At 41.8% G+C, this 273,765-nt stretch overlaps 8 protein-coding genes and 1 pseudogene across 46 annotated transcripts in view; 3 read left to right on the forward strand and 6 right to left on the reverse strand.

Moving 5' to 3' along the window:
• The first annotated feature begins 35,268 nt into the window (after positions 1–35,268).
• RABEP1 (rabaptin, RAB GTPase binding effector protein 1) lies at positions 35,269–144,394 on the forward strand. 10 transcript variants are annotated; one of them, XM_036341167.1, is made up of 20 exons: positions 63,671–63,799; positions 68,811–68,927; positions 72,136–72,201; positions 77,050–77,130; positions 78,437–78,640; positions 90,148–90,308; positions 94,078–94,197; positions 99,238–99,373; positions 102,575–102,753; positions 109,517–109,648; positions 117,229–117,696; positions 118,943–119,047; positions 121,594–121,710; positions 127,806–127,904; positions 132,415–132,555; positions 135,864–136,053; positions 136,690–136,745; positions 139,063–139,161; positions 140,904–141,020; positions 141,742–144,394. In XM_036341167.1, the coding sequence occupies exons 5-20, from the start codon at positions 78,526–78,528 to the stop codon at positions 141,841–141,843; spliced, it is 2,337 nt and encodes a 778-aa protein (XP_036197060.1). In that variant the 5' UTR covers positions 63,671–63,799; positions 68,811–68,927; positions 72,136–72,201; positions 77,050–77,130; positions 78,437–78,525; the 3' UTR covers positions 141,844–144,394. The 10 variants fall into 10 exon arrangements, with proteins under 10 accessions (XP_036197058.1, XP_036197054.1, XP_036197057.1 ...); XM_036341161.1 differs by lacking the exons at positions 68,811–68,927; positions 72,136–72,201 and adding an exon at positions 35,270–35,503; XM_036341162.1 differs by lacking the exons at positions 68,811–68,927; positions 72,136–72,201 and adding an exon at positions 39,332–39,362.
• LOC118672605 lies at positions 76,015–76,100 on the reverse strand (annotated as a pseudogene).
• A 189-nt stretch (positions 144,395–144,583) lies between the features above and the next one.
• Positions 144,584–177,161, reverse strand: NUP88 (nucleoporin 88). Of its 8 annotated transcripts, none has more exons than XM_036341172.1 (17): positions 176,822–177,161; positions 172,478–172,647; positions 170,919–171,044; positions 167,912–167,998; positions 163,162–163,338; positions 160,513–160,699; positions 159,893–160,040; positions 153,731–153,829; positions 150,891–150,981; positions 148,616–148,717; positions 146,878–147,036; positions 146,487–146,612; positions 146,306–146,371; positions 146,082–146,162; positions 145,687–145,813; positions 145,233–145,351; positions 144,584–144,819 (listed from the first exon to the last, which is right to left on the reverse strand). In XM_036341172.1, exons 1-17 carry the CDS (start codon positions 177,152–177,154, stop codon positions 144,756–144,758), a joined length of 2,262 nt encoding a protein of 753 aa, XP_036197065.1. In that variant the 5' UTR covers positions 177,155–177,161; the 3' UTR covers positions 144,584–144,755. The 8 variants fall into 8 exon arrangements, with proteins under 8 accessions (XP_036197065.1, XP_036197071.1, XP_036197072.1 ...); XM_036341178.1 differs by lacking the exon at positions 176,822–177,161 and adding an exon at positions 176,563–176,700; XM_036341179.1 differs by lacking the exon at positions 176,822–177,161 and adding an exon at positions 173,657–174,272.
• RPAIN (RPA interacting protein) lies at positions 177,146–185,836 on the forward strand. Of its 12 annotated transcripts, none has more exons than XM_036341197.1 (8): positions 177,285–177,502; positions 177,648–177,784; positions 179,025–179,195; positions 180,216–180,276; positions 182,140–182,251; positions 182,365–182,428; positions 183,473–183,613; positions 185,698–185,836. In XM_036341197.1, the coding sequence occupies exons 2-8, from the start codon at positions 177,704–177,706 to the stop codon at positions 185,725–185,727; spliced, it is 660 nt and encodes a 219-aa protein (XP_036197090.1). In that variant the 5' UTR covers positions 177,285–177,502; positions 177,648–177,703; the 3' UTR covers positions 185,728–185,836. The 12 variants fall into 12 exon arrangements, 5 of the variants coding, with proteins under 5 accessions (XP_036197093.1, XP_036197092.1, XP_036197090.1 ...); XM_036341198.1 differs by having other exon boundaries at positions 177,666–177,784; XM_036341195.1 differs by having other exon boundaries at positions 177,286–177,784.
• A 62-nt stretch (positions 185,837–185,898) lies between these two features.
• Positions 185,899–190,949, reverse strand: LOC118671971 (complement C1q binding protein). The gene is made up of 6 exons (XM_036341182.1): positions 190,620–190,949; positions 189,515–189,665; positions 188,355–188,445; positions 186,623–186,718; positions 186,415–186,537; positions 185,899–186,281 (listed from the first exon to the last, which is right to left on the reverse strand). The coding sequence occupies exons 1-6, from the start codon at positions 190,849–190,851 to the stop codon at positions 186,132–186,134; spliced, it is 843 nt and encodes a 280-aa protein (XP_036197075.1). The 5' UTR covers positions 190,852–190,949; the 3' UTR covers positions 185,899–186,131.
• A 1,000-nt stretch (positions 190,950–191,949) lies between these two features.
• Positions 191,950–213,702, reverse strand: DHX33 (DEAH-box helicase 33). 3 transcript variants are annotated; one of them, XR_004972939.1, is made up of 13 exons: positions 212,888–213,699; positions 209,789–209,949; positions 208,511–208,738; positions 208,167–208,337; positions 206,644–206,829; positions 205,799–205,910; positions 204,352–204,511; positions 204,122–204,210; positions 201,369–201,496; positions 200,775–200,978; positions 198,275–198,361; positions 194,230–195,693; positions 191,950–194,096 (listed from the first exon to the last, which is right to left on the reverse strand). XR_004972939.1 is itself a non-coding variant. In XM_036341181.1 (13 exons), the coding sequence occupies exons 1-13, from the start codon at positions 213,177–213,179 to the stop codon at positions 195,618–195,620; spliced, it is 1,920 nt and encodes a 639-aa protein (XP_036197074.1). In that variant the 5' UTR covers positions 213,180–213,702; the 3' UTR covers positions 195,476–195,617. The 3 variants fall into 3 exon arrangements, 2 of the variants coding, with proteins under 2 accessions (XP_036197073.1, XP_036197074.1); XM_036341181.1 differs by lacking the exon at positions 191,950–194,096 and adding an exon at positions 197,258–197,283 and having other exon boundaries at positions 195,476–195,693; positions 212,888–213,702; XM_036341180.1 differs by having other exon boundaries at positions 191,950–195,693.
• Positions 213,703–213,755: 53 nt separating this feature from the next.
• DERL2 (derlin 2) lies at positions 213,756–232,091 on the reverse strand. 5 transcript variants are annotated; one of them, XM_036341185.1, is made up of 8 exons: positions 231,934–232,091; positions 230,814–230,879; positions 227,251–227,324; positions 225,593–225,686; positions 224,501–224,696; positions 224,160–224,250; positions 217,683–217,782; positions 213,756–213,871 (listed from the first exon to the last, which is right to left on the reverse strand). In XM_036341185.1, exons 1-7 carry the CDS (start codon positions 232,024–232,026, stop codon positions 217,704–217,706), a joined length of 693 nt encoding a protein of 230 aa, XP_036197078.1. In that variant the 5' UTR covers positions 232,027–232,091; the 3' UTR covers positions 213,756–213,871; positions 217,683–217,703. The 5 variants fall into 5 exon arrangements, with proteins under 5 accessions (XP_036197078.1, XP_036197080.1, XP_036197076.1 ...); XM_036341187.1 differs by lacking the exon at positions 213,756–213,871 and having other exon boundaries at positions 215,548–217,782; XM_036341183.1 differs by lacking the exons at positions 213,756–213,871; positions 217,683–217,782 and adding an exon at positions 218,353–218,866.
• Positions 232,092–232,267: 176 nt separating this feature from the next.
• MIS12 (MIS12 kinetochore complex component) lies at positions 232,268–237,172 on the forward strand. Of its 6 annotated transcripts, none has more exons than XM_036341189.1 (3): positions 232,284–232,513; positions 236,009–236,065; positions 236,266–237,172. In XM_036341189.1, the coding sequence occupies exons 2-3, from the start codon at positions 236,059–236,061 to the stop codon at positions 236,922–236,924; spliced, it is 666 nt and encodes a 221-aa protein (XP_036197082.1). In that variant the 5' UTR covers positions 232,284–232,513; positions 236,009–236,058; the 3' UTR covers positions 236,925–237,172. The 6 variants fall into 6 exon arrangements, with proteins under 6 accessions (XP_036197086.1, XP_036197082.1, XP_036197087.1 ...); XM_036341190.1 differs by lacking the exon at positions 232,284–232,513 and adding an exon at positions 232,539–232,733; XM_036341191.1 differs by lacking the exon at positions 232,284–232,513 and adding an exon at positions 232,754–232,861.
• Positions 237,173–246,865: 9,693 nt separating this feature from the next.
• LOC118671499 (NACHT, LRR and PYD domains-containing protein 1-like) overlaps positions 246,866–273,765 on the reverse strand; it is a 77,999-nt gene continuing 51,099 nt past the window's right edge. The window contains exons 7-13 of the mRNA XM_036339738.1: positions 273,647–273,760; positions 271,923–272,146; positions 256,956–257,215; positions 256,346–256,471; positions 251,313–251,454; positions 247,783–247,812; positions 246,866–247,340 (exon numbers count right to left, since the gene is read on the reverse strand). Coding sequence (XP_036195631.1) covers positions 247,072–247,340; positions 247,783–247,812; positions 251,313–251,454; positions 256,346–256,471; positions 256,956–257,215; positions 271,923–272,146; positions 273,647–273,760 — 1,165 coding nt within the window. The 3' untranslated portion in view covers positions 246,866–247,071. The remainder of the gene's footprint in view (positions 247,341–247,782; positions 247,813–251,312; positions 251,455–256,345; positions 256,472–256,955; positions 257,216–271,922; positions 272,147–273,646; positions 273,761–273,765) is intronic.

Consider the following 273,765-nt stretch of genomic DNA (forward strand, 5'->3'; position numbering starts at 1 on the left):
ACTAAGGACCCTGGCAGAACCAAACCTACTCTGCTCCCTTTAGGAGATACACAAACACAATGGGAATTTCAAGTCTCTGGGCTGAGGGAGGAGCAGAAGAAAGCAGACAGTGCTTGGAGAGCTGAGAACCCAGACAAGGAAAGGAGGTCCTGATCAGAAATCTCTTTCTCCAACCCTCCTCACCACACAATATTCTTACTCTTTTCATTGTTTCACTTTACTTTGTGCAAAGATTGAAATTCTAACCATTAAAAATTCAGCGGTTCAACAACAGGAAAGACACCAAACAACCTGATTTAAAAAATAGAGAAAAAACATTGAATAGACATGTTCTCAAAGAAGATATACAAATGGCCAACAAGCACTTGGAAAGATGCACATCATTAATGATTTAGGAAAATGCAAATCAAAATCACTATGAGATACCACCTTACACCAATTAGGATGGTTGCTGTTTTTAACACACACACAATATTAAATAACAAATGTTGGTGAGGATGTAGAGCAGTGGTTCTCAACCTTCCTAATGCCGCGAGCCTTTAATACAGTTCCTCATGTTGTGGTGACCCCCAATTTCATTGTTACAAATTGAACATAATTAAAACATAGTGATTAATCACAAAAACAATATGTAATTATATATGTGTTTTCCGATGGTCTTAAGTGACCCCTGTGAAAGGGTTGTTCGACCCCCAAAGGGGTCGCGACCCACAGGTTGAGAACCGCTGACGTAGAGACATTAGAATCCATGTTCACTGATGGTGGGCATGTGAAAAGGTACAGCTGCAATGGAAAATAGAATGGCAGTTCCTCAAAACTTAAGAACAGAGCTATCATATTGTCTACCAGTTACACTTCTAAATATATACTCCAAAGAATTAAAAGCAGGATCTCAAGGAGATATTCGTACACCCATATTCATGGTAGTATTATTCACAAGAGCCCAAAAGTGAAAATAACCCTACTGCCCATTGATGGATGAGTGCATAGACAAAATATACGTACAATGGAATATTATTCAGCCTTAAAAAAAAAAGAAAATTTGACACATGATAGAACATGGATGAACCCTGAAGACACTATGCTAAATAAAATCAACAAGCCACAAAAGGAAATATATTGTATGATTCCACTTATATGAAGAACCTAGAGCAGTCAAATTCATAGAGACAGAAAGTAGTAGAATGTCGATTGCCAGGAGCTAGGGGGAGGAGAGAAAATTCATTGGTAAAACCATAATCATACTTCACACATCATTAATTCTAAACAGATTTTAACATTTAAATAAAAATTCTTTTTTTTTTAATTTAAAACAATTCTTTGCCCTGGCCAGTGTGGCTCAATTGGTTGGGCATCATCCCATGCACCGAAAAGTTGCCATTTCAATTTCCCATCAGGGCACATGCTCAGGTTGAGAGCTCAATGCCCAGTAGGGGGCATGCTGGAGACAGCTGATTGATGTTTCACTCTCACATCAATGTTTCTCTCTCCCGCTCTCTCTCTAACATGAATAAAAATATTTTTAAAAAATTTTAAATTATAGTTAAAATAAATATTCTTGAAGTGAGAAAGTCTTTCTAAGCATAACACACAGATTACATATATTTTTTCCTTTAGAGAAAAAATGGAGCAGGGTAAGGGAGACTGGAGTAATAGAGAATAAGAGTGACTTGCATTCCAGGCATAGGGAACACCAAGTTCATATTTGAAAGACAAATTGTGAAAAATAACTGCACTATGTGCCAAGAAAAGAGTTGTTCTTCCTTAATGTGTAAACAACTTTTATAAATCAATATGCACCAACCAATAGGGGAAAAGTGGGCAAAGGACATATGAATTTCTTCTGTTTAAATTTCAATTGGCCAATAAACCTGGAAAAGTACTTAAAACATACTGAGTGAAATTTACAGCAGATTAGATACTATAGAAGACAGGATTAATGAACTTAATACAGTATGAGAAGCTATCCACAATAAAACATGGAGGAAAAAACAAGGCTGAAGATAAATGAACACTGCGTGTGGGATAACTTCAAGAAGCCTAATATTCATGGAGTCCTAAAGGAGGAGGTGCAGAAAAAATATTCAAAGAAAGACATTTTTTCCCCAATTGAAAAACTACAGATCCAGAAATCCAAGAAGCTCTATGAAGAAGCAAAAACCAAGAAACACTGAGAAAACTACACCAGGGTACATCACAAACTATGTAAAAGTAGCAACAAAGAGATAATCTAAAAGCAACCAGATAAAAAAAGGTTCATTATGTATAGAGAAACAAATACTTCAGCAAGCTTCCTGTTGGAACTGTTAATCTAAAAATGAGAGGCCAAAGTGAAAGGCAACAAGTGTTTAATATTAGAAATCCAAAAAAATAGCTATTCAGGAAGCACCGATTCAGGCGGAAACCCAAACAGTGCTCAGATTAGGAGGTGAAGGCGGGGGCATTTCTGAGAAAGGGAAGGGGGACATTGTATGACTAGAAGGAAGGAATTTCTATAGGTGTAAAAAAGCTAACATATGATGACAATTCTAAAGAATGTCTTCAATTTCCAGTCCCCAGTCATAACAAAGTTGTTTGGGATACAATGCAGCATTAGGCCCAGCCCCAAGGTAATTTTGCCCAGTTTTAACATTCCGAAGGTTTGAGGAGTGAGGTATGCCAAGCAGTGTCTCTGGGATGGCTGCTCTGACTCCATTTTAAAGTGGCTCCATTTATATTACTTTTCACAGCATCAATGTGATCCAGAAGATAGTGGGGGAATATTTTAAAAGTATTAAAAGAAAAAAAATAAATCTAAAATGTTATATCCAATAAAAAAATATTTAAAAAAGGAAAACTGGCCCCAGCCGGTTTGGCTCAGTGGATAGAGCATCAGTCTGCAGACCAAAGGGTCCTGGGCTTGATTCCGGTCAAGGGCACGTGCCTTGGTTGTAGATTCCTCCCTGGCCTGGGCCCTTGTTGGAGAAGGTGCAGGAGGCAACCAATCGATGCGTTTCTCTCACATTGCTGTTTCTGTCTTTCCCTCTTTCTTCCATTCTCTCTAAAAAAATCAATGGAAAAATATCCTCAGGTGAGGATTAACAAAAAATAAAATAAAATAAATATATATATATATAAAAGGAAAAAAGAAGACATTTTCAGTTTGACAATATCTGACTAGGTGACCTGAACTGTTAAAGTCCTAAAGTCAGAAGGAAAATACCAGGTAAAATCTTGACCTATACAAAAAAATGAGGAACTTGGAAATGGTGAATATATAAATGTAAATATAAAAGGATTTTTATTATTTAAAAATTTCTTTCTCAACTTGAAAAAGGACTTCTATTGAAAAACCTACAGCCAACATCAACTTAATACTGAAATACTGAATGCTTTAGCCCTATGATCAGAATTATAGCAACGATGTCTGCTTTCACCACACATATTCGACATCGTGCTGGAAGTTCCAGTCAGTTCAGCAAAGTAGAGAAAAACAAAAGGAATCCAGGTCAGAAAGGACAAACTAAAACTATATCTGTTCATGGAAGATATGATTGTCTATGTGGAAAATCGTATAGAATGACCAAGATACCGGAATTAAGAAGTGAGTTTAATAATGTTGTAGAATATAATACAAAACTAAATTGTATTCCTATATACTAGCAGTGATCAATCAGCTACTGAAATTTTTTTTTTGCCATTTACAACACCACAAAAATATTAATTTTTGCCACTTAATTTACTATTAAAAAATAAAAATGTATTTTTTACCATTTACACTACCATAAAAATATTAAATACTTAGAGAGAGACCTGACAAAGCTGTGCAAAACCTGCACATTGAAAGCTATAAAACATTGCTTAAAAAATTAAATAAAAACTAAAGCCATGGCTGGGCCATTGGTTAGAGCATTGTCATGATACACCAACATTTCAGGTTCAATTCCTAATCAGGGCACATACAAGAAACAACCAATGAATGCATAAATAAGTGGAACAACAAATCTATGTGTTTTTTCTCTCTCTCTCTAAAATCAATAAATAAACATCTAAAAAAGAAAAACTAAATAATGTAACTATCTATATAAATAAAAGGCTAATATGCTAAGTGCCCCTCCGGACCATCTGACCGGCTGCTATGATGTGCACTGACCACCAGGTGGCAGACGCTCGATGCAGGAGCTGCTGTGACATGCACTGGCCATTTACAAAAAAAACGGCACAGTGGACCTGGCACCGACAAAGCAACACTCGGCTTCACCCAAGCGGGACACAGGCCCTGACACCATCCTGGAGCGACACCCCACCAAATTGCAGCCCACGCTGACAAGACCCATGGCACAAAATGTGGCCCACAGCGCTGCCCAGCCCAGAAACGGTCACTGTGGGCACTGGGTAATGATGTCACATAGCAACACCCGGCTTCCTCTCCCTAGCGACTAGCCTCCTTGCAGTTTCTTCAGCCCAGGAACATGACTTGCTTTATAGCCAGGTGCAAACATTTTAACTTTAACCAAATGTCTGTGAAGTGTTTTCCCATGCCTCATCTCATTTGATCCTCACAGAAGTCCTGGAGTAGGTAGATAGGAGACTCAGTGGAATCCTATTTTCTTTTCATTAGCCAGAAAATGGAGACTTAGAAAGTTTAGAAACTTGACCTGACTGAAAAGAATAAGAAATGGTGGACCTTGAAAATGACTTCAGGTTTTCTCACTGCACAGAATATAGTCAAACACTGCTGTAGTTAAATATTTTACCCTTTGTTCTCCCTGTGTGATCTACAATAATAATCTGCTTTGTGTTGATATTTACTGCTGTGTTGCTGACAATTACCTGAAAGAGAAGTTGGGGTGCTTCACTGGGCTGAGAAAAGTTTAGCTAAATCACAAAGCAGGTCTAATTAAGCAAGTTTATCCTATATCTATAAAAGGCTAAGTTGACTCGCATATGCGCGATACATATAAAGCTCTTGCTGGTGCCAATTGCATGTGTGTGTTTTGATCTGTCATTGTTGATTGTGAATTTGGTTGACACTTCTATTATAAAGAAAGGGCGAATAGCGATATTAAAATATTTCTTCTAATTTCCTTTTTTTAAATTTTTTAATATATTTTATTGATTTTTTACAGAGAGGAAGGGAGAGAGATAGAGAGTTAGAAACATCGATGAGAGAGAAACATCGATCAGCCACCTCCTGCACATCTCCTACTGGGGATGTGCCCGCAACCCAGGTACATGCCCTTGACCGGAATCGAACCTAGGACCTTTCAGTCCGCAGGCCGACGCTCTATCCACTGAGCCAAACCGGTTTCGGCTAATTGCCTTTTAATGTGCACAAATCCGTGCACCAGGCCACTAGCATAGTATACTCATGGATCAGCTGTTGATCCTCCCTAAATTGATCTATAAGTTTAACACCATTCCAGTCAAAATCTCAGTGGGCTATTTTTTGGGGTGGAACAAACTGATTCTAAAATTTATATGAAAATACAAAGGATCTACAATGGCCAAAGTAACACTTGGTCCTGCTACTATCTATCTGTGCATCCTCCAGGAAATTACTTAATGCAACAGTGCCTCAGTGTCCAAATCTGTAAACTGGGGATAATAATATACCTTCCTTGTAGAGTTGTGAGGATTGCATGAGTTAAGATATGTAAAGTACTTAGAATAATGTCTGCCACAAGCTAAACATTATATAAGGGTTTATATTATTATCGCAGAACTGTATGAGATTAAAAATTATCTTTATAAAATGTACAGGATATACATATTATATTATAGTGACTGAGAAACTGGGGTCTGAAATCCAAAACTGTAGTTGGGTCACATAAACTTTTTGTATCACTATGAAGCTCTACCTTAGGACAGTTATTTAACCTCCTAAAGTTCAACTTTTTCCACCTGCAAAATGGGGATAATAATTGTAGCTAGTATTTACCAGATGCTTACTCAGTATTCTAGGAATTTAATAGAATTATCTCCTTTAATTACCCTTGTGACTGTTGGAGCTAAGTATTGTTAATAAACTCATTTTACACATGAGAGAACTGAAGCATAGAAGGTTAAATGACCATCTAGGGCAGATTAGGCTAATAAGTGACAATGATGGGGTTCTAATCCAGGTCATTTTAAAGTCCATGACCCATGATGTTGATCACCAGATTATACTGTCACCAAAGAGAATGGTAATATAGTATCCACCTCACAGTATTGTAAAATAAATAAAATAAAATTTATGTGGAAATGCTAAGAACCTAAAATGGCTAAAGTAACATTAAAAAAGAACAAAATTGGAGGACTTAATACCACCTGATTCAAGACTTATTATAAAGCTAGAGTAAGGAAAGCAATGTGTTACCAGTGCAAATATATAAAATATACAAATAGATCAGTGGAACAGAATAGAGACTCAAGAAATAAGTTTGCATACACATGCTCAGTTGACCCTTTACAAAGTTGTAAAGGCATTCACTGGAGAAAGGATAGTTTTTCAATTCTTTAAATAGGCCAGTGGAGCCGAATAGAACATTCAGGAATAGATGTACATATATATGATCGATTGATTTTCAACAAAAGTGCAAAGGCAATTCAGTGGAGAAAGAAAGAATAGTCTTCAACAAATAGTGCTGAAAGCATATGACATCCTTCTGTAAACAAAACAACCTAAAGTGAAAACAAACAAAACCAAACCAAAATACTCAAAATGGATCATAAAACTAAATGTATAGCTTAAAACTATAAAACGTCTAGAAGAAAACATAGGAGAAAATCTTCATGACGTTAGGTTTAGCAAAGATTTCTTAGATGCTACTTCAAAAGCACTACCCATTAAAAAAATCAATAAATTGGACTTCATCAAAATTAGAAACGTCTCTTCCAAGGACTGCTAAGAGAATGAAAAGACAAGCCACAGACTGGGAGACACTATTGGAAAATCATAGATCTTATAAAGAGTAGCATACAGAATTTAAAGGACACGAAAAACTTAATGATAAAGGAAACACACAATCCAATAAAAAAAAAAAGGAAAATATGTGAACACTTCACCAAAGAAGATACACAAATGGCAGATGAGCACATGAAAACATCTGTAACATCATTAGTGATTATAGAAATGCAAATTCAAACCTCAGTGAGTTATGCACACTCCTGTTAAAACGGCTAACATTAAAATGACTGACCATTGAAGAGCTGGTGAGGATGTGGAGGAACTGAGACTCTTCTGGTGTTAGTGTAGGTAGCTAGATTTAATAAAGGAAGAGAACAAAGGGAACAGACATTATTGTTTCACCAGAAAGGTACAGCTTCACATACTCCCTAGGGAAACACCCGTCTGTTCCCCAAAGATCACTGGGGGAAGGGATAGAACAATAAAAGGCTCATGTTGGTAGGCACATGTGCAATAGGAGCCAAAATGGCAAACATAGTGCCTGTCAGTCTAGCCTGGGAAAGGGATTAATTGGTCAGGGGACGGACCTGTTGTGCCCAGATTTCAAGATTCCCAAGAGCCCACCAGGGAGCCAGCCAGTCCGATGCAAAAGCAAAGAGTTCTTCATTTTGAACTAGTTCGGCTCCCTGACCACAGTCACCGATGCAACGGTAAGCCCAGTGGCCGAGAGAGCGAAGCCCGATGGGACAAGGAGTTTTATAGGGGGGTGGAGCAAGGGGAGGGGAGCTGACCGTGGGCCCTGCCGATTGGCCAGGTGCAAGTCAGGTCTTGTTACACAGGATGTGGTCATATTGAAGGTGTGCACTTCCCTTGATTATCATTGGTTAGTCCAGAGAAATCCTGGGCGTGGCCAGCAGAGGCCTGGGCCTCCGGGAAGAAGTCCCGCCGAGCACATGGCTCTGCCCAAAAATGGAGGACCCAGGGCAAGATGGAGGGCGCAGTCCTCGCCCCTCGATAGGCGTCCTTCCCCGAAGGCCGCAGGCCGCTCCCCAGCACCCAGGATCCCGGGGCGCCGTTCCCCTGCTGGAGTGGGCTCTGGCCGCCCCTGCTCTCCCAGAGCCCTGGGCCTGCCCCCTCTCCGCGGCCCTCGGCCTTCCCGGGCAGGAAGCTAGACCAGGGCCGCCAACCCAGCGCCGGTGCCGGGAGACGGGTGGGGACGGGCTGGTGGGAGCCCACCACGGGGAACGCCGGGACTGACCGCGGGGAGCGCTGGGCATCAGGGCCTCTAGGTTGAGGTCTCGCCCTTTCAGGACCCATCAAAAGCCCGGGAAAGCTTGGGAAGTTGATTGGTTATTTTGAAAAAGCTCCTGGTTCTTCCCAAGCCTGAGAGGTAACATAATCCCAGGGGTCAGAGCTCTCTTTTGCCCAGTGACCTGTGCTCATTCCATTCATTTGCTGAGTCTCTCTCCATAATAACCATGTGGCCCTAGGAGCCACTTGGCCAACATCTGTGCAGACTCCAAATGCCGGCTCCAAGTTGGAGCCTGGATACAGCAGCACAGCAGCACAGCAACAGATGTAGCCAGGAACACAAACTAAGCCAGCTGGATGGTTGGAAAGACTAGACTGGAATAGCCTTGGCATGGTGCAGAATCTGTGGACATTGGCCTTATTTCTGGCCCTGACATTCCTGGGACAGACAGAGATGGGACATTGGGAACCCAGGAGAGGCACTCCTTTGACTTTGCATCTCGCACTACAAATCTTATTGGCCGCCTTCTATTTTCACCCAAATAAATCATACCACCTTGTGGGACCCCGAAAATGTTTTTTCTTGAAACACTGCAAGCACCCTGCTTCCAACAGTATCACTGGTGGGAATGGAAAATGGAGCAATTGTGGTAGGCAGTTAGACAGAGCAAAGATGATGGGCCAAGTACAGAAGGTCATCAGGGTGAAAAGCCCCAGGTGCTAGCAATGGACAATTGTAGGGTGGGACTTCACCCCCAGGGTGACCTTTCCTCCCTTTAGCATATCTGCTAGTCATGAGGTTTGGACCCCCTGACCTTTCCTCCCTAGAGATAACATCTAGGCCTCAGTTGTATTTCAGCTCCAGGCCCAGAAAAGCAACAAAGCCAACCACCGCTGACCTCAGGACCAGCTGTGGTGAATGATGACCCTCCCCGCCCCTGCCCTGGTGACGGCCAATCAATCCATGGAGACCACAACCCTGAAAGGACCCAACTAGAAAGCTAATGGATATTCTATTGAGATCTTCCCTGGGACCTCCCCTAAAATCAAATCTCCACCCTTAAAACTCTTTAGAAAGAGGACCCAGAGTGCTCCTCCCACCTTCCCCTTCCCCTTTCCCTTCCCCTCCCCGACTCCAACTCCCCAGGCACATTACCATTACCATTATTCCTCACTTCCAAGCTCCAAGGGCACTTCCTTTACCTCTATAACTTGTTTTCTAAGCCCATTTCCTCTAGGAATTACTTCTTCTACCACTGTGATTTACCAAGTAAATGTTGTCTTACAATTGGGGTCTTGGCTTTGAATTCTTTCCTAGCCAGAACCCAAGTACTGAGGTTGCTGAACCCAGGTCCAGTCTGATCTCATGGGTCTAACACCCAGTGCTGTTCCTGCCGCCTACAACACAACCACTTTGGAAAAGAGCTGGTAGTTTCTAAAAAATATTAAACATGCACTTTATGGCCACCCATTAACCCCTAGTATTCATCCAAGAGGAATTAATGCAACAAAGACTTGTATACAAATGCTCAGAGCTGTTTTATTTGAAATTCAAAAACTGGGAACAATATAAATGTTCATCAACAGGTAAATCTATAAACAAAGTGTATACACTCGTACAATGGAAAGTATTAAACTCAGCAATAAAAACAAATGTACTACTCATACACGCAACAGCAGGGATGGATCTCAGGATAATGGTGCTGAGTGACAGAAGTCAAACAAAAAGGAGTCCATATGAAGTATGGTAGCAACCATTTCAGGTGGAAACTGTAGTTTAACTCTAACCCTGCTGTTTGGCTTAACAATATAAAAGTTACTTTGATTTTCTGAATTGTATAAATCATCCCATTCAATTAAATGCCTTATTGATTGTAATGTGAATATCCCATGGGTTGTGGTCATACTGGTCTTAGAAAGCACATTTTTCCTTCACCTGGGAAGGACAGCACAGTTATCCCAAGGTCAGAGGGCTCTAGACCCAAAACTGTAATTTAGATAACATGCCTAAGTTTAACCCAGGTTACCCAAGGGCTCTAGATAATGTGTTTCTGTAAACTGCTTTTTTGCAAACTAGGTTCCTCATTCCAGACCAGAGGGCTCTAGATAATGTGTTTGACCCCGAGACCCAAAACTATAATTAACATGCTTAATTCTGCTTCTGTAATCTGCTTTTTGCGAGCCAGGTTCCTCATTCCAAACCTTGGGATGTAATCAATACCTTTGTGATTTTTTGCCTATATAACCTTGGAGCTGCGACCATCTTGTTGCTATGAGATTTGGGAATGGCCCCTCATAGTCCCGGATTGCAATAAATGTGACTCTTTAATTCGACTTCTTGAGGTGTCCTTCTGTGATTCGCGAGGTACATTACAACACATATTGTACAATTCCACTTATACCTTAAACCTCTCAAAAGTGAAAACTAATCTAAAGTGACATAATGCATATCGGCGTTCACTGGGGTTAGGGGAGAGGTTCAGGGAGAAGTGGAAAAAAAGGGTCACAAAGGGCACACATGAAGAGACTTTGGGGGTGATGGATATGTACATTATTTTGATTGTGCAAATAGACTGAACAGCAGAACCGACCAATCAAAGCGTAATATGCTAATGATATGCTAAGGCTGCTCAACTGCTCGCTATGACGTGCACTGACCACCAGGGGGCTGATGCTCCGACTGGTAGGTTAGCTTGCTGCTGCGGTCCGGCAGATCAGGACAGAGTGAGATGGGCCGGACTCTCCCTGGAGCCCTTCCTTGGTCCCTCCCCGGCCTGATCGTACACCAGTGGGGTCCTTCAGCCTGGCCTGAGCCCTCTCACAATCTGGGACCCCTCAGGGGATGTCAGAGAACTGTTTTCAGCCTGATCCTGCAGGCCACTCCCCTTGGGAGGGTGCCAGACCCAGGGCTCATGGCTAGCGAGCGCTGCTGTGGCAGCTTGAGCCTCTCCTGATCAGGATTGATTGGGCACGAGCCCACGGCAGGCACAGTGGGACCAGGATGAGTGGGAGTAGCAGGTAGGAGCTGTAGGTGGTGTTGGACTGCGGGTTTTGGCCGATCCCTGCAGGCCACCCAGAGGGACCCCACCTGTGCAGGAATTTGTGCACCAGGCCTCTAGTATACATATATTAGTATATATACATGACGAAAGGAGCCACATGCTAACCTGGCAAGCAGTTTAAGGAAGGCCTGCATGGCTGTCTTGCAAACTCAGAGACCTAAAGCAACCACAAAGGATCATCTGAAATTAAACTTTAACTAAAAGCAGTTATGGTGGGCAGTCACCTCCTAGGCCGGTACCTTCCCTGACTAGGTCAACCTTTACCTTAACTGAACCTATCTATGATAACATATCCTTGAAATGTCTGGGTAACTTGTAACTTCCCTTTTTCAGGACCGCTTGGGGCACAACCTAATGTGCCTGGGCACCAGGACAGATACCACAAATTCCTTCATTGTTATCGTTATCATGTTAATTGTTGGCTGTTAACTATTTTGCACCCACCTAAGTATGTGTCTATCATTTTACTTTTTATCCAATCCCAGGGTTTCTCCCCCCCTCACCACCCCTTTGCTTTCTCCCGCCTCTCTAGTCTATCACCAATGGATTTCATGTAACCCACCTACGTTCCCTCCTTTGATTGCAATGTATAAAAATAGATGAAAAGCCCCCATTCTCTGGAGCATTATCCCAATCCTTTGAGATACTGCTTCCCAGCAATTGTTGACAGTTTGTCTCAAATAAACTCACAAAAATTCTTTACAGGTTTGAATGCTTTTACATTAACAATATATATATCACTTAAACATGTGTAATTTAAATGTGTGTTTGTTTTTTTTTTAAATATATTTTATTGATTTTTTACAGAGAGGAAGGGAGAGAGATAGAGAGTTAGAAACATCAATGAGAGAGAAACATCGATCAGCTGCCTCCTGCACATCTCCCACTGGGGATGTGCCCGCAACCCTGGTACATGCCCTTGACCGGAATCGAACCCGGGACCTTTCAGTCCGCAGGCCGACGCTCTATCCACTGAGCCAAACCGGTTTCGGCTTAAATGTGTTTTAAAATATCTTTTTTTATTGATTTCAGAAAGGAAGGGAGAAGGAGAGAGATAAAAACATCAATGATGAGAGAGAAACCACTGATCGGCTGCCTCCTGCATACCCCCTAGTAGGGATCAAGCCTCAAACCCCAGGCATGTGCCCTGACCATGACCTCCTGGTTCATAGGTCAACACGCAACCACTGAGCCATGCCTAGCCAGACTAAACAAGTGCAATTTATTTTATGTCAACAATAATACCTCAAAGCGGTTGAAAAAAAAGTCTGGGGAGAGAGGCTGGATGTCAACACGGAAGAGGACTTTGAAAGTCCAGGCTGAGGTGTGTGGATGATCCTGAGGCCATGGGCAGCTTTGGGTGTTTCGGATGGGGTTTGGTTGTGAAATCTATCCTGTGGGCAGGGTCTGGAATAGCCAGGAGGGGCCAAAGCCAAAGCCAGGCCAGGAGGTCCTGACCATGGCTCCAGAGGGGTGCGGATGGATTCTAGAGATAAGAAGCAGGCAAAGCAACTGAATCACTGATGATTTAGTGCCCCTACCCTGCCTCCAGGACAGTAATTTGGTCAATCAGATCTGGGGCAAGGAAGGCCTTTGGGGCTTGAAAAAAGAATCCTGCATGTCCACTGTCCGGTTTCTCCCTTGTGAAAGGTGCTGACCGCAGCTGGGTGTTAACTGCCCGTCAAAGAGTCACTCACTCAGCTGAAGCTCACGGGGCAGGAAGGGGCTGGAGATCCTGCCCCCACCCCCACCCTGGCTTCTGGGGCAGGAAGGGGCCTGACCAGCGGAGCCACTCTTCCTGCTGATAGCCCATGCTGTCCTTCCCCTGCCCAAGCCAGGCACGGATTTCTCTCTAAAGGCAAGGCTCTCCTTGGTCTGACCTCCATCTCTCCAGGTTGAATGTCAGCCACACATTTGTATTTCTGCTTTGTGACTTGCTTAAACGAGCCCGACGTCAATGCCTGCCTTTCTTGCCCACTTCTTCACTGCCTCTGGTCCCACCGCAGTTTACTCCCGAAACGCCCAAACACCACAGCTGCCACTGTGCCCTGATTAGTGGCTGACCCCATCAGGTGACGGAATCTAAATATAACTTGGCTGTCTGCCTGGCTGGCTGACTTTCTGTGTGTGCTCAGGGCAAAAGATCAGGACTTGTTTCTTCCGCAAGCTTGCAGGTCCGGAGCCTAGCTTCAGGGTGGCACTCGGGGCACACGCTTACAATATGATGACAGAGAGAAAGGAAGGAGACAGTCCAAAGAAAGATGGGCCATCTTCAAAGAGCCTTGGCTTGGGCGGGATATTCAGGTACCAGTTCACTATTAGGATGTCAATCAAAGGCTCTTTGCCGATTCCCCATGGGGGAAGATGAACCTTACAGAAACCCATCCCTTAGAGATGTTTAGTGACTCTGCAAGGCTCTTAACCATGCCTCGGACTTTGGGTTTGGCCTTCATCTTTCTCTGGACCTTCAATAATGGCTGGCTGGATGGATACATGACATAAAAACATTCTTGGGGCTCAGTCACTTGGCCAAGGTAATTGGCCTAGTGAGGGCAGATCTGAGGCTCCCACTGTTGCTGGTGAAAATGGGGTTCTTCCATGGAGTCACAAGAAAAGCATTTCCGGGATGAGGTGTACTTTATTGAAGTAGCTGGGCCGGTGTTGCTCAGTGGTTGACCATCGACTCATGAACCAGGAGGTCACTGTTTGATCCACGGTCAGGGCATATGCCCGGGTTGTGGGCATAATCCCCATGGGGGGTGTTGGGTGTGTGTGTGTGTGTGCAGGAGGCAGCTGATCAATGATTCTTTCTCATCATTGATGTTTCTTTCTCTCTCTCCCTCTCCCCTCCTCTCTCTGAAATCAATAAAAACATATTTAAAGAAAATGTATTGAAGTAAAAACCAAGGACTATCTTCAGGTGGCTGGTGTCTCATCCGCAACAGGTGGCTTAGCTCCGTCTTGCTGTGGAATAAGCCTTGTCTTCACCAAGCCCAGAAGAGCCAGGGTTCAGAGATACTGTGCCATTACCCGGCATCGGCAGGGCATCTGAAGCGGCCCTAGTTCCGTTTAGTCCAGGCCAAAGCTTAGTCCAACTCAATCTGTCCCCATCCGGCTGGCTTAGTCTCTGTTCTGGCCCGCGCTGTGCTGCCGCCCGCAGGCCTGGCTCTGGGAGCTGCACTTGGAGCCTGTGCCTGGGCCCGCGGCTGCCAGGCGGGCAGGGCTGCTGCAGAGGGAACAGAACAGGAGAGGAATGGGCAAAGGATGCTACCCAACCGAGCCTTTGTTAAGCTTTGATTATATATATATATGTGTATGTATATATATATTTAAATATATTTTATTGATTTTTTACAGAGAGGAAGGGAGAGGGATATTTAGAAACATCCATGAGAAAGAAACATCGATCAGCTGCCTTCTGCACACCCCCTACTGGGAATGTGCCTGCAACCAAGGTACATGCCCTTGACCGGAATTGAACCTGGGACTCTTCAATCCACAGGCCGACGCTCTAGCCACTGAGCCAAACTGGTCAGGGCTTATTATATATATTTTTAAAATATATTTTTATTGATTTCAAAGAGGAAGGGAGAGGGACAGAGAGATAGAAAAATCAATGATGAAATAGAATCATTGATTGGCTACCTCCTGCATGCACCCAGCTGGGGATTGAGCCTGCAACCCAGGCATGTGCCCCCAACTGGAATTGAACCCTGGACTCTTCAGTCCACAGGCCCACATTCTATCCACTGAGCCAAACCAGCCAGGGCAAGCTTTGATTATATTACCTCAGGCTTTCAAACGAACCAATCTCTTTCCTCTCTCTGCATGGGCTCTTGTTGGGTCCTCGCCCTATCCAATCGCTTTCCTAGATTTTCCTGGGCTTCTGGGTTCCTGATCCAATCCGATCCTTTTCCCAGGATAGGCACCGCCCCTTCATGGTCTCATCTTGGCTCCTACTGAGCATGCTCCCAGAAGAGCAAGTTCCCCTTGATTGTTCTAGCTCTCCTTCAGTAATTCTGGCTAATGACTGAGTTGTCCCCTGGGGAGCCCGCTTGGGATGGGGGAGAGAGGATAAGTACCTCCAGGGGAAGGATGAAGTGGTCCCCTGGGGAGCTGTGAATGTTATAGCTTCCTGGTAAACCAGGCTTAATGTCTTGACTCAGCTCCCTCTAGTGTATTAGGCTTAATGTCTGATTTCACTTGCTCCCTTCCTTTATTAATGCTGCACTAACTAGTTACCTACACTAACAATGCTCAGAGAGTTTCCTTCTGACTCTGCCATACCATTATAGCGCAGGGCACAGCATGGGCAGTCACATGGCCCTGGCGCAGAAAGAAGCCACGGGGAAGGAAGCCAGCCTAGAGAAAAGACTGCACCTGCTCACATCCGCGGACTTGCCCTTCTGGTCTCTCATTTGGAATGTTCCTCCCTGCCTTCACCTGGCTAACTTCTACTCATCACATAAAACTGAACTCAAGTTTAGTTAAGTGGTGGGATACAACACACATTTATAACGGCTAGAAGCCATACAGAAAATAGTACCAACTTAACTTTATATATGAAACCCCCAAACTTCTATATTAAGGTAGACATTGCAAAGTTAAAAGATAAGCAGGAGGCTGTGAGAAAATACTTGTAACAAAGCACTGGTATCTGTAATGTATAGAGGGCTCCTATAAATGAATAAAAAGACAGATAAACAATTATAGAAACTCATGCAGAATAGATAATCAAACTACGGTACATCCATACAATGGAAGATTACTCAGTGATAACAATCAGGTAAAAGGATATGAACAGGCAATTCAAGACTAAAAATACAAAAATACAGTATTAAAGACTAAAAACAAAATGGGCAATTAACTTATGAAGTAATCAGTAATCAAAGAAATGCCAATAAACCATCATAACATCTTTCATCTATCATATTGCCAAAAATGTAAAGAACTGGTAACATATAGTGTTGATGGAGGTGTGGGGAAATGGGTACTTTTATACATGATTGGTGGGAATGTAAATTGGCAAAGTCTTTTTGGAGGGAAAAACTGACAATTTATTTTAAAAGCACCATCACTTTTTAAGTACACCCCACTTATCCGGATCAAGTTTACTGAAACTCACTGGCCAACGCTCTATTTATGAAGCTACTGTGCATTACTGCAGCATAGGTTTTAATGAGAAACAAGCCAAATATTAATCAAAAGGGTAATAGATAATAAAAATTGTGGCACATTTATAAACTACTACTAGAAAAATAAGTTAGACTCATAAGTACTGAAATGACAAAATGTCCATCATATATGTTAAATTTATTTAAAAGTGCTTTCCTAAATTGTGTGTAAAGCATGTTCCCATTTCTCTGGAAAATATGATTTTAGAATATTCTTACATCCTTATTCTTTTCTTTAATATTTGGATCTTTTCCCAAAGTAAACATCCTGTATGAAAAAGTTTTTTTTTGTTGTTGTTTTTTTTTTTTTTTACAAAACCAGTGTCTTTTTAAAACTCAATTAAAAACTTTAACTACTTTTATTATAGAATTTAATAGAAGATCTGTCCTCTTTGGCCAAGTAATTTACTTTATATAAACATAGAAAAATATCATTGCTACCTTCTAGAAACTTAAATTAGAACAAAAACCAAACTGACAGAATTCAGCAGCTGTGGAAAACCCAGGAAGGTTTCCCTGCCACAAAAATCTGCATAGACTTGGCGGCCACTAATTAGCAGCTGTGTGATTCCAGGCTCAAACTGTTCGAGGCTCTCATTCCTCATTTGCAAAATGATAATTAACAACCGCACAATGAAACGAATATAGGAGGTCTGAGAAGCAAAGGAGGGCAGAGTGACGAATAATGAGCCACAGTGAGTAAAAGGAGAAGTTAGATTTATATACATACACGTCAGATGCTACCCACTTTACCTTCTTCTGAAGCCCAGAGTTGCAGCTACGCTGGAGAACTGATTTAACACTGGTCACTGAAGAAACTCAGTCTCACCATTGAAAGGATAAGACAATCATCTCACCTCTAATAGTTAATAACCTGAGGGTTCTAGCCAATGCAGTCAGACAAAAAAAGAAACAAAACTTACAACTGCTAGAAATGCAGATTCGAAATTATAAGACTCAAAACTTGACTCCAGCCTTAGTTAAAATCAAAAGAAACTCTTGGTGCCTGACCAGTGTTGGTCAGTGGTTGACCACTGGCCCATGAACCAGGCAGTCACGGCTCAATTCCCGGTCAGGGCACATGCCCAGGTTGCAGGGCTCCATCCATAGTAGGGAACGTGAAGGAGGCAGCAGATGTGGTATTTCCCTCTCATTCATGTTTCTATCTCTCTATCCCTCTCCCTTCCTCTCTCTAAAATCAATAAAAAATATTAAAAAAAAGAAAGAAACTATTGGTCACAAGGATTGTTTTTTTATGAGAAGCCTGGAAGGAAATACATTTTTTGCTAAAATTATTTGAGAATGCAAGTGTTGTGCTGGTTATTGCCATGTGAGCAAGAGAAGGATGAAAATGTTTGCACTGTTGGAGACCAGCCAGGTGTCACCAAAGATCTAATCTATGATTAAGCTATCCATACTCGCTTCCTTGTCCTCAAATACCACTAAACACGTCGGGTTCCTCTCAATGTGTTTACTGGCATTTGAGGAGAAGGAACTAAAGAGGTTCCACGAGATAGCCATCTGTTAGAGTACAAGAGGTTTTTTGTTCCTGTGTAATCTCACAGGAATGTAATCTTTAACCACAAGGCCTGGAATAACCATCAATAAAATATATTTATTATGACAAGTTGCATTTGTTCACTTAGACCACAAAATATGCTTGCTAGAGGAGATTGAATTTGCTCACTTAATATGTAAATGAACTCAAGGGTTTTATGATAATGTACCATTTAATAAACGACAGTATTTGCATCTCATAGACATTGATTGCCTCAAAGAATTGCTGGGAGAGCTGGAGAGCCGGGCTTGAGGTTATGCAGTGATAACCACAGCCAAAATTATGACACAAAACCAGTGTGATGAGGACACCTATGCTGCCATCCTAGAGGATGGATGCTGGCTGAGGTGACATTGCCAATGACTGGGAACTGGAGCCTACCACTGGCATTGTTGCCACTGCTGATACCAGAAACCGGATGTTGCTGTCACCATCTCCCTTACTGTTAGTGCTGATGCTCTACTGTGTATTTCTTAGCTCCTGACAGTGCATTTGACTGTCTGCATCTAAGTCATGTGCTCAGTTCCAGCTGCAAAGGATACTGGGAAAGTAAGTATCTGACAGTTTCAGCTTCTATGGAGGAGGAGGGTTATGCCATTCACCAAGACTGTAAAGATGGGGGAAGGGGTTCCACAGATAGAAAAGATGGAATTCCAATACATAGAAAAGGGGTTCACATTCTGAACAGCCAATAAAAATTATAAACGTCCATTATAACTGGCTAACCCCCACTATCCTCTTACTCAGCGCCTGTGCCCAAACGGATGGATGTTGTAAGAGAAAATTGCTCACCATACTGCGTGAGCTCACTTTCACTTTATGGCCACAATTTCAAACCAGCTGGCAACACAGCCAGACTATCCTCCTTCACTTTCCTAGCAAATTCATTTTTCTCCTTTCTGAGATACTATTTCTCTCTCCTCAGATCTCCAACGTCTCCCCCTCCGCCTCAGGTGTCTTTATTTCGTGATCCCTGGAGAAAACCAATGCAACCCTTCCACGTGGATCCCATTCCCTCCCACGTACTGCAATCTCCCTTCTTTCACTTTCTACTGGCTCATTCCCACTGGCGTGCGAACACATCTTCAGATAACCCATCTTCAAACAAGTCCATTCTTTGTTCTCTTTCCTAAAGAGACCTTTTCATTAGATTTGTCTTTTCTTGCAGTCACTCTTCCTCATCTCCAACTTTTTCATCCACCGCTTCCATCAGGCTCCTGTCCTCACTATTTTATCAAGATGGCCAATGCGCTACGTCTTGCCAAAGCCAATGTTTGTTTGTTTGATTTTCTGTTGGTCTGTTATTGAACTTCTCAGTGGCGTTTGATACTGTTGAACACTTTGTCCTTTGTGAAACAGTTTTGTTTTTTTTTTCTTGAGCTTTCAAGACTTTCAAGGTTTTTCCTCCTCCTTATCAACCTCCTGTGCTTCCTCAGGACTCTGTCCTTAATAGTCTTCTGTTCTTTATTCACTTTCTTTCCCTCAGTGATTTCCAGGCTGTACCTAATTTATTTTCTCCATGAATTTTATCATATTTCCCCTCAACTTCTTATTCTGAAAAAATTTAAGCTTATCAAAAATTCTTCCATGAAATGTATCAGTTGCTAAATTTAGCCAACATTTGTGTGCCCTCACTCTCTCTCCCTCATCTCTCCCAGATCCCTACAAACTTAATTTTTTGTTGAACCATTTGACAGCAAGTTTCTGACACTTCTCCTTTAAATATCTTAGCATGTATCTCCCAAAATTGGAATAAAGATTTCGTTAAGTAACTATACCATTATTACATCTAAGAAAATGAACAATACATTAATATACTCCAATATGCAGTACATATTCAAATTTCCCTAAATCTCTGAAATATGATTTTTATAAAAGTTTTTCTTTTAAATCCTAGATCCAATCAAGATTTACCTGTTACATGTGATCATTAAATCTCTAGTCTCTTATTGGAAAACAGACAACTCCTCCCTGCCTTTGTTTCCTTCACAAAATTGAATTTTTTTGAAGAGCCCTCTTACAGAATGCATTCTAGACTAGTGTTTTTCAACTGAGCTTATTTTGCAATTTAGGGAAAATTTAGCAATGTTGGGAGACATTTTAGGTTAGTTTGTCACAACTGGGTTGACGTGTCTTAGTCCTTTCCAGCTGCTATAACAAAACACCATAGACTGGGCTTGCAGGTTCAGTTTCTGGTGAGAACCTGCCTCTGGTTCATAGACTGCTGTCATTTTGCTATAATGGCAAATGGCAAAAGGTGGGAGGGAGCCTCTCTTGTGCCTCTTTTTTAAGGACATTAATCCCATTCACATGAGCTTCGCCTTTATGACCTAAATTACCTCCCAAAGGCCCCACCTCCATATACTATTACCTTGAGGATTAGTATTTCAACATATGAATCTTGGAGGGACACAAACATTCAATCTTTAGCAAGGTGCTACTGGCCCATAGTAGGTAGAGACCAGGAATGCTTCTAAACATCCCACAGTGCACAGAACACTAAAAAAATTATCCAGCCCAAAGTTTCAGTAGTGCTGAGGTTGAGAAACCCTTATCTAGATTTATCTGATTGTTTACTCATGATTAGATCCCGGTTCAATAGTTTTTGGTGAGAAAATGAAGGCACTATTGTGGCTTTTTAGTGAATCTCATCAGGAGGCCCTTGCAAGACTGTCCTTGGTGGTCCCTAAGTCTGATGGCTTAACGTGGAGACTGCTGGGTCTCTCCATTGTAAAGCTGCATTTCCAACTTTGTAATTAGTAAGTAATCTGTGGGGTGATTTTTGGAGATCTTGTGAATATTTTATTGCCACAAATTATTTTAACCAATAGTTTAAGATTGATGATCCTTTGAGCATCCTCATCAATCAAGGATCCATTGATGATCCTTGCCTGAACCAATTATTACACTGGAAATTGCAGAATGTTTATTTTCTTTTATTCTATCATTCCTTCCGTGATTATTAGCTGGAATTTTCTTAGAAAGAAGAGTTTTTCATTTCTACTTCTCTTTTTCATTTTAGTATTGCTATGGACTAATGGAAAATTTTAATTTAATATATTATATACCGTTATCATCATTATTCATTTTGATACTCACATTGTCACTAATTTGGCCAGTGGGAGCCGCTTCACACTGTCTCCTGAGCTTTCTTTAGTCTTTTAGTCTTTTAGTCTTTCTGGCACAAAATATGTCCCAGGCTTACCTTTCATTTTCTCTATCCCTGCCCTGGTATCATCCATTTCTCCAAATAGTCCATGTTTCTTTTAATGGCGCATGGTATAAAAACCAAGAATTGGGTGCTAGATGTATTCATTGCTACTAGGGTATCTGCTTCTAAGCCCTTTCAGTGGTCAGAGTAAGAACGCTTGCCCTGGCCAAGTAGTTCAGTCGGTTAGAGCATCGTCCCGTTGTGCCAGAGTTTCAGGTTCAGTCCCTGATCAGGACACACAACATTCAACCAGTGAATACACAAATACATGGAACAACAAGTCTCTCTCTCTCTTTATCTCTCTCTCTTTCTCTATTTCTGTCTCTATCTCTCTAATCCCCCGCCCCCTCTAAAATCAATACATTACAAATAAAAACAAACAAAACAACCTAGCAGCCTAGCAGCCACTGGAGGAAACAAAATAGGTTTGAACCTCTAAGTCCCCAGCCCAGAGAACTGTGATCTGTCTGGCAGCTCTCTAAAAGTCTCTTATTATTTGAACTGACTCAGCGCTCACACCCTATCAGCAGGGCATTTGTTGAAGAAAAAAAAAAAAGAAAAATCAGCTGCAATTGTTTAACATCATAGCAGCCAGAGGTGGTAATACCAGTTGAGGCTAACAAGAGGCTGACCAAAGACCTCAAAAGGAAATGCTAGGGAATGAGAAGTCCATAGCGGGCTTTGATAATGCCTGACTTATGCTTGGTACTCTAGAAGGACATGCATGTGCAATGCACATGTCCAAGAAAGACATGAAAGGCCTCCATCTCTCACTTCTGGTCAACCTTGAGGTTTTGCATAAGCAGGAAATGAAAGGTAAGGCAGTGTTGTAAACTGCCTGCTGAAGTCATGACCAAATTTAGGGTGTCCCAAATAAATGTATACACACACTTTGAATAATTACAAAGGCAGTGTTTATTAAAATAAATTTCATTTTAAAAATTGAGCTACCAGTTGTTAAAGTGTGTGTACATTTTTTTTTTTTGGCTACTCTGTACATATAGAGCATGACGGTAAAGGCTGTGAGACTTACTCGTTCAAGTCATTAAAGGCAATCTCTGTCCAATTGTTAGCTGACTGTTAAACTAATTAAGTAGAGACTTTAGTAGCTGCATAGGCAAGAAATACAGAGTTTAAAGAATTAATTCAGGAGAGTCATTACACAAACAAACAGCAATAGCATCAACAACAAACAGAAACAACAACATATCCTGGGGAAGGGGTGTTCTGATTTCCAGAATTGCCACATTATATTATTTTAAATGTCCAGTTTTCAAAAAATTATGATTTGCAATGAAGCATCATTCATGTCTGTACATGAAAGTATGGCCCATACACAGCAAAGAAAGCAGTCAATAGAAGCGGTCCTTGAGGAAGTCCAGGCATTGGATTTACTAGATAAAGACTTTATATATATTCAAAGAACTAAAGGAAATAATAGCTATTAAACTAAAGTGTGAACATGATGTCTCACCAAATAGAGAATATCAATAAAGAGATGGAAATTATAAAAAGAGACCGAATAGAAATGCGGGAGCTGAAAAGTACAGTAACTGAAATGAAAAATTCACTGGTGGGCAAAAGAAAGAATCAGCAAACTTGAAAATAAGTCATTTGAGATGATGCAGTTTGAGAAATAAAAACTAAAAAGAATGAAGAAAAATGAACAGAGCCTAAGAGATGTATGTGCCTGTGGTATACACACCATCAAGCATGCTAACATATGAATAACAGGAGTTCCAGAGGAGAGAGGAGAGAAAAAAATATCGAAAGAAATAAAGGCAGAAAACTTCCCCAAAATTTTAATTTGCACATTCAAGAAGCTCAACTAACTCCAAATATGAGAAACTCAAATGGTGCATAGCTAGCTGCATCACAGTCAAATCGTTGAAAACCAAAGCCGAAGAGAGAATCTTGAAAGTAACAAGAGAAAAGTGACTCATCAGATAGAAGAAATGCTTGATGACTTTAACAGCTGACCTATAAAAAAAAAAACCAGGGATGCCAGAGGCAATGGGATGACATATGATCCTGAAGGAAACGTTGATCAACTAGGAATTACATATCCACCAAAATCATCCTTCAAAAATGAAGGAGAGCCATAACCAGTTTGGCTTAGTAGATAGAGCACTGGCTCGGGGGCTGAAAAGTCCTGGGTTCAATTCAGGTCAAGGGAACATTCCTCCGTTGCAGGCTCTATCCCCAGCCCCCATCAGGGTGGGTGTAGGAGGCACCAATTGATGTGTGTCTCTCTCTCACATCGATATTCATTTCTCTGTGTCTTTCCCTCTCCCTTCCACGCTCTCTAAAAACCAATGGAAAAAATATCCTCAGGTGAGGGTTGAGAGAGAGAGAGAGAGAGAGAGAGAGAGAGAGAGATTAAGACATTCCCAAATAAACAAAAACTAAGAGAATTAATTGTTAGCAGAACTGCTCCACAACCAATATTAAAGTGAGTCCTTTAGGCTGAAATGAAAGGACACTAGACAGTAACTCAAATCCACACAAAGAAATAAAGAATAACAACAAAGCAAACTACATGGGTGTAAAGCAGAATAAGTTTATTTTTTGTTTGTAACTATTGTTCCCCTCCTATATGATTTAAAAGACAAGTGTATAAGGCAATAATTATAAAGCTATGTTTATGGGCATATTAATTTCCTCTTCTACTTTAACATAATCAGTAATTACATTAAAGGGAAATGTATTAAATACTCCAACCAACAGGCAAAGATTGGCAATGGATATAAAAATATCATAAAGTATTTAAACTAAAAAACACTGAAAGGATGGAAAAGACAATCCAAAGAAACAGTATTCAAATGAGAAGTAGAATGACTATTTAATACCATATAAAATATACTTTAAAACAAAAAAATGTTAATAGAGACAAAGAAGGGAATTTTATAATAATAAAAAGTTTAATCCATTATAATTATAAATACAGATGCACCTGCTAACAGAACCCAAAATGTATGACGCAAAAATGGACGGAATTGAAGGAAGACATAGAAACAATTCAACAATAATAGCTGGAGGTTTCAACGGTCTATTTTCAATAATAGAATAGCTAGAAAGAATATCAACAAGGAAAAAGATGAGTTGAACAACACTATAAACCAACTAGACCTAACACACACACAATAGACGAAGAAAACACATTATTTTCAAGTGCACATAGAACATTTTCTAAGACAGATCATATTTTAGACCACAAAATAATCCTCAATAAGTTTAAATGAACTGAGATCATACAAAGGGTATTTTCCAATCACTATGGAATGAATTTAATAGCATAAGTATATTTGGGAAATTCACAAATATGTGAAAATTAAACAACATGCTTCTAATTATCCAACGGGTGAAAAAAGAAGACATCACAAAAGAAATTTCAAAATATTTTGAGACAGGTGAAAATAAAACACAATATATCAAAATTACGGACTGCGGGTAAATTAGTGATTACAAGGAAATTTATATTTGCAAATGCCTATATTAAAAAGAAGAAAGTTCTTTTTTTTTTTTTTTAATTAAATCTTTATTGTTCAGATTATTACATTTGTTCCTCTTTTTTTCCCCCCCATAACTCCCCTCCTCCCAGTTCCCGCCCCACCCTCTGCCCTCACTCCCCACCCACTGTCCTCATCCATAGGTGCACGATTTTTGTCCAGTCTCTTCCCGCATCTCCCACACCCTTTTCCCCCCCAGGAATAGTCAGTCCATTCCCTTTCTATGTCCCTGATTCTATTATAATCAACAGTTCATTCTGTTCATCAGATTATTTATTCACTTGATTCTTAGATTCACTTGTTGATAGATGCATATTTGTTGTTCATAATTTGTATCTTTACCTTTTTCTTCCTCTTCCTCTTCTTAAAGGATACCTTTCAGCATTTCATATAATCCTGGTTTGGTGGTGATGAACTCCTTTAGCTTTTCCTTATCTGTGAAGCTCTTTATCTGACCTTCAATTCTGAATGATAGCTTTGCTGGATAAAGTAATCTTGGTTGTAGGTTCTTGGTATTCATCACTTTGAATATTTCTTGCCACTCCCTTCTGGCCTGCAAAGTTTCTGTTGAGAAATCAGCAGACAGTCGTATGGGTATTCCCTTGTAGGTAACTGAGTTTCTTTCTCTTGCTGTTTTTAAGATTCTCTCTTTATCTTTTGCTCTTGGCATTTTAATTATGATGTGTCTTGGTGTGGTCCTCTTTGGATTCCTTTTGTTTGGGGTTCTCCGCGCTTCTTGGACCTGTAAGTCCATTTCTTTCACCAGGTGGGGGAAGTTTTCTGTCATTATTTAGAAGAAAGTTCTTACCTGGCCGGCATGGCTCAGTGGTTGAGCATTGACCTATGAACCAGGAAGTCACAGTTTGATTCCTGGTCAGGGCACATGCCTGGGTTGTGGGCTTGTTCCCCAGTGTGGGGCATACAAGAGGCAGCTGATGAATGATTCTCTCTCATCACTGATGTTTCTATCTCTCCCTCCCTCTCCCTTCCTCTCTGAAATCAATAAAAATATTCTTTAAAAAAAGGAAGAAAGATCTTAAATCAATAACCTAACCTTGTACTTTAGGAAACTAGAAAAAGAAGAGCAAATGAAACTGAAAGCAATCTAAAGAAAAAAAATAATAACAATTTGAATGAAAATAAATGAAGTAAAGAATAGAGTAACAATGGAAACAATCAACAGAACCAAAAGTTGATTTTTCTGAAAAGATCAACAAAATTGACGAACCTTTAGTAAGACTGATCAAGAAATAAAAGCAGGGGACATTAATACCAATTTTATAGAAATAAAAGTATAATAAGAAAATATTATGAGTAATTATATGACATTAAATTAAACAATTTAGATAAAATAAACAAATTCCTAAAGATACAAACAGCTGAAACTGACTAATGAAGAAAAAGATAAGATTATGAATAGATATATAACAAATAACAGGACTGAATTAGTGATAAAAAAGCTACCCATGCCTTGGCCGGTGTGGCTCATTTGGTTGAGCGTCATCTCATGCACCAAAGGGTTGCCAGTTTGATTCCCAGTCAAGGCACATGCCCAGGTTGCAGGCTCCATCTCTGTGGGGGTGTGCAGGAAACAGCCAATCAATGATTCTCTCTCATCATTGCTGTTTCTATCGCTCTCTCCCTCTCCCTTCCTCTTTGAAATCAATAAAAAAATATTTTTTTAAAAAGCTGCTCACAATGAAAAGCTCAGGACCAGCAGGCTTCACTGGTGAATTCTACTAAATGTTTAAAGAAGAATTAGCACCAATTCTTCACAACATCTTCCAAAAACAGACAGGAGGGGACACTTCCCCACTCAGTCTATGAGTCTAGTGTTATTCTAATACCAAAACCAAAACAAAGACATCAAAAGAAAGGAAACTATAGACCAATATCCTTATGAATATAGATAGAAAAAAAGGACTAGCAAACCAAATTCAGCAACACATAAAAAGAATAACACACACCTGCCAGAATGGCTACCATCAATACATCAACCAGCAATAAATGCTGGTGAGGATGTGGAGAAAAGGGAACCCTAGAACACTATTGGTGGGAATGCAGACTGGTACAGCCACTATGGAAAACAGTGTGGAGTTTCCTCAAAAAATTAAAAATGGCCCTAACCCAGCTGTGGGCAAACTACGGCCCGCGGGCCGGATCCGGCTCATTTGAAATGAATAAAACTAAAAAAAAAAAAAGACCGTACCCTTTTATGCAATGATGTTTACTTTGAATTTATATTAGTTCACACAAACACTTCATCCATGCTTTTGTTCCGGCCCTCCGGTTCAGTTTAAGAACACATTGTGGCCCTCGAGTCAAAAAGTTTGCCCACCCCTGGGCAAACCGGTTTGGCTCAGTGGATAGAGCATCAGCCTGCGGAATAAAGGGTCCCAGGTTCGATTCCGGTCAAGGGCATGTATCTTGGTTGAGGGCACATCCCCAGTGGGGAGTGTGCAGGAGGCAGCTGATCGATGTTTCTCTCTCATTGATGTTTCTAACTCTCTATCCCTCTCCCTTCCCCTCTGAAATCAATAAAAATATATTAATAAATAAATAAATAAATAAAATTGAAGGACTCATATTTCTTAATTCAAAATAATATCACATAAGGATCTGAATCTAGAATATAAAATAACCCTTACAATTCAATAATATAAAGAAAAATGAACCATGTAAAAATGGAGAAAAATATACCTTCAACTTACACAATGTTATATGTATTAGTTATATATCAACAAGCTGGAAAAAAAAATGGGCAATGGATCTTTTTTTCTTTTCTTCCTTTTTTTGTTTTGTTTTGTCTTTGAATAGACATTTTTTCCAAAGAAGATATACGAAAGGCCAATGAAACACATGAAAAGATGCTCCACATCATTAGCCATCAGGGAACTGTAATTCCAAATCTCAGTGAGATACCACTTTACACTCATTGGGATGGCTGAAATAGAAAGTATAGACAAACAAATAGCAAGTGTTGGCAAAATGTGGCGTATTTGGAACCCTCATACATTGCTGATTGAATTGTAAAATGGTGCAGCCACTTTAAAGGACAGCAAGAAGTTCCTCAAATGCTAAACACAGAGTTCCCATATGACCCAGCAATTCCACTGATAGTTATATAACCAAGTGAAATGAAAACACGTGTCTACACAACAACGTGTACATGAATATTCACAGCAGTGTTATATGGAAATAACCCTAACATTCCTTAATTGATGAATGGATAGACAAAATGTGGAATATCTATGTAATGGAATGTTATTTGGCCACAAAAGAAAACTAAATGTTGATACATGCTACAACATGAACGAACCTTGAAAACATTATGTGTAGTGAAAGAAGCCAGACATAAATGACAAAGTACTGTATGATTCTATTTATATGACATGTCCAGAATAGGAAAATCTATATACATGGAAAATAGAGAAGAGATTTCCAGGGGATTGAGGGAGAGTGGAATAGGGAGTGACTATAACAGGTACAGGGTTTCTTTTTGTGCTGATGAAAATGTTCTAAAATTGATTATGGTTGCCCTGGCTGGGTAGCTCACTTGGTTAGAATGTCTTTCCAATACACCAAGGTTGTAAGTTCGATCCCCCATCACGGCACACACAAGAATCAACCGATGAAGACATAAATAAGTGGAACAGCAACCTGATGTTTCTTTCTCTCTAAAATCAATAAAATATTTTAAAAAATCAACTGTGGTGATGGCTGCATATCTTAATGAATATACAAAAACCTACTGACATGTATACCTTATAAGGGTGAATTTTATATCACATGAATTATCTATATATATAAAAAGCCAGCAACCAGAATGCCAGAACAACCAGAATGACTTGTTGCTATGACACCCACTGAGGCCAGGGAACTGCCTGATTCGGGGGTGGGGCTGGCCAGCCAACCTCCCGTGGCCCCTCCCCTGGCTGGCCCCGCCCCTGATTGCCCCCCCCCCCCCAAAATAGGGGACGGGGCTGGCCAGCCAACCTCCTGCAGCTCCTTCCCCATCTGGCCTCACCCCCAATGCCCCCCCACCCCAATCAGGGGCAAGGCCTGCCAGCCAATCACCCTCAGCCCTTTCTCCCAGCTGGCCAGCCCTGATCGGCCCTGATTGGGGCTGGGCCAATTGGATCCCACCCATGCACGAATTTGTGCACTGGGCCTCTAGTATTTTAATAAAGCTGTAACAAAAAGATTAGGAAATACAAAATAGGCTTAATTCCCCCATTTTTTCTTAACAAATGTAGCATATTATATATACTTTTTGAACTCTGCTTTTTTTCACTTAATACTATAATATCTTGGTATTCACTTCATACCAGAACATAACACTCCTCTTCATTCTCTTTTATAGCTACATCGTATTCAATTATTTAGCTGTACCATCTTTAATTAAACAAGTTTCCTATGTAGATTAGATGGCATTTGGGCTGTTTCGAATGCTTTGCTATTAAAAATAATGCCTCAGTTGGGAGACAACTGTAATACTGTCAACAATCAAATTAAATTTTAAAAAATGCCACAGTTAATAACCTTGTGCATTTGTTGTTTAATTTTTTGCAGATATATCCTCAAGGTAAATTCCTATAAAAGAGGTTACTGGGTCAAAGGTAAATGTACATGAATATAAAACTTTATTAAATATTACAAATTTTCTCTCCACAGTATTTGCTCTATTTTGTACTTCCAACAGTCATGTAAGAGAGTACTTATTTTCCTCACAACCTCACTAATACAGTTTTGGATTTTTGTCAATAGGTGAGAAACAGTATCTCAGTATAGTTTCAATGTGAATTCTACTTTGAGTGAGGTTAAGAATCTTTCGATATGTTTAAAGAACTTTTGATGACTTTTAAAATGAGCTTCCCTGTCCTTTGCCCATTTTTCAATCAGGTTTTTGTTCTTGTTTCTCTAGATTTTTACAGTTCTTCATATATTCTAGCTGTCGACTATCATCTAAATTGGTGACTCCCAAACCACATGCTCATACCTGAGCTCCAATTTGTATATCCAACTATCTACTTGACATTTTCACTTATATACCTAATAGGCTCTTAAATCCACTGTGGCAAAAACAGAACTTTTATTTTTCCCCTCAGCAAATTCTCATCTCAAAAAATTATAACCCAAACACCAGACCATTTTTCTGTATCTCTGCTGGTACAACCCTGGACCAAGTCACCATCATTTATCTCCCTGACTAAGGCAGGATCTCCCAACTAGCCTCCCCACTTCCATCTTTACCTCTCCCCTCCCCATAACCCATTTCCAAATATTAACCAGATGCTCTCTTTAAAAATGTAAATCAAATCCTATAGCTCTTCTGTTTAATACTCTCCGATGGTCTTATTGGACAAGATGAAAAATTCAGAAGCTACAAAAAGAAAAATGAGCAATTAAAATGTAAAACTTCTGTAAATAAATAACACTACTGTTATTAAAATGAAAAAAAACCCCGCACAAATAAACTGGAAGAAAATACACCATATATTACATACAAAAGATTAATATTCAAACATGTTAAAAGTTCCTACAAATTAATAATAAAAGACAAAAAACCAGCGACAAATGGATGAAAGATATATAAATTTCACTGTAGAGGAAATAAAAACAGTTAATAAAAATATGAAAAGATTTCTACCTTCACTGACATTCAGGCAGATGCTTATTAAAATGACATCTATAATAATAAAAGCATAATATGCTAATTAGACCAGACAGCCGAACGACCTTCCGGATGAAGCCAGGGCTGCAAGGGCTGAGGCAATTGCCATGGCTGTGAGGGCCAAGCCCCTTGCACGAATTCTGTGCACCTGGCCTCTAGTTAATATATAAAGATTGACCGACATAAGGAAGATTGATAAAAGCCAGCACTGGCAAGGATGTGCAAAAATGAATATGTTTATACACTGTTGGAAGGGATATGCATTGATATGATACTTTTTGAGAGTAATCTGTCAGAAAAAGTGTTCATAACCTTTGTTTCTCACATTTATTGTGGTGACATATATTAATACAATTATATAGGTTTCAGGTGTACAATTCTATAATACATCATCTGTATACTGCATTGTGTGTTCACCACCCAAAGTCAAGTCTCCTACTGTTTCCATTTCTGTATTTTTTTTAAAATATTTTTTTTATTTATTTCAGAGAGGAAGGGAGAGGAAGAGAGATAGAAACATCAATGATGAAAATCATTGATTAGCCCCCACTGGGGATTGAGCCCGCAACCCGGGCATGTGCCCTGAGTGGGAATCAAACTGTGACCTCCTGGTTCATAGGTCGATGCTCAATCACTGAGCCACACCAGCTGGCCTTCTTCCATTACTATTTATTCCCCATTTACCCTCTTCTTCCCTCCCATTCCTCTCTTTCCCTCTGGTTATCACCATAAGGTTGTCTGTGTCTATGAGGTTTTTTCCCTTAATTCCTTCACCTTTTCACTCAGCCCACCATCCCCATCCCCTCTGACAGCTATCAGTCTGTTCTCTGCCTCTATGAGTCTATTTCTATCCTGTTTGTTACTTTACTTTGTTCATTAGATTCCACATATAAGTGAAATCATATGGTAGTCGTCTTTCTCTGACTGGCTCAATTCACTTAGCATAATGCTCTCCAGGTCCATACATGCTGTCACAAAGGTAAGTTTGCCTTTTTTGTGGCCTAGTAGTATTCTATTGTGTAAACAGTGTACCACAGCTTTTTTATCTTCTCATCTAATAATGGACACTTGGGCTGCTTCCAAATTTTGGTTATTGTAAATAAGTCTCCTGGGAAACTACTCATATACATGCCTAAAGGAGCATGCACATGCCTTGACACGTTGTTTGTAAATCATGAAAATTTGTAATTAACCTAACCATTTACCCAAATGGAAAACCAAGTGGGAGTTAAGAAGAATAAGTAGAATCTTGGCCGGGAGGTTCAGTTGGTTGGAGATTCATCAGTTGGTGGGAGCATCATCTGGTACACCAAAGGCTGTGGGTTTAGTTTCCAGCTAAGGCGCACACCAAGGCTGCAGGTTCCATTCCAGGTCGGGGCACATACATGAGGCTGCCGATTGATGTTTCTCTTCCCTGCATCTCTCTTCCTGCCTCTCTCTAAAATCAGTAAAGCCCTGGCTGGTTTGGCTCAGTAGATACAGCGTTGGCCTGAGGACTGAAGGGTCCCAGGTTCAATTCCAGTCCAGGGCACATGTCAGGGTTGTGAGCTTGATCCCCAGTAGTGGGTGTGCAGCAGGCAGACGATCAATGATTCCCTCTCATCACTGATGTTTCCATCTCTCTCTTCCTCTCTGAAATCAATAAAAATATATTAAAAAAGAAAAAAAATCAATAAGCATATCCTCCTGTGAGAATGATTTTTTTTTTAAATCTTTTTTTTTTGGCTTATAAACAACAGACATTTATTTCTCACAGTTCCAGAGGCTGGGAAGTTGGGATGAAGGCACCAGCAGACTTGATGCATGTTGAGGGTTCGCTTCCTAGTTCACAGATGGCTGTCTTTTCACTACATCCTCATATAGAAGGAGGGGTGAGGGAGCTCTCTGGAGCGTTCAGTCATGGTCTCTGCCAGGCATTGCTGTTAGCTGCTGCTCTAAGAAAGGCTTCTTTCCCCATTGCTGTGGGCTTAGAGCTTTCCTCTCTCTCTGAGCAATCTCTCTGAATGTGTGTGTTCTACGTTTTGTCTGGAAGAACTTCTAGAGTGAGATCTGAGTTGAAATGGATGCCCTGTGATGTCATTCCAGTGCCGGGGTCCAACCCCAGCAGGCCCAGGGGTTCCCAAAGGCGTAGACAGAGTTGGTGAAGAAGGAAGGACACGGAGACAGTGTTCAGTTGATCAGCAGCCTAGCCAGGATCTCCAGCCAGGATCTCCAGCCAAGTTCTGGTCTGGATCTCCAGAGAGGTTCTGCTCTTTTTTTTAAATCTTAAAAGAAGAATGAAGTAGAGATATATGTACTAACTGCATTTTAAGAAGAAACCAATTTCAGAATAATATATATGATATGATCTTATCTATGTGAAGAACATAAAACAAATGTACATGTTTCTACACATTCATTGATGCACAGAAAAGTGTCTGAAGAGATTCATGCAGAGGTGATAAGAGTAGTTTGCCCTGGAGAGAGATCTGGGGTTGTGTGTGTCGGGGGGAGGAGAGGTTGAGAGGGTACTTTTGCATTACCTGTACTTTAAAAAAAAATTAGAACTAAAATTTTACTGGAGTAATTTGAAAAAAATAAACAAGAAATATAAGGGAGGGTAACTTTTGAAGATATTGAAAATTCTGAAAGTGAATTCAATTGAAAATGGCATAGGGATGTTTGCTGATATCTAATAGATATAGTTAGCTAGTACTGACAACAAAAAAGCATAAACTTTAGAGTCAGACGAAGTTGGATTTGAATTCTGGTTCTTCCAGCACTGTGTGACCTGGGCAAGTCATTTAACCTCTTTGAGCTCTGAGATAATAAATGGAACCTATTTCAAAGGATTGTTATGAGGATGGAGGAGATAGTACAGGTAAAATCTCTATCAGTATAGTAGGTGCTTGGTTAAATGGTGGGTATTAATAGTAGCAATGGTTAAAATTACGGTCTCTAATCCAATGAGAAGTGAAAGGCAGTTGGATGATGACCACGTAGAATTGAATCACACAGATTTAATCTGCAGACTGTAGATCTTATCACCACCAAAGATTCCTTATTATTTGTTCTATATACTCCTAGTGATATTCATTTGTTCATCCAGCCATTCATTCATTCAATAACTATTTATTGAGCACTTCTTATGTAGGCACTAGACATATGTTAGAAACAAAGGACTGTCTGTCTCTATTTTCTGGGAATTGATGTCTTCCCCCAATGGGAGAAATAGACAACGCAGCTAATTGCCAACAGATGTGCCTATGAATTACACATACGGACACTGGACCCAGACAGTCTGGGTGTGATTCCATCGCTATCACTCACTAGCTCTGTGTCCTTGGATGAGTATTTAACCTCTCTGGTCACATCATCTATAAAATGGGTTGACAACAGCCCCCCCCCTCCCCGCCCCACCTCTTACTATATCCCCATCATAAGGTTCTTAAGGGGATTAAACAAATCAATACAAGAGTAAAACACTTTGTCCAGTGCCTGGCACATGGCATACACTAGTAAAATACACAGTGATTTTTATTTCCAGGAAGTTATGCCAATGTGTGGTTGATATTATACAAAAGGGGAATTTTGAGAAAAGGGAGCACTCACCACATGTAAAGATGCTTGTCTATCTAGCAAACTATATATCTTAAGTAATAATAGATCCTCTTTGTTTTACTAATCAACAGCTAATACAGAAATGGAATAAGAACTTCTAATCGGCGTGAGATAAGCAATTCGATAAAAATTCTTCCAAAGCAAAGAAACTTGACATTTTAGTCTTGGGGCCTTATCTGGTGTAAACGGGACAGTTCTGTTAGGCTTTGTGAACATTGGGAGTTTCTGCCCTGGATCTCTAGGAATACCTTCACAGACTGACTTCTGCTGTGCAGGAATCCTTCTTCCTCAGGATGGAAACTCCTGATCTAGGAAAGAAAAAAGGAAAGAAGAGAAGGCGAGGAGGAAGCAGGCATTTATAAAGCAACTACTGTGTGTTGAGGGCTAGGTTCTTTATTCCCTTAGGCCATCCTGATGTGCCATGAGGCTGCTCTATTATCCCCATTTTAGAGGTAAGTAAACAGGGGCTCAAAGAGGTTAAATAATGTGTTCCGAGTCAACAGCTAACCTGTGTCAGAATTTCTAGGTCTTCCGACTCTGAGCCTGGAGCACTGGTACCGGCACCTGCTGAGAGTAGGTCTGCACCAGCGCTCCTCGGCCCTCCTGAGCGCGGGGAGGCTGTGTCTGGCTGCATCCCCGGCACTCACCACAGTGCCCGGCGCCGAAGTCACATCGCACACAGGTGCGTAAAGGAAAGTCAGTCGGCAACGTCCCCACATTCGAGCTCCTTTAAACTCTTCTTCGCCACATGAAGACTGTGAGGCTCAAAGAGTTAGCTAAGTGACTCCCCCAAGGTCACACAGCGAGAACAGCTAGCAGTGGCTCTCAACCTTCTGGCCCTTTAAATACAGTTGCTCATGTTGTGACCCAACCATAAAATTATTTTCGTTGCTACTTCATAACTGTAATGTTGCTACTGTTATGAATCGTCATGTAAATATCCGATATGCAGGATGGTCTTAGGCGACCCCTGTGAAAGGGTCGTTCGACCTACAAAGGGGTCGCGACCCACAGGTTGAGGACCGCTGATAGAGGCTGGATTTGCATTCACTTCAGCATCCGGCCTCCTCTGCCGTCCTTTTCATTATTACTATTTTTTTTTTTCCTTTGCCTCTGCTCTGGGTCGGAGGCCTGGAAGCGGCCCCTCTAAACTACAGGGCCTTCCCGGCGCTGTCTCTCCCGCACACCCTCTCGCCTCCCTCTCCTCCCCTACCCCGCCTCCTCCAGCGCTCCGGCTGCCAGCCGCGCGGAGCCCCGAGCCGCCCCACCCACGGGCTCCCGTCCGCGAAGCCCCGCCCCCAAGGCGACGTCACGTGCCGCCCCATCCCCCCGCGCCTGCGCACCGCTTATTTCCCGCTGTCAGGATGAGGAGGCGGAGGTCGGCGCTCCGGTCCGTCTCTGCCCGCGGCTGTGGCGGCGCCGGCGGCTTCAGCCTTAGCGGTTCCTCCCTGGGCGGCGGCGGCGGCGGCTCGGTCGACGCCTCCTCCGCCAGCTGAGCCCTCGGGAGCCCGGGACGCCGCTTCCCCGCCCATCCCCTCCCTGAGGCCCGCCGCCTGGCCATGGCGCAGCCGGGCCCGGCTTCACAACCTGACGGTGAGGCGCCCACCATGGCAGGCGCGGCGGGCGCGGCCTGCCGGGAGCCGGTGTCGCGGTGGAACCTCCGGGCGGCGGGAAGGGTGCGCGCAGGCCCCGGGGGTGACCCCGCCGGGCAGGGGCGGCAGCGCGCGGGTTCCGGCGGCGCGGGCTGCGCGCGAAGGCGGTGCGGGGGGCCTGGGCGGCAGTCGCTGGGGAGGGGGCGGGAGGCGCCGGCGGCAGCGCTGGCGGAAGGCGGAGGCAAGGGCCTGGGGAGGCTGCGGGGTACCGGGCCGAAGCTGGGGAGCGTGGAGCGGGAGCTGCCCTGGGACAGCCGTGGGACCCGCACGTGGGTTCTGCCCCTGGGGAGGATGGGAATCGGGAACTTGCTATATTCGTTAAGGGGGTAAAAAAAAATCTTAGTGGTGGTGGTGTGGCCTCCTCCCTCCCCCAATCTCTGCTGACCGAGCGCTTTGCAACCAGTTTTGTGATAAAACTAGTTGGGATCAGTAACTGGATTTAGTATTTTTCCTTGAGAGCCAGGGTGGTTTCATGGTTAAGTCCAAAGGACCTGGATCCTTCGCTCACAAGTTCTGGGCAAAATTCTTAGCTTCTTTGAACGTCAGTATTGTCGCTGAATGAAAAGATGTGAATTCATGCCTTGATCTCTTATCTCTAAGGACGGCAACATGTACGTATGTAGAGCGAGGGCATTATTGTCGGGGTGTTGAGGAGTACGGTGGTGGAGAATGCGTAAGTGTCTTCTGCAGCTCATAGTCCTCGGGGGGAAAAAGGCTCCCATCCTTAAATACTCTGAGTTGGTTGTCAGAGACCTTCGCGACCTTCTGGCAAGTGGACTGAGCTCCGCTTCAGAGATTGACCACATCCTTGCAGGATTTTATTACCTGGAGTTACCTTTGGGAAGAATGTGCTTTGTCTTTGACAAAGTCCTTCTGTAAGTAGTTGAGAAAGTTCTTCCAGCTAGGTAGGTGTGCTTCTATAATCGGCGTGTACCAAGCTGCTGTTGCTGCTGCTGTGTTTTTGTTTTTGTTTTTTGTACGAAGCTTCTTTAAATGTGAGTGAAATGTTGGGATACGGTGCTGGGCACATAGTAGCCACTTAAAACTTGGCCTTTGCCTCGTTCTTAAAATAACTTTTTGTGAAAACCTTACTCTGCTGCTTGCTTTTGGGGAACCTGAAACAATGTTATAATGTTATCAGATTTAAAGGCTGACTGCTTTCTTGGAAGTATGCTTTAACGCCCCTGTTAGCCTCTAGTTTTAGGTTTTGTTAGTTGCCGGAGGAGAGATGTCAGTACCCTCACCTGTGGTTGTATAAGGGTCTGCCTGCTGTTTTCCTTCCAGCAGAGAAGGGAGGCGTTTCTGTTTATCTGGCAGAAAGCAGAAACACGTGTTTTCAAGCTGCATTTTAATTCTCACCTTTTGCATTTGGTGTCAGGGAAGAAAACTGCATTTTCCACAAACCCCTCTTTGTTACTGCAGACAGGGGCAGAATACAGAGAGCTCCAGTGACTTCTGGTTCTGATCTGGAGTGGTAGGTATACTTAGCTGGTTGCTGCCATCTCTTGAGTTGCATGGAAACAAACTCTAGGGCAGCTCAGGTGACATGACAGTCTGGAATCAAAATCCCCTGCCTCTGTCGAGATGTGAAATGGTCTTCCTTGTTAATAGGCAGACGTGACTAAGCACTTGAAATCGGCTAGGAAAATTCACTTTAGGAAATCTTGTATTCTTAGTGCAGGTTCCCTATTTTTTCAAATCCTGTGACTCAAGGATGAGATTTAGTTTGCATAGATTGCAGTATTTATTTTCAATTAGTGTAGTAAATGAGCAGCCACAGCTACTGTGTACAAAAGGAGATAGAATTTGGTATATTTGAGTGCTTTGTGTCAGTATCTTCTTAGAAATGTTCTTGGGGATTAGACTTAATATAGATTACTTCTTGACACTTTAGCTTTAAGCACACTAGAATTACCTAGCTCACTGATTAAAAAAAAATACAGAATTCTTTTAGTCAAACTGATGGTAAAAGATAACTGTTAATTTTGCTTTGATCCCATTTTAGAAGCAGTTGTCTTTTATGTTAATATTGTTTTCTTTTTAAAATTATTCAATTACAGTTAACATACAATATTATATTAGTTTCAGGTGTACCACATAGTGATTAGACATTTATATAACTTACAAAGTAATCATCCTGGTAAGTCTAGTAGCCATGTGACACCATACATAGTTTTGTTTATACTGGCAGTTTGTACATTTTATTCTCTTCCCCTTTGTCACCCATCTCTCTAGCCTTGAATATTTTTTGGGGGGAGGTAGAGGGGATATCTTTGTTTTCTTGGAGATGTGGTAGACAAGAAAGGAATCCAGCCCTGGTTGGTGTGGCTCAGCCCTCATACTGAAGGGTGGTGTGTTCGATTCCTGTTGTAGGGCACATATCTGGGTTGCAGGCTTGATCCCCAGCTCTGGTTACCACATTACATTGATGTTTCTCTTTCCCTCCCTCCCTCCCTCCCTCCCTCCCTCCCTCCCTCCCTCCTCCCTCTCTCCCTCTCTCCCTCTCTCCCCTCTCCCCCTTTCCCTCTCCTTTCCTCTCTCATCCCCTCCCTCCCACTCTCTTTAAAAAACTAAAGGAAAAAATATCCTCTGGTGAGGATTAACAACAACAAAAAATAATCAATTAGTGTGTAATTGATAGGATGAAATGTAATAATTTTCTTTTTCTTAACTTTGATTTCTTATTTTTAAACTTTGTAAAAAGTATGTTTTTATTGATTTTTAGAGAGAGAGGAAGGGAAAGGGAAAAAGAGATAGAAACATCATTGATCGGCTGCCTCCTGCACACCCCCTACTGGGGATCAAGCCAGCAACTTGGGCATGTGCCCTTGATCAGAATCAAACCCAGGACCCTTCAGTCTGCAGGATGATCGATGCTCTATCCACTGATCCAAACTAGCTAGGGCAAGTTTTGTACTTTTTTGATGTAGCATATTGCTTTACTCATTTAGAATAAAGGTAATTTTAATAGCTAAACAAATTGTAGCTGATTATTCCATTTTACTTTGAGTATTTAAAGATTATATATAATGTTATTGTCTTCAAATTTTTATGTTTTAAAATCTAAGTTAAATTATATTTTAGAAGCCTTTGGTCTGATTTTACTTTATTTCTTTTTTATTTAAAAACACTTTCTTCTAAAAATCATGTATAAGAAGTATGTCTTCCATCTCTCAGAGGTAACCACTATTAAGTTTTTGTTCCTTCTGGACTTTTTTTTCTGTAGTTACACAGACATTCTACCTTTTCCTTCTGTCCTGAAATGGACATGGTTTACACCAGCAATTTTTAACCTTATTCATCTCCTGGCACATATAAACTAATCACTAAAATTCTGTGGCACACCACAAAATATATTTTTTGCTAATCTGACCATAAAAATTGGTATAATTTTGATTCATTCACACCAGAGGGCTATTGTTGTTTTGGCTGTTGTCATTTTTTAATTTATTTGACAATCAAAGAGAAAAGAGGTCAGTACCTCTGGCAAAGTAGTAAAGTACTGCATGTTTTAAAAATTATATGCCTCACCAATTGAAAATTGCTGGTTTACATACATAGATTTGCATCTTGTCTATTTTACTTCATAAATGTTAGAATTATTATATACTTATAAATGATTATGTGGCCAGGTAATGTATTATTTATTATTGTTGTTCCTATTTTATTGATGAAGAAACTGAAGCCCGGAGAAGTTAAGAATTATATAGCTAGGAGTGTGGGGAGCCAGAATTCAAATCCAGATCATCTGGATGTCAGGGTCCTCTGGTCTATTTACTAGATGATGGACTCCTTTTCAGGTCAGTGTTATAGGTCTGCCTCATTCTTGTTACAGAGTATGTCATCACATGCATGCACCATGCATAGTTTATTTGCCTGTTTCTCTATTGATGGACAGGTAGATTGCTGTAGATTTTTTCATTGTTTTATAAGCAGTGCTGGAATAGATATACTGTTACATATTTTGCAGGTACTCTTGCTTTTACCTCTATAAGAATACTGAATTAAAAGACAAGAGCTCTGAGTGGTTTAAACTTTAATAGCTATTGCTAGTTTACTTGCAAAAGAAGTATCAACTTACATACCTTCAACAGTATATGAGAGGGTGGATTTCCCCTACACACTTACAAGCAGTGGATAATGTCAGTTGTTTTAAATTTGTATTTTCTTTTCTTTTTTTTAAAAAAAATATATTTTATTGATTTTTACAGAGAGGAAGGGAGAAGGATAGAGAGTCAGAAACATCGATGAGAGAGAAACATCGATCAGCTGCCTCCTGTACACCCCCCACTGGGGATGTGCCCACAACCAAAGTACATGCCCTTGATTGGAATCGAACCTGGGACCCTTCAGTCCGCAGGCCGACACTCCATCCACTGAGCCAAACCGATCAGGGCTAAATTTTTATTTTCTGATGGATTAAGAAATGATATTCTTCAATTAACAAATAAATGTTTCTGTGTCTAGTCTGTGGCAAGCCCTATGCTAGGCTCTTAAAGTATAGTGACAAACAAAACTAAATCCAGTCCTGGTTCCTAGGTAGTGAATCAGTTGGCTATTAATTAGATAATGCCACAGAAATATATAAACTGTTCCACAAATACGCATATACTACTTGCCAGGCTCACTTCTAGGTATTTGGAATGCATTAGTGACAACGCAGATAATATATGACCCTGCCCTAGTGTGGGAGAAGCAGATATTAAGTAACAAACATAAGCAAATGATATGCATTGTTAAGTGATAAGTGCTATGGAAAAAAGAAATATGGAGCAAGGTAAAAGGAAGGATAGGCTGGTTTTAAATAGTGTGGTCAGAGTAGCTTAATGACAAAACGATATTTAAGCAAAGATTTGAAGGAGATAGAGGAGTTAGCTACAAGGATATCTGGAGGAAGAGTGTTCCAGACAGATCAATTTTTGCAAATGCGTTAAGGAAGATGTATATATTTGGGAATGACATGGAGTTCAGTGTGGCTGGAGTGAAGTTATAGGAATAGGGAGTTGGGTGGGGGAGTGGAATGGAGAGGAAGAGTAGCAGGATGTGAGGTGAGATAGTGGGGATGGGGTGGATCTTGTTGGGATCCCGTTGTAGCAAAAAAAAAAAAGTAAACATTGGCTTTTCTCTATGGGGAACCATTGAAAAGGTTTTGAGCAGAAGAGTGATGTGATCTGACTTATGTTTTTTAAAATGCACTGGTTGCTAGATTGGCAATAAAGGAAGCATTAATCCAGGAAAAAAACGAGGATTGGACCAAGGGTATATTACAGGAGATTATGTTCTGAAGATATGGCCAGTAAAATTTGGATTAGATTATGGGATACAAGAGAGAGGAGTCAAGGAACACTCAAAGGTTTCTGACCCGAGCAACTGGGAGAGGTACACATAGTATGAATGCCTGTAATTGAGGAGTTTGATCCATTTAGGGAGGCCGGGAAATGGTGAGGCAGTGGTCCTGGAGCTGAGAGCCAATGGTGAGCAGTAGCCCCACCCCCCTTTATTTTTTCTGGAAGAAGCAATTTGAGTAAAAGAACTCAAGAAATGTCTTTGTGACTGGGTAGAAAGAATGAGAGGGTGTGAAATATAGGTATGGGCTGGTCTGAGTGGGCTTTAGCCTTAGAGCTGTAGCGGAAGCCATTGAAGGGTTTTAAAACAAGTAGGTGGCCCTAGCTGCTTTGGCTCAGTGGTTAGAGTGTACACCCCCCCCCTCCCCCCCCCAGACTGAAGGGTTGAGGGTTCAATTCCGGTCAAGAGCACGTACCTCAGTTGGTGGCAGGCTCAATCCATGGCCCTGCTTGGGTCACGTGCGGAAGGTAACCAATAATGTGCCTTTCTCACATTAATGTTTATCTCTCTATATCTTTCCCGCTCCCACTCTCTCTAAAAAAATCAATGGAGAAAAATATCCTTAGCTGAGAATTTAGGGGGAAAAAAGCAAGTAGGTGACATGAAGGCTTTTTATTTTTATTTTTATTTTTTTTATTTTTATTTTTTTTTAATATATTTTATTGATTTTTTACAGAGAGAAAGGGAGAGAGATAGAGAGTTAGAAACATCGATGAGAGAGAAACATCGATTAGCTGCCTCCTGCACATCTCCTACTGGGGAGGTGCCCGCAACCCAGGTACATGCCCTTGACCGGAATCGAACCTGGGACCCTTCAGTCCGCAGGCCGACGCTCTATCCACTGAGCCAAACCGGTTTCGGCGGCTTTTTAATTTGTACTTCCCTGATAGTGATTTTATGCATTTTTCTTTTGTTGTGCAGAAAGCTTTAATTTTAATGTAGATCTGATCATTTTAAAAATTTATGGTTTTTGGGTTTCTGATCTTGCTTAGGAAGACCTCAAGTTCCATGTTTATATACTTAGAAAACCCTCATTTTTAAAAAAGGGGATATCTGTAATACTTTCAGCAATAGACATACATTTAAAAATATATATTTTTATTGATTTCAGAGAAGAAGGGAGAGGGAGAGATAGAAATATCAATATGAGAATTGATTGGCTGCCTCCTGCACGCCCCTACTGGGGATGAAGCCTTCAAACCAGGCATGTGCCCTTGACTGAAATTGAACCTGGGACCTTTCAGTTCCCAGGCCAACTCTCTATCCACTGAGCCAAACCAACTAGGGCAACATAAATTTTTTTTCAAGCCCTCACTTTCAACAATTTTATAGTTTTGTCATTTATATTATCTGGAATTTATTTATTTTAAATTTAAATAGGGGGAGTTTAATATAAAGAATTATTAACTAAACAAATTACCTAAGAGAAAAAGAAAACCCTAAAGAATACAGAAAAAGCAGGTATAAGGAGCAGTCACTACCAGTAGGGCTGAGGTAGACGAAGGTAGCAGTAGCTACATCTTCAAGAGGCCATTCTCAGAACTGAGGTCCAGACTTTTTTGGAGAGAGTGCACCTGTGGCCCTTTGAAGGGCAGAGTTCAGTTTGGCAGAACTTGCTGGAAAGCTGTTTTCTGGTTTGCTGAGGGAAGCTGCCTACATCTGGGAGTGACATGGGGGAATCTAGTTTTTCTTCCAAATAATCAATTTAAACACCATTTAGAAAATAATCCATGTATTTGCTTTGTTTATTATAACTTGATCAATCTCCCAACCATTAAACTTGCAGGTGCTTGATCCAAAACATAAAAGTACTGTGCTTCAAAAAAAATTTTTTTACTGAATTTATTGGGGTAACATTGGTTAATACAATTATATAGGTTTCAGGTGTACAGTTCTATAATTCATCATCTGTATATTGTGTGTTTACCACCCTAAGTCAAGTCTCCTCTCTGGTATTCACCATACTGTTATCTGTATCTATGAGGGTTTTGTATTTGTGGGTTTTTTGTTTTGTGTGTTTTTTTTTCTTCTTAATCCTTTCACCTTTTTCACCCAGCCTTCCAACACCCTTCCCCTCTAATGGCTGTCAGACTGTTTTCTGTATGAGTCTGCTTCTGTTTTGTTTCTTAGTTTATTTTGTTCACTAGATTCCACATACAAGTGAAATCATACAGTACTTGGCTTTCTCTGACTGGCTTATTTCACTTAGCAAATACTCTCCAGGTCCATCCATTAGGTACCCTAATGTGAACTGAGGTGCCTAGCTGTAGAAGATAGTTTTCCTCTATTTGAAGAGCTATGAAGGAAGGTACCGTTGTTCTGTTTTTCTCTTTAGATACCTGAATCTCTTCCAAGTGGTAGTCTGATTTCAGTTTGGATGTTTCTGGAGAGAAGGAACTCACTGTCTCCTAGTTTTGAATAGTTTAATATTTTATTTACCTTTTAATCAAGCGGAAACTTGCCTCACCAAAATTTCTACCCACTGGTTTTAGTTCTCTTCTCTAGGACCACACAGAGGAAATCTAAGGCATTCTTCTCCCTGTTGGTCTGAAGAAATTTGATGATAGCATTATGTCCTTCCTAAATATTCTTATTTTTCCTGTCATATGTTTGAATCTACTTAACATTCTTTTGATTCTCTTTGAGATAGATTCCAATTGTTAATGACTTTTGGTGGTACCTGATTCTTGCTAGGTGAATGTAACCTTTAGATAGTAGTACATGCAGAGCTATATCACTGAAAGGAATTCTAAAGACAGTTGTCTTCTTTCATTGTACAGATCAGGAAACTAGGGATTAAAGAGTGGAGACTTGGTCAGGTGGCTTGGTTGGTTGGAGCATCATTCCATGCACAGAAAGTTGTGGTTTCAATTTCTGGTCAGGGCACATACCTAGCTTGTGGGTTTGATCCCTGATTGGAGCACGTACAGGAGGCAGCTGATTGATGATCAATGTTTCTCTGTCACATCAATGTTTCTCTCCCCCTTCCTCTCTCTAAAATCAATAAAATGTATCTCCCCCCCCCCCACCCGAAACAAAACAAAACATATCCTCAGGTGAGGATTAAAAAAAAAGAAAAGGAAGTGATGTGTTGTAGCAGAGTCAGTGTTCCTTATGGAGCATAAAGTCTAGTGGTGAATACAGACAGATTCCATGAGGAAAGGGCATTTGTCTGGCTGATGATGGCATCCCCAGCACAGTGCTTACCATAGAATAAATAGGAGCTATAGGTATTTGTTGAAAGAAAGTCAGAGCACAACATGCAGTTACAATAATGTGGTAAGCTCTTCCCCGTTCACGATATTTGACAAAATGTAGTAGGAACATTTTCAATCATTCAGGAAGTATAGTTAACATAGGGACCCTCCATTCTACCCTCACTGCACCCTAGTTATATCAGAGAAAGTGGCATTTGAATAGAGCCTAGAGAGTTGTGTAGAATTTTTGACAGGTGGAATTGGAGCCTTGGAGAAAGGCATTAGAGGAGATCGAGAATCTTTGCATGGTGTGGATTGAGTATATGCAGTGTGAGGTGAGGTTTGTGTTCAGAGTCAAGTTAGGAAAGGGGGATTAAGATTGAATGGTGGAAAGCTTTGCTGCCAGCAAAGGAGTTTGGGTTTTTCTAGATGATGTGGCTAGGTCTGTGGTTTGGTTTTAAGGCAGAAGGCTAGTTAAGGAGATTGGTTAGGCTATTACTGTGGCTCAGGAAAGAGATGATGGGATTATAATGTATGTCAACAGGAATGGAGGAAAGGAAATACAGTTAATAGATGTTAGGAATACTGTGTTAAAATAGCAACTTGCTGAGCATTTGGTTTGGGGAGCAGGCAGGAGAGAAACAGGATTCTGGGAATGTAGATGCAGTTTACCAATGTAGGCAACTAGTAAGAGGGAGGATTTAGTAGTAGAAAGTGGTAAATTTGGTTTTGGTATGTTGATATGGAGAAGTGGCACGGGGATACCCAGTAGATAGCTGGAGATACAGGCCTGGAGCTCAAGGAGGAAATCAGTGGTGTAGATACACTTTTGGTAGTCAGATGCTTAGAAATCATCCAGGTTGAACACTGCTCGTTGCTTATGCTTATTGCATGATAGGCCTTGTGTTTGTAATTTTACAACAAAAGTGCAGGCTATGAGGAAGGCCATAGATAAAACTAACGGATTGGGTGAGGAAGAGGAAACCAATGATTAATCATAAAAATGGAGAGCTAGGAGGAAAATTAGTGTTAGAAGTCAGTATTAGGGCAAGTTTGAAGGAGGAGGGAGATGATCACCAGTACTAAATGCTACAGAGAAGTCAGATGAAAGCAAGTGGTCATTGGAGTCAGCAACTAAGTGATCATCAGGACCTCTAAGAAGAGTTTCAGTAAGGAAGAAGTAAAATAGGTAGAGGCAGATGTATAGACGGAATTTTAAAGTCATGGTGATACACATACGAGTGGGGCACTCACTTGAGAGGGATGATAAGAGTTGTGACAGAGTGTGTGCTTGTGTGTGTATATGTTTTAAGAATAGAGATTTAAATAATTGTAGATGCTGGAAGAATTGCTGATGGAAAGGGAGAGCTTAAAGATACCAAGATCTCTGAGGAATTGAGAGCAGGTAAGATGGATCAGGAGCTTGAGTGTTAAGAGAAGAGATAGAGATCTCATCCTTCAAAACAGAGGGAAAAAGAAAAGTATAAGTGAGAGAAAGGTAGAGAACATTCTGAGGTAGAAGAGAAACTGACTAAATATATATGTAGCTTTCATTCTCTTATTCATTTATTCAACATTTATGATTTGAGTATGAATTGTGAACAAGTCAGACAAGGAACCTGTCCTCATGGGAGGTAGTAGTTTTAAGATCTTTATTGCAGTCAGGTAGATTAGGTTGTTTATACTTACCTGGGTTCTTCATCTTAACAACAGAACACAGAAAATAATTGGGCTATTTTCCCAGTTATCCAAAAGATGATATAGCTAATACCATTCTAGATGCAGGGGAGAGGGTAATTCATTATATACATTGATGTAGGAGTTGAGTTAGGAATCCAGCTTTGACTGTTTTTAAATGGCTAGTCAGATGTTCTTGTACCATGTATTGAGTAATCCATTTTTCTCCATTGATTTTGAAATGCCACCATTTATTATATGCCAACTATCCAGTTCTGGATTGTATTTTGTTCAATTGATTTATCTATTCTAGTGTCATACTACATGGTTAAAATTACTGTTTCTTTCTACTTTCTAAGGTTTTAGTATTTTAAAGAATCAGGAACCCTTCATTTTCCAGAATTTTCTTAGTTATTCTTAGGTATGTATGTATTCAGATAAAATTTGGAATGATGACATTAAGTCTGCCCACCATCCTTAACTCCTCTTCCCCCCACCTGCCCCGTGCAAAAAAAAAAAAAAAAAAAAGGCCTTGCCCAGCTAGTATGGCTCAGTGGTTGAGCATTGACCTATGAACCAGGAGGTCATGCACGGTTTGATTCCCTGTCAAGGCACATGCCCAGGTTGTGGGCTCAATCCCCAGTAGGGTGCCTGCAGGAGGCAACCAATCATTGATTCTCCCTCATCATTGATGTTTCTCTCTCTCTCCCCCTCTTCCTTCCTCTCTGAAATAAATAAATAAATATTTTTTTAAAAAGATCTTAAAAACACACACACACACAAACCCTCATTGATTGAGTTTATAAATTAGGAGAACGTATAACAAACATCTTTACCAGAAAAGTGCCTTACAGCACTTGAAATGCATTAATTATCTTATCCTCCAAAGTCTTTGAGGGTGGTATTATTTCTGTTTCATAATTAAAATAAAAGTTGAATAATTTGCCCAGGATCCAGGTCCCTGTGACTATTTTCATTTCATTGAACTGCCTCTCGGGTTACTTTTAGTGAAGTAAACTTTTAAGTCATTAAAAATGGGCAAAATTAAAGCAAAACTCCAAGTTTCTTATTTGATCATGAAGTCCAAAGAAGTGTAACGAAAGCTGAATTAATCCATACTTACACCCATCATTTTAGGGTATTTCTGGTCTACAAATAAAAAAATTTGAGTATTTTAGTTCCTACAAGTAAAGACCTAATGCTCTAATAACTAGAGCAGCCGTGGGTAAACTACGGCCCCGCGGGCCGGATCCGGCCCGTTTGAAATGAATAAAACTAAAAAAAAAAAAAGACCGTACCCTTTTATGTAATGATGTTTACTTTGAATTTATATTAGTTCACATAAACACTCCATCCATGCTTTTGTTCCGGCCCTTCGGTCCAGTTTAAGAACCCATTGTGGCCCTTGAGTCAAAAAGTTTGCCCACCCCTGTTCTAGTACATAGTTAGATTTGATTTGCTAATGTTTAAAACATTTTTGGGGGTCATTATATTCATAAGTGAGATTGGCCTATAGTTTTCCATTTTGATACTACCTTGGTTTTTTTGTATCTTTTTAAAAATGTACATTTTTATTGGTTTCAGAGAGGAAGGGAGAGATAGAGATAGAAACATCAATGATGAGAGAGAATCATTGATAGGTTGCCTCCTGCATTGCCCCATACTGGGGATTGAGCCCACAACCTGGGCATGTGCCCTTGACTAGAATTGAACCCGGGACCCTTCAGTACACAGGCCGATGCTCTATCCACTGAGCCAAACCAGCTAGGGCGGTTTTTTGTATCTTGATTATACTAGCCTGATAAAAATAAATTGGGAAATATTCCATTCCATCTTTTATTATGCTGAGAGAGTTTAAATAGTATAGGAAATATTTATTCCTGGTAGATTTGATAAAATTTATGTTCTCTTTCAAGTTTCATCTTGAAACTTCTATAGATATTTCATAATTGTTTTTGTCATTTTAAATTGTTAGATACTGGCTTGTTTTCTGGAATTTTAGCTAATATTACAGTTAACATTCTTGCAATTAAATTTTTGTACATATCCATGATTCTTTAGGATAAATTCTTGGTTGTGAAATCGGCTTGGTTAAAGAGTAGTCAAAATTTTAAGGCTTTTGCTTTTGATTATCACCTGGTCATATGTCTTGAAATATACACTGGATTTGTTTTAGTCAAATATGGTAAGGTGATAGACACAAAGACAATTCCCTTTGAAAGAAGAGTTTGTTATTTGCAGTTCCCAAGAGAAGTGAGCATGTTGCACTATGAAGAGTCACATGGGGAAGCACCAGGGCTGATTAGGAGGCAGAAGCTCAGGGATAGCATGGCTCAGCTTTTATTTTGGTTTCCATGGGAAGGAATAGATAGGGCAGCAGTTTGAGCAAGGAATAGCTTGAGCAAATTTGGGATTGTATAGTTTGAGTAATGTTGGTGGGCTCTGGTCTATAGGGGTCATGGCTAGTTGTCTGATACCTTGCCCTGGGGTGACTTAGGGCAGGGAAAATGTTGGCTTGGTGTGTGAGAGTTAGATAAAAGAGGTGGTTGGAGTTTGGACTTTGGATTGGTTAGTTTGTATATGACAGCCATGTTCCTGGGTGAATTTATTATCTTTTGGAATTAGTTAGCCCTTAGAGGAGCACTCTCTTGCTATCCAGCAGGGCCCCATGATGTCAAAGCATCATAAAATATAGAAAAAAAACCCCATTAATAAACAGTCCTTTAAAATTGTAGTACTTTGCCCTCCTACTAGCATGTATGAGCATGCCAACCCTACATAGTGGTATCTTTAAGTTTTAAAAAATCCATTAAAAAGTTGGCTAATTTGGTGAGCAAAAAGTCATGTTTAGATTTTCATTTTTAAAAATTTCTGTTGGAATTTGGAGTTCTTCTGCAAATGATTTGTCTTATAAAGTTTGTCTTTTTTTTTTCATATTTAGCAGCTTTTTGTACAAGGGCATTACTCCAACAAGATTGGTGGGTTTTTTGTTTTGTTTTACTTTGTGGGTTTTTTGGTTTTTTTTTTAAATGAAATTTTGTTGCCATAAAGTTGAATTAGTTTGCCAAGTGGTCATAGGAAAATAAGTAATGGGATTGTGAGGTGGTGGTGGTGGTGGGGTGTTAATGTGGGCATGGCCCCTATCACCTGATTTGACTGTACAATTGATAGAAACATTACAGATCTGTGGACCATGTTTACTCCTGCAAGAGCCTTAAGATTGTGCAGAAGACACTTGTGGATAAATTCCTTCCTCTTTATTCCCACAACCAGTGTATTTCTTGTTTGGTGAAATGAAATTGAAAGCCTTTTTGTTTGACAGTTGAGTGATCTGGTTGGATTTGGAACAAGAAACCAAATTATTTTCTTTCGCTCAGTCTTTCCTCATTAAAAAAAAGTTTTTTAAACTTGGACTGGAAAACACCCATGACTATTTTAGTTTCAGTTTTTAAATAGTTTTGATAGGGCTGCTGTGTCTTTGCTGTATTTTTCCAATATGTAAATTAAACTTCCTCTTTGTGTGATTGAGAGTATTGAAAAGAACCTAAGCAGTGGTACCTAAACACATGCTAAGTGATCATCTCAAGCTGTTGCAGAGCTTTAGGAATTCAATAGCGATTTGAACTAGGTGAATCTCAGAATTTTAGCACTGTAAGGGACTTTTTTTTCTCTCCCACCTTCTAGTCTATTATTCTATATCAGAAGTTCTCAACGCTATCAGTTTATAACGGGTTTCTCATTTTTGTCACTATTGACATCTTGGGCCGGGTAATTCTTGGTTGTGGAAGGCTGTCCTGTAGGATGTTTAGCAGCATCTCTGTCTCACTAAGATGCCAGTATCCCTTCTTGTGGTTGTGACAACCAAAAATATCTCCAAACAGTGCCAAATGTTGCCTGGGTAGCAGAATCACCCCCTCGTTGAGAACCACTGGTTTAAAACAAAATACTTGAGAAGCTCCTTTACCATTTTGATAAAATTATACACATGACTAAAAAAGCAAATCTAACAGTATAATGCCCTTCTATAAAGGAAAAAAATTTATAATTAAGTAATACGTGTTGCAACATATAAATGAACAGTGCAACTAAATAAAAGAACACCCCTAGGGGGTTGTGCTGCGCCTGCTTATGTGATGCCTAAAATCTCCTATACTTATCTTCTCTACTAAATACTTATAATCACAGGGATATCTGCCGAGGCCTTGGAGCCAGGCAGGTTAGTATTTGAATCCAATTATTAGCTGTGTAACAATAGGCAGATTACTTAATCTCTCAGAGAATATTTTGCCATCTATAACTGGGGATGATAATGCCTACTTTATGATCTGTTTTGAAATTTTAATGAGTCAGTGCATACAATAACTTACCTAATACTTCATGAAGAGCTATATGTGGGTTATTTAATCCTTGCTATACTCCTAGAAGGTAGTATATTATTCTAGTCCCCATTTTTACAGATGTAGAGAAGGAACCAGTTTATAAGTAGGAGAGCTGGGATTCAAACCCTAATTTAATTCTAGAGCCTTTTCTTTAAACAATTATGCTATACTATTTCCGATATAATGCCTGATAAATAGGTAAATACTTAATTGTTAGCTCCTTTTATTCCTTATTTCATTTTTTTCTAGCTTTGAGACTCCCCTATCTCCAATATATATATTTTTAATACATATTTTTATTCATTTCAGAGAGGAAGTGAGTAGGAGAGAGAGATAGAAACTTCTGCCTCTTGCAGGCCCCACATTGGGGAACGAGCCTGTAACCTGGGCGTGTGCCCTGACTGGTTATTGAACTGGGGACCTCCTGGTTCATAGGTCGACTCTCAACCACTGAGCTATGTTGGCCATGCCCTTCCTCCAGTATTAACATCAGTGCTCTGTCCTTGAAATTTTTTACTTGTTGGTTTCTGATGTCCCCTTGGCACTGGGCGCTGGCAGCAGGTGTGAGTACCGGGCGGGACTGTGGCATGTGGGAGCAAATAATTTTCAGTAACCACCAGAGGCTCGCCCCGATGACAGTGACTGGCACCCCGCCTTGGTCTGGCACCCCCGCTCACCTGCTCCACCATCCTGCTGTGGCCGACACCCACCATGTTCCGTGCTCTGCCGCCTGCTGTCAGTGCCTGCCATGTTCCGCGTGTGCCCCCTGGTAGTCAGCACATGTCATATCGACCGGTTGTTCAATTGTTCTGCCGTTTAGTCTATTTGCATATTAGGGTTTTATATATCTAGACTAGAAGAAGATAGATGGTACATCTGTCAAAATTAATGAACTAATGATACAGTATTCCTAACTAAAGTCCATAGTTTATTCAGGTTTCCTTAGATTTTTCTTAATGTCCTTTTTTCTTTTTCTAGATTTAGTCATCATGTCAACCTAGGCTCCTCTAGACTGTGACAATTTTTTTCACTCTGTTTTTGATGAATTTTCTTGTTTTAAGGATTACTGGTCAGGTATTTTGGAGACTGTCCCTCTCAATTGAAATCTGTCTATGTTTTTCTTATGATCAGGCTAGGATTGTGGGTTTTGAGAAGACCACACAGGTAAAGTGCCATTTTCTTTGCATCATATCAAGTATTGTCAGTATTTTCACCCTTACTGAGGGTAATGTTTGTTACAGTTTCAAGAACTGTAAAGTGTCTCCCCCCTCCCCTTTTGTATGTGTGTGACATACTATATTCTTTGGAAGGAAATCAATCAAGTTGATTGTAAGCAGATTTTTTTCCAGAGTGTTTCCTATTTTCTACCCCGTGATAATCCCTTGGGGTTTTTTTTTGTTTGTTTGTTGTTGTTTTTTTACAGTAATGTCTACTGCCCTATGAGCAGTCTTTAAGAAAATGCTGATGGGAGTGACAGTATAGTTATGTTTCACTTTGGGTTCTTTGTTGCAAACAATTTGTTCTGGTTTAAGCATAAAAGGAATTTTTTGGGTATTAAATGTCTTACAGAGTTATTGGGAGGTCAGGGAGAAATAGATTCTAGGCCATTGGTTTTCAAATTTTAGCATGCATGTAAGGGGCTTGTTAAAACACATTTCTGGGTCCTACACCCAGAAATTCAAGGAAGTCTGATATAGGACCCGAGATTGAACTTCTAACAAGTTTCCAGGTGAGGTTAGTGATTCTGTGGTCTCAGACCCACACTTTGAGAAACACTGCTCTCCTTGGCTAAATTTTGAAGAATACTCAAAAGTTGCCACAGAATTGGCCTGATAGGAAACTGTTTGCTCTGATGCTAATGAGCAGATGGAGCTCCACTTTAATACAGTTGCCATTGCTGCTTACACTGATGCCATTTCTGCTTCAGGAACTGGACTTGAAACCACTGGGAAGTCACTTTTTGCCTTAAAGCAGGGAAAATTCAACTTTGTTTCTTTATACTGCTCAATTCTGCATTGAAGTTGCATTTGTTGGAGAAGCTTAGGTGACATGATGGCATTTTGATTTTAAGAGATATTGGGAAGCCCTGCCAGAGTGGCTCAGTTGGTTGACTATCATCCTTTGCTGGTTGGATTCTGGGTCAGGGCACATCCGGAAGGCAGCAGATTGAGGTTTATCCCTCTCTTCCTCCCTCTAAGTATGTGAGGATTAAAAAAAATTTTTTAATGCTTTTTAAAAAAAGATACTGGGAATCTGTTTGACTTCTATATTTAGAAAGCTGCAACTCATAAAATAGAAGTATCTTAAAATGTTGAAAGACTATTCAAAAGATGGTGGGCAGACAAGGATTTGATAGTTGTCTGTAGAGGACATAAAGTGTTTCCACCAGGATGTAAATTTTTGTACTACTTCCTTCATCACAAAATATCAGCTGAACGGAGCAGTGTGCTTAGTGTCTTAGTTGATTGTACATTCTGACACAAGCTCTTTATCTCATTAGACCAGTAACAAACAGTCTGCATATTACATTAGAGTAGCACTCTTCTACTGTAAAAGCACAGGGAGAAGGGGGAGAAGGGAATCTAGGTTTTAAGATGCCTGATTTTAAGGTCTCAGCTGTGAAGTATGGTGATACTTGAAGCAGTCTGGCAACTTGGGAAAAAGAGAGAGTGTAAGAGAAGTAGAGGGGAAAATGAGGGCTCAAAATATGTAGGGTACCAAATAAGCCCTTCAAAACAGTGCTATCCAATAGAACTGTAACATGATCCAAAGAATACAATTAAAAATTTTCTAGAAGCCTTTTTGAAAAAATAAAATAAATACAAACCAAAACAAAAACCTCCAAATAGAAAAACAAGTAAAATAAATTTTTAAAAATAACAGCTTTATTGATATTTCATTTACACACTATCAAGTTCACCCTTTTAAATTATGTAGTTCAATGGTTTTTAGAATATCCACAGATCTGTGCATCCATCACCACTAAATCCGGAACATTTTTATCACCCCCAAAAGAATCCCTCCCCATTCCGTTCCTCCCTCCCCGAGCCCCTGGCAATCACTAATCTTACTCATAGTCTCTCTGGATTTTCCTTTTCTGGACATTACATGTAAATGGAATCATGCAATATGTAGCCTTTGGTGTCTGGTTTCAGGTAGCATAATGTTTTCAAGGTCCATCCATTTTGTAACATGTATCAGTACTTCATTCCTATTTATGGATAAATATTTTTCTATTGTATGAATATACACCACACTTTGTCCAGTCATCATTTGTGAATATTTGGGTTTCCTTTTTTAGGTTATTATGAATCATGTTGCTATGATCATTTGTATATAACTTTCTGTGGAGATTAAATTTAATAATGCATTTTATTTACCCTAGTATATTCCAGATATTATAATTTCTACTAGATAGGGGCCCAGTGCACAAATTCATGCACCTTGAAAGGAATTGTGGGCCATGAGGCTGCAGTGGGCACAGGGGCAGGTCTCTGCCCATCCTCCATGCCCCTGTCCGGCCCCTCCTGCTGTGGCCCCCAGTTCCCTTGTCTGCTGGCAGCCCCATTCCTGCTGCCGACGCTCCCATATTCTGACAGTGCCGGCCCCGCTTGCACCCACTGAAGGCAGGGCTGGCATCAGCAGCAGGTGCAAGCGTGGCCAACGCCGTCAGCAGGTGCAAGCAGCAGCTGCTGCCCAGATCGCCCCTCAGGAGCAGGGGGAGGTAGAGAAGCCCTCAGGGGCGATCAGGGCCAGCAGCGGGTGTGAGCAGTGGCTCTGGCACCAGCTGTGGGTGCGAGCGGGGCTGTCTCCGGCAGTGGGTGTGAGAGGCAGTTGCCGGCCCCGGTTGCCCCTCAGGGGCAGGGGTAGGTGGAGAAGCTCTGAGGGGCGATTGGGGCCGGCAGCCGCAGCTCGCACCCGCTGACAGTGCCAAGCGAGTGGGGCCGGCGCCAGCAGCAGGTGCAAGTGTTGGGCAGGACCGTGGTGCGTAGGAGCAAAGAATTTTCAGTAACCACTAGAGGCTTGCCCTGATGACAGTGACCGGCACCCAGCCTTGGTCTGTCGCCCCCGCTCACCTGTTCTACCATGCTGCCGTGGCCAAAGCCCGCCATGTTTTGCACATGCCTCCTGGTGGTCAGCGCATGTCATAGTGACTGGTTGTTTGGTTGTTCCGCCGTTCTATTTGCATATTAGCCTTTTATTATATAGGATATGTGATCACTGCAAAAATTATTGAGATATTCTACATTTTTTTGAAGAAAAGTCTTCAAACCCATATATATTTCATATTTAACAGCATATCTCAGTTAAGACAGCCACATTTCAGGTGTTCAATAGCCTCATGAGGCAAGTGGCTACCATATTGGAAAGCAAAACCCAAAAAAACAACTCAAGGGGACAACTATGCTATATGGAGAAAATTCCAGCTTTCCCCAGGTCAGAGATGTTTGCTTGCTGGCTCCTAGATATCCTTGCTCCCTTTGCCTTTCATGTTTCCAATAGAATACTCTTCTCTCCTTTACTTCTTCAAATCCTTGCTATCTTTTAAAATCCTGATTTATATTCCTCTTCATTGGTGGGTTTTAATTATTCTAGTTCAGTTTTTTGTTTATTTATTTAGTAAGTGTTCATTGAACACATACCCATGTGCCAACCACAGTTCTAGATGTTGGAAATGTAGCATTGAGCAGGATACATAAAGTCTCTGTTTTCATTGAGTGTATACTTTAGTAAAAAGCAATATTTAAATATTAAAATATTCAGAGAAATAATTTCAGGTAGTGACAGGTGCTATGAGGAAATGACTTCTGCTATTGGTAGGCACAGAGTTATACTTGTAATTTTAAACTCGTACCTCAATAAAGCTGATTCAAAAGTAATTTACACTAAAATTTACTAATTTTAAGCACATATATATATACATATATATACACACACACATATATATGTATACATATATATATGTATCTCCATGATTTTTTGTGAGCATACATAGTTTTGTAAGCATCAGTAGTATTGTGTTATAGAATGTTTTACTTCCAAAAGTTCTTTTTATGCCCCTTTGTGGTTCTCTCCACTTCTGGGCAAGTGCTGATCTGCTTTCTGTCATTATAGTTTTGCCTTTTCTAGAAATTTATGTAAGTGGAATCATACTTTTTGTATATGGTTTCTTTCACTTAACATATGCTCTTGAGATTTATCCATGTTATTGCATATATTAATTGCTCATTCCTTTTTGTTGACAAATAGTATTCCATTGTGTGGATATACCATAATATGTTAATTTATAATGAGCATTTGGATTATTTCTAATATTTGGCTAAGTAAAGGTGCTGTGAGCTTCTGTGTACAAGTCTTTGTGTAAAAATATTTTTCCACTTACAGGATTGCTGGATCTCATGATGTGTTTATAGGAAACAGCCAAACTGTTTTCCAAAGTGGTTGTACTATTTTGCATTCCCATCAGCAGCCTTACCAACACTTGGTAAATTTAAGCACAAAGCAAGAATTAAATTTAATTTCATGTTTAGTGAATTCTTAGAGTTCCAAGCCAGTAATATGTAAGTTATACTTATGAATGCCAGTAAAGTTATAGGCAGAAAACTGAATTGGTTTGGCTATTTCCTTAAGTAAGCCTGATATTTTAAGTTTTGAATAGCCTTCTTTATAGTTGTAAGGGGGGAACTAAAATATTAATAGCTAGAAAAATATATCTGCTAATCAGTCCAGTGGTAGTCATACTTTTTCATCTGTATTATATGGTGTTTGAAATACTTGGGAAGTAGAATAACACCAGTTTGTATAAATTGAATAGATAACAGTCCATTTTTACAATCATGTATACTTATATCAGCTGTTGAACACAAACTTTTGATAGTTATGATAATTGGACTAAATGTAATCAGAAACTATATACTAGTATAGTTGGCTTATTTCTGAAGTTATCCTTGTTTGGCAACTATTTGAGACTTTTTTCAGGGTTCATATTTTCAACATACATTCCACATGGAAATTATATATAGCTTTATAGTCTTAAAAGAATATAGGAATAGAGTGTGGAATATAGCTTATGCATTGCTTACTGAACATTCACTGAAATCTCCGTTCTTTTGTTACTTCTGTATTTTTTACCTTTTCTCAAAGTTTTGTTTACCTGTTTGTCTTAATTGATAACTTTGCTTGAATACAATTTTTGGAACATTTAAAAATATATATTATTAAGCAAGTGGTATATGAGCATTTTAGGAAATAAAGTGATTTTGTAGTTAGCATTAGAAAGAATCTGTGGAACAAATTGAGCCAAATGAAGATCTCCATTTTTAGCAGAATTATGAACCTAAAACTTTAAATTCTGAAGTAGTTGATAATAACTATCATTTGAGAGCTTATTATATGAGTTGCTTTTATATAATGCTAATTCTGATTTTCATAGTATGTGATAGTCTGCAAAATGGTATTATTTTTATTTTAATATAGAAATACTGGTAAGGTTTAAACTGTTTGCCCCAGTTTATATAACAAAAGCTGTGTTTGAGTTGAAGCACAAGTTTCTGACTCCAGAATTATGGATAGCTTATTTTTGAATTTTAACACATTGTATGCGGGAAACATATTTATACGTTTTACGTTGACTGGTAGTAGAGCAGCACGGGACAACGTATTAATATGTTTTTTATAGACTAGCGGTAGAATGCGGGTAACGTATAAATACATAAACTAAAGTTATCGTAATTTTACTGAACATTGCCATTTGTGCAAAAAATTAGCAAAAATGGCCCGCGCCACCTGTTAGCGCGTGATAAAAACTACCCGCAAACAATGTGTTAATGAGGCATTTTACTATACTGTTAATGAAATCATGGATAAAATGAAGAAATGTGACTTGATACTAAAGATAGTTGGAATGAATTTGTAACGAATAGAGTAATCTATATATATAAAAGGCTAATATGCAGTGTCCCCTCGGAAATTTGACCAGGAGACCAGTTCAATTGCTTGCTATGATGTGTGCTGACCACCAGGGGTCAGTGTGGAATGAAGGAAGGCCCCAGCCGGCAGCCAGAAGGCCTCTATCAGCCCTGATAGTCATCCAGGCCTAGGGACCCTACCTGTGCACGAATTTCTTTCACTGGGTCTCTAGTCTAATTATCAATGTCAGTCTCCACTGAGATCTCAGGTGATATATATACCAAAGGGCTCTATGATTAGTTCTAATTTAAAACTTTGTTTAAATAAAACTCTGCAACCTGGCTAAAATTGCATCAAGTATAGGTTGAAGGGAACATTGGCTTAATTGTAGTTCAAGAATTAAAAATAGTGTTAGATTATGTGAATGTTATGGGCTAAGAATGACAATATGGGGGTGTGGCCAAAAAGAGCTTGGGCATGTTTACAGTATATTAAGAGTATAGCCCTCAGATAATGTTTCTATTAGACTCTATGCTAGTATTGTATTAGGATTAGAATGTCCTGTTTTATGTAGAATTTGGCTACTTGTAGTATGCTGGGAGAGCAACTGAGCTAATGAAGAATTTGGAAAATATTAGAGGGTTAGAAGGGATTTCTTTTGGAGAAGAAAGGAGAGGACAGTGTGGGATGTCAGATATTAGAACCCCTCCCCCCCCCAAATTCTATAGGGCAGAACTAAGACATCTAGGGAAGCCGATTTAGGGTTGTGCTACTAAAAGTAGACTTTTCTAACAGATGACTAGTTATCCAAGGGATTGGGTGAATAATCTAAAATCTCTAACAGTGGAATTGGCTGCCCCATGAGGCTGTGAACTAAGTTATTTGATTTATGTTCATGTCGAAGCCAATATGTCTGTGATATTGTAGGAATGGATTCCTGCATGAGTTAGTAATTGGTGGTTTTAAAACTATTTTGACCTCTCTTCACAGTAAGAAACACTTTTTTCATTGCAACCCAGCATAAATGTGTGAGTACAGATTTCCCCTGCTATCTGAAAGTAGAGATTTCCTGTGAAACCTTTCGTAAGCTGAAATGGCATAAAGTGAAGAAGTAGTTATCAGTATTAGTTTATATAAAATTTTGTTGAATGTTCTCACACCCAAAAGATAACCTACTAAATCATATCAAGTAACATATAAAACATAAAATAACATAGCATATAGTAAAAGCAGTGTCACTCACACTGTGCCTCTATAACAGCTACCTGCAAAACAAACAATGAACACTTTTTTTTTTTTTGCCTTTTTTCCTAAAAGTGAAAATTCTCTTGGTTAGTGAAAATAGGTAGTACTAATGTAGGCCTTTCATAAAAGCAGAGCAGCATAAGATGAACTTTCGAAAAGTGGGGGTGTGTGTGGAGGGGGCACCTGTGTCTGAAATACAAATTTCATGAAATAACATACCCATATTAAAGGTGTTGCAGATATTTTCTGTTATATTTCACTATTGTTAAAAGGCAGATTGTTAATCACTAAATTGGTTTAACAACTCAGTTTGAAATACACTGGACTAGAATAGAATAATCTAAAATCCTTGCAACACTATGATCCTGTGATTGTCCCTACTCAAGTAATGGTGAAATGATGCAGTTTCTTAAAATTGCTAAAGTCAGATGTTTTGGGGAGTACATAGAGTGAAATGGGATTAAATAAAGTAAAATGATAGTTTTCTGTTGTACTAAAGAATTTGATTATCTTTGTGTTATAGAAAAAGTGATTCCTAAATGCCATATCTATATGTTCTAATATTATAAAGTGATTGGTAATGTTAATGCAAGTACCTGCATACGGATTGCAGTTTTTCTGTGATGGATATTCCTGCCAGCCCCACCCACTATATTTTCTCCTATCCCCTTCTGTGAGTCATGTTAAGTAATTATGGATTTATTTAAATATTAGATTAAATAACTCACAATGAAGTGTGTAGATTTACTGCAAATGATAATCATTTAGCCCAGCTGGCATGGCTCAGTGGTTGAGCGTTGACCTATGAACTGGGAGTTCATGGTTCGATTCCGGGTTGTGCAGGCTCAATCTCCAGTGTGGGACGTGCAGGAGGCAGCCGATCAATGAATCTCACTCATCATTGATGTTTCTATTTCTCTCCCTCTCCCTTCCTCTCTGAAATCAATAAAAACATATTAAAAATCATTATCATCATCATCATTTTTAGTAATTCCTTAAAGAAGCTGGCCACTGGTTTTTAGAGCACTATAAGAAGGCTAGCCGGAAGGCCACTTCTGAAACAGAAGAGATTATGTTTTTAAGAAGATCAATCTTTTAGCAAATTGCTTGCCCTAGGAAAATATAAGTGTAATTTTTAAAATGATTATTTATTATTTTAAAATATTTTAAGACCACTGAAGTAAATTATGTGTACTTTTTATGAGCAGAATGATTCATGTGGAGCAATAAGATAAAATTGTAATCATTATTACTAAAAAAATGAAGCACTTTATTACATTTAATCTAAATCCAATCAATGTAATTTATTTTTTTAATTACCCCTGGATTCAAAGAGGCCACCACTCAGTATAATTTGTCATAGTCTTTCCCGTCTTTTTTCTGTGTTATTTTTTAATGGTTCATGTTTTTTTAATGGTGCATATACTTTTGTATCTTGTTCTTTGGAGTTAATGTGATTTTTATGGCTTGATAGTTTTCCAATGGGTAGGTGTAACTACCATATTTAAAAGTATCATTTTAAAACCCAGTGATATACAAGTTAAGACTTCTGAGTTTTAGGAACTATTCAGATTCTTTTGTTCCACTAGAGTTATATTTTCTATTTGTTATTGTTGCTTGAAATGGGTGTTTTATTGGATATTGAACATCTTTAAACAAAGAGATTCTTGTAGTAATATTTGTCCTAAACTGCTTTCCCCCCCTTCTCCGATTGCTTGTTTCATTAAATTTAGTACAGTGTTAGAAGAATGTAGTAGTAGGACCCAACTTGGGCTTAAAAATATTTTTAAGTTATTATATATTTTCCCATTTTTATCAAAATTAAGGAAGGAGATAATCTAAAAGTTACTGAATCTTCATTTATTTACCATATTATTGCTTCTCTTCTTTCTGTGTAGTTGCTTAATTAAGACTTCTTTTTTTTAATCCTCACCTGAGGATATTTTCCCATTGATTTTCAGAGAGAGTGGAAGAGAGAGGAAAAGACAGACAGAAATATTCATGTGAGAGAAACATATTAATTGGTTGGGTTGCCTCCTGCACACACCCCAACCAGGGCCCCAGCTGGGGAGGAGCCTGCAACCAAGGTATGTGCCCTTGACCAGAATTGAACCTGGAACCCTTCCATCCGCAGGCTAATGCTCTATCCATTAAGCCAAACCGGCTAGGGCCAGACTTAAATTTAAATAATTTTTATTTTTCAATTACAGTTGACATACTATATTATATTAGTTTCAGGTGTACAACCCAGTGATTAGACATTTATATAATTTACTAAGTGATCAATCTGATAAATCTAGTACTCATCTGACACCGTACATAGTTATTATAATATTATTGACTATATTCCCTATGCTTTACTTTACACCCTCATGACTATTCTGTAACTACCAATTTGTACTTACTAATCTCTTCATCTTTTTCTCCTAACCCTGTTCCCTCTTCCATCTGGCAACTGTCAAAATGCTCTCTGTGAGTCTTTTTCTATTCTGTTTGTTTTTATAAATTCAGTTGTTGATAAATACATATATATTACCATTTTATCATTCATTTTTCCCATTGGAAAAAGTGCATAAGATAGTTTCCCTCTCAAAGGTAACAATATACCACTCAAAGGTAACAATAAAAAGGAATGTGTGGAATGTTTAACTAAGACTGGTATACAAACAGCTCTTAGCTGCTAAGTTATAGAAAGCTTAATATTAACGCTAACTAGTTAACATTAACACTGATTAATTTGTCCATGATATTTTGAAAATACATGGTAATAGGAAGTGGAAGCATGGAACTGAGTCAGAATCATGAGGTTGGAAATTGACTTCTGGTCTTTTGTGGCTATGTACAAACTCACTTGATCACTCTGCTTTTTTTCTTTATTCATTAAATATTACTAGTTTAATAGTTAAAGCTAACAAATTTTTTGTATATGCCAGGGTAAGTACTTTTTACATAAGTTATTAGCTAATTATTATGAACTGCTTACTAGTTACCATGTTAGAAAAATAAGGCAGCATTTTGTGTGATCAAAGCTGTTTTCAGTTTGATTTGTAGTTGGTTGCTAATGCATTAGAATATGCCTGTTTGTAAACTTTACTGCTGTCTTATGCAAGGTGAATTGATTTTTCTAGATATAGCAATAGAGGCATTCTTGTAAAAAGCAGTTGTTCTGGCCCTTTTTTGTATCGTAGAGTTGTTAGAAGTACTTGAAGTAAATGAAAATGCTTTTAGTTTTTAAAAAATGAGAATAAGGGAGTTACTTGCTCTATCCTCAAAGGGATCCATGATTCTTGGAATTGAAAAAAACTGTCCTGAAGTCTGGAGAGAGGCAGCCAGAGCTGTGGATGTGGATTTCATATGAACTGTGGGTCAGAGCCAGGACAGGGTTGGGAGTAGTGAAAACACCCCTTAATCTTGCCTGCAATTTTAAAGGCTGAATTTTAGTTTTTAATTGATTCATTAGCCTTAGTTCCTAAATATTATGTTGAAAGGTATGGGTATTTTGTGTGTGTGTATTTTGGTAGAAATAGGATTAGAGCCCTTCTCGACCTCATGCAATAATCAATAGCTACCACTAATATTAAAGTGTTAAGTGGAAAACTTTATTTAACAATTGGAATTTGACAATAAAAATAAAAGAGAAATAAATATCAGAGAGACCAGGTTTCCTTTATGATTTCCATTGGTAAATATGAGATAACTGCACATTTTCCCATTCCAGTGGATTCTCCATTCCTCCATTTCTCCAAAGGTTATCAAACTTTCAATTGACCAGATGCCATTCTTTGCTTGGACCTAAAGACCCTAATATTTGCTCCACAAAATGACTCCTTACCTTTAATAACATGGAACTCAAGGTCATAGTTATTTCCTCTTTCTGCCATGAATATCATCAATACTATTAGATCTGTAGTGAGCCTAGTCTGAAGATGTCATGCGAGTGAAAAATATCAGTTTTAGTTCATTATTTATGATCAAAGGAGTTGTAGAGAACTTTGAAAAACACATGGAAGAAATTAATTAGACATCCTAATACTAATAGATAAATCATTAATGCATTTTCAGTTTTTTTCTATGTACTATAACATTAGCTCTCAATTAAATTAATAATGAATTGAGGGAGGGAGGACCTTCAGAATCTCAGATCATGGTTAAAATTATAGGCAAATCATTATCTAAAGTGGCTTGTAGTAGGGAACTGGGATCTCTGCTGGCCTAGGTAATTAGGCAGTGGTGTTAGGTATCCCCTGGAGAGATTAGGGTCATAGCTTTGTGGCTGGGTTGCTGTTTGGGCAGAGGAGGTGGTCAAGAATTGGACTCTTGAATTTCCCATCCCTTCCTTGAATCAGAAGAGCCTCTGGGTTTGGTCAGGATAGGCATTTGATCAGTTGTGGCCAAATTGTAAAGCCCTAAAGTAAAAATGTGTCTCAATCCCTGCCATATCACAGTCAACATTAATCTAAACACCAGATATTCTCCCAGCAATTGAGAGTTCATACACAATGTATAGTTCTGTATCCTTTCTATATGGAAGAATTTTTTATTATGATTTCAATATAATGGTAATGAATCATCTTGAAATTGGAAGAATGGTTCAGGCTGGTATGGCTATCCTAATCAGGGAACCTGATAGATTTTGCTTGAAACACTTCAAAGAAGCAGGAGCTGCCCTGACCGGTTTGGCTCAGTGGATACAGCGTCGGCCTGCGGACTGAAGGGTCCCAGGTTCGATTCCGGTCAAGGGCATGTACTTTGGTTGCGGGCACATCCCCAGTAGGGAGTGTGCAGGAAGCAGCTGAATCGATGTTTCTAACTCTCTATCCCTCTCCTTCTCCCTTCCTCTCTGTAAAAAATAAATAAAATATATTAAAAAAAAAAAAAAAAAGAAGAAGCAGGAGCTAGCAAGATTGGTAGTGGGTTCATTTGTGGGATAAATAACCCCAATTTATTTATTTTTGATTTTTATGAGAGGTTATTGGAGCCAAACTGATAACACATGCTGGGGAGCAAGATCTCAAATGCTCCTAGCCCAAATTATTTAATATTTAATATTTAACAATTCCAGAAGTGGACTGACATTCTGTCAGTTACACAAAGGGACTGTGTTGGGAAATTTGCCATACGTGATTTTCCATACATAGGCTGTTCTACTTTACATGATTTAGTCACAGTGTGTATATTAAGTCTAATAGAAGTTTCTTATTATTTTTAAAATTAGGACGTCTGACATTGGATCTTTGGAAGAAGCTCGACTACTTGTTTCATTATAGAAATGTCCAGTTATAATACTAATTTATTCTTGTAACAATTTTTAAAAATGAAAGTTTTTACATGTTAACTAGTATATTTTTTTTCCAGTTTCTCTTCAGCAACGGGTAGCAGAATTGGAAAAAATTAATGCAGAATTTTTACGTGCACAGCAGCAGCTTGAACAAGAATTTAATCAAAAAAGAGCAAAATTTAAAGAGTTATATTTGGCTAAAGAGGGTAAGTTTATAAGTCTAACCCTAACCTTATACTAAGACTGCTTTAAAATGTCAGGTTTCTTGGTAATACAGTGTTGTCACTGAATAAACCTTGATTTTATTTGTACTTATATTGTATAATAAAAGTCTATTTAGAGGTAAGGATTAAGAATGGAATTGAAAAACAAGGTGAAAAATGCATTATTGAGATTTTTCCTTGTCTTTTAACCTTAATGATGATATTTGATATAGTGGACTATATAGTTCTGGGACACAGGACTTTCGGTGCTCTGAACACTTGAGAAATATCCCCAGACCAACCAGGACTGTTGGCATTCTAATAATAGCTTTAGCCATGTTATATTAAAACAGAGTTCATAGAATTTATCCAACAATTGTTCAGTTATTTATTAATAAGTATTTAATACCTACTATGAGGCAGGCATTGTCAGGTGCTTGGTATACAGAAGGAGCAAGAGTCACATGGTTCTTTAACTCATAGAACTTGAACTCTAGTGAGGAAATAGATATTAAGTAATTGTGTGAGTTGTTTTAAAAAAGGCAGATACATGAGAGCATATCATGAGGGACCTAATCTGAAGGATAAGGGGAAGGGTTTACATTTTGGGTACTGACCTAGGAAAATATGGATAGGTTTTTCACAGCCTTCTAGACCAGTGGCTCTCAAACATCAATGTGGATAAAAATCACCTAGAGAGTTTGTTAAGTACATGGTATGTTGGGGTGGGGCCTGAGGATTTGCATTTCTTTTTTTTTTTTTAATATATTTTATTGATTTTTTACAGAGAGGAAGGGAGAGAGATAGAGAGCCAGAAACATCGATGAGAGAGAAACATCGATCAGCCGCCTCCTGCACATCTCCCACTGGGGATATGCCCGCAACCCAGGCACATGCCCTTGACCGGAATCGAACCTGGGACCCTTCAGTCCGCAGGCCGACGCTCCATCCACTGAGCCAAACCGGTTTCGGCAGGATTTGCATTTCTAATAAGCTCATAGGTGACTGCAGTATTGCTAGTCCAAGGACACAGTTTGAGAACCACTGCTCTAGACTAGTAATCATCCAACTTTTAAATTTACTTAGAATTTACATCCTTCACATATTTTTAAATTTTATGTCAATACTGACAACTTAAATTAAAACTTCATGCATTTAAACATATCAAGTGGAATCAATCATAGTGATTTAATACCCATCACCATCCTATATGCAAATCGACCAAACAGCCGAACAGCAGAACGACCATCCGGGACCATGCTATGACACCCACTGGTGCCAGACTAGCCAAGGCGAGTGCAGTGCGATTGGTCAGGGGCCCAGCCATCGACCCATGATCACCCTGCAGAGGGAGGCCCAGGCCACCAACCAGCTGGCTTTGGCGGGTGGGCGTGGCCTCCCTCTGCAAGGGAAGCCCGGGTCCCTCATGCCAGAGGGAAGCCAGTGCTGGCAACCAGGGAAAGGAAGGCCTCCTCTTGCACGAATTTCGTGCATCAGGCCTCTAGTGAATACATAAATAAGTGGAGAAACAAATCGATGTTTCTCTCCCTCCCTCTCCAAAATCAAATTAAATTAAAATGAAAAATTCGATCAGACTTCTCTATAACAAAAATAGTATGTAAATTTCTTCTGTATTGAGTTATTAATAGTTATTAAAAGTACACATGCCATAAATATTTTACACATTTAAAATAAGAATTATTGACTGGCCAGTGTGGCTCAGTGGTTGAGCATTGACTATGAACCATAAAGTCACGGCACATGCCCAGGTTTAGGGCTCAATCAGTTAGGAGGTGTGCAGGAGACAGCCAATCAGTGATTCTCTCTCATCATTTGATGTTTCTATCTCTCTCCCTCTCCCTTTCTGAAATCAATAAAAATATATTTTAAAAAAGAATTATTAAAATGTAAAAATTAGCCATGACTGGTGTGGCTTAGTTTGTTGGAGCATCATCCAGTGCACCTGAAGATTGTGGGTTAATTCCTGGTTAGGGCGGGTGCCAGGCAACTGGTTGATGTTCTCTCTCACATCAATGTTTTGTTTTCTTTTTCTCTCTTTTTTCCTTCTCCCGTCACTAAAAAACAAAAACAGAAAACAATTTTAAAAAGTTTAAGTTGTAAAAATTATTGGAAATGCAGGTCTTATGAAATATATTGGATCCCCCTCCGAATTAGGTCATTAACTTCTGGGTGAATATTAATTCTAGAAAAAAATAAGATGCGGGTTTTTGTTTATTTTAGATATAAATGCTTAGAACCTCTGGTCTCATAAATAAGTAGATAGAAATAGAAGTATTTTTTAAAATAGCAATTATCAATCTATTCATTTAACTTTCTGAATTATATGTTAAATCACAAAGTGTTCTGGCTTCAAAAATTATTTTATTGGTTGGCAACTCAGTTAAGTCTTCCTTCAGTTTTGTTGTCACCTGACCTGCCAAAAGATGTGTTACTCAGTTATTAGTCATTCACTTTTTTAGTACTGACGTTAGTATTTTAAATTGTTTCTCTGGTTTGGTATCAGAGTTTTTATGCAACAGGGCAGTGAACCATAGTAAAATTTAGGATGGATAAAAAGCCTTTCTTTTGTTAAGTGGGAGAAAGGTGTTAAGAAAATGGTAGTGGGCAAGGAGGATCTACATTTAAACACCCCTCTGTTTTAGGAAAGAATATTTATGAAATTTGAGGATCTAGAAGTGGATTCCTTTAAAACATCATGTGCCTATGAATCCCCTGGAAAATCTTTGTATATCCCCAGAGGTACATGGGCACTTTGAATACTACTGCCCTAAAGTGATGGAATTCAGACTACAGATTGTAAGCCATTGATGAGTCACAAAATTGAGAGGGTGTGACCAGCAGTTTTTAAAAATAAGAATAAAATGGGAAATAAAAGAGCATATTATATTTGATGAGGTTAATTAAGTATGGTTGCACAAAATTTTTTGTTTTAATTATGTATATATGTGTATGGATAGAGTTGTGATACATATTTCTTGCTATGAGTTGTGATCAAAGAAGTGTGAAAGCCACTGTTCTTAGGCTTCACAGAATTCAGCCCTGGCTTGGAAATGCTTACTGACTCTATCTAGCATGGGGTGGGGATTTTTTTTTCTCCTGGCTCACAGGAGGGCTGCTGCTGTTTTATTTTGTTCCTTCATAGGCTAACAAGGAGGTGGGAAAGCTGGTATTCCTGTTTAGGCATGCTGGCAATCTGTAAGATACTGTGGAGGTTGGGATGAATGAGATAGGGTTTTTATCTTTCAGAAAGTACAGCCTACTGGGGTAGATAATACATTTTGCACAGTACAGTGGGGCCTTGACTTAGGAGTGTCCTGACTAACGAGTTTTTTGAGATACCAGCTGTCTGCCGATTTTTTGCTTTGAGTTGACAGAGTAATTTGAGTTAACAAGCTCCTTAACGAGCTTGGTCTCGGAACGAATTAAACTCATAAGTCAAGGCCCCACTGTATCATCATTGTTTGAGTATATATTAAATTGAATATATATTAAATGTCATGAGAAATAAATTCTGTCCAATTCTTCATGTTCATTTGAATTTGTTAATCTTTCCCTTTTAAAATTTGTTTTAACCTTGAATTGATGAGACACCACTTTAAACTCTGTGCAATAGTATGTTCTTGTTAGGATAATCTGTAATACCTTTAATGTGTACGTATGTATAAGGTCATGGCAGTATTTCCTCTGATGACCAATTCAGATTCACTATGATACTGACTATTGACATCTTATTTTTCCTTCACCTCTCACACCCGTAATTCTGTAGCTTGATCCGGATTCAAGTTAACCTTGTCCAAAGTTTGTTTATTTGCTTTCTCTTTTTTTCTATCCCTAAGTAAAAGTGTTAGGATTTCCCTTTTGTTATTTTTTTCTTTGTAATTATAAAATTGACTTTTCTATAAAATTCTGGAGAAATGAAAATGATCAAGAACCTCTCATTTCTGAAATGCATTATCATTTACTGATCTAAACCACTTGTAATGTGTGTTCATTCAAAAAACATGCTTGGTGTGTTAAAGTTGCTTTGAATACACCTAGACCCAATAAATCTGTATGTGTACTATTGTATCTTTACTATTTGAAGTTTCCAATGAGCTTAAGCTGGCCAATAAAGAACAGTTAAGGTAACTTTTTATAAAATTTCAAAAGGAATAATGTGAAACTTTTTGAGAGCTTTGGTCTAGTTTCTAAAGAAAATGCATAGTATGTAAAAGGTAAATGTTGATTTAGTTTTTGTCTCGGCTATTTGCCTTTATTAGAATAAAAATCAAATTTAAAAATGTCTTCTAAAGCAGCAACTTGTATTATTACTTAACACATTGTATGCGGGAAATGTATTTATACGTTTTACGTTGACTGGTAGTAGAGTAGCGCAGGACACGGATTAATACGTTTTTTATAGACTAGCGGTAGAATGCGGGTAACGTATAAATACGTAAACTGAAGTTATCGTAATTTTACTGAACGTTGCCATTTGTGCAAAAAATTAGCAAAAATGGCCTGCGCCACCTGTTAGCGCGTGATAAAAACTACCCGCAAACAATGTGATAGTAGAGGCCCGGTGCACGGGGGTGGGGTGGGGGGGGGGTGGAAGCCCCTCAGCCCGGCCTGCACCCTCTCCAATCTGGGATCCCTTGGACATCCCTCTTGCAATCCAGGACCGCTGACTCCTAACCGCTCACCTGCCTGATCACCCCTAACCACTCTGCCTGCCTGATCTCCCCTGCTGGCCTGATGGCCCCTAACTCCTCTGCCTGCCTGCTTGATAGCCCCTAACTGCCTCTTCCTAGGCCCCTGCCACTGTGGCTTTGTCTGGAAGGAGGACCGGATGACAGGAAGATGTCTGGTCGACCTGGTCTAATTAGCATATTATCCTTTTATTAGTATAGATACTGTGAAGTGTAAACCTAGTCTTTTATAATTGTCACAGGAGATAACAGTATAAGCTATTGTTTTGATGTGTTCAGCAGTCTTTGTCTGTTTTATCTTTCAGCAAACCAGGTCAAGGTAACCCCAGAAGTCCAAACACTGGTATTTTTTTCCAATAGGAACAGCTATTGCTTTGGTGCTTTCACTTATTTAGAGAAGAGCTGAAATATAAGTGCAAATGGTAATGAGGAAGGCTAAGAAGAGAATACCTTTTGAATCCTGTTACTTACTGTTCCTACCTTAGTACCCATTTTCCCAGCAACTTCAATGGGAAGTGTTATAAATATTTTAGAAAGTTATGTTACTTTTTCATTAAACTGGGATAAAAGTGTTTAGCTTTTGAAAAAAGTATTTGATTTAGCTTTTCCCTTTAACCAACTTCAATGCAAAGCTTTGGCACTGCAGCAGTGTTTATGTTTTGGAAATCTCAGATTTGGGCAATGAGTAAGAGCCTATTGCATGAGATAGCAAACAAGTTGTGACCATAGAGTTCCCAGTATGAAGGAAGATAGTAGATACAGAGCCCATGTTAATCACCAGAATACAGTGAAATTTTTAGTGTGTTTCAAAAGGATTTTTGTACATGCTCATCTACACTAATAAAAGAGAAAAATGGTAATTGGCGTATGGTGCTACCCTTTTCATTGGCTAATCAGGGCTATATGCAAATTAACTGCCAACTAAGATGGCAGTTAACTGCCAACAAAGATGGCGTCTAATTTGCATATGTAGGCACAATGCAGGGAGGCGAAAGGGAAAGTAGGAAGAAGCCCCCTGCCACTGACAGTGATCGGAAACCCAGGGGGGAGCTAAGAGCTGAGGGGCAGGGCAAAGGCGGCCCTGGGGCCGCCTTTGCCCTGCCCCCCAGCCATGATCAGAGAATCAGGCGCCTTTGCCGCCCTGGCCAGTGATAGCAGGAAGTAGGGGTGGAGCCAGCGATGGGAGTTGGGCACCGTCAAAGCTGGCAGTCCCGGGAGCTAGGGGTCCCTTGCCTGGGCCTAAAGCGGAGCCCACGATTGCGGGGCTGCTGCAGCTGCGGGTCTCCGCTGCCCGGGCCGGACGTCTCGGCCAGAGGCGTTAGGCCTGGGCAGGGGCGGAGCCTGCAACCGCGGGGAGCTGGGGATCCCCTGCCCAGGCCTGACACCTCTGCCGGAGGCCTCAGGCCTGGTCAAGGGGCTGATCCAGTGATTGGTGATCGGAGGGTGATGAGGGTCAACTCCTCTGGCTGAGGCATCAGGCCTGGGCCAGAGGCATCAGGCCTGGGTGGGGAGCGAAGCCGGGGATTGGAGGGATATGATGGTCCCCTTGCCCAGGCCTGAAGCCTGGGTCAGAGGCGTCAGGGTTGGGCGGGGGGTAGAGCAAGCGATCAGAGGGAGATGGTGGTCCCCTGCCCAGGCATGATTCCTGGGCCAGAGGCCTCAGGCCTGGGCGGGGGTCAGAGCCAGTGATTGGGGGGAGAGGGGGGTCCCCTGTCAAGCCTGACACCTCTGGCGGAGGCGTCAGGCTTGGGCAAGGGGCTGATCAGGCGATCGGAGGGTGATGGGGGTCTATGCCTCTGGCCGAGGCATCAGGCCTGGGCAAGGGGCAGAGCCAGCAATTGGAGGGGTCTGGGGATCCCCTGCCCAGGCCTGACTCCTGGGCCAGAGGCATCAGGCCTGGGCTGGGGGCAGAACCAGTGATGGGGGGAAATGAGGGTCCCCTGCCCAGGCCTGACACCTCTGTCAGAGGCGTCAGGCCTGGGCAAGGGGCCGATCCTGCAATTGGAGGGTGATGGGGGTCAACGCCTGAGGGCTCCCAGTATGTGAGAGGGGGCAGGCTGGACTGAGGGACACTCCCCCACCCACACACACCCAGTGCATAAATTTCGTGCAGCGGGCCCCTAGTAATTTATATAAAGCTCTGATGCTAACTAATTAGAGTTTCAAGAGTTTCAAGCTAGGTTTACGTAAATATTTGTGATTCAGATGCTATAAGCTTGCATATTCTTTAGAGTATTTTAATATTAAAAATAGATATTAAATATTAAAAACCATTAGAAATCTTGTTAACACAAATAAATTGAAATAAGGTAAATAGATGGTTTAAACTGTAGACAAGATTTTAGTAAATTAGAAAACAGTATCGAGGATTACTCTATGTGAGTGAGACAGAAATATCGAAGAGCAATTGAAATAGAGGATGAATTGAATTTTGAGCACACATCTTAAAGAAGTTCCCAGAGCAGAGAATTAAGGGAATCGTAGAGAATAGGAGATAATCACTGAGATTTTTTTCAAGCATTAAGAAAAAAAGTGAGTCCTCAACATAAATATTGAGCAGGGAAAGTAACAGTAAATTCAAACTTTGACACATTTTATTTTATTTTTTTAATTTTTATTTTTTTAAAATATATTTTATTGATTTTTTACAGAGAGGAAGGGAGAGAGATAGAGAGTCAGAAACATCAATCAGCCGCCTCCTGCACATCCCCCACTGGGGATGTGCCCGCAACCCAGGTACATGCCCTTGACTGGAATCGAACTTGGGACCTTTCAGTCCGCAGGCCGACGCTCTATCCACTGAGCCAAACTGGTTTCGGCCACATTTTAAACTGTAGATCATCAAGAATGAAAATAAAATGTTGAAAGTTACCAGAGAGAGGAAGCAATTTGCTAGCAGGAGAGACCACACAAACGGACACCGGGAGACAATGAAATAAGATTTTCAAAGTGTAGAGAAAAAATAATTGTTAATCTGAAATTTTATATGCAGCAAAATTGTTCAAGAATTAGAGCAAAATAGGTGTTTCAGGCATAGAAAAACTAGGAGCATTTATTATCTACATGAATCACCAAAAGAACTATTAAAGATAACATTTACATGAAAAAATGTAAACATAGATGCCCTAACCAGTTTGGCTCAGTGGATAGAGCGTCAGCCTGCAGACTCAAGGGTCCCAGGTTCAATTCCAATCAAGGTCATGTGCCTTGGTTGCGGGCACATCCCCAGTGGGGAGTGTGCAGGAGGCAGCTGGTCAATGTTTCTAACTCTCTATCACTCTCCCTTCCTCTCTGTAAAAAATCAATAAAATATTTTTTTTAATATATCTTATTGATTTTTTACAGAGAGGAAGGGAGAGAGAGAGAGAGTTAGAAACATCGATGAGAGAGAAACATCAACCCAGGTACATGCCCTTGACCGGAATCGAACCTGGGACCTTTCAGTCTGCAGGCCGACGCTCTATCCACTGAGCCAAACCGGTTTTGGCAAAATATTTTTTTTTTAAAAAGTAAACATAGAGTGAATATGTAGGATATAAGAAACAATACTAATCATAGAAACTGATAAATCTGACCATAAAAAACTACACCAAAAGATTCCCTGCTTCACTTTTTTTTTTTTTTTTTTAGAGAAGAAAGTAAAGCAAATGAGGCAATAATAACAAGATTGGGGCTTAACGACAGAAAACATTGAAGGTATATAGAAGGTTCTTACAATGAAAGAAATTGTCTACCAAGAAGATGTAATAATTATGAACTTTTATGCACCTTTTAAACAAAATAGTCATGATACATCATGTAAAACAAAAGGTGATAGAACTAAGGAGAAATTGATAAATGTACACATAGACATTTAACATTATAGCAATTGCTAGATCAAGCAATATAATAGGTAAATATATAGTAGCTTTGAGCAATAGAATTTTAAAAAGCTTGATCTCTGATGAGAAACTATACCCAAGAAACCAAAAATGTGCCTTTTTTAAAAAACAGTTCTATATCCACAGTTTCACTTTCCACAGTTTTAGTTACCTGAAGTCAACTGCGGTCCAGAAATATTAGAAAATTCCAGAAATAAAAAATGGATGTTTTAAATTGTATACTTTTCTGTGTGGTGTGATGAAATTTTGCACTATACTGCTCCATCCCTCCTAGGATGTGATTCATCCCTTTGCCCAATATATCCATGCTATGTGCTACTTGCCCATTAGTTACTTAGTAGCCATCTTGGTTATCAACTGTCAAGGTATCACAATGCTTGTGTTCAAGTAACCCATATTTGACTTAATAATGGCCCTAATGTGCAAGAATAGCGATGCTGGCAATTCAGATATGCCAAAGAGAAGCCATAAAGTGCTTCCTTTAAATGGAAAGGTATGCACTAGTATGTATAGGACAAAACAGTATATATAGGGTTTGGTACTGTCTAGGGTTTCAGGCATCCACTGTGGATCTTAGAATGTATCTCCTGCAGTTAAGGCTGACTACTATATATTCATCTCAAAGGAAGACTTAGCATATTTTATTTAGTTTTGTTTTATTTTTAATTTTTATTTTTTTAAGTTTTTTGTTTTTGTTTTAATATATTTTTTTTTTTATTGATTTTTTAACAGAAAGGAAGTGAGAGGGGTAGAGAATTAGAAACATCAATGAGAGAGAAACATGGATCAGCTGCCTCCCGCACACCCCTCCCTGGGGATGTGCCCGCAACCAAGGTACATGCCCTTGACCAGAATCGAACCCGGGACCCTCCAGTCCGCAGGCCGATGCTCTATCTACTGAGCCAAACCAGTTACGGCTAGTTTTATTTTATTGATTTTAGAGAGAGAGGAATGGAGAGGGAGAGATAAAACATTGATGAGAAATATCATTGATCAGCTGCCTCCTGCACACTCCCTACTGGGGATCGATCCTGTAACCCAGGCATGTGCCCTGACTGGGAATTGAACCAGTGACCTCTTGGTACATGGGTTGAAGCTCCCTCCCTCCTTCCTTCCCACTCTATCTAAAAGCAATGGGAAAATATCCCTGGGTGAGGATTAGCTAAAAAAATCCAAAATGGTTAAGTTTGTAGATTTTATCTGTATTTTTATAACATAGTCCTTTTAGAGATACATACTGAAATATGTAAATCATAAGTTTGAGAGTTTCATATCTAGCATGGTAATGTGAGGCGCTCCATAGGCCCACTTCCCAGGAAAACCAGTGAAAATTATTTTTTAAAACATCCATTTGAAGTCTTTAGAGTGGTCCTATAGCATACAGCAAATGATACATTTCTTCAGGAAAATCTGCTAAATCTTGGTAAAAACAGACTGGCATTTGATCCATGAACCACTCCCTCCCTCACTGCTCCCAGCTTTGTGTGTTGGGAACTATTTCAGGGAGATGATGGCAGGAATACAGATCTCTCTTTCCCCAGTTCACAGTTGAAGGCTTCAGAATCATCCTCTCTCTACTTCTCCCCCCACCAGATGTACTGGTAAAGTTTCAGTTGAGTGTGACTAGGAGGTCCTTTTTCCATCAGCCCTTGCTCTACTAGGACGGAGGCTCTACTTTGGGTGCAGCGTAATCACAATTGCCCTGGCTTGTTTGTAGGGTGGAGGTTCCATGCTGGCAGAAGCAACCCCAGAAGACCAGAGGCTGCCACTCCATGTCCCCAACTTAAGTGTCCCGTTGTTAGAGCAGATATGTCACTCAGAAGAGCACCAGCATTTAAGTGGGGGTTTACAAATGGATATGGTTAGGGAACGAGACACTCAAAAGGGATCCCTATAAAAACTCATCCTAGAGCAGCGGTTCTCAACCTGTGGGTTGCGACCCTTTGGGGGTCGAACGAACCTTTCACAGGGGTCGCCTAAGACCATTGGAAAATACATATATAATTACATATTGTTTTTGTGATTAATCACTATGCTTTTAATTATGTTCAATTTGTAACAATGAAAATACATCCTGCATATCAGATATTTACGATTCATAACAGCAAAGTTACAGTTATGAAGTAGCAATGAAAATAATTTTATGGTTGGGGGTCACCACAACATGAGGAACTGTATTAAAGGGTCATGGCATTAGGAAGGTTGAGAACCACTGTCCTAGAGTGACTGCATGTGCCCAAGGCTGTACCTTCTGAGGAGCAACATCAGAGGCTACACACTGAGGTGGGGAAAGGGGGAGAAGTAGATTTTACTAAAATAGCCTAGCCAACCACTAAAAAGTAGCAGACAACAATAACAAGCCAGGAAAGGGGTGGTGATGAACCAGTACTAGAGTTGATGCAATATATTATAAAAAAACTTGTTTTCATAAACATATTTAGTAGATAAGAAATAAATAGGAAACTGACCTATACAAAGGGAAAAAAGCATGCAGTGCCTGTGAGGGTGACCTGATTTAATAGGTAAAGACTTCAAGTCATAAGTATGTTTAAAGAACTGAAGAAATCCATCCTGAAAGAAGTAAAGAGTGACAATGTTTCATCAAATAGAGAATATCAATAAAGAGAAATTGTAACAGAACAAAATGGAAATTCTGGATTTGAAAAATCTAATAATAAAGTAAAAAATTCACTGTAGGGGTTCAACAGTAGATTTGAGCTAGCAGTAGAAAGAATTGGTTAACTGGAAGATTAGGTCACTGAAGATTATTCAGTCTGAAGAACAGGAAGAAAATAGAAAAATGAACAGAGCCTTATAGAAGTGTGGGATATCATTAAGTGTGCTAACATAGATGTAATGGGAATGCCAGAATGAGAGGTAAAAAAAATATAGAAAAAATATTTGAGATAAATGGCTGAAAATTTCCCAAATTTGATGAAAAGCAGTAACTTACACATTTAAGAAATACATTGAACTTAGGAAGCTTTTAGATGTGCAAAGAGATCCACATACAGGCACATTATAGTAAAAATGTTGAAACCCAAAGATGAAAATATAAAAGGAGCCGGAAAAAAACAACTTTATAAGGGAACCTCAATAAGATTAACAGCTGACGCCTTAGCCGGTTTGCCTAGATGGATAGACCATTGGCCTGCGGTTTGAAGGGTCCGGATTGGATTCTGGTAAAGGGCACATACCTCTCTTGTAGGCTCCTCCCCAGCCCGGGCCTTGGTCAGGGGTGTGCAGGAGGGAACCAACTGATATGTTTCTCTCACATCAATATTTCTCTCTGTCTTTGCCTCTCTCTTCCACTCTCTCTAAAAATCAATGGAAAAATATCCTTGGGTGAGGATTAAAAAAAAAAGTTGCAGGGATAATTAACATGAGGAGGTGTTAAGTACATAAACTTTAACCTTGACAAAATTGTAGTTCTCAGAAATGAATAAAGTACTTCAGAAATAATGCTTTTTCTTTGATTTCACATCTCATGAAACAATTTAACCCTTAGAATATAGAGTAGATACATATATTTTTGTGGTTTCATGTGTTTATGCCTTTATTTAGTTTTTTTTTTGAGTCATTCCTGGTCACATACCTACTATAATTTCTTAGATACCTGTTTTTCTATTTTATTTTGTTTTTATTTTTTTCAATTAGCAATAATCATGCCTGGGATAAACCTCATTGGCTATGATACTGCCACTGCTCAAACTATTTTTTTTTAAATAAATTGATTTTAGAGACAGAGGAAGGGAGGGAGGGAGGGAGGGAGGGAGAGAGAGAGAGAGAGAGAGAGAGAGAGAAACAATTGGTGTGAGAGATACATCCATCAGTTGCCTCCCCTGCGTTCCCTGATTGGGAATGGAACCTGCAGCCTAGGTATGTGCCCTGACTAGAAATCCAAACCATGACCTTCCAGTGCATAGGATGACACTAACCAACTGAGCCATACCGGTGAGGGCTAGATACTCATTTTTTCTTCAAGATACTTTAGATAATTACTTTCTTCAATTAATGTTATAATTGTGTTTGGCTAGTGTTTCAAAATATTTTAATAGTGGGAACAAAGTGATGTGAAACTGATGTTAAGAGACTAAAGATTTTTTAAATGACTTCACTTAAAATTAGCATGACTAGATTCCCCCAACCCCCATTATTTCGAACCAGATTGTTAATTCTTCTGATTGTTTGATAATCATGAATATCTTCACTTTTAAAAGTTCTTTAATTGATAATATCTATTTTATTTTCAAGTACAGTGCTTATAACTTTATACAGAAGAGTGTTGCCTATTCTGGCTTAAAGGCTTGTGAGTCCCTTATAATCATACAGCTGGTTAGCAGTAGAGTTAGATCTTAAATCAAATTGTCTTTATGGTTATTTGGCTTAGTGTGCTCTGTAAAGGAAATTGATGGTTTTAAAAAGATGAACTTTTTTTGCATAAATGTCTCATAACTTTTAGATGTCAATAGATAAGAAAAAGAAGTTGGCTGGGGAAAGTTTTGTAAGAGAAGATAGAGTTAATATCCAGTATATATAAAATTCTCTTTGAAATTAGAAGAGAAATAATTTATTAGAAACACAGTAAAGGATATCACCAAAGAGGAAATACTGTCATTAGTAATTGTATGAAAAGATACTCAACCTCTCTTTCTCTCAATAGGGAAATATACATTAAAACTATTACCATATTCTACCTATGATGTTGGCAAGAATTTTAGAAAATGGAAAATAGTGGTTATTGGTAAGTGTATGGGAGAAAGAAACACCCTATATACTGTTGGTAGGTTCCTCCTTTTTGGAAGACAGTTTAGCCAAACATGTCTTACCTAGGCTTAAATCATGTAGTAGGCACATCAGATCAACTTAATTTTAAGAGACGAGGGGCCCAGTGCACAAATTCATGCACCTTGAACTGTGGGCTACGAGGATGCGGTGGGCACAGGGGCGGGTCTTGGCCCATCTCCGCACCCCCACCCAGTCCCTCCCGCCGTGGCCCTGGTCCCCTGTTTGTCGGCAGCCCTGCTCCTGCTGCTCCCACACACTGATGGCACCAGCCTCTCTCGCACCCAGTGATGGTGTGGAATGATTGGGGCCAGCGCCATCAGCGAGTGCAAGCAGGGCTTGTGCTGGCAGTGGGTGCAAGTGGCAGCTGCTGCCCAGGTCGCCCCTCAGGAGCAGGGGGAGGTGGAGAATCCCTCAGGGGTGATTGGGGCCAGCAGTCGCCGCTTTTACCCACTGATGGTGCAGAGTGATTGGGACTGGTGCCAAACGATTGGGGCTGGCAGCGGGTGTGAGTGGGGCCAGCGCCAGCAGCAGGTGCGAGTGCCAGGCGGGACTGCAGCGCACAGGAGCAAAGAATTTTCAGTAACCACCACAAGCTTGCCCCAATGACAGCGACCAGCGCCCTGCCTTGGTCGGGCGCCCCCGCTCTCCTCCACCACCCCACCACAGCTGCCACCTGCCATGTTCCACACTCTGCCGCCTGCAGCCGATGCCCGCCATGTTCCGTGTGCGCCCCTTGGTGGTTGTTTGGTTGTTCTGCCATTCCGTCTATTTGCATATTAGGGTTTTAAATAAATAGATGGTAAGGGAGTGCTGATAAATAAATTATAACTTTAAAAACTTGGATCTAGTAACTGCCATGCTTTCTTTTATGAACCATTTCTTGAATGTCTACTTGTTCAAGGTACTGTACTAGTAAGCATTTTCAATAAATTGTTTTATCATTAAAACAACCTTCTGAGGTGGGAGTTTGTAAGGTGTGGAATGGAGGCCATAGAGATGAAGTAAGATCATTTAGCTCTAAAACTATGGCCTGAATCTTTATCTGGTTACATAGTTAATAATTGATTTTTGATATCCAGCATACTTTAAATGTTTATAAAATGATTTTATTTTCTAACTTTCAATTTCATTTTTCAATTTAATGCTTAACTTATTCATTACAATGTTAACATTATAAATTTAAATGCTTTGTTTCTTCATTGCAGTGCCAGTCTGGTAAAAGTGAGCCCCTCCATAATGGAAGTGTTTTACTTTTCTTCCAGAGGATTTGAAGAGACAAAATGCAGTATTACAAGCTGCACAAGATGATTTGGGACACCTTCGAACACAGCTGTGGGAAGCCCAAGCAGAGATGGAGAATATCAAGGCCATTGCCACAGTCTCTGAGAATACCAAACAAGAAGCTATAGATGAAGTAAAAAGACAGTGGAGAGAAGAAGTTGCTTCACTTCAGGCTGTTATGAAAGGTAAAGACAATGGTTGATCTGTTTTATGATTTTCTAAGATACCTGATTCTGATGATTGAGAACATTTTCAGAGTTTCATTTGTAGTTATATGATTTACTATCTTCAAGATGTACTGTTATTTTCAAAATGAAAGAAAAGCCAATGATATGCATATGGCTCTATGATCTATGTACATATATATTATTTTACCCAAAGATAAGTTGATTATAGAGAGGAAGGGAGAGACAGAGAGAGAAACATCGATGTGAGGGAGAAACATTGATTCCGTACATGCCCTGACTGGTGATTGAACCTGCAACTTGGGTATGTGCCCTAACTGGAAATCAAACCTGTGACTCTTCGGTGCATGAGATGATACTTCAACAAACTGAGCCATACCAGCATAAGAGTCAGGCAAGAAGCGAGAGAGAAAAAGATGGTGGCTGGCAGGACAGAGGTGAGGGAGAGGATGTGAGTAAGGGGATGAAAGGAGAGTGTGTGGATGTGTGTGGTGTATGTGCGAGAGTGAGTGAGGGACATTTAAATCTGGCAGGAGCAGCAGGGGCTGGCAGACCAGGCTCTCTTGGATAGGAAGAGACTACCACCACTACGGGCACTCCCCATATGGAGCCCATGCCATCTTGAAGGGGAGAGTGGCCTCTTCTAGGAACTCAACAGCACCACCACCCAGACAGGCCTTGCACACTGCCCGCAACCTGGCAGTCACTCCAGCCAAAACCCTGCTGCCCCACCCCGCAGACCCGTGGACCCTGGGACCTCCACCTCCAAAGGTGCACCTCTCCCACAGCAGTAAGTGCAACTTCCTCCCTCCCCAGCGGCAGACCTCCGGACGCCACATTCGTGCATTCCCAACATTCGTGCGTTTCCAGTGCAAAGACTTCCAGGGCACACCACTCCATAGGCAGCTTTTGGGGGCTATTGTGTACCCCCACTGGGTGTGATTTTGTACAGACATGGGCATGCTGCCCCACAGTAGAAATTCTGAATTTCCTCTTTCTGAATAACCGCCCACAGACAACCCAGCTGCGCAACCTAGTGCCAGGGCCCCTCAGAGTGCGTCAGAGCTTTGCTCTGGCAAAGGCACTGCCACAGCCCCGCATTTCCAAGGAGCAGGCACCCTGAGCCCATCTATCCATAGGGCACTCTGGGAAGCTGCTGTGAGCCCCGGCTGGGTGTGATCTTGGACAAACAGGGATGCACTCCCCTGGCAGTAGAAATTCTGAATTCACTCATCCTGGACACCTGCCCACAGACACCTTGATTATGCGGCTTCAGTGCCAGGGCCTTTCAGAGTGCTTCAGTGCGCCGCTGCATTGGCAAAGGCACCACGGGTGCCCCTGTGAGCCGCCACTGGGAACATGCACCTATCTACCACAGGTGCAGTAGCAAAAACTGAGTCTTCCCACCCCACAGCTGCAGAACTCTGTGCACTACAGGCACACGCTTTTCCAGCATACAGGCCTCCCAAGCCCACCCCTCCACAGGCAGCCCTTGGGCGCTGCTGTGAGCCCCTGCTAGGCATGCACTTATACAAACGGGCGCACTGCTGGCCTGTAGAAATGCTGAATTCCCTCTTCTGGGATACCTTCCCACAGACACCGCAATCCCGTGGCTTCAGTGCCAGGGCCCTTCAGAGTGTGTCAGTACACCCTGCTGGCAAATGCCCCTATGAGCTGCCACGGGGGGTGTGTGTATCCAACCACGGAGGCAACAAAAGCTGAGTTGGCCCACCCCAAAACTGCAGAACTCTGGACACCACATTCACGCCTTTCCAGAACACAGGCCTCCTAAGCCCCACCACCCCAACAGATGGTTACTGGGTACCACTGTGAATCCCCGCTGGGCATGCACAATTTCAACCAAGGGCTCAAGACAGCAAAAATTGAGACACCCCCCCTCCCACGGTTGCTGACTTATAGACACCACACTTGGGCCTTTCCAGCTTGCAAGCCTACATTAAGAAAACCCAAATAGCTCAAGTAGGGAGCTATGCTAGATTACCAAGCCCAGGAGACCTGAGAGATCACACCAGTAGCACCATCCCCAAAAGAACCTGGGTAGCAAAGAAAACGGATTTACAATTAAAACATTACAACAAAACATGGGAAGACAAAAAAGCAATCCCTAAAGGAATGAAAAAGGAATCTCTAGAAAGAGGGTTAAATGAAATTGAGGCTAGTAACATATCAGAGAAAGAATTCAGAGTAATGGTTATAAGGATGCTCAAACAGCTGGATGACAAATACAACTCAATGACAAATACACACAACTCAATGAGAATTATAAGGAGCTGAATGAGAATGTCACCAACATGAAAAGGAACCAATAGGAAATGAAGAATGACATAACTGCAATAAAGAACACAATGGAAGGCTTAATGAGTAAACTAGAAGAGGCTGAGGACCACATTAGCGAATTAGAAGACAAAGTAGGAAAAAACACACAAACACAGCAGCAACTGGAAAGAAAATTTAAAAAGCAAGAGGAGAGCCTAAGGGAGCTCTGGGACAACACAAAACGAAACAACATTTGCATAATAGGGATACTAGAAGGAGAGGAAGAGAAGCAAGGAATAGAAAACCTGTTTGAAGAAATAATGACAGAAAACTTCCTTGATATTGGCAAGAAAAAAACTACGCAAGTCCAAGAAGCACACAGAGTCCCAAACAAGATGAACCCCAAAAGACCAACACCAAGACACATCATAATTAAATTGGCAAACACCAACGACAAAGTAAGAATCTTAAAGGCTTCCAGAGAGAGAGTTACCTATAAGGGATCTCCTATTAGAATGTCAACTGATTTCTCAACAGAAACACACCAGGCCAGAAGGGAATGGAATGAAATACACAAAGTGATCCAAAGCAAGGGCCTGAACCCAAGATTACTATACCCACCAAGGCTATCATTCAAAATAGAAGGTGGAATCAGGAGCTTCAGAGACAAAAAGGGGCTAAGAGAGTTTATTACCACCAAGCCAGCAATGCAAGAAATGCTAAAGGGACTGCTGTAAAAATAAGAAACAGAAAGGCAAGAAGAAACAAAAACATTAAGAATAAAAATGACATCAAGTACTTATCAATAATAACATTAAATATAAATGGATTAAATGCTCCAATCAAAAGACATAGGGTAGCTGAATGGATAAGAAAACATGAACCATATATTTGCTGTCTCTAAGAGACCCAACTCAGAACAAAGGATTCACACAGACTGAGAGTTGAAGGGATGGAAAAAAAAATTTCAGGCAAATGGAAATGAGAAAAAAGTTGGGGTTGCAATACTTACATCTGACAAAATAGACCTCAAAGTAAAGGCCGTAACAAGAGATAAGGAAGGCCACTATATGATACTAAAGGGAGCAATTCAACAAGAAGATACAACTTTGGTAATCATATATGCACCCAATCCAGGAGCACCCAAATATATAAAACAACTTCTGGAAGATATTAAGGGAGAGATCAATAGCAATACAGTCATGGTAGGGGACGTTAATACTCCACTGACACCACTGAATAAATCCTCTAATCAAAAACTCATCAAAGAAAACAGTAATCCTAAATGACTCACTAGATCAGATGGACTTAATTGACATCTTCAGAATATTTTACCCCAAAGCTACAAAGTATACATTTTTCTCCAGTGCACATGGGACATTTTCAAAGAGACCACATATTAGGACACAGGCAAAGTCTCTTCAAATTCAAGAGGATAGAAATCATAACAAGCATCTTTTCAGATCACAATGGCATAAAACTAGAAATCAACTACAATAAAAACAATGAAAAAAAATCAAACACTTGGAGGCTAAATAGCATGCTGTTAAACAATGATTGGATTACCAAAGAGATCAAAGAAGAAATAGAAAGAATTTTGGAAACAAATGACAATGAAAACACAACAATCTATGGGATACAATGAAAGCAGTCTTGAGTGGGAAGTTCATAGCTCTACAGGCCTACCTCCAAAAACAAGAAAAACTGGTAATAAATTATCTAACCTTGCAACTTAAAGAATTAGAAAGAGAGCAATATGAAAAGCCCACAGAATCCAGAAGGAAGGAAATAATAAAGATCAGAGCAGAAATAAATGACATAGAGACCAAAGAGACAATACAAAAGATCAATGAAACCAAGAGCTGGTTCTTTGAGAGGATAAACAAGATTGGTGAACCTCTATCCAGGCTAACCAAGAAGCAAAGAGAGAGGACCCAAATAAACAAAATCAGAAATGAAAGAGGCGAAATAACAACAGACCCCACAGAAACACAAAGGATTGTTAAAAAATACTATGAACAACTCTATTCCAACAAACTAGAGAACCTGGAGGAAATGGACATATTCCTAGAAAAATATAACCTTCTAAAACTCAATCAGGACAAATCTAAAAACCTGAATAGGCTCATAACTATGGAAGAAATTGAAGCAGTCATCAAAAAGCTTCTAGCAAACAAACTCCTGGGGCCAGACGGCTTCACAGGAGTTTTACCAAACATTCAAGGAAGAACTAAAACCTATCCTCCTCAGACTATTCCAGAATATTCAAGAGAAAGGAACACTTCCAAGTGCATTCTATGAAGCCAGCATCACCCTAATACAGTGATGGCAAACCTGTTGAGCTTGGCGTGTCAAAATTTTGAAAAACCCTAACTTAACTCTGGTGCCGTGTCACATATAGAAATATTCATAATTTTTTTTAATATTTGCAACCATAGTAAAAAAAAGATTTATAATTTTGATATTTATTTTATATATTTAAATGCCATTTAACAAAGAAAAGTCAACCAAAAAATATGAATAAAATAAACAAAAACAGAAAAACAATGTACGTTTAGGAAAAAATAATAATAAAAACAATGATAATCAAATGATACAAAAACTAGAAATTAGTGACTTTTTTGGTGCTGAAGTTTTTCTGCTAATTCTTCGATTGCAGGTTCATACTTGGTGCACTTCAAGGCCAAGCAAGCACCACTAACTTCATCTGTTAGCCGGTTTCTTTTGTTCGTTTTAATATTACTTAATGCTGAGAACAAAGTCTCACAAAAATATGTTGATGAAAAAATTGTTAGCAAAGCCATTGCTAGATTTTTTATGTCACTAAAAGTGTCAGGCACTCTGTTCCAAGCACTCAAAATTTCTTGTTCGTAGTTGCACTCTTCTTCATTATTCAAACGATTTCGTTCCATATTTTCAAGTTTCGACCTTAAGTCGACAAACACGAGTCCAAATGCTGCCTTAAAAATCTGCAAGTTGCATCTCTAAATTGTCAATTTGCATCCATTGGAAATTCTTTAATTCCAAAGTACTGTAAACAACTACATCCGGATACTTAATTATTTTAATGGTCTGTTCTAGGCTTCTAAATTGGTTGAATCTTTCTCGGAACTGTTCAAATAATGAGTTTACTATATTCTGGTACATAAGTATGGACTCCATTACACTCGTTGTAGTGGCCTTCTCGAAATACTTTTTTATCAGAGGAAAATACTTATAAGTTTAGTTTCAATATCTTGCTTGAAAATTTTAAGTTTACTTTCAAAAGATTTGATGTATCCAAACGTAACATCAATACTTTTGCCAAAACCTTGTAATTTTAAGTTCAGTTCATTCATATGAACAGAGAGATCTGTAAAAAACATCCAATTGCTGACCCACTTATGATCATTGATCTGAGGAAAGTTTGCCAGATCCTTCTTCTCAATAAATACCGTAATTTCTTCAAAGCACTCCACAAATCACTCAAGTACTTTACCTAGACTCAGCCATCTCACATTATTAAACAGCAGTATTCCACTGTAGGTTGAATCAACTTCCTGTAAAAGTGCAGAAAATTCTCGCTTGTGAAGGGGTCAAGAAGCTATAAAATTCACAATTTTTGTTACAGCTGACATTAAATCATTCAATTCTGAGAATCCCGATTTGGCACACAACACCTCCTGATGGATAATGCAATGAAAAGGTACAAGTGGATGTCTAATAGCTTCCACAAATAATTTCAGAAAGCCCACATTTTTTCCCACCATATTTGGTGCCCCAGCTGTCGTGACTGGCTCAATTTTAGAGATATCCATATTGAGATCATTAATGTTTTTATAACAACCTTACATATTTCGTTTCCTGTTGTACTTATTGGCATTGATTCTAACTTTATCAATTCTTCTCTCATTGTGAGACCATCAGAATATCTAGCAATAATGGCCAACTGAGCATTTGATGTGACATCAGTAGTTTCATCAAGAGAAATCGAAAAATATTTACAACTATTTAAGTCTTTTTTAAATTGATGTATGTTTTTGTTAAGATCTATTATTCTGTCTTTGATAGTATTTCTACTGAGTGGTAACTCAAATTCTTTTAATAATATCATCTTTATTTTTCATATTGTGAAATAGAGCTGGTGCACATCTTAGAAATGTTTCCTTAATAAATTCTCTGTCACTGAGGGCTTTTCCATGCTGAGCTATGGAGTGAGCAATACAGTAACTTGCTGATGTTAAATTTGTAGAGCATATTATGAATTTAATGATGGCATTTGATTGACTTTTATAGAGGTGTAGCTGCCTAGAAATGTATTCCTTCCTTTCATCGATACTTTTTTTCAAGAGCTGACAGTGATTAGTTTCAAAATGTCTCTTTACATTCCACGTTCTGCTTACTACAGTTTCATTACACAGTATGCACAGTAATCTGTTGTTTCTGTCGACAATCCTGTACATCTTGGTTCACATGTCTTGAAAGGGTCGGCTACTGCTACTTCCACTTCATCATTCAATCTTGCTTTTTTATTTTTTTTGATTCTCCATCACAAGGCTGCAAAAATAAATAAATATAAATCACGGTGTTTTTTATAAAAGGTGGATAGGTTTCTTACCTATTAACTTTTTGCAGTGTTGTTGCACTGACTCCTGGTGCAAAACAATTCAAAGATAGTATGTATAACCAACAAATATATGGTGCTGTAATCAATTATCTGACACGCAGAATGTCTCGTCGAGCACTGTTGCACTATATCTTTTGCTTCTAACCCTCCCACTCCTGTCTCCTAACAAACATGGTAATCAAGTGCGTCCGTTTGCTGAATGCACCCGAACGCACAGGAAGCTTACCCGAGGCACATGTTGACAATAACGAGGCCGTTTCCAGAATTGGGCATTTTGTCACTCGAGTAAAAATAAAATGTCATGAGTAAAGATTAATCTCTTTATAGTGCAATTCTTAACCTTTTTATATTAATGCCAATATTGGAACAGTGTATCTTGGATGTTTTCACTATGTATCTTTGCTCCGCAACACCAATGTACATGTTTACATCCGGTTTTAGAATTGCATTATTGATCATGAGTAATGTGAGCAATAATATTACTCGAGTGATGCCCAACTCTGGCCGTTGTGAGAGACAAATATTTGAATTATGCAATTTTTAAAAAAATATATTTCATTGATTTTTTTTGCAGAGAGGAAGGGAGAGGGATAGAGAGTTAGAAATATCGATGAGAGAGAAACATCAATCAGCTGCCTCCTGCACACCCCCTACTGGGGATGTGCCCACAACCAAGGTACATGCCCTTGACCGGAATCGAACCCGGGACCCTTCAGACTGCAGGCAGACGCCCTATTCACTGAGCCAAACCGGCTAGGGCAATTATGCAGTTTTTTGTCTCTGTCGATGCATGTCACCCAGAATGAGTTCATGTGTCACCTCTGACACACGTGTCATAGGTTCGCCATCACTGCCCTAATACCAAAACCAGATAAAGACAACACAGTGAAAGAGAATTACAGGCCAATACCTCTTATGAACATAGATGCCAAAATCCTGAACAAAATTCTAGCAAATCGGGTCCAGCAGTACATCAGAAAGATCATACACCATGACCAAGAAGGTTTTATCCCTGGGTTGTAAAGATGGTACAGTAGCCGCAAATCAATAAACGTGATACATCACATAAACAAATTGAGAGATAAAAATCACATAGTCGTATCAATTAATGCAGAAAAGCATTTGACAAAATCCAACACCCTGTCTTGATAAAAACTCAGCAAGGTGGGAATAAAAGGATCACACTCAACATAATAAAAGCCATATTTGACAAACCCACAGCCAACATCGTACTCAATGGGCAAAAACTAAAACCATTTCCCCTAAGAACAGGAACAAGACAGGGATGCCCACTCTCACCACTCTTGTTCAGTATAGTACTGGAGGTACTAACCATTGCGATCAGACAAGAAGAAGAAATAAAAGGCATCCAAATTGGAAAAGAATAAGTAAAACTGTCCTTATTCGCAGATGACATGATACTGTACATAGAAAACCCTAAAGACTCCATTCAAAAATTATTAGACTTAATAAATGAATTTGGCAATGTAGCAGGATACAAAATTAACGCCAAGAAATCTATGGCATTTCTATACACCAGTAGTGAACTTACAGAAAGAGAGGCTAAAAAAGCAATCCTATTTACTATCGCACCAAAATTAAGATACCTAGGAATAAACTTAACTAAAGAGGTAAAAGACCTCTACTCAGAAAACTACAGGACGTTGAAAAAGAGATAGAGGAAGACATAAACAGATGGAAGAACATACTGTGTTCATGGATTGGTAGAATCAACATCATTAAAATGTCCATACTACCCAAAGCAATCTATAGATTCAATGCAATCCCCATTAAATTACCAATGGCATATTTCACAGATCTAGAAAGAACTGTCCAAAAATTCATCTGGAATAAAAACAAAACAAAACACCCGAATAGCTGTAGTGATCCTGAGAAAGAAGAACAAAGTATGAGGGATCTCAATACCAGATATCAAGCTGTATTACAAAGCCACTGTTCTCAAAACTGCCTGGTACTGGCACAAGAACAGACATATAGATCAATGGAATAGAATAGAGAACCCAGAAATCGACCCGAACCAATATGCTCAATTAATATTTGACAAAGGAGTCAAGAACATGCAATGGAGTCAAGACAGTCTCTTCAATAAATGGTGCTGGGAAATTTGGTCAGACACATGCAAAAAAAATGAAACTAGACCACCAACTTACACCATACACAAAAATAAACTCAAAATGGATAAAGGACTTAAACATAAGAAGGGAAACCATAAAAATATTAGAACAATCCAAAGTCAGTAAAATCTCAGACATATGCCAAAGCAATTTCTTCACTGATACCACTTCTAGAGCAATGGAAACTAAAAGGAAAATAAACAAATTGGACTACATCAAAAAGCTTCTGCACAGCAAAAGAAACCATCAAAAAAACAAGAAAACCCACTGCATGGGAGAACATATTTGCCAATGATATTTCTGTTAAGGGTTTAATCTCCAACATTTATAGGGAACTCATACAACTTAACAAAAGGAAGACAAACAACCCAATAAAAAAATGGGCAAAGGACCTCAATAGATATTTTTTGAAAGAAGACATAAGGAAGGCCAAGAGACATATGAAAACATGCTCAAAGCCACTAATCATCCAAGTGATGCAAATCAAAATGACAATCAGGTTTCATCTCACACCTGTCAGAATGGCTATCATCAACAAATCAACAAATGACAAATGCTGGAGAGGATGCGGAGAAAAAGGAACACTTGTGCACTGCTGGTGGGATTGCAGACTGGTGCAGCCACTGTGGAGAACAGTATGGAGTTTTCTCAAAAAAATAAAAATGGAACTCCCATTTGACCCAGTGATCGCACTTCTAGGAATATATCCCAAGAAGCCAGAAACACCAATCAGTATATATGCACCCCTATGTTCATAGCAGCACAATTTACAATAGCTAAGATTTGGAATTAGTCTGAGTGCCCATTAGCAGATGAGTGGATTAAAAAACTTTGGCACATCTACATAATGGCATACTATGCTGCTGTAAAAAGGAAGGAACTCCTTCCATTTGCAGCATCATGGATAGAGTTGGAGAGCATTATGATAAGTGGCATAAGTCAGAGAAAGGTAAATATCACATGATCTCACTCATTTGTGGATTATAATGAACAACATAAACCAATGAACAAAAATAGATCTAGAGACAGAGAAGCATCGATCAGATGCTCAAACCTCAGAGGGAAGGCAGGGAGGGTGGGGCTAAGGGGGAGTGATCAACCAAAGGACTTGTATGCATTCATATAAGCATAACCAATGGATATAGACACTGGGGGGTGAGGGCATGCGTGGGGGGGTGGGGGGGACAAAGGGGGGATAAGGATGCATTTGTAATACCTTAATCAATAACGGAAAAAAATCTAAAAAAAAAAAAAAAGCAACTAATGCCAGTGAATAAAGCTGTATGGGCACAGGGAGTATGTAGAACTGGAGAGATCTCCAGTGCAAAGAGTAAACTTATTATTTACATTTATTCCAGCTAATTATTGCCCATCCAGTCCAGTGTTGCCACGTCTTTTACATTTTTAAGAAAAATTTGGATTTTTTGTGAAATTTTTTCTGTAGTTTATGAAATAGAATGGCCTATGGGTTAGAATAAGCTTTATGGGCTGCCAGCTTGTGACCCTTGGTCTAAAGCAGTGGTTCTCAACCTTCTGTCCCTTTAAGTAGTTCCTCATGTTGTGACCCAACCATAAAATTATTTTTGTTGCTACTTTATAACTGTAATGTTGCTACCGTTATGAATCGTAATGTAAATATCTGATATGAAGGATGGTCTCAGGCAACCCCTGTGAAAGGGTCGTTCGACCACCAAAGGGGTTGCAACCCACAGGTTGAGAACCGCTGGAAAGGAAGAGCAGTAATTTAGTCTCTATCTGCTGTTGCACTAGTGCTTAAACACTTCCTGCAGTTTCTGAGAAGATGATATTGAAATGAAGTTGCCGCTGAATCTTTGGGTTCCTGAAATTAGTTTTATTATAAATGTGAAATAGTGATAACTTTTCTTCTTCCGACTTAGGAGTTGTGTGTCATTTTTGCCTTACTGCTCTTTGTAAGAAGGCTGGTTAAGTCTAGCCATATTTCTGAGTTTGTGGCTATCACTTAGGGATTACTCAGAGCCTCTGTAACAATGCTGAGTATTGTGGCTTACACAAATAGGAGGTCATTTTACTTACAGAAGAAGAAACCCAGAGGTAGGTAATCTACAGCTGGTTACAGTGGTTCCACAATGTTCCTAGTGTTCTAGTCTCCATTCTGTTCCTTCTTCCTTACATGTGGTTTTCAACCTCATTTTGCCTCATGGCTGAAAATGACTGCTCCTCCTTCAGTCTGCCTCAGAAAAGCAAACATTGGCCAGAGTATGTAACCTTTCCTAAGCTTTCCTCATCTGTAAAATAATATGACACAGGTTTATTTGAAGATTAGAGATGATGAAAGCCCTTAGCAAAATTTTTACACATAATAACTAGAAATGTAGTTAATTTTTTTAGTGAATTAAAAGATTTCCCGAAATTAGGCAAGAGCTCTTTATGTAACTACTTAAATTTTAGTGTACCAGAACATTTTTTTCATAATGCTTAGACATGAAATATTTGGTGGTGTGTTGTAGAAACAGTTCGTGACTATGAGCATCAGTTCCACCTTCGCCTCGAGCAGGAACGAACACAGTGGGCACAGTATCGAGAATCTGCAGAGAGGGAAATCGCTGATTTAAGGAGAAGGTTGTCTGAAGGTCAAGAGGAAGAAAATTTAGAAAATGAAATGAAAAAGGTATGAAGGAATGTATTTATCTGTAGATATATTTGAATCTAAATGCAAGATGCTTCAATATTATTATGGTAATAGAAGATGTACTTTAATGTTTTTTGTTGGAGGAATTATTTGGATACAAACCTAAATATAGTACTGGATGATTTGATGCCCTTTCCCAAATTTTTGTATGTGAAACTCCCTCACCTTCTTCAAATCTTTGACTAAATGTCTCCTCATGAGGCTTTTCCTGACCAGCCTATTTAACATTATCACTTATCCACCTTCCTCCTCTGATTACCCATATTCTATTCTAATTTTTCATTTTCCATAGTGCATATTTTATAATATACATAGCATTCACCTATTTATTATTTTTATTGTTTAATGCCTTTCTCTCCTTGCTAGAATATATGCTTCATGAGGGCAGGAGTCTTGTTTATTTGTGTATCTTAAATACCTACAATAGTATCTAGCATAGATGTTCAATAAATATTTGTTGAATGAGTGTTGTTGCTTGGTGATTGTGTTTAAACCAAAGATTTCATTTTTAATTTTCTTCTTCCTCAGTATACCTTAGTTCCTTTGTGACAAAGGTACTGTATATTATGCTTGACCATATTACCATAGTGCCTGAACATAAACCAACTAAATACAAGGTGAAACATTTTATTGAGAAAATTTAAAACACTTTGGCCAGCCCTGGCTGGTTTGGCTCAGTGGATAGAGAATTAGCTTGTGAATTGAGTGGTCCATGTTCAATTCTGGTCAAGGGCGCATGCCCGGGTTGTGGGCTTGGTCCCCAATAGGGGGCATGCAGGAGGCAGCCAATCAATGATTCTCTCTCATCATTGATGTTTCTATCTTTTCCCCACTCCCTCCCTCTCTGAAATCAATAAAAACTATATATTGAAAAAAAACAAAACAACACTTTTAGCCAGTTTGATTATATAAACTTTTACATTATTAGTTTATAGGCATACATATATTTTAAATCACATATTATATAAACTAATAATTAGAATTTGACTTTTCAATCAGATTAATCATACTCTTTGGTTCCTAATTCATGGTCCATATAAAGACTATTTAATTACATTTTCTATTTTTGTTAATCCTCACCCGAGGATATTTTTCTGTTGATTTTTTTTTTTTAGAGAGAGTGGAGGGGAAGGGAGAGGAAGAGAGAGAGAGAGAGAGAGAGAGACAGAGACACAAACATCAGTGTGAGAGAGACACATTGATTGGTTGCCTCTTATACAACCCTCCCCCCCCCCCCCAACCCCACCGTATTTGGGGCTCACAATGAACCCACAACCGAAGTATGTATCCTTGACCGGGAATCAAAACTGAGACCCTTCAGTGTGCAGGCTGACGTTGTAACCACTGGGCAACAACCGTGTCCTCAGTTGCCAGCCCTTCCCGTCAGTGCCTCTGTACCTCTGCACTTTACTTCCGCACCTCCTCTGAGTCTCAGTGTGCTTTTCCCTTTCCTTCTAGTTGTAGAATTTCCACTCAGCCAGCCTTCCTGTGGTTCTGGATGATGTCTGTTTTGTCTTTTAATTGTATTTTTGAAGTGGTTGTGCGAGGCAGCAATTTAAGATGTTTACCTATGCCACCATCTTGGTTTCTCCCCCTCATCAGATTATTTATTCACTTGATTTTTAGATTCACTTGTTGATAGATGTGTATTTGTTGTTCATAATTTGTATCTTTACCTTTTTCTTCTTCTTCCTCTTCTTAAAGGATACCTTTCAGCATTTCATATAATACTGGTTTGGTGGTGATAAACTCCTTTAGCTTTTTCTTATCTGTGAAGCTCTTTATCTGACCTTCAATTCTGAATGATAGCTTTGCTGGGTAAAGTAATCTTGGTTTTAGGTTCTTGCTCTTCATCACTTTGAATATTTCTTGCCACTCCCTTCTGGCCTGCATAGTTTCTATTGAGTAATCAGCTGCCAATTATATGGATACTTCCTTATAGGTAACTAACTCTTTTTCTCTTGCTGCTTTTACGATTCTTTCTTTGTCTTTTGCTCTTGGCATTTTAATTATGATGTGTCTTGGTGTGGTCCTCTTTGGATTCCTTTTGTTTGGGCTTCTCTGTGCTTCCTGGCTTTTTCCTGCTGATTTTTATTAGCTGACCTCTATCACCAATTAGTCTTGACTGAAAGTAATTAAATTTACGTGCCTTCCAAACAGGACTTAGTATGAAATAAGATAAATGATGAAGTGACTATAAAAACTGGAAAAAAAATTGAATCCTTCTCTTTTCTGAGAAATGTTTTCTAGGGAAAAAATCTCCACTCACATTTGGGCATATATGATATTTAGTGAATAAGGTTACTTTTTCTTTTTACTGCTAGAGACTTGGTGCATGAAATTCGTGCATGGTTAAGGTCCCTAGGCCTGTCCAGTGATCAGGGCTAATTGAGGCCTTCCGGCTGCTGGCCAGGACCTTGCTTCTGGCTGCCAGCTGGGTCCTCCCTTCCCTGGCTGTTAGCTGCTGGCCAGGGCCTTCCTTCATTCCATGCTGCCCCCTGATAGTCAGTGCATGTCATAGCGAGCGATCGAAATCCCGGTCTCCTGGTCGAACTCCTGAGGGGACACTTTGTATATTACCCTTTTATATGTATAGATGAGGAAAACAGCTAACTTTGTGCCTTTATTCCAGTTTATATATATACTAGTGTCCCGGTACACAGATTTGTGCACATTGAAAGGAAATTAATTAGTCCCTCTGGTGCAGGGACTAATTAATGCAGGCGGTCCCAGGTGGTGGCTGGTGGGGCGGGACTGGGCGAGATGGGCCGGACACACCCTGGAGCCAACCTCCCATGGTCCCTCCCCTGTCGGCCGCACCTGGGCCTATGCCGCGGCTCGAAGGGCATCTGCAGAGTGAGTTGGGGTCCCTCCAGCAGGTGGGGTCCCTTGGCCTGGCCTGCGGAGATTGGGCCGAAACCGGCTCTCTGACAATCCATGGAGGGGTCCCGGAGTGCAAGAGGAATCATGAGAAATTGGGCTCCTTCTTCTCTGGTTCCGGGGTGTGTCACCCGAAAACTGCTGCTGCCAAATCACCGCAGCTCGGCAGCTCCCGCATTGAGTGTCTGCCCCCTGGTGGTCAGTATGTGTCATAGCTACCGGCCGGTTGGCTGGTTGGCCGGTCGCTTAGCCTTTTATATTTATAGATATGTAAGTTTCTCACCAGTTAACTAGTTTATGGATCTTGTTTCCTTTTAATCCATGTTTTTAAGAATGAAGGATGCAAAACAGCACAATATTTTTAGATGCCATTCTTTGGGTTTGTTTCATTTAAATGTCAAAAGTAAAAAGATTTAAACTTCTCTGTTTAAATAACCGGATGAAAGCCTTTCTATAGCAACATAATTTTCAAATATTTTAGAAAATACATTGTTCTATTTTTAGTGTTTAAAAAATAGTCTTTTCAGTACTTGTAAAAAAATATGGTTTCATTAATTTAGTAACCAGAATTATAAAAAAATGTGTGTATTTCCTTTTATACATAGAATATTTTCCAACTTAATTAATTAATTAAAAAGTCAAAAGTGTCATGGTGAATTCATTTTCTTCCAAATTCTAGATGGAATACATGCAAAACTATGATTATGACTTGACATTTAAAGTAATACAACATTTAAAGTTAGATATGGTTCATTTTTGTGAGTGCTTCAAGACTTATTTATTATACTAATTTTAACAAGTGGGTGGGTCATTTCTTAGAAAAGCAATTAGTCAATAAGTTGAAGTATTTAATTCTTTTTAACCATAGGCCCAAGAAGATGCTGAAAAACTTCGGTCTGTTGTGATGCCCATGGAGAAGGAAATTGCAGCTTTGAAAGATAAACTGACAGAGGCTGAAGACAAGGTTAAAGAGCTGGAAGCCTCAAAGGTTGTGAAACATTGTTATTCATTTACTTATAACCCAAGATGCTACTCTAATTCCAAGGGCAAAGTTAGAATCACTAAGAGGGTAAAAACTGTAATTTAGACTATTTATCTTGAGAATCTCACTTTCTTTAAAATGTAAAAAAATGTCAGGAGATGATTTTGTCTTCGTAGTATTATAAATAATCACAATAGTGATGTTGATGCTGCTTTGTTACAAAGTTAGTGTTTATTTTCTTATCAGAATGAGACCTGATCTCATTCAGTTTCTTTTTAAAAAATATATATATTTTATTGATTTCAGAGAGGAAGGGAGAGAGGAAAAAAAACACACCAATGATGAAAGAGAATCATTGATCGGCTGCCTCCTGTACGCCCCACCCTGGGAATCGAGCCCGAAACCTGGCCATGTATCCTGACCAGGAATTAAACTGTGACCTCCTGATTCATAGGTCAATGCTGTTCTGTGGTGATGAAATTGTGTGTTGTTTTGAGGTGATGAAATCACACATCTTCCCACTCTATCATGCCCAGGATGTGAATGGTCCCTTTGTCCAGCATATCCATGCTGTGTCAGTTACCTGCCTGTTAGTCACTTAGTAGTTGTCTCAGTTTTCAGTATCACACTGCAGTATAACAGTGCTTAAGTTCAAGTAACCCTTATTTTAACACATTGTATGCGGGAAACGTATTTATACGTTTTACCAGTGTAGTAGAGCGCGGGACACCTATTAATACGTTTTTTATAGACTAGCGGTAGAATGCGGGTAACGTATAAATACATAAACTAAAGTTATCATAATTTTACTGAACGTTGCCATTTGCGCAAAAAATTAGCAAAAATGGCCCGCGCCACCTGTTAGCACGCGATAAAAACTACCCGCAAACAATGTGTTAATTAATAATGGCCCCAAAAAACAACAGTAGTGATGCTAACAATTTAGATATGCCAAAGAGAAGCTACAAAGTATATGTATGTATGTATAGGAAAAAATATACTATGTATATGGTTAAGTACTATCCTTGGTTTCAGGCATCCACTAGGGGTCTTGGAATGTACCCTCACAGATATGGGGAACTATTGTATATAATTTACCTAGAATACATCTAAACAAAAATGGGCAAGATCTTTATGGAATGTATAGGGTGGAGCAAAAGTAGGTTTATAGTTGGTTGTACGGAAAATCTTACCTAATAATAGACAAACATGTAAATTGACTACCTTCGCTATGCTAACCAGCCAATCCAGGAGAATATGCAAATTAATAAAGATGGAGGTTAATTTGCATATGTAGGCTCCAAGCAGTGGAGCGAAGCCTGACAGCCCAGGGGCCAGAGCAGCGATAGAGCAAAGGCCTGGGTGCTGGGTGCCAGAGGAAAACCAGTGCCAGCAGCCAGGGGAAAGGAAGATCTATTGCATGAATCTCTTCGTGCAACAGGCCTCTAGTAATACAATAATTAATAAATAATAATAATCCTATCTAATAAAGACAGAATAATGCAAATTGACCATCACACCATCACAAAGATGGCAGTGCCTGTACCACAAGAGGCGGCACCCAGTCCTCTCAGCCCTGCTGGAGTCCACCAGTCCTTTCAGCCCCGCTGGGGATGGCAGGCATGTGGTGCGGCCAGAGCTGCTCTCAGCCTCCCAGCCGCCCAGGGTGGGCCCAAGGCGCAGTTAAGCCTCAGATGTCGGCTGCCCAGCCTCCCAGGGCCACCCGAGGCTCAGGTAACCAGGGCCAGCTGAGGCTTGCGCTGCCAGCAGTGGCAGCAGCAGAGGTGTGATGGGGGCATCGTCTTCCCCTGATCACCAGGTCGCCTCTTGCCCCTGAGGGCTCCTGGACTGTGAGAGGGGGCAGGCCTGGCTGAGGGATCGCCCCCCCCACCCCCGCCTCCAGTGCATGAATTTTCATGCACCGGGTCTCTAGTACAAGAATAAACTTTCTTTGTACACACAGTTGTAAATGTACTTTTGCCCCACCCTATATTAAAAATGAAGATCTGAATACATGTGTGTTCCTTAATGAAAAGTTAATGTAATGTAAAGCAGGCATATACTTAGGAGCCTTGGGTTGTCATGGAATATTTTGCAGATGCAGTTGTAAACAGGATGAGCTTAACAGGAGCTCAATGAAAAATGTAACCAACTGCAAAGAAGAAACCAATGTATAATTAACCAAACAGTGTGTATATAAGGAATGGCTAAGGCTTCTTATTCAGGGAGACAGAGCTTTGAATGTGAATCTCCTGTCTCCTTTACTTACTGCAAGTAAATAAAACTACCTTGTGACAACCAAAACAAGCAGACAGTATATCTGAAAAATAATCTATAAATTCAGAATTCCACTAAAAAATCCAATAAGAAACTTGGTGAGTAGATTCTAGAATTCATACAGACAAGCAAAGGATCAGAAATATATCCAGCAAAATTCTAAGAAGGCAAGGTGAGGAGACTTGCCCTACCTACCAGATATTAACACATAGTAAAGCTACTGTAATTAAGATAGTTTGTTATTGATTTAGGGAAAAACAAGACCAGTGAAACAGACTAGAGAACCCAGAAATAGACTCATATATGAAAATTTGATATATGACATGTGGCATTACAAATCACTGGGAAAAGAAAGGGTTGTTAACAAATAGGCTTTTAAAATAATTAGTTATAAATATGGAATTAAGTGAAATAAACTTTCTACCTCACACTTTACAAATAACTTTAATGAATTAAAAGCCATAAGAGTGAAAAGTAAATCTTTAAAACGTTCCTATGTTAAATAAAGAGAATGTTACTTGAGGGACAAAAACATTTCTTAAATAAGACAAAAATATTGTCTGTGAAAGAAATGATTGACAAATTTGCATACCTTAGAATATAAAACTTCTTTTTAAAAAATGTCACACCCAAAGTTGAAGAGCTATAGAGTTAGAAGTTATCTGTACCTCAAATACCTGACAAAATAGTATCCAAACTTAATAAAAATTGCCTAGCCCACAAGTGACAAATGGCCCAGTAGAGAAATAAGAATATGAGCAAGCAGTTCACAAAAGAGGAAATCACAATAGTCAAAGAATGTGAAAAAATATTGAACTTCACTAGAAATCAGGGACATGTTAGTGAAAATGGGATACCATTTTATCCTAGCCAGATTACATTACAGATTTGTTGTGTTCAGCCTGGCCAGTGTGGCTCACCAGTTGAGTGTTGATCCAGGAACCAAAAGTCACTGGTTCAATTCCCAGTCATGTCACATGCCCAGGTTTCGAGCTCAGTCCCCAGTGAGGGGCGTGCAGGAGGCAGCCGATTGATGATGTTTTTCATCGATGTTTCTATCTATCTTCTTCCCTCTGTCTCTTAAAAAAAAAATGTGTTGTGTTCACTCCCTGTTTGAGTGTGTGGAACTTTTCCCAGTTCTAGCTGCTGTGCCAAGTTGGAGCCCCAGTTGACTGTTAGGGGGTTCTTATTGCTTTTTGTTACTTTCTCTTGCATAGATGATGGTACCACGTAAGTCCATATAGGTAGCTTTCAGTGGTTTGTCCCCACCTTCTGTGTATCACTTGGTTTTGTTTTCTTTTAGATATCCATGTGCTTTTGGTTTTGTTAGTTTTTAAAAAAATATATTTTTATTGATTTCAGGGAGAGGAAAGGAGAGAAAATCATCAGTTGACTGAGCCACACCGTCAGGGCTGTTATTTTATTTTTGTAAAGATTTTTTAAAATTGATTTTTAGAGAGAGAAGAAGGGAGAGGGAGAGAGCAAGAAACATCGATGTGAGTGGGAAAGATGGATTGGCTGCCTCTTGCACACCCCCCTACCTACTTGACTGGAAATCCAACTGGCAAATGATGCCCAACCCAGCCACACCAGCTAGAGCTGGTTTTCTAATTTTAGTTAACTCTGTTAGGACATGTGGAATTCAAGGAAATTCATGTACTGTTCCACCATTGCCACTATTTTCCCAGAGTGCTGCTCAATAGCCTTTGAATGTTAGAAATTTAATGTTAATTGAGTCAAATATTTGTTCTAAGAAGTAATAACTGGTAGAGTTAGTGGTATATACTACTATTTTGTAGCTGCTGCATTGACTCTTTTACGATCAACTGAACAATTATTCTCTCCAGGTAACAGGAAAGTGCCTCACAACAGCCAGCACTTTGTCATGCTTCGTTAGTATCTTTCTGATTGGCTGACAACCTCCAGTGAAGCATCAAATGGCAGCTTTAAATAATTATCTTAAGTCTGTGACCAGTATTACTGTATTGAATGAATATCTAGGAGTAAAGATAACTGAAAACAGATCAGTCAGCTATTTCATGTTTGAAGAAGTGTGAAGATGAAAGGCATGATAATGACCTTGAAAATTAAATTAGACATAATGGTTAGAAAAACGATTTGTAATGCCACGTGGAAGTTAACTAAAGGCTAATGAATGGACGGTCTCTAAGGGTGAAACAGGTGATTCTATAATCACTTTCTATGGCAAGATTGCATTTTATTTTGGTTATAACTATTTCAGATTTAGACTAAATTGTTAACATTTGAACAATATAGTTGATTACTAACAGAAGTAAAGCAGTTTTTTTAAAAAAGTTTTGATTTTAAAAAGTATTCTGCATTTGCCTTCATGTTTGTGTTTGTTATGGTATAAGACCAGTTATTTTCCCCCTCATCACTTCCTTTTTTTTCCTTCTATGAATATATGTGCCTGTGAAAATGTCTCCTTTTTATAAATTAATGCATTTGTAATTATCTCATTAGAAATCAAAGAAAAGCAAACTTATAAGGGTATGGTACTATTTCTAACTTTAGAAAGTAACTACTGTCTAAAATAAAAACAGCCTGATGCTAGTGAGTATAAGATAAAATGAACATATGTATTTGTTGCTCTGGGAATACAAATTGGAACTACCTTTTTGAAAAGAAAATACAAAACTTATGTGTAATCTCAATTGTATATTTACTCTTGTGGTTTGATTGTAGGCTATTAGTTATTTTCCCAATTTTCTATATAAGGGTAGTTTAATAGAATGTATCTTCTTTCAGGTTAAAGAACTGAATCATTATCTGGAGGCTGAGAAATCTTGTAGGACTGACCTAGAGATGTACGTAGCTGTTTTAAATACTCAGAAATCCGTTCTACAGGAAGATGCTGAGAAACTGCGAAAAGAATTGCATGAAGGTAAATATATATCCTATGTGTTTTTTAAAAAAAATTTTTAAAAATATATTTTATTGATTTTTTGCAGAGAGGAAGGGAGAGGGATAGAGAGTTAGAAACATCGATAAGAGAGAAACATCGATCAGCTGCCTCCTGCACACCCCCTACTGGGGATGTGCCCGCAACCAAGGTACATGTCCTTGACCGGAATCGAACCTGGGACCCTTCAGTCCACAGGTCGACGCTCTGTCCACTGAGCCAAACCTGTTAGGGCATATCCTATGTATTTTTTTTATCTTAGTTTCTAAGAGAACTGTGATATTGATGAACAAAACAATAACAAATCTTAAAATACTATTCCAATATATTAGTGATTTAATTTAAGCTTTTGCAGTTGGTTTGAATATTCCTATGAAAATCTGGAGATTTGAGGTCTACTAAAGATACTTAGATCATTAGTGGCTTCTCTTTCTTACAGGACCCAGTGATAATGTTACAGCGCATGAGCTCTTGGCTGAAAGATAACAGGGCTGGGAACTTCTGCTTAAACTGTTTTTGCCCTTGATCCATTTTGATAGAGATGGATTAGCAAAAGTGATGTATATAAATAATGTATTCTGGTGTTCTTTAGTAACATCCCTATTTATAAGGGACAATTTTGATTTCACTAGTTTGGTAGCAGAGAAGAGATGTAGAAATTGACTATTTTCCCAGGACAGAGGAAGAAGGATCATCTTTTCCTCATTTAACTAGAAATATACTTCTGTCTTTAATTCTTCTGAGTCCTGTACACCTGGGGTCCTTAACTTTTTTGAGTCATGGACTCTTGGAAATTTTGTGAAGCCCTTTCAGAATAATGTTTTTAATCCATAAAATACATAGGATTACAAAAGAAACCAACTAAATGTGGTATAGCAATAAATGTGCTATTGCAATAATGCATTAAATAACAAGGTCTAGCAGCAGATCTAACAACTTATCATTTTGAAGTAGTGATGAGCATAAATGTTATATACATATTAAGATATTTGTGGCTTCTGTTGGTGACCAAGTCATAGGTATTATTATATTTACTGTGGTTGGTTGCCTACATTTCATAATTGGAAGAAATGATAAATTTCAGTTAGAGGTTAGTGAAAGTAAAGATCTAATTTTTTTCCCTCATTCAACTATATGCGCTCTATTGAAATCTTACATTCGTTGCAGGTTATGCTAGTAACACATTTTAATATGCAGGTTTAGGACTATATTGATAGAGTCCTACAGTGAATACTTTTAAGTATATCAAATGCTGTGAAACATATACTCTTCCGTAAATAATTTAGGTTTGCATATGAGTTAGTATTTTTTCCCTAAATAGTGGAAAGCTGAAATTATATAAGTGTACAGAATTACTTCATAAAATGTTATGAAAATAACCCAAAGTTTGAGCAAGTCTTTGGCTTTCAGGAAACATTTTTCAAATGTGCTGCTGCAGTGAAAAAGACATCCAAATTCTAAAAGGATGTTAAAAAAAAAAAAAAAGGAATTACTATTTAAACTATGTGCTCCAACCCTTCCAGAAATAGTATAAGACTGACAAACTTTCCTAATATATCTGGAAACGTATCTGAGAAGTTTCACTAAGATGAGTATGTGGATAGAGTAAATTTCCATACTGAAATCTACCAAAAAATAGTATTTGAATGAAAAGATGAGAAAGTTTAAGCAGCAGCCTAAATTGGTAGCAACAGCCTAAATTGGTGGAATTAGATATACAGTACAACCAAGTTAGTGCAATTGCATATCAGAGGTGCTAGGATTGGAGGTATGTTAGGAGGCAGCAGTGCCATAAGTAGGCTTCTTTAAAGAAGTTGTTCTTCCTTTAAAATTTTTTTTATTTTTATTGATTTCAGCGAGGAAGGGAGAGGGAGAAATAGAAACATCAATGATGAAAATCACTGATTGGCTGCCTCCTGCACACACCCTACTGGGGATCGAGCCCACAACCCAGGCATGTGCCCTTGACTGGAATCAACCTGGGACCCTTTAGTCCGCAGGCTGATGCTCCATCCACTGAGCCAAATTAGCTAGGGCCAAAGAAGTTGTTCTTAAGTGGAGTTTTGCAAGAAAAGTAGTTATTTGTCAATGATGAACATAATATTTGAGGTCATTTGCATGTGGTACAACTACAGCAAGATAAGGAAGTAAAAGAAGTGTGGTTCAGCAGAAGAGGTGTAGCATGCAAAATGTGAAAGAGGACAGGTAGGCGTGGGCCACGCCAAAGAGATTTTGGATTTTATCCTGTGGGTAGAAAGGAGCCTCTGAAGGGTTTAAAATCTTTTTTCTTAAATAACAACTTTATCGAGATGTAGTTTGCATGCCATGAAGTTTACTCTTTTAAAGTGTACAGTTCTAATTTCAGAACATTTATTTTGTTCACCCAAAAATTCTATATCCATTGCCAGACATCCCCTATTCTCTCCTCCCTCCCAGCCCCTGGCAACCACTAACCTACTTTCTGTCTATACATTTGCCTATTCTGGATTTCTATATAAGTAGGATTATACAATGTATGGCCTTTGTACCTGGCTTCGCCGAAGGGTTTTAAACTTGTGAGTGATCATATTAATTTTGCATTTTAGAAAGTTCAATTTAATAGCAGGGTGGAGGATAGAATAGAGAGGGTATAAGACTAATGGCACGAAGAATAACAAAGGGACTGTTGTTGTAGTTGTCTAAGTTACGATGGTTGATCTAAGGCAGAAAATGGCTATGTCATATTACACAGGAGGCAGCGTTAGTAGGCTTCTGTTCCATTAGTAGGCTTCTCAGGCAGGAAAAGTCAGAAATATGAGTTGTCTCTTAGGTTTCTTGCTTAGGTTGAACTGATGTGTATCAACAACACAAGCATTTACAAAGATTATTTGACTTAGCCTGAGAGGTCAAAACTAAATGGGCTCAAGAAGGATTCCTGGGTAACAGATTTAAGAGTGGTTACTAAACCTTTGACCTTTAGAGCAACGCTTCTCCAAGTGTATTCCCTAGAACAGTGGTCGCCAACTAGTGGTCCACAAAGGATCACTGGTGGTCCATGAGGTCCGAAAGGTTGGCAACCGCTGCCCTAGAACACTTGCTTTGTGAGTGGCACTGTGACAAAGATTTTTTTGTCAAAGAAATTTGGGAAATACTGTTCTTGCCTACCATTGAAATTCAGGGTTTTTGATTGGGGGATTCTTACAGTTTGCCATCTTTTGGAGCAAGAGCGACAACAACACAATCAGTTAAAACATACGTGGCAGAAGGCCAATGACCAGTTTCTGGAATCTCAGCGTTTGCTGATGAGGGACATGCAGAGAATGGAGATTGTGCTAACTTCAGAACAGCTCCGACAAGTTGAAGAACTGAAAAAGAAAGATCAGGTGAGTAGCATTTTTATGTGACTTGCTTGCTTTGTTGATAATGCATCCTCACTCATTCACATACATGTTACTTCATTATTTTATGTATATTAGAGACTGACTTAATCCTGAAATAAAGTGATGTATGCCATTTCAAAAAACATAGGTGCATTTGAGGAATTTTGTTTTTTAACTTTAGAAATGGCCTTACCTGGAGGAAAAACATGTTTAGAAATGATCTGCTACACAGACTGCAGTATGCAACTGTGCATATTTCTGAGAAATTATTTCTCTATAGTTCTGTCCAGTTTCCCTAGTGCTTTTGAAGTATGTTAATCCAGGCCAGGTCTTGCATGAAATTGCTCTAAAAGCCTTCTTAGAAGGTGACAGGGTGGGATGGAGAGGCTGAGTGATATGTAAAGGCAGGTGTCTAGAGTGCTGCATACCCAAGATCCTGTTTGCTTCTTATGATTTAAAAATTATACAAGTCCTCATGTTAAAAATATTTTGTTTTTAAGTGCAAAGTAAAATTACAACTATAAAGTGATAAAGTAAAAACGATGTCTCTTGACTTCTCTCCCACACCTCCCTTCCCAGAAGTAGCCACTTTTAAATCAGGAGTAATCAGCTTGGAAGATAGTCTTCCAGACCCTGTCGTGTATTTGTTAGTGTATGTTTAGAACTTTGTTTCCTAGAGCCGATATCACAGTATAAATACTTATTTTATAACTTACTTTTCTCAGAAGCATTATCTCATATATATTTTCACATCAGAGATCTGTCTCTCATTAGCTGGTAGCATAGATATACTGTAATTGATTTAATCCTTCTTATAGTAGGCATCTAAATAGTTTCCTTTTGTGTGTGTCATTTTAAACTGTTGCAGCTAGTTGTGTATATGTACAATTATTTCCCTAGGATGGCTGTGTAGAAGCTTTTTAGGTATTAGAAATATTTTATTTTATTCTTTTAATATATTTTTATTGATATCAGAGAGAAAGGGAGATGGAGAGAGAGACTGAAACATCAGTGAATGAGAGAGAATCACGGATCAGCTGCCTCCTGCACACCCCCTACTGGGGTTTGAGCCCGAAACCTGGGCATGTGCCCTTGGCCGGAATCGAACCCAGGACCCTTCCACAGGCCAACGCTCTATTCCACTGGCTAGGGCTAGAAATATTTTAAATTACTTTGTATGACTTAGTTTAGATTTTGTTTTTCAGAAGTTTCTTCCTTTTTCATTTTCTTTTGTGTTTCTTAATTCTGACTCATTCATCTTGTGTGTAGACACAGTAAATACAAAGGTTTTGATTCTAAAGTTCAGATCTAGTCATGTTCCTTCTGCTGCCCATTAAAACAGTCTTAATTCGTATAACTAGTCATTTAAAGCCTTTATTACAATTTATTGAGCTTTTGCTATATACATGTCAGCATTGTGCTAAGTTTAAATATTAAGCTTTATCTGACATTAGAGGCCCAGTGCACGAAATTCATGGCGGGGGGGGGGCGCGGGGGGTCCCTCAGCCTGACCTGCACCCTGTCTAGTTTAGGCAGTTGGACATCCCTCTTGCAATCTGGGACCTCTGGCTCCTAACCGCTCACCTGCCTGTCTGTCCTAACCACTCTGTCTGCCTGCCTGATCCCCCTTACTGCCCTCTCCTGCCGGCCTGTTCGCCCCATTAACTTATTTTTTAATCTTATCCCCTTCACACACAATTGTATTTGACTTCCTTATTGGCTTCTCCCTGTCACACAATTTTTCTCTCTCTTTATTTAACACTTTTTCCTACTGACTCATCATTTATAAACTTTTCTTTCCTCCTTATTTCCTACTTCTGTTCCATCATCCTTCTTCCCATCTTTCTCCTACCCTCCCTCCCTCCCCACATTCCTTTTTTCCTTTATCTTTACTCCTCCCTCCCTCCCCTTTTCCTTCCTTCCCACCTTAATTTTTTTCTTCACTTCCTCCCTCGGACCTGCTTTGCTCCCTCCCCCATTTCTTCCTTCTTCCCAGTCTTCTTTTAAGCTCTACCTGCTCCCCTTTAAAACTTTTCTTCCCTTCCCCTTTCTCTCATCCACATTCTTCTCTACTTACTTCCATTGTTTTAATATCTATCTACCTAATTGTTCAGTAGCATTTATCTTTCTTTTCTGACTCCTACTTTTAAAATCTGTACCCAGTACACAACTATACTTGATTTTCATTATAGCTCCTACAGTTCACTCACACATCCTCTTTCCCTCTGCTCCCTACTGACTCCTTTATAAAGTTCTTCCCTCCCTCCTTCCCTTCTTAAAGCTTCCATTGAGGGGGGAGGGCGTTAATCCCCCGCCCAGGGCTCCACTGTCCTGCTCCCATTCCCTGCCCAGGATGCCCGGCCCAATGAGGGTGGCCAAGACCTACGCGGCCCAGGTGCTGCTGCCGTGAAGCAGGAGCGTCTCCGCCCAGAAGGCCTGTGACCATCCTCTACTCCATCCTGGACCCATGGGCACCTCCCAGCCAACAGCCGCGTCTGGGCGGGGCTCTGGCCTCTGTGCTGCCTGCACCCTGCCCCTCGCTGGGTGCACCTGGTCTGCCCCCCTACCCCCCACGCGGTCGCCACCCCTTTCCACGTGCAGTTTCTTTCCCCTCCTGTTGTGTCCTATCCTACCCTGGCCTTGAAGCTGCCTGAGCAGAGGGAGGGGACGCAGCCTGCTGATTTGGTCGTGACGTGATGCTGTAACGGACAAATTCGCATATTCCTCTATTATTAAATTAGATTATTAGATTAGATAGTTCTTAAAACAATAATACTGTCCAATTGAAGTAGAGAGTAATGACCAGTCTCTGATTTCAGAGTGTAGGCACTTAGTCACCACCCTCTTCCATATACCTCACTTCTCATGTGCCTGTTCTTTTTAGTCACATCAGACTATTCAAAATTCCCTCAGATGGCTGCCTGTGCCCTGTATTTTTGTACCTGCTTCCTTTTTCCCTGGAAGCTTTGCTTGTCTCCTCTCACAGAAATGGCAAACTCATATTACTGATCCTTCAAGATCCACCTGAATTTCTAGCTCCCTCAAATGAAATCAGTCATTAAAAAAACCCATACTTGTATAGTATTGCAATTGTTTGTGAGTTTGTCCCTTCCCTCTAGGCATCAAAGGTATCTTACTTGTTTTTGAGTGAATGACTACATCTACTTCAATCATTCCTTTTGTATTTCACATAAATTGGTGTATCTTTTTTTTTTTTTTTTAAGATTTTTTAATTGATTTTTAGAGAGTGAGGTAAAGAGTGGAGAGAGAGAGAAACATCAATGCGAGAGCCAAACGATTGCCTGACTCCTACACACCACTCACTGGGGATGGAGCCTGAAACCTGGGCATGTGCCCTGACTGGGAATCCATCCAGCAACCTTTTGGTTCATGGGATGACACCCAACCAACTAATCCACACTGATCAGGGCTGTACATCTTTCTAATGGATAAGTAATATCCTTATTAGTCTTCTACAGTGATCTGAAGGACTGTGCTGTGCAAAGTTTCTTTCTTGGATCATTTGAAGAAGAGGAGGGGCTTGCTTTCTTTTCTTTTTCTTTTACTTGTTTCTTGAGAGTGGAAGAAACGGGGTGAGACGGAGAGATAGAAACATCGATGAGAGAAAGAAACATCAATTGGTTGCCTCCCATACATGCCCCAACCAGGGCCAAGGATTGAGTCTACAATGAGGTATAAGCCCTTGACCAGAATCAAACTTGGGATCCTTCAGTTCAAGGGTCGAAACACCATTCCACTGAGCCAAATCGGCCAGGGCAGGTTTGCTTTCTTTTGTTTTGCCTTTCACATTGTATACTTTCTTGGAAGCTATTTCCTGATTTCTTCTTTTTATTAGGGTTCATAGTTTGTGCCTATAGTATTAAAATATTTTGTTTTGCCCCGCATAGCTTAGTGGTTGAGCATTGACCTATGAACCAGGAGGTCATGGTTCGATTCTCCGGTCAGGGCATATGCCTGGGTTGCGGGCTCGATCCCCAGTGTGGGGAGTGCAGGAGGCAGTTAATCAGTGATTTTCTCTCATCATCGATGTTTTTTATCTCTCTTCCCTTTCCCTTCCTCTCTGAAATCAATAAACATATATTTAGTCATATCAATTGATGCAGAAAAAGCATTTGACAAAATCCAACACCCTTTCTTGATAAAAACTCTCAGCAAGATAGGAATAGAAGGATCATACCTCAACATAATAAAAGCCGTATATGACAAACCCACAGCCAACATCATAATCAATGGGCAAAAACTAAAAGCATTCCCCCTAAGAACAGGAACAAGACAGGGATGCTCCCTCTCACCACTCCTGTTCAACATAGTACTGGAAGTACTAGCCGTTGCGATCAGACAAGAAAAAGAAATAAAAGGCATCGAAATGGGAAAAGAAGAAGTAAAACTGTCCTTATTTGCAGATGACATGATACTGTACCTAGAGAACCCTAAAGGCTCCATCAAAAAATTACTAGACTTAATAAATGAATTCAGCAATGTAGCAGGATACAAAATTAATACCAAGAAATCTATGGCATTTCTTTACACCAATAGTGAACTTACAGAAAGTGAGACTAAAAAAGCAATCCCATTTACCATCGCACCAAAAAAATTTAGATACCTAGGAATAAACTTAACTAAGGAGGTAAAAGACTTATATGCGAAAAAATATAGGATACTGAAAAAAGAGATAGAGGAAGACATAAACAGATGGAAGAACATACTGTGTTCATGGATTGGTAGAATCAACATCATCAGAATGTCCATACTACCCAAAGCAATCTATAGATTCAATGCAATCCCCATTAAATTACCAACGGCATATTTCACAGATCTAGAAACAACGTTCCAAAAATTCATCTGGAATAAAAATAGACCTCGAATAGCTGCAGCAATCCTGAGAAAGAAGAACAAAGTAGGTGGGATCTCAATACCAGATATCAAGCTGTATTACAAAGCCACTGTTCTTAAAACAGTTTGGTACTGGCACAAGAACAGACATATAGATCAATGGAATAGAATAGAGAACCCAGAAATCGACCCAAACCACTATGCCCAATTAATATTGGACAAAGGAGGCAAGAGCATACAATGGAGTCAAGACAGTCTCTTCAATAGTGTTGGGAAAATTGGACAGATACATGCAAAAAGATGAAACTAGACCACCAACTCACACCATACACAAAAATAAACTCAAAATGGATAAAAGACTTAAACGTAAGACGGGAAACCATAAAAATACTAGAGGAATCCACAGGCAGCAAAATCGCAAACGTATGTCGAAGGAATTTCTTCTCTGATACCTCTCCCAGGGCAATGGAAACTAAAGAGAAAATAAACAAATGGGACTACATCAAAATAAAAAGCTTTTGCACAGCAAAGGAAACCATCAACAAAACAACAAGAAGGCCCACTGCATGGGAGAACATATTTGCCAATGATATCACTAATAAGGGTTTCATCTCCAGCATTTACAGGGAACTCATGAAACTTAACAATAGGAAGATAAATAATCTAATCAAAAAATGGGCAACGGACCTAGATAGACACTTTTTGAAAGAGGACATACAGAAGGCCGATAGACATGAAAACATGCTCAAAATCACTAATTATAAGAGAGATGCAAGTCAAAACGACAATGTGGTATCATCTCACACCTGTCAGAATGGCTCTCATCAACAAATCAACAAACAACAAGTGTTGGAGAGGATGTGGAGAAAAAGGAACCCTTCTGCACTGCTGGTGGGAATGCAGACTGGTGCAGCCACTGTGGAGAACAGTATGGAGCTTCCTCAAAAAACTAAAAATGGAACTCCCATTTGACCCTGTGATCCCACTTCTAGGAATATATCCCAAGAAGCCAGAAACACCAATCAGAAAGGATATATGCACCCCTATGTTCATAGCAGCACAATTCACCATAGCTAAGATTTGGAAACAGCCTAAGTGCCCATCATCAGATGAGTGGATTAGAAAACTGTGGTACATCTACACAATGGAATGCTACTGCAGTAAAAAAGAAGGAACTCCTGCCTTTTGCAACAGCATGGATGGAACTGGAGAGCATTATGCTAAGTGAAATAAGCCAGTCAGAGAAAGATAAATACCACATGGCTCACTCATTTGTGGAATATAGAGAATAACATAGACTGATGAACAGGGACAGATCCAAAGACAGAGAAACAGCGATCAGGCTATCAATCCCCAGAGGGAAAGTAGGGGAGGGTGGGGGTAAGGGGAAGAGAACAACCAAAGGACTTGTATGCATGCATATAAGCCAAACCAATGGACATGGACAACAGGGGGATGAGAGCATGAGTAGGTGTGTGTGTGTGTGTGTGTGTGGGGGGGGGATGAGGACACATTTGTAATACCTTAACTAATAAAGAATTTAAAGATAAAAAAAAAAAAAGACTGTCAGCATGTGGGAACCAGGAACTATCTCATTCTGTAACATTTCCAAAAAGCCAAAGTGGTACTTTGTACAAACATTACAGAGTAAAATATACTTCATCACTGGCTTTGATAAACTGAAATTAATTTTCATAGACATTAAAAAAATAAATAAACATATATTTAAAATAAATAAAATATTTTGTTTTAACCAGATGTCCTTAGATGTGATTACAAAACAAATAAACTTAAGTGTCCAGTTTTCTCTCACTATAAAGTTCTTGTTCATTTTTGTTTTGAGTGGTTAAAGAACTACAGGTATCATTAAGTATAGATTACTGGGTATTATTTTTTTCTTTCTAACTTTTAGGAGGAAGATGAACAACAAAGACTTAATAAGAGAAAGGACCACAAAAAAACAGATGTTGAGGAAGAAGTGAAACTACCAGTAGTGTGTGCTTTAACTCATGAAGAATCTTCAGCCCAGTTATCAAATGAAGAGGTATAGTGAATCTGTAATTAAAATCATTGTATGCATGATGTTACCATTTTAGCTTCTCAAACATTAATCAGTTACATTGTTCATTTGGGAAGTGTATAACTACTAGCTGAAAATTAGATAAAATGAAATTTACTTTCAGTCATTCTTATGTTGATATAAGTAGTACTATTTGAAACGTGTTGCAATTTCTCTCCTAGTCTCTGAAATAATTTGGATATTCTTTTATCTAGTGGTTCCAAAATTAAAACATTAGAATAAATCTTTAATATTTGCAAAATCTTTTTTATATGAATAATTAATGTTGTTAATACATTGAGCTTTTTGTTTAAAAGAGATTACTTGAAATGTTGAAACACTTAACTCCCTATAGCATATATGAAGTACAGACAGTCCCCAGGTTAGGTCAGACTCGACGTAGATCATTTTGTGGTTAAGTCGCCATCTCCCATTTATTTATAAAAAAAAACAAAGTTCTGTCATTTCCACGTATGTACATATGTGCTTTATGTTTTTTATTTATTTACCACAAGTAAAGGTTAGGAATTGTTATCTTTCTTTTTAATTTTTTTTTACTGTCTCACTTCATTACTGCTGTGTATGTGCTCCATGTGAGTGACGTAGGTGCTAATGTAGGTAGGTTCCGACTTACTGCGAAAATCGTGTTACGTTAGGCTATAGGAACAGATCTCTGACTTAACCCGAGGACCTACTGTATTAGGTCTTAAAGCCCTGAGAATAATAGTAGGTGAGGTTTGGCAGATTGTGGTGGGTAGGGTATAACATTTCAGGTATTGGGAATGGATGGGGTAGAGGGACCTGGAGGTGGAAAGTGTAAGGTGGTGTTCTTATGGCCTCATTACCTTTCATCCACAATGTGGATGGGTCTCCTCATTAGGTTTCCTGTCTTCAGCCTGTCCCACTCCATTGCACCCTCAGCGTTACTGGCAGATTTATTTTTCTTAAGTGCAGCTGTAGTCAGGCCACTCCCCTACTCAAAACTACCACTGCCTCCCATTGCCTACATAATTAAGTACAAATTCCTCACTCAGATAGTCGAGGCCATTCATAATGTGCACTCTGTTTTAGCCACATTGATTGTCTTGTGCTACACTCCCCACCTTGCATGTTGGTTTCTTCACCTGGAATGCTTATCTCCCTCTGCTTTTCTGATATTGAAATCCTTCTATTTATTCTTCAAGACTCATGCTGGTATCCCCTCTTCAATGATAGAAATGCTTCTCTTACTGCCTTTAGGTTAAAAACTAAAAAAGGTCCCTAGCTTGGCATACAATTATTTAAAATGTTGAAACACTTAACTCCCTATAGCATATATGAAGTATTAACCAGTATTAGACAGTTGAAAGACCCTTCTACCCTTACTGTGCTGGCCACTTTATCCCAGCCAGACATTTCTACTTACTGTCAGTGCTCACATGCCTTGTTTATACTGTCCCTGCTGCTTAGAATTTCATGCTCACTTCCCTACCGCTGCCTTCTTTCCCGGCCTGCTACAGCAATTTCAGTTATATTGGATTAAGGGTCTTACCCACTTTCAGAGGTGTTTTTGTTTATTTTGCAGATTTACTCTGAGCCATGTGTATCTTCCATGTGTGGCTTGTATTTCCATGTTTATGGATTGTTTGACATTTTAAGAAAAGTTTATAAAAATCCTATCAGACATTGAAAAGTATGATGTAATTGTTTTTCTGCATTCTTTGTTTTGAATCATACACTGAGGACCACTAGGCCTGATTCTGCAGTATTTTTTTTTTTTTAATAGTTAGATTCCCAGGGGACTGTCTCAACTTTCGGGTACTGCCAAATATTATGTGGTTTCTGTGTCATGCAGTCCTGTGTCCAGGAATGTTTGAAAAAGTTTCAAACATTTCCAAAAATATTTTAGCAGGAATATAGGAAAGGGAGATTTTTTTGTTTTTTTGCTATGAAGCCTTTTTTAATTTTTAATTTTGTCTTAACAGATCTATGATATATTGTGTATAGCATTATTTCAAGACATTTGAAATGATCTTTTAGACTTTCATATCTGATATTTTGAATATTTGTTTCAAGTTGAGAATTAGGACAATTTACTTTAGCCTGTTGGTTTAAAGTTAATATGGAATGCTTTGGAAACTTAGTCATATTTATTGGTAATAAAAACATTTAAATTTGTAGGACATCATATCTTTAACCTTATGCTTAGAATATGCTTTTCTCACTACAATGTATATATGTTCATTGTAGAAAACTTGGAAAATACAAGAAGGTATACAAAATAAAAATAACCAGTAGGCAATTCTACTGCCCAGAGATAGCCACCAATAATATTTTGCTATGTACCTCTCCTTTCCCACTTTTTCTGTTTTCATTCCCAAAGTTAATGTATATGTGTTTCTATTTGTACTTTTTAAAAAAAATTAAATCTTTATTGTTCAGATTATTACATTTGTTCCTCTTTTTTCCCCCCCATAACTCCCCTCCACCCAGTTCCCACCCCACCCTCACTCCCCACCCACTGTCCTCATCCATAGGTACACAATTTTGTCCAGTCTCTTCCCGCATCCCCCACACCCCTTCCCCCCCCAAGAATAGTCAGTCCATTCCCTTTCTATGCCCCTGATTCTATTATAATCACCAGTTCATTCTGTTCATCAGATGCTTTATTCACTTGATTTTTAGATTCACTTGTTGATAGATGTGTATTTGTTGTTCATAATTTGTATCTTTACCTTTTTCTTCTTCCTCTTCTTAAAGGATACCTTTCAGCATTTCATATAATATTGGTTTGGTGGTGATAAACTCCTTTAGCTTTTTCTTATCTGTGAAGCTCTTTATCTGGCCTTCAATTCTGAATGATAGCTTTGCTGGGTAAAGTAATCTTGGTTTTAGGTTCTTGCTCATCATCACTTTGAATATTTCTTGCCACTCCCTTCTGGCCTGCAAAGTTTGTTGAGAAATCAGCTGACAGTCGTATGGGTACTCCCTTGTAGGTAACTGACTTTCTTTCTCACTGCTTTTAAGATTCTCTCTTTGTCTTTTCTTCAAATAGGTTTTCAATATCTTGCTCTCTCTCTTCTTCTGGCACCCCTATAATTCGGATGTTGGTATGCTTGAAGCTGTCCCAGAGGCTCCTTACACTATCTTCGTATTTTTGGATTCTTTTTTCATTTTGCTTTTCCAGTTGGGTGTTTTTTGCTTCTTCATATTTCAAATCTTTGACTTGATTCTTGCGATCCTCTAGTCTGCTGTTGGGAGTCTGTATAATATCCTCCATTTCAGTCAGTGTATGCTTAATTTCCAGTTGGTCCTTTATCATAACCTCAAGGGTCTGATTAGATTTCTTGAGGATCTCACTACATTTATCGGTGGTCTCACCAGTCTTTTTGAGGGTCTTACTAAATTTATTGGCGGCTTCTAGAAAGTTCTTGAAAAACTTTAAAAGTGTGGTTTTGAACTGTATATCCAGTAGTTTGCTTTCTTCCATTTCTGTCATTTGTGTCCTGTTTCTTTGTCTCCGCATTTTTTTATGCTTCCCTGTGTTGATAAAGTGGTTTTCTGTGCTAAGTGTCCTCTAGGGCCCAGTGGTTCAGCCTCCCCAATTACCTGAGGAGGACACTCTTGGTGCACCCCCTTGTGGGCTTTGTGCACAGTCTTGTTGTAGTTAAGCCTTGATTGTTGTAGGTAACACTGGGAGGGATTGACCTCCAGGCCAGTTGGCTGTGAGAATCAGCTGTGTCTGCAGTAGGAGAACTTCTGTGCTGGAGACACCCCTCCGGGGCAAGACTTGCTTCAATGGGGCTTTGGTGCTCACAGAGTCTGCCCCCTGAGTGTGTCCTTTATGGATCCGAGGAGCTGCAAACTGGATGGTCCCACTCTGACCACTGGGCGCACTGGCTCCTGGATCTCTAGGGAGGTGCTGATCTAGCCTCTGCCTGAGGCTATCCAGCAAAAGCCTCCGTGCAGGGCATGGGCGGGGCAGGTCCCACGGGATCAACAGGGCGGGGCTAGCAGTTATGGCTGCCCTCAGAGGCCCTGCTTCTCAGTGTCCCGGCAGTCGCTGCAAGCACTTCCGAGAGAAAGGTGCCCTCGAGTTCCGACCGATGCCAGGCAGTCCCGCTTCTCCCATATAAGTCTGTGTCCCCAGAGACTCACCCGGAACTGGAGCTCAGAGCCTGAGACTCCCTCCCGATTGAAAAAGATAACTGCGCCCTCAGCCGCCAGCCCGCTCCACGTGCGGCTCTGTACCTTTGTATTTTACTTCCGCACCACACCTCCTCTGAGTCTTGGTATGCTTTTCTCTTTCCTTCTACTTGTAGAATTTCCACTCAGCCAGCCTTCCTGTGGTTCTGGATGATGTCTGTTCTGTCTTTTAGTTGTATTTTTGAAGTGGTTGTGCGAGGCAGCAAACTCCGTTGTTTACTTATGCAGCCATCTTGGTTTCTCCTCTATTTGTACTTTTTAAACATAATCCAATTATAACTACATAATGTTTTATATATCATTCCCTTCCCCCACACTTAAATCTTTAAAGGTTTTGACACATCAGTAAATGTTGTTTCTAAAAAAGATAATGTAATGGCTGACATATTTCAGCATGTAAATGTACCATAATTCCTTACTCTCCTACTGATTGATTTATGCCCAGGTTTTAATTTGTAAAAGTCACTGAGTGACAACATGGAGAGGTCAATGCTAGGGAAAGAAAAGTTTAATGGTATTCACATTCCTCTTAGAAATGAGAGTCATGCCCCAGCATATGTTGTATATCAGGCAAGCCATCTAGGGAAGCAGCAGAGCTGGTCATGAGGCAGAACAGGAGTAAGGGCAAAGCATGCTCTAAAGCCATTGTCGGTTTTTTGGGGGGGAAAAGGGAGGAAGACCAGGGTAAACCGCATAAAATTGGCTAGTTTGAATAATTCTAGTGGGTTTTGGGGTAGGGGAAATACTGGCTTGGTGTGTAAGAGTCAGATAAAGGAATTGGTTGGAGATACTGACTCAGGATTGGTTGATTTGTATATGAAAGGCATGTTTGCAGGCAAGATGTTTATTCTAGGAATCAGTTAGCTTGGGAAGGGCAGTCTCTCCTTGGCCAGCAAGGCCCCAAAATGTCAAAAACATTGTAAAATATAGAAAATAAAAATACACTATTTGCACACTGATACATATATAGTCAAGTTTGTCCATTTTTTACTAGTATCAACTTCATTATTTTAAGTAATGCCATAATGCTATTATTTACAGGGTATCCCAAAAATGTATACACACTTGGAATAATTATTAATTCTAGTGGGTTAAATCTGAAAAGAAACATCAGTTGAGCTATTAGAAAAAAAGTGTGTATACATTTTTTTGGGACACCCTATATAATTCTTTTTTGTACAAAAATCATATGGACTTACCTGATTACTTCTTTAGTATAAGTTTTTGGGAAAAGAACTGCTGAGTTTGAGGATATAAACATTTGCAGGGTATTAGGACATATTGTTGAATCATCTTTTGGAAATACCACAACAGTTTACAATTCTCCTGGAAGTGTTCCTTATGCTGTCTGCTGTTTTTCTGCCCCTGTCCCCTTCCCTCTTTGTCACAGCAGCATTGTATGTGATAGCATTAGATGTTAGGCTCCTTCATAGTTCACAGAATGGGTTCCCAGTTCTTATTAGGATACTTCTTTGGGACCTTTGCCATAGCTATTTAATATGTACTAGATTTGTGTTCCTTAGTTATCTGAATTTCAGAGATGAAAGAAATCAAGAACTTAACATAAAAGTTGTCAACTATTTTACCAAGTAAGGACATTTTTTAGACATGAAAAAATTTTTATTCCATAATCTTTTTTTAGTTCATAAAAGGAAGAACGTTTAACAACAAAAAGTAGGAAGGCTATTATCCTATATAATAAAAGCCTAATATGCAAATCGACCAAACGGAATGACCAAGCGAACAACCAGTCACTATGATGTGCACTAACCACCAGGGGGCAGACGCTCAATGCATGAGCTGCTCCCAGCCTGCAGGCCTCAGGCTAGCCAAGGCGGGTACCAGCAAAGGCCCCTACCTCAGTCGCTCTGCCAGTCAGCCCACAGATCAGCCCTGATTGCTAGCCAGGCCTAGGGACCCTACTGGTGCACAAATTTTGTGCACCGGGCCTCTTGTCTTAAAATAAAGGCTAGTACTTTAATTTTAGTGCATTTAGTTTTAAGAGAAACTTGCTGTATTTTCTTGTTTTCTAATCCTCACTAGCTGTGTGACTGCATCACGAAATGGCACTGGTGCCCTTTTTTACTTTGAGAATGTGCTGTACCACATTTTAAAAAATTGAGATGAAATTCATGTAACATAGAGTTAACCATTTAAAGTGCAGCAGAATTTAATATGCTTACAATGTTATTCAGTCATCACCTCTGTCTAGTTTCAAAACATTTTCATCACCCCCAAAAGAAGATCCTATATCCATTAAGGAGTCACTCCCCATTCTCTTTTCCTCTCAGCCTCTGGCAACCACTTGTTTGTTTTTGGTCTTTGTGGACTTATCTATTCTGGACATTTAATATATTTGGGATCAAACGATATATATAACTTTTGCATCTGTCTTCTTTCACTTAGTGTGCCACATTTAACATGTTAATTACATCATGCTTGAAACTTGATTTCTGGCATATCACATTACCCTCATCTCACTTCTGCCATTCTGCTACTCCTTCCTCTCTCCATCCCCAAAATGTGTTTTTCAGGGTTCTGCCCTTGACCTTCTCATCCTACAGATTATGTTAGGTGTTCTGATTTGGTGCTGTGATTTGAGTTATCATTATATGATTGTTCTCCCAAGTCTCTGTCTAAAGACTTAAATGTCCCTCTATTGGATGGACATCTCCACCTGGATATACAACAGGCATCTCACACTCAACATACTCAGCACTGAATTTCAGCAGACCTCTGATTGCTTATGTGTGGACTAAATTCCTCTCCTTGAGCTACCAAGCCATTCAATACATAGTAGTAGCCTATCATTTTATTAAATACAATGTTCTGATAGCCTGCTTACTTAATTTAGTTTTTCATGAAGCCATAAGCATCTTGAGGGCAGAGATTGCTCACAGTTGTATCCTGAGTTCACAGGATGCAAGTTGTATCTTGTTCACAGATGTATCCCAAGTGCCGGGTTTAGTGCCCAGCAAGCAAATAGAGGATACTCAATAAATGTTTGTTTGCCCTGACCGGTTTGGCTCAGTGGATAGAGCGTCGGCCTGTGGACTTGAGAGTCCCGGGTTTGATTCCAGTCAAGGGCATGTACCTTGGTTGCGGGCATATCCCCAGTGGGGAGTGTGTAGGAGGAAGCTGATCAATGTTTCTCTCTCATCGATGTTTCTAACTCCCTACCCCTCTCCTTTCCTCTCTGTAAAAAATCAATAAAATATATTAAATAAATAAATAAATGTTTGTTCAATAAATACGTTAAGGTAACACACTAATGATTATCATGTGTAACTTGTGGCAAAATACTTCTGGCATATGGTAGTTTTCCTTTTTGAAAATACAGAGAATTTCCTAATGCAACAATATGTATTTTCACATTTCAGGAGCATTTAGATAGTACCCATGGTTCAGTCCATTCCTTAGATGCAGATTTACTGTTGCCATCTGGAGATCCATTCAGTAAATTGGACAATGACATGTTTAAAGATGGACTCAGGAGAGCACAGTCTACAGACAGCTTGGGAACCTCAGGCTCACTGCAATCCAAAGCTTTAGGTTATAACTACAAAGCGAAATCTGCTGGAAACCTGGACGAATCAGATTTTGGACCACTAGTAGGAGCAGATTCCGTGTCTGAGAACTTTGATACTGCCTCCCTTGGGTCACTGCAAATGCCAAGTGGGTTTACATTAACCAAAGATCAGGAAAGAGCAATCAAGGCCATGACACCCGAACAAGAAGAGACTGCATCTCTCCTCTCCAGTGTCACCCAGGGTATGGAAAGTGCTTATATGTCCCCCAGTGGTTATCGCTTAGTCAGTGAGACAGAATGGAATCTCCTGCAAAAAGAGGTAAGTTATCTTTCTCTTTTCCTCCTGATCACTTTGAGCAATACTAGGTATCCAGAATTTATTGTTCATTCAGAAGATAGTCTCTGGAGTCAGTACATGTACATGCTGTTGGCAAGTGGATATTCACCTTATTGTCTGACCCTTGTCATAGTCTGCTTTGGCTCTCCCAGGTGACTGATGATGAAGGAACTGACTAGCTATTTGCATTGAGTGTGAACTTTTCTACCTGAAGTCATACCTCTGAAGTGGAGCGGTCTGCCTGAACAGCATAGCTAAGTTTAAGTTAGAGTAGCCTGAATTTGCTTTGCTTTGCAGTTTCTATAATCTCAATGTATTCCAAGATTCCTACTTTTTCATCTTTCCTTGATATTTAAAGTGCAAATGCTTGTCAGCAGTGGATGTTGAGAGTGAATTTAAGGGGAGAGGGTGGAAAATACGGGAGAGAAAAAAAGGCAGCCTTTAATGAGGTTAATTTTCCTTCTAATAGTATTTGTAAATTCAGAAGTAAGATAGAAGATAAAACCTGTAATATATACTTGCATAGTGCTTTACAGATTACAAAGCCCTTTCACATACCTCATCTCTTTGAGCTTCTTAATAATAATGAGGCAATTAGGACATGATTGTCCCCAATTTACAGGAGAAGAAAGCTCAAAAGGTCAAGTGAGTTGTTTAAGTTTCCCCTTTGACTTGGCAGCAAAACCTGGGTTAGAATACAAGTTTTCTGACTTCCAGTGCTTTCCTTTACCCAGGGTTACTTTTCTTTAAAGAAGCTGTCAATCAGTAAGTACAACAGCTTATTAAGCTGCAGAGAAACGTTTCTTCTCTAACATGTGAGAAGGTGCTACTTAATAGTTTCATACCTACTTGGTAATTGGAGCAGGTGAAATGGGTAATGGCACTGGTTCCTCCTCCCATCCCCTTCCTTGGCTGGGTTTCAGTTGTGAGTTTCATGGTGTAGTACCTTCTGCTTGCTTTGTGTTTTCCTCAGATGTGGTGTTTTGTGGCACTTAGTCTCTTGGTGGTAAAGTTATGTCCCTTGTTTTGCTAACGTACTTGTACCAGAGGTTATGACTTTTTAGAATCCAATCCTATGTTGTAACTTCTTGCCTTAAGTACCTGAAGAAATTGTTTACTCCATGTTCTACTTTGAGTAACATAGGTAAGACTGTGCATGTGTTGCTCACATTTGTGATGTAGAATTATTTTGTTCTGCCTGATAAGAGGTAATTTTGGTGCCCTTCAGGTACATAATGCTGGAAATAAACTTGGTAGACGTTGTGATATGTGTTCCAATTATGAAAAACAGTTACAAGGAATTCAGATTCAGGAAGCTGAAACAAGAGACCAGGTGAGTTTCTTTTGGGTATGCCAAATTGGTGAGCTGTTGTCCTTTTCATTGGAAGTGCAGAATTAATTTGTTTTCCCCTCCCATTTGCTTTATGAAGTACATCCATCTTGTTAAATATGAAATAATCTGGTACATGCAGTGTCAGTTACATCTCCAGTGGGAGCACACTAGAACCTCTGCGTCTGTGTGTCTTTGCTTCATCAGCTTGCCCAACATCTCACAGGTCAGCTCAGCTCTTTCAGAAACACTGGTACATCCTACCTACAAACTTGCCCCTTTTGCTCAAGTGATACTATCATCCTATATAATAAAGAGGTGATATGCAAATAGACCATCACTCCAACACACAAGATGGCCACCCCATGTGGTCAAAGATGACCACCCCCATGTGGACACAAGATGTAGGCAGGGGAGGGCAGTTGTGGGCGATCAGGCCAGCAGGGGAGGACAGTTGGAGGGGACCCAGGCCTGCAGGGGAGGGCAGTTGAGGGGGGACCAGGCCTGCAGGGGAGGGCAGTTGGGGGCAACCAGGCCTGCAGGGGAGGGCAGTTGGGGGCAACCAGGCCTGCAGGGGAGGGCAGTTAGAGGTGACCAGGCCGGCAGGGGAGTGCAGTTAGGGGAAATTGGGCTGGCAGGGGAGGGCAGTTAGGGGCGACCAGGCTGGCAAGGAGGGCAGTTAGGGGTGACCAGGCCAGCAGGGGAGGGCAGTTGGGGGTGACTAGGCTTACAGGGGAGGACAGTTGGAGGGGACCAGGCCTGCAGGGGAGGGCAGTTGAGGGGGACCAGGCCAGCAGGGGAGGGCAGTTGGGGGTGACTAGGCCTGCAGGGGAGGACAGTTGGGGGGGACCAGGCCTGCAGGGGAGGGCACTTGGGGTGACCAGGCCTTCAGGGGAGAGCAGTTGGGGGTGACCAGGCCAGCAGGGGAGGGCAGTTAGGGGGACCAGGCTGGCAGGGGAGGGCAGTTAGGGACAATTGGGCTGGCAGGGGAGCAGTTAGGCATCTATCAGGCTGGCAGGCAGAAGTGGTTAGCGGCAATCAGGCAGGCAGGCGAACAGTTGGGAGCCAGCAGTCCTGGATTGTGAGAGGGATTTCCCAGATTGGAGAGGGTGGGTACAGGCTGGGCTGAGGGACACCCCCACCTACCCCTGTGCACGAATTTCATGCATCGGGCTTCTAGTGAGTATATAAACATGGAAAATTAATTAAATATTATATTAGTTAGTATTTGGAATCTTCATTGCTTATTGCCTCTATTTCTTGTCATAAATTTGTTGAATTAATTAAGTTAATTTACAGGGTCACAGAAATTAAGATTAGGTTGATCTGGTACACTGAAATTGACATGTACCCTTTACAAATATAGTACCTAATAATGGGCTCCTCGGTAACACCTAGAAAATAATGTGGAATTTCGTGAGAGTAGGCTTGTGAGAGTATATGTAAGGAAAAGGTCCCTTTTTCCCTACATTTCCTAATTGTTCTTTGATTGTTATGAAGATTGTTCCCTTTGTCTTTAACAAAAGTTTAGGCATATTAGAATGATGGCTTAATATTTTCAAATGTCATTGGCATTGATTTCCTGCCTATATGCTTTTTTCATAGATGGTTGAAAGGTAAATTTCTAAGGCTATTTGTGAAACTTAGGTTAGCCTCTGATAGTGTGGCGTTGGAATGGGCTATCTTGGACTCCACAGTCATTTTAGTAGATATTCAACTGTGTTTGGCATTTTGCTGAATCCTGGGTATTCAGATACAAATAGAACATAGTACTTACTGCTCATAAGGAGCTTTCAGTGTTGCCAGCCAAGCTATCAGTTCCATATAGCTTGTTCCTGAGATGTATACACTGAACTAGCGGAGGGATAGGAACATCTAACTTTACTTTGGGCTCAGTTGAGTAATACTTGTGGGTTACTTTTGAACTAAATTTCTTTTAGATCTCGAGTAAAAATTAATTAGGAAAAGAAGTGAGGAAACAGTGTTCAAGGAGAGGAAAGATGTACAAAAGAGCAGAGTTATGAAGGAAAATTATGTGTTCTAGAAAGTATGAATAGTTCTGTGGCTAGGCAAAGGGTGTGTGTGATAAAATAATGGGAGAGGCAGTTACAGAGGTCATGATGACACCACTGAGGGAGGGGTGATGATTGAAGGGATTTAAATTTGATCCTGAAGACTTTAGGAGACATCTAGGGATTTTAAGTAGGGAAATAGTAATGTGATTTGACTTTTGGTTTAGAAAAAATGTCGTGTTAGTATGGATTGTAGATTGGAGGCAGAAGATATATTAGAGTCAGGGAGGCCAGTGTCCTAGCTTAGAGTACCCAGGAGGAAAAGCAGATAATGTATGTGAAAAATGATTTGTCAACTGTAAAGCAGAGTATAGTCATCAAATTAGGTCATTTATCTCTCTTTTTTTTTCTGAATTGACAAATCTATGATTTTTTCAGAGAAAGAAAATTAAATTTAAAAATTTTGGAGTGAAGACTTTTTTCAATTTATCAAAGAATTCTGGTACTTCCTTCTAATTGACATTTAAAATTATATAGGTGAAAAAACTACAGGTGATGCTAAGGCAAGCAAATGACCAGTTAGAGAAGACAATGAAAGATAAACAGGAGCTAGAAGACTTCATAAAGCAGAGCACTGAAGATTCAAGTCATCAGGTAGGTAAATGAGGGTTTTTAGAATGTGACCCATGGGGGATGACTGGGTTGTTTAAAAAAATTCTGAAAACTTAATAATGTTTCTTTCTTGCCCTGAAGATTTGGCAATTCTGTTTTCCCTCTGAACTATTGTTTTCTGGTATTTGTTTTATAGATTTAAAAAAATGTCACAAAACTTTTGAAGTAACTGATTAATGAATACCAAGAGGCTGATTCTCCTTTTCCCTTTGTTTTTTATTTGGTTTTCTGCTGCACAACAAACTTGCTGACAGGACAGATACTAATTATCTTTTTTTTTTATATAATTTTTTAAAAGTATAGTGTTCATAGTAAAAACTCAGACATGCCAGAACTAACATTCTTGTAACAATATCAAGATTAAGTAATAGGACATTAGCCAGTACACCAGAAACCTTCACTTTCTCCTCCACTTATCACCCCTTCCCCAGAGGTAACCATTGTCCTAACTTCTAACACCATTAGATTCGCTTTGTCTGTTTTTTTATTTTCTTATTTTAACAAATCATATTGTTTGTATTCTTTTATATATATATATATATATATATATATATATATATATATATATTTTTTTTTTTTTTTAAATATATTTTATTGATTTTTTACAGAGAGGAAGGGAAGGGGATAGAGAGTTAGAAACATTGATGAGAGAGAAACATCGATCAGCTGCCTCCTGTACACCCCCCACTGGGGATGTGCCCGCAACCAAGGTACATGCCCTTGACTGGAATCGAACCCAGGACCCTTGAGTCCACAGGCTGATGCTCTATCCACTGAGCCAAACCGGTTAGGGCTGTTTGTATTCTTTTGTATCTGTCTTCCTCTATTCAACATGTGAGATTCTTACTCAAGATGCTTGTAGCAGTATGCTTATTTTCATTGTTGTACAGTTGTACTAGTATATGGATATATCACAATTTATATATCACAGTGAGCATTTGGGTTGTTTCTGGTTCTGGTATATTATAAATAATTCTGCTTTGACATTTTTGTATAGGGCTTGTTGAACATATTTCTGGTGGCTATATGCCTAGGAGTGAAATTCCTGGGTTAGAATGTTCAAAATGTCTTTAGTAGATACTAAGGCCAAAGCGTTTCGCAGTGTGGTTGTATGAATTTATACTCTGACCAGCATTATATGAGAAGAATTCCTGTGGATCGCAGTCTTGATAAACTTAATTTTGTTAGTTATTTGAATTATAGGCATTTTGGTGGGTGTGAATAGTATTTCACTGTGGCTTAGTTTGCAATTCTCTGATGACCATTGAGGTTATTTAGCATTTTTCATGTTAATTGGCTACTGGGATATCATTTTGTGTGTGTGTGATTCCTTCTCGAGTCTTATGCTGATTTTTTCTATTGCGTTGTATTCTTTTAATTTTTAAAAAGTTATTTGTTTATCTGATTTGTTAGTTGTTTTTCTAATCCTCACCTGAGGATATTTTTTCTGTTGATTTTTAGAGAGAATGAAAGGGATGGGGGAGAGAGAGAAACATTGATATGAGAGAGACACATTGACTAGTTGCCTCCTACACACACTCCAAACTGGCTGGGGATGGAACTTGCAACCCAGGTATGTGCCCTTGTTTGGAATTGAACCTGTGACTCTCTGGTGTTTTGGCTGATGCTGTAACCATTGGACACACCTGCTAGGGTAGGAGTTTTTTTTTATATAATCTTCTTGGTTTCTTTTAGTGATTTGTGTTGCAAATGTCTTCTGTCCTATATCTTGTTTTTATTATTATCATCATCATGATCATTATTTTTTACTCTTCACTGGAGGATATTTTTCATTGATTTTAGAGAGAGAGGGGAAGGTCGAGGGAGAGAGAAACATTGATGTGAGAGACAAACATTGATCGGTTGCCTCATGTATGCACTCCACCTGGGGATTATACCTATAACCTGGGTATGTGCCCTGATCTGGAATAGAATCCAGGACCCTTCCGTGCATGGGGGAATACTCCAACCAGCTGAACTATCCAGCCAGGGCCTTGTTTTCATTATTTTAATGGTGGTTTTTGATGAACAGGAGTTCTTAAGTTAATGTAGTTAAATTTATTGATCTTTTCTTTATGATTAGTGAATGTTGACCCAGTTTTTATTTTTTTTTAATTTTTTAAAATACATTTTATTGATTTATTACAGAGAGGAAGGGAGAGAGATAGAGAGCCAGAAACATGGATGAGAGAGAAACATTGATTAGCCGCCTCCTACACACCTCCCACTGGGGATGTGCCCGCAACTAAGGTACATGCCCTTGACCGGAGTCGAACCCCGGGCCCTTCAGTCCGAAGGCCAACGCTCTATCCACTGAGCCAAACCGGCTACGGCTGACCCAGTTTTTAAAAGAATGTTTTCTTACCTTGGGGTTATGAACATCTGTCTTTAATACTTTTTGGTCATGATGAACTCCTTTAGTTTTTGTTCTCTGAGAAATTCATCTGTCCTTTGATTCTAAATGATAGCTTTGTTGAGTAGAGTAATCTTGGTTGTATATCCTTGCTTTTCACCACTTTGAATGTTTCCTGTCAACCCCTTCTGGCCTGCAACGTTTCTGTTGAGAAATCTGCTCACACTTTTTTTTTTTTTACGGGGTGGGGAGGAGATTTGTTGTTCTGCTTATTTGTGCATTCATTGGTTGAATCTGGTATGTGCCGTGACTGAGGATTGAACCCACAACCTTGGCGTATCAGGATGATGCTCTAACCAACTGAACTACTGAGCCAGGGCTCAGCCAACAGTCTTAGGGGTACTCCCCTCTAGGTAACTAACTGCTTTTCTCTTGCTGCTTTTAAGATTCTCTCTTTGGTCTTTAACCTTTGGCATTTTAATTATGATGTGTCTCGGTGTGGGCCTCATTGGGTTCATGTTGTTTGGGAATCTGCATTTCCTGGACTTATATGTCTATTTCTTTCGCCAGGTTAAGGAAGTTTTCTGGTTTTTTTTTCCAAATAGATTTCAATTCCTTGCTCTCTCTCTTCTCCTTCTGGTATCCCTATGTTGCAAATGTTGGTACATTTGACATTGGGCCCAGAGGCCCCTTAAAGTACCCTCTTTTTTTTATTATTCTTTTTTCTTGTTGCTGTTCCAATTGTTTTCTACTACCTTATTTTCCAAATTGCTGATTTGATTCTCTGCTTTATCTAATCTACTGTTCATTCTCTCTAATGCACTCTTCATTATAGTTATTGCATTTTAAATTTCTGACTGGTTCTTTTTTTGTTTTCTATCTCCATTTTTGTTTCCTATCTCCTTGTTGAAGTTCTCAGTGAGTTCATCTCTCCTTCCCCTAAGTACCTTGAGCATCTTTATAACCAGTGCTTTGACCTCGGCACTTGGTAGGTTGTCTCAGTTTTGTTTAGTTCCTTTTCTAGAGTTTTGTTCTGTTCTTTCATTTGGGACATGTTCTTTGTCTCCTCATTTTGGCTGCCTTCCTGTGTTTGTTTCTGTGTATTAGGTAGAGCTGCTGTTGTCTCCTGGTCTTGGTAGAGAGTGGCCATATGTAGTAGGTATCCAGTGGGGCCTAGTCTCCATGGTCACCTGAACCGGTTGCTCCAGGTGTGTCACTTGTGTGGGTTGTGTGTGCCCTCCTGCTATAGTTGAGCCTTAATAGCTGTTGGCATGTCAATGGGAGGGATTGACTCTCGGGCTGTGAGGACTGGGCATGACTACAGCAGAGGAGTTGTTGTGCAGGGGCTGGCCCTGTGGAGCAGGATTTGCTCTAATGGGACTCTAGTGTCTGCCAATTCCGTTCTTTGAGTGTGTCAATTGTGGAGGTAGCTGGGTGGAGCTCTGGTGTGGTCTTAAACTGGCCAACAGGGTTTGTTGGTTCCAGGGACTCTTGGGAGGGGCTCTGGTGCAGATCAAAGTGATGTGTGATGGTTGTCACTTGTGGTGGGCTTTGAGGTGCCTGGGAGAGGCCAAGCTGGGAACCATAGCTGGCTGCCACTAAGGCCCAGCTAGGAATCACTTAGCAGGAAGTATGGGGCATGTTGAGGCCAGAAGCTGCTTGTGAACCTTTGAGAGATTTTAGTAAAGTTGTTCCTGGGTTTGGGGTATTGTAAATGAATAATACATTTTCTAACATTCTAGTTTTTGTGTCTTTTGTTGGACATATGGACTCATTTCTCTTGAGTATATCTATGAGTTAAATTAGAGTTTTTTGCTTAGGCTTATTTTTTTTGCTCTCGTAGCTAGCTATTTCCATTGGTTATTCTTTAAATAACTTATATATGTTAGACTTTCACATGCATCTATAGGACTTTTTAAAAAATATATATATTTTATTGATTTTTTTACAGAGAGGAAGGGAGAGGGATAGAGAGTTAGAAACATCGATGAGAGAGAAACATCCATCAGCTGCCTCCTGCACACCCCCTACTGGGGATGTGCCCGGATCCGGCCTGTTTGAAGTGAATAAAACTAAAAAAAAAAAAAGACCGTACCCTTTTATGTAATGATGTTTACTTTGAATTTATATTAGTTCACACAAACACTCCATCCATGCTTTTGTTCCGGCCCTCCGGTCCAGTTTAAGAACCCATTGTGGCCCTTGAGTCAAAAAGTTTGCCCACCCCTGCTCTAGCCACTGAGCCAAAGTGGTGAGGGCCTATATGACTTTTTAAATCTTCTGTATTTACCATTTTTGGCTTTATATTCTTCAGGTCTGTGTTCTACTTCACTGATTTTCTTTTCAAATAGGTCTAATCTGTTGAAATCCATTGAGTTTTTAATTTAGGTAAATTTTTCAGTTTTTTAAATCCATTTGGTAATTTTTAAAAATTTTTTGGTTAATCCTCACCTGAGGATAATTTTTTCCTCATTGATTTTTAGAGAGTGGAAGGGAGGGAGGAGGGAGAGAGGAGAGAAACATCGATGTGGGAGCAATACATTGATTGGTTGCCTCCTGCACACCCCCGACCTGGCCAGGATTGGGCCTGCAACCCAGTTACATGCCCTTGACTGGGAATTGAACCCAGACTCTTCAGTTGGCAGGCCGATGCTCTAACCACTGGGAAAAACCAGCCAGGACCATTTGGTAATTTTTTATTGTTTTTAGTTCTCTGAAACATTTTCTTTCAAATCTCCAAACAGGTCAAATATATTTTAAAGTCTGCCTCTAATAATTCACATATCTGAATTCATTGTAGATCTGTTTCTGTTATATTTTTTAAAATAATTTCCTCTTGTTTTTATCATATTGTGCATTTTTACTTGAGTGGTAGACATTGTATATGAAAAATTATTGAAACAATATAAAGGCATTTTCCTTATAAGAGTCAGGTACTAACAGTCCTATATCACCTTGAGCCTGTTATAGGAATTGTGATTATAGAAAATCGTGAAGGTTGTATTATTTTAAATTCTTCCTTACCCTCAGGTATCGTCCTTTGGGGACCCAATCTGAAGTGCAGAGTGTTTACCAAGGGTCCCTCTGCGAAGTGGATCCTTGGCTCCCAGACACTCTGCTCAGCTTCTCAGTGTCACATCTGTTTCTTTTGGAATTGGCACATTCTTCTAGAGAAGAGCTGTTCCAGATGCTGCACTCACCACTCCCAGCGTGCTCACTCTGGACCTGGGCTCCATGATTTTTTTTTGCCTTATTTTCCAATGTCTCAAGAGTACATACATGTCTTCAATATTTTGGTCTCATTTTTCTAATTCTTGATAGAAAGGTGGTTTCACATTATCCAAATCACTACTACTGGAAGCAGAATTTGGACAATATTTTAATTGTAAATAAATTTATTTTATAATTTTTAAGATTATTATTGATGACTAGGTCACAGTGATTAATATCTGTGGCTAGAGGCCCATACAGTGCCGTTTGCTCATGTGTGGCAGCACGTGATCCTGGGGACTTCGACACTGCTTTGTGATATCTGAAAGGCTGAGGCTTTGTACGCAGCAGATGCTCACATACCTGTTGATGAGTGATGAGTGGGCTACGATAACTAATACATAATCCTATACATTAAGTAAGCAGAGATGGAAGAGTTAGTTTCAGAATAACCAGTTTCATAATTGCTATTTTTTGTATGTTTTTTTGTTTGTTTGTTTGTTTTTTGTAAAAGATCTCAGCACTTGTCCTAAGAGCCCAAGCATCTGAGGTTTTACTTGAAGAGTTACAACAGGGGTTTTCCCAGGCAAAGAGGGATGTTCAGGAACAGATGGTAAGTTAATATTTAAATAAATGTTAAATATGTTCAGTATAGTTCTTTTTGTTCTATCTTGAAATCATCTTTGATATGACTATCTCCCAGACCAAAGTGTGGTTACTGTTACATTCTCCAGGGCCTACAGTAATGGGCATTAGTTTAGTATGCTGCCTTATAATGGGCATAATAATGTAAACATTATTATGTAAAGATATTATTTCTTTTTTTTTTTTTTTTTTAAATGTTCAAATCTTTTTTTTTTTTTTAATATATTTTATTGATTTTTTACAGAGAGGAAGGGAGAGAGATAGAGAGCCAGAAACATCGATGAGAGAGAAACACCGATCAGCCGCCTCCTGCACATCCCCCACTGGGGATGTGCCCGCAACCCAGGTACATGCCCTTGACCGGAATCGAACCCGGGACCTTTCAGTCCGCAGGCCGACGCTCTATCCACTGAGCCAAACCGGTTTCGGCGATATTATTTCTTTTTAAGCCTACTTTATGACCTCTCAATATTCCAAATCTTCTATTTTTCTGATTTTAGAAACCTAAATCAAATAAACTGTGGACCACATTTAATTTTCAGTTCCAAGTACAAACTATAAAACTTGAAATCTCTCAGAGCCCTAGCAGGTGTAGCTTATAAGCAGTCATGCTTTTCCTGGACAGGGAATTTACCTAAAATAACCTCATTAATTGCCCACAAGTTATGATAAAGCATGCTGATAAATCCTGCTATGGCCCTGGGAACTTTGAGAAGGCCATTCATTTTGAGATGGTTGGGGTAAGAGGCTTCTTGAAGAAGAGCTGGCTGGAACCTCTGCAAAATAGTTCCCCAGATTTGGGCCTCCGTCATCTGACTCCATTTGACTTATTCTTCCTTTTTTCTCAAAGTTGGGACCCTGCATCTGATGGCCCTTTGTAAATTATAGCATTGTTGGTTCTGCTGGGATGGTGCTACAGGGCTGCCTCTTGTCCAGCTCTTCCAGGGATGACCAAAACAGCATCAGGTCACATGGCAGTGGTTTCTTCTTTTTTTAAAAATCTTTTTTATTATTATTGATTTTTAGAGAGAGAGGAACATTACTGAGAGAGGAACATCATTGATAGGCTGCCTCCTGTACGCCCCCTACTGGGGATGGAGCCTGCAACCTGGGCATGTCCCCTGACTGAGAATAAATTGGCAACCTCTTGGCTCCTGGGTCAATGAACCACACTGGCTAGGAGGGTTTCTTTTTGGTTGGCATTGGGTCAGTGTCTGAATGACCTTTAAGCTAACTTCTAAATCCTAGCCCTGGTCTGTTTCAAACTTGCAACTGTTTCTCAGTCTCTTTCTCTTTCATATTATATATGCACATACAGGGTGGAGCAAATAGATTAACAGTTGTTCATATGGAAAAATAATATAGTAATTAATAATAATCTCATAATAAGAGAGATATATGCTAATTAGCCCAGATATGCTAATTAGTCACAACCAGATATGCTAATTAGTCATGACAGGTTATGCTAGTCACGACCAGTATGCAAAATGACCATCACTACAACGCAATCATAAGAGAGGAATATGCTAATTAGCCCCAATATGCTAATTAGTCACAGCCAGTATGCAAAATGACCATCACTCCCAATACACAAGATGGCCACCCCCATGTGGCCACAAGATGGCCGGCAGGGGAGGGGAACAGTTAGGCATCGATCAGGCTGGCAGAGGAATGGTTACGGGGTGATCAGGCTGGCAGGCAGAAGCGGTTAGGAGCAATCAGGCAGGCAGGCGAGCGTTTGGGAGCCAGCAGTCCTGGATTATGAGAGGGCAGTCAGACATCCCTTGAGGGGGTCCCAGATTGGAGATGGTACAGGCTTCCCTGAAGGGACATCCCCCTTCTATGGCTGGCGAGTGCAGCGGCAGTGGTAGGAGCCTCTCCCGCCTCCTCGGCAGCACTAAGGATGTCTGACTGTGGGCCTAAGCCATCAGTTGGACATCCCATAAGGGCTCCTGGACTGCGAGAGGGTGCAGGCTGGGCTGAGGGAACCCCTCCCTCCTCCCGAGTGCACAACTTTTGGGCACTGGGCCTCTAGTACATGAATAACTGTTTTGCATACTCACATCTGTAAACCTACTTTCGCCCCACCCTGTGTGTGTTTTTTCTTAAGATTGTTGGCTCTGGAACATACTACCTTACTCTAAAGAGCTTTTTATTTTATTTTATTTTATTTTATTTTATTTTATTTTATTTTATTTTATTTTATTCATTTTTGAGAGAGAAGAAGAGAAACATCGATGTGAGAGAAACATCTATAGGTTGCCTCCCATACACACTCTGACTGGGGATGGAATCTGCAACCTGAGTATGTGCCCTGACTGGAAATGGAACCCACAACCTTTTGGTGTATGGGATGATCGATGCTACAACCAACTGAGCGACCTGGCCAGGGTTGTATGTATTTTCTGAACAATTTGGAATTAAGCTGTAGACATCATATACTCCTAAACATTTTACTATGTATTTCCTAAGAACAAAAATGTTCTATATAACTATAATGTTACTATAGTGGACCCTTGCACAATGTGGGGTTTGGGGCACTGACCCCAGCACAGTTGAAAATCCATGTACATAACTTTTGACTTCCCAAAATGTAACTACTAATAGCCTAATAGCCTACTCTTGACTGGAAGCCTTACAAGTAATATCAACAGTTGATCAACACATATTTTGTGTTATGTACATTATATACTGTATTTAGAAAAATTTTCTTTAATTGATTTCAGAGAGGAAGGCAGAGGGAGAGAGGGAGAAAAATAGAAACATCAATGATAGAGAATCATTGACCAGCTGCCTCCTGTATGGCCCCCACTGGGGATTGAACCTGCAACCCTGGGCATGTGCCCTGACCAGTTATACAGCCGTAATCTCCTAGTTCATAAGTCGAAGCTCAAACCACAAGGGCTGGGCTGGATTTTTTTCTTAAACTATAAAAATGTATAAATACTCAGAAGTTTCATTTTCATTCCGTATCTTTTTTACTCCCATATATGATCATTTAAATTTATCTTTTATCTTTGTTTTTTCTTTTTGAAGGACAAACTTGCCAGCAGCCAGTTTGTCCTTCAGGATGCAGTCAGGGGTCAGCCTCCTGAAATGTTCTCTAACCCTCTCCCCTAATTAGGTGCTCTTCCGTCCTTTTATCACTGCTGGGCCCATTCTGTCCTCGCACTTGTATTATGGTTGGTAATCTTTGGTTTACTCACCTTTCCCTCCACTGCACCATGAGCTTCTCCAGGGCTTCTGTCTTGTATTCCCCATGGGCATCAAAATGCCTAGCATAGAGTAGTAGCTGCTAAATAAATACTGGGGGAGTGAGTAATCGACATTTATGTATTTAAGTTAAATGACTTAGTACTAAAACAGCAGAAATTAAATACTTTTGTGGAATTTTATCTTATATAACTTTTATATTGATACAAATTCATATGAAGTACCTAAGGTAGTTTTCTACATCAGCAAGCAGAAATAGGAACTTATCCCATTTTTTTTTTTTTAATATTTTACTGATTTTTTACAGAGAGGAAGGGAGAGAGATAGAGAGTTAGAAACATCGATGAGAGAGAAACATCGATCAGCTGCCTCCTGCACATCTCCCACCGGGGATATGCCCGCAACACAGGTACATGCCCTTGACCGGAATCGAACCTGGGACCTTTCAGTCCGCAGGCCGACGCTCTATCCACTGAGCCAAACCGGTTTCGGCGGAACTTATCCCATTTTAAGAATGAGCTACTTAAGGCTTTTTTGTTTCCTAAACATATATCCTCTTTTTTAAAAAAATAGTATTTTATTGATTTTTTACAGAGAGGAAGGGAGAGGAATAGAGAGTTAGAAACATCGATGAGAGAGAAACATCCATCAGCTGACTCCTGCACACCCCCTACTCGGGATGTGCCCGCGACCAAGGTACATGCCCTTGACTGGAATCGAACCTGGGACCCTTGAGTCCGCAGGCCAACGCTCTATCCACTGAGCCAAACCAGTCAGGGCAAAACATATATCCTCTTGATGATGTCTAATATTGGGAATTCTTGGGCCATTCATGGTGATCCTGAGCTTGAATGTAGGTACATGTCATGAAAAATGAAGAAAGATACTGCTTTTGGTTTCTCCCTATTTCATGTTGAATGCATGCTGTCAGGAAAGAGGAGGCTTGTACTGTATGCTCTGTTTGATACAAGTCTTAATTGTGTCAGACACTTCCATGTAGCTAGAGATACTGTTCCTTCTGGAGTCCAAGATACGGGGGAAGAGAGTCAATACTTTTAGTCTGTTGGTAAAGCGTAGAATGAGCTCAAATAACTTGCTTCATTGCCTATCCCTTCAATATATGTAAAGGCTGCAAGTCAGTCTATGAGGTTTATGCACCCTGTCTCCTCAGCCCTCATTTCGTTTGGCTTGTGTTTCTCTTGTGCATCTATCAGCAGATAGGATTTAATCTTTCTGGCTGTGATTAGTATCTGTTTCTATTTTAGGCAGTGCTGATGCAGTCACGGGAACAGGTTTCAGAAGAGTTGGTGAGGTTACAAAAAGACAATGACAGTCTTCAGGGAAAGCATAGCTTGCATGTGTCATTACAGCAAGCAGAAGACTTCATTTTACCAGACACTATAGAGGTAACTTATTTTCCACCTGCTCAAAAATGTAAACAAACACATTTTCTGAAATGGCTATAAATTCTTTTTTTAAAAAAACAGGATTTATTGAGATATAATTGACATACCAAATACTTCATCCATTTAAAGTGTATAATTCAGTGGTTTTTAGTATATTCTCAGATATGTAGCCATCACCACAATCAATTTAGAACATTTTCATCACCTCAGAAAGAAACTCCTTACCCTTTATTCCTTCACCCCACAGCCTTAAGCAACTACTAATCTACTTACTATCTATTGATGGCCCTGTTCTGGATTGTCACATGAATAGAATCATAGTTCTTTGTAATCCTCACTTAAGGATATGTCTTTGTTTAAACTGATTTTAGAGAGAGGGAGGAAGGAAGAGAGAGAGAAACATTGATCAGTTGCTTTCTGTACCCACCCCTATCGGGGATTGAACCCGCAACCTGGGTATGTGCCCTGACTGGGAATCAAACCCATCACCTTTCAGTGTACTGGATGATGCTCTAGCCAACTGAGCCACACCAGTCAGGACTGGAGTAATATAGTTTGTAGTCTGTTGTGACTGGCTTCTCTCACATAGCATACTGTTATCAAGGCTCGTCCATGTCATAGCATGTATCAGTTCTTCATTCCTTTACCTATTTGTTGATGGACATTTGGGTTGTTTAATGTTGCTATAAACATTCACATATGGGTTTTCATGTAGACATGTGTTTTCATTTCTCTTGGGAAAAACCTAGCAGTGGGATTGCTTGGTGTTTAATTATTTGAAGATTGCTCCACATCCTCACCACTTGTTTCACTTAAAAAAATTTTTTTTAATTGATTTCAGAGAGGAAGGGAGAGGGAGAGAGAGAGAGAAACATCAATGATGAGAGAGGATTATTGATCACCTACCTCCTGCACGCCCCCTACTGGGGATCGAGCCCGCAACCCAGGCATGTGTTCTGACAAGGAATCGAACTGGGACCTCCTGGTTCATAGGTCAGTGCTCAACCACTGAACCACACCAGCTAGGCTTGTTTCATTTTTTGATATAGCCATCCTAATGGGTGTGACGTGGTATCTCATTGATTTGCAGTTCCCTAATGACTAATGATATTGAGCATCTTTTCATGTGTTTATTGGCCCTTTGTATATCTTCCTTGGAGAAATGTCTAGTCCAGCCGTGGGCAAACTACAGCCCGTGGGCCGGATCCGGCCCGTTTGAAATGAATAAAACTAAAAAAAAAAAGACCGTACCCTTTTGTGTAATGATGTTTACTTTGAATTTATATTAGTTCACACGAACACTCCATCCATGCTTTTGTTCCGGCCCTCCGGTCCAGTTTAAGAACCCATTGTGGCCCTTGAGTCAAAAAGTTTGCCCACCCCTGGTCTAGTCAGATCCTTTGCTCATTTTAAAATTTTTTTATTGAGTTATAAGAGTTGTTTATATATTCTCCATGTAAGTCTCTTAACAGGTAAATCCACTGTAGATATTTTCTCCCATTCTATGGATTGTCTTTTTCACTTTCTTGACGGTATCCTTTGTAGCACAAAGGTTTTAAATTTTGAGATAGTTCCAATTTACCTATTTTTTCCTTCTGTTGCTCATGCTATCAGTGTCATATCTAAGAATGTTTTGCCAAATTGAAGGTCTGAAAGTTATTCTTGCAGAACCAGATTGAGAACGCACCAGAAATGAAATGTTTGAAGGGGTCACCAAGCTGGATCCTTGATGTTTTCCTGTTCAGCACTTAAAAGAGTGTATTACACTCTCCCTCCTTTAGACTTCAGTAACCCTTTAGGATGCTTTTAGTCATTTCCATTCTCCTGTGCTTAGGGGTGAATCTGGGCTGCAAACCCAGAAGTTGCCCGAAGACGTTCATAACTATCTCCTTAACATTCTCCAACCTTTTTTACATTTTAAAACCTTTTAACATTTAAAAAAAACTTCATCTTATGCTAAGCTCAAGTAAAACCTATAAACAGTATAGTTAAAGATGAGATTTCTTAGAGCAATTTTCAAAACAAAATAGAAAAATGTTATTCGTAAAATCCTTTTGTTCTTTTATCTTAAAAATTGTAATTGTTAAAAACTTTAAAATCAAACATTACATAAATTTATATTTTTGTAAGTAACAGTTTTTCTTAATCTTACCTCTACACCTTCTACAATTTGGTCTTCATTCTTTTTTCTTGTATGTACACATTAGCATTATTGTTAATTTTGGGTTTTTATTTTACTTATTCACAGGGGCTCCACTGCCTACCTTGCCATTAGCTCCTTGCTTTTCCTCTCATCCTCCTTCACCCCCAGCTTGTGGTCTCAGCTCAGTTTGCTGGGGCTCTCCTTTCTGAACTGGTGGCTGATGTAATCAAGGAGAAAGTTTGTGGGACCTGCCTGCTTTCACTATCAGCAGAGTACTTAACAGCTCTGTTAAATTTTCCCTCTTGGCAGGAAAGATTCCTCTCTTCCATGGTCTCTAGAAAACTCCTTATTCCTAAATTTTTTTTTTTAAAAAAAGTAAATCCAAGAAGCCTTGAAGGATGTAACCAGTCTAGCCTTTAAGCCTTGATTCTTAGACTAGTTTCAGCATTAAATCTTATGAAATACTTGTTAAGTTTTTTACTTTTCCCCCCTCTGTTCTGTAATTTATATACATTTGCTAGTTATCTAAGAATCCCAGTTTTTGCTTTACAGTTGCTTTAGGATATCATTGGGAGGAGTTTAAAGAAGACAGTTAAAATTTAGGGAAAAATGAGATTTAAGCTGACTTTATTATAGCAAATGGTGATCACCTTAGAAAGCCATTCTTTGCCATACTTGCCTCTGGGCTAACATAGTACTTTGCTTGTGGTAGATGTTCACCAAGTGGTTGAATGAATAAGTAAATAAATTTTATCTTCATAGAATTCACATTTGCTTCTGAGTTTATCTTTTGGTTCTTATACCCTAACTCTCCTTAAATTTAAGCAAGGACTAGTTTAGCTCCTAAACTATTCATGGTGAACCCCACATTGTAAGTCGCTTAACATTTTTATTTTTCTGCTTATGAAACAGTTTTGAGGAAAAGTTATGTAGTTCACAGTGCACATTTTTTGGCTGGAAATGTCTTATTTCTAGAACATTCTGAATGTTAACATGACATGCATGGTACCTGCCCCTTGAAGCCCCAAGTGGGGTTGAGTTGGAAATCTTTAATTTTTGAACCATTTAAAGCAACACCTGAAATTCTGGTTGCAGAAAATCTTTACCTTCCTTTGTTTACTTTCTTTCCTCACAAACCCAATAACCATTTGTGTCTTTAATCCAGGAACTCCGGGAATTGGTATTAAAATACCGTGAGAATATCATTAATGTGCGGACAGCAGCAGACCACATGGAAGAGAAGCTGAAGGCTGAAATACTTTTCCTAAAAGAGCAGATTCAAGCGGAACAGTGTTTAAAAGAGAACCTTGAAGAAACTCTGCAATTAGAAATAGAAAACTGCAAGGAAGAAATAGGTGAAGATAAAAGTGATATAGTTTAGAATTGGAGGCATTAAATAAAACTTTTTTCTGATTCTAAGAAGTAATACATGGCCATAGAATGTGGAAACAGAAAAGTATAGGAAAGAGTTAAGTAAGAACTCAGTCCATTTTTCCAGATGTTCTGATAATATCCAGTAACTAAGAGTAAAACAACAACAAAAAAAAACACCCAAAACTGTATTTTTAGGAGCTCTAGAGGCCTCTCTTTGGCAGCTACTAGGAGATGGGAAAGTCAGTACTTGAACCTAGACCACTGGGGGTGTGACTAGATGCGTGGCGTTTCCTTGCAGAACTTCGATGGGTTAACAGATTCCTGCAGAGAATATCTCCACACACCCCAGGGCTAGATGTGGATATCTGATGTAGAGGGAGTTTATGAAACAGTGTTCATTCATACGGACTCTGCTTTTACCTGAGCTTGGTTATAATGCTGATTGGGGATAATTTTGAGAAAAGAGTGTTGGTTTTCCTCTGTGTTTAGTATATATTTGACTTATTTCATTATATGAGATTGAAATTACGGTAGAAAAAAGGAGTGTTGTAAGAAAAAAATTTAAATCCACAATAATCAATAAATGATAACACTTCTCCCTCTTTTTTTCCTTCTAGCTTCCATTTCTAGCTTAAAAGCTGAATTAGAAAGAATAAAAATAGAAAAAGGACAGGTGAGTTTCACAAGTTTCAAATTAATTCCACCAGCAACCAGTAGTTACTAGTATTTGTTGAATTCTGTTGTGTTAGACCCAAGGAATGAAATATAGTTACGGCATGTCCCTTGTGTCTAGTGGGAAGGGGTGTGATGATAATCGAGACCACTTATTGAGGAGTCTGCTCTGTGCCAGGCCACATGTAGACCAGAGGGCACAGAGGGGGCAGATATGATTGCAGCCTGGAATTTCCATGGTCGTGGGATGACAGGCAAGGTATGGTATTGATATGTACTTGAAGCGACAGTAGAAATATGTACAGAATCTTTTACAAACATGAGATAATGGTTTCTTGCTGGCTGAGCCCTCTTCTCTTAGACAGCATGACCCTACTCAGCATTGGCCTCCTTGTTTGTGGACCTTTGCCTCCACCTGCCCCTTCCTTCCCACAGTCTTGGCTGCACCAAGCCCCTCTCTGCTATCTCACTCCAGCCCCATGTTGCCTCATCCTCGTTTACCATCCTTACAGCTCTTACACCCATGGGTCCAGCTGTCTGAGGACCTCATTCAGACCTTCAATTCCCTGCACTTTTCCTTTGGTTTTAGCGACTTCCTCATGGCTTTGCTTTCTTCTGAGCTGCATCTGTATGGCTTCTTTCATATAGTCTCCCAGCAGCACCTGCAGGTCCCCTGACTTCTCGTCTGTCTGCTGCCCTCACTCGGTACTGCCCAGCTCTGGGTTAATCCTGCTGTGCACCTCTTCCACCTCTGCCCCACGCTGCAGATGCCACTGGAATGAAGAAAACACTGCTCATGTCGTCAGTTGGGCCTCGAGTGCTACTCAGTTGGCCTTTAATTTGCCCTTAGCAAATGTCTTCCTTCCCGCCCTCCCAGTGGGAGTCAGACAGTCACACTCACTTCACCTCCTCACTCGGCACACGATGGCCGTGTACCCGTCATCGTAGGGCCACCTCAGCTTCCTGGCCTCTCAGTTACTTCTCTTACTTTTCTTCCCAGCCTTCTCTGTCCTGTTTCTTCAGAGAAAATGATCTGTTTCTGCCCAGCGAGGTGGCTCAGTTAGTTGAAGCATCATTCATACACCAAAAAGGTCTTGGGTTCGCTTCACAGTCAGGGAACATACCTCGATTGCGGGTTCAATTCCCAGTTAGGGCATGTATGGAAGACAACCGATCGATGTTTCACTCTCACATCAATGTTTCGTTTCTCGCTCTCTTTCTCCTTCTTCTCTCTCTAAAATCAATGAAAATATCCTCAGGTAAGAATTTTTAAAAAAGAAAGAAAATGAGTCTTGTTTCTGACCAGACTTCCTCTCAGTTTTCCACTCAGTTATGGGCCTTGAACCTCTACCTTGTTATTGGTCTTTTCCATTACACAGATGTTTCCTGCTAAGAGGAGAAAGGTTTTTCTTTGGGTTACACTTCTCTCTCAAGTTACCAATCTTTTTTCTTCCTTTTATAGCCTACGTTCTTGACCTCCACTGCCTGACCTCCCGGTCACTGCTCACGTGTTGACGTCTGGCTTCTGCCTCCACTGTACCATCGCGGTTGCACTGGCAGAAATCAGCCCTCTAGTCACGCCCCATCCTTTCCACTCTGCTGCTGTTTGGGTTCAGACTTCAGTTCTCACCTGGGTTATTGTAACAGCCTCCCAAATTTATCCCATTCCAATTCATCTTTATAATAAACCAAGGTGGCCTTTAAATTGTAAACTATGTCCCAGTCTGGTTAAAAGCCCTCCAGTGGTTCCCTTTACCTCCGGGACCAAGTCCTTATTCCTTAGCCCCCCTACTGCCTCTCCAGCTTCAGCCGCAGCACTCTGTGCCGTAGCTCTGTAGCTCTCAGCAAATAGTCACCACGGTTCCTGAACTCGGTTTTTATTCATCTCATCCATCCCCTCTCTTTGGCAGCTCTCTCCACCTTAACCCTTTTCTTTCCCCTGTAAAATTTCTCATCTTTTAAGGATCAAATGTCATCTCTTCAAGGGAACCCTTCTCAAGTTTTCTGGCAGAATTAAATGCTTCTTCCTCCATGTTCACATGTCAGAATTCTTTACTTCATGTTAGTCTTTTCTGATTTCTCCATCTCCAGGCCTTAGAACATAGTAGTTGCTTAGTTTAATAAAATAAATGGGTCTTGCAGAATAAATAGAAGATTCACAGAGACCAAAGGGTGAGAAGAGCATTACAAGCAAAGCTAACGTCCAAGGCCTAGGAGGCCTGAGAACTTGGGCATCGCACTCCAGGTGCAGCTCCTCTGGGTGGTGTGTTGAGTAGGGAGTTTCTATGAATTCAGCTTTTTCCTTCTTCCTTTCACAGTTGGAGTCCACGTTAAGAGAGAAGTCTCAGCAGCTTGAGAGCCTTCAGGAAATGAAAATCACTTTGGAAGAACAATTAAAGAAAGAGACTACTGCTAAGGTGATGTTTTTGTTGGTAGTTGAATAAAAACCAGTGCTAAGAATGTAGGATCACATCTTGCCTATTTAAGAAAGATTGCTGCTTTGAATAGTGCTACCCTTTGAAAGTTGTCAAGACTTTGCAGGAAGAAAATGAAGTGAATTTATCTCATTAGAGTTGGATCAGATCTGACACTGCCCACTCTGGCTTTTTAGGTGTTGGGCTGAAAGGGCCATGAGGCAAACTTGGCTCTGCCATAGCTAGACACACTGCTTCAAAAGGGTCATTCATTTGTCTCATCAAATACTGCATTGAGCCATATTTGCTGCCTAATTTTTGATGATTCCAGTTAGAATAAAAGTGCATGAGGCTACTTGTGGAGGAGGTTTCCTAGAAAGAGTGTCTGTGTGGTCATTTTTAAGCGTAAAAACACTGTGAACCTGGTATCTGATAGTTCTCTGTAGAAATGTTGCCACATGGTTTGCTGAAGGGGAGATAGCTGGGGCTGCCTGATATATGTTCACTGACAATTTTCATATGCTTGACTGTTATGGTTGTCAGAGAAAGTCCCCAAAGTTTCTGTCCGTATTGCTGTAGTAGCTCTGATCTTAGAGCTGCTTTAAATATATATATATATTAGAGGCCCGATGCATGAAGATTCGTGCAAGAATGGGTCTTCCTTCCCCTGGCTGCCCGCACCGCCTTCGCTCCGGCTGGAGCCGCCTTTCCACCTTCACTCCAGCCCGGAGCTGCCTTTCTGCCTTCGTTCTGGCCTGGAGACAACTTTACACCTTCCCATGCTGCCCAGAGGCCTGGAGCGGCTGGGCGGTGTGGAATGCCTGCATCGTCGCCATGGCAATGAGCAAACATCCCGCCTCGCCCCCTGCTGCCTGGCACCTGCGTATGCAAATTAACCCACCATCTTTGTTGAGTTAATTTGCATACTCACTCCTGATTGGCTGCTGGGTGCCACAAAGGTACAGTCAATTTGCATCTTTCTTGGCAGCCAGTGATTCTCATCATTGATGTTTCTACCTCTCCCTCTCTGAAATCAATAAAAAATAAAAATTTGCATCTTTCTCTTTTATTAATGTAGACATTGATTTCAGAGAGGGAGAGGAGAGAGGTAGAAACATCAATGATGAGAGAGAATCATTGATCAGCTGCCTCCTGTACATCCTCTACTGGAGATCGAGCCCACAATCAGGGCATGTGTCCTGACTGAAATCAAACTCAGGACCTTTCAGTCCGCAGGCCGATGCTCTATCCACGGAGCCAAACCAGCTAGGGCTTAGCAGCTGCTTCTTGATGATTAGCCACTGTCACCAGGCTGCTGGGGGTGAAGGGAGATGTGTGCGTCCGTCCGTGCAGCACTTTAATACGTTTTGATTCATTTTAGGGACCTCGAGCAAGTAGCTTAGGCAACTCGATACCCACCTTTCTTATCTAGTAGGAGACTACAAGTTCCTAGATCTCCTAAGTCAGTCGTTCTCAACCTTGGCTGCACATTAGAATCACCTGGGAATCTTTTTAAAATCCTGATTTCTGGGCCCCATCCTCTGGAAATTGTCTCTTTGTTACTAATGTTGTGGACCCACGCCATAACAAAGAAACAGTTTCCGGAGGATGAGGCCCAGAAATCAGGATTTTCAAAGATTCCCAGGTGATTCTAATGTGCAGCCAAATTGAGAACCACTGTCCTAAGTGATTCTGACCTATGGCTCTTTGGCGTTAATCCTCCTTCAAAACTTGTATTTTTTTAGGTTACCGTTGAACAACTAATGTTTGAAGAGAAGAACAAAGCTCAGAGGTTGCAGACAGAACTAGATGTCAGTGAACAAGTCCAGAGAGATTTTGTAAAGCTTTCTCAAACCCTTCAGGTGAGGCATTTGGGGAACCCTTAGAGCACCAAGGCTGTTTAGGGGGTCCTGGTAACCCAGGAGAACTCACCGCCCCTTGACTCCACCACTGACAATAGCTAATCCAGCCCAAACACCTGCCTGGTCATTCAAGCGAAAACCCAGGTGTGCACTTCAGACTTGTACCCCTTTCCCTCTCTACCGTTGGTCCTTAAAGAGTAAAGTGTGAAGTCCTTGGAATACCATGTAAGATTCTTCCCAACAAGGCCTATCCCTACAGTTTTTCACCTCTTTGCCTTATATTTTATATTCCATGTTCCAATGTATTTTAACTCCTTGTGGTTCCTTGCCCACAGTAGTCACTCTGGTAAGCCTCATTATCTCATCAGCGCCTGACTCCCCAGGCCCAGCTTAGCTTTGTCTTCCCCATAGACCTACAGAGCTAGGTCCTCACACTGGGCCACAGTGGTCCACCACCACCTCCATGCCGCTTGGCACACTGAGTGCCTACAGTGACATTTAGCATATTGTGCTGAGATTCTCTGTAAGTTCCCCTGCCCCACCACCAACTGAACTGTGGGTTCTCAGGGGTCAGGTCTCATTCACATCCATGGTCCCAGCACCTTACACTGGGTCTGCTCCACAGCAGCTTTTGGGAATTGCTCCATCTCCTCTAAATCAAAGTAACCTTCCAAAAATCTAGGCAGGAACCATGTGCACTTACCCTGTATTGTCTCTCCAGGTGCAGTTAGAGCGGATCCGGCAAGCAGACTCATTGGAGAGAGTCCGGGCAATTCTGAATGATACCAAACTGACAGACATTAACCAGCTTCCTGAGACATGACACCTTCACAGCAGGATTCTCGCCTGCACTTTGGGTTTTTAACTCATCTTTAGAGCAACATTAATTACTTACTCTTAACTAAAGAAGTCACAAAAAAGGAAGACTGAGGAGATGTGTTTCTAGTGGGAGAAGACTGTGCAGCACAGGAACAGCAAACAGCCAGGCTAATTTGCAGCAAAAAGACCTTTCAAGTGGGAACACTAGCGAGACCCCAGGCTTGACTCCAGCAGATGTGGATCAGGTTCGGTGATGGAGAAAGTGCTGTTTCCTTGCCTGTTTATCCAACATTTCCCTAAAGCACCATCCAGTAGTGTTTGGAATTACATTTCCTGTTCATAGATATTGGAAGAGATCATTTTTTGTTGTATAGAATACATCAGTAACAGTATTCAGCTAGCAAGACACGTGTAGTATGCTGTATGAGTATTTTATATTAAAATATGAAGTTTGAGAGCAGGCCATTGGCTAGTGACTGCATTTCCTAGCTCAATGCTTTTTAAAAAAACTATCTTTCATTGGAGGATCTTAAATGCTACTGAAACTTGCCGGAGAATCAGATGTTGTGGCAAACAAAACCAATTCAAGAACTGATTTATGAGAATTTGAAAACTTAGCTGGGGCTATACGTATTGGAAATTGAGGTTAAAGGAAAAGCACAAGAAACTGTTTGAAAGCACTTTTTCTGCTACTTGGATAAATTTCGTGGGCCCACAGGTATCAGGGTCAAACTGAACTGGTACCACCTGCTCTTGAAAACTTTGTTATTGGATCAGTGGGAAAAGATAATATTAACAAAACAAGCTGACAACATCTAGTACAAATTTATAAATCTGCTTGCTTTTAACTCGAATCAATGGGCCGAAGTACTGTTTCAGAAGTGTCAAATACAAAATGGTGATAACTATGTTCGACAGGTACCAATTTTGTATTTTTCTTTTATAATTTAGACCTGGAGTGTGATAATGCTTATGAAGTTGGGAAAACCCCAGTCAGTCCGTTCATCAGTTTGGAAATCTGCTTTGTCATTCCTGTGAGGTTAGCTTTTCTTTGTGAAGAAAGCTTCAGTGAACAGGCTGTGGCTGTATGGTGTTGCAGAAAGCAGAGAACGAACGGTTCCTATTGGTTATTGACCTGCTGCAGGACTGTTAGCCAGTAGGAGTCTACATGGTTTCATTCATGATAGAGATGGTTCAAAGGTAAAACTGTTTTCAGATAATTTTTGTGATTGGTGTTATATAACAGCAGGGTACTTGAAGGACCCTTACAGTAATTAAATGGATTAAGTAGATTTTTTGGCTCATTTAAAGCCACCATCAACTTAGAGTTTAAAGTGAATTGTCGTTGTTATAAATGAAGCTGTTGTGGACTAGCCGGAAAGATCTTTACTTCTGTCTTCCATGGGACAAGATACAGACTACATACCTCATTCCTTAGGTTATTGTTGTAGTCTTGGATTCATGATTATGAATTTAAAATACTAATTATGGAAATAGTGCTACAGGCTTGCCATGCATGAAACGTTATTTTAATTGGTTTACAGTCCCTTTGTATAAAGTACTACTTTGGTTTAAAGGAAACATCCTCATTGAGTTACAGGGAATTTAATTCTAAAATACAATCTGTTTAAACGTTATAAGTGTAAGACTGGTTCCTTGAATAAGCTCTGAGCTAATTTGTTTCAGAATATTAAAATTGGCACTATAATTCAGGATGGATGGGTAATTCATAATCTTCCTGAACTAAACTCTAGCCCCAGGGAACTGCTCTGCTGAGACAAGCTTGCAGATGTTTTTCTCAGTAAGGTGGTACTGGGCCAATAAAATCATGATTAGGGAACCACTGGTAGTCTCTACTGTGGCAGATGCAGACTGTTGGAACCAACTTTGTTAAGAAAAATGTCCTAGAAAAACCCAAACTGTTACTCTAGGTTTTGTTAACAATTTGTTTCTGGTATGAAGCAAACATTGTGCCACTGTCCTGGTAAGAAACACTTTAATCAGGGTTTTCTGTGCAAACGGGAAATTGATTTGAAGGCAGGATTTAGCCTGTCTGGGCAAAAGAAAAGATCAGTTCGGTTTCACAAGTGTTCCTGTGTTTGTGTTCAGTCTGTACACATATTTTCTCACGCATGTCTAACATGATTTACCTCCTACCTGTTACCTGCCTTATGTGGCTTTTAATTGGCAGTCACTCGGCCATTTCTAGGCAGGTGCAGTATTACCTTTCAGAACTAATATGGGCAGGTAAAAAACATTACCCAACGCTAACAGAACAAAATCATATACTGCAGACAAAGTCATTTGTTTCTTTTTCCCTTTGAGGTCCTACATTTGTACCTTGTACTCACTTGTAACTCATATCAGGACACAGTGCACAGCCAAACTGAGCTCTCAAAGGTAATACTGCCTGTGGAAGTGAGCCAGCAGCGGCTTTGCAGTTGTGGATCCTGGGCTCGGCTCTAAGCAGATTTCAGATGTAACCGTTTGTTAACTGTACTGAAGGTGTGTCCTTAGGAAGAGAGTGTTCAAATTAAAAAAGCTGCTGCCTAGTATACTGTGTGGCCTTTTCCTTTGAATCCTCCCTTTTCAGAATCACATTTCTGGTGTTGGCACTTTAAAATGCAGCTCTTAATCTTGTTCAGCTGTGGAGAAAACGCAGGGTTCTTGGGCTTTTAAAAAAAATCCTAAGCCATTGCTGAACATAATCGTCAACTTAAGCTTATATATAAGGTACATTCCAATTTTTAAGTAAAAGCATTTATTCAATAATTATAAAACAAGTAAAGTATGAAAATGATGAACAATATAACACCAAATGCCTCTTTATAAATAGATAATGCTACTGGCTTGTTTTACAGTTTGAGCTCAAGCCTTCACTTGTGTTAACTTCAGGTGCGACTGTTCCTGGTGGTGTCAGAAGTTGACATGATTTCGGATATCATTAATCTGCTTCACCATTTCTCTTATGTGTTCACCCCTGTAAAATCATAAAATCACTTTTGGGAACAGAACAAATGAGTAAGCCATAAAGAATTCAAACTAGTTAGTAATGTTGAAATTAGAAGTGCTTTGCTAAAATAAACAGGTTAACATTTCAGATGGATAGTAATGGTGTTTACTACTTATTTAAGGCTAACAACAGTGGCAAATAGTATTGCAACTGCTGGGAATATTTTTTAACATGTTCCCTGGGGACTACACCTTGACCACACAACAAAATCCTATTACAATGAAGTCATCATTTCAAGTTCTTTATCGCATGGCTCCTATTCCAGTAAACTTGACATACAAATGCCAAGTAATGTCAGCTGGGCAGAGAAAGGCTACTTTTGGCATATTTATTGCAAAGGAAAAGCTACCTCATAACAGCTGACTATTAGTATTACTTACTCCTCCTTCAGGATGGACTGAATGCATTTCCGCTGGTAGGCACTGAGGGTAATGGTGGGTTTTTGAGGACTCAGTACCTTTTCCATCTTGCGCTGCTGATAGTCTTTTTTCATGGTAACCTTAAGTATCAAACAGAACATAGGTTTTTTTGGCTGTGGTTTGCTGCATGTTTTCATGGTATCTTTTTACTTTTAAAATGTATTTTTGTTGTTGAAAAGTATTACAGATTTGCCCCCCCTCCTTTTTCCCCCTCATTGACTCCCTCTTCCCCACTCCTGCCCCCTTCCCAGGCCTTCACTGCATTACTGTCTGTGTCCATGGATTATACTTGTAAGTTCTTTAGTAAATCTCTTCCCACCTTCCCTACCCCCTCTGAGAATTTTTTATATTTTATGAAATAATTCTTACAGAACAAACATAAGTACAAAATTTAACAACCTATATTCATTCCTACCTGTTTGATGGCATTGCCCAAATGTCGAAGTTGATCAGGTATCAACTGTAATTCTTTCTTCATGTCTCTCTCACTATCAGAGAGAACTGGAAGCTGAGAATGAAAACTGTGAAGTACTTTTTTCATCCTTTAAAAAAGGCAAGAAAACATCTCAGCTTGAGATCTCTGCCACTTAGGAATAAATCTAGTGTCTATGAAGGGAGCACCACAGGATGACGGGGGAAGGCATCACTGCACTGTCTTCCCTAACGCACCTCAGGAGAGGTAAGGGAGCCAGCTCCACTCCGCAGGCCTGGGGGAACACTCCAGGCCCACTTCGCGTGGCACTGTTAATATCTGAGCACGTAGCACTAGTAGTACCTGAGCGGGGAACTGAATGTTGTACGACCACTGACCTGTTTGTGATATCTTCTTGTTTTTCCTTGGCTTCCTCATATTTGTCAGCTAAGCGCTCAGCCATTTCCCGCAGACTTTTCCTAATGGCAGAAAAAACGAGACTCTTAGGGTCCATCTTGATGGTGAAGCCAGCTAATGTGGTCTGGGTTTTAGGGCGAGAAACAGTTCCCGTCGTCTTGAGCTTTTTTTTTTTTTTTTTCTCTTCCCCAATTTTGGCACTTACCTTTCCTCTCGACAATAATTGAGATCTTCAAGTTGTTTCTTTTTTTGGTCACATAATAATTTGATCCTTCAAAAGAAAAAAAAAAGAAAAAAAAGAAATGTAATGGGAAGCCAGGTCTAGGCCATTACACAGTGTCAGATGCCCGCCAGGAGCTGGTGGTATGTGAGCAAAGGCCACCTACCTCCGCTGAATCTCCTCCTTGGCCAGGTCCTGTTTAAGAATGTACTGTTCTCTGAACACCTGGGTGGCTCTGCTGATGAGCTGAAGACATTCTTCAGGAGGAGGGGCTGTATCTTTTTCAGATGATCTTTAAAAAAAAGTTTCTACCATTACTTTCCTTTAGTTGAGTAAAACAACTAAAAATTGACTCAAGTCATAGCTGCTTTTCCCCCTTTTTATACTTCCTGTTTATCATATTCAGGTGCCTCTATATCCATTCTGTCTATTCACTAGCTGATTAAATATGCCCTATGTTTCTTCCAACTCCAACATAGTAAAAAGTACATGAAATGAAATAAATAGCTGAGGAGAGGATGAACCAGTTCTTAAAACCTATAACCTATATCCCATACTTCAAAAATGCTGGATTTGCAACATTGCGTTGCAAAATGCTTCTTATATGCTTTTCAAAGGAATCCGGGGCTTCAGCTAGAATTCGGAGGGGAGACTCGGCCACTTCAACATCTCCTTGAGTACAAAGCAGGGGAGGAGACGCAGGATGGACTGTGCTTCTGCAAAATAAATGAAACAGAATCTACCATGAAGTTGCTTACTGTATCAGAGGAAAGCATTAGCCACATCTGCCCAGAATCTTAAGGAACTATCGAGTGGCACTGTGTGAGTACCAGGATGTACATTTCTGCCATGAAGACAGAACCTTGGGGAGCTACCCCCTTATTCTACCAATGCTACCATTTGTCAAAGCATTTTGGGCCCTGTCACTCCAAATTCTTTTTGTAAAGATCGAGGCAGCACAGGGTATAAATTCATCATGAACTTTTCTGCAAGGACTCGAGAGCCCGTTATAAGCCAGAGTCATAAACAAATGAATCACTCATTTCCTAGGTATAGTTTGGATTTGACCAAAACCAATATTCACCCAGATAACCACTAAATACTGTACTTACTCTCTATATAACTTGACTTATAAAAATTACATTCACTCGAATATTACAAATATCCACAATGGCAATTTCAGAAAGCTTGAAAGACTGCAAAGGTTAACACCATGGTGAGCGACTTACTCTGAATGCAACAATAATCTGGGAGTTTGTTAAATAACAATATTACACTATAGACAACCTGTATTTTAGGGAGTTAGCAGAAAACATGATTTGAATGTATCTAGATAACAACATTTCAGTTTTCTTTTCCTCTGAAATTCACATTTTTATTCTGAAGTAACCCAGTGTGTAGGTCTTATTTCACTAAAGGTAGGATGGGTTTTTAAAAATATGGTTGAGACAAAAGGCAAAAAGGAATTTTTTCAGGGATTTTATTATGTTTATTCTTGCTAGAGTCTTTAGTCTCTTTTAGTGTAAGTAATACAAAATTGATAAGAGTTCTTTTGCTTTCCAAATAGTGTAACATCAACCATGGGAGTTCCTTGAAGGATAGTAAATTAATGGCAGTATTTCAAACTGTGTCAGTAATCTAAAAGTACATGCTTTGAAATGACACCAGGAGACTCGGGAAGGGGAGTGCCAGTGTTCAACACCGGTGGCTTATTCCTGCATTTATAAAACCCAGAATGACATTCCAGGGCTGCTGGAAAAACAAAACAACCACACAGCGCTTATAGCGTCATACGAGTGCTTTAAGAAGGACAATTACGAGTTCAGCTATATACCACCAGACCTCCAGAGTTACATGTCTATGACGTCCCTCTGAACCTGGCAGAAATGGAGAAGTTAAAGTGTGAGCATGGACTTGGGAGTGAGAAAGCCCTGTTTCCTTTTACAAGATGGGCATAATAGTGTGGTCCTTACAGGGTCGCTTTGGTTACAGGAGAAGATGCATGTAACTGCCTTACTTTTAAGTCTGGCACATAGAACATGATAATCATTGAATATAATTCATATAATGGAGTTCGCTATTTTAGTATGCTTTCCCATACTTTGAAGTAAAGCTCTTGACTCTCAGGTAGCCAGAGAAGATATCATGCCTAAAAGTAATCCTATTTTATCTTTCCAACCCTCATAAGAAGCCAAAGCATAATCCAAGTACCTTCAAGCCGTTTCTAAGGGCATTTTCCCAGTTTAGATCTTGCAGAATTAACAAGTTGTGTGGGGAATACAAAAAAGTACTTACAATAAAGGCCTTATGAGGCATTCATAGGTGCTGGTGATACAGATCATCGTGGGCCCCAGGATGTCAGGGACAATCCAGAACCCTTGAATGGGAGCTGGCTGCCTGGAAACACACACAGGCACAGGGAAGTTATGAAATGGCAACCGCAGTGGATCCAAGTGTAATGACATGGCTGAGGTTCGCCGCCTTCTCTGGCTGGGCTATCAGTTGCCTGGGACCTGCTCTTAGTGCAGTAACCTCAAAGGTGCTGACCTGGAAACCTGCAATACTCACAGCTGTGACTGGTTTGAAACATGCTGTCACTTAGCAGCCTAGAGGCCATTTGACTTATAAGTCACTCAGGAACCCAGAGCCTCATGATGCGCACTAACCTCAGCAGTTACATGAATCAGTCAAGTTATACGTGTCTTTCTCCCCAACTTGCACAGAAGCCCCAGGTGTCTCTGCCTAGCCCAGATAAAGTGCTCAGAAACTGCTGACTGAATTCAGTCTATTTCTCATGAAAAATCCCAGGCAGCCCAACACCTGTCACAGGACTTCATTTCCTGCACACGGCCTGCATCCCCCTCTTAATCCTGGTTATTTCACTGGAGGAAACGTCTTTCCTGCCAACAGGCTACTCCACCTGCCCCAATGTTCATCCCACCCCCACACAGCACACTTCCGCTCTGGACTGACAATGCCATTTCCTCTCACCTCTTCTGTAGTTTCAAAATATCCTATTGTCTACCCTCAGCTTATAAACATGCTCACGTCTCTTCATTCAAAACTCTCTCCACTGTAATTTCAAGCTCCCCCTAACCTAGTTTTTCTTCCCTTCTCTTTAGAATCAGCAGACTTTAAATTGTAACCTATAAGAGGGGAGGTAGGTAAGGGGGAGTCTGGGAGGTTAAAAATTTTGTATTTTATATTTTCAGTGTGAAACCTACACAGAGAAGAGTGCATACATACACTCCGTAACCACTATCCAGGTCACCAATCAGAATGCTGCCGCTAGCAGGGCGCTGATACTACCCGATCCAGCCTTCCACTCCTTAGAGCAGTCACCGCTATTCTGACTTTTATGATACTCACGCTCCTGCTTTGCTTCATAGTTTTCTATGTATTCCTTCCTAGGCGGTACTTTTAACCTGTTTAATTTTACCGCCTGTTTTTGAAATGTATGTAAGTGGAATTTTATTCTCTCTTTTCCCTGTTCACTTTTCACTCTGGTGCTCTCCTCCCCCACCTATGATTGTTTCCCTTCCAGTTCCAGATGAAGCCCCTGTACTGCCAAGTCTAGACTCATGACTCCTTCCTGCTGCTGCCCACTGCCCGCTCCCTGAGGCACCCACCTCCCTGGCATCCTGACACCTTTTCCTTCAGGTTTCCTGTAGTCTTTCTGGCAGCCCTGGACTCGAGTTTCCTTCCTTGGCTGGGCTCCTCTATCCTGACTCACCGACTGTGAGAAAGTGTTGCTCAGACTCTCTTCACAGGTCTCCTCTACCCATGCTAGGCTCCTTTCTGAGTAACCTTAACCGTAGACACACTTCAAAGCTGACAATTCCCACATCCATACTGTTCTAGCCCAGATCATCCAAACACCAGAGACACATGTCCAACAGCCTACTGAGTGCCTCCACCTGGATGTGCCACAGGAACAGAAACCTCCAAGTGCCCCCATTAACATGTCTCCATCCTCCCAAACATACTTTCTCCTGTGCCCCACGTGTCTCCAAGGGACCACATCTACGCAGTTATCCCAAGTAGGAACTTGGGAGTCATTCTAGACATTTCCCTTTATTTGGTCATCAAATATTTACTCAACACCCACTATGCACATCAGACAGCGAGTATGCCGACAGGAGGGGACAGTAAATGGCAGGAAACAGATGTGGTCTCTGCTCTCCTGAAACATACTCTAGCAGTTTGACAGACATTAAACAAATACAGACGCCACCTTTAATGTACTACAGAGAAAACGGCGGAGTAAGAGGAGAACCTGAGGTTAGACTGGGGAATCGAGGAGCCCCTTCTGAAGAACTGGCACGAAGTTAAGATCAGGAAGAATCAGTAGAGTTAGCCGAGTGAAGACGGCAAACTACAGCTGCAATTGGGACAAGACTTCCAGAGAGAGGACACAGTACGTGAGGGTCCTGAGACAGGGGAGCTCCAGATGATCACTGGATGAACTGATACTCTTAGGGGTGAGTTGCATGTGATAGTGATGCATACATGTATCTGGATTACTGGGGCAAACAACAGTTACCTGTGTAGACAAGGAGTTGGTTCTTACCTGCATGGCAATGGCTTTGTACAAAGGATGTGTTCCACAAAGCATTTCTGTTCTGTAGCAAGTTCCTGTAAACTATCCTTATCTTCTTCATCTACAAAGGAACACATTATCACATTACACAAGTTAACTGATGCACAAATGTCTCCAAATTAAAATGCTGACAATATTAATTAAAAGCAATTAAGTTCTTGTCTCAAACCATTTTTTTTTTTTTTTTGGTTAATCCTCATCTGAGGATTATTTTTTCCATTATTTTTTTTCTTTTTTCAGAGTGGAAGGGAGGCAGGGAAGAGGGTGGGTGGTTAGAGAAACATCAATTGGCTGCCTTCCACATGTGCCCAGATCGAGGATCGAACCCACAACCTAGGTCTGCCCTTGACCAAGAATTGAACCTGTGACCCTTTGGTTTGCAAGCTGGTGCTCTAACCACTGACGCACATAAGCCAGGGTAAATTTTTATTGTTTTAAGCCATTTATTGCGATTTATAATAGCAGCAATAGAAAGCTAATACAGAAAGCACTTGGTCTTCACCATGAAGTTTGGTGTTAGCTGTGGATTTTTTAGTTGCCCTTTATCCGTTTGAGGAAGTGCCTTTCTATTACTAGTTTGTTGAGTATCTATATATATAAAAGCCTAAGCGACCGTTACGACCAGAGGATCGGATGACTGTCCAGTAGCTATGATGTGCACTGACCACCAGGGGGCAGACGCTCAACACAGGAGCTGCCCCCTGGTGGTCAGTGCGCTCCCACAGCCAACCTCCTGCAGTCCCTCCCCCCAGCTGGCCAAGCTGAGGGACCCTACCCATTCACGAATCTGTGCGCCAGGCCTCTAGTTTTTAACATGAAAGGCTATTAAATTTTCTTAAATGCATTTTCTCTATTAAGATAATCATGGTTTTTGTCCTTTATGCTATTGCTATGGTATATAATACATGGATTGATTTCTGGGTGTTAAACTATTCTTGCATTCCTGGGATAAATCCCACTTAGTCATGGTATATGATGATTTTTATATATTGCTGGATTTGGTTTGCTAGTATTTTGTCAAAGATTTTTCTATTCATATTCATGACAGATATTTGTAGTTTTCTTGACATCTTTGTTTGGTTTTGGCATCAAGGTAATACCTCATAGAGTGAGTTAGAAAGTGTTCCTCTCCTATTTTTTGGAAGAGCTTATGAATAATTGATATTCTTTAAACCAGAGGCCCAGTGCACAAAAATTTGTGCACTCGGGGGGCCCCTCAGCCTGGCCTATGCCCACTTGCAGTCTGGGACCCCTCGGAGGACGTCCACCTGCTGGCTTAGGCCCCGCTCCCTGGGGGATCGGGCCCAAGCTGGCAGTCAGACATCCCTCTGGCAGCCTGGTAGCCCGCAGGGGATGTCCACTTGCCAACAGGGAGCAGACCTAAGCTGCAGTCGGACATCCTTAGTGCTGTTGAGGTGGGAGAGGCTCCCACCACCACTGCTGTGCTGGCAGCCATCAGCCTGGCTTGTGGCCGAGCAGAGCTCCCCCTGTGGGAACGCACAGACCACCAGGGGGCAGCTTCTGCATTGAGCATCTGCCCCCTGGTGGTCAGTGTGTGTCATAGTGACCAGTCATTCCCAGTTGTTCTGCTGTTAGGGTCAGTTTGCATATTACCCTTTTATTATATAGAATAGAGGCCCGGTGTACGGGTGGGGGCCGACTGGTTTGCCCTGAAGGGTGTCCTGGATCAGGGTGGGGGTCCCACTGGGGTGTCTGGCCAGCCTGGGTGAGGGGCTGAGGGCTGTTTTCAGGCTGCCCAAACCCCCTTCAGGGAAGGGGGTCCTGCTTGGGTGCCTGGCCAGCCTGGGTGAGGAGCTGATGTCTGTTTTCAGACTAACCAAGCCCCCTGGCGACCGAAAATTCCAGCCTTTCATTTTTTTGTTTTTATTCACTCCAGCTCTGTGGCCATGGTGACTGGAAGCAGGTATCTGGGGTTTATTTACCTTCTATAATTGAAACTTTGTTGCTTTAAGTGGAGCTCAGAGCCGCCAGGAAGCTTGGCTTCCTCCATCATTGGGGCAACCAAGCCTCCTGCTTGCTCCAGCTCTGTGGCTGCTGGCCGCCATCTTGGTTGGGTTAATTTGCATATAGTCACTCTGATTGGCTGGTGGGCGTGGCTTAACGTGTAGCGAATGTACAGTCAATTTGCATGTTTGTCTATTATTAGGTAAGATGTGAAGCCAGTTTGTCCTGAACTTTTCTTTTTAGGTAGTTTTGTTTATTAATTCAATCTCTTTACTTGAATAGGTCTACTCAAATTTTCTACTTCTTGAGTCAGTTTTGGTAATGTCTTTCTAGAAATTTGTCCATTTCATCTAAGTTATTTAATTGGCATACAGCTGTTCATGGTATCCTATTATAATCTTTTCTATTTCTGAAAGATCAGTAGTAATACCCCTATTTCATTACTAACTGTCATAATTTGAGTCCTCTCTTTAATTTTGCTCAGACTGGCTAAAGGTTTGTCAACTTTGTTAATTTTTTCAAAGAACCAACTTTTGGTTTCATTAATTTTCTACTCCAAAATTATTTTTCTATTCCAAACTACTTAAAAATAAAGTTTTTATTGATTTCAGAGAGGAAGGGAAGCGATGGAAATATCGATGAGAATCCCTGATTGGCTGCCTCTTGCATGCCCCCTACTGGGGATCCAGCCTGAAACCTGAGCATATGTCCTGACTAGGAATCAAACCGACAAACTCTTGGTGCATGGGACAATGCTCAACCAACTGAACCACAAAGGCCTGGGTTTTTCTAAACTACTTTTTAATAGGATCCGTGAAACATACTGAAAAGCACAGAAAACTTACCTGATCCAAGAAATTTATGAAGTTTATGAATCCAAGTTAGTCCAACACTGTGTACACCAGCTTCATGAGTACAGTGGTATCTTGAGGGACACTTGGGATCTGCAAATGGAATCATTAATGATATAAAGGAAGCCAGTGGAAAACTGAAAATATTCACCCCAGCAGCCCCAAAACACGTTTTCTGATGAAAATGATGGAAGATCAACAGGAGATTTTTATTAGGACACTATGTTAGGGGGTCTTTGAAATTTTAAAACCTGAATTTAACTTTCAAATATATTTTAGGTGTTTAAAAAAGTATGATGAATAAACACAATGCAAATGCATTATTTTCTAAATATTAACACAATAGAGTTCACCAAAATATAAACACTTGCTACCAGGTAATCATTTATGCCTTTCTATTTACTTTTGTGCATTTATTTACAGGTATTCAAAATAAAATGACTAGGATAGGTCTGCAGAAAACTTATGCACACATCTACTTACATGAAATTGGTGAAGCAAGTGTACTCCTATAGTACAGGTACACTAAAAGACTTCAGTACAACTGGTTAGTAAATAGTTCTGTCATAAGACAGTAAGGCAGGTATGAAAGGTAAAGCTTTACTTGTCTTGATAATGTTGACCCACAGATAATTTTTAAGTTTATTTTAAGTTCTACTTCCAATTTTTGTTTGACAATCACTTATATTTATACTAAAAAAAATGAGCAGCTGTGCCCTTGCTGGTTTGGCTCAGTTGATAGAGCACCATCCTGTGGACTGAAGGGTCCCAGGTTTGATTCCCGGTCAAGGGCACATGCCCAGGTTGCAGGCTTGATTCCCAGTAGGGGATGTGCAGGAGGCAGCAAATCAATGATTCTGTCATTATTGATGTTTCTCTCTAACTCCCCTCCCTTCCTCTCTGAAATCAATAAAAATATGTTTTAAAAAATATATGATCAGTTGTTATGTAATTTTAATGAAATTTTCTATACTTCTTTTGAGCCCTAGTATTAGTAAGACCATTCTGAGACTAAAAGAGGAGCTCTTAAATACTGATTATTATTTACAAATTAGTGGCTCAGTGCATGAATTTATGCACATTGAAAGGAAATTAATTAGAAGAAATATTTTAATATCGCTATTCACCCTTTCTCTATAACAGAAGTGTCAATCAAATTCATGATCAACAATGAGAGATGGAAACACACGCATGCAATTTACGCCAGTGAGAGCTTTATATGTATTGCACATGCACTAGTCAACTTAGCCTTTTATAGATATAGAATAAACTTGCTTAATTAGACCTGCTTTCTGATTTAGCTAAACTTTTTCCAGCCCAGTGAAGCACCCCAACTTCTCTTTCAGGTAATTGTCAGCAACACAGCAGTAAATATCAACACAAAGCAGATTATTATTGTAGATCACGCAGGGAGAACAAAGGGTAAAATATTTAACTGCAGCAGTGTTTGACTATATTCTGCGCAGTGAGAAAACCTGAAGTCATTTTCAAGGTCCATCATTTCTTCTATTCAGTCAGGTCAAGTTTCTAAACTTTCTAAATTTCTGTTTTCTGGTTAATGAAAAGAAAACAGGATTCCACTGAGTCTCCTATCTATCTACTCCAGGACTTCTCTGAGGATCAAATGAGATGAGGCATGGGAAAACACTTCACAGACATTTGGTTAAAGTGTGAAATATTTGTACCTGGCTATAAAGCAAGTCATATTCCTGGGCTGAAGAAACTCCAAGGAGGCTAGTTGTCGCTAGGGAGAGGAAGCCGGGCGTTGCTACGTGACATCATTACCCAGACGAACACTTAGCATATTAGCCATATATTAGCCATATATTAGACATATATTTCTGAGACTCAGATTTTAAAAATATTAGATAACTAAATCAAGATATAGAAATAAGTATACACTAAAGCTGATTTAAGATGGTATCTGTCATCCATAAGCCCCTAAACTAAAAATTTCTTTTATCAGACAGCCTCACTTTCTTACTGTTGACTTTATAGTATGTACATGTTGTATAGTGGATGTTAAATTATTATTATCTTGTTTTATATGCGGGGGTTCTGCATAATACTCTGAAAAAAGCACTGTGCTGTAAGAAGTTTAAAAATTCCTGGTCTATGGCAATCATTTCTCTGAACAATAAATATTGAAAAAGCTTCTTTTCATCTGCCCATACTTGAGACGTAAGGCTCAAATCATCAGGTCTACTATCATGTAGAATGGCTTTTCAAAATGTGTCTGTCGTGCTAAAGACAGAAAAATGTTAATATTGGGATGTAACAGGAATCTGTTATGAAGAAGAGGCAACATTAATATCTGAAGTAGGAAATTTAGATACCCCCCAACATGTTATATGTAGTTATTTCACTTATGTCATTAAAAATATGAATGTTTCAGTGATTGTAATATACCTTACGTACAATTATGAACAAGTCAAGAATTAGTTTCACATATGAGAATGTTAATTCTCAGAAGAACTACGATAAAAATGCCTACATTTAAGATTTCCCAAAGATACACATCTGTACCTTTTTTTTTTTAAAATATATTTTATTGATTTTTTACAGAGAGGAAGGGAGAGAGAGAGAGAGTTAGAAACATCGATGAGAGAGAAACATCGATCAGCTGCCTCCTGCACATCTCCTACTGGGGATATGCCTGCAACCCAGGTACATGCCCTTGACCGGAATCGAACCTGGGACCTTTCAGTCTGCAGGCCGACGCTCTATCCACTGAGCCAAACCGGTTTCGGCTGTACCTTTTTTTTAACTTTTAAAAAATTGACTGACTTTGGGGGGGTGGGGGGGAGAAAGAGAGAGAGAGAGAAAGCATCAATTTGTTACTCAATTTATTTATGCATTCACTGATTCTTGTATGTGCCCTGACTAGGGATTGAACCCGCAACCGTGGTGTATCAAGATGACACCAACAAACTGAATTACCTGGCCAGGGCACATATATAGCTTTATAAGGAAACCAATTAGTTTATATTACTTTACCTTATAGGTTCAATTTCCTCATCTATAAAGCAAAGTTTCAAGACTTAATATATTTAGACTATCTCTCCCAATACTGTTTAATTAGACATACCCAATGAGTTCTCTTTCCTAGTTTATTATATAAAGACCCCTTAAATGTTTTGGCTATACTTTAATACAGAGTCAAAGTCATTATTACCAAACCTACCCAAAATGGTTAGTGGGACTCTAAGCAGATTAAATCAGGCTGCTCTAAGACTAAACTCCCTCTCTCCACACTACACAGAAGAAAACTTTGAAAGGTACACCTAGTTATTCCAGGCTGAATAAGCTTTTGTTCCTCCTTCTTCACTAAGAAGAAAAGATCTAGAGGAGACTCTGAGAAAGGGTGGAGGGGCAAATAAAATTACAGAATTTTTGTGTTAGAAGGGAACTTAAAGATCATTTGATGTTATCCCTGTTGTTTTCAGACGAGAAAACTGAAGACCAAGGTTGAGTAAATGTCCACTACTATAAAGCCTATTAATGTTAGAGCTGTAACTAAAACCTAGGACACTCCAGACTTCTAGTCACACACTCCTTCCACTCAGCCACTCTGAACAACATGCTCTTTAACTGTCTCATCTGTTTATCCAAGACCTCCTTAGGTAAAGAGAGATAGGTTGCCAGAATGATCTGGAACCAACCAGGTAAATTAAAACAAAAGAAAAAAAGATAAAAAGGGTAACATTCAAACTGGATCTGATTATAACAAGATGTGTTCTAAAAAATGAAAGATATTTTAAAGAGATATCTTAATATCAGTATATTATAATTTGATTTTTTAAAGTTTATTAAAGTTTGTATATCCTTAAGTATTTGAAGCATGAAATATCTACCTTTGACTGAACCAGGAAAAATTCACTGTTATAAATGTGGGTAGATCCAGACTAAAGACCACTATTTTCAAACTTGGAAAATTTGCTCAGTCTTTCTTGGATCTAAAGCAGTCATGGGCAAACTATGGCCCGTGGGCCGAATCCGGCCCGTTTGAAATGAATAAAACTATTGAAAAAAAAGACCGTACCCTTTTATGTAATGATGTTTACTTTGAATTTATATTAGTTCACACAAACACTCCACCCATGCTTTTGTTCCGGCCCTCCGGTCCAGTTTAAGAACCCATTGTGGCCCTCGAGTCAAAAAGTTTGCCCACCCCTGATCTAAAGAGTAATATATGACTAAAAGGATAAAAGAAGCCAGTCTAATTTTTAAAGTCTGGAACCACAGAACAAATAAATTATACAGGGACAGTCTATGACAGTTTTAGTATAAATATAATAAAATAAAAGAATTAAATTTAGTGAATACCCAAAACACTAATTTGAAAAAATATACACACCCCTATGTTCACTGCAGTATTACTTACAATAGCCAAGATATGAAAGCAACCCAAATGCCCATCAATAGATGATGAAATAAAGAAGATGTAGTACATAAATACAATGGAATATTACTTGGCCATAAAAGAATAAAATCTTACCATTTTTGGCAACATGAATAGACTGAGAGAGTATTATGCTAAGTGAAGGCGGAAAAAGACAATACTGTATGACTTCACTTAGATGTGGACTATAAAGAACAAACAAAACAGAAACAGATTCATAAAGAGAATAAACTGAGGGTTGCCAGAGGGGAGGGGAATGGGTGAAAAAGATGAAGAGATGAAGAAAAGCAAATTGGTAGTCATAGAAAAGTCATGAGTATCTAAAGTAAAGTATAGGGAATCTATATATATAAAAGGCTAATAGGCAAAGTGTCCCCTAGGGAGTTTGACCGGGAGAATGGGAGTTCGATCGCTCGCTATGATGTACACTGATCACCAGGGGGCGGCGCAGAACATGGCAGGCAACCAGCAGCGGGGTGCTGAGGGAGCCAGGGAAGGAGAAGGCAGGGAGGTGGGGGGGTGGGGAACATGATCGGCCCTCATCACAGGCCAGGCCCAGGGACCATACCTGTGCATGAATTTCATGCACCGGGCCTCTAGTATAACCAATAATATTGTACACACTTGCCAGAATGGCTACCATTAATAAATCAACAAACAAGTGCTGGCGAGGATGTGGAAAAAAGGGAACCATAGTACACTGTTGGTGGGAATGCAGACTGGTGCAGCCACTGTGGGACAGTAGGAAGGTTCCTCAAAAAATTAAAAATGGAACTGCTGTTTGACCCAGACATCCCCATCTGGGAATATATCCGAAGAATTCCAAAACACCAATCAGAAAGGATATATGCACCCCTATATTCCTAGCAGCATAATTTACAATAGCTAAGATCTGGAAACAGCCCAAGTGCCCATCAGTAGATGAATGGATAAAAAAGCTGTGGTACACACGCTGGCCGGTGTGGCTCAGTTGGTTGAGCATCATCCGGTGCTCCTAAAGGTTGCCGGTTTGACTCCTGGTCAATGACACATGCCCAGATTATGGGCTCGATCCCTAGTACAGGGTGTGCAGGAGGCAGCTGATCAATGTTACGCTCTCAGATGGATGTTTTTCTCTTGCTCTACCTTCCTCTATCTCTTAAAAATCAATGTTTTTTAAACTATTCTTTTAAAAAAAAAAAAGCTGTGGTACATTTACACAATGGAATGCTATGTGGCTGTAAAAGACAGAGCTCTTACCCTTTGTGACACCATGGATGGACCTGGATATTATTATGCTAAGCAAAATATGCCAGTTAAAGAAAGATAAATATCACACAATCTCACTTATATGTGGAATCTAATGAACGAAATAAATTGATGAACAAAATAGGTCCAGAGGCATGGATGCATGGAACAAAATGACAGATCTCCAAGGGGAGGTGGGGGCGGAGGGATGGGAAGAGATTAACCAAAGAATAAACTAGTATATGCATATATGTATAACTTATGGACACAGAAAATAGCGTGGGGAAGGTCTAAGGTGGAGGAAGGGAGACTGGGTGGACAGGGGCAAAGGCCGGAACCTGGGGGGCTTCCGTAATACTGTCATCAATTTTTAAAAATATAAACAGAAAATAAATAATAATGATGATATTGTAATAACTATGTGCCAACTGGGTACTAGAATTATTAGGGGCAGGTGTGGTGTCTTTTCTAACCACCTGAAACTAATATAAAATAAATAAAATGTAAACTGTAATTGAAAAAAATACCTTTGTGAAGTTTGATTGGACAAGAGAAGTCGGAATCAAAGGGATCCTCCTCTCCAGACGCCAGTTTCAGGGCAAGCTCCAACTCCACACATTCAAACACGTACAGAGAAGGAATGAGGTCGGTCCTGGAATCCCAGGACTTTTCTGACTGTAAAAAAAAGCATATTTTTAGTCTTTCATGTCTATGTGAAAATGTACACAATGAAAAACAAAAGCAAAAAGCTGGATCAAATAGTGCTTTCAAATTCTTAATTCCACCCCTTATTCTGACAGTTTTTATAGTCTTCAAGGAGAAAAAAGTCTCCCTTCTTTTAGAAAGACAGGAATAAGCAAGTTCAGAGAAGAGCTAAATCAGTGACTCAAAAGTTCTTTTATATTTGTCAGCGAAGATTGCCAATTTGGTAGAGTCAAGAAAGAAATATGTAGGTTGGTGGATCAAGTAAGTTGGGCACCTTCTAACTTCTTCCCATTTAAATTTTTAAGATTAACTTCGTTCAATAACCAAAATATATAGAGGTGTCAGATAACAAATGAAATTCCTCATCTAAGCATTTATGTTGGTACAGGATGTAAACTAGGTGCCAGAGATACAAATGTGCACACACACTAGGCTGACTTACTGTTTGGTCATCTTCTTCTTCGCCTTCCAGCACAACACAGTGATAGAGCATTCCTGACTCGGTAGCAATCACTAAGATGTTGGGGACACAGGGTAGGCAGAGTATAGCACAAGCGTCATAACCATAGTTATCTTCAGCCGCAGGATGCATAGGCAATGGACCTAACAGCTTTCCGATATTCCCAGGGCTAAAGAAAGAGTGAAACATATTTGGGTGAAAAAATATTGGTGCTGTAAGCTTTATTCTCTTTTCAAAATATACATACATGACAGCATGTTAAACCATTAACTATTATCTATGTTCTGATGACTCTCAATTTTTTTCTCCTGAAATGTTGCTTATCTTCGGGCCTCCAGACCCACATATTTAATTGAATTAGATAAATACATTTACTGAGAGCTACATGACACCCCCACAGACGTGACATTTAATAACCAGAATTACTCTACCATGTGATACTAGTAAGTGTAACAATCCAAAGCTTTACTGAGAAATACAGAAAGGTACAAAAAAAGTGAGGTGTATAAAAATGGCATCACAGATCAGTGGAGAGAGTATATTCTGGGAAGGGGTGGTAAACACCCCAAGCTAGGGAGCAGCATATACAAAGTCCTGAGGCATGAAAGACAAGGAATTAGCAAGAAGGAAACTGAGCTTGGTGTGATGGGAGGTGAAGTACAAAGTCTAAGGCAACAAAGAAGTGAAGCAGATTTTCAGGACTGGCTTACAAAGCAGATGATCTCCATGGCATGTTAGAGAGCGCAGAGTCTATCTGCTGGGGGACAGTGTGTCGCCTGAGGTTTAAATCAAGAGGGATGGAGCTTCACTCTACTAAAATTCATCTGGTAGTGAGAGTAGTAAGGAGAACGACATGGAGAGAACCTTTAAGAAGGACCCAGGCAGAAGATGATGAGGGTCTGAAGGAAGGACAAGGGAATAGAGAGAAGGATGTATCAAGAAATTTTCATGTTAAAATCAATAGAATGTTGGGACTGGACTGATGGAAGATAATGTAGATGACTTTTAGGTTTGGGAATAAGATTATTAGGTAGATCATAGTGTAGACAAATGAGGGAGAGAGTAATAATGTTACACAAAAGTCTCCTGAGAGAGATCATGTGTGGAAGGCAGAGAACACTTCTGTCAAGGAAAATGCAATTAGTAGTGAAGCCTTACCATTCTGCAATCTATCAAGCTCTTTAGTTTTTCTCATCTTTATAATTTTGCATTCTCTCTCTCTCTTCCCTGTAACTACTTTAAAAAAAAAAAAGAATTTACTGCGGTGATATTGGTTAATAAAATTATATGGGTTTCAGGTGTACAATTCTATTATATCCTCTTTCCCCCAAATTAGCTGCCCTTCCTGATCTCAGTATTTATTAATGGCTCACTACCATATCCAAACAATAACTAAGTCTTATTGATCCTTCCTTTGTAGTATCTGCTATGTTCATTTCTCCCTTTGCATTACAACTATCGCAGTTCAAACTCTTGTAGACTTTAAGATAAATTTTACAACAGCTTTTTTAAAAGTCTCTCTGAAAAACAAAAACAAAAACAATTGCCTGGCCAGTGTGGCTCAGTGTTGGAGCTTCAACCAATGAACCAGGAGGTCATGGTTTGATTCCTGATCAGGGCACATGTCCGGGTTGCAGGCTGGATCCCAGTGTGGGGAGTGCAGGTGGCGGATCAATGATTATCTCTTATCATTGATGTTTCTCTCTCTCTCCCTCTCCCTGAAATTAGTAAAAAAAAAATTTTTTAAAGTCTCTCTGCTCCAGTCCCTTCCCTAACCAATTATTTTATCTTCTCCTGCTGAGAAACCATCACTACATTCTTACTACCCCATTCCTACAGAAAAGACCCACATTCCTTAACTAGGTGTTTAAATCCATCAAATTCTCCCTGGGCAGATATTTCTAGCTTTATCATTTAATTTTCCCTACCAGAATCCTCTCCTCTAGCCCCAAATATCTCATTGAATGACACTTGCATTTTTTACTTTCATACTCTACTTCATGCTTCCCTGGTAATTAAAATGCTCTTACCCCTTTCTTGATGCTTCATTTAATCCCGCATTAGACCTTTAAATCCCACATAACATCAGTGCTTCTCTATGAAAATTTCTGTAACTTCTTCAATCAAAATAATCTCTCCTTCTTCTGGGTTCTTACTGTCTTTGTACTGATGTGGTAATTATCTTTTCTTGTGTATGTATGTCTTTTTCCCACAGCTGGGACATAAGACACCAGATTACCATGTCTAACCACCCCCACAATATATTGTTCATATATGATACACAATAAATACTTTTTTGGTTGACTACACTTTGTGAAAAGAAATTCAGTCTTATCTTAAGTGATTATCCAAGAATACTACCGCATTTTCCTATATTAATATGAGTAAATGAAAGGTCCTATGATCTGTACCAGATCTTTCTCCAAATGGTGCAAGCCAAGCAACACCTTCCACAATTCAAAAACATAGATCCCACATCAAACCATGGCAATAAATACATACATACATACATAAATAAATAAATAAATAAATAACTCCAACTATGACAATAAGTAAATAAGTTGAACTACGACAATCTCTACTGGAGCACAATCTGGGCTTTCATTTAGATGGGTCACCTCCTCAACTTACCTGTGTAACAGACTAACATATGTAAGGAAAGTCTCCCCATTCTCATATAAGATGTACAGTGGGTATGCCACTACTTCATCTTTGCCTTTTTGTCCAAAAATATTCTTCGGGATGGCTGCCAATGGCCCAAAGTCAAATGCAACTGCTGTTTCTCCTAGAGATGCAGTATATGCCCTCCTGAAAAGAGATTTAAAAACCACCTTGTTGAAAAAAAATCAAAATGTCCAATAACAGGAGATGGGATGGAAGTGTAGTCAACCAATAGAGAATACCAAAAAACTCTGATTATAAAGAATGTGAAGCAACATTGGAAAATCCTCATAAAATTAAGTGAAGAAGGCCATAAAATTATACAATGCTACTTTAATTATAAAGACACACAAATAGTAAAAATATACAAATAGAGACATGCACAAACACAAATAAGAAACAGGAAGAAGCCGAAACCGGTTTGGCTCAGTTGATAGAGCGTCGGCCTGCGGACTGAAAGGTCCCAGGTTCGATTCCGGTTAAGGGCATGTACCTGGGTTGCGGGCACTTCCCCAGTGGGGGATGTGCAGGAGGCAGCTGATCGATGTTTCTCTCTCATCAATGTTTCTGACTCTCTATCTCTCTCCCTTCCTCTCTGTAAAAAATCAATAAAAAAACAAAAACAAACAAACAAAAAAAACAGGAAGAAAACATGAAAACATCAATAGTTACACCTGAATAGTAGGATGCATTTACTCCACAAATATTTACTAAGTATCTGCTCTGTGCCAGGTTCTGTTGCAAGTTCTAGGAATACACCAGTGAATTAAACAGGCCCTGCTCTTTAGTAATAGAGACCTACAACAGAGAAGTAAACACATAACACAAAGTCAGAAAATGATGCCATAAAGAAAAATAAAGGAGGGTAAGAGGGCATTGATGGAGGTGCTGTTTTTTAGAGGAGGTGGTCTGAAAGGATTCTGGTAAGAGGATACTTGAGACTTTAAGGAAGCAATGGAGCACATCTGGGTTACGTAGGGAAGGAGCAGTTGAGGCAGATGGAAGGACACATGCAAGGCTCTAAGGTAGGAAGGTGGTTAATGGTGTCTAAGGAATGGCAAAGAGACCAAGGTGGTTAAAGTTAGAGAGCCAAGGCACAGAGGGAGAAATGAAGCTGGAGAGGGGGCAGTCAATGGAGTATGGAGAGCAAGAAAGTAGAATGATCTGATTTATACCCAAAGTATCACTCTGGTTGCTATATTGAGTTCAGACAATAGGAGACTACAAAAGATTTCATTTTCTTAATATTTCACTATAGTTTTCCCAATTTTCTATAATAAATATACATTATCTTTTTAAAAAAATATATTTTATTGATTTTTTACAGAGAGGAAGGGAGAGGGAGAGAGAGTTAGAAACATCGATCAGCTGCCTCTTGCACACCCCCCACTGGGGATGTGCCCTCAACCAAGGTATATGCCCTTGACTGGAATCGAACCTGGGACCCAAGTCCGCAGGCCGACGCTCTACCCGCCGAACCAAACCGGTTAGGGCTATACATTATCTTTATAATCAGAAAAGATAAATGATAAAACATGCTGTTTTTATAATTTTAAAATTTAGTGTAATTGATTATTCAAAAAGATTCCAGAGTAATACAAGGTTAATGAATATGGTTAAAATAAAACCACAATTTCATACAGATGATAATCAACATCATTCTAAGTAAGGTATTGTAAGTACCATATCACAGTTTTGTTTATCACATGGAAAGGTATATATATTGTTATCAGGAAGCTAAAAATGAGAAATCCCAATATCCAGAATAAAAGAACTGCGTGAGTTAAACTAAAAAATTAAGACAATAAATGGGAACAGACATAGAAATTAAAGAGACTTAAACTTCCAAGCCATTAAAATTTAGTGGGAACTTATCAAATTTAGTAATATTTCTAATTATCTATCTAATAATAATTGGTATCAATTAATAAGGACTTATCTGTGCCAAGACCCATGCTAAGTACTTTTAATGCATGATCTCATTTATTCTGCACAATAATCCTAATGAGCACTATTATTATTACTTTTTGTCTAAGTATTGCTACCCTAGCTTATTATTTTTAAAAATGTTTTTCCCTTTATTGATTAAGGTATTACAAATGTGTCCTTATCCTCCCGTTGTCCCCCCACCCCACCACGCATGCCCTCACCCCCCAGTGTCTATATCCATTGGTTAGGCTTATATGCATGCATACAAGTCCTTTGGTTGATCTCTCCCCCTTAGCCCCACCCTCCTCTGCCTTCCCTCTGAGGTTTGAGCATCTGATCGATGCTTCTCTGTCTCTAGATCTATTTTTGTTCATCGGTTTATGTTGTTCATTGTTATCCACAAATGAGATCATGTGATATTTATCTTTCTCTGACTTATTTCACTCAGCATAATGCAACCACTGTGGAGAAGAGTATGGAGTTTCCTCAAAAAACTAAAATTGGAACTTCCATTTGACCCAGTGATCCCACTTCTAGGAATATATCCCAAGAAACCAGAAACACCAATCAGAAAGGATATATGCATCCCTATGTTCATAGCAGCACAATTTACAATAGCTAAGATTTGGAATCAGACTATTATTATTTTTTATATTTGTGGAATAGTTATGGAAATGAAGCTTAATGCAACTGAATAATTTGCTCAAATGCCACAGCTGACAAGTGGAAGAGCTGAGATTAGAAGCTAGTTGTGTTGACACCAGAGCCAAAGCTCTGAACAGCTGCATGGCTCTCTTGCCTCTCATCTAGACATGTGTCTGTCAGAAGAAGGTATAAGCTATGGAAGCACTGCAGGGGAGAAAATGTCCTGACACCACAACAGGGCCTATCACCTCCCAGAGGCAGTTACTTCCCTATTGTGGAGATGGACACACTGAAACTGAAGTTAGCTGCTGCTGTAAGACATTAGAATCATTTAACTGAAACTTTCAATTCTGGGGCTATCAAAGAGAATCAAAAGTGATCCCAGGTTGGTGGCAACCTCTAACTCCTAGTAGAAGCTGATGAAAATCCTGTGAAGGAACACACCCCAATTTGTGCTCTTAATATTCCCAAACATCAGTTCAATAATAAACTGAATTAAAGACTTACATTAAGACCCCAAACCATAAAACTCCTAGAAGAAAACATAGGCAGTAAACTCTCTGACATTGCTCTTAGTGATATATATATTTTTTGATACAACAGAAACAAACAAACAAAAATAAACAAATGGGACTACATTAAACTAAAAAGGTTTTTTTTTAAATTCTCACCTGAGGATACTTTTTTAAAAAATTGATTTGAGAGAGAGAGGAAGGGGGAGGGAAAGAGAGAGAAGGGAAGGGAGACGGGTGTGTGTGGGGGGGATATCAATGTGAGAAAGAAACACAGACTGGCTGCCTCCTGCATGCTCTTAGACCAGGGAGATCTAACCTCATCCTAGGTATGTGGCCTGAGCAGGAATCAAACCCACTACCTTTGTTATACCAAACAATGTTCCAACAAATTGAGCCACCTGGCCAGGGAAAACTAAAAAGTTTTTACACAGCAAAGGAAACAAGCAAAACAAAAAGACAACTTACGAACTGGGAGAAGATATTAGCCAGATGCATACGATATGTGATCAATATCCCAAATTTATAAAAAACTCTTACAACTTAACATATAATACAAAAAAAAATCCAATTTAAAAAATGCCAGAGGACCTAAAAAAACCCTCCAAAGATGACATACAGGTGGCCCACAGACGAATGGCTATCATCAAAAAATCAATAAACCACAAGTGTAGGCAAGGATGTGGAGAAAACTCTTGGGCCTTGTTGGTAGGATTGCAAATTGGTGCAGTCCCTATGGAAAAGAGTATGAAGGTTCCTAAAAAAATTTTAAATAGTACCAAAAAAAAAAAAAATTAATAATAAAAACCCAGCAATTCCACTTCTGGGTTTCTATCTAAAGAAACCAAAAAGAGATATATGCACCCCTATGTACGTACGTAATAGCCAAGATATGGAAGCATCTCAAGTGCCCATCAATAGACAAATGGATAAAAATATTGTGGTACATATATACAATGGAATATCACTCGACCATAAAAAGAGAATGAAATCCATTTGTAACAACATGGAAGAACTGAGAGGGTATAATGCTAAGTGAAGTAAGTCTGACAAAGACACACTGTAGGTGATCATGTGTGGTATCACCAGAAAGATTGATCAGGAGGCGAGAGGAATCAGGTTTGTGAGTTCAAGAGTGACTGGGTTAGTGGTCAAAGTAGCCAGGAATTTGCCTCTGTAGTGGACAAGAAAACATAAAAGCCAGGGTCACAGGGGAGTCAGAAGGGCTACCTATGTTCCACTCCAGGTGCTGGGATACTAGTTTGCTGGTCTGGGAGTTCAGCAATCGGCTGAGTGAATAGCTGGTAGGCCTCTACCCCAACACTCTCACCTTTCACCTTTTCTGTACTTTGCAATATTAAAATTTATTCTATTATTCAAGATACAACATGGAATCAGTTTCAGCCACTCACATTTCCAAACTTTCTTGAAAAACTTATCAAGCTAGTAGTTACAAAGACATTCAGATTTGTAACTTCTTGTTATTTAGTCATATTGCTTACTTTTGCTTATTTCTCACCTACCAAAAGCATGCTAAAGTCACCTCTGGAAAATTTGCAATCTCTATTAAAATTGCATTTATAATCTCAATAACCTAATTTGAAAAGCATATCATGACACAAATAAAAACTTACCCTTTATTGAGTATTAGACTTTCCTCTTCTGCTTCTGAAAGTACGATGACCTTAGTGGGTGTCTGGGGCTCACGTAGAGAGTAAATTCTAACAATCAAAAGAGAAGGAAGCCAGCACTTAAAATTCTCTTTCATTTCCCAAAATTGTCCTTTCTTCTACATCCAGTCAGTTCTTGAGAATTTTCCTACCAGTTATCACAACCATTTCTTTGTCAAAGATCTTGCTGTTACTGACAAAGTAGGTACTTCATTTGTTCTTTAACATTAGGAGGTTTCCTTGGGACCTGAAGAAATATTCTCCATCCTTACCCAAACACTTTATTAGCCTACTCCATGGCATTGCACCTGTCTCTTCCACCTAAATCCTTAGCCATACTCACCTTGTCTAGTCATCTCACTACTGCCCCTAAGTTTGCCAGCTTCCTTTCAAATATATCCATCTTCCTCGGCCTGTTAGACAACAAATCTCACTAGAGAAGGAACTACATCTCACTATTTTGACCAGCAGAGTGAGTGACATGTAGCCTACAATACATGTTTCTGTGATATAAAAACTATCACGCCATCCCTATTTTCTCAAGGAAAGTTTAAAACTGAAAAAAATATTTTTACCAAATCACTTTAATTTAAAATAACTTAAATTTTCACAGCATATATGGCTACTGTTAAAAGGAGAAAGAATTTTCAAAAGGTCAGTAATATTATTAGAAATCCAATGTCTCTTACAAAGTCTTTTTACAAATTAACAAAATTAATCACTTATTTTGTCTGACCCACTAAGGATTTTAAAACTTAGTGTGTTCCATAACCAATAAAATACCATCTAATAAATATTTTAAATGAAAATTTGATCCAGTTGAACACACATTCATTGTGGTCTTCCTATAAACTTTACTGACTTCAAAATATACATAAGCACAAAACAGTATATATTGTAATGGGGAATAGTGAAAAAGTAAATGCAACAGACATTGTGAGAATTTCTTGTTGCCCTGAAATTGTCAACAAAATCCACAGCTTAGGAAAAGAGAAGTGCTAAATACCCCATGTCTAAAAAAGAACCTTTAATAATTGAGGCCAGATACTTCCTTTAAGGCTTAAGTGAGGAAGGCCTAGATCAGTGATGGCGAACCTATGACAAGCGTGTCAGAGGTGACACGCGAACTCATTTTTTTGGTTGATTTTTCTTTGTTAAATGGCATTTAAATATATAAAATAAATATCAAAAATATAAGTCTTTGTTTTACTATGGTTGCAAATTCAAAAAATTTCTATATTTCTGGTGACACGGCACCAGAGTTAAGTTAGGGTTTTTCAAAATGCTGACACGCCGAGCTCAAAAGGTTCGCCATCCCTGGCCTAGACTATACTATCTCCCACTGTCTTCTTTTCCAGCACACATAAAAGGAAGACTAAGACAGAGGGTGTCAAGAGTCCTTAGGAGTACAGTACAATATTTGTAATGGGAGGTAATCCCTCCTTTCTTTATCCCCAACTCCAAAACCAAATGGGTGGACAGGGAAGGCTCTAAGAGAAAGTGAGATTTAGGAGTGCCTGTAATAAAGGGAGATCAGTATCTCATTTGAGTTGAATGCCAGATGTGTTGCAGAAAACTACAGGCCACAAAGGGAATTCTTGGGCAAAACTGACATTCCATATCCTAGGGTTGGGGGCATGTGATCACTATGTGGTATCTAATATGAACATATCTGAAGGAGGGAGGCTGGCACAGCATAAGAAAGGACCATGGGATAGTATGCCCAGTTCTCTGTGGTCCCTGGAGGGCAACAAAAAGGATCTTGGCAGTTACCATGACTCCATATGAACGACCAAAAAGTTTAAGTAGAGAAGGGAGGAATATCAAGTTTGGGGCTACTCTTGAGAGTGGGTTCAGGGCATGGACAGCTAATAGAGCCAATGGGAGACAGCTCCTCAATGATGGAGGGAGCTGCCCCAGAAAACACATACACCCCACTGGTGCAGAGACTAGCACATCAACAGGCCACCAGCAGCAGGTGGAACTCAATTAATCTAGGATCAGGCATATGTCCCCCACCCTTCTGCCCCATCACTGACAGATAACCAGTTAGGTAAGATGTTTGCCTCAGCTACCCCATGCTTCCTACTCCCACTATCAAGGAGTTACACCCAGAGGAGGTAGCCCCCTCCTTATACTTCACCCCTACCTCAAGGTGAGTCAAAGAGCAGATCATGCCCTCTCCACTCATTTCAGATGCCTCAAGGTCTGATCTGTGATAGGCCCAGGATATAGTTTTGAAATAGATTTGAGATCGGAGTTTTAAATGGACAGACTTAGTTTTTATACCTAAAAGTAACCAGAAAGCTATGAGATCTGTATAAGGTGCCATTACGGGATCAAGCATTCAGTACAGAAGGAAGGTTTGGTAGAGCAGTTAAAAGCAGTGATTAAGAAAAATAAAACTGGAGGTATTTGTATCTCAGTTAGAATCTCCCCATCAACTTTTTACATAAGGCAGATACAGAAAGTTAACTGATAAAAGAAAATCTGTAGTTTTAGAGCATTTAATCGTCGAGTACAAAACCTGAAAGGGACTTTAGAAATGATTAAATCTGCTCATTTTATAAACTGGAAACTAATGCTTCCTATAAAGAAGCTTGAGATCTCAAAGACAGAAGTGGCATTGGGACAAGAATTCAAATCTCTCAATTCCCAATTATATTCTCTTTCTCCTGTCACATTACCACCAAAATAGTGACATAAAGAAAATAGTTTGTGGAAGATTATTTTATCAATGCTTACAAGTCAGATTAGGATAGGAGAGACTGGAAGATTTTGAGAGGAAATAGCAGTAATTAAGGCATGTAAGTTACAGCAGTTAGAATGTTGAGAATGGGGCTACAACAGCCATCAGACAAAGCATTCTAACATCCAAGGACCCCTTTAGTGGTACCTTGAGCTATTAACTGGAAAACAGAAACAGAACTTCCCTATTCACAAAGCTGTAAGACATAAAAATAAACTTTACCTTATTACATTGTCTGATGTTAACAGAACTATGTGGGGATCCAGCATTTCACTTGGATACCAGGCAGCATGCTTTAGAGTCAGAGAGGTAGAACTGGTGAAAAATCTCTCAGCAATTGGAGTGGTACTAAAATAAAGACAACAATTTTCCAAAACATTTTGTAGCTCTTCGATGAAAAACATTCTAAAGGAACACCTATTTTAACACACTTTGCTCTGCTTTCCTTCAAATTTCTTTCACTTAAGTCTTGCTAGAAGAGCATTCAAAGCACCTACTCGATTAATATCAAAGAATCAAAATAAAAAGTATTTTTCAGATATATTACCTTATTTGATCTTTTTAGTAACCTTGTAAGAAAAATACAAGAGCAGATATTATCATTCCTATTGTAGAAATGAGGAAATAGAAATTTAGAAATACTTCAAAGGGACCCAACCTATAAATTACAGAGCTAAAGGTGGATTTCTATCTTATATTCTTTTCAACAGAGCTTTCAGACTCTCACTTTTCTGAGTTTGTTGAAAAATAATACAAAAGTAAAACTTAATTGAACTTATGAACAAACTGTGATTCATAGATAATAACTGCTATTAAAAAACCTTATTTCTCGCCCTACCAGGTTTGGCTTAGTGGATAGAGTATCGGCCTGTGAACTGGAAGGTGCTGGGTTCGATTCCGGTCAAGGGCACATGCCTGGGTTGCAGGCTCGATCCCCAGTAGGGGGCTTACAGGAGGCAGCCCATCAATGATTCTCTCATCACTGATGTTTCTACCTCTCTCTCTCTCTCTCTCTCCCTCTCTGAAATCAATAAAAATATATTTTACAAACAAACAAAAAACCTTATTTCTCGCCCAGCAGGCATGGCTCAGTGGTTGAGCATCAACCTATGAACTAGGACAGTGATGGCGAACCTTTTGAGCTCGGCATGTCAGCATTTTGAAAAACCCTAACTTAACTCTGGTGCCGTGTCATATATAGAAATTTTTTGATATTTGCAACCATAGTAAAACAAAGGCTTATATTTTTGATATTTATTTTATATATTTAAATGCCATTTAACAAAGAAAAATCAACCAAAAAAATGAGTTTGCGTGTCACCTCTGACACGCGTGTCATAGGTTCGCCATCACTGAACTAGGAGGTCAGGGTTCAATTCCTGGTCGGGGCACATGCCTGAGTTACAGGCTCGATCCCCAGTAGGGGGCATGCAGGAGGCAGTGGATCAATGATTCTCTCTCATCATTGATGTTTCTCTCTCTCTCTCCCTCTCCTGTTCCCTTTGAAATAAATAAAAATATGTATTTAAAAAACAAACAAACACACTCCTTATTTTTACCTACTTGAAAAATAGCCTGACTTCTATTGAGAGAGCAACATGATAATTCAGGAAGAATAAAAAGCATAATCACACATATACTATAAACATTATTGTAAAATGCCAATGTGCAGACCATCTGGAGTATTCACAGTAAACATACCTCAAGAACCAATGGTCTTGAGTAATTTTCTGCATGTATTACAAATTAAAAGATAACAACTAAATGGAAATACAACTTACCTACAATTCACTGTTGATTTGCCACCTTCAAATTCAGAATTCTTCCCCCATCTTTTAGGTAATTCTAATACCATAAGTCCTTTTATTCCTATAAGTGCTATGTGATGTTGCGTTGGACTTAGTAAGACTTGGTAGATTTCAAACAGGGGTGGGTTTATGCAAAGCAATCTCTGAAATTAAAGCAAACTGGTCAAAATACTTAATTTTAATGTAAATATATGTGGCAATTACTTGAAAGCACAGTACTGCTTTAGTTTTCCATAACTGAAGGGTAATGAAGCATTCTGGATAATTACACTCGAGCCATTAACTGAAGAAACAGTTCTAACCATTTTGACTGGAATGTTATAAAATGCATCAAATTTCCCTACCTTGATAAATAAATATTGCACATAAATTTCCTCTTTATAATCAAGCTCCAGCCTCCCACTTCAGCCTCAACCCTCCACCATTCCCCTCTTGTACTTGACACTCCAATCAGATTAACTTGTACTTCTGGGTAATTATTATGCTTTATTATGCTTCTCTGTTTTTGCATACTCTCTTGTGTTTCTCTTCCTGCAATGCCCTCATTTTCCTTTTTTTTGGTAGCTAACACATTCTTGGAGGAAAGCCTCGATACACTTTCCTCCCCCCAAAATATCCCAGGGATAAGTGCATCTTTTCTGGACTGACTCCTGTAGCACCCTCTATTACAGTCTTATCACCCTGCATTCTAAGTATCTATTTACTTGCTCATCCCATACAACTACGAATATTAAGAATGAATTACTTAGCCCTGACTGGTTTGGCTCAGTGGATAGAGCGTTGGCCTGCGGACTCAAGGGTCCCAGGTTCGATTCCGGTCAAGGGCATGTACCTTGGTTGTGGGCACATACCCAGTGGGGAGTGTGCAGGAGGCAGGTGATTGATGTTTCTTTCTCATCGATGTTTCTGACTCTCTCTATCCCTCTCCCTTCCTCTCTGTAAAAAAATCAATAAATGAATTACTTATGAATCTGTGTCTTTCCTCTCTGTTATCTTTAGCATAATATAATTCACTCTCAATATGTTTTAGTGAAGACAAATGAAGAACTCAGAAGCATTAATAAATGATAATTACTACATTATATTAGAAATAGTACAATAAGATAGAGAATGGGTTTAAGAATTTCTGTAGGAAGTAAAATGGTGCTTTACCTATGCAGGTATGGAAGTGTTTGTCTCAGCATCATATGTCCTCAAAAAACATCAGTTCTTCCTATTCTCGTTACCATGTTGCCTTTTTCTTTTCTTTCTACTTTCAGTAATAAACCATGAAATTGCCAACGTATTGCTTATCCTTATGTATGAAGAATCCCACTAAGTCAAAGTCCTTTTAGACAAGACATCGTGAATATGAGATTTCTATCAATTATTACTGATGTCTATAAGCCTGTTTGTTTTTTTTAGTTGCCTTTTTGCTGATTCTGTTTTTCCTCCTGTCATGGTTCTTTCCTTCTTTTCCCTATCTTCTCAACCCCCATTTTCTTTCTACTTGATTTTGACAGTCTACCTCACATCAAATAGAAGCCACCTTTCTTCTGCTACACACAATCCAATTACCTTAAATCACTTGTGACGATCAGAGTACTTAGGGGTTTTTGTTTGTTTGGTTTCTAAGGCACCACTTACGCTTTTGTTAAACTCGCAACTCATGCTAAGCTGCTTTTTTGCCTATCTCAGAGTTTTGGATCTTCTGGAAGACTGAGGGTCATTCAGACAAACACTAGTATTTACTGAGAGCTTATGTGTTCCAGGAGCTGAGTGAAATACTGGAAATACCTAAGAAAATAAGTAAGGCATCCAGAGGCCATGACTTGGTGTTTACTGTCTAGAAAAGTAGACAATAAATAAAAATAAAAAATTTACTCATGACTGTGCCAAATGCTGCACAGCAATGTAGGGTACCAGTGAAATATTGTGTGCTGAGCATCTTGTAAGTTACTCTTGTAAACTGAAATATTAAAGTAAGTAGATTGTAGACCTGTGACCTATTTTCAAAACTGCAAAAATATATCTAGCACCTCTTTAGCTTCAAATCACTTCTCATCAACAAGAATCGGACAATGCCACACATTAGATGTGGCATTACAATGTTTGCCAAGTTTTTTAGTTTTTAATCTTTAAAAGAATCAGTTTATTACCAACTAGAGGCCCGGTGCATGAAATCTGTGCACTTGGGGCGGGGGGAGAAGGGGGGTGTTCCTCAGCCCAGCCTGTACCCTCTCGCAATCTGGGAGCCCTCGGGGGCTGTCCAACTGACAGCTTAGGCCTAACCCAGCAGTCGGACATCCTTAGTGCTGCTGTGGAGGCGAGAGAGGCTCCCGCCACCACCATTGCGTTCGCCAGTCGTGAGCCTGGCTTCTGGCTGAGTGGTGCTCCCCCTGTGGGAGTGCACTGACCACCAGGGGGCAGCTCCTGCATCTAGCGTCTGCCCCTGGTGGTCAGTGCATGTCATAGCAACCATTCATTCCTCCTTTTGGTGGATTTGCATATTAGCCTTTTATTATCTACTAGGAGCCCAGCGCACAATATCACAAAGCGTAGACCACTCACCTGCAGCCCTGCCTTTACACCCGAACCTGTCCATGCAGAGCTCCAGCGTACCTGGCCCAGCCCCCAAATCCTCTGGCCGCCTCTGGCCACTTCAAGACCCGACCTCAGTCTCTCCAGTCGCCCCAGGCTGGCCCTGCCTTCTCTGGGCGCCTCCCCGCTTCCGCCCTGTCTCCAGAGCAACACGGCGGCTCCGCCCCGTCATGGCTCTGGAGGAGAGCGTGGAAGCCTCCCGCCTGCTGTGCTCCTTCCCTGGCAGGTGGGCCGCGGGTACTCAGAGTGCAAGCGGTGGGTAGTGAAGGACTGGGGAAGGGGGTGCTATGGGCTCTCACCCCTGCCCTCCCCAGCACGGGATGGTCCCGCCACCTCTGGGTGCCTCCCCACTTCTGCCCTGTCTCCGGAGCAACGCCCCAGCTAATATGCTAATGACCTGGTCGTTACCTGTTACAGCGTCCCACTCATTAGCATTTTAGCTCTTTATTAGTACAGATACATATATAAAACCCTAATATGCAAATAGACCAAACAGTGCAACAAACGAATAACTGGTCGCTATGACATGCGCTGACCATCAGGGGGCATGCGTGGAATATGGCGGGCGCTGGCCAGGGCGGGATGGTGGAACAGGTGAGCAGGGGGCGCCAGACCAAGGCAAGGCGCCGGTCGCTGTCATTGGGGCCAGCCTCTGGTGGTTACTGAAAATTCTTTGCTCCCGTGCGCTGTGGTCCTCCTGCCCGGGCACTCGCACCTGCTGCTGTCGCCGGCCCCACTCGCACCCGCTGGCTGGCACCAGTCCCAATCGCTCGGTGCTGTCAGCATGTGTGAGCAGCAGCTGCTGGCCCCAATTGCCCCTGGGGGCTTCTCCACCTCCCCCTGCTCCTGAGGAGCCTTTGGGGCAGCAGCCGTTGCTTGCACCCACTGACAGCACTGGCCTGCTCCCACCCGCTGCTGGCGCTGGCCCCTGGCCCCAATCCAATCGCTCCTCCGTGGGTGCCAGGGGGGGTCGGGGGCCAAGACCCACCCCTGTGCCCTCCCCAGCCTCGCAGCCCACAGTTCCTTCCAAGGTGCAGGAATTGGTGCACCGGGCCCCTCCTATAGCATGAACATTTCCAGAAAGCCATGCTTGATTACAGCCAGGATGGAGTCCTTTCTGATCACACCCACTTTCACATGCTGCTGGCTTATCAAAAACCAACAAAAATCCCTTCCCACCTTGGGGATGGCCTGATTTTCTAAAGAGTAAATGAAATAACAGGGGATTCCTCCGCTGCGTCAGGCACAAAACGTGGTGCTTTCAAATCCATTCCCCGATGATGCTCGTAACAATCCCAAGAGGAAGTGAGGACCGTCCCTACGATTTTGAGTGTCACATCATAACCGAGGTTTCTCAGGACCAACCTCCTAAAACGAGCAACGGCACCCGCTCCCTCCCCTCGCCCTGCGTAACGGACGCTACTTACTGAGCTCGACGCGGTCCTTCCCTTCCTCCCGGGCCCCAAGAACTCACGCACCTGAGAGCATGCGTCCCTCCAACTGTGTCAGGCACAGTGTCGGGTCAAAAAAGGGGCTACGGAAGGTTACGTGGCCATGTTAGAGCGGAGTGAAAATAAAAGAGAGACCGTGCCCCTCCCAGAGGCTGGACGTCTGTCTGCTTACAGTTGAACGGCGCGCCTCACAGAAGACGAAAAATAGCCAGGATGGGGAGGGAACAAACAAAAAACTAGTTCGGATCCCGGACGAGGGTCATGTCCAAGAGGAGCCGGGCCGTACCTGGTACTGGGAGAGGGAGGACTCCTCCCCCGCGCTGCCGAGGCCCCGTAGGCGAACCACTAGGAAAGAGCTGCCTTCCCCGTCCCACAGGAAGAGTTCTCCGCCGAGGCCCAAGACCAGGTTTCTCGTCAGCAACTGCGGCGGCGGCGGTAGCGGCGGCGACGAAGACAATGATGAAGAAGCCGGCTTCTCGGCCTCGGCTGGACTCTGGTTTTTCAGTCCCTCCCGGAGCCGCAAGAACACGACGTGGTTAGGAAGCCAGGTCTGCCACAGCTCGCCGTCGCCTGAGGATCCCTCGGCGGCCGCCATCTTGGCCCAACTGCTCCCCCTCATCCCAATTGCTCAGCCCGCCGCTGAGCGCAGCCAATCCGCGGCCGGCCGCCCACTGCTTCGGCGAATCAGCGAGCAGGCAGCCCGGAAGCACGAGGCTAGGCTAATAAAGCGAGGCCAGCCTATCAGGCAGCGGCAGCGCTAGTGGATAGCCAATCGCCAGTCACGCCCCAGGGGGCGGAACGAGAAAGTCGACCGGCCAGTGCCGGTTTCAAGTTTTGGGGCCGCGGAAAAGTCTAGAACCTGAGAGAGAATCTGACTCCTGTGAATCTCACTGCTTATTGGACACCTCCACCTGGGTAAACCTAGATATTCAAAGCTTTTCGTCGAGACTTAACTTCCTCAATCCAGGTGGGTTAATCTCACGGCTGTCACTCCCGCAATTACCCATCCTTCGTTTGCCCAAAGCTGTCTCCTTCTTGGGACGGCCAGTAGAACACTTCCCAGAATTCCCTGCCGTGTAGTACGATCAGCAACCAGAAACTACAACTCCCAGGGTTCTGCGCGCCCGCAGGGGCGGGGCTTTCTGGAGGCTGCTCCCGCGGAGGGGAGATGGCAGAGCAGTCTGGTTCTCCGCACCGCTCGATGTACAAATTGGTGGGCTCGCCTCCGTGGAAAGAGACGTTCAGGCAGGTGAGTGTGGGATTTGAGAAGCTTTGGCCGGGCGGGCCGTGGTCATCCCCCTAATCCCTCCAGGAACCGCTCTCCTCAGTGCCTTCGCCGGGTGAGGCAGGTGTCTGGAGTGCCTGGCGGGTGGAGGTGGACCTGGGACTCAAGTCTTCGCACCTGCAGATCTGGGTCCTGCCCATCGCCCGGCTGCCTCCCGGAATTCCTGGACCCTTGGGTGCGGGATTAGCCCGGGCCGGACCAGCCTCAGGCCCCATAGTTTTGGATTTGGGTTTGTTTTAAATTCGAAGTGCGACCATTGCCACCCTTCTGCACTCTACAGTAACAGCACCTGCTGTTGTTGGGTAGTGGGCGCAGAGAAGGCATTTTGTGTACTGTATACGCACCTCACGCAAGAGAGAAATTATTTCTATTCAAGATAGAGCGTCTGTTCAGGAGAGCCTCACTTACTGCCTTAGCAGAGTTGTACCGCATCTTAGTTCTGACCTAGTCTGAGCTCAGCATGCTTCCTGTAACCTTGCCTAGGACTGCAGGAATCCCGTAAGTAGTAGATGTAGCCTAGGAATATAATCCGATGCTGGAAATGACTGTTGACATCAGGGTTTCTCACCTTGGCCATTGACGTTTTGAGGAAGACAGTTCTTTGTTGTGGGTGGTGGTTCTGTGCGTTGTGGAAGGTTTAGCAGAGTCCCTGGCCTCTACCCGCTGGATGCCAGCAGCCCTGACACGAGTTATGACAACCAACAGTGTCTCCAGGCATTGCCAGATGTCCCTTGGGGGACAAATTGCCCCAAGTTTAGAAACACTGTTGTACAGTTAGGTGACTACTGCAGCCATACCTAGAGCAGCAAGAATGTGGAAGCAGTTCAAACGTCCTGTATAACAGGACAGTGGGTGTTGAGCTGTTATCATCCAGCCATTAAAGAAGCTGGCGTTGAAAGTAGAACATGAAATAACGGTGACCTGGAAATATGCAAACAAAGTATTGTAATTTCATTATCTACATGTGGATGAGGATGGGAGGGGAATATGCAAAATTAACAATAGTTTGGATTGTAGTTGATAATTCGTGTCTATAAGTTTTCTTTAATGTTTTAATAATGAAATCTAAGAGGAGTTGTTTGTTTGTTTGCTTTTTATGGAATTGCCTGCCCTCTTCTCCCCTCCCCCATACCTCTTCCCCTCTCCCCCATACCCCTCTCCTCCATACCCCTTCCCCCTTCCCACCATCCTCCCTTCTTCCAAGGGATGCCTGGAGAGAATGAGGAACAGCCGGGACAGGCTCCTGGACAAATACCGACAGGCTGGAGGCAATGTGCCAGGGAGGGCTCAGAGCACCCTTCTCGCACAAGAGTTGATGGAAGAGGAATGGAATGCTTGGCACTCGATGGAAAGCTGCCCAGAGGCCTTGGCTCAGGTCAGGCTGGGATGTGTTTTTAGGGAGGGCACTTTGTGTCCTCCCTCTGCCTATTTCCCCGAGTCCTCTAAACCCATATACTCTCAAACCTACAGTCGGGATTCTAACAGCCTTTAACCCAGTTTCGTCTACCTTTACGTTAGTCTGTTTTAGATTAATGGTTCCTAAGTACCAGACTGTTGACCTGCTGCATCATTGCATTATATTCAATTATGAAACTAAAAAGAAAGTAATGTTACTCCTTGGCTACACCCTGGACGTTTTGATGCAGTGGTCATGGAGCTAGAAATCTTGCTTTTTAAGGTCTCCAGGAGCTTTCTGATTCTAATCTCAGTGAGAGGTGGGAGCTGAGTGCGGATAGAAACCTTTTACCAGGTGTCAGGAGAGCACTAGATTGGAAGCCAGCAGCTCTGGAATTCTGATCCTGGTTTTGATGTTGCTTTTTAACTCCACTCTGCCTCTCTGGCCTTTAGTTTTTATATTATGAAATGAAGACAATAATATCAGTACTGTGAGTACTATATAAGAAAATGTGGGAAACTGCTTTGAAAACATCAAAGCTCTCTAGAATAATGATGCATTATTCAGTATCTCTTATGTGTCCTATAGTATGCCAAATGTTTGTGTTATATAATCACAATTAGTACTCACAATAACCTTCACAACCTTCTCAGCTAGGTTTTATTCCCATTTTACAGAAGCCCAAACTGAGGTTTACAGGGGTTAGGAACATTCTGGCGGTCACATAGCTTGGCAGAACCAAATACTTAGCTGCTGCCCTATATGATCTGCCCCCAATTAAGTGCCATTATTTTGTCACTGGGTAGTTTAGGCATTTCTTGATGCTTTCTCAGCATGACCACATTACCCCACTGTCAGCATAGTCTATAGAAGGACAGGACTGACTGATTTCCTCAGGTAAACCTGGGTTCTTCAAGCCAAACTCCAAGTATGAATCATTGTGGGGCTTGTCAGCTGATGATAACTTCAAACCTCTGATGATCCCACTTTCTCTTGCAGTGGGAGGAGCCGATGGCCTTGGCTGAGCTGGAGGAAATCCAACAGGAGCTGATTGACCAAGGTGACCTCTGAGAGTGGTCTTTCCTGTACCTAGCCTGTACCTAGCCACTCTAATGCCCTTTATTCTCAACAGAATTAGTTCTGAACTTCTACTTCTGCCTGCAGCCAAGCATCCAGAAGTCTCTGCTTTTACTCTGAAGTCTTGACTGGCTGTCTTCCTAGTACTACGAGTCTTAAGTATGCCAGGTCTTGTGCTCAGACTTCTCATTCCATGCTGATTTTCTCCTGGCACCTACCCTACAAGGCAATAGGAGACAGACGAGAGTGGCATCTCACCCAGGCTGAACAGCTAGTGGTGGAGCTGGGAAGTAATATCAATTTTGTGAATCCGGTTCCCATGCTTATTCTATTATCCGACAGTACCTCTCTATTAATAGATGGATAGTAATCCTGTACCCTGTAGGATACAGTGCAAGATCAGCTCTCTTGCACAACTTAAGTGTCTTCTTTCCCATCCATTCTTTACTGACTACCCAGGGTCTTGTGAGCATCTACTCCCTGAGGCATTCTAGCACCGTACAGTGCACAGTTTAACACCTTACGTAATTCATTTATTCCACATTGCCCTAGGTTGACGAGGCTCAGTATTTATCATCGGTAAAATAGAGATAATAGGCCTACCCTATAAGTTTGTGTGTGTGGAAACTTATGTTTAATAATATGTGTAGAAGACGTAGAGAAGTGTCTGGCATATTGAAAGCTTTCAACAATTGAGGATGCAAGACCATGGACTCCTGAGCTTGGCTGCTGAGGTTCACTCCTGAGCTTTACCACTTTAACTGGTACAGCACTGGGCAAAGCACTTAATCTCCCCATGCCTCGGTGTCTTCATCTTTAAGATAAAGATGATATTAGTGAGTAAGTTAATATGTGGAAAGGACTTAAAATAGCATTTGACAAATTGTAAGTGCTATGCAAGTGTTAGTTGTTATGATTAGTATTGATTCCAGTTAGACCATAGATTTTTTTATTGATTCACCCTTCACCCCCACCTACAAAACCTATCTTAGTGGTGAAACATAACATTCACTAAATATTTCTTTTGGGGTATGTTTAAAAAATCTGAAGTGATAAGGATTCACTGTGTTCTGCCCATACTCAGTCAGATGGAACACACTAGAACAGAGATTGACAAACTTCCTGTGGAGGTCCAGATAATAAATACTTTAGGCTTTGTGGTCCATGCTTTTTCTGTTGCAACTCCTCAGTTCTGCGGTTGTAGTATGGAAACAGTCAGACAATACATAAACACGTGAGCATGGCTATATTCCAGTTAACTTTATTTAAAAAACTGAAGTTGGGCTGGATATGGCCTGTGGGCTGTGGTTTACTGACCCCTGAGCTCATCAAGAGCAGGGAGCAGTCTTTTTCACCTTTGCACCCCATGCCTGCCACATCCTAGGTATTGTTGCATACTTGCTGAACGAATGAACATAGAACGAATGAACATAGATTCTGAACAACACAGACTCTGAACATAGGGACATTGGGGGACAGATCACTGGACTCAGCAGGATGGGCTGGCATCAGAAAGAAGTGCCTGTGTCAGCTTTCTCCAGCTGCCCCTGGGACCTGACTGACAGTCTGCATCTACGCTATGGCCTCTGGTGATGTGTGTCCAAGTCCTCTCCTTGTCCCTTAGCCTCACCACTTCACCTCTTTTGCTCACAAAGTGAGGCCAGACAGGAGGGGAGGAATCCAACAAGAGGAAGCCTGAGGGAAAAGTAACTATCTAGTGATGGGTAGCATGATTTTACCTGAATTTTTCTCAGGTGGATGAAGCTTGTGACGGTGAAGTTAGCACTAAATATAGGACAGCTGGGTGCAGCATGGTGAAGCGCGCCACCTGTCCATTGCCTTGCAGAACAGTCCATCATCAATGAATACGAGAAGAGCTTGCAGTTTGATGAGCAGTGTCTCAGCATCATACTGGCTGAGTGGGAAGCAAACTCCCTCATCTGTCCTGTGTGCATAAAGTAAGAGTTTTCTAAACCTTTTCAGCATTGTTGACTCCCACCCTCCACTCCAAAACGAGTGGAATTTCCCCTCTGCTGGCCATGAAGCTCTGGGGTCCTAATTCTGCCTCTAGGTACAACCTGAGAATAACAAGCGGTGTGGTCATGTGTCAGTGTGGCCTGTACATCCCATCTCATGTAAGTGTTACACACCCAGATTTTGTCACCTTTGTCCACATGTATCTATTTACCTTAAGACCCTTCAGTAGTGTGTTGGAGATGGCTGTGCACATCTTTTCCCAGCTCATGTTCAGTTCACATTGGTAGCTTGAAATCAGCCACGGTGAGAATATATACAGCATGGAAATTGGCAAGCACACAAACCGGGGGGGGGTCCCTGCCCCCACCCCGGAGCCATTTGTTAAACACTTATCCATAAAAATTGTCCATATATGAAGACACACCTACACTCAGAATTTAAGCTTCAGTGATCTTAAAATTCAGAAGGAGCCCTCTTATCTGACATGACAGGGACTGAAAGTTTGTCAATTGATTAGAGTGGTGCATTATCAAAATGAAACATTTATAGTAAGTTTCAAGCATATAAATTTACTTGCCAGTCTTTGGGGCTCTGCTGATTGGAGAGCTGAGTCCTTTTTTTTTTACAAACCACTCTTATAATGCATTGCCTGGAGCTTCTAATTTGTTTCTGAAAAGTGCATTGAGAAGCTGAGTGTGCAACTTTAGGATTTTTCCTCCCTTTTATTTAACAGCTTTATTTTTTTAAGCAACTCATCTTTTTGAGTTTCCTAAACATCCCACTTATTATTACAAAAAAGAAAACTTTGTTTTCATTCTCTTATTTTGTTGTTTAACATAGTATGTAATTACTCAGTTATAGTAGTAAATTCAATTAGCACAGACAGATCTGGGACCAAGCAGTGCTGGCTCTTGGTGGGGATACATTTGGCTGGTGGAGGCAGAAGCATAGGACGGCTCCAAGTGTCCCTGGTGCTGTGTGTGGCAGGGTGCTTTACAGAGGAGAGGAGAGCACTGGTTGTCTGGAGAGGCAGTCAGGTGGAGATTGGCTTAGAGACCTTTTTAGTACAATCATGAGCACTTTTAAAGGTCCAAGGAGTCAAGTCATCACAGATACAGGTTATCGTGAGGAATCAGGTTTTTCTACCTGTTGATGATGAGGTAGCTAAGATTAGGTTGCGGTTTAACCTTTTTGTTTTTTAGTCTCCAGAATTGACAGAGCAGAAACTTCGTGCCTGTTTAGAGGACAGCGTGAATGAGCACAGCGCCCACTGTCCTCACACACCTCAATTTTCAGTCACTGAAGGGACAGGAAGAAAGTCCAGTCTTCTCATGAGCTGTCTGGTAAGCCTCCCGGGGACCCGCGGTAGGGGCAGCTCAGTGTTTGGTTTTATCCCTGCTCTGGGAGAAATCATAGGTTGGAAACAGGTACATGTTTAAAAGCAGTTTATTCTCTGAGGAGTTTACTTGAATAGGAAAGTGAAGGTGACGAGCCCGTTCCATGAAAAGTCCAGTCATTCCCTGAAAGGGGCAGGACAGAGGCAGCACAGGATGGTGGGAGGTGCACTGGACTGGAATTAGGAAGCCTGGCGGCCCTGCCTGCTCTTGTTTGATTGGCAGCAGTGGCCTTAGGTGAAGCTGATTATTTCATATTCGTAAGACCAGGTAGGCCAGCCTGGTGCCAGTTTGACAGTAGGACACGGAACAGGAAGCACAGCAGGGCAGCATCAGGCTGGCCTCCTCAGCAAGAATCTTCACGGGGGACCAGGGGCTACTGTCTGGCCCCCTAAGTGACAACTCAGGTGTGAGGGAACAGGACCACACAAGTGGACGTAGAGCCACCCTGGTTTAGAACCTACGCTTGCTGTAGGAACCAGTGTCTCTTACAGTAACCTCTGGCTGTAGCTTAAGGTCCCAAGCAGGGGGAACCCTGGGTTGTGAGCGCTCTGCACTTAGGGAAGTCCAGCACTGTGGCCTCCTCCTGGGTATCTCTAGTTCTCTCCTGGCCCTCTCATTTCAAAGGCAGTTTACCTACAGGAGTCGTGTTTGTTATAAACAGTATTGCCTCGTACAGCCAACATTTCACTTTATCAAGTTTCTTCCATAAGTTATTCAATTCTATTCTTTTTTTTTTAAAATGTGTTGAGGACTTTTTAATAAAAATTCAAAAATATGCATTCTCTCTGAGTTCAAGTCTAGGGTTGGTAATTAAGAGAATATAGAAAACAGGTAGTCAGTAGCCCTGGAGAGCTGTAGGGGGAGGGCCTATGGGAGTTCAGAGGAGGGGATTTCCTTTATGGATAAAGGCTTCCATAAGGACGTGAAAGATTGCCCAGTTGCTTAGCTTAGTCCAGCTGCAGTCGTCTGCTCACTTGGCCATCGGTGCCCTGCAGCCCAGAGCAGGAGGGAAGCCAAGTGGAGGGGGAGGTTTGGAAGGCAGGTGCTGTGGAGGCATCAGTTGTGGGGACAGCATGATTGACAGTGCTGGCTCAGAGGCAGAGGGAGGCCATTGCTGGGCAGAAGGCAGTCATACCAAGATGAGAAACAGGAGAGGGAAGGACAAAGTTGTCTTCAGTAGCCTATCCCAGAGTTCACCTTTTGAAAAATAGATAATGAGGAATGCTCTGGAGTCCGGGGGGCACTAGACACCTTTCTCTTAAGGGGAAATCAAGAACCATTGGGCTCAAGATCCAGTGAGTCAGGCTGTAGGGTCATTAAGCGTGGGTGTGAGGGTGAAGACAGGTGTGGGTTACCCAAGTTGGGTACATAGAGCCCTAAGGACTTGGAATATTGGAAATGTGAGAGGGACAGTGGTCTAGGGCTAGTCATGGGATGGGGATGTGTTAGACCACCAGAAAGCCAAGTATATTACCTGTGGATGTGGTGTCAAGGTTAAGCACAGGATTCCTTAGCACTGTGGTGGGGCTGAGCTGTCAAGGAATCAGAAACCAGGTTTATATTCGAGTGCTTACTGATTGTTAGGGGAGACCAAGGAAGGTATGCCAGAATGAATGGGCCTGAGCTGATTATAGTCAGTGTGCACAATTTATACCTTGCAATGGTGCACGCCTGTTTCAATCCTGTTAAGCTGAAGGAACCACACCTCCTTGTTGAGCTCTAATAGCTGTCAACTCTCAGAAGTCTGAATAACCTTTTTGGTCACAGGGTCCCTGAGGTGAGGATATCAGATCAGTCCATCGCCAGGATTTGTAGTTTGCAGGTACTATTGTTGCTGAGGGTTTAAAAGGCAGTTGTTTTGACACCACAGGACTGACACCCAGCCAAGCCTCTATACCCGCAACTATTTCCTAAGTAACTCAGCATCCTTTCCTAAGTAGGAGTCTTAATGGCAGCATAAATGTCATTGCTGATGACAACGTTCAGCCCTATGAGATAAATCTTAAGCTACTTTCTCTATTTAAATCCAGGCCTGCGATGCTCGGGCTGCGATCATCTAAAGCCAGCCTTCTGCTGGGTTGGAACCAACTCAGACCGTCTGAGGGGGCCTTGTAAATACAAACCTTTCATTTGTAACTTATTTTGTATTAAAACCTTTCAAACATCTTGGCTCTTGGTGTTTGGTTGTGCAATTTGAAGGAGGAAGGAAATCAAATAGAAAAAACATCACCTTAGAGATAAATCATTTTTTATTGTCCATTATGTTATACAAAAATCTAGAAATAATAGATTTGTAAAGAAACAAATGAATAGTAAATAAGAGGGCAACAAATAATTTAAATCTGAATTATTTTCCATGATATTAGGGTGAAAACCATTTTAAAGTACATGTTTGGCTTCAGAGTAGGTTTTGTTCACTGGCAAAGCCTGCCATAAAATCCAGGTATTCAGTGTCTTGTCTGTCCTACTGGCTCTTCACAAAACCTTTGAGGTCCTCCAGAAAAGCAATGTACTCCTGGTGCTCCAGGGCTGTGCTGAGCTCCACCAGCTCATCTGCAAAAGTGTTGTCTACCCCTCGATCCGCAAGGAAATCCATGAGGTGGTCATATAAGGCCTACAAGGAGAAACATTCACCATCAGAAAAGCAGTATGACTTCATCTGTAATACTCGGTAAAATGCTTGTCTCTCCTTGGTCCGGGACCTCCCTTATAAGGCCCAGGAGCACCCCATCTTATCAAGCACTCACCCAGTCCAGGGAATCTGTGTTGAGTGTGTAATTTGTGTCCTTCCATTCAGATTCACCAGTGGACTGAAAGCTCACTTCCCTGATGGAGAAAATGTCACTCTCGCCCTCTTCTTCTTGTCCAACCTGAGGGGACAGACAGTAGTTGGGGAAACTGAATGGCTTTTCAAGACAAGCCAGACGCATGCACAGAAAGGGGACTGTGACGTACCTCATCTTCTGGATAGTGACAGTCCAGCACGAGGGCCTTCTTGCCACCGCCCTTTATAACTTCAACCACGAAATTGGGAGTGGATGTCAGTTCAGGCTGGGGAAACAAGAATAAGCGCGTGCCTTGTTGGCAGGGGTTGGCTGCCTGGACCAAAGGTCTCGATGATTCAGGGGGTCTAGAAGCCACCTCTGCCAGGATGTTACTTAGCCATTTTCAAAGTCTTTACTATAGCGTTCCTAATAAGGGGCCGAGAATCTTTAACAGAGTATTAAAGCCACCTGCCAGCTCATTCAGGGACCTGGTTGAACTCTTCCTATTGATCCTTTCTAAAGTTAAAGACTGTTTTCGAGGGCAGATCATCTTATATTTAGTACAGTGTTTCACTTCTGTTAGCACCTACTTGTTTAAGTAACAGACTAGGTTTAGAATGAAGAAATTTGAATTCCAGTCCCAGCTATGTGCCAATTAACTTAGATCTAGACCAGCTGTGGGCAAACTACAGCCGGCAGGCCGGATCCGGCCCGTTTGAAATGAACTAAAAAAAAAAAATGATGTTTACTTTGAATTTATATTAGTTCACACAAACACTCCATCCATGCTTTTGTTCCGGCCCTCCGGTCCAGTTTAAGAACCCATTGTGGCCCTCGAGTTAAAAAGTTTGCCCACCCCTGATCTAGACCATTCCTTAATCTCCTAGACCAGGGGTGGGCAAACTTTTTGACTCGAGGGCCACAATGGGTTCTTGAACTGGACTCAGAAGAAGGAGCTGTGGCCGTGTTTCCCGACGTTGCCATGTTAACACTGCTGCTGGTGAAGGAGCGGAGGGGAGAGCAAGAGAACCCTCCGCTCTTTGGCTCCGCGGGCGGATAGAACAGCCGAACGGGCCGGATCCGGCCCGTGGGCCGTAGTTTGCCCACGGCTGTCCTATACCGTTTCCCATCCCTAAACTGCACAGGGAGCATAAAGCCCCAAGATCTCTTTCCAGCTGATTCTGTTTCAGGATCATCCTTCAGCCCAGGGCCAAGGCCAGTGTATTTGGTTGACTGGCCATCGAATGTCTGAATAATCACAGCAACCCTCCCTTTGATGGTGAGCATCCAATGTCAGAGATGCCAGCGTGATGTCACCTGGAGGCTGTTTAGGTCTGAGACAGCACTGATACTTGCTTCGCCAGAGTCTGGGGACTCTGGCCCTCATACCAAATGGTTTCTAGCCCAGACACACTGTTTCCTAGAAGGTTTGAAGACTGGGCACCATCCAGGTCCAAGGTCCAACCACAAAGGCCAGCAGCCGCAGGAAGACCTGATGTTAAATCTCCGATGTCCCCGGCTTTACGCCCTTGGCTCAGTGGCTGTTCATTACAGCCTGTGACATGTTAGAACATTCCTCACATGAAACGCTCCAAATGATAATCTCCAATAGCAGAGACCTTCCCCTCATGGAAGGGTCAGACAGTTCCCATTCCTTTCTATCAGGAGAACAAAGACCAAGCTCTTAAGCCCAAGCCTGCAGATGGTAATTTACGCAGCACCTGGGAAAGGAAATGGGCCACCTCCTGGTGCTAAAGCTGGCCCCAATGGCTGCTCTATGAGTCAAGTCCCAAGGATGGCTGTCCTCTGCCTTCTCTCCCCTTCTAGCGTTAGAGGAATTAAACACAAAACAATGCCCCTGCAAGCCCCTGGGAGAGCCCTCAGAACTCAGGTAGAGGCCGGTTACAGTGTTACAAGCTTACCTCCTGCTCTTCAACCTTCTGCCCCTGGGACTCCTCCTCCCCGTCAAATGTTGGTGGGATGCTATTGTTAATGTTGAAAGTGACTGTGATCCTAGAAAGTTAAAAGAAAACACAAAAGACGGTACAGTTCTGAGTGTGAAGTCAGTATTGAGGCCGCTACAGTTTACAACCTTCCAAAAAAGCCTGCTGCCTCCATCCCGCCCCAGAATGGATTCAGCAGGTATAAAAAGTGCCTACTATGTGCCAGATGCTGAAAGTCCAACTAACAGGCCCCAGTTTATCTCGGCCAAGCCAGCATCCCAAGGCTCACTGCCAACATTTGTCCACTGGTTCTCATGGCCATAGCCAGTGGACACTGCTCACCGTGGTCTTCCCAGGGTACCTTCCAGTGGCAGTGAGCAGCTAAGAAGCTGGTGGGATGGACTAGATGCCTCCTTTAAAAGCTTTTTTCCATCAGAAAACCTGCCCCTTGAAGGTAAGGAAGAAGGAGCACTAGAGAGTAGGATCAGCTACGGACCAAGAGCAGCCCTGGCCCCAGGACGGCGAAGCCTCACAAAGAACAGCAGTACAGACCCAGTCTTCAGAATGCTTGTGGGGAGTCGTAATTACAAAGCAGGACAGGAGCACCGCCTAATGACAGCTTTAAGGTGCAAGAACCCTCACTTGCCAAATCCCGTTCCCCAGTTTGAGTGGAAATTAAAAGTGAGATGTGGACATAGCACTGCGGGCTGCGCTACCCCAGCGAGCACTATCTGCTCAGAGCACTCCACTACGGTGCCCTCTGGAGCGGCGCTGACTGGCTGCTTTGCCAGGAAGCCACTCTCCCACAGGAACAATGGTTTCCGGTTCAGCCACAAAATCTGTCTCATCTGCAACAGTGCTGACCAGGTGGGGCTCCTGGGCACAGAAATGCAATGTTCAATGGCCACGAAGTGGCTATGACTCACTCTAGGAGAAAGGCGTAGGTGCCTTACAGAATACACCCCGAAGTAACCAGCCACAGGAAGTCTGTGTGCAGTGAATGAACTACCTGGAACTTATGCAGTTACCCAGATGAACCCATGTGACTTGGAAACCATGTATCAAAAGTACCTGCCTTGACAGGTAAGGCTCTGAGGGTCATGGATTTAGGCGCTGGAATCCAGGCTCCCAGTACTTACTTCTCTCCAGCAACATTCCGGGACAACTTGGCCTCTGTCCCATTCACTTCCAGATCCCAACCTCCAGACATCTTAGGGAGGGTCTTATGCTTCTGTATCTTCTTTTCCTCCTTAATTTCATCGCTCAGGAATTCAACAAAAGCTTTGTCCCCTACAATGAAAATCCATGTTACAGAAAAAGAATAGCCCGCCCGGCCAGTGTGGCTGAGTGTCAGCCTAGAAACCAGGAGTTCACGGTTCAATTCCAGCTCAGAGCACATGCCCAGGCTGCGGACTCGATCCCCAGTGAGGGGCTTACAGGAGGCAGCCGATCAATGATTCTCCCTTCCTCTCTGAGACCAATAAAAACATACTTAAAAATTAAGAAAAAGAACCACCCATCAGTCCAAAGTGACCCAGGTTCCTCTAGCCAGAGATCTGGACTAAGATTGTTAATCCTTCTCTGGGGCTTAGTCCAAATCACACCCCTAAGCCTGTGTCCTTATCGGTATAGATGCCCTAGCACTACCAGTGGGAAGCTGAGCCTGACTCTGGAAAGGCGATTTGCAACAATGAACACATCACATTCACACAAAGCAAACGAGTTCTCAATTACCTTCTTCCTCTTGCCAAAGACATAACTGGGCTACTTTCTTTTTTAATCCTCACCGGAGGACATGCTTTCATTGATTTTAGAGAGAAACATAAATGGGTAGAGTCCCTTACACACCCCGACAGGGAATCCAACCGCAACCTGGTATGTGCCCTGACTGGGAATCGAACATCGCTTTGTAGACCCTGCAACCAACGGCGCCACATGGGCCAGGCTGACCCGCCACTTTCTCCCGCGACCTTGGGCCTCCCCGAAGTTCCGTTTGTGAGAGGCTAAGGAAAAGGCCAGACTCCAGGGTTTAACTGGACGCCCCGACGCCAAATGGAACGCGCTAAGGACGGGGAAGGGAAATGGGACCAGATCACACGTGGGCTCCATCCTCTGCTCTCTGCTTGCCAATAACTGGGAACACGCTCCGGAGCTCGCCGGGCGGCTCGCGGTGCCCATTTAGCGGCCCGGCCCCCGCCCCATCCGGAATCTGCCCTCACGCCCGGCCCACGTGCGCGAGCTCACCTTCGGTGTGCAGCCCGCCGCAGCCGCAGCCGCAGGCGCAGGGCCCGCGAGGCCGCAGGAGGCTGGGCCGCCGCTCCGACCCCGCGCGCACGCTGAGGAGCCCGAAGGGTCGGATGCAGGGCCGGGGCGCGAGCTGCAGCAGCGGCCGGAGGGGCGCGGAGGGCGCGGCGGCGCGGAGGCCCGCGGCGGCGGAACCCAACGCTCGGGGCACGCAGCGCAGCAAAGGAAGCATCGCGAAGGCGACCGCGGCAGCTGCAGAGGAAGACACGTGAGGAAGAGGACGACCTGAGCCCAAGAGCCCCACGAGCTCGCCGCCGGAAGTCCCGCCCCGCCCGGGAAAGCGCTTCCGAACGGTAGTGTTGCAGGTCAAAGCACCGTGGACGGGAGCGCGCCCTCTGCTGGGATCCTCCGGCGGCGCAGCTTCCCCGGGTCAAGTCTGCTAACTGAATTTCTTAGCTCAGGCTGGCCTGGGTCTGGTGTACAAGGCTTTCTGTTTAATTTGCCAGAATCACTTCTCTCCAGTGGCTGTTTACAGTCCAGATTGCCATCTAGTGTTCTCAAAGCACACCAGATGTTGGTCAGTGGGTCACGGGTTCGATTCCTGGTCAAGGGTACAGGTACCTGGGTTGCAGGTTACATCCCCAGCCCCAGTTGGGGCGCATGCAGGAAGCAGCCAATCAATGATTCTCTCATCATTGCTGTTCCTCTCTCTCTGTCCCTTCCTCTTAGAAGTCGATAGAAATGTATTTTAAAAATAAAAATCGATGGGAAAAATATCCTCGGGTGAGGATAACAACAATAAAGCACACCAGGCTTTCTGTTACTGTGGAATCTGTGGAATGTACTCTTGCCATTCCCAGCAGCCTAAAGACCAGCCTTCGAGGTCATCTCGCCTAAGATGCCTTCCTGAAACCTCCTCCTCTCTCCCATGAAACAGATAGGAAATTATGCCTGTGCAGCCTTCTCCCCCCTCCACTCCATTCTTCTCTGGAGAATCGTCCTGGCACTGCTGGTTTGCCTCCCCTCAGCCTACCAGCCCGCTGCTCCTGAACAGCAGGATCCCGTTAATTCCTGCAACCCCCCCTCACCATTCCCTCCAAGCTTGCTCCCAGGTTCTGATAGGACATTATTTTTCTAGGGCACGAAGCTATGGCTTACATCAGATTTAGGTTAAGAACTGATGTTCCTAGTTTATCAGGACACACAGGATATATATGTATAAGGTACCAAGAAAGTAAGTCTTTCCCAATTCGTGGAAAAGATTAATACTTAATATATTCTAAATAGCATTCTGTAATAAGGAAAAAAAGAGCAAAGAAAGCCACACATATCATGTACAAGATTCGTTTTTAATGAATTTGATAGTCATGTGCAAATTTGAGCATTAAATACAAGAACTGACATTTCGGTAGAGCTACGTCTTTTTGAATGAAACCAGATTCTCTAAATACACCATAAAAACCTGAACCAACTTGATTTTTCTGTGTTTTCCCCTCTGCAAATTATGTTCTGATCAAGTAAAACATAATTGAATCCTTGCTTCCCCAGAGAGGTACAGTGTTCCAATATATGTTCACGGAACGGTATCTTAGATGCCTGGCCACAGTTCCAAGCAGTTCTTGATGCTGGAGTAAATGGATTTAAATAGAAAGTTTTACTCACAGAGCAAAAACTTATCTCCATTCTGGCATCTCTTTACAACCAGCAGAGCTGCAACATTAAATAAGGGTTTTTAACAAGGACCAGTTCTTTCCTTGTAGTGGATGTTCCACACGCCACGATTACTGCAAGTAGATCAACACCAGTAGCAGGCATGCGATCTGCTTGGAGTGCACCTATTTACATGAAGCTGCTCATGGGAGCTGGTGATTCACCCAGACATGGATTGCAGATAGGAAAAGAGATTTTACCAATTGAAAAAGAGTAGCTCAAGATCACACTGCAACATCGCTGTGAAACATTTAACTTTCTTAAGAAAGTTTAAGTTTAAAATGTACTGTCCCCTGCAGCTCAATATAAATAACCATTTACTTCTTTGTAGGAACATGTGGAGTCAGAATGGGTTTTCCAATCTGATGTAATCCCTGAGCAGCTATGTTAAAAATTAACTTTTTAAAAAGCCCAATAAAAACTACTGTATCAAAAGTCTACCAGAATGTTACAGTGATTAACATATTTCTGTACAGAAACATTAAAGCTACTTAGAAGCTATCTATCCCTTATTCCTGCTCAGAAAAGAGTAACAGTATACATTTTCCAGAAACTCTTTAGGTACTTAAGTTGTACACAATTATTCTGAGAGAGAATTTGCAGAGGGACATGATAAATCACCCCACTTGAAATTTTTTACCAACATGATGAATTTTTTTATTAAAAATACATTTTCTTTTACCAAGTCGGGCTAAACATCCTAGACTTCTATTTAATAAGAAAAATACACTTTAAAAATCTTCTGACAAACTTTCCAGAAGGTCAGCAACAGTAAAAACAAGTCAATCTGAGGAAGAGCCTGCTAAAAGTCTTACGTATTCAATAAGATAGGGCAGCGATTTCCAACCGGTGTGCTGCAAGACTTTTTAAAACATGCAATACCTGCCTATTTAGTCAGGGGCACTGACCTTTTTTCCCTTAGATTATAAAACAAACAAACAAACAAAAAAAGACAACGGCCAACACAATAGCTGTCCAGTGGGAATGAATCAAAAGTATATCTAATTTTTGGGACAGGCTGGCAAAAAATGTATTTTTTGATGTGCCTCAGAATTTTAGTAATTAGTTCACGTGTGCTACGAGAAGGAAAAGGTTGGAAATCACTGAGATAGGGTATACCGGATCTGCCAAATCCCATTTGGCCTAAACGTAAATATTTCTAACAATTAAGTCTCAAGTGCCCGAGCACTAGATAAAAGCTGGACTTTTCAGGGCCCCAGCGTGTGCTGGAAGCCCGAGCAGACCTGACAGGCAGACATGGACAGATGGGATGGGCACGGGGAGTCCGCTGGATCCAGAGTGAAGAGACCGTCCGCTGCCCCTGCAGGGTCTCTCAGTTTGGGCCCTTGCACCGAAACTGCATGGTTCACTTTAAGTAATGACCAAAATACTGCACAGGTGTTTAGACCAATTAAGCACATTAAAAGGGGTAAATCTTGGCTGCTTCTGGGACAAGACATCCAGTCACTTTTGGTAATTAAATAGCTAAGGACTTTTATTCTCAAAAAAAGAGAACAGGAAGAGACGGCGGAGAACCACCAATTCCCTCTGAGAAATGTAGACACTAAGGGTTAGAGAGTGATGGCCACTTTGTTAGGAAGTAACAAACCCAGGTTGTCCCCAAGTCCCAAAGGAGGAAAAAAGGTAAAATAAATAAGATGCTAGAATATAACCACCAGATGTTGTGAATGGGATGAGCCAATGCTGCCTGGTTCTCGTGGACCATTCGTCTCTCGCTCCACCACAACAGCTCTCGGACCAGTGGCCCTGCCAGAAGAGAAGTGGCTGAAATGTAGCCTGGGGTCGTTCCTTCTGCTCACATATTTAAGTGTGCCATTACAGGGAAACAGCCGCTGGTATGCTGGGGCCATCACCCTCTGGGCCAGTTTCCCAGTTATACCTGACATGATTCAGAAGATACAAATCAACCTTCACCCAGGAGACGTCCACGTCTCCTGAAGGACAGGCGAGGATGTCCGCCACAGAAGCACAAGGACGAAGATGCTCAGTTCAGCAGCCCGCAGGCCTCCTTCACTCCTCGTGGAGGCAGCAAGCGTCCACACCTGAGGAAGAGGCTCAGCAGGAGCGGCCAGCACCTCCCTCTTATGTTTTCTATTGGAAAACTCTGGCCCAGCCGGATGGCTCAGTGGTTGAGCGTTGACCTATGAACCAAGAGGTCATGGTCTGATTCCCAGTCAGGTCACATGCCTGGGTTTGACCCCCAGTGTGGGGCATGCAGGAGGCAGCCCATCAATGATTTGCTCTCATCATTGATGTTTCTATCTCACTCTCCCTCTCTGAAATAAATAAAAACATATTTAAAAAACCCAAAACACTCTGTACAGCCCTGGCTGGGTTGCTCACTGGTTAGTGTGCTGACCCACAGACCTAAGGGTCTCAGGTTCGATTCTGGTCAAGGGTGCAGGCTTTGGTTGCAGGCTTGATCCCTGACCTGGTTGGGGTGTGTGCGGGAGGGAACCAATCAATGTGTTTCTCTCACATCGATGTTTCTCTCTCTCTGCCTCTCCCCCTCCCACTCTCTCTGAAGATCAGTGGAAACTATATCCTTGGGTGAGGATTAAAAAAATACTCTGTACAGATAGACATTAAAATAGATCCAAGACAACAGCTCTGTGCCCTCCCACAGTCCCTTCTAGAAAGTCCCTTAGTCTCGGGAACTGGGGATCTTGTGGTACTCAATTCACATTATGTAAAAAGCAGGAAGATGAAGCCAACAATTCATTGTAAGTTCATCTTTCATTTTCCCTAACCTCATGACCCAACCCTATAAGGATTATTGCCCCCTATCGCATATAAGAAGTTAACTATGTCACCCAAAGTCACCCAGCAAGGACCTAAAGCACAATTTTGATGTTTCAAAGGCATGTAGCATCTACCCGTCTACATGATTCATTCAGCCTAAGGAGTTTAAAGAAGACACTTGTAAGCTCCAGGAAGTCGGGCATGTTCTGTAGTTTAAAACCCGCTGCCTCTTAGGCGCCGAGCGGGCAGTCGGCTGGGAGGACGGCTGTGGCCCCCGCTCCCAGGCCGTGGCTCAGTTCCTGCTGGCCCTCAGCTTCCGGCGGAAGTAGTCGGGGGCGGCCTCGTACAGCCACTCGGCGTCCACCACGCAGAGGTCGCGCATGTAGCACTTGTTGGTGTGGAGCAGCTCGGTGTACACCACGCAGGCGGGCTTGCAGTGGAAGAGGACGGACGAGGGGTGGATGGCCACCGGCTGGTGCGTGTCTGTGGTGGCGTAGGTCCCGTCCGGCTGCAGCTCGGCGGTGCTCATGAAGAGGCTGTGAGCCAGGCAGCGGCGGACCGTCTCCATGTCCCCCCGGGACGACGGGATGGGCATGGACATCTGTGTCAGGAGGAAGCGAGAATTGGAGAAGACCCCAAACATACACGCTGCTCAGCACTGCAGCATTCGGAACACCCGCACCCAAAACGCAGCCCACACTGCAGGCCTAACGGCGTGGAAGCTGCCATTGGGAGGTGTTTCCTCAAACACCTTAGAGACCAGCCCGGGCGGAGGAGGTGCGCTGAAGGAGGGTGAACTGAAAATAGGAAAAGCGCAGCCTGGCGAGTAAGGACCAGGAGGGAGACGGTCATGTAAGGGGCCAAGCAGACAGGCCTGGTGAGCCAGCACCTGTCCCCATGGAAACACCGGCCAGGACGTGGCAGGAAGGAAAGGCCTTTCCCTCGACTGACCACCTCGTCTCCTCCCTCCATCCATCGCACGCACTGCCGCCAGCCACCTTCCTCTACCAGCTCGTCATTCTTCACCCCTGAAAACCTTCACTGTCTCTACTGCTCCTGGCAAAGCAATGCAGGCTTCCAACTGTGACGCTGTGAATGAGCGAGCCGTCCTGAGCATCTGCGGTCCTCAACGGCCTCCTCCCTCCTGGGCCCGTTCCACAAGGGGCCTTCCCACGTGCACCACGGGGAGACAGGGCACCCCTCCGCTCCCCAGCGGCAGTGGCGGTCGTCAGTCTCCTGCTCCCCACCCTTGCTGATGGGCCACGTCACCTTACACCCCAGGCCACAGCGGAACCAGCCAGTGGCTTGCACTGCCTGACCACACTGGCCAGCTTCTCTCTTCCGGCATTTGAAGTCTGAGCAATCCCTGTTAGGGTTTTGAAGGGGAGGCCAGGGAAAGCAGTCGCTTGTGCAGAGGCGGAAGGTGAAAAGGGGGAAGGAGGCAGGCAGAGAGCACCCAAAACAAGAGGCAAGCAGACTCAGAAAGCTGCCCTTGCTCCCGATGGCCTTTTCTGGTTCCTCATGCCAGTCCCTGTATGGACTGGGGTTGGACTATTTCCTGTCCAGATTCCAAAGGTACCTCTTTATCCCCCCGTATCCCCTTTAAGGTGGCTCAAGATGTCTTGTTCTTTGCAATCAGCTGATCCTGGCCTGAGGAGGACACTATCTCCTCATCTGTCAGGAGGTAGCTCAGTATCACCGCCTCCAGGAAGCCCAGAGTCCCACTGCTCACTGGTCTCTCCTTCCGGCTGCCAGCTCCACACTCACTGGCCCTGTGCCTTGGGGCACATGACTTAACTTCCTTGGGCTCTAGTTTCCTCATTGGTGAAATGGGAATAATAACAGAATCAACCTTACAGCAGGTGAAGTGGGGATTTCAAATAAGGCATCACATGAAAAGTGCTTAGAATGGTGCCTTAATAAGTACTTCATAAACAATTTCTATAATTATAATTATCATCAGCTCCCCACAGGAGATATATGCGTATATGTAAGTCAGATTGCCCCTCCAGATTGTTCCTCGAGAAACTTCGTGTCAGTGCAGCTGTACACCTCCGGGACCTTGGCCAGTGTCTGGCGTATAAAGAGGGCGTGGTCAGTCACTAAAGCTTCCATCAGAACAGAGAAGCACCGCCCCGATTGTCATGAATAAACAGAAAACTCACGAGGCTGAGATGATCTGGCAGGCAAACTGTTCAAGTGCAAGAGGGGTTTGGGAAAATGTGTAAAATTCAGAACACAACAGGCTACTATGAGAAGAAATAGCATTAAATGTTAACAACAGGCCGCTGGCAGCAGACACAAGGCTGGGCACAGGCCACAAGTCTCCTAGGGACGTGCAGACAGTCTGCACTGGGGCTGTCCAGGGAGGCCTGACACACAAAGACAGTCAGAGGAGATGTCTACGACAGCACACGGGCACTTCCTGCGCTCAACAACAGGAGATACTTACAAAACTACTCCCACCTCCGAGTAAAATGCAGTGTCATGCAATCATTAATATACACAGGACTGTAAAACATCATGTACTCTAATATAAGCTAACAGAAAACTTTCTGGTAGACAATCTGGCAATAACTATCAAGACCTAATGTCACTATCCATGACTTCACTGTTCATTCTATGCGCACTAGGCCACAAACACATATGTCGGAGGATGGTCATTCTGATATAACCTCAACAATCACCCTTGGGCTTGGTTAAATAAAATGTAGTGGACACAATGGAAACCTATGAGGTCACTAAAAAGAGTAAGATGGACATAAAGACACTGAAAGACAGCCCAGACACACTAAGTGTTCAAACGTCTACCAAATGGAAAAAAGCAAGCTGTAAAACAAAGTGTGTATCATATTTATGTTCTGAAGAAAATGTTATATATATGTATCCATGTGTATATGTACACACACATACACACACACAGGAAAAAATTCTAGAAGGATAAAGGATTGTTAACGGAGGTTTATCTAGAGAGGAAGAGTTATGGGAGACTCTGAAACTTTCTGCATTTTATATCACTATTTTCTGCATTGTATCAACTTGTAAAAATTATGCACTACTTAATGCATAAACATTAAGCTATAAATGTTTAAAACATTTAAACAATTAAACAATTAAAATGTTTTTATCTAGAAAAAAGTAATAGCTTAGTCCCCCAGAGAACAAGTAGGAAGAAAGAATACCTTTACGCAGATATCCCTCAGCTGGGCTCTGACTTCAGCTACTAGCATCATATTCTTGCTGTTGACAAAATTCTCTTTGCACCAATCCTGAACAGGAGAAAAAGAGATATCTCAATCCTCTCATTTCTATAATGAAAATAAAATGATTTTTAGAACATAGTTGAATTTAGAGGGAAAACTTTAGTTGCCAAAAATATAGAAAAATATCTTTGTATCAAAAAGCATAAGCCATAAGAAAAAATATTTAAACAAAAGTAAAACAAAAAATTTTTTTTTATGTCAAGTCACTATGAAAAATGCTACAGACTGAGATGTTTGCACTACTACACCCAATAAAGGTAAGTATCTCCAGAATACATTACAAAACAAAAAAAGCCCTAGCTGGTTTGGCTCAGTGGATAGAGCATCAGCCTGTGACCGAAGGGTTCCAGGTTCAATTCCAGTCAAGGGCACATGCCCGGATTGTGGGCTCAATCCCCAGTAGGGGGTGTGCAGGAGGCAGCCAATCAATGATTCTCTCTCATCATTTTCTCTCTCTCTCTCTTCCTCTCTAAAATAAACAAAAACATATTAAAAATAAACAAACCAACAGCTCTGGCCAGTTGCTCACTGGTTCGAGCATTGGCCCAGGGAAGGAAAGGTCTTGGGTTCAATTCCCGGTCAAGGGCATGTACCTTGACTGCAAGTTCAATCACTGGCCCTGGTTGGTGCACACATAGGAGGCAACCAATCGATGTGTCTCTCTCACATGGATGTTTTTAAAAACAAACAAATAAACAAAAAATAATACAGGCCCTGGCCAAGTAGTTTAGTTGGTCAGAATATTGTTCCGATATGCCAAGGTTGTGGGTTTGATCCCTGGTCAAAGCAAATACCATATAAGAATTAACCATTGAACGCATAAATGAGTGGAACAACAAACCGACGTTTCTCTCTAAAATCACTAAATAAAAACATTTTTTAAACAAGAACCTCCTATAAATCAGTAAGAAAAAGACCAACAGTCCAGTAGAAAATAGATTAAGGCTATGAACAGACAACTCACTTTTAATAGAAATGACTTATAACCAATAAACTTATATAAGGATTCTCAGTCTCTTGAGGAATCAAGGCAAAGTAATTGAAACAGCTGAGATACTATTTCTAATCCATCAACTTGGTAAAAATTAAAGTCATTTCAACTAAGCATTGGAGAGGATGGTGGGAAAGGAAGCTCACACATCACTAAGGGGAGTGCAGAGGGGCTGACAGCTTTGGGGAGCCACGTGCTCGCCCGGGAAAGCTGGATGCAGCGGCCAAGACCAGCAGGTCCGCTTGAGTGTGGACCCAGAGAAACACGCCCCCTGCACAGATGGTCACAGTAGTGCTGCACGTGGAAACCAGCTGCAAACATCTGTAGCATCTAATGTTCAGATAGGAGGTAAGGTATGCTGCCACACGCCACCCTCAGGACAGAGGTTACACAGGGAGGAAGGACAGGGACAGGAGCAGTGCAGCCCTTCGCTGCATAAAATCTATAGTGTTTTATGTCCTTAAAAATAAACTGGGACAAATAGAGCAAAATGTTCACGACTGCTAAAAGTGGGTGCTGGTTTTTTTTTTAAAGAACTGACAACATTGCCAAAACCGGTTTGGCTCAGTGGATAGAGCGTCGGCCTGCGGACTGAAAGGTCCCAGGTTCGATTCCGGTCAAGGGCATGTACCTGGGTTGCGGGCACATCCCCAGAAGGAGATGTGCAGGAGGCAGCTGATCGATGTTTCTCTCTCATCGATGTTTCTAACTCTCTATCCCTCTCCCTTCCTCTCTGTGAAAAATCAATAAAATATATTAAAAAAAAAAAAAAAAAAAGAACTGACAACATTAAAATGCAGAGCAAGTTAAAGCACGCACACTATGGCACAATTACTGATTATACTGATAAATGAAATAATAGACCCGTTTTCCCTTGGTCTGAAGAACTGAAATATCATACAAGCAAAAACTACTATGAAAAAGTCAGGCCCTAGCCGGTTTGGCTCACTGGATAGAGCATCGGCCTGAGGACTGAAGAGTCCCGGGTTCGATTCCAGTCAAGGGCATGTACCTTGGTTGCAAGCACATCCCCAGTGGGGGGTGTGCAGGAGGCAGCTGATCGATGTTTCTCTCTCATCGATGTTTCTAACTCTCTATCCTTCTCCCTTCCTCTCTGTAAAAAAATCAATAAAATATATTTAAAAAAAAAAAAAAGAAAGTCAGGGGCAGGTGGGGAAAACCCATTTTGTAGCTAAGAAACTGGTCACTAACTACTGAACTAATTTGTCCACATTAAATATGAGTTAAACACAAGGGGAGCAAAAGGCAGAAATTGCATTTCTTCCCTGGTATTGTCCCTATAGAAGATCTTGCTGAAATGATAGCTGACATTCTTTTTGTGGCTCTTTAGAAGCTTCAGCCAAGAGAGGAAGGCCGACATTCCCGAAAAGAGGTATCACTGGAGAAGAGGAACGAGACAAAGCGCACCTTATTTCCACCCAAGTTTTTGAAGGTCCGGTAGATATTGAGCAGGGTGACGTGATCGCCCTCGCTGGAGATGAACTTCTTCCGGACACCCTGCACTTCATCCCGCCGGGAGGGCGGGTTGTAGAGGACGCTGTCCACGGACAGCAGGGAGACGATGGTCAGTATCTCCTCCGTACAGTGGAATTTGGGGGACAGGAGGATGGTCTGAAAGTCAAAATTGAAAACTGCCTTAACCAAAATTCTTCCTGGCTCTGAATGCAGTATTCCTGTACATTGCTTTTGTAGTTCCCCTCCTAAGGCGTTAAAGGGCAGGCGTTTCTAAAACCATGACTGTGTGTTAATGTTACTTGACTTGTTTGTAGAACAAATGACTGTCTTTCCTGAGGATTCCAAATCCCTTGTGGGTAGGGCTCATGATTTAAAATGAGTTCTAAGCCCACATAGAACGTAAATCAGTGTTAGATACAAGTGGGAGTGGACAATTATTTAGGAGAAAAGTGAAGGTTAATCTGGAAGCACTGGGTTTAGAAGTCTACTTTGGGATGGCTAACCTGTAATGTACAGAAAGGGGACTGAAGAGAGGGCATCATTTACTTTGGCAAATTTGGGCTCTAAGGGAAACGCTGCCATCTTCCTTCCGAGTGGAGTCAGGGTGAGCTGCTCATCCTTGTGCTCCAGAGCACCCAACAGGTCCAGCTGGGCGATGGCCGCCTGAACGTGATCTGAAAAACAGAGACATAAAAAAGGAGCCAAAAATCCAAAAAAGAAGTTGCAACTAGTTCAGTGCTTCTGATAACTTTACAACTGATCAAACCACAGCAGAGATCACACCACCACTGTCCTCAGGACACACTTTCAAAGCTGTTAATGCACCACTTCTTCAGTTCAATTCCCTTTTATTTCATTTCATTTTTTTGTTAATCCGCACCCAAGGATATTTTCCCATTGCTTTTTAGACAAAGTGGAAGGGAGGGTAGAGACAGAAGGAGGGAAACATCAACGTGAGACACACATCCATTGTTGCCTACTGCACACGGCCGGGGATCAAGCCTGCAATGGAGGCATGCACCCTTGACCGGAATCGAACCTGGGACCCTTCAGTGCACAGGCCGATGCTCTATCCATTTAGCCAAACCGGCCAGGGCTCAATTCCCTTTTTAAAGAATGGTCTGCAGGCTCCTCTCCCGGGAGCACGTGCGTGCCTCTCCCTTCCCTTCCCTGCCCAGGAAGGCCATCACTGCTCCCTCACCCGCAAGCTCCAAGGGCCCTTCCTTCACCTCTACAGCTTGTTTCCTAAGCCCTTTCTTTTTGTAGAAAGTACTCCTCCTACCTCTGTAATTTACCCAATAAATGTTCTCTTACCAAAAAAAGAAAAAATGGTCTGCAATTTGGCAAAATGTATGTAAATTTTAAAGCCAGCAATGATACACTTAAGAATTTCACCCACAAAGAAAAAATATCAAATAAATAAATAAATATAAAAGAATTTCCCCCACAGACGTGCTCACACAATGTACAGGGACCAGTGTCTCTAGAAGCACACACTCCACAACATCAATACCAGGGCCCCTGCTGAGAAGGCCACTATTTACTACTCACTCTTTTATGGTTTTTAATTTTGAACCATGAGAATGCATTACCCATTAAAGAATAAAATGCTCTCCTAAGATGCAATAAATATATACATACTGAGAGGAAACAATCTGTAAAATACATTAGGTGCCCAAAGAATGCACAAATGTCTCAGTCAATGGGAGAATGACTAAGTGCATTTTGCTTTATTCATAGAATGCAATAGCATTTGGTGGTGAAAATGCATCAACACAAATCTTACAAAACATAATGAATGAAAAGGGAAGGTTACTGAGGAACTGACACAGAAACATGCAAACAGAAACAACACGTTGCTTAGGGACACACACCCGCAGAATAACACACTGCAGAAAAGCAAGGGACTGCGAACAAAAGGTGGGAGGCGGTTCCCTGAGGGAGAGGGAAGGAAGCGAGTGTGGCCTGAGGGTGCAGGGGGCTTCACGGGCGCTGGCGAGGGGTGCACGGGTGTTGGTTTTACGACTCCTTCTACCTTACATATATGTCTTCCTTTGTGTGCACAAATTTAGCAATGAAAAATACAATGCCTTTCTTTTTTTGCTTTCTCTTTTTATTGTATCTATATGAGATGATGGATGCTAACTAAACTTATAAGGGGTAATCATTTCATAATCTATGTGAGGCAAATTATTAGCTGTTCACCTTAAACTTATACAATGAAGTATGTCAATTATATCTCAATAAAATGGGGGGCGGGAAATAAGTGTAGAAAAGTGCACAATGCATACTATTTGTGTTTTTAAAGAGATCATAGACACTTGCATATGCACAGAAGTTCTTTAGAAGACAATTAGAAAATGGTTTGCTCTAGGAACAGGAAACTAAGAACCTGAAGATAGGGGGTGGGACCCTTGTATACCCGTCAAATTTTTTAAAAAAATATATTTTATTGATTTTTTACAGACAGGAAGGGAGAGGAATAGAGAGTTAGAAACATCGATGGGAGAGAAACATTGATCAGCTGCCTCCTGCACGCCTCCTACTGGGGATGTGCCTGCAACCAGGGTACATGCCCTTGACCGGAATCGAACCTGAGGCCCTTGAGTCTGCAGGCCGACACTCTATCCACTGAGCCAAACCGGTTAGAGCTATACCCATCAATTTTTACTTTCAAAAACAAAACAGCCCAGCCAGGTGGCTCAGTGGTTGACCTATGAACCAGGAGGTCATGGTTTGATTCCCGGTTAGGGCACATGCCTGGTTTGCAAGCTTGATCCCCAGTCAGGGGGGAGAGGTGTGCAGGAGGCAGCTGATCGATGCTTCTCTCTCATCACTCATATTTCTATCGCTCTCTCCCTTCCTCTTTGAAATCAATAAAAATATATATTAAAAAAAATTATATTTCTTCACTTAATAAAAAGAGGGGAAAAAGGAAAGGAAAACCATGTATTGAAGAGATGTCAAGTGCTAAAAGCTGCCATCATTAGGAAAATCCCAATTACTTCTTCCTCCACAGAGAGGTCAATGAAGGACCAGAACTGACCAAATGCCAGTCAAAAGCACAGAAACGTGGTATTTTCAGTCCTTTCGCTGGCAGAAGTACAATTCGAGGCCACTCTCTGTGCTGGGATGGTGCTGATGGCCCCACATCTATCCCTCATGGTTCTCAGACACCTCTCTGACAGTTCATGTTCTCCACCAGACTAAACCAAAGGAGACCTCTAAAATGCTTTGAGAGTCCATTTGCTGTCGTTTGTCTACTTGTAACCTTCCACTCCACTGAAGATCCCACTCACCTGGAGACGGTTTGGACATGAAGTCGAAGGTGAGCACGTTGGGGACTTTCATGGCTAGGAGCTGCAGCATCACGCTCGCCAGGTTACACCTGTGCAGAGTGAGAGACGTGCGCTGTTCACCCCGATCCTCCAGCCGGCGAGTCAGTGAGGACTGCAGCTCTGGGGAGACCCGAGCCAGCAGGGAGGGAGGTGTGGGGCAACGGCAGGGGTGCGGGGCACCTCGGGCCCACCTTTGGATCTCTGGCACGGTCATCTTCTCAAACTTCTCAAACTCATCCTCTGTGTAGAGCCGGTAACAGACGCCGCTGTCCTCTCTGCCAGCGCGTCCGGTGCGTTGCCACGCCTGCGTCTTGGACACCCGCTGCACAGCTAACACCTCCAGGCCACTGTCTGGAGGGAGAGTGGCCCACATTAGTGCTCTGCCCATCCTTCACATAAACAGACTGCTTCTACAGTGCGGACAAAAGGAGCATTCCTCAGAGCACCAGTGATCCTTTCTGCATTACCGAGTCAGAAAAACTCAAGGCTAAATCAGAAAACACAAAACCAGACTGTTCTGCAGTGAAATGAGGCCTGGTACTGGACACTGTGAAATCTGTTATTACAACATCAATGGTTGACCTGTGAACCAGGAGGTCACGGTTTGATTCCCAGTCAGGGCACATGCCCGGGTTGCAGGCTCTATCCCCAGTGTGGGGCATGGAGGAGGCAGTGATCTATGATTCTTTCTCATCATTGATGTTTCTATCTCTCTCCCTCTCCCTCCCTCTCTGAAACCAATAAAAATATGTTTAAAAAAAATAAAACATCAGAAAAACTTCATGCTTATAGCAGGGGGACAGGAGAGTAAATTTCAGAGGTCTGGCTTAGCTCATATGGTAACAACCACCCCATTTGGCCTGGGACTTGGGACTTTCAGTGACAAAACCAGGACAGTCACTGGCAAACGAGGATAGTTGTCACCATGTCAATCAATGACTCAGAAATGAAATGCCTCCAGGCCCTGTATACTGTTTCCTCCCTCCCACCTCCGTAATAAGAGACCATGTATGTTACTGCAGGAGTAAATGAGAGATTTTCTTCATAAAGGTGCACTCTGTGCCAGGCACTGTCGCATGTGATCGCTAAGAGATACACAAGTGAAAGGCAGCACTTAGTGAATTTCAATTAAAAATCTGAAATAGATCCTTTCAGCTGCCTCAAATCCTCTGTAGAATAAAGCAAGGTATACAACAGACACGAAGGAAAACGACTGAAGGAAGCTTCCCACTGAAAATTCAGGGACAGCTAGTGCTGCACCCAGCCCAGGGAATTCTGGGAAACCTGGAGCTGGACCCCGCCAAGCTCAAAGTTCTGATGAGAGCCTTTGATGTGGTGTCAGGCTATCTCTGGCCCTTGTGCCATCAACTCACCCACCTCCTGACAGGGTCTCAGACACCTCTGTTCCCAAGTTTGTTAAGCCTTGCCTTCTCTTTCTACCCTGCCTTCTCATCTCACATTCCTGCCTCAGGTCCCCTTTCGGACCCGCCCCTGCACTGTCTCACTTTTGGTGCCTGCCACCCCAATCTCAGTCAGTTACAAGCATGAAATGCTCGTTGGGGGAAACGGGGGACTACAGGAAACTCAGTGGGTGCTCACTACACACAGAAGAGACAGTCATCAGCCACAAGTTCTCACCAGGGTTATACTTCTTTGCTTTGACCATGCCCGTGTCAACTACGTATTTTATTCCTGTAATGGTTATGGAGGTTTCAGCGATGTTGGTTGAAATGATCACTTTGCGATAGCCCTAAAAGGAGGAAGAAAACCAAAAAGCTGTATGACACACATATGATTCAGAAGTTTTAAAACAGTCCTCACCATTAATTTCCGTAATTCACTCACGATCAAGAAAAGATGACTTTGTTACTAATGACAGTTATTAATATTGATGGTGGGCCATTACACTGGGTGAGAGAGAGGGGACGTTCCGGTCTTAAAAGCTTACTTTGAGGCGATGCGATGTAGCGGCACAGGCACAAGGTTCAGAAGCAGGTGGATGTGGGTTGGAACCCTGGCGCTGCCAGTTACCTACTGTGTCCCTGGAGCAGTTACTCCCCTCCTCTGGGCCTCAGTGCTTATTAAATGGACCATAACCCACCTTGCCAGCTCCCGAGAGGATGAGAGGCAGTGTGTGTAACATGTCAGCACAGTGCCTGGCACAGCAGGGCGCCCAATAAATGCTATTATGGACTAACGCGGCTTATGTTGGACCCTGGAAGACTCACTCATTTACCCTTCAGCTTTTGCCTTTGCCCTCTCCCTCGTCCCCTGACAACCGTTTCCCTGTTCTTACCTTGAGAGAGCTGCAGCTGCAGCTACGTGTTATATTCCTGCAGCTTTTCAGCTACTGTATCTGGTGCCTGAGCATCCGCCCCATATACCTTATCTGGAGTCTGGTGACAGGCATACCTACAGGCCCCACGGGAGGATCCGCGTGCGTCCCCAGGGATGGGGCCGGACAGAGGCGGCGGTGCACTCACCTTCGGCGCCGCCTGGAAGACGCGGAGCTGCTGGGCATAGGGCAGGGAGGCATACAGAGGCAGGACCAGCATGGAGGGGCAGCCGTCCGGGAGGTGCTTTGCAATGTCTCGGCAGGTCTTGCTCATGGCTTCGATTTCCTCCTGGCCGGTGAGGAACACCAAGATGTCCTGCGAGGAAGGGGCTTCCTGCACAAAAGTGAAAGTGGGACCGTTAGGCTTTCACAGAGGCACTTCACCTGGTAAAGGGAAGAACAGCCAGTTAACAGACACTTATGCACCTGATCTCTGAAGTGTGTTCAGATATACTTGTAAAGTACTTGATAACTGAAAAAGTGTTTAATAACATGTGAGTATGTGTATATGTAAGTAGCCCGAAGTTCCACTTCTAGCCCGAGGTGGAACTATCATCTTAGCTACCTGAAATGGATAGAATTTTTACCTTTATCTTTCATTTGAGAAAACTAAGGTTTAAGAACAAATATAAACTTTACATGTCCACACAGTTTGTAAGTGGCAGAGCAAGTAATACAATTTAGAACTATCTAACTTAAAAAAAATAAAAATAAAAAAATACACTGTGATATAACTATGTTGAGAGGATGAAGGAGAGAAGCAAGAGGTAGAGAAGGGATTTTTCTAAATCCTCACCTACCATGGTAAAAAATTAACATAATATCAGTAAGTCAACAAATAGCAATATAAGCAGGTTATTTTAGAAATATGAAAGTAATATCCAGGGGAAACAGCTAAAAAGGTAAGTGGTTACTCTACAGTGCAGGACCTGGGATGGGGAGTAAAAGTAACTGCTTTGTGTGAGCCTTTTAAAATTAACTGCTTAACCCTTTAAACTCCAAACTGCACACACATCACTTTAAAAAATTAATCTGAAAAAGTCTGCCTCTAGATTTTTTTCAGAAAGCAAACGGGAAGGTAAAAACAGTCAATTTTATACACATTAAACAAACAAGAATGAGATGATTGTTTAATACAATGAGAAGAGATTTGAAATGTTTCTCTAATGCAGTTTTAACTCTAAACTGGATCAATACCAACGTTTTCTTAATATGAGGTAGAAAATACCAGAAAGCATCACATGTAACAGAGGAGGCAGCGTGAGGAAAGATACTGGTCAGAGTTAAATTCTTTTTAGAGAAAAGAAGAGATCCCCCCAAAAATAAAAAGAGAGAGACATGGGATAGTAAATAAATTCCTGACTCATCTTTTTATTGATTGATTGATTGATTGATTGATTTGGGAGAGGAACATCAGCTTGTTGTCCCCCACACTTAACGCGTTCACTGGTTGCTCCGTGTATGTGCCCTGACCTGGGGGGTCAAACCTGAAACCGTGGCAAATCGGGATGACACTCTAACCGACTCAGCGACCTGGCCAGGGCCAGGGCCAGATTCCCATTCATCTTAGTGACACGGCTCCCCAAGTGTTTCATTCAGCATCCAAGGCTGAGGACTCTATCAGCCGTGAGGGAAACAGACCTTTTCAGGACTCGGCCCCCCGTCCCGTACCTGGTGAATCTGGAAGACTGAGACAAGGGCGGCGTGCAAGTAATCCTGCTGAGGCTGTTTGGTGTAAAAAATCTGGATTGGATGCTGCCGACCCTCCAGGTAGAGGACAGGAGCGCCATTGAAATACTGAGAGAACAGGTCCACATCCATCGTAGCTGACATCACAATCACCTGGGTACAGAGGGAAGAGGGAGATGGAAACAAACGTGGCGACAGCCTTTCTGTGTCCCCCCCAAGCTCTAAAAGCAGATGAGGGAACCTGTCACACCCACTAGGGTGAACTCGGTCCACGGTTCTGAAGCAGACGGGCAAAGGCGAACACGGAGGAAGCACGCTGCACCTACTTTGAGAGGCAGCTTCCCCAGCTCCTTCCGCCTCTTCTGTGCAGCTTTCACCACGCCAAAGAGCACGTCCGTGTGGATAGTCCGCTCGTGGGCTTCATCCAAAACGACACAGCTGTACTTCCGAAGCAGGGAGTCTGAAATTGCTTCCCGCAGAAGCATGCCATCTGTCAGGAACTTGATCCTGGTGTCTTCCGAGGTGACATCATCGAAGCGCACTGTATAGCCAACCTGTGCAGAGAAACCATTCCTTCACCAAACGCATGCTCAACACCCACCAGGTAACCAGCACTGGGCCAGGCACTTGTGCTATCACAGTGAACAAGACCCACACTGACCTGCCCGGCTCCCCCCGCAGCAGGCAGTCTGGTGGCTGACACGGACAGTGGGCATGTACCTTTAACTGCAATTATAATTAGCATGACCAAGATTTAAAACTAGCCTTCTACCCCCAGCTACTTAATAGTTTCAAGAGAAGCTATGTACTGATATGAAAGACATCCAAGATGTTTTTAAGTGAAATACATAAACACACACAAATAAATCTAACTTATACACAGTTCTGGGACTCATTCTCCATACACACACATATGCTAGAAAATGCTTAAAATTTTTCGAGAGAGACACAGAGATAGTGAAGCCTTAAAAATGCTCAAGGGCCATAACCGGTTTGGGTCAGTGGATAGAGGGTCGGCCTGCGGACTGAAAGGTCCCAGGTTCGATTCCGGTCAAGGGCATGTACCTTGGTTGCGGGCACATCCCCAGTAGGAGGTGTGCAGGAGGCAACTGATCGATGTTTCTCTCTCATCGATGTTTCCAGCTCTCTATCTCTCTTCCTTCCTCTCTGTAAAAAATTAATAAAATATATTTTTTTAAAAAATGCTCAAGGAAAACAACTAATTTATCCAACTTGCCAACAGATTTTGAAAGCAAAGCAAATGGGTCTGATAGCCTATCAGACCCTCTAGTCTCAGGAACTGGTAAAGAACTCTGAGAAAGACCTAGACAATTGTGGCAAGAAAGAAGCTTGCTCTGTATAGTCTTATTCAGCCCAGCCGGCGTGGCTCAGTGGCTGAGCGTCAACCTGTAAACCATGAGGTCATGGTTCAATTGCAGGCTTGATCCCCAGTGTGGGGCATGCAGGAGGCAGTCGATCAATGATTCTCTCTCTCTCTCCCTCTCTGAAATCAATAAAAATAATTAAACTTTAAAAAGAAGTCTTGTTCAGAAAAATAAAAGGCAGGGGAGGGAGAAATTTTTGTAAAGAAGCAAATCAGGTACCAGCTTCCCGAGTTCAGTTCTCTTCTCATCTGAGACTCTAGTAGCGAGAGAGATGGCTGCCACTCGCCGAGGCTGGGTCACAGCAATGATGCCCTGGCGGCCAACGCCCCCTTCATAGAGGTACTGAGGGAGCTGAGTGGTCTTCCCAGAGCCAGTTTCCCCTGGAAAGAAAAAAGTCTCATTTAAATACAAATTGAAACAAATTTCACCAAACAAATGTATCAAAGTCAGAAGAGAAAGATAAAAGATAATACTCCAGGTCAGGGCACATGCCTGGGTTGCAGGCTCCATCCTCAGTGTGAGGCATGCAGGAGGCAGCCGATCTATGATTCTCTCACATCATTGATGTTCCTATCCCCCCCCTCCCCTCTCTCTCTCTCTCTGAAATCAATAAAAATAAATTTTAAAAAAATATTCTAAGTTCTGATAAAGCCACAGGAAACTGGGTACTCACAAATACTGCTGGTGGAGTGTTAACTGGAATTGCTTCTCAGAAGGCCAAATTAAATCCGAAAAATCTTTAAGAAGTTTATACCCTTTGACCCAAAACTCCACTTACAGAACTGATTCTAAGAAAAAATTAAAGATGTACAAAAAAATATGGCTTCAAGATATTTTATCAACTTTGTTCACAAAAGCAAAAAACTGGAAATGTTCAACAATAAGTATAGTGAAACACAAAATGAAATACAACTATAATATAAAAATGTACTTCTCAAAAGAATAAGTGAAGTATATATTCTGACAGGTAGAGACATCCACCCATATACTGCAGCCGTGAGACTCCCACCGTTCACTAGGGCTGCCTTTGTCCGCACTATCATGCACTGCCTGCTCTCGTTATGCCTGCCTGGCACACGCCACAGGATGAGCTAGACCTAAACTCGCTCCCCTGGGGCCGCACTGGCAGCCTCTGCTATGCTCTGTAGTGCCTGGTTCATCTCTCTTTCAGCAGACCAACCTGCACTGTCTGCAAGTTTAAATGTTTCCATCTCCTCCAACCCCAGAAGCTTCAGGAGGGCAGAGAAGGTCTGTCTGTCTCTCGCATGTACTTGTGCATCTTGCACAGGGTAAGCTTTTAATGTCATTTTCTCCCTCGTGGTTCCTACTTAGAACAAAGAACTCAGTCAACCTGTGCATCTTTCCTCTCTTTGCTACAACTTTCTAACCCTCACATTCCTATAGTCCCATAATTATCCCATTTTCTCCCCTCTGACTGCCCATCCTTCCAGATCTAGCCAAGATCGTGGACTAAGAATTTGATTATTCTGCAATCCTGCTGAACCCATCAGGCAAAACCTAAACTTGGATTCCTGTCTCCCTGTCCATCTCTTCTGCTCCTGCACCAACTGAGCGCTGATAAAGCAAAATAACCCAACTGTGCAGACGGAGCCCTGAGTTTGCAGTGGGGCCAAATGCACCTGGGAACCAGCACTACCATCCATCCTTTTCTTAAATATATTTCTTTATTGATTTCATAGAGGAAGGGAGAAGGAGAGATAGAAACATCAATGATGAGAGAGAATCATTGATCAGCTGCCTCCTGCATGCCCCCTTCTGGGGATCGAGCCCATAACGCAGGCATGTGCCCTTGGCCAGAATTGAACCTGGGACCCTTCAGTCCGCAGGCTGATGCTCCATCCACTGAGCCAAGTCGGCTAGGGCTCCATCCTTTTCTTGTTTTTGCTTCCCGTCCTCTGTCCTGATCCTAAGGGCCCACTCAAGGCCCTGAAACTCCCATTCTCAGCAGAGTTCCTGTGCCTATTTCACAGAAAAAGAAACCTCAAAGGTGACCTCCCTCTACCTCGCCCTGGAAGCTTTCTGCAGTCACACCCATGCTCACCTCTCTCCAGCCCCAAAGCCGCTTGGACATCTTTCACTGTACTGAAGGCCAATTCTGCTTCTAGCCCGTTGTCAAATGCCCCCTTCCCCATGACCCCTGCACTCAGCTGTTAGTGCCGGCTTTCCATCTTCAGCCTCCCCCTCTTCCGAGTTCTTCCTCTCAACCTATTAATTCAGACTTGCAAGTTCCTCTCAGCCCCCTTTTTTTCTCAAAAGAGAGGCCAGCTCCCATTGCCTTCATTCCCTCACCTCCTACTTACTCCTCAGTGCAATGACAAATCAGCTCCTACCCCACAACTTGTCTGAAACAGCGCACAGTGGGCCCACAATCAATACAAATCCAGTGGGCATTTTTGGGGTCTACTTATTATTGGACCTCATTGCTGCATCTGTTCATGCCCCTCCTCTTTATTAATCCTCATCCGATATCTATCTACATCTATATCATCTACATCTATATCTATCTATATATTTTTCCCATTGATTTTGAGAGAGAGTGGAAGGGAGGGGAAAGTCAGAGACAGAAACATCTATGTGGGAGAGACACATGGATTGGCTGCCTCCCGCAGGCGCCCCCACCAGGGGTGGGGATCCAGCCTGCAACCGAGGTACACGCCCTTGACCAGAATCCAACCCTCGACCCTTCAGTCCGCGGCCGATGCTGCAACCACTGAGCACACCGGCCAGGGCTTCCCGCTTCTTATCACTCTGTTCCTTTAACTATGTATATTGGCTCTTTTGGGTCTCCTTCCCCTGTTTGGAGGCTCATCCTCTCGGTCCTTCAGAAGCTCCTCTAACTTAAACGTTGGGGATCAAAGCTCCTTGCAATCGGTCCCCAAGTCACAGCTCCGCCTTTTGGTTCATGCACCGAAAACTGCTGCTTCCCGTCAGGCCGACCGGGCTGTTTCTTGCCTCCGCGCGCCTCTCAAGACGCTCTCCGCTGGGAGGATGCCCCCCTCGGGGACCGCCTCCCCCGCCGCCTCCTGCCAGGCTGGCTCCGATGCACCCTCAGACACCCCGGCAAGCCCCTACGCCCGATCACTCGGAAGGTGGTGTTTGCATAACAACTCGGGCTGTGAGCACCCCCAGAGCAGGGCTGTCAGACTCCTCCGAGGCCCCTCTCCCGGCCCGGCACCGAAAAGGCGGTAAGGTTTGTGGTAGAGACAAACCAAAGAGGATGAGAGGCACCTAAGAAAGACTGTGCTCGCAGCGCCAGGAACAGAGAACCAGGAAGGACTTGGCCGCGCGGCCGCTCACCGATGAGGATGGCGCTGTCCAGGTTTCGGAGCTGGGCCAACAGCTGCCCCCGCGCCTGGAAGATGGGCAGACTCCGGCGCTGCCGCTCCACCGCCTCGGGGTAGGGACTGGCCGAGGGCTGGGCCAGGGGCGGCTGCCGCCGCCGGCCTCCTCCTCCTCCTCCTCCTCCTCCGCCTCCGCCACCGCCGCCGCCCGCGTTCAACCGCATCACCACTTGCCTCCCGTCGTGGCTCGGAGGCCCAAGGCCCTGCCGGAATCTCTTAGGCGGCGGGAAGCCCGCCTCCTCGGGCATGTCGGGAGGGCGCAGAGACTGGGGGAGCGAGGGCGGGCAGCTCGCAGCTCCCGGGAGCCGGGTGCCAGCACGCACCGCCCCTTCTAGCCACGTGCTAGCCCTCTCGGCGACCAAGGGAGACCTCACGGCCTCGTCTCGCCTTTAGGGAAAGGACTACAACTCCCAGCATGCACTGGGAGCTTGGGAAGGCTTTCACTTCCTGAGGGCGAGGAGAGCAACATCCGCGGTACAACAAGAAAAGGGTCCGGAGCGACCACAGCTAAAGAAGGGGTGTACGGTTCCTTGGGACCTTCACCTTCCTTGGTTAATAAAGCGGTCTTCCAGTTTTATTGTGCTGGTAATACTAATTCTAGTAAACACACGTTTCCCCTTCTCCTTTCACAATAGTACTCGCTTTTCAAGGAAAATGCTTAATTTTAAAAAATCAATGAGGAACACAAACATTTGCAATTATTTAATCCTCTAAGCAATTTAATACTATTAGTCCCCAATTTGCAGACAAGAAACAGAGTCTCCAAAATTAAAGTCATTCACAGGTAAAAAAAAAAAAAAAAAAAAAAAAAAAAAATCAAATCAGAATGTTGAAAAGGATACTCGTGATCATCTTGCGTTGCAGAAAAGGAAAGCATTATATATTTTCTAATAATTCTATATTCTCAGAAAATGACTATCCCAAATGGAGTGTCATGTTCCTGTAATACAAGCAGGGAAAGAGGGATTTTAATGGAACTAAAATTGTATTTCCCCTTCCTTTCCTCCAACTATTCCTGCCAGGCTTTGAAGTTCTCTACAGTGCTTCCCAACACCCATCACACAAACACCAATCAATGAAGATTGCGAACTGCAGCAAGGGAAAGTAGGTTAAAACTAGTTTGTCTGTCCCTTCCTAAGTTCAAAGCTCTTAGACGATTTTCTAATTCACACAGAAAGACTGGCAAGCAGCCCATTTGCTCTGCATACAGGAAATTATATAAAAAGAATTTATCATTAGCTTCAACCCACATGAAGGATTTGAGGCATCCTCTGAAGTTCATCTCCATGACACTTATATTTGTAAACCTGTTAAAAATTCTCCTTTCCCCTTCCTCTAGATCTGAGGCAATTTTCCTTTAGTTGCTGACAGTATAGTGATCAGGGGTTACTGAAAAAGTACATGTTGAACTAATAGCAAATATGTCTTTAAGAATTGGCAAAATTTCACTTCTTGCCCTTAAAAAATTGAGAAAGACGACCCAAAACTAAAAAGGAAAATAAAATACCAAATAGAACTGCTATAACAAAATACCACAGACTAGGTAGCTTACAAACAACAGAAAAGTATTGCTCAGTTCTGGAGGTTGGATTCCAAGGTCAAGGTGTCAGCATGGTTGCCTTTGGCTGAGGGCCCTCTCCCTGTTTCATTGCTGCTCCTTTCTTGTACCCTCAGGTGAAGGAAGGGGGTAGGGATCTCTGGAGCTTTTATATAAGGCATTAACCCCATTAATGAGGAATCTACCTCATGATTTAAGTACCTCACAAAGGCCCCTGCCTCTTAATGCCATCACATCAGGGATTAGGATTTCAACCTATGAATTTGGGGTGGGGACACAAATATTCAAATCATAGCAATAACTGAATGTTAACTCAATTTATGGACCTGGAGTATGTAAAAGACCTCGGTCTTTTTTCCCAGTGTGCTTTCCTGAGTAAGCTAATGAAGGAGACATGTGCTCCACATGATTATGAGTCCAGGTAGGTAATATGCATGAGTAAAATCATTGCCTCATAGAGAACATTCCCTGACTCTAGAAGCAGCCACTAGTGATCTCTGGGCAATAGCTGCCACGCAGGCTGGGTATTGCCAGACCTTCCCATTCTTTTCAAGGAAAGTAAAAAAATGAATGTTTTCATGTGAAATCTGTCCTTTTTATTTTTAAAAATGTTTTTATTGCCCTACCCAGTTTCTCAGTGGTTAGAGCGTTGGCCCGTGGACTGAAGGGTTTGGGTTCAATCTGGGTAAAGGGCACATACCTTGGTTGCAGACTCAATCCCTGTCCCTGATCAGGCTATGCAGGAGGCAACCAATAGATGGGTCTCTTCCCCTCCCTTCTACTCTCTCTAAAAATCAATGGGAAAATACTCTTGGGTGGGGATTTAAAAATAAAAGTAAAATGTTTTTATTTTAGAGAGAGAAAGGATGAGGGAGAGAAACATTGATCAGCTGCTTCCTGCATGCCCCACACTGGGAATCAAGCCCTCAACCTGGGCATATGCCCTGACCAGGAATCAAACCGTGACCTCCTGATTCATAGGTTGATGCTCAACCACTGAGCCACACTGGCTGGGCCATTAATCTCTCTTTAATTAAAAATACCAGATAATAGTTTGCTGATCAATAAACAAAGTATTTATTCAGCACCCATGTGCCGAGCACTATGCCAGGCACTGTGGTGGATACAAAAATTTAAGACATGGTCCCTGCCCTTAAGGAGCTTACATTCTCATGAGGGAGGCAAAACTAATATACATGTACCAGCTAGAAACAGTACAAAACAATATATAATTTCGTGTAAGAGTATATCGTAGACTTGAAGCTTACAGGGATTCAAAGAAGAAAGACAAAATTTCTTGAGGAGTTGGAAAGGGGTCAGGCCTTGAAGGACTGACGAGACTAAACTGAGGTTCCTGTTAGAAGTAGGAGTAAGGTTCAGAGAAAGGCAAAAGGTATGCATTTGATATGGGGGCTAAGAAGTCACTGTGGATTTATGAGCAGAGAAATGACTTGATCATAAAAAGTTCACCAGCTTTCATGCAAATTAACATAATAAGCAAATAGCTTAGGGGACATCCTACAGGACACTGGAAACAATGGCATTTTGTGACTAGAGTACAGATGGAACTCATCTGTCAAAGGAAAACACAGCCGCAACGTAAAATGCAGGCTATCAAGGATAGATGACAACTCTAGGAAGCCCTTTATGCAACATGCCAATAGCTCCCATATTTCCTAATTCCCATCGACACCAGAGGCGGAGTGAGAGCTTCATTACCAAAATCCAACACTTGGGCGCTCTCTGCTTAGAAAGACTACACAAGAGGTATGAAAGAGATTAGGACATATAAGAGCGACACAGAAAAAGAATAAGTGGAAGAGGGAAATGTAAATCCATAGTAAAAACAAACAAACCCCACACCAAAATGTATATAAAATGTTATCTCCTAGGGAGATGCAATTTGTATGCCCATTTAAAAAAAAAAACCACCACGAACATGTATTGTATTTCTACAACAAAAAAAACTATGCCTTAGTCAGGTGTGCTTATCAGTATTAATGGTAGAATTCAAGAATCCCTTAAATTATGTTAGGTAAATGGTCACAAAATTCCATACACTGAATCTCATTTTTCAGTTGATTTGCATTATGAAAAAGAAGGGTGTTCTGGAAGAATCGAGACTGAGAGGTAAGTTGGAGAAGAGGTGAAGACTTTTCCTTATGTTCAGATAACAGGTAACCTGTTTACAAGGGCTAGGGATGGTGGTAGTGGGAATGGCCAACCTGGTAAGAGGACAGTGACTGAAGTGACCACTGCCACAGTGGAATTCTGCCACTAGGATTCTCATACCACAGAGAAATCAAAATCCCATAAATGACTGTGTATAGGTCATCAATTCGGAATTGGTTTCCAGTTTTACCCAGTCATTAATATGTACACATTCCCTACTTAAATGAACTCAGTGAATAGATTTTAGGATTAAAATTTTACCACAAGAATTCCATAAATTGAATAACTGAAAGTTAACTAAGAGAGAACAAATAAAACTAGAGAAACTCATTTAAAAAAATAAACAATTTAAAAAAACCTTCTAATTAAATTCAAGCTTTCTTGAATAAAGACATAACAAGTTAAGAATCCCATAAGGATTCTGCATTCCAAGATTGGCATTTAAATATTTTTTTAAACCACTTTGGAAAAAAAGCAGTCCCGTTAACCTATACTCTATAAAATCACAACAATCATATTCAAAGTTACTAACTAGCAGCATTAAAACACTTAAATTCCATTTCTTATGCACATTCCATTTAGACATTAAAATACTATTCACTTCAAAATCTGAAAATTCCCATTTAGAATGTTTGTTTAATCTAAAGCATCATCTTTGAGGGAAATCTCACTCTAGAAAGCTACCACTTAACCAGTCTGCAACTACTTAGGAAGAAGTCCTGTGCCTATGTGGTGTTCATTAAAACTATTTTGAAATAATCTTTTCTTGGGATGCCATTTTAGTCCTCTGAATTATTTGGGCATGTGATGCAAACCTGCTGAGACCCAGGGAAGCAAATATTTTGGATATTTATTGAACCCTATGCATGAAGTTCCTATTTCTGTGGAACCCAATTTCTACTTGGTTTGGAAGATAAACCAGGTACTTGGCTCTGAGAAGCTTCTTAGCTTTTCATGAAGCAAACGGCAAATGTTAACCAGCCAAAGGCTCAGGAGAAATATATCCCCGTCTAACCGGTACCTTGTTCATCTGGCTCCAAAGTCAACATTGTAACTTGATGTCCGGTCTAAAGATCCTTCTGAGGTTTTCCAAAGGTGGCGATGTGCCTTCCCCTGGATTTCTTAATGGAGAAACGCAGAACAAGTAAGATGCCACATGAACTTTCTACCTATAATTGAACTGTCTGTTATCTGAATTCCTGCTGTTATAAGAACCACCCTACTGCCCTGGCCAGTGTGGCTCAGTTGGTTAGAGTATCATCCTATGCATTGAAGGGTTGAGGGTTCAAACCCCGTTGCTGTGTATACTGGAGGCAACTGATCCATGTTTCTCTCTCCCATCGATGTTCCCCTTTCTCTCTAATCAATGAAAATATCCTCAGGTGAGGATTAAAAAAAAAAAGGAACCACCCTAACCCACACCATCTGACAACTTGACGTTTTGTAAAACCCCGATGAGAACAAACTGTCTGCACAACATAAACAAATGTTCCTACTGGAGCTGCCATTCTGAATGAGTAAGATGTATCTACAGTCGCATATTATCAGCTGCACATTTCCAATCTTGAAATGAAATCCAGTCGACAGCTGTGGAGACACACGAAGAGTGGGCATGTAAACTGCTCCGAGCTCAGACCTATGCAGGAGAGCTGGAATACAATCTCATCATGTAAAAGATCACACACAAAAGCTTTAATTAGTGAGAGAGAGATGGAACTGCGTTTTATTTTGTCCTCTCTGAAACTTCCATTTACACCATGGCCTCGTCTATCAAAGAGGAGGAGGAGGAGGACAGAGCTCTGCCTTTCACCACAGAACTCAGCACGCATGTACTTGTTCGAGAGAGGCGGCAGGGTATGTTTCTCCAGTTTTTGGCTCCGAGAGATTACACTTTCAGTACCAGTGCAGTGAGGAACCACCGGCAAACTGCTGGAAATATCTTCTGGATTAATCAGTGTACCATTTCATAAAGTGCTTCTGGAGTTAAAATCTGTCAAGCTGTCAAAAGTGTCCACACTTTTGCAACACAAAGGATAAAAGAATCCCAATGGTATGTCGTGAGTCCTTCCTGGCTGGGTCTCGTTATTGGCACTGCTGCTTTACCCGCCGAGGCGCTGGCCCTCACCCCAGGCGAAGCCTCCTGGCCGCTCTTCAGGTAGTGGATTGTAATTTGGATCCTCATCTGGTGTATCAAAAATAGCTTTCCTAAAAAACAGGAAACCGATATAATTTAGTCCCAGAATCATCTCAGGTCCTAAATGTTGCAAGGTCGAAAAGATTCCCTGAGTTTTCAACCAATGGATTAGCATTACATCTGCCTACCAATGAAAAAGTTATATATTTTCAAAGGTATTTACAATTATTTCATATTTATGTTAGCTTTTACCTCCTTTACTAATTTTAAGAGAAAAGGAGGAAGGGAGACAGAGAGAGAAATACCATTGGTTGCCTCCTATATGCACCCTGACCAGGACTGAACCTGCAACCTGGATATGTACCCTGACCAGGAATAAAGCCAGCAATCTTTCTATGCATGGAATGATGCTCAACCAACTGAGCCATATTGCCCAGGGCCTCCTTTACTCAAAGAAAAAAAAACACGTTTTTTTTTTGTTAATCCTCACTTGAGGATATTTTTCCATTGATGTTCTAGAGTGGAAGGGGGAGAGAGAGAGAAAGAGAGAAAGAGGAGAAGGAGAGAGAGAGAGAGAGAGAGAGAGAGAGAGAGAGAGAGAGGCATCGATGTAAAACACTTAGATTGGTTGCCTTCTGAACGCGCCAGGGATCAAACCCGCAACCCAGGTATGCGCCATTGACCAGGGATTGAACCCTTTGGTGCACTGGTTGATGCTCCAACCACTGAGACACAAAGGCCAGGGCTCCTTTACTAATTTATTTATTTATTTTAATTTTTTAAAATTTAATTTTTTTTACTAAATTTTTTTAAATATATATTTTTACTGATTTCAGAGAGGAAGGGAGAGGAAGAGGGATTAAAAAGTCAAAGATAAGAGTAAATAATAATAATAATAATTTTTTTTTTTTTACAAAGAGGAAGGGAGAGGGATAGAGAGTTAGAAACATTGATGAGAGAGAAACATCAATCAGCTGCCTCCTGCACACCTCTTACGGGGGTTGTGCCCGAAACCAAGGTACATGCCCTTGACCGGAATTGAACCTGGGACCATTCAGTCCACAGGCCAACGCTCTAGCCACTGAGCCAAACCGGTTAGGGCAAGAGAGAATTATTGATTGGCTACCTCTGCATGCCCCCTACTGGGGATCGAGCCTGCAACCTGAGCATGTGCTGTGACCTCCTAGTTTATAGGTCTACACTTAACCACTGAACCACACTGGCCAGGCTCCTGTACTAATTTTTAATACAAAAGCAATACATGTTAATTACAGAGAAGACAGGAAATATATGAGTAAAATATCCAAAATTCCCAGAGATAATCATTTTTGATGTTTTCCTTTTTCTTCCAGAACTTTTATATATTTAATTTTACAAAACCTAGACCACACTCCTGTTTTGTAACCTGATTTTCACCAAATTTATCATGGATGTCTCCCCACAATCATTGACAGATGAATGAATAAACAAAATAGAATATACATGCAATGGAATATTATTCAGCCTTACAAAAAAAGGAAATTTTGACACATGCTACAACAGGGATGAATCTTGAAAGCAGTATGCTAAGTGAAATAAGCTGGTCACAAAAGGACAAATACTGCATGATTCCACTTACATGAGATACTTAGAGTAGTCAAACTCATGGAGACAGAAAGTAGAAAGTAGTAGTTGTGAAAGGATGGGGGATAAGGAGACGGGGAGTTATTGTTTAATGCAGCGGTCGCCAACCGGTGGTCCGTGGACCACTGGTGGTCTGTGAGGTCTGAAAAGTTGGCGATCGCTGGTTAAATGGGCAGAGTTCAGTTTTACAATATGAAGAGTTCTAGGGATGAATGGTGGTGATAGAAGCACAATGTGAATGTACTTAATGCCAGTGAACTGTACCCTACAAGTGTATAAAATGATAAATTCTATGTTATATGTATTTAATCACAATTAAAATTTTAAATAAATTAAATGTCCAAAAACTTTAAAGCAGCATCTTCTATTTATATTCATATTTCTAATTGTACTTGCCCACAGTTGATAAAATCAGAAGTGTATCTGAAAACTTCTATTATATATTGGGCTCAGGAAAAGAATCTGTATTTTAATATGAGCTCCTTCAATTCTTACAAATTAATAATAAAAACAGGAGCATTTGAGATCTTGGTTCCCAGGATGTCATCAGTTTGATACAAATAAACTCTTACAAAAATTCTCTACAGGTTTGGACAATTCTAATATGAACACAACTTACTTTCAATTTTGTCCCCAATTTCAGGCAGACTACAGTAAACATCATCTCCCAAAGCTTCCTGTGCAAAATTGTTGATCCCACTGTTCCAATGAATACTTACTCCATCCTCTTACCCAATAAAGATACCCAAGATGCCCCCCAGTGATCTTTTCACAACCTGCTTAAAATCTTCTCCCCTCCCCCACACTGTACAACCTCCTTCAGTGTTCACAGCCCACAACTGGGCAATGGTTCAAGGCTGCATTTTCCTCTGCATGGGTACCCTATGAGAGGCCCATAGCGAAATCCACTACCATGCTCAACCTATTTAAAATCTTTTAATAGGAGTTGTGCCGAGAACCTTTGCACTCCTGCGAACCAACGTGGAGCTCTCAGGGCTGGGAGCCTGCAGGCAGCGACCTGCAACGTGAGTGCCATCTCAGTGCCCACCACACCCTGCATGTGGTCCTGGGGCCTGAGGGAGGGCGATGGTAGGAGGCTGTGCACTGGCCCCAATCTGCTCTCAGTGCATAAGTTCACAGACAAACATGAATGAATAACAACAGAAAATGGTATTGGAACAGGGGGATCAACAATTTTGCACAGGAAGCTTTGGGAGATGATGTTTACTGTAGTCTGCCTGAAATTGGGACAAAACTGAACTAACAAGATGAGTTTGGTGTTTTGAAAAGTGTGAAAGCTGCTAGTGAACTCTACTCTCCTCTACCAGGAGAATTAACTGAAATTAATGAAGCTCTTGCAGAAAATCCAGGACTTGTCAACAAATCTTATTATGAAGATGTTTGGCTGATGAAGATGACACTGAGTAACCTTTCAGAACTAGATGAAATAATGAGTGAAGCAGCATGTGAGAAATACATAAAAGCCCGGCCTGTGTGGCTCTGTGGTTGAGCATCAACTTATGAACCAGGAGGTGACAGTTCAATTCCCAGTCAGGGCACATGAGTGGGTTGCAGGCTTGATCCCCAGTAAGGGGCGTGCAGGAGACAGCTGATCAATGATTCTCTCTCATCATTGATGTTTCTCCCTCTCCCTTCCTCTCTGAAATCAATATAAATATATTAAATTAAAAAGGAAAAAGTGTAACTTTACAGTGGAGAAGCCTCACTGACACCTTAAACAATCAGTGATTATTACCACTTTGACAAATTCAACAACCTGAAATCCTGTCCTAATAGGCTGCAATTAGAAGAATGCAACGTCACCTCTCAACATTCCTGCCAAAGATGCAAAACCTGAACCTAAATGTGAAAGAACATTAGTCAAAATGGGCCTATAATCTTCACAAATGTCTATGTCATGAAAATCAAGGAAAGCCTGAAGAGCTGTTCCAAACTGAAGGCGACTAATGAGACATAACTAAATGCAACCTCTAGAGCTGAGCTAGATCAAGAACAATGAGGACAACTTCCCAGTGTGGAACAGGGTTTCAGGATTAACGTTCGTTTACTGATTTTGACTGTAGAAGAAACGTCCTTATTTATAAAAAACACAATTAAAGGGGGTCATGGGGCATTATACTGACAATGTACTTTCCCCCCTTACCCAAGGGGGTAAAATCCTTTGTCCACGATCTTATGGATATCAAACTAGGAAAGAGTAAATATGATACCCCCTGCGTTTGACGAGGATGTGGGAAAGGAACACTTCATATGTTGCTGGTAGAAATGTAAACCTGAACATCCATTCTGGGTGGCGATTTATCAATAAACAAAATAGCAATTCCACTTTTAGGAATTTAACCTTGGAAAATAATCATGGATGTGTGCAAACATTTAGCTACAGGGATATTCATGACCCTAATCATAGAAGGGAAAAGCAAGAGCTAATGTCAATGTCCATCAGTAAGGGATTAGTAAAATTATGTTATATTCATACCAGGTATATTGTGTAGCTGTCACAATTTCGTAGAACATTTATGATGGAAGAACAATTATGACACATTACTTAAAAAGATTATAAAAAGCATTTTTAAAAAGTACACAGACAATAAAAGACTGACGAACACATAAAAAAGTTAACAATGTTAGATCTAAGAAGTGGGATTATGGAGAATTTTGCTTTCTTTATTTTGTTTAACTATTGTATAACCAACATTTTATAATATAAAACTTACATTTCATTCCTCAAGTGAACTTTTTAATACAGTATATCCCCAGGACGCAAAATTCTGGAGTAGAAAGAGGTCTTATGAAAGCTCTATCCCCAGGAAAAATGAAGTGCAAAAAAGAAGGGACTTGCTTAAAATCACAGGGCTGGTTGGTGGAACGGCCTACACCTGGTTTGTAGCCCAAAGCTATTTCTACTCTAAGGCTTATCTCTACCACTGTTTGTATTTTTTGATTTAAAGATTTTTAAATTATTATTGACTTTTAGAGAGAGAGGGAGAGAGGAACATCAATGTGAGAGAGAAACACTGATCAGCTGTCTCCTGCATGCTCCCTACCGGGGATTGAGCCTGCAACCTGGACATGTACCCTGCCTGAGAATTGAACCAGCAACCTTTTGCTGCAAGGAATGATGCCCAACCAACTGAGCCACACCGGCCAGGGTACTGCCACCTGTTTGGAAGGCCAGAAACTCCACCATTAAAAACTTTCCTCTAGAACAGTGGTTCTCAACCTTCTGGCCCTTTAAATACAGTTCCTCATGTTGTGACCCAACCATAAAATTATTTTCGTTGCTACTTCGTAACTGTAATGTTGCTACTGTTATGAATCGTAATGTAAATATCTGATATGCAGGATGGTCTTAGGTGACCCCTGTGAAAGGGTCGTTCGACCGCCAAAGGCGTCGCGACCCACAGGTTGAGAACCGCTGCTCTAGAAGGTTTTGCCCATTCTGCTCTTAGCTCTCTATAAACGCAGCAGCTTTCATAAACCCACAGGCTCCTCTCTGGAGCAGGAGGTGCTAGTGGTCATCCTGGACAGCAGTTAACAAGTCAGCCTCGGGACATCCTGAGCCTGTGAGCCTCCCTCCTGCCACCAGCCTGGCACTGTCTGCTCCTCCCACACAAACACTCCTCAACTGCCGCGAGATGGCTCAATCTGTAAATATTTACTGACCTGAACACTGATCATGGACCTTGTAACAAAACATGTAACTTGGCGTTAAGTACTCACAAAATAGATGGTGTTTTCAGAATTCTTATTCCACCAGGCTGATTGGGAAATACATCTTCCAAGAAAAAATATATGTGTCCGACTGCAATACCTAAAGTCAACCAGAAATAAAGGAGGGAGAGGATTAAAATTTTAATTGCAAGGGAATCTACCAACACAAATTCCTTATATTTAGGAAGAAATATCAGTATAGTAAGAATTAGAAAACTAATATTATAATCTTTGAGCATATAACTATTAAATAATCCCGTAATAGCTATTATATGAAGGCCAAGCATGAAAAATAGTGACAAAATAAGTTTATAAGTAACGTAATAGAAAAGCAGTGATAAGACTCTTACCCAAGAGGTCCACAATGATTGAGTTCCCCAACAACAAGGAAAAGCCCATGAGCACCCAGGGCAGGAAGGGGGCCTGGAAATTGAGAAGGCCGAAGAAGTTCATGCGGACATACGGGTTCCTTCGGCTCCACACGTAGACAAGCATTATTGTAAAGGCCTGGCCCAAGAAAACTAAGCTCACAAACAAACCAAAAATCTAGCAGATGGCATTAAGGAAAATATCAACATTAAAATGTAATAGGGAAGACTGGGCAAGAGAACTAAGGATTGTGTTCTAACAAAAGTCTGAATTAGGAAAGCTAAGCATTAGTTACTTACATCTTTAGAAGAAAAAGGCCTGAAAATAATTCCCCAGAGCAAGCAGGCAAAAACCTGCTTAGGCCAAATTATCTGGATTTCAAAGTGTTATTCTGCTTTCATGAAGTTTTTGTCTTTTTGGAAAATGAGTTAATTATTTGGTCAATAATTGAACTGAAGTTCACTCACCATTAGCACCTTTACAGAGGGTGAATAAAGCCAACTGCAGCAAAACCATCTTGTCAGACGGACTACATTCAAGTCTGTAATATGGTTGACAATTCTTTCTTTTTTTAAATAATTTATCAGTTTTGGTAGTAACCAAATAAATGTCTTACCAACTTTATTTAGAAGTGAAGCACACCATGAACAATAATAAAGGGTACCCCAAAAAATGTATATACATACTTTGAATAATTATAAAGGCAGTGTTTATTAAAATACACTTCACTTTCCAAACTGAAAATGTTGTTAAAGAGTATGTATACATTTTGGGGGGGAAATACACACACACACACCACATCTTCTTTATCCATTTATCGACTAGCAGACAGTAACCTACCTTGGTTAGAAGTTCCTCTGACGTGCTCATAGTAGAAAAGCATCCTGTCTAACCACTAGGCTTAGAAACTGTCACATAAAGTGTGCTGTACAATAAACAGCAGTACCCTCAAGCTAAAGTCTGGAGGTCTCTGCTTATTCAGAATATCTAGTGAATTGTGGGAGACAGATGAAAAACTTAAGAAAGAGAGAGGTTGGTAAATTTTCCTGTTTGGTCTATTTGTTGAAGGATACAGTCATTAAAAATCCACCAAAAAGGAACATAAATACAAAGTCTGCTGTCCGGCCTCGGAAAGAGCCTTCTTCTAGCATTCGACAGTAACGGTATCTTAGGTTCCAGGTTAAGAAAATGTTAAGCACACAAACATGAAGGAAGTAAAATTTAATGTATCATGTACATTAATGTAATACTTGGACTCCATATCATTTATAAGTCAAGCCTTTTTTTGTAAGAATGTTTATAAGTGGTAGGATGGTTACTTCTCTCTACATTTTATGCAACTTCATATTTTACAAAAACTGTTCCGAATTGGGGAATCAAGCCAGATGCTGGATAAACATTCCTCCAGTCACCTATTAAACCCTTTCAAACTTGTATCATCTTTTCCACGTCCAGCCACACCACAGTCTGCGTCGCCCTTGCTTTTGCACACCTAACTTGGAAGAAATCTGCATCAGGAAGCCTTGAGTGGTAATCTACTTCTTCAGGCTGGTAGAGTATTTCTATATCTCAGTTAATGAAGTTGCATTTTGATGAAAAAATTTAATTATTAGAAACTTACCAGAATATACCATATAGGAGACACAGGAATCCATCCTAGGGCAGGAATCCTGTCACCCCCTACATGGCTCTCAGGCTACTGCAGGTTGAGGTGAGCTGTCCCTGCCCTCTTTCCAGAGGGTCAGGGTGGAGGAGGAAGATCTGCTCAGTGGCCCCAATTACCATATGACCAGAGCACAGCTCTTCCTGTCTCTCAATAAACTGGAACACGGCAAGCCTGGCAGACATTATGGCTCTGTCTTTTCAGCCAGTAGAACCAGCAACTAAGATACAAGATCTCAAGTTTCCATTCTTCATGAATCCACTCCCAGACCTGTATCAAAGCTCTATCAATTATCACTATATTCAGCTTGTGTTTTACTACTTAGTTTCTGTTGATGTTGCTTTCTAAGCATGCATCAATCAAATCACTCCTCTCCCTTGATCAGATTTGCAAGTGACTTAGAGGCAGACATGTATTCATTTTATGGTTAAACTACAGGCCTGATGCACAAAATTCGTGCCAGAGTAGGCCTTCCTTCCCTCTGGCTGCTGGCACCAGCTTTCCTCCAGCACCCGGAGCCCGAGCTTCCCTCCGGCCCTTGGCAGGCACCTGGGACCTGGGCTTCCCTTGCAGGGGGAAGGAATTAGCATATTAGCTTTTACACTTTTATTAGCGTATTACACTTTTATTATTATAGATACCTCCCCTTTGAACCAGCAGTGACCTACAAACACCCTCAAAACATTACTATCTGACCAACTACTCTGCACCATTGAACCAGCACCTAGAAGTTACAGCTAAAATGTCAACAAAGCCTTAGCTGGTTTGGCTCAGTGGACAGAGTGTTGGCCTGTGAACTGAAGAGTCCTGGGTTTGATTCTGGTCAAGGGCACATGTCCAGGTTGCAGGCTTGATCCCCAGTAGGGGGTGTGCAGGAGGCAGCCAATGAATGATTCTCATCATTGATGTTTCTATTTCTCTCTCTTCCTTCCTCTCTGAAATGAATAAAAATATATTTTAAAAAAATAACATGGTAACAAAAATAACAGGATTAATAGTTTCAACTTAGTATTGTATTTCCTAAGTGAACCTAAAGTTTTTATGCTAACCCCACTTAATAAAGGATACAGAAATATCATGTTAAATAAAAAATTGAATCCAACAGGCCCAAAAAATAAAAAATTGGTGATTAGCCTCCATATCTGTTAAAAGAAAAAAAATCAAGAGAGAGGTAGATTAAGTAAAATATACCAAGAAACACTTCCATATTAAGACAAAAGAGATATCCTCTGACTATGATGGTTGAAAGGCCATGGCTAGGTGATACGATGTTCTGAACCAAAAAGTGGGGCACAAAATCTGACACTGGATTTTGAAAGTCTGAATGATGTCACTCAACTCCTGAAATCTGTAACGATAATAGGACAGAAATCTTGAAATTGTGATTGTCTTCAAAAATACAAAACAAAAAAAAGCCCACACCTGCGCCCTCTCCCTCTCGGGAGCACACCTGCTCCTGAGCCTTTCTGGTTCCTTCCTCCCCCCAGGCACCTGGTACCTTTGTCTTTCTCTCTCCTAAGCTCCAAGGGTCCTTATCTTTTGCTTCTGTAACTTGTTTCCCGAACCTACACAGCCCAGCTGGCTCACTTCTACTACCTCTGTAACTTTCTAAATAAACTTTCTCTTATAATTTGGGAGAAAAAAAATGCCCACACCACATGGTTAGGCAAATTATAGAAAAAATTTGATGAAAAGACTAGGTTAATTTGCATATTAGAAAACAGTGCTTTCATATATGTAGTATCACAATTTAATGAATAGTCTTGAGACACCAGAGAAAAACTCCAGGGATCTAATACAAATTACTAAAAAATGTTTCTATATTAAGGAGCCCACAACACCCAGAGTAAAGAGTAATTGTAAAGCAAATATTCAAATTCTAGTCTGAACAAATAGCTAACTCCCGCCCTGGCCGAGTAGCTCAGTTGGTTAGAGCATCTTCCCAATACGCCAAAATTGTGGGTTCAATATCCAGTCAGGGCACATACAAGAAGCAACCAATGAATGCATTTAAAAAAAAAAAGCCAACTTCCTACAAGTAAAGACCTAATGCTCTAATAACTAGAGTCTACTCTGGAGATATAAGGACACTCATGTTCTTGTTGAAAACTGCTCTTCCCTACCCGACCCATGGAGCTCACAATAAAAACAACTTCTCACAATGGTAGAGCACTTCACATTTTAAAGTAGTTTAACATATCCTAGTAGCTCATGTGATCTTACTCTTGTTTCCACCATTCCCATTTCATACTAAGAATACTTTTAAAATGGCTTGCCTAAGAACACATAAATTGTAAAGGGAGACTCTGAACTCCAACCTAAAACTTCTAACTCCTAATGCAGATTCACTGTATCAAGAGTTTAACTCCAGGCAAAATCAAGCCAAGCAATTATTAACCTGAAGCAATACTTGGGTGGAGCTACAGCACCAAGCAAAGGCCATGAGTATCAAAGGAAGAAGACATGACAAGAGTCCCCAGGGCTGCTTTAAGTATTATTAAACTCTTAAGAACTGCTAACTAATAAAGTTGAAACAATTCAGTTCTGCAGTCCTAGACTTTAGAGCCTGCAATCTAGCCAGGACACAAGCATACAAACAAGTGCAAGTCTGAGATAAGAGAGGCTCTAAAGGAGTGGTTCTCAACCTCCACCTGCTGTGACCCTTTAATACAGTTCATGTTGTGGTGACCCCCAATTTTATTGTTACATATTGAATATAATTAAAGCATAGTGATTAATCACAAAAACAATATGTAATTATATATGTGTTTTCCGATGGTCTTAGGCGACCCCTGTGAAAGGGTCGTTCAACCCCCAAAGGGGTCGAGACCCACAGGTTGAGAACCGCTGCTCTAAAGGAAGCATTTACAAATACCCTAGGGACACAAAAGAGATGGTTACATAAAAGCTTCTCTTGAAAGGCAAGCTGGAATTCAGTGGGTATAAAGTGAATGAAACACACTTGAAACAGTGAATAGCATGTATAGAGGCAGAATTACTGGTTTTTGGGTCTCTCTCCCATTCCAACTATAGCCTATATGAACATCCTGGAGCAGGAAAGACATCTCTCTTTTAGCACTGTCATTACTGGAAAGGACTACCTTCCACTCAATCTAACAAACTGGCATGTCGTTTAAGATGTCAATCTTTTGAGTTTTTGATGGATCACCTTAAAAGCACTAACAGAGGAAAGAGCATTTGAGATCTTGCTCCCCACCCCCACACTGGCATATTTTGTCAGTTCGGCTTAAATAAATTCTTATAAAAGTTCAAAAATAAGTAAATAAAATAAAAGCACAAATAGAGTTGAAGGTCTTTCCCTCCAGGAGGCACACTCACACCTTTCCCTTCCCCCACTTTCCCCCCCAGGCACCTGTTAACTTTTGTCTTTCCCTCTCCTAAGCTCCACGGGTCCTTCTTTTACTTCTGTAACTTGTTTCCTGAGCCTATGCAGCCCAGCTGGATCACTTATTTTTTTAAACTTTATTTATTGATTTTAAAAATTTATTTATTTACTTAATTGTAATCCTCACCCAAGGATATGTTCAGGGAGAGAAAGGGAGAGAGGGAAGGAGAGGAAGAAAAGGAGGGAGGGAGGGAGAGAGGGATGGGAGGAGAAAGAGAGAGAGGGAGGGAGGGAGAGGGGGAGGGAGGGGGAGGAGAGAGGCAGGGAGGGAGGGAGGGAGGGAGGGAGGGAGAGAGAGAGAGAGAGAGAGAGAGAGAGAGAGAGAGAGAGAGAGAAACTCAATGTGAAAGAGAAATATTGATTGGTTGCCTCCTGTATACCCCTGACCATGAATTGAACCCCAACCTAGGTAAGTGCCCTGAACGGGAATCAAACCTTCAACCTTTTGATGTACAAGATGATGCTCCAATCAACTGTGCCACCCAGCCAGGGCTATTTATTGACAAGAGAGAGAGAGAGAGAGAGAGAGAGAGAGAGAGAGAAAGAGAGAGAGACAGAGAGACAGAGAAACACAGACCTGTTGTTCCACTTATTTATGCATTCATTGGTTGCTTCTTGTATGTGCCCTGACCAGAGATCAAACCCGCAACTTTGGTGTAACCAGACACCGCTCTAACCAACTGAGCTACCCGGCCAGAGCTTGTAACTTTCTAAATAAACTTTCTCTTACAATTTGAAAATAAATAAATGAATAATAAAATGCACTGATAGAGCTGAATTCCAGAACTGGACAATGGTGATAACACCAAGGTGGTGGGTGTGCCAGGCGGCAAATGCACAAAATAAAGGGAGAATCTTGTGAGATTCTCCCTGGTCAGTCTCTCAAATCCAATATTAACTCTGAACTAGTGATTCCTAAATATAGGAACTGGACACATCAAAGCAAATCCATGCAGGGAACTTTAAAAAACTCCACACAGATTCTTAATTCCTAACCTTGGTTATTCTGACTTAGTACATGAGGAGGAGCTTGAGAATCTCTTAAACATTCCCAATGAGGCCGCAGAAACACTGTTTATACCTCCCACAATAAGACTTATAATCAGACATTCCCACTGATTTCTCTGAATTCTTTTTTGAGGTAGTATATAGCAGGCTTTGCTATTAAAAAGTAAGAAAAACAAGTTTAAAAACTGAAACATCATGACTGCGACGGACCACTTACTTGGAAGTGTTTAAAGATTAATTCAGGGTTGAAGTACAGCTGAAAAGGTGTGATCAGTTCCAACTGCTGAAATAGAGAAAGAGCTCCTTAAGCAAATCAAACCAAGAAGTAAAATTTCATCATCTACGATGAAGGAAGGATTAGTAGGGCTAGCAATTTCCAACTCTCAGTCACTTAGACTGAATTCTTTAAAGCCGCCGGGAGAGGCTGGTAAAGAATTCTCTATGACTGGTACAATTCTGTGTGTCCTCAATACCCAACACAGAATGAAAGTCTGTTCTAAATTGCAGTAGTTGAGGCTGGCCTGAAGGCATGGGAGGCAGGTGGTGATATACATCTTAGATATGGGTCAAGTAATGAGCGGCTGCTCCGAATATGCCCTACAGTTGGGTGAAGCAACACATCTCACTCAAAAGAAATGAGACTCGCCCGGCCCCGCCAGCATGGCCCAGTGGTTGAACATCGACCTACGAACCAGGAGGTCACAGTTGGATTCCCAGTCGGGCCACATGCCCGGGTTGCCGGCTTGATCCCCAGTGGGGGGCGTGCAGGAGGCAGCCGCTCAACGATTCTTTCTCATCATTGATGTTTCTATCTCTCTAAAATCAATAAAAATATATATTTTTAAAAAGAAACAATACTCAAGACCCTGCTTCCAGCCAACCTCTGTAATCACACTGTTTATTTTAAGCCTATTGCCTCTGGACAACTTCCAGCTTTCTATACTCCATATCTAAGTTTCTTCATAGGCGGACTTTCCCCCACTAGTCACCGCGGTACCACTTGGCCATTGGTGCCACTTGGCCATCGCCCGGGTCCCCAGACACGTTTTCTGGGTGTGCGGCTCCCGCCGCGCCGCCCTGACTTGCGACAGGTCCGGCCTTCCTGTCTCAGAAACTGACCCGCAGTCCTGATCCTCCAGCCCTCCCGCAGCGGCACTCCCTTCCCGGGTCCCCGGCTAATCAGTCTGAAAGCAATTCCGAAGCCCCAAGTGCGCCCAGTCCACCGCCACCCACCCTGAGACCCAACCATCTGGGCTTCCCGGAGGCCCAAGCCCGCCTCCCCGGGACCCGATTATTCCCAGCCCGGATCATGAGAAGCCGGCGCTGCATCTGCTCACCACGGCGGCGGTGGTGAGGACGCAGGCGGTGGTGTAGGCGCGGCTGACCGGTGGGATCTGCAGGTACTCCAGCCGGAGGCTCTGGTACGCCATCTTCCCCACCGCCGCCTGCCCCCGCCCCACTTCCCCTTCCGCCAGTCAGCCCAGCGGCGGGGCGGGGCCAAAGAGGCCTCCCGTTACCCTGCCCGCTGCCGTCCAATCGGCGCCGCGCAGCCTGCCAATCACCAATTGCAGGAGCCCTAAGGAAAGCCATTCGCCAATCAGGAGTTGCGTCTCGGCGGCGACCGAGCCTGGCTTCCTCACCCGCCCACGTCACTGAGAGGAGAGTCAGTGCAGTTTCCTTCCGCCAATCCCCGCGGGCCACAGCTAGCTGGCTCGCCCGGCCCCCTGTCAGTCACCGACCGAGCAGCCAGCCAATCAGGAGCGCGGCATCATCCCGCCTTGGTTCTCGTTCGCTGAGGCGGGCATCGTTCGGTGTTTTGAGCCGCCGCGCCACCGATCTCCGGCAGCGAGAGGTGGTTGAAAGGAGGTGGCGGGAAACCACTGTTTGATCGAAATTGCCTCCCTCACGGTCGCTTCGGTAAGTGCCGCGGGGCTGCACTTTCTCACAGGAAGGGAGGGGAGGAGCGGAACTGGGTGAGGCATCACCGCGGGGCTCTGCAGCCGCCTGGCCGGCGGGGCCTCCGACCTGAAGGTCCCGGCATGCAGCGGGGTCGCGGGGCCCGACGGGAGCCGGTCCTCCGGCCGGAAGGAGTTCCTGCTGGGCTGTTTCTGCAACTCTGTCGACTCAGTTCGTGGAGGTATTCCGGTCACCTCCTGTGTTTACTCTGCAAATACTGATTAAGCCGCCTTTGTCCTGCCCCGAGGAAGTCTAGGGCCAGCAGGGAAGCTGAGAAGGGCCCGTGATAACATCCTGAAGCGGAACTCGGTCGGTGCCTGAAGAAAGGCCCTGATCGTGTTCAGGGGAGGGGGTGCGCCACCAAGGACGTGTGTTTAAACTGACCCCTGAAGGAGGTTTGGCCACGACATCTCACCTTGAAGGGAAGACGTCACAGGGGAAAAATAGTTCGGTTTGGTTGGGAAGAGTAGTCAGATCTTGACAAACGAATAAGGAAGCGCTCAAAGTTTAGGAATAGGGAGTGGCCATCAAATCTGGTAGTATGTAAGGAAGGAACCAAACCAAAGGGTGAAGAGAGTGGTTTTTACAAAGGATATGAACGGGTGTTCACGGGAGGAGAACCCAAAAAGCTAACATGTAGGAAGCAGTACCCAATTTACTGGTAATCAGAGAAATGCACTAAAAATATTTTTGCCTGCTCCTCAAATATCGCCCTCACAATCTTGATAAAAGAATGCTTCATGTACCGCTTACCCTGGTAAGGAAGAACAACGGGCCTTGAAAGGGCTTTGGCCGTGTCTCCTAGGGAAGAAAGGCAAGATGGGAATGTTTTGAGAACTGCAAGTTCGGTTAAGATGGACCTTTCAATTTGGGGGCTTGATTAGGATTGGATAGAGACCGTGACACGACAGTACAGGATTGGCAGAAACAGCCGAGGCAGGGGTTTCAGAGAACCTTAGGTTCTGCTTGTTGATGCGTCCCATTGAAGAGCTGATCCACCTTTGGGGTAGTTCAAGCCATTAGAACAATGAAAATAGACTGGTTTCCTAGAATAGGAAAGTCACGCTAATGTAAACAGTAAATTGCTTGTTGGGGTCGGGGAGTGTAGGTAGTTTCAGTCCTCAGTATCCAACTCGTGTGTGGGGCTAGATGGTTTTGGTTCTCAAAACACAACACTAAAGCAATTGTATGTCTACCAGATTGGTAAAAATTAGAATGCTTAATGGTGTTGGCAAAGATGTGAGAAATTCTCACATACTGTAAGTGAGAGTGTAATTCATTGTAGGACATCCCCACCCCCAGCAATGCTCTAAACATTTTGGCAGTATTTAGTGAAATTATGAGAAAAGTCTTTGGCCAGCAATTACTTGCCTGTGTAAATACCCTCAAAGTCCCTAAGGAGAAACCATAGAAGGGTGTTTATTACAGTATCATTTCTGGTAGTAAGGTGCTGAAAGCAAACTAGGTGTTTGTCACAAGGAGAATGGACTTTAAGTGTGGTATGTGCATATAATAAAATTGTTGGTATACTTCAGCCAGAACCAATGAGGTAAACTGAAGGATAATAACGAAGTGATTGCAAACATAAAGGGAAATGTAAACATACATATGCAAAACTGTATTTTTCAACAACATATATATCTAAAACCTGTTAAAGTTGAATTAACATTAAAGACAAATTGAAAAAAGCATATTTAGAAACATTAGAGGGGGGTTGGGGAGGGATTGAGCAAAAAAGAAAAGTAGAACTCATGGACATGGATAACTGTGGTGATTGCTGGGAGAGGGGTGGAGGTGGAAGAGGGCATAGAGGGGATAAATGGTGATGCAAGCAAAACAAAAGTTAGAGTAGGTTCCTAAGGGAGATGTAAGGTAGAAGAATAAAATAAGTAAGAGAAGACCTCGCCTGAAGTAAAAATAGAGTGAGTGAAATAGGAAGTATTATCTATCAGCTCGATTGTGAACATGTGAAGTCTTTAAAACACAGAATGTGGTTAGTAAGGGTTGGGTGATGAAGGCCCTTGCAAGCCATGTTGAAAGAGTTTTGAACTTGATCCTGAAGCATAGGGCAGTGTTGAGGAAATAAAAACCCTGCCAACCCAGAGACTCCTCTCCATAACATATAGAAAAGAAAGTAGTTTTATTAATGAATAGTCATATTCAGATTACAATGCACTGTAGATAATTTGGGTGAGATTACAAAGACAGAAAGGAATTCTACCTTATTTATGCAGCCAAGTAATTATGGCCATTCTATTTTAGTCATTGCATATATAAATTCTCAAAATTAATGGCATCTTGTCTTCTTATAAAAAGATTTGACCATACCATTTGCTTCAAATCCTATTTAATAAAAGGCTAATATGCAAATTGTCCCCAGGGAGCAGGGTTGGCCCACCAACTGTCCGCAGCCCCTCCCCCTGACCAGCCCCGCCCACAACTCCCTCCCCCTCCCCCCCGCCCCTGATTGGGGGGGGGAGGGCAGGCCTGCCAGCCAACCTCCCGAATCCCCTTCCTGGTTGTGCACGAATTCATGCACGAATTCGTGCACTGGGCCTCTAGTTCTTTCATAAAGTTCATCCATCCTAAATTCATCTGGTAACTGAGGTATCCATTTATTTTGCTAATTGTCTTTATCTGAAGGAATAATGAAACTTCTCTTATTTCTACAACAAGCATCTGATTATAGCTCAGAAAAAAAGTGCCTAGTGTCACTCTCACAGTGACAAGGAGATAGGAAAGCTATTTTCCGAGATGTTTACAGTGTAAAGTAAAGACTTCTAGACCCTTGAAAAAACACATTGAAAGGTTGTAAAGCTGACAAGGCACTTGTTTAGCTACTAACTGCGATTTTTTTCCCTGTTGGCTAGGTTGGAAGGACAGGGAGTTGAGGACATTGGCAAGGGAGTGGTTAAAGTGATGAATGGTGGAGCCTAAAATGGATAGGGAAAGAAGTGAAGTGGGACAGACTGAGTGCAAGAAAGAGAGGATCAGAGGGTTGAAAGTCTTGATGATTAAGGTGTAATGTGAGTACGTGAACGAGAGTTGGAAGAATAGCATAAGAAGTTGTCAGAAAATAGGGCATTTGGGCCAAAACCGGTTTGGCTCAGTGGATAGAGCGTCGGCCTGCGGACTGAAAGGTCCCAGGTTCGATTCCGGTCAAGGGCATGCACCTGGGTTGCGGGCATATCCCCAGTGGGAGATGTGCAGGAGGCAGCTGATCGATGTTTCTCTCTCATCGATGTTTCTAACTCTCTATCTCTCTCCCTTCCTCTCTGTAAAAATTCAATAAAATATATTTAAAAAAAAAAAAAAAAGAAAAGAAAATAGGGCATTTGGGGAGAGAATTTGCAAATATCAAGAGCCAGGTGGCCAAAAGAGTGAAGCCATTGAATCTCATGAAACTGTGTCTCTAGGGCTGCTTAGGTTATTTGTCTAAATTTGAATGTTTTCTAGGATGATAACAGATTTCAGAAGACTGAACCACAGGCCAGAGTCCTCAATAAATGAGAGGTAAGGAAAGTGAGAGTCTAAGGGAGGTTATAGACGGATGGAAACAGCCTCAGAGAGAGGCAAGGGTTGGCATCCTGTTGTGGATGAGTGAGGCTGGAATTGGCATTGGGCATCAAGGAACACAAACTTTTCTCTCTATAATGTCATTTATTACTTTCTTCAGATGATGTAATCTAATGATATTTCCTTTACATTTGCAGATTTTTCACAATCAAAATTAACAGCAAAAGAAGTCAAGATGTCTGTCGATCCAATGACCTATGAGGCCCAGTTCTTTGGCTTCACACCACAAACTTGCATGCTCAGGATCTACATTGCATTTCAAGACTACCTATTTGAAGTGATGCAGGCTGTTGAACAGGTTATTCTGAAGAAGCTGGAGGGCATCCCAAACTGTGAGATTAGCCCAGTCCAGGTTCGTAAGTGCACAGAGAAGTTTCTTTGCTTCATGAAAGGACGTTTTGATAAGCTTTTTGTCAAAATGGAGCAGCTGTTTTTACAGTGGATTTTGCGTATTCCCCCAAACATCTTGCTTCCGGAAGATAAATCTCAGGAGATGCATTCTTATAGTGAGGAAGAATTCCAGCTTCTCCAGAAAGAAATTGAACAGTTACAGGAGAAGTACAAGACTGAATTATGCACTAAGCAGGCCCTTCTTGCAGAGTTAGAAGAGCAAAAAACTGTTCAGGCCAAACTTAAACAGACATTGGCTTTGTTTGATGAGCTTGAAAATGTTGGCAGAAATCATGGGACTAGTGATTTCAGGGACAGCTTGGTGTTCCTGGCCCAGAACTCCAGAAAACTCCAGGATATTAGAGACAATGTGGAAAAGGAAAGCAAAAGACTGAAAATATCTTAATTTCTAAATAGTAAAAGGAGCCAGTCAAAAGTTGGTCTGTATATTTTGTTGGATTTTCTTTGAACTCTTGTATTCTACATTTTCCTTCTGTTTGGTCCACTCCCCTGAAGTATCTGTGTACTACTCGAAACTGATCTTTGAAGCATTTATTCCTTATAGGCCTCTAATAGGTGGGAAGGGATTCTTAATCCATTAAAGACTCATTTGGGGCTTGATAAAGAAATAAAGCTTTCCATGGCCAGTCAAAAGATATTTGTAAAAGGTGTACTTTGGTCATGAGTCCTTTGTAACCTTGATCCTTTTTACTTATTCTTTAGATGAGACCAAATGACAAAGAGGTTGAGTGGGTGGCTTCTTTTTTTTTTTTTTTTTAAATATATTTTCATTGATTTCAGAGAGGAAGGGGGAGAGAGAGAGAGAGAGAGAGAGATAGAAACATCAATGATGAGAGAGAATCATTGATTGCTGCCTCCTGCATGCCCCCACTGGGGATGTAGCCCGAAACCTGTGCCTGTGCCCTGACTGGGAATTGACCTGTGACCTCCTGGTTCATAGGTCAACACTCAACCACTCGGACACACCAGCCAGGCAAGTGGGTGGCTTCTTTATTAATCAGCCACTACACTGTGGGACAGCCAACATAGAATATGTGCTCTTGCCCATAATTTTTCTTACACCAGGAAGTTGATACGTAGTTTAAAGAAGCAAGTAACAGAAAAACAACCATAATCTTTAGTAAAGAAGAAAGAAATTTTTTTTTCTAAAATAAATTCTTTCCATGACCAAGGCCCTGATGGTGTTAAGCAATTTACTGTCTTGGAGCCCAGCAGTGGAAGACCTTCGAAAAAAAGAAGCAGATCTCACTGGAATAGAAAAGGAAGCCTGGAACATACCCAATAGCAAAGTTATGTTAACTGACTGACTGGCATTTATGCCATTTTTTGTTTGTTTCTTTGTTAATTCTCACCTGAGGATACTTTTCCATTGATTTTTAGAGAGTGGAAATGAGGGGGAGAGACAGAAGAAAGAAACATCTATGTGAGAGGGACACATCAATTAGTTGCCTCCACCAGGACCAGGGATTGAGCCTACAATCTAGGTATGTGCCCTTGACTGGAATCGAACCTGGACCTTTCAGTCCGTGTCCTGGGACCTTTCAGTCCGTGGGCCGATGCTCTATCCACTGAACCACACTAGCCAGGGCATATTTATGCCATTTTTAAATTCGTACTTCAGATAGTTTTGGAATTTTTCTTGTGCCTAATATTTAATTAACTTATGTATTCACACTCATAAGTATCAAATATTTATTACCCTCAGTGGGAAATTTTAGCTGTGTCTTTTGCTTAAATTCAATGGAGTCTGATATAGCCTTTTATAATTAATCCATGTAACATGTTAGGTCTCCCGAAAAAAAGGGAAGATTTGGCAATAGTTACTCTCAAGGTATTGCTTGTGTCTTCCTAAAGAACAGGATTTGGAGTTTCTCCTTTATGTAGAAGAGTAACATAGGGTGTTAATATTTACAATTAAATATTTATAGATTTACGAAGTCTGTGTTTACTTGGAATATGCTTATTATCAAAGAGTTCTTTTCCCAATCCTATACATGAAATACAGATGTTTTTAAAGGCTTTGATTGTCAATTTTCTGCTGTATGTAATGTCATGCTATGTTTCCTTCTTCAATATTACTTTTTACCCAAATGAAAAAAAATTTTCCCCTACATTTGTAGCTATTTAAAATCTCCTAGTATTGACTGGCTTGAATGGTGATTCCCCAAATGGTTTGTCCATGTATGTTGTGATTCCTGGAACCTGTGACTGTCCTTATTTGGAAAAATGATCTTTGCAGGTATCATTAAGTTAAGGATCCGGAGATGATCATCCTCAATTATCTGCGGAGGTGGGGTGGCTAAATCCAATGCTAAGTATTTTTTATGAGAGAAAGGCAGTGAAGGATTTGAGACAGAGGTGGAAGCACTGTGACAAAGGCAGATTGGGGTGATGCAGCCACAAGTCCAGGAATGCCAACAGCCACCATAAGCTGGAAGAGATAAAAGACATGCTCTCCCAGAGCCTGCAGAGAGTGAGGCCCTGCTAACGCTTGCTTTGGGTTTCTGGCCTCCACAACTGAGAATGCATTTCTGTTGTTTTAAGTCACTAAGTTTGTTATGGTGGCAACTGAAAACTAATGTACTTAGTGAAATTAGAATATTAAGAAATTCATAAGGATGTAGAGTGTTATTAAGGAAACAACAGCTGAGACCTGATTGGCCCCAATAGTCAGGATAATAAACACTTGGTTACCCACTCTGCTTCATTGCCGCATCTCCCATCCAGCATCAGTCTCAACCAATTTCCTGCTTCCTTCTACATTGGATCCTATGATTTTGCAGTACCAAACATTCAGTTTCCCTAAATGCCTGCTCCCAGGCTTTCCCTTGTATTTATTTATTCTCCCTTAAAATATGCCTCTTCCCAACTATATACCCCCAAATAGACTTTCCTCATCCAGTTGCTGCAGTGACAGGAACAGTTCGGGAGACAGTTTGGCATGGTATTAATGGAAAGAGAGTGGCCATTACTACCAATCTTAAAGAAATAAAAAAGAATTGTAAGGAAATACTATGCAAGAGATTCTGCACTCAATTCTGATGAGGGTTTTCCCCACACCACCAAGCAATTGTATAGGGCGCCATCTGGATATCCTATAATTCAACTCAATCTGACACTACCTACCCAGAGATAGCATCAGATTACACATGTGAAGGGCTCAGCCCTACAAAGACTGCCCTTCAAATGCCAATGACAAGCCTAGGTTGTTACCTGTGCTGACCGACTGGCTATAACTCAGAGGTTCCAGTGACCCCCTCCTTGGATTTAATTACCTCGCTAGAATGGCTCACAAACTCAGGAAACCTTTATTCACTAGATTATCACTTTATTACAAAGGATATACGATCCAGTGGCCAGGTGAAAGATACACAGGGTGAGGTTTCAAAGGAGCGTTTATCCCCATGGAGTTTGGGCGAGCATGGTGGGGTTCTGGTTACCCAACCTAGAAGCTTTCCAAACTTTCCTTTTGGGTTTTTATGGAGGCTTCATTACATAAATCATTGGACTGCTGGTGATAAAAATATAAGCTATGACAAGATAAAGTACATTTAAGTTTATAAGATGCTTTCATTTAATATTCAAGTGCAGAAAAATAGCCAGCCACATGGGCGAGTACTGGCTCGAAATAGCTGGTCAGCAAGGCTGTTCCTCTAGAGCAGGGGTGGGGTACATTTTGATATTTATATCAAAGGGCCATTTTTTTCTGCCAGGGGCCATTTTGATATTTATAACATTCGTAGGCCATATAGAATTATCAGCCTGCTATATTTGGTCAAACATTTCATTAACTCACCCTAATGCCTTGGCGGGGCCAGACCAAATGATTTTGAAGGCGGTATAAGGGCTGGACATTTCCCTCCCCCCCACCCCCACTTCCACCCCCAATATAGATAAATCACATTTTGTTTTTCCATTCACCATTTGATGAACATTTAAATTGTTTTAAACTTGGGGCTATTGTGAATAATCCTGCTATGGACTTTCATGAACAAGTCTCAGTGTGGACATAGGTTTTTACTTCTGTTGGGTGGAAACCTGGAAATGGGTCATATGGTCGGTGTACATTTAACTTTTTTTACACCTGCCAAACTGTTTCCCAAAGTAGCTGCACCATTTTACATTCCCAACAACAGTGTATGAGGGTTCTATATTTTTAAAAAATATGTTTTTATTAACTTATTTTTTTTTTTAGAGAGTAAGGGAGAGGGATAGAAAGATAGAAACATCAATGAGAGACATTGATGGGCTGCCTCCTACACACCCTCTGGGCATGTGCCCTGACCAGAACTGAACTGGGGATCTATTGGTTCAAGGGTTGATGCTCAACCACGAAGCCACACCAGCTGGGCAAGGGTTACACATTTTGTACCTCTTTGCCAACTAGAAGCTCTTATAGCTGGATTTGCTAAACTGTGAGAATGTGAGCTTGCTGATACTGTTATCAGAGAATTGCACGGGTGGAATTTCTCCATTGCTAATGGAAGTGGGGTTCTTAAGACATCTTGAGCCCTAACTGGTTTGGTTCAATGGATAGAGCATCGGCCTGCGGACTGAAGGGTCCCAGGTTCGATTCCGGTCAAGGGCATGTACCTTGGTTGCAGGCACATACCCAGTAGGGAGTGTGCAGGAGGCAGCTGATCGATGTTTCTCTCTCATCGATGTTTCTAACTCTCTAACCCTCTCCCTTCCTCTCTGTAAGAAATCAATAAAATATATTTTTTAAAAAAAGACATCTTGAGAAAAAGAGTTTTCTAAGACTCGCATGAAAGAATGAGTGATTTTTATTTGTGTATCGTTCTATCCCTTGGTTTGCAAAGTTCTATTTCCCCTAAACCAGTCCTGGGAAATGTGCAGTTGGGGCTTCAGTAGAACTAGAAGCAAAGCCAGTGTCCAGAGTTTTTGTTCCATGGTGGAGTTGAATCCGGCACAGCATCCAGCTAATTCCAGTCCATCAGTCCATTGTGTGTGGGGTCCACATGGCTGTGGGCCATGTGGGCAAATGCAGGGGAGCATGTCCCTCATCCCCCCGCAACAAGAGAGCCAGGAGCCCAGCATAAGAGAGCCAGGAGAGAGAAAGCTTCTTTGTTCAGGAGTTTATGTATCTGAGATTCCATACCCTTTCTGGCCAATACCCGGTTCCCAGGTGTGACTGACAGGTAATCTCTCCCACATCTCCCCACCTCACTGGGCATGCGTCTATTGTCCAGTCCCTTCTCTCATCGACCTGCAGTGAACAGACCTGGAGAATGTTGCAGCTTTCTGGCACTAATGGCATGCCTATATTATTTGGCCTTTCTTTTACTACTTTCTGGTTAATGAATAACCAAATTATTACAACAGTATCAATACCAACAGCCATTCATTTGTTGCATCATTTATTTAATAAGTATTACCCGAGTACTCACCATTATGTGGTAGGCTCTGGCCTTGCAAGAAGTCCCTAATCTCTGTAAGATGAGAGACAGTACCCAGGTGATACTGTTTCAGTACACTGAGCCTGGTTCCCCCTGAGCCTTTCCGTTGCAGGAGGTGGGGAGTTCCCTGATGATAGTTGGAGTTGGGTCTGCAGCAACTGGCAGGGCTTGCCAGCGCACCCGTCCAATCCACTGGGACCCAAATAAGTCCTAGTGCTGTTCTCCCCCCATTCCACGAGGGAACACCATCCAGCCTTGGAAGCCTGAGTGTAGCGGAGGTGCCAGGAGTTGGTGGTGCCAGCAGTCTGTGGCAGCACCAATAGAAGCCAGTGAAAGGCCTGGTGGATGCCAAGAGGGTGGGAGGATGGTTCAGGTGGGGAGCACAGACAGTTCAGGATACACAGATACAGATGTGGATGTAGGGAGATGGGAAAAGAAAGGGAAGAAAAGCAGCAACTCCTTGGCCATGTCCCTGGGTCTCGGGACTGTGGGAGCCTTTATTTTGTCACTGATTTTGCTTACAGTGGCTTCACAGCTTGCATTTTCCACATATATTATGTATTAGTTGTTTCATGTGAATATTCAGTTAAAAAAAAAAAAACGGACCCCCACAATAATTGTTTCTTTTAAAAGGAGAAATAAAATCTTGGGGAAGCCCTGCGCACAGCTGGGATCCTGGCTGGCTCTCCACATTTTTTCTTTCAGGTCAAGCTCCCCTTTTGCCCCTCTGGTTCCCAGCAATCAGCTCGCATTTTTTGCACAGAGACCTCCCAGACGCGGGCCCTGGAGCTCCTTGGGGTTGGAACCTGCGGGGAGCCAACATCTGCCACCAGCTGGAGGCAGAAGGAGCCAGGAGAAGCGGCACCCTGGTTGAGAGGTCCCCTGCCCGAGGAGGAGGTGCCCCCACTGGACCATTTCCCGAACCTCTCCATTTTTACAGACGCGGCTGTCACCTTCTCCATCATCTCCCGTCTGTTTACCCATACTCCTGTACAGGGTGCCTGAGGGGACAGGGTGGGCGCAGGGCCGGTGGGGGTGGGGGTGGGGGTGGGGGTGGGGGTGGGTGGGTTGAGAACGGAAAAGAAGGGCTCACACTTTGTGTTTGGGAGACACTGCGCGCGCTTTAGCTTTTTTTTTGTTTAAGAAAGTGAGATTTAAGTCTTCTGTGAGATGGCTTTTTTGTTTCGTTTTGTTTTTCCGATGGCTCATAACTTTTATAACATTTCTAAGGGAGTCACTACTCCCCAAAAGATTAAGAATCACTGCATTATTATGCCAACACCAAGACCTCAACTCCTACCTATTACCTTCAAGGCCCCACCCCATCGCAGCTCTGAGAAGCCGCCTCCTCCCACCTCCCAACCCCACGGAAGGTTCACCTGCGCCCGCGCCCGGCAGTCCACCATCCGAGCCGAGGAGAAGCGGGCTAACGTCCGATACCCGGCCGCGCCTGCACGCCGCCTGTGGTTCTTAGGAAGACCTCCACTTCCCAGTACTTTCTACCCTCGCCCACCTCCTGCTCCTCTGCGGCCAGCTCCATCCCCCCAACCCCCCTACCACCTGGTTACGGTTCCCGCGACACTGCTGTGAAGTGGAGCTCCCAGGGCTGCAACTGAAAGGGCGAGGACTACGCCCTCCATCTTACCCTGGGTCCTCCATTTTTGGGCAGAGCCATGTGCTCGGCAAGGCTTCTTCCCGGAAGCCCAAGCCTCTGCTAGCCACACCCAGGATTTCTCTGGACTAGCCAATGATAATCAAGGGAAGTGCACGCCATCAATATGACCACATCCTGTATAACGAGTTGCACCTGGCCAATCCGCGGGGCCCACAGTCCCCTCTCCTGCCCTTACTCCACCCCCCTATAAAACTCCTCTTCCCATTGGGCTAGGTCTCTTTCTGCCACTGGGGTTACCGGTGCGTCAGTGAGTGTGGCTGGGGGCCGAACTAGTTTGAATAAAGGACTCTTTGCTTTTGCATCGGACACGGCTGGCTCCCTCGCATGGTCTGTTGGGGATCTTGAAATCTGGGCATAACACAACCCTGCCCGGTTCCCAGTTCTTCAGCCCCGCTGCCCCCTCCCAGTCTTCTCCTTGGAACCAGATTTGCGCGCAACTAAGCAACAGCCCCACAGAAACATGAAAAAACACCAAACAGTGTCACTGTGTTCCCGACCCGCCGGACCGGAGGGCCTGGTTCCGCACACTCGGCGTCCCGCTTCCGAGGTCCGCGCTTTAGCCTTCCTTCCTTCCTTCCTTCCTTCCTTCCTTCCTTCCTTCCTTCCTTCCTTCCTTCCTTCCTTCCTTCCTTCCTTCCTTTCTTTCCCTCCCTCCCTCCCTCCCTCCCTCCCTCCCTCCCTCCCTCCCTCCCTCCCTTCCTTTCTTTCTATTTATTTTTGTTTCTTTTTAAATTTTTTTATTGTTTAAAGTATTACAAATAGTAGTACATATGTCTCCTTTTTTTCCCCAATTGACCTCCCCCCCCCCCGCTTCTCCCGCACATGCCCTCACCCCCCTTGTTTTTTAGCTTTTAATGTTTGTTTCTTTTCTTTTCTGCTTGTCGCTACCTTTGTCCACCAGTAGGAATGTCGAAGCAGCTGCCAATAATAAAATAAGGGTCTATGTTTGCACCTGAACGTTAGACGAGAGGGCAGTTAGGTCCCAATATTTAGAATCTTGGGGTGCAGTTGGGCCCCGTCTATAATAGGATAACGTCCGCGGACCCATCCACTTTGTGAGGTGGGGGCACGCGCAGGGAACCTGTCATTTGTGTTTAGGGCGCGCACAGCCTCCAGACTGTTCTGTAAGGGATGAGCCAACTACTGCCCGCGGCCTTCCAAAGAGGCCCGTGGAGAGGGTGGGCGCCCTGGCCCGGGCTGGGCATTGCCCAGGAGGAGGCAGCTGTGCCCGGAGCTGCGCAGACAGGTCTCTGAGCGCGGGAGCTGGGGGCCTGAGCGCTCAGGGACTTCGCGGAGTGCAGGGCACAGTGAGCGGCCTTTGTCAGGGTGGTGCGCCCTGTTCCCAGGGGTTGGGGCTGACCCGGACTGTGTGTGCTTCCTGCTTTAGGTTTCACTACAGCCACCACCATCGCTTGGGAGCTGAGCAGAGGCCCATCGCCCGAGGAGCTGTCCTGCCAGGAAGGGACGCTCCTCACTGAGTTCTGGAGGGCGGGACCAGAGGCTATAGACCTCCGGGACTCAGGCCTGCAGGCCCTTAGCTTGCGGGCTTCGCAGATGGGGGTCCTGGCTGGGGTTCTCCAGACTGTGGCGGGAAACCTTTTACCGGTGTTGGGAGGAGCCTGGCTGATGAAATCCAAGAGCTAAAGTAGCTCAGGTGAAAGGTGGTGTTCCTGTTAGGGGAGGCCAGGGACTGAGAAGGACTCAACTCTGCAGAGGGAAGGAAGGTTGGCATGTGTGTGTGTGTGTGTGTGTGTGTGTGTGTGTGTGTAATGATGGGGTGGGGGACAGTGGAGGTGGGGGACAACCTACACAACTTGTAAAAGAGCATTGTCACTTGAGAATTCATTCGTTGCTTATTCAGCAAACATTGGTTCAGTGACTGCCCTGAGCCTGCTGCTGAGGTAGGCCCTGACGGTGCACTGACACAGGGTGCTATCAGGGGAAGTAGTGGGAATGTGGTCATTGGTTTTGACTGAGGGAGTGGATATGAAAGGGTCACTTTATTAATTGTGCTGGTGCAATTGTTAACGGATACACACGATGCTGCCCAGTTAGAGGCTAGAGGCTTTGTCGGTGTTGCCAAGTTTGTATCCAAATGACACTGTGTGGTGCGGAAATTGTCTTGTGGGAGCCCGAGCAATAAAGCTCTTTTCTCTGCGCATTGACCAGCACTGAGCTCATTTTTGCACGCCCCAGGGCTGAAGCTGCCCAGTCAGGGAGGACCAAGCACCTTCCTTCCTTGAGCAAAGACAGGGATCCCTGCCCGGGTCGGACCATGTCTTCCCAGGTCTATTCTGAAGGGGGTGAGGTGTCATGGGAGCAAGGTTACAGGGAAATTCTAGGGGTGAAGAGGGGATGGCTGCTGACACTCAGGCTCTAATTAGTAGGGGCTGGCCCTGCAGGACCTAGAGTCCTTCCTCCTGGCTCTTCTCTGCCTTTTATTAACCCATCACTATCTGGGCTCATCCTTTCCTGCTCCTGCCTCCCTTTTGCAATAGCAGCACTACCCAATAGTCTACCCTTGTCTTCCCATTACTTGCAGTGGTTCTCAACCTTCCTAATGCCGCGACCCTTTAATACAGTTCCTCACATTGTGGTGACCCCCAACCATAAAATTATTTTCGTTGCTACTTCATAACTAAAATTTTGCTACTGTTATGAATCATAATGTAAATATCTGATATGCAGGATGTATTTTCAGGGTTCACGACTCAGGTTGAGAACCGCTGTGAGAGCTTATGGCTTCCTGTGCTGCCCTCTGTATTGTCTCACAAGTAAATACACTGTGCAATCTAAAACTAACATCTCCCACATATTTCTCAATCTTAGGCCCTCTGTCTACCCAGTATTCTGCCTTACTGTAGTGTAGTAGCATGATACATAAATGTAGTATCATGATATAAAAAATATAGTGTCATGATATACAAATATCTACTGGTCCGTAATAATAGGGAGGCAGTCTGGGAGACCGTGTGGCATCACTGAGCATGGACATATAATGCCCAGCAAAGGTATTATCAATGCTCCATAACTTTAGGGCAAGAAGGCAACTCAAATGGAAATGTGTTTGTTTATTTATTTATTTATCCTCACTGAGGACATGCTCAGAGAGAGGGAGAAGGAGGAAGTGTGTGTGTGTGTGTGTGTGTGTGTGTGTGTGTGAGAGAGAGAGAGAGAGAGAGAGAGAAACATAAGTAACATCAGTCAGTTGCTTTCTGCACCTGCAACCCAGGTATGTGCTCAGAAATTGAACCAGCAACCCTTTGGTGCACAGGACAACACTCAACCAGCTGAGCCACTCTGGCTGGGCAATGGCAATGTGTTTAGACTTGAAGAAACCTAGACCCAAAGCCTGGACAGTCAGAGCCAGGACTCATAAGCAGGTGTTCAGACTTCAGCTGCCGAGCTGGTCAGTAGCTCCCCTAGTCTCCTCCACTGCGTCACTTCTCCCAGAGATCAATAATTAGGTGAGGATGGGTCTCCTTCAGGGCTCGGTAGAGTTGATCTTTGCAGGCCCTGTCCCAGGACTTGCTGAAGCTGAACAGCATCCTCATCTTGTCTGGATTGGTGTGCTCAGCCCGCACCCTCTCATACTGCTCCTCACTCAGCACCTGTCCATGCAGCTTGTCTAGGACTGCGTCCACTGATGTCATTCGAGTCACCAGGTCCTCCCGATGCTGGTCCACAAAGTGCAGCGAAGTAGGGGCATCTGGGGGTGAAGGTGAGGCCAGTAATGAATAAGAAAGGGTTTCCATCACATCCTCTCCCTCTAATTCCCCAGCCTAACTCTTCACTCTCTTTATCTGCATCCCTGGCTCCTCCCTGATCCCCACACGTTGCCCAGACCACCAGAAAGGTACCTTTGCCTTCCCTCATGTCAACTTCCAGCCTAGCATTCTGCTGAGCTAAGGGTGGGGGTCAGGTTCATGATGGAGACATTTGAGATTGTTCAGTGGAAGGTGCCAGAGCCATGATGGGCAGGAATAAAAGGGATGGGGGAGAACCTTGCCCTGGGGCACACATCTCTCCAAGGACTGAACCCTTGTGAGGTTTAATGAGTCCCCTTTCTTTCTCTCCTCCCTCCCTCCAGGACCAAGTAGGATATTCCAGAACTGCCATGGCTCCTGTGGTCTCTAACAGCTGTTACTGACCTGTCAGGGTAGCTGCAGGTCTGAGGTCTCCTGGAGGAAAAGAGATATGAATAAGCATCAGTATCAATGATAGTTATTAACACAAACAATAAGCCTTGAAACTCCTACCCACTTTTCTCTTTTGAGATTTATTCTGAGAACAAGCTATAGACTAATTCTGACAGAACAAGGATTAAGGGTTGCAAGTGCCCTTAGAGACAATGTTGATGAATCATTTCTTCATGCTTATTGGGAAACAGAGGCCCAATTTTTCCCTTTACCCCCTTTTGCACAGGGTTTAATTCTGTCTTGGCCTGAATGGAACTCTGGTGAGAAATAGCTGAGACCTTTGCTAGATATTTTCAACGATGAGATCTCCTTATTCTGAGCATAAATCTACCTCCTTGACCTTTTTTGCACTTTGATCCCCACACTGTTTGTTCTGGAGTCTGATGTCAGAATCAAGAATTATCATCAAGAAAATCTTAGCACCACAGAGTAATAGGTAAATTTCAATGGAAAAAAACAAACAACAACAAAAAGGGGATTAAATAATTACTTGCATGTGGAGAGGAAGGGGGAGTCCACAGCAGCCCCTGTGGACACGGCCTGAGGTTTTGAGCCGACCCAAGTTCAGTGTGACCTGACAGTGTGGGAGGGAAGTCAAACACAGGGGCGCTCTGGTTGTGATGTTGGGAGCAGCATGTTCACTTGGATGGAGGGAGGAGGGTGTCCCATGTCCTCCATGCTGACTGGACAGTCTTAGAGTCTATCCTGACTCGTCCTCAAATGGGCACATCTACTGAGGAGGCAAAGATGTTAAAATCCAAAATGTAAGAGGAATGATGGAAGAAAATAGAGATGTTTAACTTGCATAGAAGGAGACTTAAGGGAGGCTATGATCCATCTTCAGGTACCTGAAGGGCTTTCCCATGGGGGTGGAGATAAATTCTTTTGTCAGCTCCAAAAGCAGAATTAAGAAGATCATTTAACATAAGGATAAATTATAATACTGCTACTATTTATAAAAAGGGTAGGGAACGTCTAGCCCATGGGCTGTATAAGTCCATGGAATCATTTGGTCTGGCCCTGCCAAGGCATTAGGGGTGAGCTAATTAAATGTTTGACCAAACATAGCAGGCTATTTGTGTGTGTGTGTGTGTGTGTGTGTGTGTGTGTGTGTGTGTGTGAGAGAGAGAGAGAGAGAGAGAGAGAGAGAGAGAGAGAGAGAGAGAGAAAGAATCTTCACCTGAGGATATTTTTATATTGATTTTTAGAGAGAGTGGAAGGGAGGGGGAGAGGCAGAGAGAAACATGGGTCCTGAACATGTCCAGGGATAGAGCCTGCAACCGAGGTCCGTATCCCTGACTGGAATCAAATCCAGGACCCTTCAGTCCATGGGCTGATGCTCACTGAGCCAAACTGGCTAGGGCAGTAGGATAATTTTTAACTTGATAATTTTGTATGGCTCACAAATGATGTTATACATATCCAAATGGCCCTTGCAGAAAAAAAGGTTCCCTAGCCCTAATTTTTAAGGACCACTGCATGAGATATGCATGTACATCAAGGATGTCAAACTCATGGCCTGCAGGCCACATGCAGCCCACAACGAATATTTTTGTGGCCCAGCCAATATAATGGTATGTAAGAAACGTTTTAATAAAAATTTTGTAACTTAACTTTTACAATATCCTGTTATACATAATTATTAATGACGAACTACAACTTTCGCTAATGACTGATTACATAATCGTGTTGCATTCATTTCCCTTACATGCCTTATGCGCAGGCGCACCATTTCTCTCCACTAATTCTAGCAGCAAATATTTCAGCAGCGGATTGCCACATCATTAGTATTAGACTGACTTGTTTGGTGTGCACAACAGGAAATATTTCACTTTCGGAGAATAGGAAAAACAGGTTTATTTCCATTATGCTTATTAATTTGTGAAGTTATTCAATGTCTGGTAAGTTAATGTTCAAAAAAATATTAATTTTTATTAAAATATTCTATTATTTTATGTTAACGACTCATTTATTCTAGTCCTTTCTATTCAGCATATCTCTATGAAATAAACCTATGTTTCTATGAAAATTGAAGCTTTTGTTTATTTGTGGCCCACATAAACTTAAACCTTGTTTTTTTGACCCATGTTAGCCTTGAGTTTGACATGCTTGATGTACATACTTTATTTAATCTTTCAACAGTCCTACAAGTTAGGCAATATGACCCTCTTTTTATAAATGAGGAATCTGACACTCAAAAGGGTGAAGTCATTTTCCCAAGATCACCCAGCAAGTAAGTGCCAGAGTGAGATTTAAAGGAGGTCTGATGCAGGGACTGGTTAGTCTACACCTGTGATTGTGCCTAAGCCCAGACGAGTAAAGACCATTCTCTTTCTCCTCCCTTGCAAGCCTGTTGTGGCACCTCAGGAGGCAGATTCACTATATATATTTTTGTTGTTGTTAATCCTCACCTGAGGATATTTTTTCCATTAATTTCCAGAGAGAGCAGAAGGGAGGGAGGAAAGAAAGACGTAGAGAGAGAATGAGAGTGAGAGAGAATCATTAATGTGAGAGAAATACATTGATTGGTTGCTTCCCACATGCACCCTGACTGGGGCCGGGAATCAAACCTGCAACCCAGGTATCTACCCTTGACAGGGAATTAAACTGCGATCCTTTGGTCCATGGGCTGACACTAACTACTGACCTACACTGGCGGGGGCCAGATTCACTGTGCTTTAACATTGAACATGATCTGCTTTTTCCTAGAAGGACTTTCATTTTTAAAACATGTTTTTATTATTGATTGCAGAGAGAGTAAGGGAGAGTGTGAGAGAGTTAGAAACATCAATGATGAGAGAGAATCATTGATAGGCTGCCTCCTGCATGTCCCCTACTGGGGATCGTGCCCACAACCTGGGCATGTGTCCTGACTGGGAATCAAACCACAACCTCCTGATTCATGGATCAACTCTTACCCACTGAGCAACACCAGCGGGCACTAGGAGGACTTTTGAGGGATTTTGCTTCTTGGGCGTGTTGGTGCTGGTTTAAGACACTGTAAAGTTACATTCATTCCTGAAAGTTCATTATTTGATTCCCTCTTGTCTACTTTGAAAATATCTGAATGATCCAGGTTAGTGTATGTGCTATTATAATAATTGGCTTAATTCATACAACCATATAACTGTCTAGTTCTTATTTTTTCATCTCATATCCAATCAACTGTGAGAAATTTTGCAAAATGCCTTGTGGGTGTCAAAATCTGTTAAATCAAGGGCAGTGTAGAGATACCATGGTGGATGGGAGAGAGAATGGGGCTCAGAGTCAGACCAACTTTAATTCAAATTCTAGTCACACCAACTATTATGTAACTAGAAAAAAATCGCATAACTTCTGTGGGCTATTCTCATCAGCAAATTGTGACACCACACACACACACACACACACACACACACACACACACACACACACAGAGGCAGACTCTTTTATTGATTTTCTGTTTCCCACCACAGAGCTCCCTGGACTTGTCTTGACTTTACCTGATTTCACCAAGGCCTCCCATACCACAGTCTCATCATTTTTGCTTTTAATCTGCAGCCAGATCCCTGGCCCCAGATGATCAACGTAGAACTCAGAGAAGAGCTGGGGTTTCCCAGGGCTTCGATAGCAGAGCTCCAGTTCCTGTAGAAACAGTGGTGATGTGAGAAGCCACCATTCATCCTGCAAGTGGGGTGTCTCCCCACCCGACACCTTCTTGGCCCTGCTCAGCCCCATGGGGACCCTTGGATGATCTCTACTGAAATTAATGCCACCTCAGGCACTGCTCTCTTCCTCATTTTCCACAAATCCTGACTCAGAAGGAAGAGGACATGGCTGGGTACCCCATGGATGAGTCAGGACTCACCCATAATGTAGTGCTCACACATCCTAAACCAGATCCTTCTCCCTTTATCTTGAACCAGATCCTTCTTCCTCCATCTCCCCCATCTTGAACCCAGATTCTCCTTTCTCCAGCCCAAAGCCTGTCTTCTTAATGGATCCTAAGCTTGACATACTTTTTAAAAAAATAGATAGTAACATAGTAGTTTATTATCATTATCAAGTATTATGTATTTTTTAAAATATATATATTTTTTTATTGATTTCAGAGAGGAAGGGAGAGAAAGAGAGAGAAACATCAATGATGAGAGTGAACCATTGATTGGCTACTTCCTGCACTTTGGATCGAACCTGCAACCCAGGCATCTGCCCTTGACCCGGATCGAACCTGGGACCCTTCAGTCCACAGACCAACGCTCTATCCACTGAGCCAAACTGGCTAGGGTTATTATGTGTTTTTTTAATGTAAATTCTTTATTGTTTAAAGTATTACATATATCTCCTTTCCCCCCATTGACCTTTTCCAGACCACTCCCATCTCCCAGCTTGACCCACTTTTAATCAACAGAAAATTTATATCCATCCCCTTTTCTAAATCACATTTGAGATGACTTTTGATTCCCAACTGTCTTCCAAAAATGTTCCCTCCCTAGTTTCCCCACATGCAGTAAGTGGCACTACCTCCTCCTCCTCCTCCTCCTCCTCCTCCTCCTCCTCCTCCTCCACCTCCTCCTCTTCCTTCTTCTTTTAGCTTTCTCTCTGATAAGTCAAGTTCTATTGACTGTACTTGCAACATATACCCTTAAGTGGTTCTCAACCTTCCTAATGCTGCGACCCTTTAATACCGTTCTTCATGTTGTGGTGACCCCCAACCATAAAATTATTTTCTTTGCTACTTCATAACTGTAATTTTGCTACTGTTATGAATCGTAATGTAAATATCTGATATGCAGGATGTATTTTCATTGTTCGCGAACTACAGGTTGAGAACCACTGCATCCATCAACTTATCTTCATCTCAGCTGCTTTTTCCCTAATCAAGGCCTCTGCAGCTCCTGCAGGTACCATAGCAATGGCCTTTTGATTTGTCTTTTGTTTTCACTCTTGTCTTCTTTTTTTTTTTAATTTTTTTTTTAATTTTTTATTTTTTTAATTAAATCTTTATTGTTCAGATTATTACATTTGTTCCTCTTCCCCCCCCCCATAACTCCCCTCCTCCCAGTTCCCCCCCCCACCCTCCGCCCTCACTCCCCACCCACTGTCCTCATCCATAGGTGCACGATTTTTGTCCAGTCTCTTCCCGCATCTCCCACAACCCTTTCCCCCCCAAGAATAGTCAGTCCATTCCCTTTCTATGTCCCTGATTCTATTATAATCACCAGTTCATTCTGTTCATCAGATTATTTATTCACTTGATTCTTAGATTCACTTGTTGATAGATGCATATTTGTTGTTCATAATTTGTATCTTTACCTTTTTCTTCCTCTTCCTCTTCTTAAAAGATACCTTTCAGCATTTCATATAATCCTGGTTTGGTGGTGATGAACTCCTTTAGCTTTTCCTTATCTGTGAAGCTCTTTATCTGACCTTCAATTCTGAATGATAGCTTTGCTGGATAAAGTAATCTTGTTTGTAGGTTCTTGGTATTCATCACTTTGAATATTTCTTGCCACTCCCTTCTGGCCTGCAAAGTTTCTGTTGAGAAATCAGCTGACAGTCGTATGGGTATTCCCTTGTAGGTAACTGAGTTTCTTTCTCTTGCTGTTTTTAAGATTCTCTCTTTATCTTTTGCTCTTGGCATTTTAATTATGATGTGTCTTGGTGTGGTCCTCTTTGGATTCCTTTTGTTTGGGGTTCTCCGAGCTTCTTGGACCTGTAAGTCCATTTCTTTCACCAGGTGGGGGAAGTTTTCTGTCATTATTTCTTCAAATAGGTTTTCAATATCTTGCTCTCTCTCATCTTCTGGCACCCCTATAATTCTGATGTTGGTACGCTTGAAGCTGTCCCAGAGGCTCCTTACACTATCCTCGCATTTTTTATTCTTTTTTCATTTTGCTTTTCTGGTTGGGTGTTTTTTGCTTCCTCGCATTTCAAATCATTGAATTGATTCTTGCGCTCCTCTGGTCTGCTGTCGGGAGTCTGTATAATATTCGTTATTTCAGTCCGTGTGTGCTTAATTTCTAGTTGGTTCCCCAATATAACATCGAGGGTCTCATTAGTTTTCTTGTAGATCTCATTAAGTTTATCGGCGGCTTCTAAACAGTTCTTGAGAGACCTTAAAAGTGTGGTTCTGAACTCTATATCTTCCATTGACAATTTTGTCCTGTTTCTTTGTCTCCGAATTTTGTTATGCTTCCTTGGTGCACCCCCCTAGTGGTCTTTGTTTGCAGTCTTATAGTTAAACCTTGATTGTTGTAGCTAATACCAGGGAGGGTTTGACCTCCAGGCCAAGTGGCTATGAGAATCACCTGTGTCAGCAGTGAGAGAACCTCTGTCCTCTAGGGAGGTGCTAATCTAGCCTTTGCCTGAGGCTATCTGGCAAATGGCTCTGTGCAGGGCTTGGTCGGGGCGGGTTGCACAGGATCAACAGGGCGGGCTGAGCGAGCAGTTATGGCGGCTCTCAGTCCTGTCCCCAGGGGCTCTGTCTCTCTGAGTCCCAGCACCCGCTGCAAACCTCAGAGAGAAAGCTGCACTCGCTCTGACCGAAGCCAGACAGTCCCGCTTCTCCCGTTTGAGTCTGGGTCCCTAAAGACTCGCCTGTATCTGGAGCTCAGAGTCTGCGACTCCCTCCCGATTGAAAACGCCAACTGCGCCCTCCGCCGCCAGCCCGCTCCGCGCACTCCGCACCTCAGAATTTGACTTCAGCACTGCGCCTCCTCTGAGTGTCCGTATGAGTTTCTCTTTCCTCCTAGTTGTAGGACTTCCACTCAGCCAGCGTTCCTGTGGTTCTGGGTGACGTCTGTTCCGTCTTTTAGTTTCACTTTTGAAGTAGTTGTTCAAAGCAGCAAACTCCGGCGTTAACCTATGCCGCCATCTTGGTTCTCTACCACTCTTGTCTTCTTATCACACATTCTTACCCAGCAGCCAGAGGCATCTATGTGAAACTAACTCAGGTGTTGTATTACCAAGCAACAACCTCTGAGATCTTATCATTGCACTTAGAACAAAATCCAAACTCCATATCAGGGCAGCAGAGTTGATGGGCCCTAGGAATCCTCTGTCTCTTGTGTGACTCCATCTTTCTTCTCTCTTTGCTACACTCATTAAGCTCTGCCACACTGACCTCAAATTTGTCATGTGGAGGGATTAAGGGTGCCTGCTGCTCTCTCCTCTGCACCTGAAGTGCTCTGTTACAGATATTCACCTCCCAGGACCCTTCTTGTTACTCAGGTCTCAGCTTATATGTCACTACTCAGTGGCTCTTTCCCTGACCACCCAGTATAAAGCAGCCCAAGTCACTCTCTTAAGTGACATAGTTGTGTTTTCCTCATAGCACTTCAGGTTCTAGGTCCATTTCTTTAATTATGTAGGTCTCATCCACCAGAATGTCATCTTCCCAAGGGCAGGGCCTTTATGCCTTGTTCACTGGACTATCACAAATGAAGACAGCACATGGTTGGCACTGGGTAAATGTGTGATGAATGACTTAATCATGTCTCTCATTACTTGTTAAGATATGACAGCAGGAAAATCTAAGGTATTCATTGTTGGATTCATGTTTCTCAACTCAAAAGATACATAACATTTCCTCATTACTCCTGGAAATGTATTTCATCTGTCATTGTCACTTCAAGTGGTCCAAGGACTCATCTCAGACAGAAGGGAAAAAAAAGAAAGATCGACTCTGGTTGAACTGCAAACACCATTCAGTTGAAAATCTGACCATAAGCAACAAATCTTGGCAATGGTGAACATTTGGATATCATGGATGAATGTCCAGTGGCCTGACGTCATTCCCTTTGGTGAAAGGGGAGACTGAGAAAGGATAGAAGACAGCTCCTGATGCCCAGACCTAATGTGATGCTCACGACTAAACCTCATTGTTATTACAAACTGAACTGATGCCGCCATCTCTGCTGTGTTATCCTCCTGTTGAACACATACAATCTCACAATTGCCAAACTTCCCCCCATTCCACTTCAAAATGAGCTATTTCAGCAATTATACCTTCACAATTGTGGTGCCTGCCTTTCTTAGAGAGAAAATGTGTAGAGGTTCCCAATCACAGAATTGCCCTACCTTCTCAGAATACCAAATCTCCATTTCCTTAGATCTTCCCCAAAATTACCCAACTAAGGCCCAAATCCTGAAATAGGTTCTTTCTGTGTCTCTTGATATGAGGGGCCCCACGGTTCCCATTGGTGTGTGTTCTCTCACTGCAATGAGTAATAACCCCACTGTGTTCAGCTACAGGTGTGTTCTTGTTGGTTTTGCTTGAAGAGCATCAACACCCTATAGCCCAACACTTCCAGTTCCCCTAAGTCAAACCCATTGTTATCCCTATCCTGAATATGAACCTGCCTCTTACTATCCTCCTTTCTCCCAATCTTTGAAGCATTCCTGCTTACCCAAAATTCCACTTGCTATCTGCACAACCCTAACTGGGCCTGCCCCTGGGGAAGCTCTGAAACTTGCCTCACAGCTATTCCCAAGCATGACCTCTCAGGGAGGAGGGGATATCTAGACTGCTCACCTCAGGGATTATTTCCAGCTTGTCTGAACCAGACACAGTATATCGGGAGCCCATGTAGAGTGGTGTCAGCGGAGGCGGCTTGCGTATTTGAAAAAATTGGAACTTCTTTTCTTCATCATCTATGGCCTAAAGGGGCATACAGACACTGATTAAGAAAGGGTTTCTGTGGTCTAATCCAGATACTACATCCCATGGAATCTGGTCTGAACAAGGTGAGGTGGTGTTTCCACATATTTATGTGAGTGAAGGGGTTATACCACTCATGAACTCTCCCACCCCAATGACTGCTACACAGAGATCCCCATACTTGGCCAGTGCTGTGTTCAGGGTGTGAATTGGGGCATTGCTAGAGAAGAAGTAAGAATGGAGGAGTGGGTGCAGCTCTGGGCAGGGAGCCCCTCTCATCCTTCTGACTCCTGGAAAGAAGCTGCAAAGGGTGTCTAGCAATGAGTAGTGAAGCAGTGAGCCCAGTTGGGGGAGGCCTTAGGGAACAGGAGACCAGTCCATGCCCCATACTTAAGCCCAGTTAACCCATCTAGGGGGCTCTCTGGATGCATGTCATGTCTCTGTCAGCCCATCCTGGCCTGCCCTTTTCAACTATTGGGGCAACCTTTTGAATGGTGCAGTCGCTGGGGATTAGGTAGAGGTGGAAGTTGATTTCCTTGGATTGGAGGCGATAGTAGAGCAACACATTGGCGATGACACGAATGCACAGGGCTGTCTGGATCATTCTCAGTAGAATGCCTATGGGGGAGAAGCTAGGGTTCTCCAGGACTATGTAATGTGGCTCCACACGGGCTGGCTTCTCCATGAATATCCCATACTCTTTAATGTGGGCCACTTGAAAGCAGGATATGTCCACATGTTCTCCTGAAAAGAATAAATTTGAAAGGTGAGCATTTGGTGCCCTCACTGAGTCATGTATTCCTGGGGCAGTGGGGTCCTTAGGCATAGACTCGGTGGCCTATCTGGGAACCCAGCAGGGAAGGCAGAATCCTGGGTCTGGGTCCTTTTGGGGTTGTGGGTAATAGGTTTTCCAGAGTGGGAGCATCGCGAGAAGCCACTCAAGCCAAACCTTTACAATAGCCTAGCTTCTCCATATTTTTCCTCTATGGGATTTGGCTGTGTTCTTGGCTTCTCAGCATTATTTGGTCAATGTCTTCTTTTCCTTTAATGCTTGTGTCTAATTGTTTCTAAAGTCTATGAGCTACTTGATAATATTCTTATACATTCCTTTTCTGGCCAAATCAGCCAGAATTTGTTTCTTTGACTGCAGCCAAAATCTCTGACCGTGTACCAGGTGTGGATACTGTCACCACAATAGAGAGCTTGAGGGATGAAGGCTGGTTGTGGGAGGTACACTGGTCTAAATGTCAGGATTCCTGGCTTCATCCCTGTGTTGCCTGGCAATTGCTGCAATGCAGGCCGTTTCTGGGCAGCACAGGGACATCCAGCAAGGCTCACAGGCCCTTGGTCTGCATGGGTACCAATCAGCACATGGCTGACTGATTTAATCCCAGAGTGGCTGTGGAGACTACAGCTAAAGTTTTCTCATTTATTAATTCCTTTTTATATGTGTGTGAAAAATAATATCATAGTGATGTACATCACCTGACAAAATGCAGAAATATTTACATCTGAACTTACCAAGCAGTACAACTATTATTACCATCTTTCCCTTTTCCATTAGTCTTTCTCTGCAGGAACACCTTTTCATTTTGACCGTGTCGCTTTGCCTTTCCCAAGCTGGTTTAAATTGCCCAAGAGCCTGTGGACTTTTCTAATGATGCAGTACTTGATCCCTCCTAGTGGATGTAGCATCCCTAGTTCACTGCTTCTTGTTTTAGTGTTGAGGTTGCTTCCACCTCTTTGCCATGATAGGTATTTCTTCAATGCACATGTTTCTGCAGAGAACTTTTCTATTTCCCTTGAGCTATTACCTTGGAATTGTAAGTCCCAAGAGACAAGAAAGTGTGTGAAAGGATGTGAGCAATTCTATGACTTCCCAGATTTTGCCAAATTGCTTCTCCAAGAGGTGGTGCATTTTGCACTGCCTTGGTGACACTAATTGGATGATGTCACCTCACCCTCCACAGAACTGGAATGTCCTCATGTGTCAGATGGGGGAACTGAAGCTCCTGGAGGGAAGTGCTTTTTTGAAGGTCACGAGTCAGCTACAGCCCTGGGCTGAGATCCCGGCTCTCAGACCATAGTTCACGGCACTTAAACTCTGTGCTACACTAATTTTGACTGAATTCTGGATGGTGCTGTGTGTGTATCCAACTTGCCTTCTTGCTAAGGTGACCAGCTGTCCTGGCTTGCCTAGGTCTGAGAGGGCGAAGAACTGCACGTAGGACCTCACCAATGAGGGTAAAAAGCAGCTAGTGCCAAATTCCTAAATGAGGCCACTATTAGTCACTGAGGTCATTGTTTCCAGGATAACAAGAAGCTTCAGCCCAGACAGCAGGCGACAGGGATTCCTGGGGTCTTGGTTTCCTGGCTGGGCTCAGCACAGTGAGCTACAAGGAGACTTTGTGCATTTTGCCTCTTGCTTTTTGTATAGTATCCCAAAGGGATAGTCCTGACTGGTTAAAGGGTGAGGTCCAGAATTTGGCTTAGAGAACGCTGGTGGACATGGGCTTGGGTAGACCTGAGGTGAGTATTGGTGTAGCTCTGTTCCTGGTGGTAATATACCTGGGTTAGAATCTCAACTCTGGTCAAGTATCTTCACCTCTCTGAGCTTCAATTTCCTCATAGGTTTATCAATCAAGATGACATGAGCATATATAGTATGTAGCTGATTTGCATGATATGGGACACAGAATGCTCAGTAACTGTCTACAGTTGTAATTATTAACCATGTCCCAGGACCCCTCAAAGAAAGGTGCCACCATTTGATGAATTCACTCCTGTCCCGAAATGGCTTTCAGTCTCAAAAGTTTAGGCTAGATTCCTGTATGCTTGAACAGATTCCTGTTCTTTGGGTAAATCCCATTTTCTAAATCAACCAGAAGGAGGTACAAGACTGACCAAGGCATGGCTAGGGTTCCTCATGACAGGGTGGGACCACCTTATCCACCCTCAAGATAGTATGATTTGGGAGCTGGGAGCAGGAGCTAAGGCACATCTTGTCCTCTTGGGCCCTGTTGGTACATTCTGACTCCAGACCTTAGACACATGAGGTTTTTCCTCCTGGAATACCCTGGTGTAGAGCAGGGAGTGGCTTTGTAGCCCTGAGCATCCCAAGCCAATAACAGACCTGGGCAGAGCTGAATCTATTGACTCTATTGGCCAAGTCACTATCTCCCTGGTAAAGCACTTGGAGATGCTCGAGGCCAAGGTCTCACTTTGAATATTGGGCAAAATATTTGTTGTGGTGGCATTATTCATCACCCGATAGATGGTCCCAGGTGGGAAGAATTAACCAGTCCCAGCTTGTTGTGTGGGCCCTATGCACCTTCGCCTCAACTTTTCACATGTGAATGGGCCTCTACAGAGCCTGACCTATTTCTTATCTCCCTCTGCATTCTTGGGACTGCCATCTCTTGCTCCTGTACTCAAGCTCTCCTCCTGATGAGTAGCTTGAACTGTTTACTAAACCTTTGGTCTCAACAAATTCGTCTCTTCTGGGTCTGGTCATTTCTTTGCTTTTTTAGCTTTCTCATTCTATTTATTTTTCTATTAGTTTGTAAATTCTTCTTACACACACATGCCCACACATATATACATATAAATATTATATATTTTAATGCCCATACTTAGAGCCTCAAGTAAATCAATGTCTCTACCCAGCAGTGATACTAAATATATTCAACTATTAGAATGGCATTTTAAATCAATATATCAATCTATTCGGTCATGCACTGCTGAACTATGGCAATATACTCTGAGAAAACCATCTTTTAACAATTTTGTCATAGTAAAAACATCAGAGTTCACGTACACAAACCTAGATGGTACAGAACACTACACACCTAGGCTATATGGAATACCACCATTGTATATGTGGTCTGTCATTGACCAAACCATTGATATGTGGTACATGACTATAAATGAAGCATTATAATTACTAGTATATCCCAATTTATTATATAAATAAGCTATACATATAAAAAAAGTGCATTCAACTAATATAAGCTATAACATGAGCTGTTTAAATCATTCCATCATGGTGGGGGGAGGGGAGAGGGTGTCTTGATAAAAAAAAAAATCATTCCATCATAATTCTATCAGTTTCTGTCTGAGTCATAATTTGAAATGGAGAATCGCATCAGGTTCTTCTAAGTTTCTCACTAAATTGATAGACATCATGTCTGAGGCAACCAGCATTGGCTGGGTGTGCATTTCATAGCCTGGATTGGAAAGCCTGTGCCTCAGCCCCTGCCACCAACATTGCTCCTGCTACCAAATAGGCTCAGACTTTGCTGCCTATCCCTGGGTGATGTGGAGACATGATTCCTCAGCCACAACATCCATGCCTACACATGCGCAGGCCCCATTACTTGTCTCTGTGGCAATACTGGATTATGTTGTCAGGTCACCTGTGATCTCAAAAAGTGGAGAATTTATCTTTCCTAATCAGTACTGAAATATTTCAGCATTTTAAGCCAGATGGCAGTTCTAGTGCAACCTTCACCCTCTTGTGAACTACACTAAGACCTTCGGATTCTTTAACACTCAACTTGCTATTGTTGTTGGCACTTTGTTCTCTCTCTTTTTAAAATCCCCGCACATCAGGCATTATTATTGTTGCTTTATCTAGTCATTGGTTTGTTAGATTTACCCAGATGTGTCTCAGTATCTTTGCTGATCATTTCATCTTGCATCCCATGCTTTCTATATGATCATTTTTGCCTGAAGTACATCCTTTAGAATTTCCTTCAGTAAGGATTTGTTCGTGGAAAGCTATCTTGATTTTAGTTTGTTTTAAAATGTCTATTTTAGAGGATTAAAAATGGCGGCAGAGTAAGTGGATGCTGCACAGACATGCTAACAGGAACAAACTGGAATTACAACTAAAATACAGAAAATCTTCCTGAATAATCAACAGAAAACTTGCAGGAGAGAACCCTGATACCTGAGGACTGAAAGTGGAGACTGCATAGAGACTGGTAGAAGGGGCGGAGGTGTGAAAGGGCTGCCCGGGTGTCCACAGACAGCAACCAAAGACCCAGAGAGATATCTCAGCTGTGCAGGGTTGCCACTGAGAACTCTGGGATTTAATTCCCAAGCTCCACCCCCCGCCCCCCTTGGCGCCCCCCCCCTACTCCTCCCACAGAGAGCACCAAAACTGGGAAGAATACCCACATAACATCTGGCTGTGAAAAGCAGCAGGTTGCTATCTGCCAGGGAGTGACTGCTGAAAATTCAGGCGCCCTCTTAAAGGTCCAATGCACAAAATTCCATCTGGAGCCACCCACCTTGTGCTCTGGTAGAGGGAGGGTGAAAAGGACTGCAGCTGTGAGAGCAGAAGCCAGGACTGGGGACTCAGGGGATAGAGCTCAGAAGGCAGACACCCCAAGTTTCATTCCCTCATACAGCAGAGGTCATCTTTCCCACATAGACATTTGCCTTGCCTGAGGGGAAGAGAGTTGACACACCCTATTGGAAAACACCTTGCTCTGAGGCCACTTAAGACATTAAAAATAACAATTAGCCTCCAGACAGAAGCAACTGCCCCATGTTGTTGAAAAAACTCTTGCCACACCTGAGGACGATTGCCTGAGGGGCAATTCAAGTTGGAATCCTATTAGTTGGCCTCCAGAATTTTGAGTCTTTTCCTTATCTAATTAGTCAGAAACAGCGTTTAACATTGTCCTGCACTAGAGATTGAGGGATGTAAAGGATCTAGCTAATACATAGTCACAAACCCAAACAGACAGCCATAATGAGGAAACAAAGAAACAACGCCCAAATGAAAAAACTAGAGAATTCTTCAGAAGGAGTAAATGAAGCAGAGATAAGAAATTTATCTGAAACGAAGTTCAGAGTAATGATGAAAAAGATGCTCCACAGCAAAAAAGATATTAGTAACTATGAAAAAAGAACAGTCTAAAATTAAGAATGGCATACCACAAATAAAGAACACATTGGAAGGAATACACAGCAGATTAGGGGAAGCTGAGGATCAAATCAGTGATTTAGAAGACAGAGTTGAAAATATCACTCAATCAGAGAACCAAAAAAGAAAAAAACAATTAAAAAAACAGGAGAAGAGCTTAAGGAAGCTGTGGGACAACATGAAATGTAACAATATTAGTATAGTAGGTGTGCCAGTAGAGGCAGAAACGGAGAAAGGCATAGAGAAGGTGTTTGAAGAAATTATGGTAGAAAGCTTCCCTAACCTAGCAAAGTAAAATGTCACACAAGTTCAGGAGGCACAGAGTACCCCAAACAAGAAGAACCAAAACAGGCCCACACCCAGAAACATCATAATTAAAATGCCAAAAATTAAAGACAAAGACAGAATCTTAAATGCAGTAAGAGAAAAGAAAACTGTTACCTACAAAGGAGTTCCCATAAGGCTGACACCTGATTTCTCTTCAGAAACTCTACAGGCCAGAAGGGGATGGCATGAAGTACTCAAAGCAATGGAAAGCAAGGATCTGAGACCAAGATAACTATATCCAGCAAGGCTATCATTCAATATAGATGGTCAAATAAAGACTTTCTCAGACAAAAAAAAAAGGCGAATGGAGCACATCACCACCAAGTCAGCATTATAAGAAATGCTAAAGGGATTGCTATAATGAGAAGAAAAACAGAGAGAAACATAACCATACAGAATTAAAATGGCAATAAATAAATACCTATCAATGATAACCCTAAATGTAAATAAATTAAATGCTTCTATCAAAAGGCTGAGGGTAGCTGAATGGGTACAAAAACATGACTCAACTATATGCTATCTACAAGAGAGCCACCTCAAAACAAAAGACACACAGAGCATGAGAGTGAAGGGATCATTTTCCATGCAAATGGGAAAGAAAAAAATGCTGGAGTAACAATACTCATTTCCGACAAACTAGATTTTAAAATGAAGACCATCACAGGAGACAACAAAAGTCACCACATAATACTATAGCAGTGATGGCAAACCTATGACACGCGTGTCAGAGGTGACACGAGAACTCATTTTTTTGGTTGATTTTTCTTTGTTAAATGGTATTTAAATATATAAAATAAATATCAAAAATATAAATCTTTGTTTTACTATGGTTTCAAACATCAAAAAATTTCTATATGTGACACGGCACCAGAGTTAAGTTAGGGTTTTTCAAAATGCTGACACGCTGAGCTCAAAAGGTTTGCTATCACTGTACTATAGGGATCGATCCAACAAGAGGATATAACCATGGTAAACATATATGCACTCAACATGGGAGCACCTAAATATATAAAAAACTTAGAGAAGACTTTAACAGAGAGATTGACAACAGTCATAGTAGGCAACTTTAACACCCCTCTGACTTCACTGGATAGATCTTCCAGACAAAAACTTAACAAGGAAACAGAGACTCTAAAGGACACACTGGATCAGATGGATTTAATTGACATTGAGAGAACATATTACCCCAACACAGCAGAATATACATTCTTCTCAAGTGCACAGGGATCATTCACAAAGATAGACCACATGTTAGGACACAAAACAAGTTCAAGAAGATTGAAATTATATCAAGCATCTTCTCAGATCACAGTGGAATGAAACTAGAAATCAACTACAGTAAAAACACCCAAAAACATTCAAACACATGGAGGCTAAATGGCATGTTATTAAATAATGAATGGGTTACCAACGAGATCAAGAATGAAATAAAAAACTTCCTGGAAACAAATGAAAATGAACACACAACAACCCCAAATCTCTGGGACACAGCAAAAGCAGTCCTGAGAGGGAAATTCATAGCACTACAGGCATACCTAAAAAACACACAAGAAAAACTAACAATAAACTACTTAACCCTACAATTTAAAGAACTAGAAAGAAAACAACAAGAAAAACCCAGAGTAAGTAGAAGGAAGAGAATAATAAAGATTAGAGCGGAAATAAATAACATAAAGACTACAAAAACAATACAAAAATTAATGAAACCAAGTGCTGGTTCTTTGAAAGGATAAACAAAATTGATAAACTGTTAGTCAGACTCATCAAGAAACAAAGTGAGAGGACCCAAATAAATAAAATTAGAAACAAAAGTGGAGAAATAACCACTGACACCACAGAAATACAAAGGATTGTAAGAAAATACTATGAACAACTATATGACCACAAGCTGGACAATGTGGATGAGATAGACAAATTCCTAGAAAAATATAATCTCCCAAAACTGAATCAGGAGGAATCAGAAAACCTGAATAGGCCAATAACAACCAATGAAATAGAAGCAGTAATCAAAAACTCCCACCAAACAAAAGCCAAGGTCCAGATGGCTTCACAGGGGAGATTTACCAAACATTAAAAGAAGAACTAAGACCTATACTCCTTAGACTATTTCAGAAAATCCAAGAGGAAGGAACACTTCCAAACTCTTTTTATGAGGCCTGCATTATCCTAATTCCAAAACTCGATAAAGACACTACAAAGAAAGAGAATTACAGGCCAGTATCCCTGATGAATATAGATGCTAAAAATCCCCCCCAAAATTCTAGCAAATTGCATCCAGCAATAAAGTGAAAAGATCAAACACCATGATCAAGTGGGATTTATTCCAGGGATGCAAGACTGGTACAATATTCACAAAACAATAAACGTGATACATCATATAAACAAATTGAAAGACAAAAATCACATGATCATATCAATAGATGCGGAGAAATCATTTGACAAAATCCAACACCCAATTCTTGATTGGCAATTATTTCCTCATTACTGTGAGGATATCATTCTATTGTCTTCTTCCTTTCATTGTTACTGTTGAAAATCAGTTGTCATCCTAATTGTAGGACCTTTCTGGCTAATCTTTCTGGGTGCTGTTAAAAACTGCCCTTAGTATTCTGGCGATGCACTTTACTGGGTTGATTGCTGATTTCTCTCTATCCCTCTCTCCTGCATTGGATTTTTTTCCCTCCTAAAAAGAAATTCTTTCAGCAATTCTAGAAATTTCTTGGTAATTCTTTGAATATAACATCCTCTCCATTCTCTCTATAATATTCTCCTGGAAATTTGATGAGATGTATGTTAGGCCTTCTCATAGTATCTTTCACTTATTCTTTTCTTTTTTTCTTTTTTTTTTTTTAATTAAATCTTTATTGTTCAGATTATTACATTTGTTCCTCTTTTTTCCCCCCCCATAACTCCCCTCCTCCCAGCTCCCGCCCCACCCTCCGCCCTCACTCCCCACCCACTGTCCTCTTCCATAGGTGCACGATTTTTGTCCAGTCTCTTCCCGCATCTCCCACACCCCTTTCCCCCCCAAGAATAGTTAGTCCATTCCCTTTCTATGTCCCTGATTCTATTATGATCACCAGATTATTTATTCACTTGATTCTTAGATTCACTTGTTGATAGATGCATATTTGTTGTTCATAATTTGTATCTTTACCTTTTTTTTTTTCTTCTTCCTCTTCTTAAAGGATACCTTTCAGCATTTCATATAATACTGGTTTGGTGGTGATGAACTCCTTTAGCTTTTCCTTATCTGTGAAGCTCTTTATCTGACCTTCAATTCTGAATGATAGCTTTGCTGGATAAAGTAATCTTGGTTGTAGGTTCTTGGTATTCATCACTTTGAATATTTCTTGCCATTCCCTTCTGGCCTGCAAAGTTTCTGTTGAGAAATCAGCTGACAGTCGTATGGGTATTCCCTTGTAGGTAACTGGGTTTCTTTCTCTTGCTGCTTTTAAGATTCTCTCTTTGTCTTTTGCTCTTGGCATTTTAATTATGATGTGTCTTGGTGTGGTCCTCTTTGGATTCCTTTTGTTTGGGGTTCTCTGCGCTTCCTGGACCTGTAGGTCTATTTCTTTCACCAGGTGGGGGAAGTTTTCTGTCATTATTTCTTTAAATAGGTTTTCAATATCTTGCTCTCTCTCATCCTCTGGCACCCCTATAATTCTGATGTTGGTGCGCTTGAAGCTGTCCCAGAGGCTCCTTACACTATCTTCATATTTTCGGATTCTTTTTTCACTTTGCTTTTCCAGTTGGGTGTTTTTTGCTTCTTCGCATTTCGAATCTTTGACTTGATTCTTGCGCTCCTCTGGTCTGCTGTTGGGTGTCTGTATAATATTCTTTATTTCAGTCAGTGTATGCTTAATTTCTAGTTGGTTCTTTATCACAACATCGAGGGTCTCATTAGATTTCTTGAGGATCTCACTACATTTATCGGCGGTCTCACCAGTCTTTTCGAGGGCCTTACTAAGTTTATCGGCAGCTTCTAGACAGTTCTTAAGAGACCTTAAAAGTGTGGTTCTGAACTCAATATCCTCCATTGACAGTTTTGTCCTGTTTCTTTGTCTCCGCATTTTTTATGCTTTCTTGGTGCACCCCCTAGTGGTCTTTGTCCGCAGTCTTGTTGCCTTTAAGCCTTGATTGTTGTCGGCAATACCGGGGTGACTTATTCTTTTCTTAATTATACTTTACTAGAGGCCCAGTGCACAAAAATTTGTGCACTCGGGGGGAAGGGGGGGGCACTCAGCCTGGCCTGTGCCCTCTCACAGTCTGGGACCCCTCGGGAGATAACGACCTGCTGGCTTAGGCCTGCTCCCGGGTGGTGGAGGGCAGGCCCAATCCCTAGGTGCAGCCCCTGGTCGGGCTGAGAGCAGGGCCGATTGGGGAGTTGGGGCGCCGCCCTCTGTCATGCACAGAGCAGGGCGGATCAGGAGTTTGTGATGCCACCCTCAGTCAAGCTCAGGGTAGGGCCGATTGGGGGGTTGGGGCACCGCCCCCTGTCACACTCAAGGCAGGGTTGATGGGGAGGTTGCGGCGCCACCCCCTGTCACGCACAGAGCAGGGCCAATCCGGGGGTTGGGGAGCTCCCCCCTGTCACACACAGAGCAGGGCCCATCAGGGGGGTTGGGGAGCTCCTCCCTGTCACGCACAGAGCAGGGCCCACCAGGGGGTTGGGGAGCTCCCCACTGTCACCCACAGTGCAGGGCCCATCAGGGGGTTGAGGAGCTCCCCCTGTCACTCAGAGAATAGGGCCGATAGGGGAGTTGGGACACCCCCCCCCATCACACACAGAGCAGGGCAGATCAGGGGGTTGGGGCGCCGCCACTGTCACACTCAGGGCAGGGCCGATGGGGAGGTTATGGCTCTACCCCATCACACACAGAGCAGGGCCCGTGGGGGTTGGGGGGTTGGGGCGCCGCATGCTGTCACACACGGAGCTGCAGAGCGATCAGAGGTTGGGGAGCTCCCCCCTATCAGGCACAGAGCAGGGCTGATCAGGAGGCTGGGGCGCCACCACTCTCACACTCAGGGCAGGGCCGATGGGGAGGTTATGGCTCTACCCTGTCACACACAGAGCAGGGCCCGTGGGGGTTGGGGGGTTGGGGCGCCGCATGCTGTCACACACAGAGCTGCAGAGCGATCAGAGGTTGGGGAGCTCCCCCCTATCAGGCACAGAGCAGGGCTGATCAGGAGGTTGGGGAGCCTTCCACTGTCACGAACAGAGCAGGGCAGATAGGGAGGTTGTGGCCCCTCCCCCTGTCACACACAGAGCTGCAGGGCGATCAGGGGCTTTGGGCGCTGTCCCCTGTCACGCTTATTCCTGTGCCGGGAGGCCTCTCAGCTCTGCTGATCCCAGTGCTGGGAGGCATATTACCCTTTTACTATATAGAATAGAGGCCTGGTGCATGGGTGGGGCCGGCTGGTTTGCCCTGAAGGGTGTCCTGGATCAGGGTGGGGGTCCCCACTGGGGTGCCTGGCCAGCCTGGGCGAGGGGATGAGGGCTGTTTTCAGGCTGGAACTGAAGCTCCCAACTGCTCCTTTCTTTCTTTCTTTTTTTATTCTTGGCCAGATTTAGCTCTGAGGCTCCAGCTCTTAGGCATCCGCTGCTGAAAGTAGGTATCTGGTTTGTTTAGGTTCTATAATCAAAACTTTGTATCAACTCCAGCTCTGAGATCCCGGCTTGCTGAAAGCAGGTTTCTGGGGTTTTTTTTTAGCTTCTACATTTGTTACAATGTTTCAAACTGCAGGCTCAGAGGCCGGAAAGGCAGGCGGGGAACGTTGGTTTCCTCTGTCACTGAAGCAAGGAAGCCTCATGTTAGTTTCAGGCTGCCTGGCTGCCGGCCACCATCTTGGCTGGCAGTTAATTTGCATATCTTGCTGATTAGCCAATGGGAAGGGTAGCGGTTGTATGCCAATTACCATGTTTCTCTTTTATTAGATAGGATTATATATTCTGTCAATGTTGCTTTGTTTCAAACTTGATTCATCATTATAATGGTTTATTGCTTCTTTTTTTAAATATATTTTTTATTGGTTAAGATATTACATATGTGTCCTTATCCCTACGTTACCCTCTACCTCCCTCCCCCCCCCCCCCCCCCCCCCCCGCTCATGCCCTCACCCTCCCGTTGTCCATGTCCATTGGTTAGGCCTATATGCCTGCATATAAGTCCTTTGGTTGATCTTTCCCCCTTACCCCCACCCTCCCCTACCTTCCCTCCAAGGCCCGACAGTCCAATCAATGCCTCTCCATCTCTGGATCAGTCCTTGTTCATCAGTTTATGTTGTTCATTATATTCCACAAATGAGTGAGATCATGTCGTATTTATCCGCTCTCCAGTTCCATCCATGCTGTGACAAATGGTAAGAGTTCCTTTTTCTTTTTCCTCTTCTTAAAGAATACCTTTCAGCATTTCATATAGTGCTGGTTTGGTGGTGATGAACTCCTTTAGCATTTTCTTATCCATGAAGCTCTTTATCTGACCTTCTATTCTGAATGATAGCTTTGCTGGATAAAGTAAATTTGGTTGTAGGTTATTGGCATTCATCACTTTGAATATTTCTTGCCACTCTCTTCTGGCTTGCATGGTTTCTGTTGAGAAATCAGCTGACAGTCGTATGGGTACTCCCTTGTAGGTAACTGACTGTCTTTCTCTTGCTGCTTTTAAGATTCTCTCTTTGTCTTTTGCTCTTGGCATTTTAATTATGATATGTCTTGGTGTGGTCCTCTTTGGATTCCTTTTGTTTGGGGTTCTCTGCGCTTCCTGGACTTGTAAGTCTATTTCTTTGACCAGGTAGGGGAAGTTTTCTGTCATTATTTCTTCAAATAGATTTTCAATATCTTGCCCTCTCTCTTCTTCTGGTACCCCTATAATTCTGATGTTGGTACGCTTGAAGTTGTCCCAGAGGCTCCTTACACTATCTTCATATTTTTGGAATCTTTTTTCTTTTCTGGTTGGGTCTTTTTTGTTTCTTCGTATTTCAAATCTTTGACTTGATTCTTGGGATCCTCTTGTCTGCTGTTGGATCTCTGTATATTATTCTTTATTTCAGTCAGTGTATGCTTAATTTCTAGTTGGTCCTTTTTCATATCCTCTAGAGTCTCACTAGATTTATCGAGGGCCTCACTAAATTTATCGGCGGTTTCCATAAAATTCTTGAGAAACCTTATAAACGTGGCCTTGAACTCTATATCCAGTTGTTTGCTTTCCTCCATTTCTGTCATTTGTGACCTGTTTCTTTGTCTCCGCATTTTTTATGCTTCCCTGTGTTGGTAGAGTGGTTTTGTGTGCTAAGTGTCCTGTAGGGCCCAGTGGCTTAGCCTCCCCCATTACCTGAGGTGGACACTCTTGGTGCGCCCCCTTGTGGGCTTTGTGCACAGTCTTGTTGTAGTTATGCCTTGATTGTTGTAGGATCACTGGGAGGAATTGACCTCCAGGCCTATTAGCAGTGAGAATCAGCTGTGTCTGCAGTGGGAGAACTTCTGTGCTGAAGACACCCTTCTGGGGCAAGACTTGCTTCAGTGGGGATTTGGTGCTCACTGAGTCTGCACCCTGAGTGTGTCCCTTATGGATCTGAGGAGTTGTAATCTGGATGGTCCCCCTCTGACCACTGGGTACACTGGCTCTTGGATCTAAGGAGGTGCTAATTTAGCCTCTGCCTGAGGTTACACAGCAGGAGCTACGAAGAGAACTGCAGATTCCCCTTCCTTTTTTTGGAGTTTGGAGGTACCCTGATGAGGCCCAGCTGTGAAGCAATGCAAGCTGCTGTGGGCCTTGCGCCTTCTCTTGGAAGTTCTGGGTCTGTCTGGCCCAGCTGCAGTTAGGTAATTTTCAGGTTGCAAAGGGCCTTGGCATTCATATGCAAAAGCCTCTGCCGCAACCTGGGTGGGGCGGAGTCTCAGAGAATCAAAGGGAGGAGCAAGCAGCTATGGCGGATTCTCAGCCCTGCCGTAAGGGGCCGTGCGTCTCAGTGTCCCGGTAATTGCTGCAAGCACCTCTGAGGTTGCCGACCTCAAGTTCCGAGTTCTGCCCGCTGCCAGACAGTCCAGTTTCTCCCCGTATGAGTCCCCAGTCCCCAGAGACTTCCCGGAGCCGGAGTTCAGAGCAGTCAGGAGCTTGTGACTCCCTCCTGATTTAAAAAGACAGCCGCGTCCTCAGGTGCCAGCCCCTTTCCGCGGGCGCCAGCCTCCGTATCTCTGCACTTTACTTCCGCAGCTCCTCTGGCTCTCAGTGTGCTTTTCTTTCCTTCTAGTTGTAGAATTTCCACTCAGCCAGCTTTCCTGTAGTTCTGGATGCTGTTCGTTTTGTCTTTATGTTGTTTTTTTTGAAGTTGTTGTGGGAGGCAGCAATTTCACGGTGTTTATCTATGCCGCCATCTTAGTTTCACTCGGTTTATTGCTTCTTGCTCATATTTTAAAAATGATTTCTTTAAGCATAAAAACATACTTATTTTTTTCTGATAATTTACATGTCTGACTTCTTTACAGGCCTGATATAACCTGACATTTTCGTTGGTTCTCACTTATGATGCCTGTTCCCTGTTTCTAAGGTTTTGCCTGTTAGCTTATATTTTCAGAATTTTATCTGTGGGAAGTCTTGGGAGATGTTGGGATAATAACATTACCCTTTAAGACTAAGTCTCCTTCTGAGATGCCCTACTTTTGTGGCTTGAGTTTTCATATGGAGTCTGGTGACACTGTTTCTTCTTTCTGCCTCTAACAGTAGCAATGACTTCCTATTTGTTGCTATTCTCCAGGTACCTCAACCTTTCTTATTTGTTCACTTAGCCTTACTTGCAAATAGACTAGTCTTTGAAAAGTCTTCTAAAAAATCTCAAATGAGTACATCATATGTTTCCTGCTGAGACCCTGAGTAATATAATCTATGTGAAGAGAACGTAATAAATATAGCTATTATTGTTATTGAGAAGACCACTTTCTATTGAGGGGGATCTTCAAGTAATTCAGGCAAAAATGATTATGGTGCTTGGGAACAAAAATTGTTTCAAAAAAGATAAGCCCAGAGCACTGTGGAATGAGAAAGAAAGCTCTCTCCACTTCTTCAATGCCCCACCCCCTTAGTCAGTCTAAGGAAGCCCCAGGATACTCCCCTCAGGATACTGCCATCAGAAGCCATTTGAACCCATTCTCACCACCATAACCTTCCCCCACACCTCCCTCTCACTCACCTTGGAGGGCTATAAAGTGAGGGAGGTACACAGCTGCCACAGCTCCTGGTTCAGCCTTGATGTCAAAAAGAGGCCCCGCTACCATCCAGCTGTGCTGTGGGACAATCTGGTCCAGGAACTGGTCCCAAGCACAGAATTCAATCTCAATGGTCACTGGCCCTCTCACCACCAAGTAGAGACCTGTGTTGGGACAGTGGTAGGAACCAGCCACAGGGAAGTGAACTCTGGGGATAGCAGAGAGAGGTAGACATTGAATTAATTACTCCACACAAGCTCACTGACTACCTACTGGGTGCCCGACCAATGCAGTGCACTGTGTATCCAGTAGAGTGGCTGCAAGCTCAGATGTCACAGCCAGAGGGCTTTGGGTTTGATTATTTTTTTAAAAAATTTTATTTTATTATTTAAAGTATTACAGATAGTAATACATATGTCTCCTTTTTTTTTCCTCATTGACCTTCCCCCGGCCTCCCCTCTCCCCCGGCACATGCCCTCTCCCCTCCCCCCCCCCCCCCCCCAGTGTCTTGTGTCCCTTTCTCCCTACTGTGGATCCCTGAGCAAGTCATTGAACGCCATAATCACAGTTTTCTTATTTTTAAGTAAAAGTAATAACAACACCATCTCTTAGAGTTGTGAGTAATAAGTGACCTAATGTATGCTGATGGCTTAATACTTGCATGGGTGTGGTTAGCTGTTTCTATAATGGTGATAATGATGAGAATAATAATGATAGTAATAATATTAATAATAATGAAACAGGCAAGTGTTATTGTTTTTAAAGGGCCTAATTTTCAATAATTAATAACAATCTAAATGGTGATATTAATGATAACCACTTGAACTTAAAACTTACAGAGACTTTCCCCAGGTTCCCTGCTGGTATATAGTGGGTTTCTAGGATGTCAGGTTCTGTGTGTAAGTTGTGAGTAATATTATCGCCCAGCTGAGATCATGTCTGTGACAATGATTGGGAATGTGCTATGTAATAGATCAGAACTAAAATTATACATATTTATTACTTAAGACTGGGAACCCTTGGAAGGCATGGCTCCATATTCATCTCATGGCTCCTTGTAACTGGTATGGTACTTTGCACATAGCAGATGTCAATAAAGCAGGAATGTGTAGATGAAAAGACACTTAAAAGAGATTTATCATACATAATAAACCATATAAAATGAGTGGACTTGGTTTGAATCCTGATTAGAATAAACTTACTGCAAGGACATAATTTGGACAATTGAGCATATTGAATACAGATAGGGTATCAGATAATATGAAAATGACTTATTATAAATGTTGTTAAATATGAGAGTGGGATTGTGGTTATTACAATAGTATTGTGGTTATTTTGTGTTCTTCAAAATTCATCACAAAACATATATGGATAAATACACCTGATATCTTGTATTTAAAATAGTATAAAAACAAAAGAAGGGGAAAGTGAATAGTTGAAACAAATTTAGGAAAATGGTTCTTAAGGCTGGGTAATGAGTAAGTGGTAGTCCCTTGTACATTTTACTTTGTTGTTTGCAACTTTTCATCGTAAAACTTCTGTTTCCATAATAAAAGTACTAATGCAGCCCTGCCACTCTGCCAGGTGGCTCAAAGACGAAAAGGAACCCAATGGATCATGAGTGGGGTGCTGAGTGTCTGTTAGGATCCAGTGTGGGGATGGCAGAGGTGCGGAGGGCAGCCTGGCACACCAGAGTCCTGTCACTCACCGGTACAGACTCGTGTGTTTGTCAACCATCTCTGCAGCCGAAGGCCCTGTGGGGCCCCAGAAGACATCATCCATCCTTAGAGGCCGCACTGGTTGGTTCCCCAGAGGTTCATGAGATGA

This window comes from Myotis myotis, unplaced genomic scaffold, assembly GCF_014108235.1.
Source record: "Myotis myotis isolate mMyoMyo1 unplaced genomic scaffold, mMyoMyo1.p scaffold_m19_p_17, whole genome shotgun sequence".
In the NCBI taxonomy this organism is placed as follows: Eukaryota; Metazoa; Chordata; class Mammalia; order Chiroptera; family Vespertilionidae; genus Myotis; species Myotis myotis.

What these genes read in the sequence shown, in the direction of transcription:
- RABEP1 (XM_036341161.1), top strand. Translation starts at nt 35,470, where the DNA reads ATGGCGCAGCCGGGCCCGGCTTCACAACCTGACG. An exon ending in AAGAGCTGGAAGCCTCAAAG is followed by an intron (nt 94,198 to 99,237) that starts GTTGTGAAACAT and finishes ATCTTCTTTCAG; the next exon opens with GTTAAAGAACTGAATCATTA. An exon ending in AGCTTTCTCAAACCCTTCAG is followed by an intron (nt 141,021 to 141,741) that starts GTGAGGCATTTG and finishes TTGTCTCTCCAG; the next exon opens with GTGCAGTTAGAGCGGATCCG.
- NUP88 (XM_036341172.1), bottom strand. Translation starts at nt 177,154, where the DNA reads ATGAGGGGGAGCAGTTGGGCCAAGATGGCGGCCGCCGAGGGATCCTCA. An exon ending in TCATAAATTTCTTGGATCAG is followed by an intron (nt 150,982 to 153,730) that starts GTAAGTTTTCTG and finishes GTTCCTTTGTAG; the next exon opens with ATGAAGAAGATAAGGATAGT. An exon ending in CAAGAAGATATCACAAACAG is followed by an intron (nt 145,814 to 146,081) that starts GTCAGTGGTCGT and finishes CCTTTTTTAAAG; the next exon opens with GATGAAAAAAGTACTTCACA.
- RPAIN (XM_036341197.1), top strand. Translation starts at nt 177,704, where the DNA reads ATGGCAGAGCAGTCTGGTTCTCCGCACCGCTCGATGTACAAATTGGTG. An exon ending in GGAAAGAGACGTTCAGGCAG is followed by an intron (nt 177,785 to 179,024) that starts GTGAGTGTGGGA and finishes CCTTCTTCCAAG; the next exon opens with GGATGCCTGGAGAGAATGAG. An exon ending in ATCTGTCCTGTGTGCATAAA is followed by an intron (nt 182,252 to 182,364) that starts GTAAGAGTTTTC and finishes TTCTGCCTCTAG; the next exon opens with GTACAACCTGAGAATAACAA.
- LOC118671971 (XM_036341182.1), bottom strand. Translation starts at nt 190,851, where the DNA reads ATGCTTCCTTTGCTGCGCTGCGTGCCCCGAGCGTTGGGTTCCGCCGCC. An exon ending in GTCACTATCCAGAAGATGAG is followed by an intron (nt 186,538 to 186,622) that starts GTACGTCACAGT and finishes CTGTCCCCTCAG; the next exon opens with GTTGGACAAGAAGAAGAGGG. An exon ending in ACACAGATTCCCTGGACTGG is followed by an intron (nt 186,282 to 186,414) that starts GTGAGTGCTTGA and finishes TTCTCCTTGTAG; the next exon opens with GCCTTATATGACCACCTCAT.
- DHX33 (XM_036341180.1), bottom strand. Translation starts at nt 213,179, where the DNA reads ATGCCCGAGGAGGCGGGCTTCCCGCCGCCTAAGAGATTCCGGCAGGGC. An exon ending in GAACTGAACTCGGGAAGCTG is followed by an intron (nt 208,739 to 209,788) that starts GTACCTGATTTG and finishes TTCTCTGCACAG; the next exon opens with GTTGGCTATACAGTGCGCTT. An exon ending in TGAGGGATATCTGCGTAAAG is followed by an intron (nt 195,694 to 198,274) that starts GTATTCTTTCTT and finishes CTCCTGACACAG; the next exon opens with ATGTCCATGCCCATCCCGTC.
- DERL2 (XM_036341183.1), bottom strand. Translation starts at nt 232,026, where the DNA reads ATGGCGTACCAGAGCCTCCGGCTGGAGTACCTGCAGATCCCACCGGTC. An exon ending in TCCTCACCACCGCCGCCGTG is followed by an intron (nt 230,880 to 231,933) that starts GTGAGCAGATGC and finishes TCTCTATTTCAG; the next exon opens with CAGTTGGAACTGATCACACC. An exon ending in TAATCTTTAAACACTTCCAA is followed by an intron (nt 227,325 to 230,813) that starts GTAAGTGGTCCG and finishes TTCTTTTAACAG; the next exon opens with ATATGGAGGCTAATCACCAA.